The 288,358-nt window shown below is 37.4% G+C and overlaps 2 protein-coding genes and 3 pseudogenes across 2 annotated transcripts; 1 reads left to right on the forward strand and 4 right to left on the reverse strand.

Moving 5' to 3' along the window:
- Positions 1 to 30,782: 30,782 nt before the first annotated feature.
- APOOL (apolipoprotein O like) lies at positions 30,783 to 142,414 on the forward strand. The gene is made up of 9 exons (XM_041742239.1): positions 30,783 to 30,895; positions 61,250 to 61,351; positions 87,635 to 87,754; positions 90,880 to 90,934; positions 92,814 to 92,912; positions 107,100 to 107,191; positions 123,512 to 123,625; positions 124,001 to 124,118; positions 141,848 to 142,414. The coding sequence occupies exons 1-9, from the start codon at positions 30,881 to 30,883 to the stop codon at positions 141,934 to 141,936; spliced, it is 804 nt and encodes a 267-aa protein (XP_041598173.1). The 5' UTR covers positions 30,783 to 30,880; the 3' UTR covers positions 141,937 to 142,414.
- On the reverse strand, positions 63,119 to 72,108 carry LOC121483031 (annotated as a pseudogene).
- A 2,985-nt stretch (positions 142,415 to 145,399) lies between the features above and the next one.
- Positions 145,400 to 170,776, reverse strand: SATL1 (spermidine/spermine N1-acetyl transferase like 1). Its single transcript, XM_041740434.1, has 6 exons — positions 170,165 to 170,776; positions 168,119 to 168,170; positions 155,633 to 155,713; positions 155,135 to 155,236; positions 153,978 to 154,018; positions 145,400 to 145,570 (listed from the first exon to the last, which is right to left on the reverse strand). The coding sequence occupies exons 1-6, from the start codon at positions 170,774 to 170,776 to the stop codon at positions 145,400 to 145,402; spliced, it is 1,059 nt and encodes a 352-aa protein (XP_041596368.1).
- An 87,872-nt stretch (positions 170,777 to 258,648) lies between these two features.
- LOC121483130 lies at positions 258,649 to 260,858 on the reverse strand (annotated as a pseudogene).
- Positions 260,859 to 284,122: 23,264 nt separating this feature from the next.
- The window catches only part of LOC121482563, a 9,568-nt pseudogene continuing 5,332 nt past the window's right edge, over positions 284,123 to 288,358 (reverse strand).

The raw sequence follows: 288,358 nt of genomic DNA on the forward strand, positions 1-288,358 counted from the left end.
CCAAGTTTCTTTTTATTCTGTTGTTGCAGCTCAACTTCCAGACAGGTAGCAGAAAAACCTTGACCCTTGATTAGTGAAAAGAATACCTTGAAACAGAAAAGATAAAGGCACAGACAAGAAGGTTTTGAGGATATGAGCAAACAACTTCAAAAATTGCAGACATCCCTGAGCAATGTTTATTATATTTTTATTCCCTTATCTCCTCCCCATTACATGACCATGCCTTTATTGTCCATGGGACCAACAATGTTGCTTCATTAAGCCATGTGACAATTACCCCATTCATCTTATTTGCTTCTGGCAGAATATGAAATTAGAAAAAGGACACATTGTGGTCCTTCTTAGCCATCATATAAAAATTATTTTGTATTGTTAATGACTAAAAAGTGCAGTCATATTTTTCATCCAATAATTCCCTCCATCTTTTGTGTAAGTCTCTGTCTCCAGAAGAAGATTATCTTAACTTTTAAGATACTTTTTATGACAGATGCTTGTAATATTGTAATGGACACTCTAGGTTTAATATCACCTACAATAAATTGTTATTTTATTGCTAATGTTGTTTATTTTTGTTATTATGAACATGATACATATAATTAAAATAGTTAAGACATAATATTGCACAGTGTTTGCTTAATTTGCTATTTATCCCATTCAACATTGCTAACCTAGGAAAATTGATAACATATGTCATTTACCAAGAAGTTTTAGAGATAAGTGAATTGGAAGTAATAAAGCTATCTCTGGAGCTGCCATAAAGCAAGTCAAAAACTGATTTAGAGTTTTCATAGTTCATGGCAAAAGAGCTGAAAAATATAGTGAAATAATTAAAAGAAAATTGCATTTCTTTCCTTTGCAGTTAGAAACAGGGGCTGGGTTTCTAGGTGTACTTAAAAAACACCTTTTTGTAACTAATAATAACCAGACACACTTTGAGGACTATAGGACACATAGGCAATCAAGCCATGATGACCTACCAAACCTTTTTATAAGATCTCCTCTATTTGTCACCACTCTCTCTGTATGCTTATTTTTATTACTTAAATCCAGCCCTCTGCTACACCTAGGTGAGTCTCCCTACTTTTCCCTACATTGTCTTGCTTATATATATAGGTACCATATTCTTTTTGGTATCTTCCCTTATCTTGAAACCTTTCTCATTCAAGAAGTCGCAGACTTCAATGAACAATATTGCTCCTTCCATTATCAAGTTTCTATTCTTAAAGTAAGCTGATAAAGATCATAGCACATTTGGGGAACCACACAGATCTTGGCATGCATATAGTACTTGGTGTGACTGGGACCAATAAGTAAGATTGAAAAAGTAAGCAGGGACTTTGTTTGCCATGTTAGAATATTTAGGCCTCATCTCAGAGGTAATAGTAACCTTTAAAATATTTTAAGCATAGTAGCAGTTGTGACTGCACTTTAGAGAAATAACTGGCGGTGATGTGGAGGGTGGATTTAAGGAGAAGATACAGAGGAAAAGAGGATAGAAAGACACCTTTTAGACACAGTTGTGTCTAAAAAGATACAGAAGGAAGATACAGAGGAAAAGAGGATAGAAAGACACCTTTTAAGACACAGTTGTGGTAGTACAGACTCTAATTCAAAAGATCTTCAAATAAAGCAGTAGGAAGAAAGAATGGAGAAGCTGGGATATATTTGAAAGCCATTAAGACAAAAATGGCTTTTTTTTTTGTAATTCAGTAATCACTGAATTATTTGACATGAGGAAAGAAGTAGGAAATGTTTAGTTTAACCCCAGCTTTCTGATGTGGGGAGGTGGTGGTACCATTCACCAAATTGGAATATAAAGGAGAATGGAGGAGAGGTGGTGGTGGTGATTCCAGTTTATGACAAATTAAGATGGAGATTCCTGAGTAACATTTAGGTGCTGATGTCCAAAATCATCTAAGATGAGCCCTGACCTTTAATATACTTAAGATATAGAAGAGAAAACCCATAATGTTTATTGAACTTGTATTTATATTTAGGGTTAGCAGTTGTATAAAGCATTATGAATATTTGATCTTAATTACCCTTTAGAGTCATCATCACATATAATAGCAGCTTTGTTGTACATAAAAATAAGGAAACAAATGTTCAAAAAGACAAAACATGTTGTTCAAAGGTACAGATAGAATTAGAAGAAGTTGAAACTGGAACACCTGTATGGCAGTGATGGGTTCCAGAAAGTAACCCTTCCTCAGAAAAAAAATACAAAATATTCTATTTTTCTGATATCCAGAATTAACATTGTGTCCTTTATGTTAAGTTAAAGATAAAACACCTGAAGAATAAAGTAACAAATTACATGTTTCATAAAACAACTACTACAAATATAATTAATTATTGTAGATTTATGTGCTTTGCATAGTTATAAATTACCTAAAAAATGAATTTTCTTTTTTCCTCTAATTTTTTACTTTGGTAAAATGAACTTAACATAAAATGTATCATTTTAAACAATTTTAAATGTAGAGTTTAGTGCTATTAAATATATTCATGGGGTGCCTGAGTGACTTAGTTAAGCATCTGACTCTTGATTTCAGCTCAGGTCATGATCTCAGGGTCTTGGAAGCCCATGTTGGACTCCACACTGACTATAGAGTCTGGTTGTCCCTTTCCTTCTCACCAGTCATGTGCACTCTCTTTCTCTTTAAAATAATTAAAATCTTTAAAAATAAATAAATATATACATAATGTCCAAACATCATTAGCATCCACCTCCATAACTCTTTTTATCTTGTAAAATTGAAACCCTATATCCATTAAACAAGAACTCACAATTCAATTCCCAGCCCATGGAATCCACCATTTTACTTTCTGTATCTGTGATTTTGACTAAGTACCTCATATAGTGGAGTGATACAGTATCTGTCCCTTTGTGACTGGCTCTTTCATATAGCATGTTCTCAAGGTTCATCCATGTTGCACCATGTCAGAATTTTCTTCCTTTCTAAGGCTAAATAATATTCTATTGTATATTTATACCACATTTTGCTTATCCATTCATCCACAATGTACACTTGTGTTGCTTTCATGTTTTTGCTTTAATGAAATAATGCTGTTTATGAACATGGGTGTACTTATATTTCTTTGAGACTCTGCTTTCAGTTCTTTTGAGCATACACCTAGAAGTGTAAGTGCTTCATCATATGGCAATTTTTCTTTTCTTTTCTTTTTTTTCCTCTGGAACTGCTATATTGCTTTCCACAGCAGCTGTACCATTTTTATTCCTACCAATAAAACACAAGAGTTTCAATTTCTCCACATCCTAGCAGTATTTTGTTATCTCTCATTTTGTTTTTTGTGGGGTTTTTTATATGTGCCATCTTAATAAGTATGAGGTGATATCTCAATGAAGTTTTGCTTTGCATTCCCTTAATGGTTAGTGATGTTTAACATCTCTTCGTGACTTATTGGATATTTTTACATATTCTTTGTGGAAATATCTATTAAAATCTTTTGCCCATTTTTGAATAAAGTTATTTAATTTTTGTTGCTGTTGAATATTAGGTGATCTTTATATATTCTGGATATTAATACCATATCAGATATATGATTTGCAAATATTTTCTCCAATTCTATTAGTTGTCTTTTTACTCTGTTGACATAGTCTTTTGATGAGCATTTAAAAATATTCCATTAAATCTAGTTTGTCTGATTTTCCTTTTGTTGCCTTTGCTTTTGGTGTCATACCCAAGAAATCACTGCCAAATTCAATGTCATGAAGATTTCGCCTTGTTTTCTTCTAAGAATTTTATAGTTTCAGGTCATATATTTAGGGTTTTGATCCATTTTGAATTAATTATTGTATATGGTGTTACATAAAAGTCCAATTTCATTCTTTTGCAGTGGACATCCAATTTTCCCAGCATCACTTCTTGATAAGACATAATCATTGAATGGAATTGGCACCCTTATAAAAAATCATTTAATCATGCGTGCAAGAATTTATTTCTGGGCTCTTTATTTTTTTCATTCGTCTATATATATCCATCTTTATGTCAGTACTGCATGGTTTTGATTCCTGTATTATTTCAGTAAGTTTTGAAATCAAGAATTGTGAGTTCTCCAGCTTTGTTTTTTTTTCCCCAGACTATTTTTGTTATTTTGGGTCTCTTGAGATTCCAAATTAATTTTAGGATGGGCTTTCTGTTTCTGCAAATAACACCATTGGGATTTTGATAAAGATTTCATTGGATCTATGTATCATTCTGGGTGGGGTTGGCAAGAGTACTAAGTCTTCCAGTCTATCAACATGAGATGCATTTCCATGTATTTATGTCTTCTTCCATTTTTTAAGCAATGTTTTGTAGTTTTCACTGTACAAGTTTTAACTTCCTTGTTCAAGGTAATTCCTTTTTTTCATGCTATTGTAAATGGAACTTTTTAAGTTGCTTTTTAATTGTTTTCTTATTTTAAAGATTTATTTTTATTTTTATTTATTCATGAGAGACATACAGGGAGAGAGAGGCAGAGACACAGGCAGAGGGAGAAGCAGGATCCATGCAGGGAGCCCACCATGGGACTCGATCCTGGGTCTCCAAAACAACACCCTGAGCTGAAGGCAGTGCTAAACCGCTGAGCCACCAGGGCTGCCCAAGTTCCTTTTATAAATTGCTCATTATTTTTTTGTATAATTTTTTATTGGAGTTTGATCTGCCAACATATAGTATAACACCCAGTGCTTATCCTGTCAAGTACCCCCTCAGTGCCTGTCACCAAATCACCCCTTCCCCTGCCGACCTCCCCTTCCACTACGCCTTGTCCATTTCCCAGAGTGAGGCTTCTCATGTTCTGTCACCCTCACTGATATTTCCCTCTCATTTTCTCTCCTTTCCCCTATAATCCCTTTCACTATTTTTTATATTCCCTCAATGAATAAAACCAATTTACTGTTTGTCTTCTCCGATTGACTTCACTCAGAATAATACCCTCCAGTTCCATCCATGTTAAAGCAAATGGAGGGTATTTGTCGTTTATACTAGCTGAGTAATATTTCATTGTATACATAGACCATATCTTTATCCATTCATCTTTCGATGGACACCAAGGCTCCTTCCACAGTTTGACTATTGTGGACATTGCTGCTATAAACATAGGGGTGCAGGTGTCCTGCCATTTCACTGCATCTGTGAAATTGCTGGGTCGTAGGGCAGTTCTACTTTTAACTCTTTGAGGAACCTCCACACAGTTGTCCAAGGTGGCTGTACCAGTTTACATTCCCACCAACAGTGCAAGGGGGTTCCCCTTTCTCCACATCCTCTCCAACATTTGTTGCTTCCTGCCTTGTTAATTTTCACCATTCTTATTGGTGTGAGGTGGTACCTCATTCTGATTTTGATTTGCATTTTCTTGAAGGCAACAGATGCGGAATCTTTTCTCATGTGCTTGTTGGCAATGTCTGTCTCTGAAATTTCTCTTCATGACTTTTGCACATTTCATGATTTGATTGTTTCTTTGCTGTTGAGTTTAATAAGGTCATTGTACATCTTGGATACTAGCCCCTTATCTGACATGTTATTTGCAAATATCTTCTTCCATTCTGTAGGTAGTCTTTTAGTTTTCTTGACTGTTTCTTTTGCTGCGCAGAAGCTTTTTATCTTGAATAAGTCCCAATAATTCATTTTTGCTTTTCTTTCCCCTGCCTTCATAGATGTATCTTGCAAGAAGTTGTTGTGGCCAAGTTCAAAAAGGGTGTTACCTGTGTTCTTCTCTAGGATTCTGATGGATTCTTGTCTCCCATTTAGATCTTTCATCCATTTTGAGTTTATCTTTGTGCATGGTGTAAGAGAATGGTCTAGATTCATTCTTCTACATGTAGCTGTCCAATTTTCCCAACACCATTTATTGAAGAGACTGTCCTTTTTCCAGTGGGTAGTCTCTCTGGCTTTGTCAAATATTAGTTGACCATAGAGTTGAGGGCACATTTCTGGGTCCTCTATTCCATTGCATTTATCTATGTGTCTGTTTTTGAGCCAGTACCACACCGTCTTGATAACCACAGCTTTGTAGTACAACTTGAAATCCGGCATTGTGATGCTCCCGGCTCTGGTTTCCTTTTTCAATATTCCCCTGGCTATTCAAGGTCTTTTCTGATCCCAGACAAATCTTAAGATGATTTGTTCCAACTCTCTGAAGAAAGTCCATGGTATTTTGATAGGGATTGCATTGAATGTGTAAATTGCCCTGGGTAACATTGACATTTTCACAGTATTAATTCTTCCAATGCATGAGCATGGAATATTTTTCCATCTCTTTGTGTCTTCCTCAATTTCGTTCAAAAGTGGTCTGTAGTTTTTAGGGTATAGATCTTTTACCTCTTTGGTTAGGTTTATTCCTAGGTATCTTATGCTTTTGGGTGCAATTGTCAATGGGATTGATGCCTTAATTTCTCTTTCTTCAGTCTCCTTTGTAGTGTATAAAAATGCCACTGATTTTTGGGCATTGATTTTGTATCCAGCCACACTGCTGAATTGCTATATGAGTTCTAGCAATCTTGGGGTGGAGGCTTTTGGGTTTTCTATGTACAGTTTCATGTCATCTGTGAAGAGGGAGAGTTTGACTTCTTCTTTGCCACTTTGAATGCCTTTTATTTCTTTTTGTTGCCTGATTGCTGAGGCTAGGACTTCTAGTACTATGTTGAACAGCAGTGGTGAGAGTGGAAATCCCTATTGTGTTCCTGATCTCAGGGGAAAGGCTCTCAGTGTTTCCCCAATGAGAATGATATTTGCTGTGGGCTTTTCATAATTGGTGTTTAAGATGCTGAGGTATGTTCCCTGTATCCCTACACTCTGAAGAGTTTTGATCAGAAATGCATGCTGTATTTCATCAAATGCTTTCTCTGCATGTATTGAGAGGATCATATGGTTCTTGTTCTTTCTCTTGCTGATATGATCTATCACGTTGATTGCTTTACGAATGTTGAACCAGCCTTGCATCCCGGAGATAAATTCCACTTGGGCATGGTGAATAATCTGCTTAATGTACTGTTGGATCCTATTGCCTACTATCTTGTTGAGAATGTTTGCATCTGTGTTCATCAGGTATATTGGTCTATAATTCTCCTTTTTGGTGGGGTCTTTGTCTGGTTTGGGAATTAAGGTGATGCTGGCCTCATAGAACAAGTTTGGAAGTATCCCATCCCTTTCTATCTTTCCAAACAGCTTTAGTAGAATAGGTATTGTTTCTTCTTTAAATGTTTGATAGAATTCCCCTGGGAAGCCATCTGGCCCTGGACTTTTGTGTCTTGGGAGGTTGTTGATGACTGCTTCAATTTTCTACCTGGTTATTGGCCTGTTCAGGTTTTCTACTTCTTCCTGTTCCAGTTTTGGTAGTTTTTGGTTTTCCAGAAATGAATCTATTTCTTCAAGATGACAAATTTATTGGCATATAGCTGCTCATAATATGTTTTCAAAATTGTTAGTACTTCCTAGGCATTGGTTGTGATCTCTCCTTTTTCATTTGTGATTTTATTAATTTGAGACCTTTGTCTTTTCTTTTTCTTTTTTTCTTTTTTTGTCTTTTTTAATAAGCCTGGCTAATGGTTTATCTTATTAATTCTTTCAAATAACTAACTCCTGGTTTTGTTGATCTGTTCTACAGTTCTTCTGGTCTGTATTTCATTGAGTTCTGCTTGAATATTTATTAGTCTTCTTCTGCTTGGTATAGGCTTTATTTGCTGTTCTTTTTCCAGTTCCTTTAGGTGTGAGGTTATCTTGTTTATTTGAGTTTTTTCCAGTGTTTTGAGGGAGGCTTGTATGGTGGTATATTTACCTCTTAGGACTGATTTTACTGTATCCCAAAGATTTTGAACAGTTGTATCTTCACTTTCATTCGTTTCCATGAATCTTTTTAATTTTTCTCTAAGTTCCTGGTTGACCCTTTCATCTTTTAGTAGGATGCTCTTTTACCTCCACGTGTTTGAGTTTCTTCCAAATTTCTTCTTGTGATTGAGTTCAAGTATAAAGCATTATGGTCTGAAAGCATGCAGGGGACAATCCCAATATTTTGGAATTGGTTGAGACCTGATTTATGACCCAGTATGAGGTCGATCCTGGAGAAAGTTCCATGTGCACTTGAGAAGAATGTGTATTCAGTTGCGTTTGGATGTAAAGTTCTGCATGTATCTGTGAAATCCATCTGGCCCAGTGTATCATTTAAAGCTCTTGTTTCTTTGGAGATGCTTTGCTTAGAATCTATCATTTATAGAAAGTGCCGTGTTGAAGCCTCCCAGTATTAGTGCATTATTATCTAAGTATATCTTTACTTTGGTTATTAATTGATTGATATACTTGGCAGCTCCCACGTTAGGGGCATAAATATTCATGATTGTTAGGTCCCCTTGTTGGATAGACCCTTGAAGTATGATATAGTGTCCCTTTTCATCTCTTACTACAGTTTTTCGAGTAAACTTTAATTTTTCTGATATGAGGAATGCTACCCCAGCTTTCTTTTGAGGACCATTTGAATGGTAAATGGTTCTCCAACCTTTCATTTTCAGGCTGTAGGTGTCCTAAGTCTAAAATGAGTCTCTTGTAGATAGCAAATAGATGGGTCTTGCTTTTTCATCCAGTCTGAAACCCTGTGTCTTTTGATGGGGTCATTTTGCCCATTCATGTTCAGAGTTACTATTGAAAGATGAATTTAGTGTCATCGTAATACCTATTCAGTCCCTGTTTTTGTGGATTGTTTATTTGGGCTTCCTCTTTCTTTTGCAGAGTCCCCCTTAATATTTCTTGCAGAGCTGGTTTGGTGGTCACAGTTTCTGCATATCTTGGAAGCTCTTTATCTCTCCTTCTATTCTGAATGAAAGCCTTGCTGGATAGAGTATTCTTGGCTGCATGTTCTTCTCATTTAGGATCCTCAATATATCCTGCCAGCCCTTTTTGAACTGCCAGGTCTCTTAGAAGGGATCTGCTGTTAATCTAATATTTCTCCCCATATAAGTTAGGGATCTCTTGTTTCTGCTTTAAGGATTTTCTCTTTGTCTTTGGAATTTGCAAGTTTCATATTAAATGTTGAGGTGTTGACCAGTTTTTGATGATTTGGGGGGCAACCTCTCTATATCCTGAATCTGAATGCCTGTTTCTCTCCCCAAATTAGGGAGGTTCTCACCTGCATTTTGTTCAAATATGTTTTGTGGCCCTATGTCCCTCTTGGCGCTTTCTGGAACCCCAATTATGTGTAGATTCTTCCTTCTGAGGCTATCATTTTTTCCTCTAACTTTTCCTTTGGCCTTTTAATTGTTTTTCTCTTTTTTCCTCAGCTTCCTTCCTTGCCATCAACTTTTCTTCTATGTTGATTACTCTTTCTCCACTTCATTAACCTCCAGTTTGGATTGCATTTCATTTCATTGATTTTTAATTTCAGCCTAATTAGATATAAATTCTGCAGTCATGAAGTCCCTTGAATCCTTTATGCTTTTTTTCCAGAGTCACCAGTAGCTTTATAAGTGTGCTTCTGAGTTGGCTTTCTGGCTTTCTACATATTCTGTAACTCTGTGGCAGAGAGTACAGTTTCTGATTCTTTGTTTTGTAGTGAGTTCTTCCTTCTAGTCATTTTTCTCAGTGCAGAGTGGCTTTATGAGTGTGCTGACTCAAGAATATCAACCACGACCTATGTAAATTTCTCCCTAGATGAGTCTGATGTGGTCAGAGACCAGAAAATGAAAACAAAGATCAGAACAAAATAAGACAGAAACACCATTAAATTGAAAAACAAATTTTAAAACAAAATAGTAAGAAATAAGAGGCCAAGAATCCCAAAGAAGAAAAAAAAGAAAAAAAGAAGAGAAAAAAGCAAAAATACAGAAGAAAAAAGGAACAAAAAATTAAAAGAGAGGAGAAAAAAATAAAGGGGATGAGACTGTGAGATGGTGGCGGTGAAGAAGTTGTAGTGGAGGGAGAATGTAGTCTATCTGAGGGGTCTTAGGTGGTGATCCTCTTGGTTTTGAGTTTGTTAAGTTCTGTATGTTAGAAGATGCTCAGTCCCAAATTTATATAAACCAGCAATACTTGTAGAAAGCCCCAACATTACCCACCAAAACAAATGAGATAACAGAGGGGGATAGAATGGGAATGAAGAGGGAATATAATTTCACAGAATGAACTAGCATGGTGTACCACTTGGTTTTAGGTGCATGCTGGTCATTTTTTAGAGGGTATTAACTTCCGCCATTGTAAATTAAAATGAGACAAAGAAAACAAAAAAAAATACAAAACCAAAAAACATATCCAAATATCTCCCAAAATTAAACTGAGCATGTTAAAGGGAATCTAAAAGTGGGAAATATATCTAAGATAAGTAATTATAGAAATATGAAAGTCAAAAAGGAAAAAAAAACTTAAAAATGAAGAGGTGGTAAAATATTGTATTTAAGGTGGTAAAAGAGAAAAATAATATTGGAAATTTTGAGTATGATATAAAAACGAGTTGTACTGGAAAATGGGGGAGAAAAGGAGGGGTACCCTTTAGTTCTATACACCATAAATCCCTCAACTGCCCCTGGAACTTTCCTGCGCTGCTTAGTCAAAAACCCCCTCTTCCCCTGCTCTTCCAGCTGGTGTTCTGGGGGAGGGGTCTGCTGTGCTGATTCTCAGGTGTGTGTACCTGGGGGAGATGTCCTGCCCCTCCGGGTGCAGGGCTCAATGGGAGCTGTTTATCCTATGAGGCCTCTGTTCTCTGGTGGCCTGCCTCTCCCAGGCATAGGGTGAAACAAGGAGGAAAACAACACTGGTGGCGGCCAGATTTCCAGCTCTGGAGTCAGCTTCCTGCTAGTAACTAACTCAGTCTCTGAGTCCGCACTGGCCTAGATGCTCCCGGGGTCGTGTGGGTGCCCTGATCTGCACAGGTTGGGAGCCCCCAGTGGCAGGAGAGTCCTCGCTGTCCTGTGTCCTCCCCACTTCTGCCTATACCAAGGGGAGTGCAGGATTGTGGGCTGTGTCTACTCCACGCCTGTGGGGCCCTGCGCTGCTGGAACCGTGCTCTCTGGAAGGCAGCAGGGCACAGACCCCTCTGTCCGGAGCTGCCTGCCTGACTGACAGGATTCTCCCCCATGCCCTGCTGGGTGTGAGCTCTGCCCCTGTTCTTTCTGTGCCTCCAGGAATTTTGAGACCTCACTGTCCCTCCTGGGAATCTCTACTGCTTCACCACTGAGCACCTTTCAGGCAGGGAATTCTCTCACAAGACCAAATTTCTAAAGGTCCTGATTTTGAGCTCCATGGCTGTATCACTTTCCAACTTTCAAAGTCTCCCTATTCCCTGCCATTTATCTTCTGATATATCCCCTCTGTTTCTCCTCCCCACACTCCTACCTTGCAAAGAGTGGTCACGTTTCTATTTGTAGAGTTCCGGCCATTATTTTCTTACATCTCAGGTTTAATTCATAGATGTTCAGGATGGTTTGATAAGTTATCTATCTAAATTTAGGGGACCAGATTAAATGAAGATCCCCACTCTTCCACTATCTTGCCTCCTCCAGATTTTTTCTTTGTCACTATATCTTGACATTTTAATTACAGTATGTCTTGGTGTGGATATGCTTTTATTGATTTTTCTGGGAGTTCTCTGTGCTTTCTGGATCTTGATGTCACTTTCCTTCCCCAGATTAGGGAAGTTTAGCTCTTATTTTTTCAAATATATTATCTTCCTCATTTTTTCTCTCTTCTTCCTTGACTCCTATAATATGAATGTTTTTACATTTGTTGGAGTCACTGAGTTCCCTAAATCTATTCTCATTTTGCATAATTCCTTTTTCTCTTTTGTTCAGCTTGCCTACTTTCCATTACACTGTTTTGTAGGTCATTAATTTGTTCCTCTATTTCTTCCAACATGCTGCTCATCCTACCAGTTATGTTTGTCATTTCATTTATTGTGCCTTTTCTCTCTGCTATGTTATTCTTCATCTCTTTGTTAATGATCTCACTGATGTCATCTACTTTTCTCAATTCCAGTGAGTATACTTATCATTGCTTTTTAAATTCTCTATCAGGCATATTACTTATATCTGTTTCACTAAGATATCTGTCCATGGTCTTGTCCCTTTCTTTCATTTGGGACAAATTTCTCTGCCTTCTCATTTTGTCTAAGTCCTTGTGTATGTTTCTCCCATGTTAGGAAAATCAGCTCTATCTCCTGTTCTTCAGGTAAATGGCTTTGTGAAGAAGGGGTCCTGTAGTGCTCTGCAGTGTAGTTTCCCCTGTTCCCCAGGGTCTGGTGCTTCCAGGAGTGTCTCCAATATCTCTGTATGTGCTCTGCTGTTCTGTCCTAGCCACTTTATTTTTCAAGGCACTCATCTGTAGAGGCCCTCTTTGCCTGTTGAGGGCAGTGTTGGTCCTGTGTCTGAATGTGGTGAGTTTTAACTAGGTGTGCTCTGGCCTGCTTATGAAATGAGATCTAGCACCCTGCCACCAGAACAAAGGACTTATAAACTTCTCAGGCAGGGAGGTGCAGTATTGGCATGGGTTTGGGCAAGACTTCTGGGTGAGGATGCCCTCTGTGCTGGAACTGAGGCTAGCATGACTAGGAGGGGCACTTCCACCAGCATATGTGAGGGCATGGTTTAGTGTAAGCATGTTAGGTATCCAGTGTTGCTGCTTTGCAGGTTTCAGTAGGTGGCTCTATTTGTGCTGAGAGGCAAGGAAAGAAAATGGTGCCTTTCAATTTTGTTCTCAGAGAGATCTCTCTGTGAATATTGCCTCTCTGTGACGTCCTCCAAGATGAGCAAACAACCTCCCCATTTTGCCCCTGGTACTCTTCAGATCAATGTTTCAACATTGTATATTCACAGGATGCTTGCCCTGCCCTTTCTCCAAGAGCAGTTCCAACATCTTTGGAGCTTTCCCAGAATCAAGCTCACTGACCTATAAAACTCTCTGCCTTAAGTCTTACTGGTTGCAATAACTCATTAAATCAGGCCCTCTAGCTTCCCAAGACAATTGCTATGAAGTTTTGTTTTCTCCATATGCTCCCTTGCGTTAGTATATCTCTCACCCTTCTCTGTGACTGCAGCTCCCTCCCCATTGCAGCCACAATCTGTTTCTCTCCTGTGACTCTGTACTTCCTATCTATTTTCTTCCTATCTATTTTAGCCTCTTCTCTACTTTCAGTTGTACAGTTTGTTCTGTCAGCCTTTACATCAATTTTGTAAGTATTTGGGGGTGATTTGATAGTTATCTAGTTGTATTCATGAGGTAAGGCAAACCGAGGGTCCTCCTACCCCACCACCATCTTCCCTTCCAGTCTCTTAAATTGTATCTCAACTTAAGGTTAAACAATTTTTGACACCAATACAATGATAAAAATTCAAGCCACAATGTGGGAGAAGATATTAACACATATAACTGGCAAAGTGCCTGTATAAATTCTTGTAAAAGACAACTAGAAATTAATGAGAAAAAATAGATAATACAATAGAGAAAGTGGGGGGAAAAACTTAAGCACTTCATGAAAGATAATATCCAAATGGCCAATTGAAATACAAAATGGTGAGATGCCTGGGTAGCTCAGCAGTTAAGCATCTGCTTTTGGAGATGGAGTCCCAGGATTGAGTCCCACATCAGGCTCCCTGCATGAAGCCAGCTTCTCCCTCTGCCTATATCTCTGCCTCTCTTTCTGTGTCTCTCATGAATAAATAAATAAAAAGAAATATTAAATGGTGATGTGATCAATTTCATTAGACATCATGGAAAAAGCAAGTTAAACTTGAATAAGATACCACTATACCTACCAGTATGGCTAAAATGAAAAAGACAATACCAGTTGTTAATGAAGATGTTGAGTAACTGTGACCTTCAAACCCTACTGGTGAAAGTGTAAATTGGTATAATTATTCCCACAATTACATTTCTGTCTTCTGTTCTTTGGCCAATTTTTATGTACCTGCTACCAAAGCAAAAAACAGCTACACATAGACTGTCAATGAATTCACTAAGGAGCAATCTGATCGTGCCTTGCCTCATGCTATAATTGTCTCACCTTGCACCCTAAGGTTCCTCTGTTGGCATGGAGACATACAATATTATGTACCTACCCAGTACCTATACATGTGCAGCCTGGAATTTGGGGGCACGTAACCTTCCATTGCATGAATCCTTAGTAAATAGGAGATAGGAACCAATGGATAAATAATTTTTCCCTTCTTCCCACTGCCAGATTATCCTGATACAGTCCATATAGCCCCTCAAAGATGAGAGTGATTGTGAGATTGAGCAATAAGTTGTGTTGGTTCCAAGTGGTAGTCAGCTCAGTAACACAGTCTTGAGTTAAATCTCCTTTCTTCTGAGACTTAGTCACCTTGTGAATGTTCTCTCTAATGAAGTAATAGTACATATTATACTTCTCAGGCTGTTTTCTAAAGAATTCAGGCTAAGGAAATACCCAACTGAATCATAAGCTTATGTTCATCAAAGACATGTGCAAGAATGTTTATAGCAATATTATTCACAATATCCAAAAACTAGGAACAACTTAAATGTCCATCAAAGTATAATAGATTTTAAAACATAACAGAAGTCAGGAGTGCCTGGGTGGCTCAGTCAGTTAAGCATCTGACTCTTGATTTTGGCTCAGGTCATGACCTCAGTCATGAAATTGAGCCCCACATGAGATTCCAAGCTAGGCATGGAGCCTGCTTAAGATTCTCTCTCTCCCTCTGTCCTCCCACCACACACACACACACACACTGGCATGCTCTCTCTCTCTCTCTCTCTCTCTCTAAAAAGTAAAATAAAATAGTAAAATAAAATTTGACAGAAGTCAAATGCAAAAGAATACATATTGTGTGATTCCATTTGGGGGATCCCCGGGAGGCGCAGCAGTTTGGCGCCTGCCTTTGGCCCAGGGCGCGATCCTGGAGACCCGGGATCAAATCCCACGTCGGGCTCCCGGTGCATGGAGCCTGCTTCTCCCTCTGCCTATGTCTCTGCCTCTTTCTCTCTCTCTCTCCATGTGTGACTATCATAAATAAATAAAAAAAATTAAAAAATGTGTAAATTAAATGTGTGTAATTTTCTGTATATTAAGTATACCTTAGTAAGGCTTAAAAAAACTAAATGAAAAAGAAGGCCATAAAGGTAGTGTGAAAGAATAATGATTTCCATAGCAAGTCTCTGAATCTGGGACATAACTCCAGGGAAGTTTTCCAAGAAAGAAGCAATTCCACCACCTACGAAAAACTGAGTGTCTATAGGTAAAGCCTACAATGTGGGATATTTTTGGACTTCCCAGGACATGTGAGTTATGGCTTACAGAATTTTCAACATTGAACTAAACAAGAACTACCTATTGATCATCTACAACTAGGGAATAGTTAAAGATCTAATTTCATCAACATCCAGTGAATACCTCGGTAGGAATCAGATCAATCCATGACCCGAGACTTCTTTGCTTCCTGTATGATTTGCTCCTTCCTTAAAATTCCCCAGAACATTTGTAAACTGAAGAAGAGGGAAGAGGCTATAGAAGCACCCCAAATACAAGTACTTGGGACTCCTGTGGAACCACTAATTTGGTAGATTAGTTAATTATATCCCAGTTACTCACTGTTTAAGAATTCTTTAATATGACCAATACATCAGAGATTCTGGTAGTAATCCTTCTAGATGCTTCTCTAAATGGTTAGAAGTCATGTAATTATTTGTGATACTATTTCCCTATTATAATAACCCATGTCTAATTTATAGAAGATGGATATCTTTATGGTATCCATCCAGACTTCTAAAATGGTCCCAAGGGGTGCCTGGGTGGCTCAGTTGTTTAAATGACTGGCTTGGTTTCAGCTTAGGTCATGATGCCAGGGTCGTGAGATTGAGCCCCATATCAGGCTCTATGCTTAGTTTGGAGTCTGCTTGGGACTCTCATCCTATCCTCTCCTTCTGCCCCTCCCTCCTGCTCTCTCTCTAAAACAAATGTTTTATATAAAATGCCCCCCCCCAAAAAATAAAATGGCCCCAAATGATTCTGCCTCCTGGTATTCAAATCCTTGTCTATTCCACTTCCTTTGAATGTGCATTGGACCTAGTGACTCACTTTTGATGAAAACAATGTGACAATATGTCACTTATATGATTAGTTTACCTCCATCATTCTTTTTCTTTTTAAGAAAGAGAGAGCATGCAAGCATGGGGGGGGGCAGAGGAAGAAGGAGAGAGAGAATTTTAAGCAGGCTCTACACATGGAGCCTGACACAGGGCTTAATCTCACAACTCTGGGATCATGACCTGAGCTGAAATCAAGAATCAGACACTCAATCCACTGAACCACCCAGGTGTTCCTCCATGTTTCTAGTATTTTCTCTCTCACTGAGAGAGTTATGTGCTCTTACTTGTTTTGATGAAGCAAGTTTTGAAATGGCCTCTCTCCTCTGGCAATCAGTAGTTTATTCTATTTATATAGAATACACTATATATATATATATATATATATATATATATATATATATATAGTTCTGATTCTGCTTTTTGCTTATTGTTTATTCATTTGTGGGTTTTTAGAATCCACATATGAATAAAATCATATGGCATTTGACTTCCTGTGTCTGACTTACTTCACTTAATATAATACCACCTGGGGCCATCCACATTGCAAATGATATGATTGCATCCTTTTTATGGCTATGTAATATTCCTGTCTGTGTGTACACACCTCATCTTCCTTACCCATTCATCTATCAATGCCTCTTAATTTCCTTCCATATCTTGACTATTGTAAATAATGCTGCAATAAACATAGACATACATATATATTTTGTTGGGATCTCTGGGTGGCGCAGTGGTTTGGCGCCTGCCTTTGGCCCAGGGCACGATCCTGGAGACCGGGGATCGAATCCCACATTGGGCTCCCAGTGCATGGAGCCTGCTTCTCCCTCTGCCTATGTCTCTGCCTCTCTCTCTCTCTCTCTCTCTCTGTGACTATCATAAATAATAAAAAAAAAAAACATAGATCTTTTGTTAACTAGTATTTATTTTCCTTGAGTAAACCGCCAGTAGTGGAATTACTTGGTCATATGGTATTTTTCCTATTTTTAATTTTTTGAGGAGCCTCCATACTGTTTTCCATAGGGGCTGTACCAATTTATATTCCCACCAACAGTGTACAAAGATTCCCTTTTTTACACATTTTCCCAATACTTGTTATTTCTTGTCTTTTTTATTTTACCCCTTCTAAGAGCTGTAAGATCATATCTTATTGAGAATTTGATTTGCTTTTCTCTGATTTTTTTTAGCATCTTTTCATGCATCTGTTGGCCATCTGTTTTCATGTGTGGAAAAATGTCTATTCAAGTTCTCTCCCCATTTTTTTCCTTTACCCATGTTTAAAACAGTTTATTTTCATGGTGTTGAGTTGTATATATTCTCATATATATTTTTGAATATTAACCCCCTATCAGATATATCATTTGCAAATATATTCTCCCATAAGTATATGGCCTTTTTGTTAATGGACTCCTTAATTGTGAAAGCTTTTTATTTTGCTGTAGTCACAATACTTCAGTTTTATTTTTATTTCCCTTGCCTTAAGAAATATATATAGAAAAATGTTATGATTGATGTCAGATAAATTACTGTCCATATTCACTTCTAGAATTTTTATGGTTTCAGGTGTTACATTTAGGTCTTTAATCCATTTTGAGCTTATTTTTGTGTAAGGTATAAGAAAGTGCTCTAGTTTCATTCATTTGCATGTAGCTGTCCATTTTTCCTAGCACCATTGGTTGAAGAGACTTTTTTTCCACTGTATATTCTTGCTTCCTTTGTCATAGATTAATTGACTATGTAAGTGTGAGTTTATATCTAGGCTTTCTATGTTTTATTGATCTATGTGTCTACTTTGTGCTATACTATTTTGATGACTACTGCCTTGTAGTATTTCTTGACATCTGGATTTGTGATATTTTCAGCTTTATTCTTCTTTCTCAAGAAAACTTAGGCTATTCAGGGACTTCTGTGACTCCACAAAAATTCTGGTATTATTTGTGATTTTCTTTGAAAAATTCTGTTGGTATTTTGATAGGGATTGCATTGAATATGCAGATTACTTTGGTAGTATGGACATTTCAAGAACATTAATTCTTCTAATTTATGAGCATAAAATAGCTTTTTGATTGTGTCATTTTTGATTTCCTTCCTCAATGTTTTATAGATTTCAGAGCACAGGTCTTTCATCACTTTTGTTATGTTTATTCCTAAGTATATTATTCTTTTGGTGCAATTGTAAATGGGGCTGTTTTCTTAATTTCTCTTTTTGTTACTTCATTATTGAACACTACTTCTGTATTGACTACTGATTTCTGGGTATTAGTTTTTTATCTTGAAACTTTACTTAATTCATTATTTATTTCTAGTACTTTTTTGGTGGAGTTTTCCATATATGGGATGTCATCTGGAAATAGTAACAGTTTAACTTCATCACCAATATGGATGTCTCTAATTACTTTTTAAAAAAATATTTTATTTATTTGACATAGAGAAAGAAAGAGAACAAGAAGGGAGAGTGGCAAGCAGGGATAGCACAAGAAGTAGGCTCCCTGCAGGGAGCCTGATGTAGGGCTCAATCCCAGGACCCCAGGACCCTAGGACCATGACTTGAGTCAAAAGCAGACACTAAACCAACTGAGCCGCCCAGGAACCCCTCTAATTTCTTTTTCTTGTCTGATTGCTATGCCTACCACTTCCAGTACTATTTTGAACAAAAGTGGAGAGAGTGGACATCTTTCTCTTGTTCCTGATCTTAAAGGAAATATTAGTTTTTTTTCCATTAAGTAAGATGTTAGCTATGAGTTTTTCATATATGTCCTTTATTATGTTGAGGCATGTTCCCTCTAAAGACATTTTGTCAAGAGTTTTTATCAAGAGTAGGTGTTGAATTTTGTCAAATACTTTCTCTGCATATATTGAGGTGATTATATGATTTTTATGCTTTGTTTTCTCGATGTGGTGTATATCATTGATTGATTTGTGAATATTGAATAATTATTGTATTCCCAGAAAAAAATATCACTTGATAATTTTAATGTATTCTTGAATACAGTTTGCTAATATTTTGGTGGGGATTTTTGCATCTATGTTCATCAGGGTTATTGGCCTGTAGTGTGTTTGTGCGTGTGTGCATGTGTGTGTGTGTGCGCGTGTGTGTGGTGTCTTTGGTTTTGGTATAAAAGTAATGTTAGCCTTGTAGAATATTCTTGGAAGCTTTCCTTTCTCTTCTATTTTTTGGAATAGCTTGAGGAGTAGGTTTTAACTTCTTCAAATGTTTTGTAGTATTCATTTGAGTATCCATCTGGTCCTGGACTTTTATTTTTTTGTAGTTTTTTTTTAAAGATTTTATTTATTTATTCATAAGAGACACACAGAGAGAGAGGCAGAGACACAGGCAGAGGGAGAAGCAGGCTCCATGCAGGGAGCCTGATGTGGGACTTGATCCCAGGACTCCAGGACCACACCCTGGGCCTAAGGCAGGCTCTAAACCTCTGAGCAACCCGGGGATCCCCTTTTTGTAGTTTTTTTGATGATTGATTTAATTTTGTCACTAGTAATACATGTGTTCAGATTTTCTATTTCTTCCTAATTCAATTTTGGAAGATTGTATGCTTCTAGGAATTTTTACAATTGTTCTAGGTTGTGCAATTTGTTGGCATATAATTTTGCATAGTATTCTCTTATGACACTTTGCATTTCTGTGGTGGTAGTTGTTACTTCTCTTTAGTTTCTGATTTTATCTGAGCCTTTTCTCTTTTTTCTCAATGAGTCTGGCTAAAGGTTCATCAACTGTTTATTTTTTCAAAGAGCAAGGTTTTGGTTTATTTTTATTTTTTTTTTGTTTTTAAATTTTTATTTACATTCTAGTTAGTTAACCTATACAGTATTGTTAGTTTCAAGGGTAGAATTTAGTGATTCATCAGTTGCATATAACATCCAGTGCTCATTACATCAAGTCCCCTCCTTAATCCTCATCTCCCAATTACCCATCCCCCACCTGCTTTCCCTCCAGCAGAGAAAGACAAATACCATGTGATTTCTCTTACATGTGAAATTTAAGAAACAAGAGAGATGAACATAGGAGAAGGGAAGGAAAAATACAATAACATAAAAACAGAGAGGGAGAGAAATAATTGATTTGTTTCTATTTTTTTCTCTGTCCCATTTATTTCTGCTTAGATATTTATTATTTTCTTCCTTCTATTCACCTCAGGCTTTGCTTCTTCTCTTTCTAGTTTCTTTAAGTATAGGTTAACTTGTTATTTGAGGTTTTTCATGTTCCTTGAGGTATATCTGTATATTTACCTCTTGGATATTGTTTTGTTGAATCCTGAAGATTTTGGACCATTGTGTTTCCATTTTCATTAGTTTCCATGTATTTTTAAATTTTTCTTTGATTGCTTTGTTAACTCATTAGTTGTTTAGTAATATGTTGTTTACCCTCCATGTGTTTGTGGTTTTTTTCCCCAGTTTTTTTCCTTGTGATATACTTCTAGTTTCATACCATTGTGGCCAGAAAAGAAGCATGGTATGAGTTTAATCTTAAATTAGCTGAGGCTTGTTTTGTGGCCTAACATGGTGTATTCTTGAGAATGTTTCATGTGCAGTTGAAAATAATTTGTATATTGTCATTTTTGACAAAATCTTCTGAATATGTGTTATATCCATCTGATCTAGTGTGGCATTCAAAGACATCATTTCTTTATCAATTTTCTACCTGTACGATCTATTCATTGATGTAAGTGGGATGTTAAATTCCCCCTCTATTATTGTATCACCATCAATTTCTCTCTTTATGTCCTTTAATTAACTGCTCCAGTGTTGGGTATGTAGATATTTACCGTTGTTATATCCTTTTGTTGGATTGATCCCTTTATTATTATGTACTGTCCTTTTTTTTGTCTTTTGTTACAGTCATTGTTTTAAAGTCTAGTTTTAAAAGTTATTTTATTTTTTCTTCAACGTGGATGGAATGGGAAGGTATTATACTTAGTGAAGTAAGTCAATCAGAGAAGGACAGTCATCATATGGTTTCACTCATACGTGGAATATAAAGTATTTTTTTCTGATAAAAACATTATTACTCAAGCTTTTTTGCTTCTGTTTGCATGGTAAATTTTTTTTTACCCCTTCACTTCAGTCTGTATGTGTCTTTAGGTATGAAGTGAATGCTTTATAGGCAGCACATGGATAGATCTTGTTTGTTTGCTCTTTGTTTTGTTGTTGTTTTATCCATTCCACCACCCTATTTTTTTTATTGGAGCACTAGGCCTTTTACATTCAAACTAGTTATTGATAGGTATGTACTTTTTGCCATTTTGTTATTTGCTTTCTGATTATTTTTGTAGTTCTTATACTTTATAGTCTTGTAGATTTTATTTTTTAAATTTCTGTTCCCTTCTCTTTTGCTTTTCTTTTTTGTGATTGATGATTTTCTGAAGCATTATTTTTGGCTTTCTTTTTCTTTATTTTCTGGGTATCTATTATAGGATTTGAGTTTGTAGTTATCTTGAGGTTCTTATACAACGTCCTAAGTATATAGCAGTCTATATTAAATTGATTGTCACTTAAGTTCAAGCACATTCTAAAACAAGAACTTTTGGTTTTTTACTCCCACTTCAACATCTTATGTATATGCTATCATATTTTACATCTTTTAATTCATAATTTTCTTACCTCTAATTATGGCCACTTCTTTTTTACTGAAAGAAGTCCCTTTACTATTTCTCATAACTCTAGTTTAGTGGTGATAAACTCTTTTTTGTCTGGGCAACTCTATTTCACCTTCAAATCTGAATGATAAACTGCTGGGTAGAATATTATTTTTTGTAGATTTTTTTTTTCTTTTTAGTACTTGGAATATATCATTGCACTCCCTTCTGGCTTGTGAAGCTTCTGTTGAAAAATTAGGTGATAGCCTTATAAGTTTTCCCTTGTATGTAACTTTTTGTTTCTCTCTTGGTGTTTTTAAAATTCTTTTTCTCTTTTGAATCTTTGAAACTGTAATTATTATGTATTATGGTATAGACTTTCTTAGGTTCATCTTGTTTAGAACTTCCTGTGCTTAAAAAAAGAAAAAGAACTTCCTGTGCTTCTTGAACTTGGATGTCTTTTTCCTTCCTGAAGGAAGTTTTCACTTATTACTTCTTTAAGTTAATTTTCTACCCCCTTCTTTCTTTCTCTCTCCCTTTCCTGGACCCCTCTAATGCAAATGTTTGTTCATTTTATCTTGTCCAAGAGATACTTAAACTATCTTCACTTTTTTTCTCTTTATGCTGTTCAGCTTGCATGATTTCCATTACCCTGTCTTCTAGATTACTGATACATTCTTCTACATCTGCTAGTCTACTGTTGATTCCCTCCAGTATGTTTTTTTTTTAATTTCAGTTATTGTACTCTTCAACTCTCATTGGTTCATTTTTATCTCTTTATTGAAGGTCTTACCGAGTTTTTCCATTCTTCTCTCCAGGTCAGTGAGTATTTTTACAATCATTACTTTAAAGTCTTAATCAGGCATATTGCTTATCTCCATTTCATTTCATTATTTTCTGAGGTTTAATTTTGTTCTTTCTTTTAGAAAATATTCCCCTGTCTGCTCATCTTGCTTGACTTTAGACAGAATAGCTACTTCATCTAGACTTGAAGGAATACTCTAATGTATGATCATCTATGTAAATTTTGTGTGGTTGGTGATTTATGCTGGCTGGCTGGAGCTGTGGTTGTTGTGGGCTGGGGTCCTGAGAGTTTCTACAGAGTGGGCACACTGTCAGAAGAGTTACGTTGGGACACCTGGGTCGCTCGGTGGTTAAGCACCTGCCATCGGCCCAGGGCATGATCCTGGAGTCCCAGGATCGAGTCCCACATCAGGATCCCTGCATGGAGCCTGTTTCTCTCTTTGCCTGTGTCTCTGCCTCTGTGTGTGTGTGTGTGTATGTCTCTCATGAATAAATAAATAAAATCTTAAAAAAAGAAGAGTTAAGTTAATGGGTTAAGTTAATGAGTGCAAGCTGGGGTTTCTTAGAGAACTCTGTGTAGGGGGTGCAGCTGGAGCTGAGGTATTATGCAAGCTGAGAGACCCCTGAGCTTTCTGTACTAAGGGTGCTTTAGCAGGCTAGCTGAAAATAAATGGGGTGCAAGCCAGGGGGACCCAGGGTTCCATACACAGAGGGCACCTTGGCAGGACAACTGACACTGAATTGGATATAAACCAGGTGTTCCAGAACTCTGTGCATATAGGGCGCCCACCAAGGGTGGATGCAGGTGAGACATGGTACACGCCAGGAATTCCTGTGGTGTTCCATGCAGATGGTGCTCTGGCAATTCTGCTAAAGCTAAAATTGGCCTGGGGCAGTGTGGTCCCTGGGCTCTTCCTACAAAATGTGCCCTGTCAGAGCAGGTGAAACTGAATGGAGTACAAGCCTGTTTGTCCCAAGGTACTCAGCTCAGTGGGTGCCCTGGACAGGCAACTGAAACCAAAACTGGTGTGGGAAGCAGGTGTGTTCTGTATTCTGTGGTGCTGCACAAAGGGGGTACGCTGGTAGAGAGGCTGAAACCAATGCCACCTTGGGCCAGGGATTTCCAGGGTGCTCCGCACATAAGTGGCATCCTGGGAGGACAGATGGATCTGAAGCAGACATTAACAAAGTTTCCTGAATACTCTGCACTGAGAGTACCCTAGCAAGCCATCTGAAGTCAGAGTGGTGTACACCTGGAGTTTTCCACAGTGCTTTGTGCCTGTGTCACCTTAGTACAAAGGCTGGGGCTGTAGTGAGCAGTAATCAGGGGTGCTCTACTGTGTACTGCCTTGTGGCTACCTTGGTGGGATAGCTAGTGCTGGTGTGGGCATTGGGCCTGAGGCTCACTAATGTGATAAGTCAGGATTTCCAGACTGCACGTTGTTCTGTGCTTTCAAGTTTGGGGAACATGTAGATCTTGTTCATCACCCTCTCCCACCTATAGAACATTTCAGCAGTTCCCCAGGCATTTGTTAAAGGTCTAGTGCTGGCTGTTTTATATGCTGGTTGCTGTTTTAAGCTGCAGCTTTACAAAAAAATAAAGAAGGGGAAGAAAAGAAAAAAAATAGAACAGAAGAGAAGAGAAAAAAAAAGAAGAAAAGATGCAGCTTTTTGTTTTTCTGTGCCCTAGAGTGACAGGTGCTGGTATGGGTTTGCAGACCCAGGGCTTGCAGAGACAGCAAGACAGTTATGGAATCCAGGACTTTGCTCTGGTCTGTGCTTTTAAGGTGGAGAGGGAACATAAACCTGCAGTTCTTCGGTTCCTATGACTCCTCTGCCATTTGGCAGAATTCCAGTGTTGTCTCTCTTACATGTTAGTTGCTCTTTTAAACCGAGGATTCGTTTCTGTGCCCAATGACAGAGGAATCAGTTCCCAGTCCCTCAGTACTATCCTTACTGCAGTTCACAGAGTTGGATGGTTGGGGGATTCCTTTGTTATCATGTTTCCTTTTCTCTTTCTGTTCCCTTTTGCTGTTTTATCTTTTGCCATGCAGAAATTGTTCAGTCTGCCCTCAGTTCTTCAGGAGGAGCTGTTCTAAAATATATGTAATTTGGTGTGTTCCATGGAGGAAGTGAATTCAGGGTCTTCCTATGTCATCATTGTGGACCAGAACTCTCCTTGTAGTTTTGGCTTTTTTATCCATTCATTTGTCAATGGACACAGGTTGCCTCCCTATCTTGACTAATGTAAATAATACTCTGATAAACAAGAGGGTAGATATATCTTTTTTATTTAGTGTTTTCATTTTCTTTGGGTAAATACCCAGTATTAGAATTGTTAGATCATATGGTATTTCTATTTTTATTTTTTTGAGGAATTGTCACATTGCTTTTCTACAGTGAGCTGCACCAGTTTGCATTCCCACCAACAGTGCATTAGGGTTTCTTTTTCTCCACATCTTCCCGACATTGCCTATTTAATTTGTTTTTTATTTTAGCCATTCTGACAGGTGTAAGGTGATAACTCATTGTGGTTTGATTTGCATTTCCCTGATGATTGGTAATGTTGAGCGTCTTTTCATGTATCTATTGGACATCTACACGTCATCTTTGGAAAAAGGTCTGTTCCAGTCCTCTGCCCATTTTTGAATCTGATTATTTGTTTTAATGATGTTGAATAATACTTTGGATATTAGCCCCTAAATGGATATATCATTTGCAGACATCTTCTCCTATTTATTGGGTTATATTTTCATTTTGCTGATGGTTTGCTGTGCAAATGCTTTATATTATGGTGTAGTCCTAATAGTTAGTTTTAGTTTTTGTATCCCTTGACTCAGGAGAAATATCTAGAAAAATGTTGCTAAGGTCAAAATCAAAGATAATACTGCATATGTTTTCTCTTAGGAGTTCTATGATTTAGGTCTCACGTTTAGGTCTTTAATCTATTTTGAGTTTATTTTTGTGTATGATGTAAGAAAGTGGCCGAGTTTTAGTCTTCTGCATTTAGATGTCCAGTTTTTCCAGTATGATTTACTGAAGAAACTATCCTTTCTTCATTGTGTATTCTTGTCTCTTTTGCCATAGATTGATTTACCATATAAGTTAGGATTTATTCCTGGGTTTTCTATTCAGTTCTATTGATTTATGTGTCTGTTTATGTGCCAGTACCATACTATTTTTAATATTAAAGCCTTGTAATGAAATCTGGGATTGTAACGCCTCCAGCATTATTCTTTCTCAAGACTTCTTTGGCTATTTAGGAATTTTTGTGGTTGCATACAAATTTTAATATTAATTTTTCTCGTTAGGTGAAAAATGTTATTGGTATTTTGATAGGGATTACATTAAATATGCAGTTCATTTTGGGTAGCATGGATATTTTAAAATATTAATTATTCCATGTAATGAACATGAAATACCCTTCCATTTCTTTGTGTTGTCTTCAACTTTTTTCAACAATTTTTTTTTGCATCCTAAAAATTAAAAATGATAGCTAATGTTTATTGAGCATTTAATATATACAAACTACTGTTTTATTTTTAATTTTTTAAATAAATTTAATTTTTATTGGTGTTCAATTTGCCAACATATAGAATAACACCCAGTGCTCATCCCGTCAAGTGCCCACCTCAGTGCCCATCACCCAGTCATCCCCACCCCCCACCCACCTTCCCTTCCACCACCCCTAGTTCGTTTCCCAGAGTTAGGAGTCTCTCATGTTCTGTTTCCCTCTCTGACATTGCCCACTCATTTTTTTTCCTTTCCCCTTTATTCCCTTTCACTATTTTTATATTCCCCAAATGAATGAGACCTTATAATGTTAGTCCTTCTCCGATTGACTTATTTCACTCAGCATAATAACCTCTAGTTCCATCCACGTTGAAGCAAATGGTGGGTATTTGTCGTTTCTAATGCCTGAGTAATCTTCCATTGTATACATATACCACATCTTCTTTATCCATTCATCTTTCGATGGACACCAAGGCTCCTTCCACAGTCTGGCTATTGTGGACATTGCTGCTAGAAACATCGGGGTGCAGGTGTCCCGGCGTTTCATTGCATCTGTATGTTTGGGGTAAATCCCCAGCACTGCAATTGCTGGGTCATAGGGCAGATCTATTTTTAACTCTTTGAGGAACCTCCACACAGTTTTCCAGAGTGGCTGCACCAGTTCACATTCCCACCGACAGTGTAAGAGGTTTCCCCTTTCTCCACATCCTCTCCAACATTTGTGGTTTCCTGCTTTGTTAATTTTCCCCATTCTCACTGGTGTGAGGTGGTATCTCATTGTGGTTTTGATTTGTATTTCCCTGATGGCAAGTGATGCGGAGCATTTCCTGATGTGCTTGTTGGCAATGTCTATGTCTTCCTCTGTGAGATTTCTGTTCATGTCTTTTGCCCATTTCATGATTGGATTGTTTGTTTCTTTGCTGCTGAGTTTCATAAGTTCTTTATAGATCTTGGATACTAGCCCTTTATTTGATACATCATTTGCAAATATCTTCTCCCATTCTGTAGGTTGTCTTTGAGTTTTTTTGACGGTATCTTTTGCTATGCAAAAGCTTCTTATCTTGATGAAGTCCCAATAGTTCATTTTTGCTTTTCTTTCTCTTGCCTTCATGTATCAATCTTGCAAGAAGTTACTGTGGCCAAGTTCAAAAAGGGAGTTGCCTGTGTTCTCCTCTAGGATTTTGATGGAATCTTGTCTCACATTTAGATCTTTCATCCATTTTGAGTTGCTCTTTGTGTATGGTGCAAGAGAGTGGTCTAGTTTCATTCTTCTGCATGTGGATGTCCAATTTTCCCAGCACCCTTTATTGAAGAGACTTTTTTCCAGTGGATAGTCTTTCCTCCTTTGTCGAATATTAGTTCACCATAAAGTTGGGGGTCCACTTCTGGATTCTCTATTCTGTTCCATTGATCTATGTGTCTGTTTTTGTGCCAGTACCACACTGTCTTGTTGACCACAGCTTTGTAGTACAGAAAATGTGAAGAAAGTAATTTACTATGCAACAATACAATGTAAGGAAATGGTCATTACATGGAAAAGATAATCACATTTTAAAAAATGATAGCAGGAGAAATGACAGAAGATTATTTTGTGACATTACCAGAAGAAACCAAAGGGGCACTATCTGAATTGAATGCCTTGACAGTTTGCAGAAAGCACTGGACACTTTTTCTAAAGCAATGGATCAAATGATGTCAAAGTTCCCTCTCATTCAGACATTTTTCACTGATTTCTATAGAAGAAGAACTTCTGAATTTTTTACATAGTAGTTTAAAAAACATAATTTTCTGATGAAGATATTTCAGTGTTGAAATTTTCAACTGTGGAAAATTTGAATGTTTCTGGATTTGATCCTGAATAAACAAGCACAGGGATAGTATCGTAATTCATGGAACTATTGTGAAAGAGAATTATAATTCTCTTCCAAACTTATTCACAATTTTAATACTTTTCTTATTTGTATATATGTTGTTTTAAGTGAAATAAACTTTACTAATATTGAAATTAATAAAAAGTATTCATCTTTTTTTCTTTTTAAGATTTTATTTATTTGACAGAAAGAGAAAGTGAGTGCATAACCAGGGGGAGCTGCAGACAGAGGGAGAAGGAAAAGCAGGCTCCCTACCGAGCAAGGAGCCCAATGTTGGGCTCCATCCTAGGATTCTGGGATCATGACCTGAACCGAAGGCAGACTCTTAACAGACTGAGCTACCCAGGTGCCCCATTCATCTTTCAAGTATAAACAAAGATACATCAAAAAGTCTACCTATACCATCTATCAAATGTTTAGAAATAATAGATTTTGATGAAGTTATTGACAAATATGCAGATGTTAAAGCACTAAAGCAGAAACTGATGTTTTTTTAAAAAAGATTTATTGATATGAGAGAGAGAGAGGATGAGCACAAGAGTGAGTGGGGCAGGGGAGAGGAAGGGAGAGTCCTAAGCCAATTCCACACTGATCATGGAGCCCAATATGGGGCCTAATCCCACTACCCTGAGATCACAACCCAAGCCAAAGTCAGACACCTATCCAACTGTGCCACTCAAGTGCCCCAGAACTGTAAAATTTTTTATTTATTATGCAGTAGACCAACATGCAGGTTTAAATGCATTTTCCTTTAAAAAAATACATTAACACAATTAGAAAACTTTGATCCATTACTTTTTTCCTTTTTTGTACTGCACTATTTAGTTTTATTTTTATGATAGATAGATATGAAGTTAAATAAATTCAATATCTTTTACCATAAAAGATATTTAGAAAATATCTTTATTATCAGTTTAATTGTATCCTTCCTTAAGAATATTTATTATAATATTTAATATTTACTTACTTAATATTGATATTTTTTAGTATATTTGCCACACAATGTTACATTAGTTTCAGATGTACAACATGGTGCCTCAATAACTCTATACATTATGATACACTCACAAGTGTAGTACCATCTGTCAGTATAAAACGCTATTACAATAACACTGACTGTATCCCCTGTACTGTACCTTTTACTATCCTGACTTTTTTTTCCCCAATAACTGGAGGTCTCTTCCACTTCCCCTCACTCATTTTGCCCATCCCCACCCTCTCCCTCCTGGCCACTACTAATTTGTTCTCTGTATTAATAAGTCTGGTTCTGCTTTTTGTTTGTTTTCTCATTTCTTTTCTTACTTACTTTCCATATATAAGCAAAACCACATGGTATTTGTCTTTCTGTGTCTGACTTTACTTAGCAAAATACCCTCTAAATCAACCCATGTTGTTGCAAATGGCAATATTTCATCCTTTTTTTATGGCTGAATAGCCAAGATATGAAAACAATCTAAGTGTCCATTGATAGATGAATGCATAAAGATGTTGTATATAAAATACTAGTCAGTCATCATTATTTCTTTTCTTAAAATATTTTACCATTTATTGGAGAGAGAGAGAGAGAGAGAGAGAGAGAGAGAGAGAGAGAGCAGGGGGAGGGGCAGAGAGAGAAGCAGACTCTACACTGAGCAGGGAGTCCAATGTGGGGCTTGATCCCAGGACTCTGGGATCATGACCTGAGCTGAAGGCAGATACTTAACTGACTGAGCCACCCAGGCACCTCCATCATTACTTCTTAAAATAATTTTGTCATATAGAGGAAGAAGCCATTAAAAATTATCTGCTTAGGATGTCAAATATTTTAGCTATGTTACTGATACCTGGTATATAGTTGGCACTAAAATAAAAAGGCCACACTGGACTTTTTTCTTTATTGTTCTTTCTACATGAAACCGTTTTCCCTAAATTCCGTCAGCACTTTTCTCAAATGTCAGCTTATCAGAAACCCTTTCCCTAACCTATTTAAACAAGTAAATTCTCACCTTATCCCCATACTGTTTTATTTTCCTTTATAGCATTTGAACATTTATTTGTCTTTTTCTCTTGGGAACATAAACTCCATGAGGGAAGGCATTGTTTTATTCTATATGTTGAACAAATGCCTGGCATATAGGAGGCTCAGAGTGACATAGTCTTAGAATGTACGAACTTGACCACTTATCGCAGAGGTAAATGTTCTTTTAGTAATTGATAAAATAAAGGACATTTTCAACTTCATGTGTTTGTGGGTCCTGCTCCTGGAGTCCCAGAGAATATAACTCTTTGACGTTTACCAAAGTCAAAATGACTTTGCAAAACTTCAAAATATGGACTCTATTTCTGCACCTGGCACTTATTGCACATATGCATCATTAAAAAAAAATAACCAAAGGAGCATTCCAAACATAAAGATAAAAATAGAAAAAAAATCTCCCTGGTTCCCATAAGATTAAAGTCATACAGCCTTGCACATATTAAAAACATAAGATAAAGTCTTTAACCTTCCAGAATGTCCTTCCTCAAGATGATCTGTAACTTTCTATGAAAAGAACATATATAACCCTCCACTAAATGTTCCTTCCCGGGAGCACTCTCTTTTTTGTGAAGATTGTATTTCCAGGTAACTGTTTTAACTTGGGCTTGAATAAAACTCTTTTTCTTTCTCTTTAAAATTTTAAGAAAGTTTTGTTCAATTTGCCTGGAGCTGACTACATAGTTCTTCATTACTGCAGCTGGACCTGGATTTTAGATCCTTACTAGACAAATCACATAGGTATGAAACAACGAAAATAGTGCAAACCTCTGCACCCAGCAAAATAGCTTTCAACTGGATTACGCAGGGTATTCTGAAAGGCTTTATCAAGGATTGGAACAGTCACGTGGATGAACGGTTTTACCGATAGACAGCCGGCCAACTGTGGCAGCTTCTCAAAGACGCATTAGGAGGGTGGAGAAAGGGCGGAGCCAGCAGACAAGGGACGTAACCAGGCGGGGCTCCGGAAGTGAGCCGAGTTGAACAGTTTTGTCCTTCTCTGCCCACCATATGAAAATCTAGACGCAGAAAGTCACGGAGATGGCGGCTGTTAGGGTAAGTTGAAACAAAACCCGGATAACCTGCCCTGGTTCCTCGGTGGAGAGAGCAAGAGGCGGGGTGGAAATGGGGTTGTGAAAGAATCGGCAAGGTCAGGGAATCAGAAACGGTTGAAGCCTCAAAATACCTACCTCTCCCCCTTGGATTTCCCTAGCTTGGGATAGTACTCCCTCCTCAGTCCTCTGCAGTTAACTGTTTATACAGCGGCACGGTGGTACTGGGAAAAGGCTGGGCAATAAAGGCTGGCCTGGAGACAAGCAGCGGCAGACTTGTAGGTATTGAACTGAAACAAAGAGAAAAGAATCCCAGGCGTTCGATTGGGCACACAGGGTGGAATCTCCTGGCCTTTGAAAAGTCTTCGTTCAAACATTATTTGGGGGTGAAATAGACTAGGATGGAGATGTCACAAAGTCTCTGCAGCGCGCGGTGTTTGTATTTATTGTTGTTCCTTTCCGGGCTTGAATCATAAACTTGAGTTCCTTTTGAGTTCTGTACTGGGAAAAGGTGCCTATACTTCGGAATCTTTGTACCGGAAGTGACTCAGCTGGCTGCTAGCTGCGGTTCCTTAAATAGGTTTCAGTAATAGTAGTTGACAAATATCTGCAGGTGGATATTTGTAGCCGGTTTTACTTGTAAAATGTACTGCTTGTAGAAGATACAAATACGAATAATTCAGCCAAAGTTTAAGGTGACTCAGTGTCCATCTTGATTGACAATTCTCCATTTCAGCATTTCTGGTACTCATAATTTATCTGAATTATCACTACAGCCTTCTAACTGGACTCCCATCTCTAGCCTAGCTCTCAAGGAATCCATTTTCCCTGAACTGCCAGAGTACTTATTCTACAATGCAAATCTAATTATACCCCTTTCCCACTTAAAAACCTTTATTGGCACTCCTTCATCTGTTCTCTGGGGTCAGGTCAGACTCCTATGTCTGGAACACCCCTTTTCAGCTTCATGTGTTGTCTCTCAGGAAATCTTTTAACATCTGCACTCCAAGCCTTTCCCCCGCTAGATCTTTGGACTTGATGGGAAACATCCTCATCTAGTTCCTTCTTATAGTCCCTTCATTCATTTAACAGCTACTTGTTTACTGCCTCCTCATACACTAAGCACAAAATGCATTTTCTGAGGTAGTGTTCCCGACTTCCCCAGTCTAATTTAAATAACTCCTTTTTTTGTGCTTCCAGAGGACGCTGGACATACTTTTATTATCTTAGCACTTATCACACTTTATTTTTTTTTAATTTTTTAAAAGATTTTATTTATTTATTCATGATAGTCACACACGCACAGAGAGAGAGGCAGAGACACAGGCAGAGGGAGAAGCAGGCTCCATGCAGGGAGTCTGACGTGGGATTCGATCCGGGGTCTCCAGGATCACGCGCTGGGCCAAAGGCAGGCGCTAAGCCGCTGCGCCACCCAGGGATCCCTATCACACTTTAAATAATAGACTATTTACTTACCAGTTCTACCTTCCTATAAGCTGCTTGAGGACAATAATTAAAACATTAATTTTTGTATCCCTAACACAGGTATGACTTACGTTAGGTACTCAGTAAAAGCTACAGGAATAAATAAATGCCAGGCAATGGGATAGTGTGCTCTGATTCAGAACAAAAAAAGTGCCTTGCCTCAAGAGAAGTACAAAGTGATCTAAGGGTTCAAAAGAGAGAACTCAAACCTGGTTGAGGAGAATAGAGACTTCGTGGAGGAGGTACAGAGACAGAAGGAGTAGTCATTGGTAAAAAGCAAACCAGAATAGTGTGTTGTCACTGACGCCTAGAGGAAAGAGTTGAACAGTTTGGCCATTAATAAGTCACTGGAAACTACCATTTATTAATTGCTTCCTATGAGATCAGGCACCATGCTAAAATACTCTATCTACCTCTGTTATTTCACTTTAATCTCAAGGTAGCTTTATTTTGTAGTTACTATGATCACTGTTTTACAAATGAAAAACTAAGGTTGAGAGAAGTAAATTGCCCCAAATCATAATGCTAATAAGAGCTGAAGTGAGATAAACTAGTATAAATAAAGTAGTAGAGGGAGAATCTAGATTGTAAGAGGTTAAGGAAAGGAAAAGGGAAACTGGCCATAATTTAGCACTTACTTTGGCCAGCTGCTCTACATATATTATTTCATTTTAATCCTTTTGGTGACCCTAAGAAATGGGGTATTATCCTCACTTTATATATGATAAAGCAGGCTTAGAAAAAAAGTACTTGCTCCAGGTCATAGCTGCTAAAGGTTCAAATACAGGTGTATTTAGCTCCAAAGTCCATGATCCTTCCACTACTCCTTGCTTCTGAGAGGAAGGGTATATTACTCTTTGGAAAAGTGTTGTGGTGAAAGGAAGGAAATAAATCTTGGGATACAGGTAACAAATTCCAGAAAAGGTGTATTTTCATTTAAAAAGGTCAGGAGAGGAATGCCAGGTGGCTCGGTGCTTGAGCATCTGCCTTTGGCTCAGAGTGTGATCCTAGGGTCCTGGGATCAAGTCCCACATCAGGTTCCCTGCAGGAAGCCTGCTTCTCCCTCTGCCTATGTCTCTGCCTCTCTCTCTGTGTGTCTCTCATGAATGAATAAAATCTTTAAAAAATAAAAATAAAAGAGTCAGGAGACAGTCAATTATATCTTGATAAAACTGGAAACAGTCAGGAAGCCTGAGCTAGTTTGGTGGCAAGGGGAAATGTGCCAAAAATTAATATAGAGGAAAGATAATAATAGTTATCACAACTATTAAGTTATTAAACGTTTACTGGTTTAGGCATTTTGCTGATCATTTTACATGAATTTTCTAATGCTTCACAGTGGCGCTATGAATAGATACTGTTATCATCATTTTACAGGTAAGGAAACTGAAGCTTAGAAAGATTTCATAACTTGCCCGCAGTCACACAGTAGTAAAGAGTAGAGTCAGATCTGAAATTATGTGATCTAAGTCCTGATTATGGGAAGCATTGTGAGGCCAAGGTCCCAAAAGGGTGATCTGTGTTAATTTTGAAGCCCTAGAGTTTAATAAAAAAGCGTAAGATAGAGAGGAACCCTGGAAGTTGGCAGATAACTAATGAAGATTACATAAATCTTGAGATAGAACTTGTTGAGCAGATATGATAGTGAAAAACTGATGTGGAATTACCCTCAAGGAATAAGGACTATATTGATTTCTCCTCCTGACTTCTTGAATAAGAGAGAATGGCTTGAGGACTGGCCTTCATTTAAAAGGATTGGGAGAGGAACCTGGGTAGCATAGTCAGTTAAGCCTCTAACTCTTGGTTTCCATATAGGTACTGATCTCAGGTTTGTGGGACAGAGCCCTGTGTTGGGCTCTGTGCTGAGTGCAGAGTCTGCTAAAGTTTCTCTCCTCTCTCTGCCCCTCTCAGGCCTCTCTCTCTAAATAAATAAATCTTTAAAAAAAAAGGATTGGGAAGAATGTATTAGTGTCAGACAAAAGCCAAGTTTCTTTAATGCTAGAGGTTGAGTGAATTTGAGGAAAATGTGAGTCTTGAAATAAAATTTGTTTTTTTTTTTTTTGTTTTTTTTTTTAAATTTTTTTTTTTTTTTTTTTATTTATGATAGTCACAGAGAGACACACAGAGAGGCAGAGACATAGGCAGAGGGAGAAACAGGCTCCATGCACCGGGAGCCTGACGTGGGATTCGATCCCGGGTCTCCAGGATCGCGCCCTGGGCCAAAGGCAAGCGCCAAACCACTGCGCCACCCAGGGATCCCTAAAATTTGTTTTTAATAAAATACTTAATATCAAAATATGGGAGCACCTGGGTGGCTCAGTCATTTAAGCATCTACCTTTGGCTCAGGTCATGATCTCAGGGTCCTGGATTGAGCCCTGCATTGGGCTCCCTGCTCAGTGGGGAGTTTGCTTCTCCCTCTCCCATTACCCCTCCTCCTGGTCATTCTCCCTCTGTCTCAAATAAATAAATAAGATATTTTTAAAAAAGAAAAACAACAAAATATGGCTACCATGTTTTGAGCACTTCCTGTGTGTCCAACACTGTATCAAGCTGTTGATGCATATCATTTTACTCTTACCCCAAATTTTCAAATGTAAGTAGTTTTACTAGCTCAAAGAACAGTAGTAGAGCAGAGAAGAAATCAAAGCTGCAATAGGAGGTTGTAGTCAGAGAAAAGCTTGATGAGTGTATGATTTTAGCTATTAGCAAGTTCTGGGTAATGGTAAATTCAGGGTATACTCATGGAGTGAGTAGCCACAGTGGAGTGAAATGGTCTACAGGGGTAAGGTCAAAGAGTGAGGGGAGGCTTTGGGATGGTTTGTCCACATCCACATTGAAGCCATTCTTAGTTAAAGAAGGATTTAGAGTAGGGAAGACTGCTAACCAGGATTCTAACTCTTTGATGTGATGTAGTGACAGGCAGGTAGATAATAGTGTTAAGAATGAATAGATGGATGGTATAAGCTTCAAAGTTTTATGTACCTTTTTTATTGAAGTATCTGTCCAGTGAAGTACACAAATCATAAGCAGCTTGCTAAATTTTAATAAAAATGATCGTGTTTATTCAATCAGAACCCAAATAACAACAACAAAAAAAGCATTACCAACAGCTCAGAAGCCTTTCCTTCTGTTCAACTACATCATTATCCTCTACCATGGATTATTTTTTCCTGTTTTTGAATTTCATATAAATGGAATGATGCAGTATTTGTCTGGTATCTTTCACTCAATATTATGTTTCTGAGATTCATCCATTATGAATATAACACTAATTCATTTTTATTACTATATGATATTTAAGAAGGTGAATGTATCATGATTTATCCATTATACTCTTTTTTTTAAAGATTTATTTATTTGAGAGAGAGAGGGAGAGAGAGAGAGCACAAGCAGGGAGGTGGAGGGGCAGAGGGAGAGGGAGAAGCAGACTCTCCACTGAGCAGGGAACCTGATGTGGGGCTCGATCCCAGGACCCTGAAATCATGACCTGAGCTGAAAGCAGATGCTTAACCAACTGAGGTACCCAGGCATCCCCATTATTCTACTCTTGGTGAACATTTTAATTATTTAATAATTAAATAATTAAATAATTATTATTATTTAATAATAGCTCAGTTTTGAGCTATTATTACACAAATAATGATCTCATGAACATTTTTCTATATGTCTTTTTGGTGCATGTAAATGTACATTTCTATTGAGTATATACCTAGGAGTGAGATTGCTAGGTCATAGAGCATACAGCTTTGGTAGATAGTGTCAAGGAGTTTTTCAAAGTGGATATACTAATTTGCATTCCATTCATGAGAGTTCTAGTTGTTCTACTTCCTCACTAACAAGAACAGAGATTTTTACCTAAGGATGAAGAAGTAATGGCTTAATTAGAAGTAGCATTGGTTATCAGGAAGAAGACAAACTACCTCCTTTTCCTGAGACACTTTGAATGGCTTCCTCTTGAGGATTATAAAGGAAGTAGAGACCTCAGGGGATAGTAATGTTTCATTTCAGGCAAGGAGAGGGGAGGCTAGACACAATGCAAGGGCTTTTGGAGTTTTGGGGAGTAGCAGGAAGTTTGGTCAGTAGAGAGAAAATACAGAGCACTGTAGAAATTAGAATATAGGAGATAATACATAACTAGAATTATATTTTGGGGTTTAGGCTGGGGATGATGGGTATGGGAAGGAACGTGGACATCATAGTACTTAAGTTTTCAAAATCCTTGATAATACAAGCTGTATATTCCTTTGTGTGAACTTTAGTCCTTGTCTCTTTCCTTTCCTTTTATCTCTTTCCTTTCCTTGCTTCATGTGAGTTATACCAGAAAATATTTGGAACCTAACAAAGCGAAATTTGTTAGATAGCAAAATCAGTGTTACTGTTCCCACTCAGCATTGTTGAACATCTTTATTTTTGGTGCAACTTTGAAAGTTGCGCTTTGAAACCCTTAGCCTGTTTAATCACGCTCCGCCTATGATTATAATTCCAGGATATTGTTTTATTTCATAAAGAGAAAATGATGTGTGCATTGCTTCCTCCCATACCCATATGACTAACTATTCCCCTAACGCCATCCTCTCAGATGGCAGTAAGGTGTTTTGTGAACCTCACTGAATATGGAAACAAAATATTGCTTGTCATGTATCCTAAGGTTAAGGAGAACAGAGGCATGTTCAAATTATCTTAAGTAGTGTTTTAATGAAAGGATAAATAGTTTTAGGAAGAAGGCCTTGGGAAAGTGTCTCACTGGCTCAGCAGACCTCAAGAAAGACCATTCAGAATATCATAGCAACTCTGGTAGTTACCTATCTCATGACTGGACTATTGTGTTTCTTCTAACTCTGCATGTTTTATATCCAGGCTTTCCTAGAGAAAGGATCTCATTAGGTTGGCTGGTCAATAACCACTACAAAGTACCCCTCTTGGGCAGAAATTGCACATAAGGCCTCCTTTTATAAGACAGCATCTAGTTGGCTGCCTTTGGGTCAACTGCCAATCCCTAGTCTAGTCAGTTTTGGCCAGGGCATTAGTCCTGTAGTTCAAAGCATAGCAGCCTATGTTAAGAATCATAGAAGGCAACACTATAATTGTCAGATGCTCTGAAGCTTCTTAGAAAGGCCAAGGCAATGGATGGATATACTTTGGAGGTTCATAATCTGTCTGGTATAAATTTACTTTTGAATACTTTCCAGAAGTAAGTATGGTAGAATATGAAATATGGTAGAATATTTTTGCAATTGCTATTAAAAGCTAACTTATTAACATCTTGTAATTAAATTGGGAAATTGGTTTCACAAGGATAAAAACAGCAAGATGGTGGAGTGTTTGGATACTAGGATGTGTTGGAATTTTATTTTGAAGGTTGCAGAGAACCACTGAAATAAATCCAAAATGATTTATGATTTTAAAATTTTTAAATAAATATTATGTTTATTTATTATGGATAAATAAATAGATAAATATTATAGATATCGAAAAGGCATTAATGAACACTGTAAATGTAGGTGAAACTTCCTGTGTACCCCTCCAACTCTGGTTGCATTTCCCTTCGTAAACCCCCCATAGCCATTTTCCTGACTTGTATTTAATATTACTATGCATGTTTTTAGACTTTTACTGTATATGCATGTATTCCTAAACTTTATACACTGTTGTTTTGTTTGCTTTTAAGCTTTATGTAAATTTTATTTATGCGGCATCTATTCTGCAACCTATTTTTATCAGTTAGCATTTTTTGTTATGTATACATGTTCATATGTGTAGCTATAGTTCGTTTATTTTCACTGTGCATAGTACTCTGTTATAGGAATATATTTTTTCATTCTTTTAATGGAATGTGGTTACTTTTTTCTACTACAAATAATGCTATTATGAACAATCATATGCAGATCTCCCCTGCTATACCATAAACTAGCTGTATGACTTTGGGCAAATCACTTAATCTGTGGAAACCTCAGTTTTCTTATCTTAATCCTTAGGATAAGAATAGTACTTATCCCCTAGGGTTTTATACTAGGAAATACTAAATGTATGGTATATTATGTGCACAACACTGGGCATGGGTTATAGCAAACATCCAGTAATTTCTAGCTCCTGTTATTCTCAGTGTTTAAAAGGATATAATCCCAGCACTTAGTGTAATGCCATTATATGTTCTGACCTTTAGATCCCAATTTAAGTTGCACCTTGTTCAGGCCAGAACTGATAACCTGTTTCCCGTGAGTATCAGTAGCCTCAAGCAAGTAGAATAGAAAATTGTTGTTGCTAACATTATTCAACTTTTTATTGAAATGCATATTTATATACAGCCTTCTTTCTTCTTAGACTTATTTTGATTCTTCCAGACCCTTGATGCTTCTTCATGATACTTTTAATGATAAATAATCTTTAAAAAGTAAAAAATGTAATGTGCTTTTTTGCTTACCATACCCTTTATATGTAAAATGTTCTTTTTTCATTGTTCAAACCCTAAGCCAATAGACTAGAAAATTTGAATGGAGAGATTATTGCAGAGATTGTTTAGTCAAAAATTGCCCTGTGAAACATAAAATAGTTTTTATGACTTACAAGAAGTTTCTTTAAGAAAAACCTTATAGAAGGCACCTGGGTGGCTCTGTGGGTTAAGCATCTGACTCTTGATTTTGGCTCAGGTCATGATCCCAAGGTTGTGGTATTGAGCCCTGCATCAGGCTCTGTGCACAGTGGGGGAGTCTTCTGGAGATTCTCTTCTCCCCCTCCCTTTGCCCCTTCCCCCTGCATGTTCACACACTCTGTCTCTCAAATAAATCTTTAAAAAAAGAATAACCCTAGTTGAAAGAGGTAAACATCTAGTAGAGTAGGAATGAGAGTACCATTTTCATTGATCTTCTATGAATCCTAACTGATAAGAGTGTAATTAAGGCACAGTAGAATATCAAACCTTCAAATATTGAGATACTAAAGAGTTTGTAGTTGGTTGGTGTTTTACACCTATAATTTTTCCACAAGTACTTTATTTTTTGTCTTTTCAAGTTTGTATTTAAATTATAGTTAACATACAGTATAATATTAGTTTCAGGTGTGCAAGAGTGATTCATTACTTCCAAACAAGACCCAGTGCTCATCAAAACAACTGCAATCCTTAATCATCATCTATTTAACCTATCCCCCTACCCACATCTCCTCTGATAACCATGAGTTCATTCTATATGGTTGAGTTTGTTTCTTGGTTTGCATTTCTCTTTTTTTCCTTATGCTCTTTGCTTTGTTTCTTAAGATCTACATATGAGTGAAATCATATGGTATCTGTCTTTCTCGGACTGCCTGCACCAAAGGCAGGTGCCAAACCGCTGAGCCACCCAGGGATCCCCTTGAGAGTTGAGTTTTATAAGTACGTTATGTATTTTGGGTGCTAACCCTTTATTATATATGTCATTTGCAAATATCTTCTCCCATTCCATAGGTGGCCTTTTAGTTTTGTTATTTCTTTGCATGCTTTTGCAAAGCTTTTGATCCTGATAAAGTCCCAGTAGTGGTTTTTGCTTTTGTTTCCCTTACCTTGGGAGATGATGTGTCTAGTAAGAAGTTGCTAAAGTTGATGTCAAAGAGGTTACTATGGCTTATGTTCTCCCCTAGGATTTTGATGGTTTCGTGTTTCACATTTAGGCCTTTCATCCATTTTGAATTTATTGTTGTGTATGGTGTAAGAAAATGGTCCAGTTTCATTCTTTTGCATGTTGCTGTCCAGTTTTCCCAACACCATTTGTTGAAGAGACTACATTTCTCCCATTGGATATTCTTTCTTGCTTTGTCAAAGATTAATTGACCATATAGTTGTGGGTTCCTTTCTCAGTTTTCTATTATGTTCCCTTGACCTATGTGTCTATTTTTATATCAGTAGCCAACTGTTTTGATCACTACAGCTTTGTAATGTAACATGAAGTCTGGAATTGTGATGTGTCCAGCTTTGCTTTCCCTTTTCAAGGTTTGCTTTGGCTATTTGGGGTCTTTTCTAGTCCATACAAACCTTAGGATTGTTTGTTCTAGCTCTATGAAAAATGCCAATGGTATTTTGATAAGGGATTTCATTAAATGTGTAGACTGCTTTGGGTAGTATAGACATTTTAACAATATTTGTTCTTTCAGTCCATGAGCATGGAATGTCTTTCCATTACTTTGATTTCTGTTGGATTTCTTTCATGAATGTTGTATAGTTTTCAGAGTATAGGTCTTTCACCTCTTTGGTTAAAGTTATTCCTAGGTATTTTTTTAAAAAAATATTTTATTTATTTATTCATGAGAGATACAGAAAGAGAGGCAGAGACATAGGCAGAGGGAGAAGCAGGCTCCTCGAGGGGAGCCTGATGTGGGACTCGATCCCAGGACTCTGTGATGACGCCCTGAGCCGAAGGCAGATGCTCAGCCACTGAGCCAATCAGGCTTTTCTATTCCTAGGTATTTTGTGGGTTTTGATGCAATTGTAAATGGGATTGATTCCTTGATTTTTCTTTCTGCTGCTTCACTATTGTATAAAATGCAGTGGATTTCTTTACATTGATTTTGTATCCTATGACTTTACTGAATTCACATATCAGTTCTAGTAGTTTTTTGGTTTTTAAGGTTTTCTGTATAGAGTATCACGTCATATGCAAACAGTGAATATTTGACTTCTTTCTTGCTGATTTGGATGCTTTTATTTCTTTTGTAGTCTGATTGCTGTGGCTGGTGCCATATTAAAAAACAGTGATGAGAGGGAGGGGCAAGATGGCGGAAGAGTAGGGTCCCCAAGGCACCTGTCCCCACCAAATTACCTAGATAACTTTCAAATCACCCTGAAAATCTATGAATTTGGCCTGAGATTTAAAGAGAGAACAGCTGGAATGCTACAGTGAGAAGAGTTCGCGCTTCTATCAAGGTAGGAAGACGGGAAAAAAGAAATAAACAAAAGGCATCCAAGGGGGAGGGGCCCCACGAGGAGCCAGGCTAAGGCCACAGCGAGTGCCCCCAGCACAGGAAAGCACCGTCCCGGAGAAGCAGGAGCTTCACGAATCTTCCCGGGCGGAAAGGGGCTCCCAGGGAGTTAGAGGAAGACCCCAGGAGGGCGGGGATGCCCTCAGGCTCCTTGGGACACTAAGAGACACCTGCGCCCCTGGGAGAGTGCCCCGAGCTCCCTAAAGGGCTGCAGCGCGCCCACTGCTTGACCCGGGAGCAGCTCGGAGGGGCTTGTGGGGGCTCCGGGAGCAGCTCAGAGGGGCACCAGCTGGGGCTCTGCAGGAGAGGGGGCTGTCCGGCCGGGAGCGCAGGGTGCCAGGGACACAGCCTAGGATCCGGCCTCCTGCCGGTACAGGCAGAGGCCAGGAGGGCCCAGGACAGCAAGGACGCTCCTGCCCCAAGCTGCGCAGATCAGCGGCCCCGCCCCTGTAGCATCCAGGTCCCTGCAGCCTGAGAGCTCCGTAGTTACTGTGGGAGCTGATTCCAGGGCTCCAGAGCTGGCCGCCACCACTGTGGTTGTTCCTCCTGGGGCATCATGGAGTAAACAACCCCCACTGATCCCTGCACCACCAGGCAGGGGCAGAGCAGCTCCCCCAAGTGATAACACCTGAAAATCAGGACAACAGGCCCCCCCCCCCCCAGAAGACCAGCTAGAGGGAAAAGTTCCAGGGGAAGTCAAGGGACATAAAGTATATAGAATCAGAAGATACAGTACAGCCTCCTTGTTTTTTGTTTTTTGTTTTTGCTTTTTGATTTCTGTTTCTTCCCCCACCCTTTTTTTCCTTCCTTTTTCTTTCTCGCTTTCTTCTTTTTTTTCTCCCTTTTTTCTTTTTTCTTTTCTCTTTTCTATGCTTCTTTCTCTCGTCTCTTTTTCTCCTTTTCCCAATACAACTTTTTGGCCACTCTGCACTGAGCAAAATGACTAGAAGGAAAAACTCACCACAAAAGAATGAATCAGAAACAGTCCTCTCTCCCACAGAGTTACAAAATTTGGATTACAATTCAATGTCAGAAAGCCAATTCAGAAGCACTATTATAAAGCTACTGGTGGCTCTCGAGAAAAGCATAAAGGACTCAAGAGACTTCATGACTGCAGAATTTATACCTAATCAGGCAGAAATTAAAAATCAATTGAATGAGATGCAATCCAAACTAGAAGTCCTAACGATGAGGGTTAACGAGGTGGAAGAACAAGTGAGTGACATAGAAGACAAGTTGATGGCAAAGAGGGAAACTGAGGAAAAAAGAGACAAACAATTAAGAGATCATGAGGATAGATTAAGGGAAATAAATGACAGCCTGAGGAAGAAAAATCTATGTTTAATTGGTGTTCCCGAAGGCGCTGAAAGAGACAGAGGTCCAGAATATGTATTTGAACAAATCCTAGCTGAAAACTTTCCTAATCTGGGAAGGGAAACAGGCATTCAGATACAGGAAATAGAGAGATGCCACCCTAAAATCAATAAAAACCGCTCAACACCTCGACATTTAATAGTGAAGCTTGCAAAATCCAAAGATAAAGAGAAGATCCTTAAAGCAGCAAGAGACAAGAAATTCCTGACTTTTATGGGGAGGAGTATTAAGGTAACAGCAGACCTCTCCACAGAGACCTGGCAGGCCAGAAAGGGCTGGCATGATATATTCAGGATCCTAAATGAGAAGAACATGCAACCAAGAATACTTTATCCAGCAAGGCTCTCATTCCGAATGGAAGGAGAGATAAAGAGCTTCCAAGATAGGCAGGAACTGAAAGAATATGTGACCTCCAAACCAGCTCTGCAAGAAATTTTAAGGGAGACTCTTAAAATTCCCCTTTAAGAAGTCCAGTGGAACAATCCACAAAAACAGGGACTGAAGAGGTATCATGATGACACTAAACTCATATCTTTCAATAGTAACTCTGAATGTGAACGGGCTTAATGACCCCATCAAAAGGTGCAGGGTTTCAGACTGGATAAAAAAGCAGGACCCATCTATTTGCTGTATGCAAGAGACTCATTTTAGACAGAAAGACACCTACAGCCTGAAAATAAAAGGTTGGAGAACCATTTACCATTCAAATGGTCCTCAAAGGAAAGCAGGGGTAGCCCTCCTTATATCAGATAAACTAAAATTTATCCTGAAGACTGTAGTGAGAGATGAAGAGGGACACTATATCATACTTAAAGGATCTATCCAACAAGAGGACCTAAAAATCAACAATATTTATGCCCCGAATGTGGGAGCTTGAAGTATATATCAATCAATTAATAACCAAACTTGAGACATACTTAGATAATAATACAGTTATACTTGGTGAATTCAATCTAGCGCTTTCTACACTCGATAGGTCTTCTAAACACAACATCTCCAAAGAAAGGAGAGCTTTAAATGATACACTGGACCAGATGCATTTCACAGATATCTACAGAACTTTACATCCAAACTCAACCGAATACACATTTTTCTCAAGTGCACATGGAACTTTCTCCAGAATAGACCACATACTGGGTCACAAATCAGGTCTGAACCAATACCAAAAGATTGGGATCGTCCCCTGCATATTCTCAGACCATAATGCCTTGAAATTAGAACTCAATCACAACAAGAAGTTTGGAAAGACTTCAAACACGTGGAGGTTAAGGACCATCCTGCTAAAAGATGAAAGGGTCAACCAGGAAATTAAGGAAGAATTAAAAAGATTCATGGAAACTAATGAGAATGAAGATACAACCGTTCAAAATGTTTGGGATGCAGCAAAAGCAGTCCTGAGGGGGAAATACATCGCAATACAAGCATCCATTCAAAAACTGGAAAGAACTCAAATACAAAAGCTAACCTAACACCTAATGGAGCTAGAGAAAAAACAGCAAATAGATCCTACACCCAGCAGAAGAAGAGAGTTAATAAAGATTTGAGCAGAACTCAATGAAATGGAGACCAGAAGAACTGTGGAACAGATCCACAAAACTAGTAGTTGGTTCTTTGAAAGAATTAATATAGATAAACCATTAGCCAGCCTTATTAACAAGAATGGAGAGAAGAATCAAATTAATAAAATCAGTGTTGGGAAATATCAGGAAGGGAGACAGAACATAAAGACTCCTAACACGGGGAAAGGAACTAGGGGTGGTGGAAGGGGAGGAGGGCGGGTGTTGGAGGGGAATGGGTGACGGGCACTGAGGTGGACACTTGACGGGATGAGCACTGGGTGTTTTTCTGTATGTTGGTAAATTAAACACCAATAAAAGTTAATTAATAAAAAAAAAAAAAAAAAATAAAATAAAATCATGTATGAGAAAGGAGAGATCACTACCAACACCAAGGAAATACAAACGATTTTAAAAACATATTATGAGCAGCTATACGCCAATAAATTACGCAATCTGGAAGAAGTGGACGTATTTCTGGAAAACCACAAACTACCAAAACTGGAACAGAAAGAAACAGAAAACCTGAACAGGCCAATAACCAGGGAAGAAATTGAAGCAGTCATCAGAAACCTCCCAAGACACAAAAGTCCAGGGCCAGATGGCTTCCCAGGGGAATTCTATCAAACGTTTAAAGAAGAAACCATACCTGTTGTACTAAAGCTGTTTGGAAAGATAGAAAGACATGGAGTACTTCCAAATTAATTCTATGAGGCCAGCATCACCTTAATCCCAAAATCAGACAAAGACCCCACCAAAAAGGAGAATTATAGACCAATATCCCGGATGAACATGGATGCAAAAATTCTCAACAAGATACTAGCCAATAGGATCCAACTAGCCAATAGGATCTCAATAGGATCCATTGAGAAAATTATTCACCCTGACCAAGTAGGATTTATTCCCGGGACACATGGCTGGTTCAACACTCGTAAAAGAATTAATGTGATTCATCATATCAGCAAGAGAAAAACCAAGAACCATATGATCCTCTCATTAGATGCAGAGAAAGCATTTGACAAAATACTGCATCTATTCCTGATCAAAATTCTTCAGAGTGTTGGGATAGAGGGAACATTCCTTGACATCTTAAAAGCCATCTTACAAAAAGCTCACAGCAAATATCATTCTCACTGGGGAAGCACTGGGAGCCTTTCCCCTAAGATCAGGAACAAGACAGAGATGGCCACTCTCACCACTGCTATTCAACAGTACTGGAAGTCCTAGCCTCAGCACTCAGACTACATAAAGACATTAAAGGCATTCAAATTGGCAAAGAAGTCAAACTCTCCCTCTTCACCGATGACATGATACTCTACGTAGAAAACCCAAAAGCCTCCTCCCCAAGATTGATAGAACCCATACAGCAATTTGGCAGTATGGCAGAATACAAAATCAATGCCCAGAAGTCAGTGGCATTTCTATACACCAACAATGAGACTGAAGAAAGAGAAATTAAGGAGTCAATCCCATTTACAGTTGCACCCAAAAGCATTAAGATACCTAGGAATAAACCTAACCAAAGAGGTAAAGGATATATACCCTAAAAAGTATAGAACACTTCTGAAAGAAATTGAGGAAGACACAAAGAGATGGAAAAATATTCCATGCTCATGGAGTGACAGAATTAATATTGTGAAAATGTCAATGTTACCCAGGGCAATTTACACGTTTAATGCAATCCCTATCAAAATACCATGGACTTTCTTCAGAGAGTTAGAACAAATTATTTTAAGATTTGTGTGGAATCATAATGGACCCCAAATAGCCAGGGGAATTTTAAAAAAGAAAACCATATCTGGGGTCATCACAATGCCAGATTTCAGGTAGTACTACAAAGCTGTGGTCATCAAGACAGTGAGGTACTGGCACAAAAACAGACACATCGATCAATGGAACAGAATGGAAAATCTAGAAGTGGACCCTCAACTTTATGGTCAACTAATATTCTTAAAGGAGGAAAGACTATCCAATGGATTAAAGACAGTATCTTCAATAAATGGTGCTGGGAAAATTGGACATCCACCTGCAGAAGAATGAAACTAGACCATTCTCTTGCACCATACACAAAGATCAACTCAAAATGGATGAAATATCTAAATGTGAGACACAATTCCATCAAAATCCTAGAGGAGATCACAGGCAACACCCTTTTTGAACTCAGCCACAGTAACTTCTTGCAAGATACATCCACAAAGGCAAGAGAAAGAAAAGCAAATTGAACTATTGGGACTTCATCAAGATAAGAAGTTTTTACACAGCAAAGGATACAGTCAACAAAACTAAAAGACAACCTGCAGAATGGGAGAAGATATTTGCAAATGACATATCAGATAAAGGGCTAGTGTCCAAAATCTATAAAGAACTTATTAAACTCAGCAGCAAAGAAACAAACAATCCAATCATGAAATGGGCAAAAGACATTAACAGAAATCTCACAGAGGAAGACATAGACATGGCCAACACACACATGAGAAAATGCTCTGCATCACTTGCCATCAGGGAAATACAAATCAAAACTGTGATAAGATACCACCTCACACCAGTTAGAATGGGGAAAATTAACAAGGCATGAAACCACAAATGTTGGAGAGGATGCGGAGAAAAGGGAACCCTCTTACACTGTTCTTGAGAATGTGAATTGGTGCAGCCATTCTGGAAAACTGTGTGGAGGTACCTCAAAGAGTTAAAAATAGACCTGCCCTGCGACCCAGCAATTGCACAGTTGGGAATTTACCCCAAAGATACAGATGCAGTGAAACGCTGGGACACCTGCATCCCGTTGTTTCTAGCAGCAATGTCCACAATAGCCAAACTGTGGAAGGAGCCTCGGTGTCCATTGAAAGATGAATGGATAAATAAGATGTGGTTTATGTATACAATGGAATATTACTCAGCCATTAGAAATGACAAAACCCACCCACCATTTGCTCCAAAGTGGATGGAATCGGAGGGTATTATGCTGAGTGAAATAAGTCAATCAAAGGACCTACATTTTATGTTCTCATTCATTTGGGGAATATAAATAGTAGTGAAAAGGAATAGAAGGGAAGCGAGAAGAAATGGGTGGAAATATCAGAAAGGGAGACAGAACATAAAGACTCCTAACTCTGGGAAATGAACTAGGGGTGGTGGAAGGGGAGGTGGGCAGGTGGTGGGGGTGAATGGGTGATGGGCACTGAGTGGGGCAGTTGACGGGATGAGCACTGGGTGTTATTCTGTATGTTGGCAAATTGAACACCAATAAAAAACTTATTATTATAAAATATATTCTTTTTTTTAAAAAAAAAAATTCTTTTCTAAACCCAGATAGACGAGAGCTTTTTTTCATAAGTCAATGTATTAAGAATTTTATTGTCCAGCTCATGGTCTGTATTGGCAAATGTGCCATGTGAACTTGAGGGATGTATTTTTCCATTGTTTTGTGTACGGTTTAATAAATACCTGATTAAAACAAACAAACAAACAAACAAACAAACAAAACAGTGATGAGACTGGACATCCCTGTCTTGTTCCTGACCTTAGAGGAAAAGCTCAGTTTTTCCCTGTTAAGGATGATACTAGCTGTGGGTTTTTTTGTATATGGCCTTTATTATGTTGATGTACATTCTTTCTAAGTGTACTTTGTTGAGGGTTTTTATCACAATGGATGTTGTACTTTATCTGATGCTTTTCCGCATTATTGAAAGGATTGTATGGTCCTTATACTTTCTTTTATTGATGTAGTGTATCGTGTAGCTTGATTTGTGAATATCTAACCAGCCTTACAATACAGGCATGAGTCCCACTTGATCATGGTGAATGATTCTTTTAATGCACTATTGGATTTGGTTTGCTACTATTATATTGAGAGTTTTTACATCCATATTCATCAGGGATATTGGCCTCTAGTTTTCTGTTTTAGGGATGTCCTTCTCTTGTTTTAGTATGAGGGTAATGCTGGTCGTATAGAATGAATTTGGAAGTTTTCCTACCTTTTTTATTTTCTGGAATATTTTGAGAAGAATGAGTATTAACTTTACATGTTTGGTGGAATTTGCCTGTGAAGCTGTATGGCCCTGTACATACATACATACATACATACATTTGTTTACTTATTTATTTATTTAATTTTTCTGAGAAACAGAGAAAGAGAACACATACAAGAAAGAGGAGGGGTAGAGGGAGAAGGAGAAGCCAACTCCCTGCTGAGCAGAGACCACAATGTGACTTGATCCTAGGACCCTGGAATCATTTCCTGAGTGGACGTCAGATGCTTAACTGCCTGAGCAACTCAAGCGCCCTGTCCCTGAACTTTTATTTGTTGGGAGATTTTTGTCTACTGATTCAGTTTCTTGGCTGGTTATCAGTCTGTTCAAGTTTTCTGTTTCTTTTTCAGTTTTGGTAATTTAAATCTTTCTGGGAACTTATCCATTTCTTCCCGATTATTCAGTTTGTTGGCATGTAATTTTTCATAATATTCTCTTATAATTGTTTGTATTTCTGTGGTGGTGGTTGTTATTTCTCCCTGCTTGTTTGTGATTTCATTTAAATGGATCCTTTCTCTTTTGTTTCTGTTAAATCTGGTTAAGGGTTTAACAGTTTTATTTTTTTTTCAAAGAACCAGCTCTTACTGCATTTATTTATTGTTTTTTTTTTTCCTATATCTTTTTTCCTGCTGTATTCTTCATTATTTCCTTCCTTTTGCTGGCTTTAGGCTTTATTCCTTTTCTAGCTCCTTTAGGTATAAGATTGGGTTGCAAGTTTGAAATTTTTCTTGCTTCTTAAGGTTGGCATGTATTGCTATATACTTCCCTCATAAGACTGCTTTTGCTGCACCTGAGAGTTTTGGATTGTTGCGTTTTCTTTTTCATTTATTTCTGTGTGTTTTTTTAATGTCCTGGTTGACCCATTCATTCTTTATTTAGTAGAATGATTTTTAACCTCCCTGCATTATAGTCTTTTCAAATATTTTCTTGTGACTGGCTTCATATTCCATAGAGTTGTGGTCAGAAAAGATGCTTGGTATGATCTGTGTTTTTTTTGTATTTTTTGAGGACTGATTTGTGACCTCGTATGTGCTTTAGTGGAGAGTGCCCAAGCGATCCTGAAAAGAATGTATATTCTGCTGTTATAGGATGGAATGATCTGAATAGTCTGTTATGTCCATCTGGTCCAGTGTGTCATTCAAAGCAGTTGTTTCCTTGTTGACTTTCTGCCTAGATGATCTGTCCATTGATGTAAGTGGAGCGTTAATGTACTCTACTATTATTTTATTATTATAATGAGTTCCTTTAAGTTTGTTATTAATTGTTTTATATATTTGGCTGCTCCCTTATTGTGCGTATAAATATTTACAGTTGTCAGATCTTCTTGAATTGTCCCCTTTATTATGATATAGTGCTCTTCTTCATCTCTCCTTATAGTCTTTCATTTAAAGCCTAGTTTTCCAATATAGGTGTTGGTTCTCTGGCTTTCATGTGGCATCCATTTGCATGATAAATGTTTCTCCCTCCCGTCAATTTCAATGTGCAAGTGTCTTTAGTTTTATAATAAATCTCTTGTAGACAGTGTATACTTGGGTCTTATATTTTTTTAAATTTTATTTATTTATTTTAGACAGAGAGTGTATGTGCAGGTGTGTGCATGAGTGGGGGGAGGGCCAGAAGGAAGGAGAGAGAGAATCACAGTCAGACTCCCTGCCAGAGTGTGGAGCCCGACCTGGTGCTTAATCTCACCACACTCACAACCTGAGCTGAAATCAAGAGTCAGTCACTTAACTGATTGAGCCTCCCAGGCACCCCATGGTCTTGTGTGTTTTTTTTTTTTTTTTAATGCATTCTTATACCCTATGTCTTTTGCTTGGAGCATTTAGTCCTTTTACATTCAGAGTAATTATTGAGAGATATGTATTTAGTGTCATTTTATTACTTCTTTTGTTATTGTTTCTGGATATTTTTTCACTCAAAGAGTCCTCTTTAATATTTCTTGCAGGGCTGGTTTAGTGGTCAGGAACTCCTTTAGTTTTTGTCTGGGAAACTATCTCCCCTTCTATTCTGACTGATTCCTTTGCTGGATAAAGTATTGTTGGCTATATATTTTTCCCATTCAGCACTTTAAATATGTCATGCCACTTACTGCTGACTTCCCACATTTTTTTGAGAAATTTCCAGCTGGCTTAATGAGTCTTCCCTTGTAAGTTAGGTACTTTTTTTATCTTGCTGTTTTTTTCTTCATCCCTGTATTTTGCAAATTTAATTACAGTATGTCTGTCTAGTTCTGGGCCTGGTTTTGTTGATTGTGATGGGAGTTCTCACTGCCTCTTAGATCTGGATGTGTTTCCTTTCTCAGATTAGGGAAGTTTTCAGCTCTTATCACCAAAAAAAATTCTGCCCCTTTTTCTCTCTCTTCTTCTGGGATTCTTACACTATGAATGTTCTAAGTCTGTTCTTATGTTACATAATTTTTTCTCTCTTTTGTTCAGCCTCATTATTTTCCATTATTTTGTCTTCTGTTTTTTTTTTAAGATTTTATTTATTTATTCATGAGAGACACAGAGAGACTGGGAGATAGAGACACAGGCAGAGGGAGAAGCAGGCTCCATGCAGGGAGCCTGATGTGGGGCTTGATCCTGGGACTCCAGGATCATGCCCTGGGCCAAAGGCAGGCGCTAATCCACTGAGCCACAGGGATCCCCCCATTATTTTGTTTTCTAGATCACTTACTCATTCCTCTGTTTTTTCCAGCCTGCTGTTCAATATCAATTATAACATTTTTAATTTCTTCATATTTTTTTTAATGCAGGGCATGGAGCCCAATGTGGGACTTGAACTTTTGACCATGAAATCAAGACCTGAGCTGAAATCAAGAGTTGGATGCTTTACTAACTGAGCCATTCAGGCACCTCACATTTTTCATTCCTGACTTCTTAAAATTCTTTTATCTCTGTGGTAATGTCCTCCCTGATGTCTTCCATTCTCTTCTCAACCCCAGCAAGTATCCTTATGATTGTTACTTTACATTTCCATCAGGCATGGTACTTATATTGGTTTGGTTAGATCTCTGGCCCTGAACTTATCTTGTTCTTTCATTTGGGATGGATTCCTCCATCTTGGCATCTTGTCTAAGTCTCTGTCTTCTGTGTTTTAGAAAAGTCCATAATATTTCCTGCTTCTGAGAGTAATGGCTTTATGAAGATGTTATAGTGTCTAGGGCCTCTTGCTTCATAGAGTGTCTCTAGTCTCTGCTGTGTGTGCTCTGCTGTTGTGTTTTAGCTGTTCTCTTCTTCAGGCCAGTTATCTCTAGAGGCTTTCCTGAACTGCAGTGGACAGTGTTGGTCCTTGGCCAAGATGTGGCACATTTTAACTAGGTGTGCTCCAGTCTGCTCTTTAAATGAGCCCTGATACTACTTCCACTAGAACTGAAGCTCTGTAGAGCTCTCTGGGCTGGACATGTGATGTGAGCAGGGATTTCTGCTGGTCTTCTGGGGAAGGGGTCTGCCATGTTGGGACTGAGGCAGACTGGACTGAGAAGAGCAATACTGCCAGAGTGCAGGGGTGTAGGACTTGGTTGTAACCAGGTAAAGCAGCCAGTGTCCGTGCTGTGCTGTTTGCTACAGGTGGCTCTGTGTTTATGCTGAGGGGCAGATCACGGAAATGGAGCCAGCCAACACCTTTTTCTCTGCAGAGGGGTCTGGGTGCTTGCTGCTCTCCATGAAGCACTCCGAGAAGAGCAAATAATCTCCCCCCTGTGTGTTCCAGGCCTTTTTCAGATTGCTGTTTCTACACTGTTTGCCTTTGGGTTGTTTACCTGCCCTATCCCCAAGAGTGCCCTCTGGTCTGTGTTCCAGCCAAGTCTGCTGCCTTTTAAACTCTGGGCCATAGGGAGGTGGTTCTGGCAAGAGCCTGCACTGGTCTTGTGAGGGAGGGTCTCACCATGCTATGACTGAGGAAGGCTGACCCAGAAGGGCATTTACGCCAGAGCACAGAGGTATGGGACTTGGTTTAAGTAGGTTAAGCAGCCACTGTTGGGACTCATCTGCTTTCTGCAGGTGGCTTTTTGTTTATACTGAGAGGCAGGGGAGGGAAATGTCTCCATCCAACTCCTTTGTCTTGGGAGAGGCATCTCTATGAGTGCTACCTCTTAGGGATGTACTCCAAGAAGAGTGACTAATCTCCCTAGTGTGGGCCCCAGGTATTCTCCCTCTCTTCTGCAGTACCCATAGTTCCTTTCTCCCCTTAATCATGTGTCCACACTTCTTATCTTCTTCAGTGTGCCTTTTTCTCTTCCTTTAGTTGAGGAATTTATTCTTTCAGTCTTCAGGCAGGTTTCTGGGGGTATTTAGAATGACCTTATACTTATCTAGTTGTATTTGTGGGACAAGATGAGCCTAGGGTCTTCCTATTCTACCACCACCTTCTCTTTCAACTAGCATTTCAGTTGTTTGAAGTATACTATTTGATATGCAGTTGTGAAAGGACCAGATTGTATTGGTATATTTTTTGTAGTTTGATTATTTCTTCTTCAGTATCACCATATTTTCCAAGAATTTTGTGAGAAATTGCAGGCAGAGTTTTTAAAAGTTCTATTTCAGCAAAGTATCTGCTTTTCATGTATCAGTATAATGAATAATGGCATAACTGTTAGACTCTGCTGTTTTCTGTGGATTTAATGATACTTTATTCTCTTTGAGATGATTCACCCATTCATTATTTTCTGAAGAAAATAAGCACCATTATATATACACATCTTTTTTTAGTGACTCACTGATGATTAAAACTGTACCTTTGTTTAAGACGTTTATGTTGCTGTCAAGAAATAGCTCTTAGGCTATTGCTACAAAATGCAGCATTAACACCTTTTCTTGTTTTATTTTTAGTCCGAAAGAAATACAATAGTATTTCTGTTAGAGTAGAAGATGAGTTCAGTAGCATTTGCCATTGTCAGAAACTTTATTACCCTTGGAAAGTGCATTACAGAAGTCACTAAAAGGGAATTAAAATAAGCTTTCATGAGCAAGTATGGCTAGATGGGTCCTGTATGACCCAAGGAAGTAGAACCAGGACCAATGAAAAGTATATGGGCATGCGTTTCAGTTTAGTGTGTGGAAGAACTTTCTCATAGAGCTGTAAGAGGATGAAATGATCTATCAGTGGAGTTTCCCATTATTGAAGGTGGTCATACATAAACTGGAGGAATTCAAAATGAGAGAGATGGTTGGACAAGGAGACCTTTAAGATCACTTTTCATTGTGAGATTGAAACTCCAGTACAGGGACACCTGGGTGGTTCAGTGGTTGAGCCTTTGGCTCAGGACATGATCCTGAAGTTCTGGTATCGAGTCCCCCATCAGGTTCCCCCTGGGGAGCCTGCTTCTCTCTCTTCCTATGTCTCTGCCTCTCTATTATGAATAAATAAATAAAAATTTTTTAAAAAGAAACTCTAGTACAAAGAAGATGATGTGCCTGAGATACAACCTTGTATTTTGAAGCCAATCTGTCTTTTGCCATTTTATGTTGGATTTAATATTCATTAGTTTATTCAGGAGCAATGCTTGATTTTTCAAGCCAATTTATATTCCTTCCATCTCCTACATGATGATACTTCGGAAGAGGCTAAACTTTATCAGTTGTATAGTTATACTCCTATGTTTGTTTACCTCAGGAGTATTTGTATATTAGGTCTGTGGATAACAAAAATCACCCGGAAAGAATAGTACTGATACAGTCACTCAACAGTCCTCCCTCCCTTGCTGATAACTCAAGCTGTTAGCCCTTCAGGTCTACCAAAGGAAGGAGAGGGAGAAAGAAGGAAAAATAGGAAGGTAAAATAAAACTGTAAAATCAATTAGAACATATAGTTGCTGAAAAAAATAAAGGAGTGGAAGAAAGAGATAGAGAAGAAAGCAAAAAATGGGAGCAATTGGAGATGAGCAATCTATTTTTTCCTTTACTGGTGATGGTAGTCTATAACTTCCCTCTCTTTCCCACACAGGTCTTGTGCTCTGAAGTCAAACAGCCGTGTGGTGTTGAGGTTTTTCTTGTGAACAGTTCTTAAAAGACACCAACCCTAAATTGAAGGGAAAACTCCTTTTCATCTATTTCCAACTCCCTCCATTTCTTTAGCTTTTGACCTCCACAAAATGAAACTGAAAAAAACATATGTATTTAAGCAGTATAGTATACAGGAATATTTTTCTGTAAAGCTTCCTTAATAAAGGTATTATTGACCATTCTAGCTAAAAGTACATCAGTTTAGATAGAAAGTTATTATATTTTAAAACACTTATTTGTTATAGTATAATAATCATCACATTAATTTGACCAAGAAATTTTGTCACAGCACATGCAAAATAAAATGCTGTTTCCTGTAAGAAAGAATCTGGCTTGTTCTTTTGTCCACTCAGATATAATCTTCAGAGGGCTGAAATTTAGTCAAAAAGTGTGTCATAAGAATACTACCTTCCATTTATTTAGCACAACAGACTTTATAAAACTTCATCTATTATAAGTTATATATATATGTATATATATGTACATTTATATATATACATATATATAATATGTGACTCATAAATTTTCTATAAGAATTTTTAATAAGAGTAATATGCTCTAAGGTATATGTGTATCAGGATAAAAGGTACTCGTGATAAATTTTATTTGCGGTGGGGCTGGATTAATTTAGTCTTAAATGCTTTAGAGAATGTGGAGAGGCCTGCAAACATACTTCAGATTTTGAGAATAACTACATTTGGGGGGGACCATAGTTCTACTTCTTATTAGATTCTCAAAAAGTTAACACCACTGAATCAGTCTTGCAATTTCAGATTACCTTTAGGGCTTCAGTTATCATTTACCTCCATAGATGTTTCGCACACAGGCATTCATAAAACATAAAAGAACTTGCTAGATTACCTATGTATACTGCCTTATCTAAACCTGTGAATTATTACTTAGTTTTGAGGTCGTTGGTCCTACAAAGCCCTTGGGGTACAAAGAGGCATAAAACTACTGACAGGGAGCCTATATTTTATTTTTTTAATTTTTAAAATATTTTCTTTATTTATTTGAGACAGCGCTAGCCGGGAGGGAGAGGGAGAAGCAGGTTCCCTGATGAGCAGGAAGCACGACTTGGAGCTCAATCCCAGGACTCTGGGATCATGACCTCAGCTGAAGGCAGATGCTTAACTGATTGAGCCACCTAGGTGCCCAAGGAGCCTACATTTTAGCAGAAAAAGAAACTGCATATATTTTAAAAGGTAAATTATAACAGATTTATTTAATACTAAATTAGTGGAGCTATATCAATTCAGAGGGATGGCTTTGAGTGAGCTAATGGAACAGCAGGGTTTATAAAGATAAATGTATTCATATAACAAATATTTTTTGAATACCTGCTTTGTGCCAGGCAGTCTTAGGTGCAGGAGATGGGAAGACATTTTATCAGGGAAAATGGAGTGAAGGTACTCAGGAAGGAATGTGTTTGACATGTTGGGGCCTAAAAAAATTAATTTGGCTAAGGCCAGAGGTGTATAGGGAAGGGTAGAGTAATTGTTGATTGTTGTTGAGCCAGGAGAACAAAATGGTATTTTAGAAAGATTAATTTAGCTTTCCCACATACTTTATTTAATCTTCTTTTGAAATTTAGTAGCAACTGAATTTTACACTGACAGCACCTTGAAAATCATCTCTTATTAGTGTTACTTTTCAAGTAAATAGAATGCTCTCAGTATTCCTTTCTCACATCCCCACAAAGTAGATAATAGCCTAATTTCTTTCCTATATATAGCACACACTTGTGTGTATATGTGTGTGTAAAAGGGAGCTGTTTGGTGTTTTCTTTTAAATTCAGTTCCTGATTTTGACAACCATTAGTATTTGATCCTGATTAGCATTCTGACTAAAGTTGAATTTGCTAGTCTGTTGTGCCATTTCTGGAGGAGTTTCTTAAATTGTAAATTTGTGTAACTCCTATATTCCCTGTGTATATTTTTATTTAAAATTTTCTGTTTCTTTAATTTTAAGATAAACTTTTGACACTTCCAGGTATTATTCAATAATAATTATATCATAATTATTGAGTGTTTAAAAATTCCAAAATAGTTTTGTTCTTTCATACAACATCATAATTAAAACAGTGCCTTATTAATGCTTTAACATTAATATTCTATAATATAATAATGTAGTAAAAGCCATATCTATCCAGGTCAAACTGGGCTGGACAGTTACTTGTTGTGGCTAACTTAAGATAGGCTTTATAAGTGCTAGAGCTTTAATTCAGATGAAGATTATAATTCACGTGTACCAGGTACGTCCCATCCATCTTAAACTTTGCCAGTTTTAATATGCTTTATGCTGTAAATGTTATTCCTAACAAATAACAATATACAATATGCAAATGTAAATACAAATACAGTGAACCTCAATGGGTATCGGACACAGAAATAACCTTAGAATTAATGCTATATTAAAAAGGTTTCTGGTGTCATTTACTTTTGTCCCATAGACTTGAAATAAAGTATATATGTATAATTTCTTAGCTTTGTGGGCAGTGTAACATTCTCAATAAACCAAAGGCAGCTTTTTTCTTAGTGCTTTTCTGCCCTCTAAAGGTCACTACTGGTATTTGTGTCCTTTTGCTTCTCCTTTTACATTGAAAATATTAGTAGGCTTTCTGCACCATTACAAAATACTTTCTGATGCATAGTAGGCATTCAAAAATATTGTTTACTCCTTTCTTGCTACTAATGTATTAGTATTAGAGCACTAATAACATTTTATGAGCACTTTCATCTTCACATTCCTTCTCTTTTGCAGATGTGCTGCAGGTCACTACTTTCTCTTAGTGTTCCTCAATATTTAATTTCCAAGAAAAGACTGGATGTCATACACCTTTTAAAATGGCATTATCTATCTATCTATCTATCTATCTATCATATATATATATATATATATAACAAATATATATATTTAAAGGAGACAAAACAAGAAGCAGATGCTTAACTATAGGGAACAAACAGGGTTACCAGAGGGGAGATGGTAGGAGAATAGGTGAAATAGGTGAAGAGGATTAAGAGTACACTTATCTTGACAAACACTGAGAAATACATGAAATTGTTGAATTACTATACTGTACACCTGATACTAATGCAACACTATTTGTTAATTAACTACACTGGAATTAAAATAAAAATATATTTTTGGCAGCCCAGGTGGCTCAGTGGTTTGGCGCTGCCTTCAGACCAGGGCATGATCCTGGAGACCTGGGATCGAGTCCCATGTCAGACTCCCTGCATGGAGCTTGCTTCTCCCTCTGCCTGTCTCTGCCTCTCTCTCTCTCCCTGTGTCTCTCATAAATAAATAAAATCTTAAAATAAAAAAATATGTTTTTTTATTTTAATATTTTTGTAATTAAAGTTTGTTTGTCAACATATAGTATGACACCCAGTGCTCATCCTGTCAAGTGACCTTCTCAGTGCCCGTCACCCAGTCACCCCATCTCCCCACCTGCCTTCCCTTCCATTACCCCTTGTTTGTTTCCCAGAGTTAGGATTCTCTCATGTTTTGTCACCTTCCCTAATTTTTCTCACTCATTTTCCCTCCTTTCCCCTATAATTCCTTTCAATATTTCTTATATTCCCCGTATGAGTGATATGATGATTGTTCTACTCCAGTTGACTTACTTCACTCAGTATAATACCCTCCAGTTCTGTCGATGCCAAAGCAAATGGTGGGTATTCGTCATTTCTAATGGCTGAGTAATATTCCATTGTATATATAGACCACATCTTCTTTATCCATACATCTTTCAACTTTTTGTCTTGATAGAGTCACTTTATATCTAGTACTGCATTTTTTATATTCCCCAAATGAATGAGACCATATAATGTTTGTCCTTCTCCAACTGACTTATTTCACTCGACATAATACCCTCCAGTTCCATCCATGTTGGAACAAATGGTGGGTATTTGTCATTTCTAATGGCTTAATAATATTCTATTGTGTGTGTGTGTGTGTATATATATATCTCACGTCTTCCTTATCTATTCATCTTATGATGGACACTGAGGCTCCTTCCACAGTTAGGCTATTGTGGACGTTGCTGCTATAAACATTGGGGTGCAGGTGTCCTGCCGTTTCATTGCATCTGTATCTTTGGGGTAAATCCCCAGAAGTGCAATTGCTGGGTTGTAGGGTAGCTCTATTTTTAACTCTTTGAGGAACCTCCACACAGTTTTCCAGAGTGGCTGCACCAGTTCACATTCCCACCAACACTGCAAGAGGGTTCCCTTTTCTCCACATCCTCTCCAACATGTGTGGTTTCCTGTCTTGTTAATTTTCCCCATTCCCACTGGTGTGAGGTGGTATCTCATCGTGGCTTGTTGGCCATGTCTTTGTCTTCCTCTGTGAAATTTCTGTTCATGTCTTTTGCCCATTTCATGATTGGATTTTTTGTTTCTTAGGTGTTGAGTTTAATAAGTTCTTTATAGATCTTGGATACTAGCCCTTTGTCTGATATGTCATTTGCAAATATCTTCTCCCATTCTGTAGGTTGTCTTTTAGTTTTGTTGACTGTTTCTTTTGCTGTGCAGAAGCTTTTGGTCTTGATGAAGTCCCAATAGTTCATTTTTGCCAAGTAGTTCAGTTAATCTAGACTCTGAAGTACTGGATCATAAATATTGAACAATACCTATGAATTTATTTTATAGTCTATATATTATTTATTATGTGATATAAGATGAATATACTCTGAGAAGATTAGGGTAATTGAAGATTATTTAGCTATTAGCATACTTCAAAAGAGTTTTTTGGTATCTAAGGAATAAGATCTAATCAGGTATTTTTAAAATAGCTTTTAAATGTGAGAATTGGCATTCTTTAATCACTTCAGAGATACATGAACAAAATTTCTCAGTTGTATGGGAAAGCATCCTTGATGGCCTTAGTTTTAATAATTTTTTATTGAAAAATGACATAGATATGATGTAGAAATCTTATTACTGAATACCAAGTAGAAGAAATCAAAAGTGATGTCTTTTGGGAAGGCAGGCCTAGATAAATTATTCTGTGATGCTGACATATGTACCAGAGGGAGGCTTGAAGGGAAAATAACAGTGAACAAAATTTTTATTAGTACTGCATTTTCATTTTACCCTGTCTGGAGTCTCAGCCTCAATCAGAGTCATGCCTGGCTTAAAGAGGGAAAGCCTAACTAGTGGCTGTAGCTTCCCTTATTCTGCTCAGGAAATATTGAAAAAGTGTCAGAAATGAAGTATAGGCACTATCACTGTTAATAGAGAACGTTTAGTGTCCTTTGGCTAGTATTTCTTCCAGTTCTTGTATACTTTCCCTTTTGTGTAAGCCGAAGAGACCTCTCTTCCTCTGGATGTCCTTTGTTGATTTCAGCAAGCCTCCTTTCTTCTGTAAAAAATCAAGCTCTTAAAATATTTGTTCTCTGGAAAACTTTTCATTTGGCCTTAAATGGATAATCTTTGGGGATTATTTTGATACCTGAATGAACACTGGAGCACTTTGTTCTTAGAGCCAGTGATTTTCCTGCATTCTTTTTTTTAAAAATTATTTATTTATTTTACTAAATTATTTATTTATTATTTATTTACTAAAAAATTATTTATTTATTTATTATTTAAAATAAAAAATTATTTTATTTATTTATTTTATTTTATTTATTATAAAAAATAAATTTATTTATTTATTTTAGAGAGAGAGAAAGAGAGAGCATAAGCAGGAAGGGCAGAAGGAGAGGGAAAGACTCTCAAGCAGACTCCGTGCTCAGTGCAGAGCCTGACACCAGGCTTGATCTCACAATACTGAGATCATGACCTTAGCCAAACCAAGAGTTGTTACTTAACCAACTCTGCCACCCAGGTGCCTCTTTCCTGCATTCTTAATCTAGATCAAGTTACATCCAAAACAAAATTCACTTTGGTTTTAAGTGTGAGATTCGTAAAAAGGAATATAAAAGATAGTGAAAGGGAATAAAGGGGAAAGGAGAAAAAATGAGTGGGAAATATCAGAGAGGGTGACAACATGAGAGACACCTAAGTCTGGGAAATGAACAAGGGGTAGTGGAGGGGGAGGTGGGAAGGGTGACAGGGTGACTGGGTGACAGGCACTGAGTGGGGCACTTGATGGGATGAGCACTGGGTGTTATACTATATGTTGGCAAATCAAACTCCAATAAAAAAATTTAAAAATCTTTAAAAGATTTTATTTATTTATTCATGAGAGACACAGAGAGAGAGAGAGGCAGAGACACAGGCAGAGGGAGAAGCAGGTTCCATGCAGGGAGCCTGACGTGGGACTAGATCCTGGGTCTCCAGGATCATGCCCTGGGCTGAAGGCGGCGCTAAACCACTGAGCCACCGGGGCTGTCCACTAAATAAAAAAATTTTTTAAAAAGGAATGCTTTGAAAGGTTAGGAACAAAGGATTTGCAATGGTAGGAAATTATTTTTATAAATAATATAAATATAAATTGTATTTCGGGACACAACTTGAATCATTAGTATTCCAGATCACACTTCTCTTTTAGTTTCTCCATAGCATTTATCAATTTGTAGTATATTAATGTATCTATTGTGTTTATTGCCTGTCTGTGCTCTATTAGAATGTCATCTCCATAAGAGCAAGATTCTTTGTTTTGTTTACTGATATATTCGAAGCACTGAGCCAAATATTTGTGTACTGAGTGAATACCATGATCTATCATACTTCATCCCTCAAATTTTGTATTCACTTCTTCTTGATAATTATGTTATTGGTATATTCCGTATGAAGTAGACAGTTAACTAATAAAAATAAAACTTTACCATCTAAGATAAGATAATTTTAGGAATTATACTCTAAAAATGTATGTAGCAATTTGGAGCACTTGAGTTTTTTTATACGTTCAATAAAACCCATAGTGCTGCTTGGGTACTCCCAAAATGTATCAGGAAATGGAGGATGGATGGGGAGCTTTTCAATTAAAAATATCTTTTTGATACATCTTTCTTAGATGGGAAAGCTGACAACCGTACCTGCAGGTCTGATATGTGCATCTATAACTGTGCATGCGGCTAAAGAAGAATACAAAAAGCAGCTTGTAAAACCAGAGAAGGTAATTCATCTACAAAAGTTTGTGAATTTTGTATAATATAAATATGATGCAAAAGCCATCAGTACTTTTTTTTTCTTATTTATCTCTCTTCATCAGAAATAGAAGTATTTGTTAGGCATACTTTAGAAGTTGAAAAAATAGTTGTGGAGTGTGTCAAAATAAACATTGTATTTATTATATTTAAATCAAACAGCTAAAATTCTAACTCCATTGGAAAAAAAATAGTGATTTTTCTTAGTGGATAATCAGTTAGTAGTATAGAACTTTAGTACTTAAAAGCAGTCTGATTTTTCTTCTTGGCAAATTTATACAAGTACACCTGATATTTGAAAACCTTGGTTTAAGGGATGCCTGGGTGGCTCTGTGGTTGAGCGTCTGACTTTGGCCCAGGGCATGATCCTGGAATTCCGGGATCCACTCCCACAGCAGGCTCCCTGCAAGGAGCCTGCTTCTCTTTCTGCCTGTGTCTCTGCCTCTCTCTCTCTCTGTGTGTCTCATGAATAAATAAATCTTAAAAAAAAGAAAACATTAGTTTAAGAAATCCATTAAGACCTCAGCTTTGAAAATCACCTTAAATGTTTTCTAGGTCAGCCTTCTGTATGGCACTGTAGTCACCTCTACAAGAGGCACACTTAATGGCTATTTATCTTCTTTTTTTTAAGATTTTATTTATTCATGAGAGACAGAGAGAGAGAAACACAGACACAGGCAGAGGGAGAGAGAGAGAGAGAACAAGAGAGAGACACAGGCAGAGGGAGAAGCAGGCTCCATGCAGGGAGCCTGACCTGGGACTAGATCCCAGCTCTGCACTATCATGCCCTGGGCTGAAGGCGGCGCTAAACCGCTAAGCCACCGGGGCTGCCTGCTATTTATCTTCTATAACAATAAAACTCTGGATAAAGGTACCTAAGGTAGTCCATCCATCTTCTAGCAGTTCTCACTCAATTTAAGGTCCTTCTTTTATGTCAAACATAAACCTGTCTCATTAATAAGTTCTATCCTTTGGCCTTGTATCTCTTGGCATTGGTACCATATAGAAAAATTCTCATCACTCTTCCACAAAACAACTCTTCAAATATCAGTTACACCTTAAGTGATCTTGCATCCTAGATATTAGTAGCTTTAACCCTTATATGTCATAACTTAGAGTTCTTGTACTATAATGGCCATTCTTTGCCAATCATGTTTAGAATGGTTACTGTTTTTTTCAGATGACTGTAGGATAAAGTAAGATTCTGACTTCTCTTGTTCTAGATAATATATTTCCATTAATACTGCCTGAGCAATACGAATATACAAATAGAAATATATTTGTTTTGAATGTCCTTATAATTAGCCTTGCTTATAATCAGATTTTAACAATGACATAGTGAACTTGGAGTTCTCTAAAATTAATTAAACCTCTTTATAGGGGCTATCGGTAAGCTCTGTCTTTTTCCAGTCTGTACTTACGTATATGGACTTTTTTACTCCATTACAGGTACAATTATGCCTATATAACTTGAATCTTATTGATCTAGTCTATCATACCAGATTGTTGATACCTAATTGTGGCTATTGATTCTATTCACCATTGTACTTTTTTTAAGGGGATCTTTTTCTTTTATTAGATTAAAAAACAGAACAAGGAGGAACTGGGGGAAAGAAATATAGAAAAGGGCTGGGCAAAGCTCAGAGATTACAAAGGGGAGAGGCAGGGAAAGGAGGGGGAACATTTGGAGCCCCAGGTCAGGGCAGGAAAGAGGTTTCTGAAGATCAAACATCTTGTTATTTGATAGCAATTTTCTGGTGCAAGGATTGGGGTCCAGAACCAGGGAGAGGCTTGGGAAGTGCTGAAGCAAGTGTGTGGCAATCCATGGGCAGTGGTGTTCTACTTGTAGGCCTCATGGGTGATCTTGAAGGTTTGAGCAGTGGTGTAGGGGATGTCTGTGACAGGGTCCCAGTACAGGGCTTAGCAGTGCGTCACAAGGCAGACCTCCCAAACAGGGACCTTTCAGGGCTACTCTTGGGGAAACCTTTCTTCCCTTGATTGTCACATCGTCACTGAAAATGGTGAAGGTATAGGAGCAATGAGGAGGAGGGTTGATAGGTCCAGTGCTGGCATGGGGAGTCAGTGCAGAAGCTGTGGGAGCAAGCAGTCCTTCCACATTCATGTTCTCTTCTTTAGGGCCTGGCTTCTCAACAGGTAGCACTGCCACTGAATGATAGGTGATTATGGGCCCAGGGCACATCTGCTTCTTGTGCACCTGCTGCTTTTTGTCAACCTGGAGCTGCTCATATATTTTAAGTGAATGTAAGTTGAGCTCCTCTGTGATCCTGGCCTCTCTGAGCAGCTCTTCATGGGTCAATGGCCACTCACAATGTGGACCCTTTCACTGCCTCTCTAGTACCCAAAGAAATGTCTGTCATGTATGCTTAGTTGTAGACGGACACATGGAATTTCTGTCAGAGCCATTTTCTTCTAGTTCATAGTGGCAGCAGTTCCTTCTTTTATCAGGCCTTCTGAGAGTTACTAGCTGGAGTACTGACTTTTTGAGGTCTCAAGATCTTGAGAAGTTCCTTATATGCTTTGGTAATTACTGGGCACTTCCTTCTTCGCTCTTCCACTTCTCTGTCACTGGATGGTTCATTCTTTTTGTGGATGTCAAAGTCAGAGTCCCTTTCCACCACCCCTTGTTCATTTCCCAGAGTTAGGTGTCTTTTATGTTCTGTCACCCGCACTGATATTTCCCATTTATTTTCTCTCCTTTCCCCTTTATTCCCTTTCACTATTTTTTATATTCCCCAAATGAATGAGACCATATAATGTTTGTCGTTCTCCAGTTGACTTGCTTCACTCAGCATAATACCCTCCAGTTCTATCCATGTTGAAGCAAATGGTGGGTATTTGTCATTTCTAATGGCTTAATAATATTCTATTGTGTGTGTGTGTGTATATATATATATATATCTCACGTCTTCCTTATCTATTCATCTTATGATGGACACTGAGGCTCCTTCCACAGTTAGGCTATTGTGGACGTTGCTGCTATAAACATTGGGGTGCAGGCGTCCTGCCGTTTCATTGCATCTGTATCTTGGGGGTAAATCCCCAGCAGTGCAATTGCTGGGTTGTAGGGCAGATCTATTTTTAACTCTTTGAGGAACCTCCACACAGTTTTCCAGAGTGGCTGCACCAGTTCACATTCCCACCAAAAGTGCAAGCAAGAGGGTTCCCCTTTCTCCACATCCTCTCCATCATTTCTTGTTTCCTGTCTTGCTAATTTTTGCCATTCTCACTGGTTTGAGGTGGGATCTCAGTGTGGTTTTGATTTGTATTTCCCTGATGGCCAGTGATGTGGAGCATTTTCTCCTGTGCTTGTTGGCCATGTGTATGTCTTCTTTGGTGAAATTTCTGTTTATGTCTTTTGCCCATTTCATGATTGGATTGTTTGTTTCTTGGCTGTTGAGTTTAATAAGATCTTGGATACTAGCCCTTTACCTGATAACGTCATTTGCAAAAATCTTCTCCCATTCTGTAGGTTGTCTTTGAGTTTTGTTAACTGTTTCTTTTGCTGTGCAAAAGCTTCTTATCTTGATGAAGTTTCAATAGTTCATTTTTGCTTTTGTTTCTCTTGCCTTCCTGGATGTATCTTGCAAGAATTTGCTGTGGCCAAGTTCAAAAAGGGTGTTGCCTGTGTTCTTCTCTAGGATTTTGATGGATTCATGTCTCCCATTTAGATCTTTCATCCATTTTGAGTTTATCTTTGTGTATGGTGTAAGACAGTGGTCTAGTTTCATTGTTCTGCATGTGGCTGTCCAATTTTCCCAGCACCATTTATTGAAGAGACTGTTTTTTTTCCAGTGAATACTCTTTCCTGCTTTGTCGAATATTAGTTGACCATAAAGTTGAGGGTACATTCTGGATTCTCTATTCTGTTGCATTGATCTATGTGTCTGTTTTTGTGTCAGTACCACACTGTCTTGATGACCACAGCTTTGTAGGACAACCTGAAATCCGGCATTGTGATGCCCCTGTCTGGTTTCTTTTTCAATATTCCCCTGGCTATTTGGGGTCTTTTCTGATTCCACACAAATCTTAAGATGATTTGTCCCAACTCTCTGAAGAAAGTCCATGGTATTTTGATAGGGATTGCATTAAATGTGTAAATTGCCCTGGGGAGCATTGACATTTTCACCATATTAATTCTTCCAATCAATGAGCATGGAATGTTTCCATCTCTTTGTGTCTTCCTCAGTTTCTTTCAGAAGTATTCTGTAGTTTTTAGGGTATAGATCCTTTACCTCTTTGGTTAGGTTTATTCCTAGGTATCTTATGCTTTTGGGTGCAATTGTAAATGGGATTGACTCCTTAATTTCTCTTTCTTCACCCTCATTGTTGGTGTATAGAAATGCCACTGATTTCTGGGCATTGATTTTGTATCCTGCCACACTGCCGAATTGCTGTATGAGTTCAAGCAATCTTGGGGTGGAGTCTTTTGGGTTTTCTATGTACAGTCATGTCATCTGTAAAGAGGGACAGTTTGACTTCTTCTTTGCCAATTTGAATGTCCTTTGTTTCTTTTTGTTGCCTGATTGCTGAGGCTAGGACTTATAGTACTGTGTTGAATAGCAGTGGTGAGAGTGGACATCCCTGTCTTGTTCCTGATCTTAGGGGAAAGGCTCCCAATGTTTCTCCACTGAGAATGATATTTGCTGTGGGCTTTTCATCGATGGCTTTTAAGATGTCGCGGAATGTTCCCTCTATCCCTGCCCTCTGAAGAGTTTTGATCAGGAATGGATTCTGCATTTTGTCAAAGCTTTCTCTGCATCTATAGAGAGGATCATATGGTTCTTGTTTTTTCTCTTGTTGATATGAACTATCATGTTGATTGTTTTACGAGTGTTGAACCAGCCTTGCATCCCGGGAATAAATCCTACTTGGGCATGGTGAATAATCTTCTTAAGGTACTTTGGATCCTATTGGCTAGTATGTTGTTGAGAATGTTTGCATCTGTGTTCATCAGGGATGTTCATCTATAATTCTCCTTTTTTGGGGGGGGTCTTTGTCTGGTTTTGGAATTAAGGTGATGCTGGCCTCTTCAAATGAGTTTGGAAGTATTCCCTCCCTTTCTAGGTTTTGGAACAACTTTAGTAGAATAGGTATTGTTTCTTCTTTAAACGTTTGATAGAATTCCCCTAGGAAGCCATCTGGCCCTGCACTTTTGTGTCTTGGGAGATTTTTGATGACTGCTTCTATTTTCTCCCTGGTGATGGGCCTGTTCAGGTTTTCTATCTCTTCCTGTTCCAGTTTGGGTAGTTTGCAGTTTTCCAGAAATGGATCCATTTCTTCAAAATGACAAATTTATTGGTGTATAGCTGCTCATAATAAGTTTTTAAAATCGTTTGTATTTTCTTGATATTGGTTGTGATCTCCCCTTTTTCATTCGTAATTTTATTAATTCGAGTCTTTTCTCTTTTGTTTTTAATAAGGCTGGCTAATGGTTTATTTATCTTATTAATTTTTTCAAAGAACCAACTCCTGGTTTTGTTTATCTGTTCTATAGTTATTCTGGTTTCTATTTCATTGAGTTCTGCTCTAGTCTTTATTATCTCCCTTCTTCTGCATCTTGCTATTCTTTCTGCAGTTCTTTTAGGTGTGAGGTTAGCTCTTGTATTTGAGTTTATTCCAGTTTTTTGAGGGAGGCTTGTATTGTGATGTATTTCCCTCTTAGGACTCCTTTTGCTGTATCCCAAAGATTTTGAATGGTTGTATCTTCATTTTCATTAGTTTCCATGAATCTTTTTAATTCTTCTTTAAAATCCTGGTTGACCCTTTCATCTTTTACAGGATGCTCTTTAACCTCCACATGTTTGAGTTTCTTCCAAATTTTTTCTTTTGATTGAGTTCTAGTTTCAAAGCATTATGGTCCGAAAATATGCAGGGGACAATCCCAGTCTTCTGGTTTTGGTTGAGACCTGATTTGTGACCCCAGTATGAGGTCTATTCTGGAGAAAGTTCTATGTGCACTTGTGAAAAATGTGTATATAGTTGCGTTTGGATGGAAAATTCTGTATGTATCTGTGAAATCCATATGGTTCAGTGTATCATTTAAGGACCTTGTTTCTTTGGTGATATTCTGCTAGAACATCTGTCATTTGCAGAAAGTGCTGTGTTGATGTCTCCTACTATGAGTGTATTATTATCTAAGTCTGTCTTAACTTTGGTTATTAATTGATTGATATACTTGGCAGCTCCCATATTAGGGGAATAAATATTCATGACTGTCAGGTGTTATTGTTCGATAGACAGTGCTTATAGTATCATTTTGAAGTCTCCTACTATTAGTGTATTTTTATCCAAATATCTCTTTACTTTGGTTATCAATTGATTGATATACTTAGCACCTCGCACATCAGTGGCATAAATATAATTGTTAGGTCTTCTTATTGAATAATTCCTTTAAGTATGATACAGTGTCCCTATTCATCTCTTACTACAGTCTTTTGGGTAAGCTGTAATTTATCTGATATGAGGATTGCCACCCCATCTTTATTTTGAGTATCTTTTGAATGGTGTATGTTTCTCCACACCTTCCTTTTCAGGCCTGATGTTTTCTTCATTTAAAATGAGTCTCTTGTATATAGTATATAGATGAGTCTTGCTTTTTTTATGCAGTCCAGTACCCTTTGTCTTTTGATGGGATTGTTTAGCCCATTCATGTTCAGAGTAACTATTGAAAGATATGAATTTAGTGTCATTGTAATGTCTATTCAGTCCTTGTTTTTGTGGATTGTTTCTTTGGGTTCCCTCTTTCTTTTACAGTGTCCCCCTTAATATTTTTGAAGAGTTGGAATGGTGGTCTCATATTCTTTCAGCTTCTGCCTATCCTGGAATCTCTTTACCTCTCCTATTCTGAATGCCATCCTTGCTGGATAAAGTATTGTTGGCTCCATGTTTCTCTCAGTACCCTGTATATATCCTGCCAGCCCTTTCTGGCCTGCCAGGTCTCCATGGAGAGGTCTGCTGTTAATCTGATATTTTTCCCCATATAAGTTAAATCTTTTTTTTTTAAGATTTATTTATTTATTTATTCAGAGAGAGCGAAAGAGAGGCAGAGACACAGGCAGAGAGAGAAGCAGGCTCCATGCAGGGAGCCCGACGTGGGACTCCATCCCGGGTCTCCAGGACCACACCCCGGGCTGCAGGTGGTGCTAAACCGCTGGGCCACCGGGGCTGCCCCCCATATAAGTTAAGAATCTTTTTTCTTGAGTTGCTTTAAGGATTTTCTCCTTATCTTTGAAATTTGCAAGTTCCACTATTAAATGTTGAGGTCGGTTTCTGTTTATTTTTTTGGGGGGTGCTCTCTATCTTTTGGATCTGAATGCCTGTTTTCCTCAGATTAGGGAAGTTCTTAGTTATGATTTGTTCAATGATACTTTGTTGTTCTCTCTCTCTGTCTTTCTCTCTCTCTGTCTCTCTGTCTCTCTCTGTCCCTCGTCTGGAATCCCAATTAGCGATATATCCTTCCTTTCAAGCTATCATTTATTTCCCTATGCCTTTCTTTGTGGGCTCTTAATTGTTTTTATCTTTTTTTCTCAGCTTCCTTCCTTTCTGTCAACTTGTCTTCTATGTCACACACTGTCTCTTCCATCTCCTTAAGCCTAGCTGTTAGATACTCAGTTTGGATTGCATCTCATTTAATCTATTTTTAATTTTGGCTTGATTAGATCTCAATTCTGCAGTATCAAAGTCTTTAGAGTCCTTTACCCTTTTGTTCAGAGCCACCAGTAACTTTATAATTGTACTTCTGATTTGAATTTTTGACATATTTAAATCCACGCTCTGTAACACTGTGGCAGAGAGTATTGCCTCTGTTTTTTTTTTTTTTCTGTAGTAAATTTTTCCTTCTAGTCATTTTTTTCCAGTGTAGAGTGTCTGTGTGAGTGAGCTGAGTCAAAAATATCAACCATGACCTAAGGAAAATACGCCCTAGACGATTCTGAACAGGTCAGAGATCAGAAAATAGAAAGAAGAACAGAAGAAAATATTACAAAAGGACCACTAATGTGAATAACAAATTTAAAAAAATAGTAAAAAACAAAAATAAAGAAGAAGAAAAAAAGAAAGGAAAAGAAAGCAGAGTGGATGGTGGTGGTGTGGAAGTCGTGGTGGAGAGAGAATTTAGTCTCCCTGAGTGAATCTAGGGGATGATTCTCATGGTTCTGAATGTATTTTGTTCTGTATGTTACAAGGTGCTCAATCCCAAATTTAATATAAACCAGTAATATTTATATAAAGACCCCACATTGAGTACATAAACAGAAACAAGATGAAAGAGGGAGGCAGAATGGGAAGGAAGAGAGGATATAGTCTTACAGAATGAACCAACATGGTGTTCCAGTTAGTTCTGGATGTATTTTGGTCTTCTGTTAGAAGGTACTAACTTCATTGTAAAACAAAATGAGACAGAAAAAAAAAACAGAAAAGAAAGTCATATTTCGTACATCTACCAAAATTAAACTGAATGTGTTGAAGGGAATTCTAAGACATGTAATTGTCTTTATAGACAATTGTAGAAATTGTCTATAATTGTAATTGTAGAAATATAAAATCAAAATGGATAAAACTTAAAAATGAAGATTTGTTAAAATAATGTGGTTGATGTGGGAAAAGAAAAAAATATTTCAAACTCTTAACCTGATTTAAAAATGAGTCATAATTAAAAAAAAAATGACCCTCTATTTCTGTATACTATTTTCCATCATTCCTGGAGCTTACCAGTGCTTATTGTTCAGTACACTTGCTTTTCCCTTGTTCTCCAGCAATTCTTCTGGGAAGGGGCCTGCTACACTGATACTCAGGTGACAGTGCCTGGCTGGAGATGCCCTGGCTCTTGCCAGGTGCTGGTCTCAGTATGAGCTGTTTGTCCTGTGAGGCCTTTGTTCCCATGAGACCCCTCCCCCTCCCAGGTGGAAGGTGAAATGAAGAGAAAAAAAAATAGTGGCGCCCAGATTTCCAGCTCTGGAGTGGAATTCCTGAAGAGTAACTAACCATAGTGTCCCAGTCCACACTGGCTTAGATGCTCCTGGGGGGCAGGTGCAGGTGTACTGACTTGCACAGCTTGCCAAGCACCCAGGGCAGGAGAGTGCTCGCTTTCCTGTGCCCTCCCCACTTCTACCTGTCCCAAAGTGGAATGGAAGATAACTGGCTTTGTCTGCTTCATAGCTTCAGTCTGTGCGTACCCACTTGGGTGAATGTTCTCCGTGCCAGAACCCTGCAACAGACAGATTGGGGGTGAACCTCCACTGCTTCTGGGAAGGGTGGATTGGTGTGAGCAAGAGTAGGGAGAGATGCTTCCTGCCAGAGGCCTACAAATTTCACAAATCAATATCCCTCTGTTTGTCCCTGGTGTGGATCTAAGTGGGAAGGCCCCATAGGGTCTGCAGTTTGGCATGTACCTGGAACTGTCAGCCCTGGGGCTGGAGATTGGTGCCAGACCATTGTTATTTTCCCCCTTTAAAAAAGTGAGGAGAGGATCCAGGGAACAATAGCCTAACACAGCAAACAGTTTACACTGAACCCTATCCCTTGGCAAGGGGCAGTGCAACTCAACCCAGGTACACACACCTGAAAATTAGTACAGCAGGACCCTCTGCCAGAAGAGTAGCTGGAAGAACATGCAAACAGCAAGTTACCTACCAAATAGGACTACAAAACTACAGGGCTTAAGACAAAATAGTATATCCAACTTGAATATTTTTCTGCTTATGATCTATCTCTCAGTTTAAAGTTTTCTTTTTCTTTTTTCCCATTTCAACTATTTTCTTATTAACTCTTTGTTTTGAAGGCTTTTCTTTTTTAAAATTTCATATTTTAGGGCAGCCCCGGTGGCCCAGCAGTTTAGCGCCAACTTTGGCCAGGGGTGTGATCCTGGACATGGGATCGAGTCCCACGTTGGGCTCCCTGCATGGAGCCTTCTTCTCCCTCTGTCTGTGTCTGTGTCTCTGCCTCTGTCTCTCTCTCTCTCTCTCTGTGTCTGTTGTGAATAAATAAATAAAATCTTTAAAAAAATAAAATAACGGCAGCCTGGGTGGCTCAGCGGTTTAGCGCCACCTTTGGCTCACGGTGTGACCCTGGAGACCCGGAATCGAGTCCCACGTCAGGCTCCCTGCATGGAGCCTGCTTCTACCTCTGCCTGTGTCTCTGCCTCTCTCTGTCCTGTGTCTCTCATGAATAAATAAAATCTTAAAAAAATAAAAAAATAAAATAAAATTTCATATTTTACAATGATACGTTATAGATATATTCATTTCTGACTTACACTGTATTCAGTTTTATATATATGTAAAGTATGCTTTCTTTATAATATTGGAGTTTAGTATTTTTAATTTTTTATTTATTTTTTTCTTTTTTTGAATTTATTTTTTATTGGTGTTCAATTTTTTTTTTAGTTTTAAAATTTTGTACTTTATTTTTTTTTTCTGCATTCTAAGTCAGGCTATTTCTAGGAAACCGCTATATTGGTCATGGAAACAAAAGCCGTCTGGGCCTGCAACATTCACTTGCCTCTCACTCAACTTCTGTCAGGCAGTGAACACTAGGATATTAGAAGCTAGGTCTATAGGCAGTGTGGATGAGGGAAGGTCATGCCCTCATTGCAACTCTCAAAACTAAATACGCCTTGTAGCCAGCTTTCAAGTAGCTTCTCTCTTCACATTCACTACGTACCTCTACTCGAAGGAAGCCATTTCAAAGGAAAGCGCTCTACCGACATAGGACAACAAACTTTGTCGATTCCAATGTCGTTTCTAATGTCATTTCTAATGGCTGAGTAATATTCCATTGTATACATAGACCACATCCTCTTTATCCATTCATCTTTCGATGGACACTGAGGCTCCATCCACAGTTTGGCTATTGTGGACATGGCTGCTGTAAACATCGGAGTGCAGGTGTCCCGGCATTTCACTGCATCTGAATCTTTGGGGTAAATCCCCAGCAGTGTAATTGCTGGGTCGTAGGGCAGATCTATTTTTAACTCTTGGAGGAAACTCCACACAGTTTTCCAGAGTGGCTGCACCAGTTCACATTCCCACCAACAGTACAAGAGGGTTCCCCTTTCTCCACATCCTCTCCAACATTTGTTTCCTGTCTTGTTAATTTTCGCCATTCTCCTGGTGTGAGGTGGTATCTCATTGTGGTTTTGATTTGTATTTCCCTGATAGCCAGTGATGTGGAGCATTTTCTCATGTGCTTGTTGGCCATGTCTGTGTCTTCTGTGAGATTTCTGTTCATGTCTTTTGCCCATTTCATGATTGGATTGTTTGTTTCTTTGCTGCTGATTTTCATAAGTTCTTTATAGATCTTGGATACTAGCCCTTTCTCTGAGAGGTCATTTGCAAATATCTTCTCCCATTCTGTAGGTTGTCTTTGAGTTTTATTGACAGTTTCTTTTGCTGTGCAAAAGCTTCTTATCTTGATGAAGTCCCAATAGTTCATTTTTGCTTTTGTTTCTCTTGCCTACGTGGATGTATCTTGGAAGAAGTTACTGTTCAAAAAGGGTGTTGCCTGTGTTCGCCTCTAGGATTTTCACGAAATCTTGTCACGAAATCTTGTCTCACATTTAGATCTTTCATCCATTTTGAGTTGATCTTTGTGTATGGTGAAAGAGAATGGTCTAGTTTCGTTTTTCTGCATGTGGCTGTCCAATTTTCCCAGCACCATTTATTGAGGAGACTGTCTTTTTTCCAGTGGATAGTCTTTCTTACTTTGTCGAATATTAGTTTACCATAAAGTTGAGGGTCCAATTCTGGATTCTCTATTCTGTTCCATTGATCTATGTGTCTGTTGTTCTGCCAGTAACACACTGTCTTGATGACCACAGCTTTGTAGTACAACCGGAAATCTGGCATTGTGATGCCCCCAGCTATGGTTTTCTTTTTTCATATCCCCCTGGCTATTCGGGGTCTTTTCTGATTCCACACAAATCTTAAAATAATTTGTTCCAACTCTCTGAAGAATGTTCATGGTATTTTGATAGGGATTGCATTGAACATGTAAATTTCCCTGGGTAACATTGATATTTTCACAATATTAATTCTTCCAATCAATGACTATGGAATATTTTTCCATCTCTGTGTCTTCCTCAATTTCTTTCAGAAGTGTTCTGTAGTTTTTAAATTTTTGTTTTAATTTTTATTTATTTATGATAGTCACAGAGAGATAGAGAGAGAGGCAGAGACACAGGCAGAGGGAGAAGCAGGCTCCATGCACCGGGAGCCTGACGTGGGATTCGATCCCGGGTCTCCAGGATCGCGCCCTGGGCCAAAGGCAGGTGTCAAACCGCTGCGCCACCCAGGGATCCCTGTTCTGTAGTTTTTAGGGTATAGATCCTTTACCTCTTTGGTTAGGTTTATTCCTAGGTATCTTATGTTTTTGGGTGCAATTGTAAATGGGATGGACTCTTTAATTTCTCTTTGTTCAGTCTCATTGTTAGTGTATGGAAATGCCACTGATTTTTGGGCATTGATTTTGTATCCTGACATGCTGCCGAATTGCTGTATGAGTTCAAGCAATCTTGGGGTGGAGTCTTTTGGGTTTTCTATGTATAGTATCATGTCATTGGTGAAGATGGAGAGTTTGACTTCTTCTTTGCCAATTTGAATTTCTGTTATTTCTTTTTGTTGCCTGATTGCTGAGGCTATGACTTCTAGTACTATGTTGAATAGTACAGGGGAGAGTGGACATCCCTGTCGTGTTCCTGATCTAACGGGAAAGGCTCCCAGTGTTTCCCCATTGAGAATGATATTTGCTGTGGGCTTTTCGTAGATGGCTTTTAAGATGTCGAGGAATGTTCCCTCTATCCCTACACTCTGAAGTGTTTTGATCCGGAATGGATGCTCTATTTTGTCAAATGCTTTCTGAGCAGCTACAGAGAAGATCATATGGTTCTTGTTTTTTCTCTTGCTGACATGATAAATCACATTGATTGTTTTACGAGTGTTGAACCAGCCTTGCCTCCCGGGTATAAATCTCACTTCATCACAGTGAATAATCTTAAGGTACTGTTGGATCCTATTGGCTAGTATCTTCCTGAGAATTTTGTAATCCATGTTCATCAGGGATATTGGTCTGTAATTCTCCTTTTTATTGGGGTCTTTGTCTGATTTTGGAATTAAGGTGATGCTGGCCTCGTAGTACGAGTAGAAGTATTCCATCTCTTTCTATCTTTCTGAACAGCTTTAGTAGAATAGGTAGTGTTCTTTAAATATTTGATAGAATTCCCCCGGGAATCCATCTGGCCCTGGACTTTTGTGTCTTAGGAGGGTTTTGATGATTGCTTCAATTTCCTCCATGGTTGTTGGCCTGTGCAAGTTTTCTATTTCTTCCTGTTCCAGTTTGGGTAGTTTGTGGTTTTCCAGAAATGCATCCATTTCTTCTAGATTGCCTAATTTATTGGCGTATAGCTGCTCATAATATGTTTTTAAAATCATTTGTATTTCCTTGGTGTTGGTGGTGATCTTTCCTTTCTCATTTATGATTTTATTAATTTGAGTCTTCTCTCTCTTCTTTTTAATAAGGCTGGCTAATGGTTTATTTATCTTATTAATTCGTTGAAAGAACCAACTCCTGGTTCTGTTGATCTGTTCCACAGTTCTGGTCTCGATTTCATTGAGTTCTGCTCGGATCTTTATTCTCTTCTTCTGCTGGGTGTAGGATCTATTTGCTGTCTTTTCTCTAGCTCCTTTATCTGTAAGGTTAGCTTTTGTATTTGAGTTCTTTCCAGTTTTTGGATGGATGCTTGTATTGCGATGTATTTCCCCCTTAGGACTGCTTTTGCTGCATCCCAAACATTTTGAACGGTTGTATCTTCATTCTCATTAGTTTCCATGAATCTTTTTAATTCTTCCTTAATTTCTGGTTGACCCTTTCATCTATTAGCAGGATGGTCCTTAACCTCCACGTGTTTCAAATCCTTCCAAACTTCTTGTTGTTATTTAGTTCTAATTTCAAAGCTTTATAGTCTGAAAAATACACAGAGGAAGATCCCATTCTTTTGGTATCTGTTCAGACCTGCTTTGTGACCCAGTATGTGGTCTATTCTGGAGAAAGTTCCATGTGCACTTGAGAAGAATATGTATTCAGTTGGGTTTGAATGTAAAGTTCTGTATGTATCTGTGAAATCCATCTGGTCCATTGTATCATTTAAAGCTCTTGTTTCTTTGGAGATGTTTTGTTTAGATTACCTGTCGATTATAGAAAGTGCTAGATTGAAGTCACCAAGTATAAGTGTCTTATTATCTAAGTATGTCTTAACCCTGCTTATGAATTGCTTGATAGACTTTGCAGCTCCCACATTCGGGCATATGTATTGATGATTGTTAAGTCCTCTTGTTGGATAGAACCGTTAAGTATGATATAGTGTCCCTCTTCATCTCTCACTACAGTCTTCGGGATAAATTTTAGTTTATCTGATATAAGGATGCTACCCCTGCTTTCTTTTGAGGACCATTTGAATGGTACATCGTTCTACAGCCTTTTATTTTCAGGCTGTAGGTGTCCTTCTGTCTAAAATGAGTCTCTTGTAGACAGCAAATAGATGGGTCCTGCTTTTTTATCCAGTCTGAAACCCTACGCCTTATGATGGGGTCATGAAGCCCATTCACGTTCAGAGTTACTATTGAAAGATATGAGTTTAGTATCATCATGATACCTATTCAGTCCCTGTTTTTTGTGGAATGTTACATTGGACTTCTTCTTAAAGGGGAATTTTGAGAGTCCCCCTTAAAATTTCTTGCAGAGCTGGTTGGGAGGTCACATATTCTTTCAGTTCCTGCCTGTCTTGGAAGATCTTTATCTCTCCTTCTATTCTGAATGAGAGCCTTGCTGGATAAAGTATTCTTGGATGCATGTTTTTCTCATTTAGGACCCTGAATATATCCTGCCAGCCCTTTCTGGCCTGCCAGGTCTCTGTGGAGAGGTCTGCTGTTAATCTGATATTTCTCCCCTTATACATTAGGGATCTCTTGTCTCTTGTTGCTTTAAGGATCTTCTCTGTATCTTTGGAATTTGCAAGGTCAACTATTAAATGTCGAGGTGTTGAACGGTTTTTTATTGATTTTAGGGGGGGATCTCTCTATTTCCTGGATCTGAATGCCTGTTTCCCTACCCAGATTAGGAATGTTCTCAGCTATGATTTGTTCAAATACATATTCTGGACCTCTGTCCCTTTTCGTGCCCTTGGGAACTCCAATTAAACGTAGGTTTTTCTTCCTCAGGCTGACATTTATTTACCTTCATGTATCCTCATGGTCTTTTAATTGTTTGTCTCTTTTTTCCTCAGTTTCCCTCTTTGCCATCAACTTGTCTTCTCTGTCACTCACTCGTTCTTCCACTTCGTTAACCCTCGTCGTTAGGACTTCTAGTTTGGATTGCATCTCATTCAATTGATTTTTAATTTCTCCCTGATTAGATCTAAATTCTGCAGTCATGAAGTCTTTGAGTCCTTTATTCTTTTTTCTAGAGCCACCAGTAGCTTTATAATAGTGCTTCTGAATTGGCTTTCTGACATTGAATTGTAATCCAGATTTTGTAACTCTGTGGCAGAGAGGACTGTTTCTGATTCTTTCTTTTGAGGTGAGGTTTTCCTTCTTGTCATTTTGCTCAGTGCAGAGTGGCCAAAATCAAGTTGTATTGGGAAAAGGAGAAAAAGAGAGGAGAGAAAGAAGGAAAGAAAAGAGAAAAAGAAAAAAGAAAAAAGGAAGAAAAAAGAAAAAGAGATTAAAAAGAGAAAGAAGAAAAGGGCGGGGGGATGCAAACAGAAATCAAAAAGCAAAAAAAAAAAAAAAAAAAAGCACGGTGGAGGATCTTCTGATTCTGTATACTTTAAGTCCCTTGACTTCCCCTGGAACTTGTCTGTCTAGCTGGTCTTCTGGGGGAGGGGCGTGTTGTTCTGATTTTCAGGTGTTAGCACTTGGGGGAGCTGCTCTGCCCCCTGCCTGGTGCAGGGCTCAGTGGGGGTTGTTTAGCCTGTGAGGACCCAGGGGGAACAACCACAGTGGAGGCGGCCAGCTCTGTAGCCCTGGATTCAGCTCCAGCAGTAACTATCGAGCTCTCAGCCTGCAGGGGCCTGGATTCTCCAGGGGCGGCCGCTGATCTGCTCAGCTTTGGGCAGGAGTGTCCTTGTTGTCCTGGGCCCTCCTGGCCTCTGCCTGTCCCGGGGGAGGCCATATACTGGTCTGTGTCCCCAGCTCCCTGTGCTCCGGTGCCTGCGCTGTTGGATTTGCGCTCCCGGCCGTGCAGCCCCTCTCCGCAGAGCCTCCGCCCGAGCCCCTCCGAGCTGCTCCCGGGTCCAGCCGTTCGCGCGCTGCAGCCCTTTAGGGAGCTCAGCCATGGGGTGTGGCGTGCTCTCCCTGTGGTGCAGGTGCTCTTTTAGTGTCCCTGGGAGCCTAAGGGCATCCCCGCCCCTCCTGGGGTCCTGCTCTAACTCCCTGCGAGCATCTTTAAGTCCCGGAAGATTGGTGAAGCTCCTGCTCCTCTGGTCTGGGGCTTTCCTGTCCTGGGGTCACTCGCCCAGGCCTTAGCCTGGCTCCTCGCTGCCCCTCCCCCCTTGGATGCCTTTTGTTTCTTCTTTCCTTTTTTCCCCCATCTTCCTACCTTGATAGAAGCGTGGACTCTTCTCACTGTAGCATTCCAGCTGTTCTCTCTTTAAGTCTCAGGCCGAATTCGTAGGTTTTCAGGATTATTTGAATGTTATCTAGGTAATTTGGTGGGGAAAGGTGACTTTGGGGTCCTACTCTTCCGTCATCTTGCCCCACCTCCCTTTTTTATTTTTTAAATACTTTTATAAACTTCTTTTAGAATGAGAGAAAGAGAGTATGGTGGGGGTGTGCAGAGAGAGAGAAATCTCAAGCAGACTCCCTTCTGAGAGTTGGAGCCTGATGTGGTGCTCAAGCCCACAACCCTAAGTCAAAGTCAAGAGTCAGACACTCAACCAATTGAGCCACCCCAGTCCTCCAAGAGGCCCTTTAAAAAGGGAATCTGTTTCCTATAATGCTTTGAATCTCTTGGATATTAGTCCCTTTGGTTTTCTAAAAAGTTAGTCTTTGGAAGGCTCATCTCTACACTGCAGATCCCAGGCGTTGGGGTGTCAGATGTGGGCTATCAACCCCTCACTCCTCCAGGATAAACACTGGTCTTGTTAGATCCTTCTCTGTTGCGTGTTGTCTTGACAAGAGTTTGGGTTTTTGGGGAGATTTTGTCTTTGTCTCTCTTACTTGTCTCAGTGTGACCTTTTTATCCTTTTTGTGTTGAAGCAGTCCATTTACTTTTTTTTTTTTTTAAGATTTATTTATTCAGAGAGAGAGAGAGAGAGAGAGAGGCAGAGGGAGAAGCAGGCTCCATGCAGGAAGCCTGACATGGGACTCGATCCCGGGACTCCAGGATCACACCCCGGGCTTCAGGCGGTGCTAAACCGCTGCGCCACCGGGGCTGCCCCATTTACTTTTGAGATAGATTCATTCACGTTTAAAACTGTAATATCTCTGGTTATTTAAAAATTTTTTATATATTTTTATTGGAGTTCCATTTGCCAACATATAGTACAACACCCAGTGCTCATCCCGTCAAGTGCCCTCCTCCGTGCCCCTCACCCAGTCACCCCGTCTCCCCACCCACCTCCCCTTCCACTACCCCTTGTTTGTTTCCCAGGGTTAGGAGTCTCTCATGTTCTGTCACCCTCTCTGATTTTTCCCACTCATTTTCTCTCCTTTCCCCTTTAATCCCTTTCACTATTTTTTATATTCCCCAAATGTGTGAAACCATATAATGTTTGTGCTTCTCTGATTGACTCACTTCACTCAGCATAATACCCTCCAGTTCTATCCATGCTGAAGCACATGGTTGGGTATTCGTCATTTCTAATGGCTGAGTAATATTCCATTGTATATATAGACCACATCTTCTTTAGCCATTCATCTTTCAACTTTTTGTCTTGACAGAGTCACTTTATATCTAGTATTGCATTTTGTCTTAAGGTGTATTTTTTTAATACTTTAAAAAAACTTATCTAATATTAATATAGCTTGTGGTAGCGTTCTTTTGGTTGCAATTTGTCCAGTGTGCATTTAAAATTTTCTTTCAGCCTTTCTAAATAGTTATTGTAGGAATGTCTCATGCATAGAATGTGACTATGTTTATGCAATCTGATGTTTTCATTGGCTTTTAATTAGATCATTTTATCCATTTGTATTTGTTATAGTTATTACCTTTAGAATTCTACAAACGTTTTTGGATTTTTTTGTTTTTTGTTTTTTGTTTTTTTACTTCTTTTATTTTCTTTCTTGTGGGTTTTTTTTTTAGATTATTTTTCCTTTTTATTTTTCTACACTACAAAGTTTCTTAATTATGACTTCTGATTTTCTTTCAGGGATGAACCTAGAAGTTTTAACCTCCATTTCTTTTGAGTGTGATCAATATATTTACCCTCCATCTGAACAATATTGAGAACTTAGAATATTTTAATTTATGTCATCGCCTCTTATACTATATTGATATTCAGAAATTTAGTTCTATTTTTAAAATACAGGCATAAAACATTATTTCATCTATTCATTACTTATGTTTACCCACATATTTACTATTTTCTTTGGTGATCATTCCTTTTTGTATCTCAGACCTTCTCAGTAAAAATATTTTTTTCTGCCTCAAGTACATCATTTAAAATTTCCAAATCAGGAATGGAGGTCGGTCACCAATGGCCAGTGATTTAATCAAACATGCCTATGAAATGAAACCTTTTTAAGAAACCAAAAGGAAGGGCACCTGGGTGGCTCAGTCATTTGAGTGTGTAACTCTTGGTTTTGGCTCAAGTCATAATCTTATGGGTCCTGAGATAGTGCTCTAGATCAGGCTCCACACTCAGTCAGGAGTCTGCTTCTCTACCTCTTACTCTGCTCGTCCCCCTGCTCACATGCTCTCTCTCTGAATAAATAAATAAATCTTTAAAAAAGGCAACCAAAAGTATGGGGTTTTAAGAGCTTCCACATTGAGCACATGAAGATGTTGGTAGAAGGTGCATCTGGAGACGGCATGGAAGCTACATGCCCTTTCCCCACACCTTGCCCTGTACATTTCCTCCATTGGGCTATTTCTGAGTTATATCCTTTAATAATAAACTAGTGATCAAGTAAATAAGTATGATCTAGTAAGTAAGTAAATAAACTGCTTAATCAGGGTGATTTCGTTGCAGACTAGCTTGGGTCTTATCTGTCTGAATGTGTCCCTATGCCCCCCACATTTTTGAAACAGAAATATTTTATTGAGTATATAATTCCCAGTTGGATTACTTCCTTTTAGCACATTGAAGATATCTTGTACAATGCTGTTTTTGAGAAATCAAAATTTTATCTAATATTTATTTCTTTGAAGCTAATCTGTTATCTGGCTTTTATTTTTAAAATCCTTTCTTTGTCATTGGCCCTATGGAGTTTTACTATTATGTATCTAATTGGGGATTATTTTTTCTTTATCTTATTTGAGATATGTTGGATTTCTGAATCTCTCAAGTGTTTAGTTCACTCCTGGAAAAATCGTGGCCATTCTATTTAAATATTATCCCTGCCCCTTTCTTTTCATTCTATATTATATATGTTTCATATTTTTATTTCTTTGCATAATTTCTTTAGATTTACCAGTTCACTAAATCTCTCAACAACTGTATCCAGTCTATTTAACTTATCTGTTGAGTTCTTTTTCTATTAAGCTTTTAATTTTAATTCCACTTTTATTTATTTTATTTTAATATACTATTTTATTATTTCGGGTGTACAATATACTGATTCAACAGTTCTATACATTACTTAGTACTTATCTTGATAAGTGTAATATTTAATCCCCATCATCTATTTTACCCATCCACCTATGTACCTCCTATCTAGTAACCATCAGTTTATTTATATATCAATATATTTACTGTCCATCATTTTATTCCATTTTATTCCTCTACTGTGGAAAATAGTATGGAGGTTCCTCAAAAAGATAAAAATAGTACTATGCTATGATTCAGTAATCGCACTACTGGGTATTTACCTAAAAAAAATTTTGAAAACACTAATTCAAGGGGATACATGCACCCCTATGTTTATTGCAACATTATTTGCAATAGCCAAATTATGGAAGTAGCTAATATGTCCATGAACAGATGAATAGGTAAAGAAGATGTGATACACATAGACACACACTATATAATGGAATATTATTTAGTCATAAAAGGAAGGATATCTTGCCATTTGCAAGGACATGGATGGAGCTAGAGAGTATGATGCTGTTTTATTTTTATTTTGCTTTATGAAGATTGCTTTAACTATTTGGGGTCTTGTTCCATATAAATTTTAGGATAGTTTATTCTAGTTTAGTAAAAAATACTGTTAGTATTTTGATAGGGATTACATTAAATCTATACATTGCTTTGGGTAGCATAGATATTTTGACAATATTTGTTTTTCTAATCTATGAGTGTAGAAAGTCTTTCCATTTCTTAATGTCATCTTCAATTTCTTTCATCAGTGTTTTATAGTTTTCAGAGTATAGGCCTTTTTACCTCTTGTTTAAGTTTATTCCTAGGTATTTTATTGTTTGGGGTATAGTTTTTTTTTTTTTTTTTTTTTGGGGGGTATAGTTTTTAATGGGATTGATTCCATAATTTCTTTTTCCGTTGCTTTATTATTAGTATATAGAAATGTAACAGATTTTTATACATTGATACTGTATCCTGTGACTTTACTGAATTTGTGTATCAGTTCTAGTAGTTTTTTGATGGAGTCTTTAGGATTTTCTATATATAGTATGTCATCTGCGAAGAGTGAAAGTTTTACTTTATCCTTAAGGTACGGTTTCCTTTTATTTCTTTTTGTTATATGATTGCTATGACTGAGACTTACAGTAATACTTTGAAAAGAAGTGGTGAGAGTAGACATCCTTGTCTTGTTCCTGATCTTGGGAGAAATCTTGTCAGTTTTTCCCTATTAAGTATGATGTTAATTAAGGTTTTTCATATAAGGCCTTTATTATGTTGAGGTATGTTCTCCCTAACCTTGCTTTGTTGAAGGTTTTTTTCATGAATGTATGTTGTACTTTGTCAACTTCTTTTTCTTTGCCTATTGAAGTGATTATATGGTTTTTATCCTTTCTCTTTTTGATGATCATGTTGATTGATTTGCAAATACTGAACCATCCTTGCATCCCAGGAATAAATCCTGCTTGATATTGGTGAATGATTTTTATTAATAATATTGTTGGGTTTGGTTTTGTTGAGGACTTTTGCATCTATATTCATCAGAGATACTGGACTGTAGTTGTCTTTATTGTAATGTATTTATCTGGTTTCAGAATTGGGGTAATGCTGGCCTCATAGAATGAATTTGGAAGTTTTCCTTCCTCTTATATTTTTTGGAAGAGTTTGAGAAGAATAAGTATTAACTCTTCTTTAAATGTTTGCTTGAATTTGCCTGTGAAGCTTTCTGGTCCTGGACTTTTGTTTGTTAGGCTTTTTTAAAGATTTTATTTATTTGAGAGAGAGAGATAGCAAGAGAGACAGAACACAAGCAGGGAGGGGAGAGAGTTAGGAGTTAGGTTCTTAAAAACCTAACTTTATACCCGAAGAACCTAAAAAAATAACAAAAATCCAAAACCAGAAGAGGAAAGAAAATAAAGATCAGAGCATCAATAAATTATTTAGAAACTAAACAAACAAACAAACAAACAAAACCCCAAAAAAACAGAATGAAACCAGAAGATGGTTCTTTGAAAAGATCAACTAATTTGATAAAGCTCTAGCTAGACTCATCAAAAGAAAAAAAAATGAGTACTCAAATAAAATAAAAGATGAAAGAGGAAAAAAAAAGATGAAAGAGGAGAAATAACTACTGACACCACAGAAATACAAACCATTGTAAAAGAATATTACAGAATATTATATGCCAAAAAATTGGGACAACCTAGAAGAAATGGATAAATTACTAGAAACATATAACCTAAAAATCTGAAGGAAGAAGAAACAGACCATTTGAACAAACAAATTATCAGCAATAAAACTAAAACAGTAATAAAATAAAGATCTAACAGTGGGACACCTGGGTGGCTCAGTGGGTTAAGCATCTGCCTTCAGCTCAGATTATGATTCCAGAGTCCTGGGATGGAGCCCCACATTGGGCTCCCTGCTCAGTAGGGAGCCTGCTTCTCTCTCTTTATATAAGAATAAAGGACATTTAAAAAATGTCCTTGCTTCTAGAGGTAGGCCTATATTGCAATAAACTTCCCTCCTAGAAATGCTTTTGTTGCATCACACTTATTTTGGACCATTGTACTTTTATTTCCATTTGTTTCTACATAATTTTTTATTTCTTCTTTGATTTCTTGGTGCACCTATTCATTGTTTAGTAGAATGTTATTTAACCTCCTTGTACTTGAGCTCTTTCAAGATTTTTTCTTTTGCTCAGTTTCTGGCTTTAGTACTATTGTGGTCAGAAAAGATGAATGGTATGACGTCAGTATTTTTTAATTTGTTGAGACTTGTTTTATGTCCTAATATGTAATCTGTTCTGGAGAATGTTGCATGTGTTCTTGAATGTGTATTCTGCTGTTTTAGGATGAATATTTTGAATATATCTGCTAAATCCATCTGTTCTGCTGTGTCATTCAAAGCCACTGTTTCTTTTTGATTTTCTGTTTCATTGATCTGCCCATTTATTGTAAGTGAAGTATTAAAGTCCACTATTCTTATTGTATTACTATTAATCACTTCCTTTATATTTGTTATTAACTGTTTGAAGTATTTGGGTGCTCCCATGTTGGGTTTGTATATATTTAAAAATACTATATTTTCTGTTTGGTTGTCCTCTTTGTTATTACATAGTGTCTCTTGTTATTCTTTGTTTTAACATCTGTGTTGCTCGATATAGTATTGCTACTCTGATTTTCTTTTGAGATCCATTTTTATGATAAATGTTTTTGCATTCGTCACTTTTAATCTCCAGGTGTCTTTAGTCCTGAAATGAGCCTCTTGTAGGTAGCATATAGATGGATCTTGTTTTTTTATCTACTCGGTCACCTTGGGTGTTTTGATTGTAGCACTTAGTCCATTTACCTTCAAATTAATTATTGATAGATATTTATTGCCTTTTTGTTACTTGTTTTGTAGTTGTGTAGGTTTTGTTTTCCTTTCTTGTCTTGCTGTCTTTCATGGTTTATGGGTTTTTGTTAGTGATATACTTAGGTTCCTTTCTGTTTATTCTTATATGTTACTGTTTTTTTTTTTTTAATTTGTGCTTACCATTAGATTTATATATCACATCTTCTGTATGTAGCAATCTATAAAAAGTTGACAGTTACCTATATTTGAACCCATTGTTTACTCATCTGTCCCCACATTTTAGACAATATGGTGTCATATTTTGCATCCTTTTATTTTGTGAATCCCTTCACTGTATTTACAAAGTTATTTATTTTTACTGTTTTTTTTTAAACATTTTGTAGCCTTACTTATCTTTCCTTTCCACTCAGAGTCCTCTCTAATATTTCTCGTAGCACTAGTTTAGTGGTTACAAAGTCCTTTTGTTTTTGTTTGTCTTAGAAATTCTTTTTTTAAGATTTTATTTATTTATTCATGAAAAGACAGAGAGAGAGAGAGAGAGAGGCAGAGAGACAGGCAGAGGGAGAAGCAGGCCCTATGCAGGGAGCTTGTCATGGGACTTGATCTTGGGTCTCAAGGATAAGGCCCTGGGCTGAAGGTGGCACTAAACCGCTGAGCCACACGGGCTGCCCCTGCCTTAGAAATTCTTTATCTCTCCTTTATTATCAATGATAGTCTTGCTAAATAGAATATTCTTGGCTACAGATTTTTCCCTTTCAGCTCATTTCATTTATCATGCCACTCTCTTCTGGCCTGCAATGTTTCTGCTGAATAATCTGCAGATAGATTTATGATGTTTCTCTTGTATACATGTATCTTTTTTATTTCTTGCAACCTTTAAAATTCTTTTTTTTATCACCATTTTTTTGCCATTTTATTATTATGTGTCTTTGTATGGACCTCCTTGGGATAAATTTATTGGGGGATGTCTGTGACTTCTCAATCTAGATTATCTGTTTCCTTCCCCAGATTAGAGAATTTTTCAGCTACTATTTCTTCAAAACACTTTTCTACCCCTTTTCTCTCTTTTTCTTCTCAGATTCATACAATGTGAATGTTACTGCACTTGTTGGAGTCATTGAATTTCCTATGTCTATCCTCATTTTGCATATTTCTTTTCTCAGTGACTCAGTTTGTTTACTTTTCATTACTCTGTCTTCCAGGTCATTAATTCGTTGCTCTGCTTCTTCTAGCCTGCTATTCCATCAAGTTTATTTTTAATTTCATTCATTGTGTTCAGCATCTCTCATCGGTTCATGTTTGTCTATTTGTTAAGAATTTCACTGATATTCTCCACTCTTCTCAAGTCTAGTGCATATCTTTATGATTATTTTATTTTTTTAAAGATTTTTTAATTTATATATTCATGATAGACACACACACACACACACACACACACACACACACACACAGAGAAAGAGGTAGAGACACAGGCAGAAGGAGAAGCAGGCTCCATGCCAGGAGCCCGACGCAGGACTCGATCCCGGGACTCTAGGATCACACCTTGGGCCAAAGGCAGGTGCTAAACCGCTGATCCACCCAGGGATTCCCTGATAGTTATTTTAAATTTTGTATCTGACATATTACTTATATCTGTTTCTCTTAGTTCTCTTGCTGTGGTTTGGTCCTGTTATTTCATTTGGGACATATTTCTCTTGATTCTTCATTTTTGTCTAACTCTCTGTGTCTGTTTCTATGTGTTAGGAAAGTCAGCTAGGTCTCTTGCTCTTGAAACTAGTGGGTGGGGTGCACACTTTTATAGTAAGGTGGCACTGGTGTGGGCTGAAACCAGGGATATCTGTAGTTGGTTCAAAAAGCATGCATGGGTAGGGAGCGTAGTTTTAATAAAAGTGTGCTCATTGTCCCCAGGATGTGATGAGCCACTACTGCCAGGACTAAGGCCCCACAAAATGTGCAGGTCAGGGGACGCATTGGTGGTAAGGTTTATGCTGGTCTTCTCAGAGAGGGGACCTGCAGTGCTGGGACTGAGGCAAGCATGACTGGAATGGGTAGATCTGCTAAATCGCAGGGCACAGGGCTTGTAGTTCCTGTCAGGATTCCACTGATTCCCTCAAGAGGCCTTGTGTTTTTGCTGAGGGGTAGGGGGGGAAATGGTATCAGCCTTCTCTTTTATTTTATTTTATTCCTGTAAGGGCCTCCCTGGGATCCCTGCCTATGTGGGATGTGTTCTGAGCTGAGTAAATAACTTTCCTTACCATATGCCTCAGGTGTTTTTCACACTGCTGCTTCTACCTTGGATCTCAGCAGGCTGCTTGTGCTGTCTCTTTAAGGGTGGGATTCAGCTTCCTAATGCCCTCAGGAATCTCCCAGAGCTAAGACAGCTTTTTTTTTTAAGATTTTATTTATTTATTTGAGAGAGGGAGTGAAAGAGTGAGCATGAGCAGGAGACAGGGGTAGAAGCCGACCAGACTCCCCGCTGAGCAGGGAGTCCAATGTGGGGCTTGATCCCAGGACCCCAGAATCATAACCTGAGCCGAAGGCAGATGCTGAACTGACTGAGCCACCCAGACTCCCCTTCTAATTCACTCTTAAGTTGAGGATGTAAAACACTGAGATGCCAACTTATAGGGTCCCCAATAAGATTGCGTACCTCAAGCTTTTTCTAGGTTTTGTTTCCTGATTGCATACTCCACGAACCATCTATTTTAAAACAAATGATGACAAGGTAAAAAGCTGGCTTTATAGTTTATCTCTGTGTTTCTGTTTTATTTTGTTTGAGGCTTCATAATAGTCTTTATAAATAGCTTACTGGATCTTTCCTTCCACTTAAGATTTTTTAAAAGATTTTATTTTTATTAATTTGATAGAGAGAGTGTGCACAAGCACAGAGAGAAAGGGAGAAGCAGACTCCCTGCTGAGCAGAGAGCCTGATGTGGGGCTTGATCCCAGGACCCTGAGATCATGACCTGAGCCAAGGGTAGATGCTTAACCGACTGAACTGCCCAGGCATCCCAAGATTTTTTTTAAATATTTTATCAGCAGTTTTAGTTGCTTTTAGCAGGAAGGTTGATGATTTCTCTTTTGCTATACTCCTTGAAAAGGAAGTCCAGCTATTTTATATTTTTAACATGAACTTTTTTTTTGCCTCGAGCTCCCCATATATACTGCACCACCTCTGCAGTCTAAATATGTTGAAGAGCAACCTGGTCATTTACAGATGGGCTTTGCATCCATCCGCACTACAACTAGTCGTTATATTGGCTGGTGCAAGGTAAGTAAGTTCTAATAGTGGTTTAATGTTGGAGGTTTCTGATTTATTTAGACAGGAGATTCTTTGGCTGCATTTGGTATTGATAGAAGTTACTCAGTGACATTCACCAGGTGAATGGGTTGATCTGGAGGCCCTAACACACTTTCATTCTCATCTTTAGTACCTTGTCACAAAGAGCTAGAAGGCTGGGTTCAGCTAAGAATGTTGACTAACTCACCTACGTGTGGCCAGGGGCATGGTGATCTCAGCATTGTCAGATACTTACAAGAGATCCTTGGCAGAATTTACCAAGCTTCTTATTTATCATCAGATGTCCAAGAAAGGCACTTCTAGAATATTCTATTTTAAATCACAAAGGCCAACCTAGTTTTAAAAGGAATGGAATTAGATGCCACCTCTCAATATGAATAGCAGCAAAGAATTTGTGGCCATATTTGTAATATTTAATCTACAATAACATTATTGTATAGATTAAGATAGTTCAGCAAGCATTTATGTTATTTTTCATGTATAGTTGTTTGGCTGTTTACAAGAAGTTGTGAAAGTATTTCTGAATTGTTCTTTTTTTGGCTAAGCAAAATGTTAACTTGTTGAGTTTAGCTCATAAGACCATTCTGAATATAGTCAGCTATTGGGAAGAACAGAATTCAACTTACTTTAATATTTAGCCTTTAGTCAGCATTATCCAACAGCAGAGTGATGGAGTAAGCTGATAAAATATTGATGTTTCATTATCTTCACATCAACAAGGTGTGTTAGCATCAGCATCAGCATCTCCAATGTCAGTGTTGTAAGGATAATGCTGGTACCATTGTTTTCATCATTCTGGCCTAATTACCACACAACTTTTTCTCAGATATAACCCTTGTTCTTTTTTGTTTCTAATCCATTCTTTAAAAAATTCTAATGATTTTATGAAACACTAAATGTGAATTCTAGTCATTCCAGATGATATTTAAAACATCTGATGAATATGTGGTGTTAGTTTTTAAAATTTTTGTCTGTCAAACAACTTTTTCTAAAAGATTTTATTTATTTATTCATGAGAGACAGAGAGAGAGAGAGAGAGAGAGAGAGAGAGAGAGAGAGAGAGAGAGGCAGATACATAGGCAGAGGGAGAAGCAGGCTCCATGCAGGGAGCCTGATGTGGGAATTGATCCCGGGACTCCAGTATCACACTCTGGGCCAAGGGCAGGCGCTAAACCGCTGAGCCACCCAGGCATCCATGTCAAACAACTCTAATAGTTTAGTTGTATAATACACTCCTAATAGTTTGATCTGAAAGGAAAACATATTAATTAATAAGGATTTGAATCATGCCCCTAATGCTATATGCCAACAACTGGATGATTCATACTTAAGTCTCCTGAGACCTAATATACCATAGTGTTCTTAAATTTGTTTTTAGTGAGGTAAATTGTTCTGAGAGATGCTTAAATTGCTATTGTTTCTATCACCTAATATAAGACTGAAAGAACATTTATTTTGTTAATATGTTAAAGTGAATAGATTGAAAAAGGGCACTTTGAATGCATTTCATCTTCACTGTTAAAAGCTTTTTCTTGGGGATCCCTGGATGGCTCAGCAGTTTAGTGCCTGCCTTTGGCCCAGGGCGTGGTCCTGGAATCCCAGGATCGAGTCCCACATCGGGCTCCTGCATGGAGCCTGCTTCTCTCTCTGCTTGTGTCTCTGCCTCTCCCTCTCTCTCTGTGCCTCTCATGAATAAATAAATAAAATCTTGAAAAAATCTTTTTCTTTCTAATTTTCTCCTAAAAACATAATCTGTTCCTTAAAAATTACTTCTGACTCAAATTGCATTCTGCATTAAACTTAAAATATTATAGGGCAAATTCAGTTCCTACTCCTCTCCTTAGTGTTTTGAAATTTAGATAGCAGTGACCTACAGTGATAAAAGTGAATTTGTAAACAAGTTAAGGAAAACTTCCCAAGATAAGTGATTACTATTCTTCCTCAACAGCTACATGATTTTCAATCAGCTGGTCAATAGGTATTATAACCTCAAAGGTGAGGTTTTCTTAAGAGACAGTCTTTAAAGAGAAGTAACTAAGTGGCAGTTAAGGTTTATGGTGGTTTGTACAGCTTGAAACCACAATGAAGAGATGAACCTTTACATCTCTGATTTCCATGAAAATATCTGAGACAAAGTTACTAGTACCAAGATATAACAATAGTAATGACATTTTTTCCTAATATAATTATTTCTGTGTTCTTTGCTTTGAAAATCTTTTTTTGTTTTTATCCCATGGTTTCATGGCAGCTAGTTCAGAGATGGAGACCATATATTTCAGTTAATATTTTCTGCTTTCTTCAGTAGAGTCTAGCATGACTACGGGCAGTTACTGTAGGTAAATAATTCTCTGCCTTCATTTGTCTTCTGATGTAATTAAGATAGTACCTACCCCTCAGTAAATGAGTGTAACCATATTTCTTATATTCAAATAAATTAGTTAGAAATAGGTAAAAGAGCAAATTTTGATTTAAAATTTTAATCACTTCAGTGGGTTAATATAATCTTGGTTTGTAGAGAATTTATATTCCTATTTAAAAATAATATAAACACTAGCTTGTATAGGATGGTTTCTTTCCTGAGATAAATGTCTTATTTAGATATTTTTTCTCATTCTAATTCATACTAAAAAAAGAAGATGAAGTACTTTCTTTAGGCTTGCTGTTACTACTTTCTTCACAAATCATTATGTCATTGCTGCCACATCCTTATTAATCAGATGTTGCTTTTCAGCAGAAATATGCCTCTATCCATGCATTATTTAAATTGTATTCATTTTTCTAAGTCTTTATAAAATAAGATGATAAATCATTGTATTTCTGCAATAATCTGTGAGATGCTCTATAGCCATTACTTTGCCTGTTTATATGAGGAAAATAGTGAACAAGTATTATCCATGTTAAATAGAATGAAAAGCAAGAAATGAAAAGAAGCTAAGTTCAATGAGTATTCTCATGTGAATAAATAGGGAAGTTAGATTTAGACTTGGGTCCAATGCTAAGTCAAGATTTTAATATGGTCTCAGAGATGTGGACTATTTGATTTAATTATCAACATCTTCAAACATGCAGATGTCCTTTTTTTTCTTTTTGCTTAGGGTGTTTATGTGTTTATGAAAAATGGGATAATGGATACAGTACAATTTGGAAAAGGTAGGTGAGTTAGTCATCCATAATTAGAAATGCACTATTATCTTTTTAACTTGCAAGGTGTAAATGTGAGAAAAATAAACGTGGTTATTCATTATCATGTTTTACCAACTGAGAAGATACTCTGTATAGCACTTTATGATAACAATAACAAAGTAATAGTACCTATGATTTATTAAGCAATTATTATATGCTAAGGCACTATGATAAGCATTTTACATAATTTATCTAATTTAGTTTCCGTACCAATTCTAAGAGTGTGGGTATTATAATTATTCCTTTATTTATTTGAGAGAGAGAGAGTGTGAGAGCAAGTGTGAACACAAGGTGGGGAGGAGCAGAGGGAGAGGGACAAGCAGACTTTGCACTGAGCACAGAGCCTAAGACAGGGCTCTGTCTCACAACACTGAGATCATGACCTAAGCCAAAACCAAGAGTTGGACACGCAACCAGCTGAGCCACCCAGGTCACCCTATAATTACTCCCTTATTACAGATAAGAAAACTAAGATGTAGGAAGGTTAAGAAAGTTGTTAAGGTCACATAACTAGTAAGTGGCAGTGCCTAGACTCAAACTGAGGTCTATTTTACCTGCAAAGCCCTTATTATATACTCAAAGCATAAATTAGAAACATGTCTCTATTGTTATCAATTAGTTTAAATAGGTGCTATTTGCTGTTAAAATACTTAGAATTTTGCTATTTATTGCTAGGAGACATTAATACCAATCAGTCACTCTAGAATATTTGAGATAATGTTAGGAAGCAATTGTATTTGAGTTCTTAGTATGATAATGGTATTTGGCAGTAGATATATCTTTCTAATATTCTTATCCTAAGCCGGTTGTTAAAATAAATGTGTATGAGAGACAGAAAGATCAGCTAAAATTTTAAATGTCTCCATGATGTTGATGACCTATACCTTTATTATCATTACTTGAGGTATATAGGAATTATTTGCAAATTATATTCCTCATCAGTCTTGAGGAATATGATTAAATAAGTTATTGCCATTAAATAACTAACTGTGATAGAATCTGTTTTTCGGGGTTGCATGGAAACAGAAATAATTTAAATATATAAAAAGTCAAAAAAATCTAGACTTGTGACCACTCTTCATCTACTTTTGGTCTAGGCTCACTTCTTATCCTGATCATTGGTTTTAACTAAGAGTAATGGTGCTCTGGGTATTGGGGAGTAGTGGCAAGCAGGGTCTATAAGCTACATGTATCCCTAGTCAATTATTCGAAATTCCTTAGTAAAGTATTTATTTCTATTTCTACTTGATCCTATCAAATTTGAGCAGATAAGGCCAGAAGCATCTCCATTAAAGAAATATAATACATACACAGTCAGGCATTTACTTTATAGTAATCCATGCTTATATGTGAACTGTAGCATTATATTTCATTAGAGAGTAACATTTGTCTGTATTAAGAAAACAATTGTTAAATCAGCTATTGAAGGAAGATTTTATTTTGTACAAGTAACTATTTTAACTAGCTTTTTAATTCACTACTCAAATCATTGTTTTGCGTAGCATTTTTGAAGAGTATTTAAACCATCTTCTATCTTAGCAAATCTCTTCAGCATTTCTGCATCATATATAGAATGCCTAATTTAGTAAGCCATTTATATTAATTTTTAACTTATTTCTTTTTTTTATAAATTTATTTTTTATTGGTGTTCAATTTGCCAATATGTAGAATAACACCCAGTGCTCATCCCGTCAAGTGCCCACCTCAGTGCCCATCACCCAGTCACCCCCATCCCCCGCCCACCTCCCCATCCACCACCCCTAGTTCGTTTCCCAGAGTTAGGAGTCTTTCATGTTCTGTCTCCCTTTCTGATATTTCTCACTCATTTTAACTTATTTCTTAAAAGATGTGTATGTCTATCTGAAGAATCCACCTCGAGATTTTCTTCCAAAAATTGGAGTGATTACTGTTTCAGGACTGGCAGGCTTGGTTTCAGCAAGAAAAGGTAGGATTTAAAAAATACATTCTTTTTCTTTCAATGCCATTATATTCTGAATTTGACTGTCATGGTAAAACCTCATCCTTTATTGAATATTGTTAGGATAGGGTTCTGGGAGAATGTTTAGATTCTGCTGTATAGCATGTTTATTTTTATAAAGCCTTACTGTGTTTTAAAAAATATAGCTATTTCAAGATGTTTAACATCATAAGTTACTAGATAAATGTAAATGAAAATCACAGAGACATACGACTACATACTTATTGGAATGTCTAAAATTATAAAGACTGACCATACCAAGTATAGTCAAGAATATAGAGCAACTGAAACTCTCATACACTGCTGGTAGGACTACAAAATCATACAGCCATTCCAGAAGACAATTTGACGGTTTCTCTTATAAAGTTAAATATACTCTTATCATGAGACCAAGTAATCTCACTCCTAGGTATTTACACTGGAAAAATGAAAAATCTGTACATAAATGTTTATAGTAACTCTTTTTATAATTACCAAAAGCTGGAATTCACCTAAATGTCTTCCAAGAGTAAACTGTGGCACATGCAAACAAAGGAATTATATTCACTAATAGCAGCAATATACTATTGACACATGTAACAGTCTTGATAAATAGGACATTTAGACTGGAAACCAGTCTAAAAAAGTTATATATTCTGAGATTCTACTTATATAACTTTCTCAAAAAGAGAAAACTATAGTAATATTAAAATAAAAATACAAGTCAGTGGTTCCCAGGAGTTAGGAGTGGGAAGGTGTGACTGTAAAGGGGTAGCATGAGATTTTCTTTAAGATTTTATTTATTTATTTATTTATTTATTTATTTATTTATTATAATTTAATTAATTAATTAATTAATGAGAGAGAACAAGCAAGGAGGAAGGGAAGAGGGAGAAGCAGACTCGGCTGAGCAGGGAGCCCAATGCAGAGCTCAATCCCAAGACTCTGGGAACATGATCTGAGTCAAAGGTAGATGCTTATTGAACTGAGCTACCCAGGTGCCCTGAGACTTTTTTTTTTTTTAACATTGATAGAACTGTTCTATATCCTGATTTTACTGGTGGTTACATGACTCCATACATGCATTAAAATTGATAGAACTATAGATCAGAAATGTTGAATTTTCTGTATGATAATTTTAAATAAACTTTAAAGGTATATAGTTACTCCTATTAAAGTTATAATTTATCATTTTGTTTCTCATCTTTTAGATAACTTTGTTTTTTTTTTTTATTTTTTTTAATTAACTTTTATTGGTGTTCAATTTACCAACATACAGAAAAACACCCAGTGCTCATCCCGTCAAGTGTCCACCTCAGTGCCCGTCACCCATTCCCCTCCAACACCCGCCCTCCTCCCCTTCCACCACCCCTAGTTCGTTTCCCCGAGTTAGGAGTCTTTATGTTCTGTCTCCCTTCCTGATATTTCCCAACATTTCTTTTCCCTTCCTTTATATTCCCTTTCACTATTATTCATATTCCCCAAATGAATGAGAACATACACTGTTTGTCCTTCTCCGATTGACTTATTTCACTCAGCATAATACCCTCCAGTTCCATCCACGTTGAAGCAAATGGTGGGTATTTGTCGTTTCTAATTGCTGAGTAATATTCCATTGTATACATAAACCACATGAAACGTCGGGACACCTGCACCCCGATGTTTCTATCAGCAATGGCCACAATAGCCAAACTGTGGAAGGAGCCTCGGTGTCCATCGATAGATAACTTTGTTTTATAAGATTTTTTAAAATTTAAATTCCATTTAGTTAACATATAGTATAATATTAGTTTTGGGTATACAATGTAGTGATTCAGCAGTTTCATACAACACCTAGTCCTCATCACAACAAATGCACTTCTTAATCCCTATCTGTTTAGCCCTTCAACCCTACTCATCTTCTCCTCTGGTGACTATCAGTTTGTTCTCTGTAGTTAAGAGGCTGTTTCTTAATTTTCTACTCTTTTTTTCCATTGCTTATTTATTTTGATTTTTAAATTCCACATGAGTGAAATCAAATGGTATTTGTCTTTCTTTAACTTATTTCACCTAGCATAAACTTTCTATTTATCCTGTCCTTGCAAATGGCAAGATTTCATTCTTTTTTAGGGTTGGGTCATACTTTTTTGTGTATGTAGGTATCTATGTATATATATCATACACACACCCATATGTGTATGATATATATACATGTCACATATCACATCTTTATCCATTTGGCACTTGATGGATACTTGAACTGTTTCCATAATTTGGCTGTTGTAGATAATGCTACTGTAACACTGGGATGCATGTATCCCTATGAATTAGTGTTTTTGTATTCCTTGGGTAAATCCCTAGAAGTGCAATTGTTGGATTGTAGGGTAGTCTATTTTTAAATATTTGATGAAATTCCATACTGTTTTTCAAGAATCTCCACCAGTTTCCAATACTGACAGCAGTGCAAGAGGGTCCCCCTTTCTCCACATCCTCACCAACATGTGTTGTTTCTTATGTTGTTAATTTTAGCTATTCTGAGGTGTTGTAGTTTTGATTTATATTTCCTTGATGATGAATGATGTTGAGTATCTATTCAAGTGTCTGTTAGCCAACTGTGTATCTTGATGGAAAAATATCTATTTATGTCTTCTGCTCATTTTTTAATTGGATTATTTGTTTATTGAGTATTGAGTTTTATAAATTCTTTATATATTTTAGATAATAACCCTTTATCAGATATAACATTTGCAAATATCTTCTCCAACTCCATAGGCTGCCTTTCATTTTTGTTGACTGTTTTCTTTGCTGTATAGAAGCCTTTTATTTTGATTAAGTCCAATAGTTTATTTTTGCCATGATTTCCCTTGCCTTTGAAGACATATCTAGAAAGAAGTTGCTATAGCAGATGTTGAAGAAGTTACTGCCTCTTGTTCTCTTCTAGGATTTTCCTGGTTTCCTGTCTCCCAATTAGGTCTTTAATCCATTTACAGTTTATTCTTATGTATGGTATAAGAAAGTGGTCCAATTTCATTTTTTTTGCATATTGTTCTCAAGTTTTCCCAAAACTGTTTGTTGAAGACATGGTCTTTTTTCTACTGGATACTCATTTCTTCTTAATTGAATCTTAATTGACCATATAGTTGTAGGTTCATTTCAATTCACTTCCATTAATCTGGCTATCTATTTTTTTGCCTGTACTGTGTTGATCACTACAGCTCTATAACTGGACATCCAGAATTGTGAGGTCTCAAGCTTTGCTTTTCTTTTTTGGCTGCTTTGGAAATTTTAAGATGTTTTGTTCTAGCCCTGTGAAAAATGTTGGCATTTTGATAGAGATTGCATTAAATGTGTAGATTGCTTTAGGTAATATAGACATGTTAACAATATTTGTTCATTCAGTCCATGAGCATGGAATGTCTGTTTCCTTCTGTTATCTTTAGTTTCTTTCATCACTGTTTCATAGTTTTCAGAGTAAAGGTCTTTCACATCTTTGAATAGATTTATTCTTAGGTATCTTATTTATTTTATTTTGTTTTTAAGATTTAAATTCAATTAATTAACATATAGTAATCTTGTTAGTTTCAGAGGTAGAGTTCAGTGATTCATCAGTCTTATACAATAGCCAGTGCTCATTACATCACATGCCCTCCTTAGTGTCCATCACCCAATTAACACATTCCCCACCCCTTCCCTTCCAGCAACCTTAAGTTTGTTTCCTATGATTAAGAGTCTTTAATGATTTCTCTCCCTCTGATTTTGTCATTTTCTTTTTCCCTCCTTTCTCCTATGATCATCTGTTTCATTTCTTAAATTCCACATATGAGTGAGATTACACAATAATTGTCTTTCTCTGATAGACTTATTTTGCTTAGGATAATACCGTCTAGTTCCATCCATGTTATTGAAAATGGCAAGATTTCATTTTTTTATGCCTGAGTAGTAAGTATTCCATTGTGTGTGTGTGTGTGTGTGTGTATTATATATATATATATATATATATATATATATATATATATATATGACATTTTCTTTTTCCATTCATTTGTTGGTGGACATCTGGGCTCTTTACATAATTTGACTATTGTCGACATTGCGGCTATGAACATTGGGGTGCAGGTGCCCCTTTGGATCACTACATTTGTATCTTTGGGATACCTAGTAGTTCAATTGCTAGATCATAGGGTAGCTCTATTTTTACCTTTTTGAGGAACTTCCATAGTGTTTTCCAGAGTGGTTATACCAGCTTGCATTCCTGACTTGTTAATTTTAGGCATTCTGACTGGTGCAAGGTGGTATCTCATTGTGGTTTTGATTTCTATTTCCCTGCTGCTGTGTGATGTTGAGCATTTTTTCATGATGACATAATACTATATGTGGAAAACCCCAAAGACTTCACATCAAAATTGCTAGAATTCAAACAGGAATTCAGCAAAGTGGCAGGATATAAACTGAATGCATAGGAATCAGTTGCATTTTTCTACACTAAAAATGAGACAGAAGAAAGAGAAATTAAGGAGTCAATCTTATTTACAGTTGCAACAAAAACCATAAGATATCTAGGAATGAACATAACCAAAGAGGCAAAGGATCTGTACTCAGAAAAGTATAGAACATCATGAAAGAAATTGAAGAAGACACAAAGAAATGGAAAAACGTTCCATACTCATGAAATGGAAGAAAAATATTGTTAAAATGTCTATGCTACCTTGAGCGATTTATACATTCAATGCAATCCCTATGAAAATACCACCAACATTTTTAACAGAGCTGGAACAAATCATTCTAAAATTTGTGTGGAATCAGAAAAGACCCTATTCAGGGTCTTTGAAAAAGAAAACCAAAGCTGGTGGCATCACAATTCCAGACTTCAGGCTCTATTACAAAGCTGTAATCATGAAGACAGTATAGTAGTGGCACAAAAACAGACACATCAAACAATAGAACAGAATAGAGGGCCCAGAAATGGACCTTCAACTCTATGGTCAACTAATCTTTGACAAGGGTGGAAAGAATATCCAATGGAAAAAAGACAACTCTTCAGCAAATGATGTGGGTAAAATTGAACAACCACATGTAGAAGAATGAAACTGGACCACTTTCTTACACCGGAACAAAAGTAAATTCAAAATAGTAAAAGACCTAAATGTGAGACAGGAATCACATCAAAATCCTGCAAGAGAGCACAGGCAGCAACCTCTTGCTAGACACATCTCCAAAGGCAAGAGAAACAAAGCAAAAGTGAACTATTGGGACATCATCAGGATAAAAAGCTTTGCACAACAAAGAATAGAGTTAACAAAATCTAAAGATGGCCAACAGAATGGGAGAAGAGTTTTGCAAATGTCTTATAGATAAAGTCCTAGTATCCAAAATCTATAAAGAACTTATCAAACTCAACACCAAAGAACAAATAATCCAATCATGAAATGGCCAGAAAACATGAACAGACATTTCTCCAAAGAAGACATAACAAATGGCCAAGAGACACATGAAAACATACTCCTAGGTATTTTATTGTCTTTGGTGCAATTGTAAATAGGATTTGTTCCTTAATTTCTCTCTCTGCTTCATCATTATTGGTGCAGATGCACAGATTTATGTACATTGATTTTGTACGTGTGACTTTACTAAATTTGTCTATCGGTTCTAGAAGTTTTTTGGGGGTGTCTTTCAGGTTTTATATGTATATTACTATGTCATCTGCAAATAGTGAAAGTTTTACTTCTTCCTTTATGATTTAGATGCCTTTTATTTCTTTTTGTTGTCTTATTGGTGTGACTAACACTTCTAGTACAATGTTTAATAATAGTGGTGAGAGTTGACATCACTGTCTTATTTCTGACCATAGAAGAAAAGCTCAAAGTTACTGCCATTTAGGATGCTATTAGCTATGTTTTTTTTTTTTTATATGTGGCCAAGGTGATGCTGCTCTCACAAAATGCATTTGTAAGTTTCCCTTTCATTTCTCTTTTTTTGGAATAGTTTGAGAAGAATTGGTATTAACTCTTCTTAAATGTTTGGTAGAATTTGTCCATGAAGTCATCTGGCCCTGGACTTTTATTTGTTGTAAGTTTTTTGATTATTGATTAAATTTCTTTACAGATTATTGGTCTTTTCAAGTTTTCTATTTCTTTCTGTTTCAGTAGTTTATATGTTTCATAAGTAGTTTATATGTTTCCGGGAATTTATCCATTTCTTCCAGGTTGTCCAATCCATTGGCATATAGGGCTTCATAATATTCTCTTACAATTTTTTGTAGTTCTGTGGTGTTGGTTGTTATTTCATTTATGATTTTATTTATTTGGGTCCTTACCCTTTTTCATAAGTCTGGCTAGAAATTTATCAGTTTTATTATTTTCTCATAGAATCAGCTTCTGGTTTCATTGATCTGTTATATTGTGCTTTTAGTTTCAGTATTATTTATTTTTGCTCTAATCTTATTTTCTTCCTTCTGCTGATATTAGGTGTTGTTCTTTTTCTTGCTCCTTCCTTGTGTAAGATTAGGTTGTTTATCTGAGATTTTTTTCTTGCTTCTTGAGGTAAGCCTGTATTGCTATATACTTCCCTCTTAGGACTGCTTTTGCTGTATCTCAAAGGTTTAGTGTTTTCATTTTCATCGTTTCCATATATTTTTTAATTTCTTTGTTAATTTCCTTGTTGGTCCATTCATTGTTTAGCAGCACGTTGGTCAACTTCCACGTATTTGTGGTTGTTCCGCATTTTTTCTTTTGGTTGATTTCTAGTTTTTTTTTAAAGATTTTATTTATTTATTCATGAGAGAGAGAGAGAGAAAGAGAAAGAGAGGCAGAGACACAGGCAGAGGGAGGCTCCATGCAGGGAGCCCGCCATGGGACTCGATCCCCGGCCTCCAGGATCACACCCTGGGCTGAAGGTGGCGCTAAACCGCTGAGCCACCCCGGCTGCTCGACTTCTAGTTTCATAGTGTTACTGTCCAGTGTGTCATTCAAAGCCATTGTATCCTTGTTGTTTTTCTTTCTTTCTTTCTTTCTTTCTTTCTTTCTTTCTTTCTTTCTTTCTTTTCTTTTCTTTTCTTTTCTTTTCTTTCTTCTTTCTTTCTTTCTCTTTCTTTATCTTTTTAGATTTTTTAAAATTTTATTCATGAGACACAGAGGGAGAGGCAGAGGGCATAGACACAGGCAGAGGGAGAAGCAAGCCCCTCGCAGGGAGCCCAATGCGGGACTCAATCCCTGGACTGGGATCATGCCCTTAGCTGAAGGGAGACACTCAACCGCTGAGCCAACCAGGCATCCCTGTTTTTCTCCTTCGTTGGGATCTGTCCATTGATGTAAATTGATTAATATCCCCCGATATTATTGTGTTATTGTCATTTCCTTTATATGTGTTACTGTTTTATATACTTCTGTACTCCCATGTTGGGTACATAAATATTTGTGACTCTTATCTTCTTGTTAGATTGTCCCCTTTATTATTATATATAGTGACATTCTTTGTCTCTTCTTCCTGTCTTTGTTTTAAAGTTTTTTTGTCAGATATTAATATTGCTACTCTGGTTTTCTTTTGGCATCCATTTGCATGAAAAATGTTTCTCCATGTGCTCATTTTCAATCTGCAAGTGTCTTTAGGTTTAAAATGAATCCGTTGTAGGCAGCATATAGAAGGGTCTTCTTTTTTAATCCATTCTGTCACCCTGTACATCTTGATTGGAGTATTTATTCCATTTTCATTCAAAGTAATTATTGATAGATACATATTTATTGCCATTTTATTACTTGTTTTGTCATTGTTTGGAAATGTTTTTCTGATCCCTTCTTGTTTTTGTCACTTTTGGTTTCTCTCCTTTCCACTCAGGGTCCCCTTTAATATTTCTTGTAGGGCTGGTTTAGTGGTCAGGAACTCTTAGTTTTTGTTTGTCTTGGAATGTCTTTATCTCTCCTATTCTGAGTAATAGCATTGCTGTATAGAGTATTCTTGGCTGCAGATTTTTCCCATTTAGCACTTTGAATATATTATGCCACTCCCTTCTGGCTTGCAAAGTTGGGAAATCTCCACCTAGCCTTATGGGTTTTCCCTTGTGGGTTAAGGGCTTATTTTCTCTTGCTGCTTTCAAGTTTATCTTCTTTATCACTATATTTTGCAAATTTAATTGAAATATGTCTTGGTGTGAGCCTGTTTCCATTAATTTTTATGGGAGTTCTCTCTTCCTCCTGCATCTAATGTCTGTTTCCTTTCCCAGATTTAGGGATGTTTTCAGCTATTATTTCTTCAACTAAATTTTCTGCCCCTTTTTCTTTCTCTTCATTTTCTGGAACTTATATAATACGAATATTATTACATTTGATGGATTCACAACCCTTAGTCTATTCTTGTGTTCCATAATTCTTTTTTCTATTTTGTTCAGCTTCATTAATTTCCATTACTTTGTCTTGTAGGTCACTAATTTGTTCCTGTACTTTTTCTAGCTTGTTGATCATTATATTAAATTTGTTTCTGATCTTGTTTATTGCACTCTTCATCTCTGATTATTTGTTAACTGTTTTATCTCTCTGATAAGGGTATTACCTATGTCTTCTTTTCTCAAGCCCAGTGAGTATCCTTATGATTGTTGCTTTAAATTCCATATCAAGCCTTTTACTTGTATCTGTTTTGCTTAGTTCTCTGCCATGGCCCTATCTTGTTCTTGGTTTTGTTCTTCCTCCATTGTTTTGTCTATGTCTCTACTTTTTTCTGTTTTCGAAAAGCTGGTTATGAGGCACTTGGGTGGCTCTGTCAGTTAAGTGTTGGACTCTTGATTTCAGCTCAGGTCATGATGTCAGCTCCGTGCTCAGTGGGGAGTCTGTTTTGGATTCTCTCTCTCCCTCTCCCTTTGCCCTTTCCCCCTTTCATGTTTTCTCTCTGTCTGTCTCTTTAATAAATAAATAAATATTTAATAAAAAGAAAAGCTAGTCATTCTCCTGCTCCTGAAAGTAATGACCTTTTGAGGAAGAGGTCATGTAGGTCCCAGGGCTTGGCCCTTCAGGGTGTGTCTCCAGCATATGCTGCATGTACTCTGCTCTTGTGTTTTGGCTGCTCTATACTTTAGGCCAGCCGTGTGCAGTGGCTCTCTTTGGCTGATCTGGGAAATTTTTGTCCCTGGCCTGAATAGAGCAAATTTAAATTAGGTGTGCCCTGGTACGCTTGTGAAATGAGACCTGTCACCACCTCCCAACAGAACTGAGGCCCTGTAGAACTCAGTTGGTAGATGTGGTATGGTTAGGGGTTTGTGCTGGTCTTCTGGGGGAGGGTCCCACTATGGTGGGACTGAGGCAGGCATATTTGGGAAGGGCAGCCTTACCACTGTGCAGCGGGTAGGGCTTGATGTATATAAGTTAGACAAGAGGGTTGGTGCTGCACTACTTCCTACCAGTAGCTGTGTGTTTATGCCAAAAGGCAGGGAATGGAAATGTTGCTGGCCAGCTCCTTTGTTCCTAGAGAGGTATCTCTGAATGTTGCCTCTCAGGGATGCACTCCAAGAAGTGGGAATAATCTCCCCACTGTATACCCCAGGGCCTCTTCAGATCACTGTTTTCATACTTTCTGCCCCCTGGGTTGTTTGCCTGCCTTCTCCCCAGGAGCAGGGCAGTGCCCTCCAAACTCTATACCACCCAAGCCTGCTGATCTTTAAATCTCGAGATTTTAAACCCTACTTGTTTAAAGAACTCACAAAATTCAGACTGTTTTCATTCTCCAAGCAATTGGCTTTGGGGAAACCTTCTTGTCTGTTTCCCTTAGTGTTCCTCTCCATCTCACCCGTCTCGAGACCACAGTTCCCTCTTCTCTGCAGCAGCTGGGATCCATTTCTCCCCTAAACCATTTCCCCACAATTTCTACTTTCTTTGATGTGGCCTTTTCTTTCTCTTTAATTGTGGTGGTTGCTCTGCCAGTCTTAAGGTTGATTTCTGGGGTATTTAGAATGATTCAATAGTTATCTATTTGTATTCGTGTGATAAGGTGAACCTAGGGTCTTCCTACTCTGCCACCATCTTCCTCTGCTCCGTTAAAAAAAAATTTCAGTGGTGTCTGGTTTGCTCAGTCGGTTAAGCATCTGGCTTTGGATTAGGACATGATCCTGGGGTCCTGGGATTGAGCCCTGAGTTGGGCTCCCTGCTCAGGAGGGAGTCTGCTTCCTCTTCTCTATCTGCCCCTCCCCACTGCTAGTCCTTTCTCTCAAAAAAAAAATAAATAAATAAAAAGGTTTTCAGAGTCTCTAGATATAAAAAAATGGCCTTGGGAACTTTATGTTAATGTTAAAATGTATGCTAACCCCTCAAACTTGTTTTCTCTGCTTTCTCATGACCATACATATTCTGGGGGCTATATTAAGGATTTGAGACAGACATGCTGGTATCAGAAAAATACTTTTTTAAAAAGATTATTTTATTTATTTATTCAGAGAGAGAGAGAGAGAGAGAGGCAGAGACACAGGCAGAGAAGAGAAGCAGGCTCCATGCTGGGAGCCCGATGTGGGACTCAATCCCTGGTCTCCAGGACCACACCCTGGGCTGCAGGCGGTGCCAAACTTCTGCACCACTGGGGCTGCCCAGAAAAATACTTTATACTGTCGTCATCTCATCCTGACCAAGGTTGCTAGAATTGACATCAGCCACCATGGAATGGAGTTTGCAGAAGTTGACAACTTATTACTTTCATTCAACATGAGGCTTGATATGCTTGATTTCTTTTTTTTTCTTCTGTATAGATACTAACTTTGTTATTTCTTCACACTCTACCACTTTTGTAGAGGGTCCCCAAAACCACTCATGGGTTTGATGGTTAAGTAGGAAAACTTAAAAGACTCAACCTATAGTCATAGGTCTTATTACAGTGAAAGATTGCAAAGTAAAATAAGCAAAGGGAAAAGGCAAATGGGGCAAAGCCTATAAGAGACTAGTACAAACCTCTACTTCTAAGAATCCCCTCCCAGTGGAGTCATATAAGATGTACTTAATCCCTCCAGTAATGAATTGTGACAGTACATGTGAGGTGTTGTCAGCCAAGGAAGCTCATTAGAGACTGAGCAGTCAAAGTTATTACTAACGGCTGATCACATCAACATTGTCTCTCTAGCATGTTCAGAATTCCAGACTGGAAGGAAAGCAGTTGTTCATCATAAACCATATTATTTCAACAAACAGTTTAAGCACAGTACATCACTCATCATTCAGAGAATGTTTTTTGTCATTGTAGGGAACTCTTTACCAGTGAATTCCCCAGATGCCATCCAAGAGCCAGCCTTGCAAGCAGGCCTTTCTAACAATGGTAGTCTCAAGAAACTATGTGAATTCTTTTCTGCACACTGTTAAATAACTGTTTTTTCTTAAGTACATGTTGAATGTCATATTTTCCCATTTTCTACCTCTGAGTATGGAAATTCTTCTCAGTAGGCATTACTGCCTCTCCTCCTCACTAAAGCCCTTACTAAGCTGGTATAGTTCTCTGGTCAGTAGCCGTTTTTGGTCACCTTCCATTCATCTTCTGTCCACAACTCAGTTGCCAATCATTGTCCCCACACTAAATTACATGTGTTTCAAAGTCACAGCTCTGAACCAGTCTGGAGTGTAATATCAGATACTTTATGGTTTATTTGTCCAGATTTAGTCCTTATAATATCAACTCAAGTATACCCAATCAGGTACAAAACATTCTAACTCTAGCCCATATATTTCATCTCTAACACTCAACCTATAGCTAATATTAATGGCTATTGATATCCCATTTTTAATTCTAACACTGTGAGCAACTTTTACTTGGGTATATATTATAAGCTACTTATTAGGGAAAAAATTGAAAAACAAGATCGCTCTATGTAGCATATAAGACTCAAGGAAGAACATACTACTATATTCTCAGTAAGAAAGTCATAATCCACTTGGAAAAGAATATGTTTCTTAGGTCATCCACATTGTCTCTAAGTGTCAGATCTAGAATAATCTAACCCATTGTTTTTCAAATTTAGATCTCAACCTATTATTAGGTAATAAAATAAACATAGTGAATCTCAGAGGACATTTTATTAAAAAATAAAATAGAGGAAAACAGCAAATATCAGTGTTCTGTACTTAATATGGGTAAATATTGTGAAACTATTGTTTCCATAGAGTGTGTGTATATCTGTGTAAGATAGATCATAAGTCATAATGTAAAATTTATTCTCTAATATGAGTTACGGTCAAAAAATGTTTGAAAGCTGATGATTTAGTCTAACCCCATTAGCTATATGCAGAGGTCCAGAGAATGTGATTTCATAGCACTTGTTAGGGGCTGTGTCTAAAGTCCTTTCCTACTTATGGGAGTAGGGCTATTGAATCCAAATGAAATGTATATTTTGTTTGACTTGCCCTTTATATCAAGTAAAGAGAAGATGAATATCAGCCTTTTTTAATATTTAAATGACACATCAGCCAAAAAATGCCACTTTCCAAGGTTATCAGCAGCACAATTAGGGGAATTTGCCTGAATCAAGGAAACTTGCATTAAGAGATGTTAGGTCAGTAAAATCAAGAATCAAACTATGATACTAGAATAGTGAGAAGGACCTGAGTAAAGGAATAACTTAAGACATGTTTTTTTCTAACTTATAGTATACTTTAACAGATCTAGACCCTCTTTCACAGTACCATGCAAACCAGTCTAAAACCAAAGGAAAGCTAAATTAGAGGTTGAAGCAGCCTACCTACTCCTCCATACCAAGCTCTGTCTTGTAGACATGAATGTAGGCCTCCTTTCAAATAGGTAAACCAGATACAGAAATAGCTTTTGTTTTTATCTTTTCATCTTTCATTAATATTGCCTGCAAACATTGCCAGTTATTTTTTACCTTAACCCATACTGATTAAAAAAAATTCTTACTGCTGTACCAAATAGGCTGTTCCTTTTTTTTTTTTTTTTTTTTTTTTGCTGTTCCATTTTTTAAAGTAACGGTTATAAGAGCTGTTTTAGAGAATAAAAGAGCTTACCCCAATTGGAAGACCCATCATCTACATATCCAGCTCATATTTACGGAGTCTAAGCATTCAGGCATTTAAGATACATATTATTTTGGGATCCCTGGGTGGCGCAGCGGTTTGGCGCCTGCCTTTGGCCCAGGGCGCGATCCTGGAGACCCGGGATCGAATCCCACATCAGGCTCCCGGTGCATGGAGCCTGCTTCTCGAATCCCACATCAGGCTCCCAGTGCATGGAGCCTGCTTCTCCCTCCGCCTGTGTCTCTGCCTCTCTCTCTCTCTCTGTGACTATCAAAAATAAATAAAAAAAAAAATTAAAAAAAAATAAGATACATATTATTTTGAACGAGTGGTTTGTTGTCACTAAGCTATGGCTATATGAAGTTCCTAGTGAGATTGTATTTGGAAGATTTTTTAAGGGATTTTTCTGTAAAAAACAAAATGTTTGGGGGTGCCTGGGTGGCTCAATTGGTTAAGCATCTGACTCTTGATTTTGGCCCAGGTCATGATCTTAGGTTATGGGATTGAGCCCTGCACAAGGAGGGGGAAGTCTGCTTCTCTCTTCCCTCTGCCCCTCCCCCTACTCTCTCTCTCTAAAATAAATACATCTGTAAGAAGTTTGAAAGTGTCTCTTAGATGCTTAGTTTACATACTTTTGGAAATGAATACATTATCTAATGTTACCTGCAATTGTTTAATTGCTACATCTAGTATTTTAAATCAGTGACATGAAGGAGTTATATATCTTTTAAAGTCCTTAGCTGATTAGTTAGTTGGATTTTTCATGTTCCTAAAGACTTAATCAAAACAGGGTATGTAAAGAGAGTCCATTTTGCTATAACATGGTATCACAAGTATGGTAGTTGATCAGTTCTTTGTTATCATGCTCTATTAGATACTTGAAACAATGTGGTTACAATTTTTAGTTTCTTAGGACATGAAAAAAATACCTAGTTTTAAAAAAGAAGAAAATCATCAACCCCTTTTGTGTAGCTAATTATCAATTTTAAATTCAGAATACTTTTCTAAAATTGGACATGACCACTAAGAGGTATTAATTGAATAGTGATCCTTAAGGATATTTTAGCGACTACATTGATTAGTATTATTATCTAAAGAATAAATTGACATAGGGTAATGACTTGAAAGGGAAGAAAGAGAACATTAAAGTTATAAAAACATAAGTCTGTGCTAGCATCTGTTTGGAGTTTAATAGCTTATTTGAATTTCATAGGTTCTAGGTTTAAGAAAATTGCTTATCCACTGGGACTGGCCACTTTAGGAGCAGCTGTTTGCTACCCAGTCCAGTCAGTAATAATTGCAAAGGTAAGTTCCTTTTAAGTGATAGGTACATTTCAGTATTTGTTTAAACTCTTAGTGTGACAATATTTAAATGTCCTACGTATCTGCAGCATTTAATTTTCAGAGAATTATGGTTACTATCACCTATTATTTTGGCAAAATCACACTTCATTTCAGCGTGATAAATGCCATTCTTAATTACATGAGCATTACAAATAAATAGGATAAATTTGTTAAAATATAATTCAACAATATAAATGCCTTTTTGAGGATTCAATTCAGAGAGATTGATGTAGAATTTATGGGGAGAAATACCACTCCATTGTTGAGCTATATGAAATTAAAATTTTAATTAACAGAAAATTATACCTACTGGCAGCTGTCAGTTCATCAGATTAATATAAAGATCAGCAAATTGGGGATCCCTGGGTGGCTCGGCAGTATAGCGTCTGCCTTCAGCCCAGGGCACGATCCTAGAGTCCTGGGATCCAGTCCCATGTCGGGTTTCTGCATGGAGCCTGCTTCTCCCTCTGCCTGTGTCTCTGCCTCTCTCTCTCCTCTCTCTCTCTCTCTGTCTCTCATGAATAAATAATTCTAAGAATCCCCTCCCAGTGGAGTCATATAAGATGTACTTAATCCCTCCAGTAATGAATTGTGACAGTACATGTGAGGTGTTGTCAGCCAAGGAAGCTCATTAGAGACTGAGCAGTCAAAGTTATTACTAACGGCTGATCACATCAACATTGTCTCTCTAGCATGTTCAGAATTCCAGACTGGAAGGAAAGCAGTTGTTCATCATAAACCATATTATTTCAACAAACAGTTTAAGCACAGTACATCACTCATCATTCAGAGAATGTTTTTTGTCATTGTAGGGAACTCTTTACCAGTGAATTCCCCAGATGCCATCCAAGAGCCAGCCTTGCAAGCAGGCCTTTCTAACAATGGTAGTCTCAAGAAACTATGTGAATTCTTTTCTGCACACTGTTAAATAACTGTTTTTTCTTAAGTACATGTTGAATGTCATATTTTCCCATTTTCTACCTCTGAGTATGGAAATTCTTCTCAGTAGGCATTACTGCCTCTCCTCCTCACTAAAGCCCTTACTAAGCTGGTATAGTTCTCTGGTCAGTAGCCGTTTTTGGTCACCTTCCATTCATCTTCTGTCCACAACTCAGTTGCCAATCATTGTCCCCACACTAAATTACATGTGTTTCAAAGTCACAGCTCTGAACCAGTCTGGAGTGTAATATCAGATACTTTATGGTTTATTTGTCCAGATTTAGTCCTTATAATATCAACTCAAGTATACCCAATCAGGTACAAAACATTCTAACTCTAGCCCATATATTTCATCTCTAACACTCAACCTATAGCTAATATTAATGGCTATTGATATCCCATTTTTAATTCTAACACTGTGAGCAACTTTTACTTGGGTATATATTATAAGCTACTTATTAGGGAAAAAATTGAAAAACAAGATCGCTCTATGTAGCATATAAGACTCAAGGAAGAACATACTACTATATTCTCAGTAAGAAAGTCATAATCCACTTGGAAAAGAATATGTTTCTTAGGTCATCCACATTGTCTCTAAGTGTCAGATCTAGAATAATCTAACCCATTGTTTTTCAAATTTAGATCTCAACCTATTATTAGGTAATAAAATAAACATAGTGAATCTCAGAGGACATTTTATTAAAAAATAAAATAGAGGAAAACAGCAAATATCAGTGTTCTGTACTTAATATGGGTAAATATTGTGAAACTATTGTTTCCATAGAGTGTGTGTATATCTGTGTAAGATAGATCATAAGTCATAATGTAAAATTTATTCTCTAATATGAGTTACGGTCAAAAAATGTTTGAAAGCTGATGATTTAGTCTAACCCCATTAGCTATATGCAGAGGTCCAGAGAATGTGATTTCATAGCACTTGTTAGGGGCTGTGTCTAAAGTCCTTTCCTACTTATGGGAGTAGGGCTATTGAATCCAAATGAAATGTATATTTTGTTTGACTTGCCCTTTATATCAAGTAAAGAGAAGATGAATATCAGCCTTTTTTAATATTTAAATGACACATCAGCCAAAAAATGCCACTTTCCAAGGTTATCAGCAGCACAATTAGGGGAATTTGCCTGAATCAAGGAAACTTGCATTAAGAGATGTTAGGTCAGTAAAATCAAGAATCAAACTATGATACTAGAATAGTGAGAAGGACCTGAGTAAAGGAATAACTTAAGACATGTTTTTTTCTAACTTATAGTATACTTTAACAGATCTAGACCCTCTTTCACAGTACCATGCAAACCAGTCTAAAACCAAAGGAAAGCTAAATTAGAGGTTGAAGCAGCCTACCTACTCCTCCATACCAAGCTCTGTCTTGTAGACATGAATGTAGGCCTCCTTTCAAATAGGTAAACCAGATACAGAAATAGCTTTTGTTTTTATCTTTTCATCTTTCATTAATATTGCCTGCAAACATTGCCAGTTATTTTTTACCTTAACCCATACTGATTAAAAAAAATTCTTACTGCTGTACCAAATAGGCTGTTCCTTTTTTTTTTTTTTTTTTTTTTTTTGCTGTTCCATTTTTTAAAGTAACGGTTATAAGAGCTGTTTTAGAGAATAAAAGAGCTTACCCCAATTGGAAGACCCATCATCTACATATCCAGCTCATATTTACGGAGTCTAAGCATTCAGGCATTTAAGATACATATTATTTTGGGATCCCTGGGTGGCGCAGCGGTTTGGCGCCTGCCTTTGGCCCAGGGCGCGATCCTGGAGACCCGGGATCGAATCCCACATCAGGCTCCCGGTGCATGGAGCCTGCTTCTCGAATCCCACATCAGGCTCCCAGTGCATGGAGCCTGCTTCTCCCTCCGCCTGTGTCTCTGCCTCTCTCTCTCTCTCTGTGACTATCAAAAATAAATAAAAAAAAAAATTAAAAAAAAATAAGATACATATTATTTTGAACGAGTGGTTTGTTGTCACTAAGCTATGGCTATATGAAGTTCCTAGTGAGATTGTATTTGGAAGATTTTTTAAGGGATTTTTCTGTAAAAAACAAAATGTTTGGGGGTGCCTGGGTGGCTCAATTGGTTAAGCATCTGACTCTTGATTTTGGCCCAGGTCATGATCTTAGGTTATGGGATTGAGCCCTGCACAAGGAGGGGGAAGTCTGCTTCTCTCTTCCCTCTGCCCCTCCCCCTACTCTCTCTCTCTAAAATAAATACATCTGTAAGAAGTTTGAAAGTGTCTCTTAGATGCTTAGTTTACATACTTTTGGAAATGAATACATTATCTAATGTTACCTGCAATTGTTTAATTGCTACATCTAGTATTTTAAATCAGTGACATGAAGGAGTTATATATCTTTTAAAGTCCTTAGCTGATTAGTTAGTTGGATTTTTCATGTTCCTAAAGACTTAATCAAAACAGGGTATGTAAAGAGAGTCCATTTTGCTATAACATGGTATCACAAGTATGGTAGTTGATCAGTTCTTTGTTATCATGCTCTATTAGATACTTGAAACAATGTGGTTACAATTTTTAGTTTCTTAGGACATGAAAAAAATACCTAGTTTTAAAAAAGAAGAAAATCATCAACCCCTTTTGTGTAGCTAATTATCAATTTTAAATTCAGAATACTTTTCTAAAATTGGACATGACCACTAAGAGGTATTAATTGAATAGTGATCCTTAAGGATATTTTAGCGACTACATTGATTAGTATTATTATCTAAAGAATAAATTGACATAGGGTAATGACTTGAAAGGGAAGAAAGAGAACATTAAAGTTATAAAAACATAAGTCTGTGCTAGCATCTGTTTGGAGTTTAATAGCTTATTTGAATTTCATAGGTTCTAGGTTTAAGAAAATTGCTTATCCACTGGGACTGGCCACTTTAGGAGCAGCTGTTTGCTACCCAGTCCAGTCAGTAATAATTGCAAAGGTAAGTTCCTTTTAAGTGATAGGTACATTTCAGTATTTGTTTAAACTCTTAGTGTGACAATATTTAAATGTCCTACGTATCTGCAGCATTTAATTTTCAGAGAATTATGGTTACTATCACCTATTATTTTGGCAAAATCACACTTCATTTCAGCGTGATAAATGCCATTCTTAATTACATGAGCATTACAAATAAATAGGATAAATTTGTTAAAATATAATTCAACAATATAAATGCCTTTTTGAGGATTCAATTCAGAGAGATTGATGTAGAATTTATGGGGAGAAATACCACTCCATTGTTGAGCTATATGAAATTAAAATTTTAATTAACAGAAAATTATACCTACTGGCAGCTGTCAGTTCATCAGATTAATATAAAGATCAGCAAATTGGGGATCCCTGGGTGGCTCGGCAGTATAGCGTCTGCCTTCAGCCCAGGGCACGATCCTAGAGTCCTGGGATCCAGTCCCATGTCGGGTTTCTGCATGGAGCCTGCTTCTCCCTCTGCCTGTGTCTCTGCCTCTCTCTCTCTCTCTCTCTCTCTCTGTCTCTCATGAATAAATAAATAAAATCTTTAAAAAAAAAAAAGATCAGCAAATTGGTAGATAACAGAGGCTTCTGAAGGTAAAACAAAAAAACATACAAATTCAGTTTTGATAACACCTAGACCTAAGTAACATTTTCCATGAGTCCATATAATAGCTGTTTTGTCATTTTCTAGTGAGCTTATCTACAAATTCAAACATTCTCCTAATTATTTAAACAGAGTGTGCCAGTATTTTAGTTTTGATACATATTCAGATTGAGAAGCAGAGCTTTTAGTGATGCAGTATTTTCTTCCTTTCCTTCTTTTCTTAAGTACCAACATTTAATGATTCCCCCTCACACTTGAAACGGTATGTAGTGTTACCAGAAGGGCTTTCTGTGCTTGTATTCTCATTACTACATCTCTTTAATTATTGATGTAGATAAAACTACCTACTCAATATTTTAAGAATGACAAGGATATAGTGATCTAAGTAGTTTATAATGCGATAAAGCTATAAAAGTTTATAGCAAAGACAGCATTATTCATTAAATCTAGTTGAGACACTTGATCCAAAATGATACACTTATTTTTTATAAATATGTCCTGAGAATTTATATAAGAAGTAGACCCTTAAATTCATAACATATTCATGCTGAAGGAAACTTTTGAGCTTATTGCATTCAACTTCCTCATTTACTGATAAGAAAACTATGGCCCAGAGAAGTTTCAAAATGACTGATTTGTCCAGGGTTCTGTTCAGTTTCAGGTGTCGTACCTCCCTGTCCATTTTTCTTCTCAGTGCATAATGCTGCCATTGAATCTTTTTGTTTGTTTATTTAGAATAAGGCCTTATTCTTTTAAAAGATTTTATTTACTTATTCATGAGAGACACACAGAGAGAGATGGGCAGAGACACAGGCAGAGAGAGAAGCAGGCTCCATGCAGGGAGCCCAATGTGGGACTCCATCCCCGGTCTCCAGGATCACACCCTGGGCGGAAAGCAGACGCTAAACTGCTGAGGCACCCAGGAATCCCAGGCCTTAATGTTTTTAAATAAAGTTAGTAACTACTCATCCTTAAGTAATTTAAGCATTATAGAAAAGTCTAGAAAAAAAAAAAAAAAAACAGGTAGCCACCTGGAATTCTTTCATCCAGAAAAATAAGTGTTAACATTTGCTAGAATATTGTCTAGATATTTCTCTATTCATATATAGACATAGATAGATGGATAATTAGGCAGATATAGTTTCATAATAACAGTGTAATATTAAAAATCTTAATTTTAAAAATATTAAACTTAATTTTACTCTGATGAGCATTAGGTGTTATGCTATATGTTGGCAAATTGAACACCAATAAAAATTTAAAAAACTTAATTTTACTCTAATAAAAGGAAAATAAAAACAAGAGAATTCCTGAACTTCAAATAAAAATTTCTGTGATAGGGCAGCCTGGGTGGCTCAGCGATTTAGCACCACCTTCAGCCCAGGGTGTGATCCTGGAGACCTGGGATTGAGTCTCATGTTGGGCTCACTGCCTGAATCCTTCTTCTCCCTCTGCCTGTGTCTCTGCCTCTCTCTCTCTCTCTCTCTCTCTCTCTATCTCTGTTACTCATGAATAAACAAATAAAATCTTTTTAAAAATTCTGTGATAAAAAAGATATTAAAATGATTTCCTAAAAGTTCTTCTAATGTTAAATACTGATTATTACTGAAATTCCTAGAGTTCAGACCCTTGCTTTTCCTTTGACTGGCATATAATAATGTCATGTGTAATATCTGCTGGATTCTAATATATATATATCGTGGATTCTTAACCTGAGATCCATGATAGACTTGAGAGAGAAGGGTGACTCCCCTCCCTGAAACTATGAAAAATTTTAGGTATACAATAGACATCTTCTAACTTGATATTGTTGGTGCCAGTAGTTAACAATTAATTTAAAATGTTAAAGTGGGAAGTTTTAAAAAATCATAAATATGGACCTTAAATCTTTTATTTCAAATTAATAACATAATTGTGTGTCCATTTTTCACTCTTTTGAAGTAGGTATTTTCTATGAGTATGGATCTCCTAGTTGAAGATCCATGGCATCTTTTCTTATAGTTACTCATATCTGTAATTTGTCTTCTACTGTTTTCAGTTTAGATTTATTTAAAATAGAATCAACACCTAAAAACATTTTTAAAATAATATGAGTGCAGAATCCTCTTAAATTTTTATTAATTCTGCCAGCCTCTAACGGTTGACTTGCCCAACTCTAATTTGACAGCAGTTTTAAATAATTTGATAATTCATTTTTTAGTCTTTACAAAACATTTAACTTAATTTTCCTCTGGATAGCAATTCCCTTCACACTCACATTTCATCCTAGTTCGTTACATTTAAATTTTTAATTATACTAAAAATGGCATAGAGACTTAGAAATAAATACAACTGATTCTTTGTAAGTGTACAAATCACTTGTGAGAGGGGGCAAGATGGCGGAAGAGTAGGGTTCCCAAGTCATCTGTCCCGAGCAAATTACCTAGATAACCTTCAAATCATCCTGATAACCTATGAATTTGGCCTGAGATTTAAAGAAAGAACAGCTGGAATGCTACAGTGAGAAGAGTTGACGCTTCTGTCAAGGTAGGAAGATGGGGGAAAAAAGAATTAAAGAAAGAAAAGGCATCCAAGGGGGAGGGGCCCTGCGAGGAGCCGGGCTAAGGCCGGGGCGAGTGTCCCCAGGACAGGAAAGCCCCGTCCCGGAGAAGCAGGTGTTTCACCAATCACCCTGTGCAGAAAGGCACTCGCAGGGAGTTAGAGCAGGACCCCAGGAGGGGCGGGGATGCCCTCAGGCTACCAGGGACACTAACAGACGACCTGCAACCCGGGGAGAGAGCGCCACACCCCTAGGTGGAGCTCCCTAAAGGGCTGCAGCGGGAGCCCGGCTGGACCCGGGAGCAGCTCAGAGGCGGCTGGGGCAGAAGCTCCGAGCGGAAGGGGCTGCGCAGCCTGGGAGCGCGATTCCAACAGCGCAGACCTGGGAGCACAGGGCGCCGGGGACACAGCCCAAGATCCAGCCTCCCCCCAGGACAGACAGAAGCCAGGAGAGCACAGGACAGCAAGGACACTCCGGCCGCCAGGTGGCCCCGAGCTCAGCAGGTCAGCGGCCCCGACCCCTGGAGCATCCAGGCCCCTGCAGACTGAGAGCCACGGAGTTACTGTGAGAGCTCAATCCAGGGCTCCAGACCTGGCCAGCACTGTTGTTGTACCTCCTGGGGCCTCACAGGATGAACAACCCCCAAGAGCCTCACAGTGGCCTCACCGGATAAACAGCTGAAACGTCTTTCACTGAGCCCTGCAAAAGGCAGGAAGCTGAGCAGCTCCCCCAAGTGCTAACACCTGAAAATCAGCACAGCAGGCCCCTCCCACAGAAGACCAGCTAGACAGACAGGGGAAAAACAAATTATTGACCAAGCACCACTGGAAAGTACCAGGAGAAGTCGAGGGATTTACAGTATACAGAATCAGAGGATACCCCCCCCTTGTTTTTTGTTTTCAGATTTCTGTTTGTTTCCCCACCCTTTTTTTCTTTTTCTTTTCTTCTCTTTTTTTCCCTCTTTTTATTCTTTTATTTTTTTTTTCCATTTTCTGTTCATCTTTCTCTTCTCTCTTTTTCCCCTTTTCCCAATAGAAGGTGTTTTTGGCCACTCTGCACTGAGAAAAATGACTAGAAGGAAAACCTCACCTCAAAAGAAAGAATCAGAAACCGTCCTCTCTCCCACAGAGTTACAAAATTTGGATTACAATTCAATGTCAGAGGGCCAATTCAGAAGCACTATTATAAAGCTACTGGTGGCTCTAGAAAAAAGCATAAAGGACTCAAGAGACTTCATGACTGCAGAATTTAGATCTAATCAGGCAGAAATTAAAAATCAATTGAATGAGATGCAATCCAAACTAGAAGTCCTAATGACAAGGGTTAACGAGGTGGAAGAACGAGTGAGTGACATAGAAGAAAAGTTGATGGCAAAGAGGGAAACTGAGTTAAAAAGAGACAAACAATTAAGAGATCATGAGGATAGACTAAGGGAAATAAGTGACAGCCTCAGGAAGAAAAATGTACGTTGAATTGGGGTTCCCGAGGGCACCAAAAGGGACAGAGGTCCAGAATGAGTATTTGAACAAATCATAGCTGAAAACGTTCCTAATCTGCGAAGGGAAACAGGCATTCAGATCCAGGAAATAGATCCCCTCCTAAAATCAGTAAAAACCGCTCAACACCTCGACGTTTAATAGTTAATCTTGCAAATTGCAAAGATAAAGAGAAGATCCTTAAAGCAGCAAGAGACAAGAAATCCCTGACTTTTATGGGGAGGAGTATTAGGGTAACAGCAGACCTCTCCACAGAGACCTGGCAGGCCAGAAAGGGCTGGCAGGATATATTCAGGGTCCTAAATGAGAAGAAAATGCAGCCAACAATACTTTATCCAGCAAGGCTTTCATTCAGAATAGGAGAGATAAAGAGCTTCCAAGATAGGCAGGAACTGAAAGAATATGTGAACACCAAACCAGTTCTGTAAGAAATATTAAGGGGGACTCTTAAAATTTCTCTTTAAGAAGAAGTCCAATGGAACAATCCACAAAAACAGGACTGAATAGGTATCATGATGACACTAAACTCATATATTTCAATAGTAACTCTGAATGCAAACGGGCTTAATGACCCCATCATAAGGCGTAGGGTTTCAGACTGGAAAAAAAGCAAGACCCATCTATTTGCTGCCTACAAGAGACTCATTTTAGACAGAAGGACACCTACAGCCTGAAAATAAAAGGTTGGAGAATCAAATACTATTCAAATGATCCTCAAAAGAAAGCAGGGGTAGCCATCCTTAAATCAGATAAACTAAAATTTACCCCAAAGACTGTAGTGACAGATGAAGAGGTACTCTATATCATACTTAAAGGATCTATCCAAGAAGAGGACTTAACAATCATCAATATATATGCCCCGAAAGTGGGAGCTGCCAAATATATCAATCAATTAATAACCAAACTTAAGACATACTTAGATAATAATACACTTAAACTTGATGACTTCAATCTAGTGCTTTCTACACTCGATAGGTCTTCCAAGCACAAATCTCCAAAGAAACAAGAGCTTTAAATGATACACTGCATCAGATGGATTTCACAGATATTTACAGAACTTTACATCCAAATGCAACTGAATACACATTCTTCTCAAGTGCACATGGAACTTTCTCCAGAATAGACCACATACTGGGTCACAAATCAGGTCTGAACAGATACCAAAAGATTGGGATCGTCCCCTGCATATTCTCAGACCATAATGCCTTGAAATTAGAACTAAATCACAAGAACAAGTTTGGAAGGATTTCAAACACGTGGAGGTTAAAGAAAATCCTGCTAAAAGATAAAAGTGTTAACCAGGAAATTAGGGAAGAATTAAAAAGATTCATGGAAACTAATGAGAATGAAGATACAACCGTTCAAAATCTTTGGGATGCAGCAAAAGCAGTCCTAAGGGGGAAATACATCGCAATACAAGCATCCATCCAAAAACTGGAAAGAACTCAAATACAAAAGCTAACCTTACACCTAAAGGAGCTGGAGAAAAACGTTAAATAGATCGTACAGCCAGCAGAAGAAGAGAGTTAATAAAGATTCGAGCAGAACTCAACACAATCGAGACCAGAAGAACTGTGGAACAGATCAACAGAACCAGGAGTTGGTTCTTTGAACGAATTAATAAGATAGATAAACCATTAGCCAGGCTTATTAAAAAGAAGAGAGAGAAGACTCAAATTAATGAAATCATGAATGAGAAAGGAGAGCTCACCACCAACACCAAGGAAATACAAACGATTTTAAAAACATATTATGAACAGCTGTACGCCAATAAATTAGGCAATATAGAAGAAATGGACGCTATTCTGGAAAACCACAAACTACCAAAACTGGAACGGAAAGAGATAGAAAACTTGAACAGGCTAATAACCATGGAGGAAATTTAAGCAGTCATCAAAAACCTCCCAAGACACAAAAGTCCAGGGACAGATGGCTTCCCAGGGGAATTCTATCAAACGTTTAAAGAAGAAACCATACCTATTCTACTAAAGATGTTCGGAAAGATAGAAAGAGATGGAATACTTCCAAACTCGTTCTATGAGGTGATGCTGGCATCACCTTAATTCAGAAACCAGACAGACCACACCAAAAAGAATTATAGACCAATATCCCTGAAGAACATGGATTCAAAAATTCTCAACAAGATACTAGCCAATAGGATCCAACAATACATTAAGAAGATTATTCACCAAGACCAAGTGGGGTTTATCCCTGGGATGCAAGGCTGGTTCAACACTCATAAAACAATCAATGCGATTCATCATATCAGGAAGAGAAAAAACAAGAACCATGTGATCCTCTCAATAGATGCAGAGAAAGCATTTGACAAAATACAGCATCCATTTCTGATCAAATCTTCAGAGTGTAGTGATAGAGGGAACATTCCTCGACATCTTAAAAGCCATCTACGAAAAGCCCACAGCAAATATCATTCTAAATGGGGAGGCACTGGGAGCCTTTCCCCTAAGATCAGGAACAAGACAGGTATGTCCGCCCTGACCACTGCTATTCAACATAGTACTACAAGCCCAAGCCTCAGCAATCAGACCACAAAAAGACATTAAAAGCATCCGAATTGGCAAAGAAGTCAAACTCTCCCTCTTCGCCTATGACATGATACTCTACATAAAAAACCCAAAAGACTCCACCCCAAGATTGCTAGAACTCATTCAGCAATTTGGCAGTGTGGCAGAATACAAAATCAATGCCCAGAAGTCAGTGGCATTTCTATACACTCACAATGAGACTGAAGAAAGAGAAATTAAGGAGTCAATCCCATTTACAAGTGCGTGCAAAAGCATAAGATACTTAGGAATAAACCAAACCAAAGAGGTAAAGGATCTATACCCTAAAAGGTATAGAACACTTGTGAAAGAAATTGAGGAAGACGCAAAGAGATGGAAAAATATTCCATGCTCATGGATTGGCAGAATTAATATAGTGACAGTTTCAATATTACCCAGGGCAATTTACACGTTTAATGCAATCCCTTTCAAAATACTATGGACTTTCCTCAGAAAATGGGAACAAATCATCTTAGGATTTGTGTGGAATCAGAAACGACCGTGAATAGCCAAGAGCATTTTACAAAAGAAAACCATATCTGGGGGCATCAGAATGCCAGATTTCAGGTTGTACTACAAAGCTGTGGTCATCAAGACAGTGTGGTACTGGCACAAAAACAGACACATTGATCAATGGAATAGAATAGAGAATCCAGAAGTGGACCCTGAACTTTATGGTCAACTAATATTCGATAAAGGAGGAAAGACTATCCACTGGAAAAAAAGACAGTCTTTTCAATAAATGGTGCTGGGAAAATTGTACATCCACATGCAGAAGAATGAAACTAGACCACTCTCTTGCACCGTACAGAAAGATGAACTCAAAATGGATGAAAGATCTTAATGTGAGACAAGATTCCATCAGAATCCTAGAGGAGAACACAGGCAACACCCTTTTTGAACTCGGCCACAGTAACTTCTTGCAACATTCATCCATGAAGGCAAGAGAAACAAAAGCAAAAAATGGACTATTGGGAGTTCTTCAAGATAAGAAGCTTTTGCACAGCAAAAGATACCATCAACAAAACTAAAAGACAACCTACAGAATGGGAGAAGATATTTGCAAATGACATATCAGATAAAGGGCTAGTTTCCAAGATTTATAAAGAACTTATTAAACTCAACACCAAAGAAACAAACAATCCAATCCTGAAATGGGCAAAAGACATGCACAGAAATCTTACAGAGGAAGACATAGACATGGCCAAGAAACACATGAGTTAATGCTCAACATCACTGCCCATCAGGGAAATCCAAATCAAAACCACAATGAGATACCACCTCACACCAGTGAGAATGGGGAAAATTAACAAAGCAGGAAACCACAAATTTTGGAGAGGATGTGGAGAAAGGGGAACCCTCTTGCACTGTTGGTGGGATTGGGAACTGGTGCAGCCACTCTGGAAAACTGTGTGGAGTTTCCTCAAAGAGTTAAATATAGATCTGCCCTATGACCCAGCCATTGCAGTGCTGGGGATTTACCCCAAAGATACAGATGCAATGAACTAATGCCGGGACACCTGCACTCCAATGTTTATAGCAGCAATATCCACAATAGCCAAACTGTGGAAGGAGCCTCAGTGTCCATCGAAAGACTGATGGATAAAGAATATGTATGTGGTATATGTATACAATGGAATATTACTCAGCCATTAGAGACGACAAATACCCACCATTTGCTTCGAGGTGGATGGAACTGGAGGGTATTATGCTGAGTGAAATAAGTCAATCGGGGAAAGACAAACATTATATGGTCTCATTCATTTGGGGAATGTAAAATATAGTGAAAGGGAATAAAAGGAAAGGGAGAAAAAATGAGTGGGAAATATCAGAAAGGGAGGCGGAACCTGAAAAACTCCTAACTCTGGGAAACGAACAGGGTTGGTGGAAGGGGAGGTGGCCGGGGGTGTAGGTGACTGGGTGACGGGCACTGAGGTGGGCACTTGACGGGATGAGCACTGGGTGTTATTCTGTATGTTGGCAAATTGTACACCAATAAAAAATGAATTTATTAAAAATTTTAAAAATCCTTTGTGAAACACAGTACTTGAACATATTTCAGACTGCCTACTATTGATGAATATTCAACATTCTGTGAACATCATTTATTATACAGTTTTAAGACATATTTAGTTAATCAGACTAATCTCTTAAAAGGCTATCAGATGAGACCTCTTCTATATGAGTATTTTTCTAAAGGAAAGGGTCCACACCTTTCAGGATATTCTCCTCGAGGTCTATGACATAAAAAAAAAAATCACAAAATGATAGTCCAGGAGACCCTTTAAAAGTCATACTCCGGTTATTCCCCATTTTGGAAATGTACATCAAGATGGCATTCCTTTTTTTAAATGACTTTCCTCATACTGTTTTCATTATTAACTTATATAAAGAATATCTAGTAATCTGTCTTTGAAAACTTCTAAATAGTTTTATTATTAATCAAATAATGTTCTAAGACTTCTTTATTAAAAACTTTAAAACTTTACTGAAAGGCATTTTTAAAAATTTTAATATACTTGGAGATATAATTTCTAGATTCAAAGAGTGAATATTGGAATATGGCATGTGTTCCCAAATTTATAAGTTTAATTTATTTCTTACAGAATTTCTGGATTTGTAGGAAGTATGACATTCATTCAACCAGTATTTATTGTCCATCTACCATGTATTGGTAACTATTGTAGCGTACACAATAAAATAGACCAAAAAAAAAAAAAAAAAACAGAGAATGTCCAAAAACAAATATAGTGAGCATGTCTTTATATACATTGTGGGGTAGGAAAAAGGTATGGTAAATATGGCATATCAGATCAGCGTGTAAAAAAAGGATGGATTAGTTATTCCAGACACATGTTGCAGTAATTGGCTTTTTGGGAAAAAAATCTTAGACCTTTACCAAATATCATGCAAATTAAATTCCAGATGGACTAAAGATCTAATCATAAAATATAATGCTATGAAAATATTAGAAGAAGAGAAGTATTTCCATAATGTTAATATAGGAAAAGCCTTCTGAAGTAAAACACAATCCAGAAGCCATCAACGAAAATAATAATGTATTTTCCTACATCAAAATAAATACATTTCTTCTGATCACAATATAACATATACAAAGTTAATGGATAAACAAAAAACTGAGAAAACTATTTGTAACCTTTATAACAAGGGACTAAATAATGGCCTACAAAATTATGAGCTGCTATAAATTGATAGGAAAAAGGTAAATACCCTCCAAGAAAATGTAGAAAGTAAACAAATAAGTCCACAAAGTAAGAAACATAAATGGCCTAATATGTGAAAGATGTTTATCATCAATCAATCAAATAAATGGTAATTTAAAAGATCATTTAGATATCGGCTTTTAGCCTTTCAATTTGATAAAAACTTAAAAGACTCATAATAATACTGCTTCTGATAAATGGGGTAGGAAAACATTTTTGGTGGGAGTGTAGATTACTATAGTGTATCACTGACTTTATGGAGGCAATGTGGCAATATTATAAAAAAATCAAAATGTATATAATCTTTAATCCAGATATTTCACATCCAGGAATTTGTACCAAAGAAACATCACAAAGATGTATGGCCCCAGTTGTATATGTAATAATGCTAATCACAGCATGCTTATAATTGCCCAAAAAAGGGAAACATCCCATATTTCCCAAAATAGGGGATTTATTAAATTAACTGTGGCATATCCATTGTAAAATACTAACTATGCAGCTATCATAAAAGAAGGAGATTAACAGGTATATAAACTGATACGGAAACATCTCTAACAAATATTTAAGCTTTAAAAATATCAAATCTCAATATGTATAGTGTGATCCCATTTGTGTTTTTAAAAAGGAAAAAGCTAAGTGTGTGTGTGGTTTATTTTAAAATTTAATTTAAAACATAATTGAATTGTAGTGTATAATCTGCTGTTTAATCTATTCTTTTTAATTCAGTGGTTCATCATGGAAGTCCATCTCAGTGCATATAAGTCTAAAATATACCTCATCCTTTTTGGCAGATCGTACTAACATATCAACATTCCATTTGTTTTAAAGTGTTGTGTGTATGTATCTAATGCACATATAAGAGGAAAATATCAGGAAGAATAACCACACAACTGTGACCAAAGTTACACTGTGAGAAGGAAGAGGACCTTCTTATTAGTGAATTGATTTTTTTTTAAGTGTAGGTATAATACTTAGCAAAAAATTATATTTTAAGCAAGAAAGTTTTAAAAAGCTTTATAAGTTTATGTTTATAAAAAGCATAATCCTGGAAAGCTTCCAAAACCTATTTAAAACTTGAAAAATCAATAGCTATTTATATTATTTTAGCCATAAGGAATAAAAGGATGATAAAAGAATAGAAAAAAAGAATCAGAAGGAGATTTTTAAAGGGAAAGAGATATGAATGAAAGTAATAGCAACTTCAGGAATTCACTCACCATCCTTTCCTCTACTTTGTGTGTTCATAGTTCATTTTTTATTGTATGTTTCTACCAAATGGGTATTATTATCTGGAGAAATACATTAATACTTCATGACAGGAGAAAGCACCATAAAAATTTGAACAAGAATATTAACTTCATAGCATCTTAAAATCTTATATTCTGTTTATTATCTCAAACTGTCTTTACCAAACATCTGTTGGGTAGACATAGTTTTAAATTCACATATTACAGTGTGAATGCAAACTATATGTTTTTAAGATTTTATTTTTCTAAGGGCAGTTTTATATTCACAACAAAATTAAGGGGAAGGCACAGAGATTGCCCATACACCCCATGTTCCAGCACATGCTTAACATCCTTCATTATCAACATCGCTTTTCAACATCCCCCACTAGAATGGCATATTTGTTGCAATTGATTAGTGTACATTGATATGTTATCACCCAAAGTCCATAGTTTACATTAGGATTTACTCTTGGTGTTGTACTAACTATACATTTTTTAGCCTTTTACATGAGGCAAATAATTTTTCATATAAGATTTAGAAAATGGGGTTTTGTGTTAAATGATTAGAGCTTTATATCTTTACTATTGATTCTGATCTGAGTGTTCACATAAAGTATCTGAAATAATTCTTTTTAATAGTTGTTATTTTGACTTAAAAATATATCTTATTTGACTTATTTCTTCTTTTAATTAGGTAACTGGAAAAAAGGCATACACTACAAGTGAACAAATTTATGAAGCAGTTAAATCATTGTGGACAAAAATCAACAAAAAAGAGTCCTTTCCTAAACCTAAAGAAAAACCTAAGGTAGAGTTTATTTATTTATTTTTTTTAATTTTTTATTTATTTATGATAGTCACAGAGAGAGAGAGAGAGAGGCAGAGACACAGGCGGAGGGAGAAGCAGGCTCCATGCACCGGGAGCCTGATGTGGGATTCGATCCCGGGTCTCCAGGATCGCGCCCTGGGCCAAAGGCAGGCGCCAAACCGCTGCGCCACCCAGGGATCCCCCCTAAGGTAGAGTTTAAATGGGCCAGAAAAGATAGGCATTGAGTTTTGTTGGTTGAGGTGGGGGATTGGCTTATAATGGGAATACTGGACTAGGATAGAAGAGGTCAAGGATAGGATGAAAGGAGATGAAGGAACATAATATTTATGAAGGAAAAATCTTTTTGGTAAACAGCTGGGAAATTCTGCTGAAATAGAAATACCTGCAAAAACAGCTGACAGCCTGAAATACTCAGTGCCTTTGCCAACTGAACTCATCTCTGAAACAAAGAGAAAATCAGAATCCACCTCAGGTTTGTTTGAAATAATTCAATTTTGTTTTCATTCTTTTCTTAAATAATTTTATAGTATTACTAGGAGTAATTTGAACTTATGTGCTTTCTTCATAAATGTTTTCTCTTTCTCATATCTGTAGTCTATATATGATCTTTTTAGATTATGAGATATTTAAGTACTTGGAACTTTTTCTAATTGCCACATTGTTCATAATACCAATCTTTGCGTGTGGGGGTGTGGAGTAGCACTGGTGAGTTGGGTAAATGAAGCATTTAATATTACTTCATAAATGTGAGCTTTGTAATTAGGTGGAAGAGATAGTGCCTTTTAGGTTCTGTTAATTTACAGGCTATAAGAATGAGTCATATCTACATAGAAGAAATATTAGGTTTCCATTTCCTGTGCTATTTACCCCTATCAGTCTTAGTTTCCACCATCACTTTTTATTTAGTTTTATTTAGACACTGGGAGAACATTTTAGAATGAAATAGTAAAATAACACCAATTATAATACTAATAACCTTTTTAATATTAGATACTGGCAATTGATACTTTGTGAGACCAAATAGTGACAATTACACTTTCTAGATAAATTCTACCATGGTTTTACTATAATCATTAAGAAGGTAACAGTGTTTAATATCATTTTAGGAGTGTATTCACATAAACTCACTAGTCACAGGGTTGGTTACATAGGATTATCTATCTGTACAATGTGAATGGTACTACCTATCGTTTTATTGAAAAGGAAATAAGACCAACTCAGAGATAAGGGAGTAGGAAATAATGATATCTGCCCTTCACAGAGCACATACTGTGATATAAAGAGCTATAAATATCATGTTATTCAATTCTCATCTAAAAAGCATAACAAAACACAAAACTCTTGTCCTATATAATTATAATCATTGCATGATGAACAGACTAAGACTCAGGAAGCTTAAGTAACTTGCCCAAAATCATATCACTTATGAGTAGTAGAGATGTATGCATAACCTAGATTTTCCTAATAACAAAGTCCAAGCTCTTTCTATTGTATATAGATTATCTAATTTAAAATCAGAGTTTAGTCTCTAATTTCAGCTATCTCCTCTGTCTTAATTTTTATAAAACCTTAATTTTTATATAACTCACCAAGTTAACCTGATAGGAGTTTTAAAATGTTCTGTCACTACTCATTTCTAATCTGATGGTTTGCAGTATTTATTTTTGTATTATTTAATTTCAATTCTGGAATAGTTAGCATACAGTGTTATATTAGTTGCAGGTGTACAACACAGTGATTCAACAGTTCATACAACACCCTGTGCTCATCACAACAAGTGTACTCCTTAATCCCCATCAGCTATTTCACCCATCCCCTACCAACCTCCCATATGGTAGCCATCAGTTTGTTCTCAGTAGTTAAAAGTCTCTTTTCTGTCTTGTCCCTATTTCTCTATCTTCTTTTTTCTTTTTTCTCTTGCATGTATGCATACACACATACACAGATACACACACACACACACACACACACACACCCCACCCCTGCTTTATACATTCAGTCAATGGACATTTGGGCTTTTTCCATGTTTTGACTGCTGTTGATAATGCTGCTGTAAACGTTGGGGTACATGTACCCCTTCAAATCTGTTTTTTGTATCCTTTGAGTAAAAATAGTGCAATTGCTGGATCGTGGGGTAGTTTTATTTTTAATTTGCTGAGGAGCCTCCATACTTATGTTTTCCAGAATGGCTGCACCAGTTTGCATTCCCATCAACAGTGTAATATGGTTCCCCTTAATCTGCATCCTTACCAACACCTGTTGTTTCTTGTGTTGTTAATTTTAGCCATTCTGAAGGTGTAAGGTCGTTTTGATTTCTATTTCCCTGATGATGAGTGATGTTGACTATCTTTTCATGTGCCTGATAGCCATCTGTACGTCTTCTATGGAAACATGTCTATTCATGTCTTCTGCCCATTTCTTAACTGGATTATTTGGTTTTTGGGTGTTGAGTTTGATAAGTTCTTTATGGATTTTGGATACTAACCTTTTATCAGATATGTCATTTGCAGATATCTTCTGATTCCAGAGGCTACCTTTTAGTTTTGTTGATTGTTTCCTTTGCTGGGCAGAACCTTTTTACTTTGATGAAGTCCCAGTAGTTCATTTTTTAAGAAAGATTTTATCTATCAATTCATGAGACACACAGAGAGAGAGAGGGGGGTGGGGGCAGAGACACAGGCAAAGGGAGAAATAGGCTCCATGCAGGGAGCTGAACGCGGCACTCGATCCCAGGTCTCCAGGATCACACCCTGGACTGAACGTGGCGCTAAACCGCTGATCCACCCGGGCTGCCCCCAGTAGTTCATTTTTGATTTTGTTCCCCCTGCCTCTGGAGATGTTTAGTAAGAAGTTGCTACAGCCAGGTCAGGGAAGTTTTTGCCTGTGTTCTCCTCTAGATTTTTGATTGTTTCCTATCTCACATTTATGTTGTTTATCCATTTTGAGTTTACTTTTGTATATGGTGTAAGAAACTGCTCCAGTTTCATTCTTCTGCATGTGGCTATCCATGTTTTCCAATACCATTTGTCAGAGACTGTCTTTTTTTTTTTTTTTTTTTGGAGTGGGAGTGCTAGCAGGGAGGGTGGGAGGGGTAGAGGGAGAGAGAGAATCTTAAGCAGGCTCCATACCTGGAGCCTGACATGTGGCTCAATATCATGACCCTGAAATCATGACCTGAGCCAAAATCAAGAGTTGGACACCCAACTGACTGAGCCACTCAGGCAACCCAAGACTGTCTTTTCCATTGGATATTCTTCCCTCTATGTCAAGATTAATTGACCATATAGTTGTGGGTTCATTTCTCAGTTTTCTGTTTGGTTCCATTGATCTTTTTGTCAGTACCATACTGTCTTGATGACTACATCCTTGTAATGTAGTTTGAAGTCTGGAATCATGAGGCCTCCAGCTTTGCTGTTCTTTTTTGGATTGCTTTGGCTATTCAGGGTATTTTGTGTTTCCATGCAAATTTTAGGATTGTTTGTTCTAGCTATGTGAAAAAATGCTGGTGGTATTTCAATAGGGAATGCCTTAAATATGTAAATTGCTTTCGGTAGTATAGATATTTTAGAAAAATGCTTTTTCTTCCAATCCATGAGTATGGAATGTTTTTCCACTTCTTTGTGTCCTCTTCAATTTTTTTTCATAAGCATTCTTTAGTTTTCAGAGTACAGATTTTTTTTTCCTCTTTGGTTAGGTTTATTCCTAATGATCTTACGGTTTTCGATGCAATTGAAAATGGGATCAATTCCTTGATTTCTCTTTCTCATGCTTCATAATTAGAGTATAGAAATGAAACAGATTTTTGTACATTGATTTTATAACCTGTGGCTTTGCTGAATTGATGTATGAGTTCTGGCAATTTTTTAATGGTGTCTTTTGTGTTTTCTACATCTGCAAATAGTGGAAGTTTGACTTCTTTGCTGATTTGGATGCATTTTATTTCTTTTTGTTGTGTGATTGCTGAGGCTAAGACTTCCAGCACTATGTTAAAGAGCAGTGGTGAGACTGGACATCCCTGTCTTGTTCTCAACTGAATAAGAAAAACTCTCAGTATTTCCACATTGAGGATTGTATTAACTGTGATTTTTTGTATATGGCCTTTGTGATGTTCAGGTTTGTTCCTCTATCCCTATTATGTTGAGGGTTTTTATTAAGAATGGATCCTGTACTTTGTCAGATGCTTTTTCTGCATCTATTGAGAGAATCATATGGTTATCCTTTTTTTTTATTAAGGTGGTATATCGTGTTGATTGCTACTATTAAACCACCCCTGCAGCCTAGTAATAAATCCCAGTTGATAGTGATGAATAATTCTTTTAATATACTGTTGAATGTGATTTGCTAGTATCTTGTTGAGAATTTCTGTATCCTTATTCATCAGGGATATTGGCTTGTAATTCTCCTTTTTGGTAGGGTCTTTGTTTTTGGAATCAAGGTAATGCTGGCCTTGTAGAATGAGTTTGGATTTTCCTCCATTTCTACTTTTTGGAACAGTTTGAGAGGAATCAGTATTAACTCTACTTTAAATGTCTGATAATAAATCAGCTGGGAATCTGTCTGGCCCTGCACTGTGTGCTGGGAAATTTTTGATTATTGATTCAATTTGTTTGCTGGTTATGGGTCTGTTCAAATTTTCTAATTGTTCTTTTCAGTTTTGGTATTTTGTATGTTTCTAGGAATTTGTTCATTTCTTCCAGATTGCCCAGTTTGTTGGAATATGATTTTTCATAATGCTGTCTTATAATTTTTGGTATTTCTGTGTGTTGGTTGTGATCTCCCTCATTCGTGATTTTATTTATTTGGGTCCTTCCTTTTTGATAAGTCTGGCTAAGGGTTATTAATTTTATTACTTCCTTCAAAGAACCAGTTCTTAGTTTCAGTGACCTGTTCTACTGGATTTTTGTTTATATATCATTTATATCTGCTCTAGTCTTTATTATTTCCCTTCTTCTGCTAGCTTTATGATTTATTTGCTGTTCCTTTCCTAGTACCTTTAGATGTAAGATTAGGTTGTATATTTGAGACTTTTATTCCTTCTTGAGGTAGGCCTGCATTGCTATATACTTCCCTCTTAGAACCATCTTTACTGCATCTGATATGTTTTGGACTGTCATGTTTTCATTTCATTTGTTTCCATGTGTTTTTTTAATTTCTTCTTTAATTTCCTGGTTCACCCATTCCTTCTTTAATAGGATGTTTTTTTATCTGCCATGTATTTGTTGTCTTTGCAAATTTTTTCTTGTGATTCACTTCAAGTTTTATTGCACTGTGCTCTGAAATTATGCATTGGTATGATCTCAATCTTTTTCTACTCCTTGAGCCTGTTTTTGATAGAATATGTGATCTCTTCAGGAGAATGTTTTATGTACACTTGTAAAGAATGTGTGTATTCTGCTGATTTAAGATGAAATGTTTTGAATATATCTATATGATATCAGATATATCAGTCTATGTGGACCAGTGTCATTAAAAGCCATTTTTTCCTTTTTGATTTTTCTGCTTAATTCATCTATCCATTGCTCTTAGTGGGGTGTGAAAATTCCCTAATATTATTGTATTATCAATGAGTTTCTATGTATTATTAATTGGCTTATACATTTGGATGCTCTTTACTTGGGGTCATAAGTATTTACAATTATTAGATCTTCTTGATGGATAGACTTCTTTGTTATGATACAATGTCCTTCATCTCTTGTTATAGTATTTGTTATAAAATCTAGTTTGTCTGATAAATGTACAGCTATTCTATATTTCTTTTGACGTCCACTAGCATAATAGATGTTTCTCCATCCCCTCACTTTCAATCTCCAGGTGTCTTTAGGTATAAAATGAGTTTCCTGAAGGCAGAATATAGATGGGTTTTGTTTTTTTATGCATTCTGATACCTTATGTCTTTTGATTGAAACATTTAGACCATTTACATTCATAGTGATTTTTGATAGATTTTTGATTTATTGCCATTGTGTTATCTGTAAATTGGTGTTTCTGGTAATGTTTTCTGTTCCTTTCTAGTCTTTGTTGCTTTTTGTCTTCTTTTTTCCTACTCAGTCCCCTTTAATTTTTCTTCCAGGGCTGGTTTAGTGGTCACAAACTCCTTTATTTTTTGTTTGTCTGGGAAACTCTTTATGTCTCCTTCTATTGTGGAAACCTTGCTGGATAAAGTATTCTTGGCTGCTTATTTTTCCCCTTCAGCACATTGAATATATCATGCGTCTCTGCCCTGCCAACTTTCTGTGGCCAGATCTGCTGCAAACCTGATCTTCATTCTTTTGTTGGTAAAGGACTTTTTTTTTTTCCCTTGCTGCTTTCTGGATTCTTTCCTTATCTATGTATATTGTGAATTTGACTATAATATGTCTTGGTGATAGCCAGCTTTTGTTGAATTTAATGGAAGTTCTTTGTGTTTCTTGGATTTCAATGTCTGATTCCTGTCCCAGATTAGGGATGTTTTCAGTTATACTGTGTACAAATAAACGTTCTGCCTCTTCTTGTCTCTCGACTCCTTCTTGGACTCCTGTGATACAAAAGCTATTACACTTTAAGGAGTCACTGAAATCCCTACATCTACATTTGTGATCTAATACCTTTTTTTACCTCTTCTTTTCAGTTTCATTATTTTCCATAATTTTATCATCTGTATTAGTGATTCATTCATCTGCTTCATCCATCCTTGTTGGCATTGCATCCAGTCAGATTTTCATCTTGGTTATAGCATTTTTATATTTTTGCATGTTTAGTTCTTTTACCTCTGCAGTAAGGGATTCTCTGGAGTCTTCTATGCTTTTCTCAAGCCCAGCTAGGATCCCTATAACTGTTGTTTTAAATTTTGGTTCAGGCAACTTACTTATATCTGTATTGATTAAATCCCTGACCATCATTTCTTCCTGTTCTTTCTTTTGGGGTGAATTCTTCCAAATTGTCATTTTGTCTAGGTCACTGGGTTTTTGTGTGTGTGTGTCTTATTGTTAGGAAAGCCTGTTTATATTGCTGCTCCTAAGAGTAATGGCCATTTTAAGAAGAGGTTTATACTGACCTGGTGGTTCAGGAGATGTTTCAGAGAGTACACTCTGCCCTTGTGTTTTGGCTGCTCTTTTTCTGAGGTCAGTCCTCTGCAGAGTTTCTCCTTGCCTGCAGTTAGGGGTGTTTGGACTGTGTCCACTGTGTGACACTTTATTTAAATAGGTGTGTTTTGGTCTGCTTGTTAAGAGAAGTTATATGTAAAAAAAAAAAAAAAGAAGGTAGATCCTATTTCCCATAGAAATGAAGCTTTGCACCACTCTGAATCAGTAGACTTGGTGTGTGCAAGGGATTTGTGCTTATCTTCTAGGATAGGGCCCTGCTGTACTGATTCTCAGGCACACTTGCTCTATTAGAGATGTACCTGAAGGGGGTAAGAGGGTGGGCCTTGGTTGAGCAGCTCTGGCCTCCATTGAGTGGTGCTATTGTGCTCACTGAAATTGGTCAGTGCTAATGGGTGGGAGAGGGTGGGATCTCCTTGTTCTTTAGTCCTTGGAGCAGGGAATTCATGCCCGCCACTCTTCAGGAAGCCTTCACAGAACAGCAAATAATTGCCTCTCTTGTGTCTCCCCAGATTCCATCAGATCCCTGCCTTCACCCTCTCTAGAAGTGTCCGAGCTATCTGCCTGCCAGATGCCACAGTACCCCCGTGTTTTATCTCAGGCCTACAGCTGGGTTTCAAAACTCTAAATTTTAAGGACCTACATGGAGTGGACCTGCACTGATTCTGTAGGGAAGGGTTTAGCTGTGCTGTGGCCTGTGCTGGTCTGTCCTAGAAAAGCAGTAGCATGACCGTGCAGTGGTTCAGAATTTATGTAAAGCACACAAAAAAGCCAGTGCCAAGGTTTGTTGCCTGCAGCTGATGTCTTTGTTCCTATGCTAATGAACAGGGCAGCACATTGGTACCATCAGCTCTTTTTCCCTCAGAGATATCATTACATCACTCCCAAATGCACTGCAGGAATGGGAACTGTTTCTCCCTATGTGGATCCTCCCTATGAGGACCCAGGGGATCCTCAGACCATGCTCCCACTCCTGGATCTCTGCCTTCCTTCCCTACCAGAGCACCACTAAACCCACCAGGCACAATCACAGTGATTGTGCAGACTTCCAAAACTTGACTTTGAGCTCCACTGCTTATAAAAACTTAGGGTTGTCAGCCCATCTCGTTTTCCCAGTCATTGGTTTTTCTTGTGCATTCCCCTTCTTGTGCTCTTGCTCTCCCTCTCTCCCTCTCTCCCTCTCTCCCTCTCTCCCTCTCTCCCTCTCCCTCTGTCTTTTCTCTTCTCTTCTCTTCTCTTCTCTTCTCTTCTCTTCTCTTCTCTTCTCTTCTCTTCTCCTCTCCCTTCTCTCTCTTCTCTTCATCTTTCTCTCTCTGTGACTATCATAAATAAATAAATAAATAAATAAATAAATAAATAAATAAATAAATAATAAATGCTTCATAGAATGCCCTTGTAAAGCCATCTAGTCCTAGACTTTGGGTTTTTTTTTTTTTTTTTTTTTGATTACTGATTTAATTTTTTTTTCTGGTGAGCAGTCTGTTCAAATTTTCTATGTTTTCCTGTTTCAGTGTTGGTAGTTTATGTTTCTACAAATTTATTCATTTCTTCCAGCTTGTCCAATTTGTTGGCATATAGATTTTTATAATATTCTCTTATAATTTTATTTCTATGGGCTTGGTTTTATTTCTCTTCTTTCATTTATGATTTTATTTATTGAAGTTCTGTCCCACTTTTTTCTTGATAAATCTAGTTAGATATTTACCAATTTTATCAATTTCTTTCAAATAACCACCTCATTCAAAGAAACTAGATTTCATTGACCTGTTGTATTGTTTTTTTTTTTTAATTAAATATAATTTGCTTCTGCTCTGATCTTTATTATGTCCTTCTTTCTGCTGGTTTTAGATATTGTTTTTTCTTCTCCTGCTACTTAGGTGTAAGGCTAGGTTGTTTATTTGAGGTTTTACTTGCTTCTTGATGTAGGCCTGTATTGCTATAAACTTCCCTTTTAGAACCTCTTTTACTCTGTCCAAAATGTTTTGAACCATTGTGTTTTTAACATGTTTCCATGTCCTTTTTTTATATCTTCTTCTATTTCCTGGTTGACCCATTCACTGTTTAGTAGCATGCTATGTAACATGTATATATTTGTGGACTTTTCAGATATTTTCTTGTGGTTGACTTCTAGTTTCATAATGTTGTGGTCAGAAGAGATATGTGATATGCTTCCATCTTTTTGTTTGTTAGTTCTTTTTCCTGATCTCATATGTAATCTATTCTGGGGAATATTCCATGTATACCTGAAACGAAGTGTGTATTCTGCTCTTTTAGGATAAAATGTTCTGAATGTATCTGTTCAGTCCTTCTGGTCCAGTGTGTCATTCAAAGCCATTGTTTCCTTGTTGATTTTCTATTTAGATGATCTGTCCATCAATATGAATAGAGTGTTAACATCTCCTATAATTAGATTATTTTTCTTTAGTTCCTTTACGTTTGTTATTAACTGTTTTATGTATTTGGGTTGTTCCCATGTTGGGTGCATAAATATTTACAATTGTTCTATCTTCTTGTTGAAATGTCCCTTTCATGGATAAATAGTGAAATTTCCCTTTTTTGACTCTTCTTACTATCTTTGTTTTAAAGTCTGTTTTGTCCAATAGAATTACTGTTATTTCAGCTTTCTTTTGACATCCATTTTAATCTTAGATGTTTCTCCATCCCTCACTTTCAATGTGCAGGTGTCTTTAGGTCTAAAATGAGTCTCTTCTAGGCAGTATATAGTTATTCAGATAACCCTATGTCTTTTGATTGGAGCATTTATTCCATGTTATTCAGACTAATTATTAATGGGTATATATTTATTCCCAATATATTCCCTGTTCTAAGGTTATTTCTAAATATTTGCTCTGATTCTTTCTCTCTTCCAAAGTTTGCTGGTTTTCTTTAGTGATTTATTTTCATTTCTTTTTATTTTCTTTTATTTTCTGCATATTACTGGGTTTTGATATGTCATTACCATCAGTTTTGTATATAATCTACATATAACTGTATTATTTGATAGTTTATACCCATTCTTCATTCCTCTCCTCTCCATGTATTACGTATATGTTTTCATATTTTATATCATTTTATTTTGTGAGTTCATTGTCCAATTTTTAAAGAAATACTCATTTTTGCTGCTTTTGTGTTTCCTACTTATATTCTGTCACTTTTTGGTCTTTTCTTTCCACTCAGAGTCCCCTCTAATAGTTCTTGAAGGTCTGGTCTAATCGTCACGAAATCCTTTTTTTGTTTGGGAAACTATCTCTCCTTGTATTCTGAATTAAAGCTTTGCTGAATAAAATATTATTGGCTGCCGATTTTTCCTATTCAACACTTCAAATATATCATGCCACTCTCTTTTCCTTTGAAATTTATGCATATAAATCCCTTGATAGCCCAATTGTGTTTCCTTTGTTTTTTTTTTTAAAGATTTATTTATTTATTCTTAAGAAAGAGAGGTAGAGACATAGGCAGAGAAAGAAGCAGGCTCCTCGCAGGGACCCTGATGTGGTACTCGATCCCAGGATTCAGGATCATACCCTGAGCCAAAGGCAGATGCTCAACCGCTGAGCCACCCAGGCATCCCCTAATTATGTTTCCTTTGTATATAACTGTCTACTTATGTCTTGCTGCTTTAATTTTTTGTTCTTTATCACTGTATTTTGACATTTAATTCTCATATGTTTTGATGTGGATCTACTTTTGTCAATTTTGTTGGGGAATTCTCTGTGCCTACTAGATCTGTTTCCTTCCCCAGATTAGGGAAGCTTTCATTTATTATCTCTGAAATAAATTTTCTGTCCCCTTTTCTCTTCTACTTCTGGGACTCCTATAATGTGAATATTAAATTTGATGGAGTCATTAAGTTCTCTAAGTCTCTTCTTGTTTGGTATAATTTTTTTTCATGTTGATTACTTTCCATTATTCTGTCTTCTAGGTCATTAATTCATTCCTCTCCTTCCAGCATGGTGTTCATTCCATCAAGTGTGTTTCTCATTTTGTTTACTAAGCCCTACATCTCTACTCTTATTCCTTGTCTCTGTTTTAAAAGTCTCATTGATGTCTTCCTCTGTTTTTTCAATTCCAATGAATATCCTTTCGATCTTTAATTTAAATTCTCTATTAGGCATGTTACTTTATGTCTGTTTCACTTAAATATCTGTTTATGGTTTTATCCTGTTCTTTGGTTTAAGACAAATTGCTCTGTCTTTTCCTTCTGTCTGAGTCTCTCTGCCTGCTTCTCTGTGTTAGGAAAGTCAGCTGTGACTCATGTTCATGTTCTTAAGGATAATGGCCTTAAGAAGGAAGTATCATATAGTGCCATCTAGTGTAGTATTCTCTATTCCCCAGTGTCTGGTGCTTCCAGGAGTGTCTCTAATATGTGATGCATGTGCTCTATTATTGTGTCCTATCCATTTTAGTCTTCAGGGCAGTTGCTTACAGAGATTTGCTTTGCCTGTTGTGGGCAGTATTTTGTCCTTAGCCTGAATGTGCTGTGTTTTAACTAGGTGTGCTCAGGTCTGCTTTTGAAATGGGACCTGTCGCCACCACTTAGAGAATCAAGGCCCCTGCAGATCTCCCTGGTTGGGAGACATGTTTGGACAGGGGTTTGGGCTGGTCTTCTGCATGAAGGGGCCCTTTGCACTGGGACTGACATAAGTGTGACTAGGAGGGGCATGGCTTGGTGTAAGCAAGTTAGGTAGTGATTGTGGGGACTGTGCTGGTTCCTGCAGATGGCCCTGTGTTTATGTTAAGGGGCTGGGAAAGTAAGTGGTGCCTGCCAGTTCTTTTGTTCCTGGAAATCTCTCTCTGTGGATGCTACTTTTGGGACATGCTCTGAGATGAACTGAATTCATTCATCAGATGTCATTACCATCAGTTTTGTATATGATCTACATATAACTGTATTATTTGATAGTCCATTGTATTCTTCCCCCAGGTACTCTTCAGATCACTGTTTCTATACTATATATCTACAGGCTGTTTGCTCTGCCTTCTCTCCAAGAGCAGCACCAATGTTTTTGGGCTCTCCCCAAGACACGCCACTGACCTATAGAACTCAGGCTTTAAGCCACAGTGGTTGCAAGCACTTCTGAATTTGGCCCCTCTCACTTTCCAAGCCTTTCCCTGTGTGCTCCCCTGTATGTTTGTCTGTCACCGTTCTCCAAAACTGTAGCTCCCTGCCCACCATAGCCATCATCTGTTTTTCTCCCAAACGTTAGTCTCCACTCCTTTTACTTTCTTTGATGTGGCCGCCTCTCTGCCCTTAGCTGTAGAGTTTGTTCTGCTAGTCTTCAAATCAATTTCTGTGATTTAGGGTGATTTGATAGTTATCTAGTTTTATTCATGGGACAGGGTGAACCTAGGGTTTTCCTACTCTGCACCATCTTCCCCTCTCTCTGTTCTAGAATGGTTTGCAAATTTTAGACGCTCACTGATAATCCACAGTTCACTATACTCCCACAAGTATTTAATATATCCTGTCAGTTTTTGAAATATCTGTCAATTAAAGAATAACTTTGTGGAAATGGAACATGTTACAGCTTAACAGTGGTACCAAACCATCACTAGCCAATGTTTTTTCTTCACACATCTCTATTCTGGAATGCTTTACCCTTTTGTCATGGATAATGTGGCATATGAAAATCATTCTAAGTTCATATGTAGAGGAGAGAAATATGCCAGTACTATTCATCTTTATCATATATCATTCAGAATCAATTATACAGAATACTTCTGGGATTTATCATTTCCACATTTTACATGCAATCTCAAAGGTCCAAGACATGGAAAACAGTAGTGATTACGAGCACAGATTTAAGAATAAGACCTGGAACTGAATCCTAGATCCAACATTTGCTTGTTTTCTTACTTGGGACAAATTATCTAATATCTCAAGTTGGTCTTCTAATCCATAAAAGGGGGACAACAATAATGTTTTTCTTACATAGTTCTGAGGACTAAATGAGATTTTGCATGTAAAACACAAAATACAATGTCAATCACATGTTAAATTCTCAAAGAATATTAGAAAATATCATTTGCTCAAAGTAGTTAGCCATTTTGCTAATAAAGAAATATTTCTATTAAGTAAGCTGTGAGAGCACACTATTTAGCTAGAGAGCCTAGACATACAGAATATGTTAGGAATATTATACAGTTAGATATTGTGGCTCTTAATATGAGTTTGGTAGTTCTCTGTCATTCATATATATTTTTAATGAAAATTATGTTTTTAGGAATAACAAATTTGGAAATTTGGTGTCATGGACCTCTTTGAAATCTGGTGAAAGCAGAATGAAATCTCTCACATTTTCTCACAGGATTAATGTCCCTCTGAAGAGGTTGGCTGACCTTTGTGCCAATCTGGCTCACCATCTATTTTTGTAAATTTCACAAGCCAAGAATAGTTTCCACATGGTTTAAATGGTTGAAAACAAAGTATTTTGTGACAAGAGAACATCATGTGAAATTCAAATATTAATATTTATAAATAATGTTTTATTGGAATACAGCTGCACTCATTGATTTATGTATTATGTATTGTCTTTGGCTGCCTTCATACGACAGTGGCAAAGTTGAGCAGTTTCAAAGCAAACTTTATGGTTTACAAAGTCAAAATATTTACTCTCTGGCCCATTGCAGAAAAAGATTGCTGGTACTTCTTTTAGAAGGATGATGTGTGCCGTAAATGCATGACTCATCTAACCTTTATAATATTTGCCAGGACAGGAGACTGAATATGGGACAGGAGACTAAATAAGCAGGCTCCAAACACCTGAAGGGCAAAACCAAATTTCCTAGTCTTTCAGAGCAAGGGAAACAGAAACTCATCAGGCTCTCAGTCAGCACCTTTCGAGTTTGCTATACCTGAGGAAAAGAGAAGAACCAATTTGACTCTTACTAAGACTTCAACTCAGCTCAGTATCTGATTAGATTAAGATGATGAGCACCTTACCCTTCCTAAAGAAGAAAAGGGTCCTCTCCCTGGTAGAAGATACCATCTGGAGTTTCTATGGTTCTTTTATATACAGTGTTCACCATGTAAACAAACAATATAATAGTTATGCAAAGAAGCAAGAAGATGTGACCACAACAAAATAACAGCTGGCCCCACAGGCGACCTAAATATTGAAGATTGTAGAAAAGGACTGTAAAGTAACTATAATTAATATGTTAAATAGAAAACATGAACAAGTAAAGATGAAAACTGGAGAATTTCACAGAAATTGGAATCTATTTAAAAAATCAAGTGGATATTCTAGAAGTGAAAAATATAGTACCTGAAATAAAAGACTCATTGGATGGATTTAACAGCAGACTACATGAAAGAGAACAGGAAGTAATAAACTCAAATACAAGTAAATAGAATATAGCCAAAATTAATCACAGAGAGAAAGAAGAATGAAAAGAATACAACAAAGTGTGAGAGAGTAAATTGCAATGACTGGTATCTTTAAGTATTTCAATAACCTATAAGCTGAATATCATCTCAACTTTATATAAAGAAACAAAAATAGAATTTTTAACAACCCTAACTTCACACAGAAATTTATTAGTGATCTGTCCCATTTTTTGTATCTAACTTGCTCAAAATATAAATGAGATAATGTGTGAACTAAATTATTGTGACTAGATATCACCTAATGGCTATTTAAGACAATATCTTAACCGTTATTTTATAATTTAAAATATCTTTATTCTTTCCTGTTTTTTTGTAACACCAGCTTTTAAGTTTTTATTTAAATTCCAGTAGTTAACATACAGTGTAATACTAGTTTCAGGTGTACTATAGTGATTCGACACTTCTATACAACACCCGATGCTCATCACAATGAGATAACACCAGCTTTTTATGCAAGACTAAAAATATGATAAAGTGCAAAGAAAAGCATTCTAATGGGTTAGGAGATTGGGATTCAAGAAGAGTTTTATTGTGACTAATCCTTTGGGAGAACACAGAGCCCTTGATCAGCTCAAGGGGTGCAGGAATTTCTTTTTATTTTTAAGATTTTATTTATTTATTCATGAGACACACACACACACATACACACACACACACACAGAGAAGCGGGCTCCGTGCAGGGAGCCTGATGTGGGACTCCATCCTGGGACTCCAGGATCACGCTCTGGGCCGAAGGCAGTCGCTAAACTGCTGAGCCACCCAGGCATCCTGGGTGAAGAAATTTCTAAGAGGAAAGATGTAATCCTTAATTACTCAGGAAAGCAGGAGGTGAATCTTTTTTAAAAGGCAGAAAACAAATGACCTAGGCTGAGTGGTTCTAAACGAGAGGGATCCATGCTACACTTACTAGAATTGTTTGTTTTCTAAAATTGACTCTACCTAAGAATTACAAATTAGAATCTCCAGAGGTGAGGCCTCTAAGCAGGTGGATTATAGGTAAAGCTCCACAGGTAATTCTCTATGCATATTCCTCTAGTTAATAATGTCTGACATAAGCTATAAATAAGTTAAAATTCTGAAGCCTTTCAACACATTTTGAAAGGTAGAGGTCTAAAGGCAAAGGAGTATATTTCAAATTTGGGTGAGCTGTACTAACTAGACTTTGGACAAGAAAATGTATAAGGAAGTAAGTAGAAGTGTTAGAGAACTTAGTCAACTGATTGGCATTGTTAAGCAAATTAGGCACATTCAGACTTATATAAAATAATTATTTGTTATATGCTTACTATATAGTATGTTTCATAAAGAAGAAAACTATTTCCTGGTACTTTTCACTTGTACTGAACAAAGTCTTCCACCAGGTGGTGGTAAAGACACATTTGAGAAAAGAGCAGGCAGAACCAATTTCTTAACCTCTTTGTGATGGACCTCTTCTCAGAATAATGCTTTTAAGTGGATAAAACAAAATACATGGCAATGCATGCCCTTCTTTAAATGTTTTAAAAAACAGTACCTAACAGATCTAATAAAGCCATAGTTTTGAAGTAGTGATAAGTGTAAATGTTTCAAGATATTTGCAAGTACAGCATAATATGAAAATATTTGTGATTTCTGTAAGTGACAAAATCTAAGGTCCCGCTAATACTACTGTGATTTGTTGCCTACACTCATTATTGAAGAAAATGTTCATTTTCAGTCTGAGGTTAATGAAAATAAAGGTCAATTTCCTACATTTAAATTCATAGACACATGAATTCTATCCACAGACACCCCCCCCCCCCACTAAAGAGGCCCCATATTAAGAATTTCTATCCTAAAAAAAGAAAGAATTTCTATCCTATGGTGAAATATTATTAGGTATGGATAGTGATTACTTATGATCTAAGTTTTTTAAAATATATATGATAGTGAAGTTACATACAGATAGATCACAATTTATGAAATAGAAAAAGTTTCTAAAAAGGCATAAAATAAATCATTGTATGTAAATCCATTTCTCCCCTTTGTTTTCATCATAAAACTGGAAATTAAATTCCTCTATGGAAAAAAAGATATGTTTCCAAATATAAATTATTTTAAATCAGATTTTGAAAAGCACTTAAAAAGATTTCTGAAAAAAAATATTTTTAATCTTACATCACAAAGTAAACATTAAAATAGTTGTTTCTTGCCTACTTACCATACACAGGGTATTATTATATGCAACACTTTGTATATATTATTACACCGAATACTAAAATTGTGTAACATTTTTATTACTCTAACACCCATTTTACAAGAGTCAGAGTTGTTGTGTTAGGGAATCAGACTTATCTGGGTTCAATCCTGGCTCCATTTATCAGCTAAGTGAGATTGGTCATTTCTTAACCTCTGTAAATTAAAATGTCCTTATATGGAAAACAAGGATAATATAAAAATATTATTTATATCATGGTGGTAATGTGAGATAATAGATGAAAATAATGTAGTATCCTGCCTGGCACACTATCAGTTTATCATGATCACCAGTGATCCACACATTGTCAAATCTAGTCCATTTTCAATCTCCATCGTATGTAATCCATCAGTAACTTTTAACACAGGTGATTACTCCCTCTTCCTTGAAATAAATCTCTTCACTTGGCTTGTGGGATTCTACTTCCTCTTGGTTCTCTCATTTCACTGACTGGCTGTTCTTCTCAGCCTAATTGATACATTCTTTTAATTTTCTTAAATTCAAAATATTGGAGTATCCAAAGGACTCATTCCTTGGACCTCTTCTCTGATACTCTAGATGATCTCATAGTCCCATAATTTTAAATGCCAAATATAAGTTAGTACCATAACATTTATAAAGCAGCCAAGTCCTCCCCTGAGCTCTAGAGACTCACATATCCAACAGATTACTCAACATTTGTACTCAGATGTTTAGTTAACAATGTAGATTTAACACATCCAAAACTTCATACTTGACTTGCCTTCCCCCAAACATGCTTCTCCCACATTTTTCCCTATAGTAGTAAACGTCAACTCCATCCTTCCAGTTTCTCAGAGTCTCCCTCACACAAGCATATTCAATCCACTTAGGAAATCCTGCCCATTCCACCTTCAGAAGTTATCCAGAATCCAGTCCCTTTTTACCACCACCACTGCTACTGGTCTCCCTGCTTCCACCCTTATTTCCTTGTAGTCTCTTCTCACTACAGACAAGAGTGATCTTTAAAAAAAAAACAAAACATCATGTCACTTCTCTACATTAAAAGAGAACACCTTACCATGGACCTATGTGGTTTAGACTTCTATTGTTTTCGGATCATGTCTCCTATCACTCTCACTGTACCCACCATCACATTGTACCTATTCTGTTCCGTCCATACTGACCATTTTGTGGTTCCTCATATATGCCTCAGGTCCATTAGCCTTGCAAGGCATTTTCCTCTGATATCTACAGGGCTCACGCCCTCACCTCCTTCAGTTCTTTGCTCAGTTACCACCTTTTTTTTGAAGGCCACCCTGTTTAAAATTGCAAATCACCCAAAGGTCTAACACCCTTCCTGTTTTATTTATTTATTTTTCATAGCACTTACCACCATCTGATAATCTTTTACTTAATTTATTGTCTATGTTTCCAAACTTAAATGTTAGGTCCATATTGACAGAAATTTTTATCTGCTGTTCACTGCTGTATTCCCAGTACCAACAATACATTTGTTTAATGAGTATCTAATTTTTTTCATTTTAATACTTTATCAGGTGCTACACAGTTTATGCCTGACCCCAAGCTCATGGATCACGGGCAGTCCCATCCAGAAGATGTAGATATGTACAGCACTAGAAGCTGAAATAGTCTGCATAGAGAACTGCAAGATGTGTGAAGTTGAAAATTATGATGAAAAAAATCATGTAAAGGGTAACTGTGACACAAAAAGTATCACTTTCTTTTTAGGATATAACTTTTAAACAAAGTTTTTCCCTCACATCTGATACAATGTACAGTTTGACCAGTCACATAAGGGATTAAAACACAAACTGTAAATTTAATCCAAACAATATTAAATGGATGAAGAGGCAGAAGTAGAAGTTTTGGGATGCATTTGATAATTTTAAGAATGTTTATAAAAAAAACAAAAATAGAGTAAATATATACTGATGAAATATGTATGTGTATATATAAATATTTATACAGATACATATACATATTTGCTTTAGATTTTTCAAATTATTGTTAGCTAAATTAGAATGGTGTATAGAAGGATGTGTTCCTCTGCTCTTTTTTTTTCATCCCTCAGAACTGGAATAAAATATCCATATTTTATGACATGTGGGTTGGCTTTGTCTCTTTGTTTTATTAATGTCAACTCCTCTTAAATGTCCAAAAACACTTCTAACTATTTAAGAGGACCATATTCTACAAGGGACTCCAATGCTGCTTAGAAATCCTACTGGTTCCCTTAGGTGGTTTCCTATTCTGTTCCCCAGGAGAAGTATTACAGACCTTTTATTCTCAAGCTAGACATGACCATTTTCAGCCTTTCCCTTCTACCTTCAAGACTTACCTCTTTTCAGTCATGCATCCCCCTTGTCTAAGGCTAGTGCTTGTGTTCTTGATCTCATTCTTTCCCATGTTTTCCAGTAGCATATTCTATCCTGTTTAATCTACAGTCTTTGGTTTCTCTTTTCATTCATTTCTTTTTCTCAATCTCTAAATAGCTTCTGATCTTTTTTGTCTAAAAATAGTAACTTGATGGGATGAGCACTGGGTGTTATGCTATATATTGGCAAATTGAACTCCAATAAAAAATAGGTTTGCAGCAAAAAAAATAAAAATAAAACTATACCAAGCTATAAAAACAATAAATAAATAAATAAATAAATAAATAAATAAATAAATAAAGTAACAAAAAAAAAACTTTCCTTAACTCTGCCTCTTTCTCTCAAGCTGTCTTCACTTTCTCTGTCCTATGATTGCCATACTTGATTAAAAAAAAAGTGTCAGTTCCATACTTTCTCACTTTTGATTCCTCTCCAACTTTCTGCTGGCTTCCTGGCCTCTATACCTATTTGAATTTTCTGTAATTATTGACTCTCAAACACTCCCTCCTTGAAACTCACTCCTCCCTTTGCTCTCTTGTCATTCTTCATTCTTCTCTTGCTCTGAATCAAAATACTGTAGCTCTTCTAGTTGCATTCCTAGTCATCTTTTCTCATTCTGTATGCTCTCTCATTTTCATTCAAAATACTTTACTGACTTTAGCCAACATTTGTATTTCCTTACCATTTATATGTCCAGCTACAATATTTCTTTAGAGCTGTAGACCTATTTTCTAATTATCTATTATTCAATCTACCTTACATCCCATCAATATCCCCAGTGTTAATATGCCTAAGATTAAATTGCCTCTACCTCTCTCTTATTTCTGTGTTTTCCAAATCTGCCCTACCTTTTATACTCTTTCCTAATTCATGCTCCCATTCAAGTTTTCATCATCACCTTCCTGAATTATTAGAATAGCCCTCCAGCTGCCCTCCATCAATCTTGTTTTCTGTCACTTCAGAATGTGTTCTGTTTGCAGGTAGCAGTAAACCAATTAACAGTGAATAAGAGTCTACTTAATGTCCAGAATTAATACAGGGTTCATTCAGTAGCTCATTAGTGCCATCAAGGACCTAAACATTTTCTCTTTCCATTCTGTTCTTTAGTATGTGAATTTGTCATCTCATGGTCACAAAATGGCTGTTGTTCCTCTGAGGAATACATGCACATTCAAAGTAGGAAGAAATTAGGACAAATTCTGCTATATGCTTCTGACCCTCTATTATCAGAAAAGTAAATGCTGTCTTAGAGCCTCTCTCAGAATTCTTGTCTATATCTTAACCAGAGCTTACCATGTAGCCACCTTAGCTCAAGGAAAACTTGCAAATCATATTTTTTCTATGGTAAGGAAGGCAAGGAGTAAGGAATATGGAATGAGTGTTGAGCTTCAGATAACATAGTGTCCACTACCCTATTCTTATAACCCATCTGACGTGTTATGACACACTGCCTTTCTAAAAACCATATAGTTAGTTGGCTCTCTGAAATCTTCAGTGGCGCATAACTGCCTAAACAGTTAAAACAAGACTCCCAAGCATGACATACAAGGCCCTTATGATCCCAATTCAACTTTAATCCTATCTTCCCTCTCCGTTCTCACCTTACTGCCAATGTACATTATATTTTATCTATGACATATCACTTGCTCCTTGAACATGCTTTGTTATTTTAAGTTATTTTTTCTGCCTATGCTGGTATTTCCTCTTAGAATTTTTTTCTGTTCCATATTCCAACTTCCTACTCATCCTTCAAACCCAATTACAGTGTCACCTTTCTCAGTCCTCCAAGGTAGGATTTAAATGTTCTCTATTCTACATTCCCTTACACTTGGTGTTTATAGCTGTGACAACCCATCCAATTAATTATAAAACTAAAACTAGTTAAGTACTTTTCACAGACAAGACTCCTTGTGGGTATGACTAAATCATTTTTGTGTAGCTTTTATGCTCATGAAATACCTGGTACACAGTAAGAACTCACATGTTCTATGCTAGTTGCAACACAGGATATAAAAGGAATTATAATTCTATCATAGGGCTTATATTTCTACCAGAGAGGAAAGAAATATATGCATATATAGTTTTATATGTAGTATCTTCCCTAAGATATATACAACCAAAGAGCTGTAAATGTTCAGAGATAAAATGCAGTTCTGAGATGATGTTAAGGAGGCAGTGGTACCTGAGCTACTCAAGATAGGGAAATAGTTCACTTACTAGTTTTTCATAAGTAAGCTTCTCAAAATTTAGCTTCAGTATTTTAAATGAATTTTTTGTACCTCAGATCTGTTTATAATCAAATGGATCCATATTTCATCAAATCTAAGATACATTATTTACCTCTAAGAAAAAAGTGATACCACTTGATCATTATACTTATTCCAATTTTAGCTGTGTTAAGATGTGAAAATATAAACATTTTAAATTTAGTGAGATATGGTAGGTAAAAAATATACTAACACCAACTATAAAGTGATTCTTGGTTTATCTACTCTTTTGGATCATCAGCTATGCTACTAGTTATTAGTATATTAGTTTGGAAAAAGGCAAGTTGATTGTATCTGCCAAATCTGTTTCAAAGTAAAAGATCTGCTCAAACCAGAGTTTGATCACTTGCTGTATTGTACAACACTCAAAGTCAAACTGCTGTTGGACTCAGGTGACATTCAAATGTTGGAACATATGTTGGGACAAATTGAGATGTATCCTCTTTCAGCCTTCCTTTGCCATATCCATGAGTTCTTCTCTGTTAAACCTGAACAGATGCCAGCCCTCCTCAGACGAAAGGTCTAAAGCTCCTCGACGAGTGTAGTAGTCAATAGAAGCTTGGTTCCAAATGACAACAAGAAAGTGCATGCAGTTACACTGGCTTCTGATGGCTATCTGTTTAAAAACAGAGATTACTTTTACTTGAAAGCATAGTCTTCATTAATACATTTATTTTATTAAAGGTCTACATGCAAGGCACTATGTATACTTCCAAATAATAATATAATAGTTAACTCTTGGACTTCTCTAAAACTATAAGAAACTTTCTTTGAAAAGTACAGAAATGATTTGCAAAGTCTACTAATTGGTTTTTCTAGAAATCCAATATAGTTTTTTCCTTTATTCTATAGAAAAAGTTCCTAAAATTTCATATGCATTTCCAAATTACAAAAGGATCTTATTTTTATACTATGCTTTTTTTAATTCAAGTATGATTAACATACAGTGTTATATTAGTTTCAGGTGTACAGTATAATGATTCAGAGGTTCTATATATTTCTCATGCTCATCAAGTTAAATCCACTCTTAATTCCTTTTATCTATTTCACCCATCCCACCCACCCACCTCCCCTCTGGCAACAACCAGTTTGTTCTCTGTATTTAAGAGTGTTGTTCTGTTTGACTTTTTTTCTTTGTTCATTAATTTTATCTCTTAAATTCCACATATGAATGAAATCACAAAGTATTTGTCTTTCTCTGGCTTAATTTCACTTAGAATTATACCCTCTGGGTACATCCATGTTGTTGCAAATGGAAACATATCATTATTTTTACGTCTCAGTAATATTCCATTGTGTGTATGTGTATATGTATGTAAATATACATACCACATCTTCTTATCCATTCATCTGTTGAACACATGGGTTGCTTCCATAGCTTGGCTATTATAAATAATGCTACAGTAGACATAGGGGTGCATATATCTCTTTGAATTAGTATTTTCAACTTCCTTAGGTAAATACTCAGTAGTGGAATTACTGTATCATATGGTAATTATGTTTTTAAATTTTTAAATCCCTATACTGTTTTCCACAGTGGCTGCACTACTTTGCATTCTCAACAACAGTAAACGAGGGAGGGTTCCTTTTTTTTTTTTCCATATTCTTGCCAACACTTGGTATTTCTTATATTTTTTATTTTAGCCAGTCTGACAGATATAAAGTGAGAGGTCATCCTAGTTTTAATTTGCATTTTCCTAATGATGAATGATGTTGAGCATCTTCTCATGTGTCTGTTGGCCATCTGTATTCTTTGAAAAATGTCTATTCAGATCCTCTGACTGCTTTTAAATAGATTTTTTTTCTTTTTTGTACTGGGTTGTATAAGCTCTTACATTATTTTAGATATGAACCTGGTATTAGAGCTATCATTTGCAAATATCTTCCCCCGTTCAGTAGGTATCCTTTTTGTTTTGCTGATAGTTTCCTTTCCTATCTAAAAGGATTTTATTTTGCTATAGTCTCAGTAGTATAATTTTTTTTTTGTTTCCTTTGCCAGATGAGAAAATGTTTCTCATCTCAGAAACATAAAAAAAAAATGTTTCTATGGCTGATGTCAAAGAAATTACTGCTTATGTTTTCTTCTAGGAATTTTATGGTTTTGGGTCTCTCATTTAGATCTTCAATTCATTTTGAGTTTATTTCTGTGTATGATGTAAGAAAGTGGTCAAGTTTCATGATGTACTTAGCTGTCCTGTTTTCCAACACCATTTGTTGAAGACACTGTCTTTCCCATTGCATATTCTTTGCCTTCTTTGTCATAGATTAAGTGACCATAGATTAAGTGACCATAAAGTGACCACATAGATCTATGTGTCTATTTTTGTGCCAGTACTAGACAGTTTTCATTATTTTGTAATATATCTTCAAATTTGGGATTGTGCTACCTCCAGTTTTGTTCATTTTAGAGATTTCTTTGGGTATTCAGTGTCTTTTGTGATTCCATACATATTTTAGGATCATTTATTCTAGTTCTGTGAAAAATGAGTTGGTAGTTTGATGAGGATTGCATTAAAGTTGTAGATTGCTTTGGAAAGTATGGACATTTTAAGAATATGGTTCTTCCACTCCATGAGCATGGAATCCCTTTCTATTTGTTTGTATCATCTTCAGTTTCTTTTATCAGTGGTTTATAGTTTTTAGAGCACAGATTATTCACCTCCTTGATTAAGTTTATTTCTAGATATCTTACAGTTTTTAGTCCAATTATCAATAAAGTTGTCTTCTTAATTTCTCTTTTTACTTCTTTATTAGTGTATTAAAATGCAACAGATTTTCATATATTAGTTTTGTATCCTGTGACTTTACTGAATTCATTTAACAGTTCTAGTAGTTTTTTGCTAAAGTCTTTCTTTATGGTTTTCTACGTACAGTATCCTGTCATTTGCTTCTTCTTTACCAAGTCAGATGCCTTTTATTTCTTTTTCTTGTCTGATTGCAGTGCTAGGACTTGCAGTATGATGTTGAATAACAGTGGTAAGAGTGGACAGTCTCATCTTGTTCCTGATTGTAGGGGAAAAGCTCTGTTTTTCACCATTTAGTATGCTGTTAATTGTTGGATTTTCCTATATGGCATTTATTGTGTTGAGGTATGTTTCCTCTAGACCTACTTTGCACAGTTTTTGTCATGAATGGATGTTGTACTTTGTTAAATGTTTTTGCTGCAACCATTGAGATGATCAAATGGTTTTTATCCTTTCTCTTGTTGATGTGATGTATCACATTGTTTTGTGAATATTAAACCACCCTTGCATCCATGAAATAAATCCCATTTGATCATAGGAAATAATTTTTTAAGTGAATAGTTGGATTTGGTTTGCTAATATTTTGTGATGATTTTTACATCTATGTTCATCAGAGATACTGCTTTTAGTTTTCTTGTTTTGTAGTGTCTTTATCTGGTTTTGAAATCATGGTAGTGCTGTCTTTGTAGAATGAATTTGGAAGCTTTCCTTCCATTTTTTGAAATAGTTTGAGAATAAAAGATGTTAAATCGTCTTTAAATGTCTGGTAAAATTCACCTGTGATGCCATCTGGTCCTGACTTTTGTTTAGAGGTTTTTGATTGCTGATTCAAATTTACTGCAAGCAATCAGTCTATTCAAATTTTCTTTGTCTTCCGGATTCAGTTTTGGAAGGTCATATATTTTTAGGAATTTATCCATTTCTTCGAGGTTGTCCAATTTGTTGCTATAAAATTTTTCATAATATTCTCTTATAATCCTTAGTATTTTTGAGTTATTTCTTCTTCATTTCTGATTTTGAGTCCTCTCCTATTTTTGATCAATCTGGATAAAGGTTTATCAATTTTGTTGATCTTTTCAAATAACTAGCTCCTGGTTCATTGATCTATAGTTTTTTTTTTCTTTTCTAATCTCTATTTCATTGATTCCTGCTATAATCTTTATTATTCCCTTCTTTCTACTGGCTTTGGCCTTTGTTCTTTCTGTATATCCTTTATGTGTAACGTTAGGTTCTTTATTTGAGCTTTTTCTTAGTTTACCAGGTAGATCTATATTGCCATAATCTTCTTTCTTAAAGCAGCTTTGCTGGATCCCAAAGATTTTGGATCATTATGTTTTCATTTTCATTTGTCTCTATGTATTCTTTTTATTTCCCCTTTGATTTCTTGGTTGACCCATTCATTGTTTAATAGCATGTTATTTAGCCTCCATGTACTTGTATTCATTCCAGATTCTTTTCTTGTGTTTGATTTCTGTTTTCATATCATTGTGGCCAGAAAGATTCATGATAGATTTCAATCGTTTTAAGTTTATGGAGACTTGTTTTGAGGCCTAACCTGTGATCTGTTCTGGAGAACATTCCACATACACTTGAAAATAATGTGTATTACACTATTCGGGGATGGATTGCTCTGAGTATATCTTTTAGATCCATCTGTTCCAGTGTTTCATTCAAAGCTACGGTTTCTGTCTCCCTTCCTGGTGGAAGGGGAGGAGGGCGGGTGTTGGAGGGGAATGGGTGACGGGCACTGAGGTGGACACTTGACGGGATGAGCACTGGGTGTTTTTCTGTATGTTGGTAAATTAAACACCAATAAAAGTTAACAAAGCTATGGTTTCCTTGATTTTCTGTCTGGGTGATGTATCCATTGATGTAACTGAGGGTTATAGTCCCCTACTATCATTGTATTAATGTCAATTCTTTCCTTTATGTCTGTTAATAGTTGCTTTATGTATGTAGGTGCTCCTATATTGGATGCATATTTACAATGATTATATCCTCTTGTTGGATTGTTCCTTTTGTAATCATGTAATGTTCTTCTTTGTCTCCTGTTAGTTTTTGTTTTAATGTTTATTTTGTCTAAGTATTGGTACCCCAGCTTTCTTTTCACTTCCATTTGCACGGTAAATATCTTTCCACCCTGTCACATTCCATTTGCATGTACCTTTAGTTCTGAAGGGAGGCTCCTGTAGGCGGCTTATCAATGGGGTTTGCTTTTTTTCTCTCTCTTTTTTTTTTAATTTTTTTATTATTTTTCATAATAAATTTATTTTTTATTGGTGTTCATTTTGCCAGCATACAGAATAACACCTAGTGCTCATCCCGTCAAGTGCCCCCCTCAGTGCCCGTCACCCATTCACCCCCACCCCCCGCCCTCCTCCCCTTCCACCACCCCTAGTTCGTTTCCCAGAGTTAGGAGTCTTTATGTTCTATATCCATTCAGTGACTCTGTGTCTTTTGACCAGAGCATTTAGTTCATTTACATTCAAAGCAATTATTGATAGGTATGCACTTGTTGCTATTTGTTACTTGTTTTATATGTATTTTTGTAGTTCTCTATTTTTTCTCTTGCTCTTTCCTTGTCTTTGATAGCTTTCTATAGTGATATGTTTGTGTTCCTTTCTCTTAATTTTTTGTATATCTATTAGATATTTTTGATTTGTGGTTTCTTTTTAATTTCTATATATTTTCTTTTATTAAAGTTTGATTTGCCAGCATATACGACCCAGTGTTTATCCCGTCAAGTGCCTGATGTCCATCGACAGATAAATGATTTGTGGTTTCTAATAACATACATATATCATAGCAGTTTATATTAATTTGATGATCAATTAAGCCTCCCACATTTTATGTATAATATGCCCTACTTCATGTCCTTTCATTTTGTGGATCCTTTTATATTTATAGATACACTTGGTCTTACTCCTTTTGCATTTTAACCTCCATAGTAGTTCTATAAATGATTTATCTATGGCTTTTATTTTGTTTGCATTTAACTGTGGAGTTTCTTTCCTTTCATAATTTCTTAACTCCTGATTATCATGTTTTCTTCCCAAAGAATACCCTTTAATGTTTCTTCTAAGGACGGTTTAGTCATGATGAACTGCTTTCTTTTTTGTTTGGGAAACTATCTCTCTACTTCTATTCTGAAGATAGCCTTGCTGGATAGCCATGAAATGAGAATTCTTGGTTGCAGGTTTTTTCCTTTCATCTCTCTGAACATACCATGCCACTTCTTCCTGGCCTGCAAAGATTCTGCTAAAAAATCAGCTGACAGCCTTATGGGATTTCCCTTGTATATAACTTTTCTCTTACTACTTTTAAAATTATCTATCACTACTATTTTGCCACTTTAATAATTATATGTATTGGTATGAATCTCCTTGGGTTGATTTTCTTGGGGACTCTGTGCCTCCTGGATCTGAATATCTGTTTCCTTCCCCAGATTAGGGAAGTTTTCAGCTATTATTTCTTCAAATAAATGTTTTGTCTCCTTCTCTTTTCTCTTTTTGAGATCTGTATAATGTGAATTTTATTAGATTTGATAACGTCACTGAGTTCCCTAAACATTCTCATTTTTAATTATTTTTTTTCTTTTTCCTGTTCAGGTTTATTGCTTTCCATTATTCTTTTAGCTCACTGATCTGTTCTTCTGTCTCCTCTAATCTATTGATTCCCTATAGTCTATTTTTCATTTCAATTATTGAATTATTCATCTCATTGGTTCTTTTTTGTTTTCTATTTCTTTGTGGAAAGTTTCCCTGAGATTTTCCACTTTTCTCAAGTCCAGTATCTCTATGACCATTAGTTTAAATATATTATCAGGTATCTTGCTTATATCCCTTTCATTTAGCTCTTTTGCTGTGGTTTTGTACTGGTCTTTCATTTGGGATATATTCCTCTTATTTTGTCTAACTCCCTATGTTTGTTTATATGTCTTAAGGAAATCAGTTATGTCTCTATACTGTCTTGAATGTAGTTGCCTTACAAAAAAGAGGTCCTATGGTGCCCTGCAGCACTGTGCCCCCTGTTCACCAGAACCAGGTGCTTCATCAGTATCTTCTATGTGGTTTTTGTGTGCCCTACTATTGTGGCTAAGCCTCATTTGCTTTAAATCCAGTTGGCTGCAGTGACCTGCTTTGATTATTGTGGGCCATATTTGGTCCTGTTAAGGGGCCATTTTGTGGCTGTAGGCTTATAGTTGGGCATTGTCAACAATCAGGTCAAATGTCTGTCTTAAGCCCAGTTTGCTAGGGCAGAAGCCATACCAGACTGCAGAGTGCTTTTCTTGTGTTGTCTCCTAAGAGGCTTATGTTGGTAGGCAGAGGCTGCAAACAAATCAGATGCTATTCCCAGTTTGCTCGTAAGCATTGTGGTAGCACCAACTTGCAGGGTGCTCTTCCTGCCTTGGACCTTGAGAGGCTTTTCCTATTAGACAGGGCTGGCAAACCAAATGCCTGCCCCCAATGTGCCATGGTTGCAGTGACCCCAAACTGCAGGAATCTCTCCCCATGCTTCCTCTGAGAGTTTTTTGTTGGTGGATAGAACCAGTTATCATATCAGATGCCTGCCCCAGTCCATCTACTGGTCCTGCAGACCCCCTGCTGATCAGGGCACTCTCTCTACACTGCCAGTTATAAGGTTTGGCTGCTAGGGCTACAGTCAAACTGATATGTGTGATTATCTTTCCCTTTCCTCAGGGCAGGAGTCATTTTGGACTGGTGCAGGTGCAGGTCACTGCCAGAGCTGCTTGAATAAGACCTGACAGGAGCTATTTTGGAGGGACTCTTGCTGAGTGGGGTGGATTGGATGGAAGGGATCCAAAGGAGAATGTGGGGTGGGATGCACAGTATTAACAAGGTAGGTGCAGCATACCCCCTGTTTCCCACAAGTATCCAGCTATATAGACTGTGAGGTAGGGAGTGGGGGAAAGAGAGAAATGGCTACCACCAGCTCTTTTATTCTTAAAGTAGTGACCTAAAGATCCCTGCTCTTCCAGCACATATTCTGAGATTTGTAAATAAATCTTGGATATCCTAGGTATTTTTCATACTGCTGCTTCTATGCTGTATCTTGGCAGGATTGTTTGTTATACTGTCTCTTTAAGGATGGGGACTCCATTTCTTACTGCCCCCTCACTCTCAGTGCTAAACCCACTGATTTTTAAAGTTCCTGGATTATAGGGGAAAGGAGAGAAAATGAGTGGGGAAAATTAGAGAGGATGACAAAACATCAGAGACTCCTAACTCTGGGAAATGAACAAGGTGTAGTGGAAGGGGAGGTGGGCAGGGGGATTGGGTGACTGGGTGATGGGCACTGAGGGGGGCACTTGATGGGATAAGCACTGGGTGTTATACTATATGTTGGCAAATCGAACTCCAATTAAAAAAAAAAGTTCCTGTAGTTATGTCTAGGTGGTTATAAAAACTTAGGAAGTTAACCCCCTTGGTTTTCAAAGCCAAATGTTATGGGTACTTGTCTCCAATGCAGATCCCCCATGCCTGGGCTGCCTGGGGTGGAGTCTGATCCTCTTCCTTCTATGTGCTTGAGGCGTCCTTCCCTTTTGTGATTAGTCTCCCCAGGAATTTGGTTATTGACCTTCTCTATGCCTCTCCTACCCTTTTTTTTAAAGATTTATTTATTTATTCATGAGAGATACAGAGAGAGAGGGCAGAGACATAGGCAGAGGGAGGGAGCCTGATATGGGACTAGATCCGGGATGCCAGGATCATGCTCTGAGCCAAAGGCAGGGGCTCAACCACTGAGCCACCGAGGTGTCCCTCTCCTACTCTTATTGATGTGGCATCCTCTCCTTGATTAACTGGAATGTCTGTTCTGCTAGAGTTTGGGGTCATTTTCTGGGTTGGTTCCACAGATATGGCTGTTTTCTAGTTGTGTCCCTGTGACAAAATGAGCTTAGGAGGCTCCAACTCCTCCCCACTTACCAGAAGTGATTTTTATGCTATTCTTATATTCATACCATGGACCTATTTTATGGGTAATATTGCCTTCTAATATCCCTCTTGCTTGTCTCTGCTTTATAGCAAAGTGGTGTATAGTGTGGTTGTGGACAATGTAGAAATCAATTTTTGATTAAATATAATTTAAATATAATCCATATGAATATCTGATTTGAAGATCTATTTTAATTGGAATAAAGAAATAAAATATTTTGAGGTTATGTTCAGAAGGTGGGATAAATTATCTAATTTACACTCTTAAATATTTAATGAAGATAATGATAACATATAGAATATCTTTACTAAATATAATACATACCTGACTTAATCTCTTCAGCATTTCAGCTCCAATACCTAGACCTTTTAAAATATATAATGGAAAATGAACCATGTTTAAAAAATCCACTTAACAAATTTATATGCTTTAATCTTAAGTAAAATATAAACCCTATATCAGGAAGCTTGGGTGGCTCAGTGGTTGAGCCTCTGCCTTTCGCTCAGTGTGTGATTCTGGTGTCCTGGGATTGAGTCCCACATTGGGTGCCCTGCACAGAGCCTTCTTCTCTCTTTGACTGTCTCTGCCTTTCTGTGTCTCTCATGAATAAATAAATAAAATCTTTAAAAAAACACATGTATCTGGCTGTTATATATTAAGAGCTTGTGTTGTAACTCAACTCAATATTTTTAATATCTTCCTCCTAATTGTAATATGGTTCCAAAGGTAATAGAAGAGATTTTGGATTTAAAGATTGATGAAGGAGAAATGAGTCACTGTCACTATCATAATATATTTCTTACTCACTTTCAGACAAAACAGCCTAAAACATAAATGCATTTCTTTTAAAGATAAAAGGATAGCTACAGGGCACCTGGGTGAATCAGTAGATTGAGCTTCTGCCTATGGCTCAGGTCATGGTCCCACAGTCCTGGGATTGAGCCCTGTGTTGGGCTCCGTCCTCAGTGGGGAGCCTGGTTTTCCCTCTTCCTCTGCCCATTCCCCTGCTTCTGTGCTCTCACTCTCTCAAATAAATAAAATCCTTTTTTAAAAAAAGGATAGCTGGGACGCCTGGGTGGCTCAGTGGTTGAGCATCTGCCTTCGGCTCAGGGCGTGATCCCATAGTCCTGGGATCGAGTCCCACATCGGGCTCCCTGCATGGAGCCTGCTTCTCCCTCTTCCTATCTCTCTGCCTGCCTCTCTCTGTGTCTCTCATGAATAGATAAATAAAATCTTTAATAAAAGGATAGCTGTGATAATTTGGCTTATTCAGGCCTTTATAGGAACTAATGGAAAGTCCTTTCCAAATCTGTGGTTGAGTTTTTACCATATGCAAGGATAGCTAGGATAATGATCAGGCTCATGAAATAGAAGTGAGTTATATTAACTAACTTAAATACCATATTTATACTGAAGCCCTATCCTTAAAATATGCCATTTTAATTTTTAAACTATAAGTAATAATTTAAGTGTAGCTTGACCTCGGTAAGCTTGTATGACATAAAAATCCTCTAGGTAAAGTAACTTGCCAATCCAGGGGTCGTATGTAAAGTAGTACATGGCAAATCCAACAGTCACTTTGCCTAGAAGAGGGAAAGAGGGTACAATGAGGCTAAGGCTTTGAATCATTGAGTGGTCTTTCCTCTAAAATTGAATATCTTAGAGTTTTCTTTAAGTATTAAAGTAATAAAAGTTTACTGGACAAAATGTCAAACAATATGAAAATATATAATGTAGGTTTAAGTCCCATAAAACACAATCCTAAAAAGATAAGCCATCCTTTAACAAAGTATATTCTTCCAAATTTTTTCCTATGCATATACAAGTATATACCACACATTTTCTTTCTTAAAAAAATGAATTTATGTACTTATACTCTCCTACTCTATTTAATAGTAAGTCTATACTATCAAACTGTTCATTTTCAGGATAGAGAAAGTATACTACAGATTAAATTGGAAGAAGCAGATTTATTTTACCTGGTGGTTTTTGTTGACTGTGTACTTCTGCAATCAGGCAGTAGAAAAGGGGATTGTCCCCAAAGCCATCCCTGAGTAAATCTGAAATATAAATTCATAAATAATGTATTAGAAATATTAGAAAGTTTATAGTAAAAAAAGAAAGTTTATAGTAAAGAAAAGGAAGGTGGTAAAGTAGGCAGCACTAGGAATTCATCTTTTCACCTGTACAACTGTACTGGCAGTGAATATTTTGGAACTCTAGAGTTTTTTGAACACTTGGAACTTCTAGAGTACAGCTGGGCTGGTAAATTGCAATTAAATTCAGCTATCAGCCCATAGTGGCTTACAAGTCTCCCCTGCCCCTTTGCCTCATGGCAGCAGCTGTATGGTCAATAACATGAATTGCTGAGTGTCTTGCTGGAGCCAGGATAGGCATTCAGGAACTTATCCTCCAAATACTGGAGTTCTGTGTTCTGATCATGGATTGTTACTCTGAATGCTGAGGTGAGAGCTTAGAAGTTAGCCACAATTTTTCCAACCTTCACCAATAAAAACAGCTTCCAGATGTAAAAAGAACCACATCTGTTTTGACATTTAAAACCAACCACATATATAGAGAATTTAGAAAGCTACCATGTATAACTAGGAAAAGATACAGACTTAGAAAAGGCCTTAGAACACCTTAAACATGTAACTTATGCTGATCTCTGACACAGACACCCCATAACAATAAAAAGAAAAAAACAACAGCCATCCCTGGGGAAGGGGGAGAATTTTATTTCCAGAGTTAACATATTTTAAGATTAAAATGTCCAGGGCAGCCCGGGTAGCTCAGCGGTTTAGCACCGCCTTCAGCCCAGGGCCTGATCCTGGAGTCCTGGGATCGAGTCCCACGTCAGACTTCCTCCTGCATGGGGCCTGCTTCTCCCTCTGCCTGTGTCTCTGTCTCTGTCTCTGTCTCTGTCTCTCTCTCTCATGAATAAATAAATAAAATCTTTGAACAAAAGATTAAAATGTCCACTTTTCAACAAGTCACAAGGCATATAAAAAAATCGGAAACAATGCCCCATTCAAAAGAATGAAGTAAGTCAATAGAAAATATACCTAAGGAAGGCCACATGTACTAAACCGAGACTAAAACAACTGTCTTAAAGATGCTAAGAGAGCTAAAGGAAAGACATGCACAAAAACGGACCAAATGTATGAACAAAATAAGAGTCTCAGTAACAAAATACAAATTATAAAAAAGAAGCCCCACCAAAAAATTCTGAAGGTGATAAGCATAATAATTGAAGTGGCAAATGCATTGTAGAGGTTCAAAATCAAAACTGAGCTAACAGAAGAAAAAAATCAGTGAATTTGAATATTAGGACAATTGAAATTACCAAGACAGGAACTGAAATAAAAACAAGAGGAAAAGTAAACGGCTTAGGGGCTTTATCAAACTCTATCAAGTGGGCCAATATACACACTATAGGGCAGAATCTCAAAAGGATAAGAGACAGGAAAAAAGAATATTTGAAGAAATGGTGGCTGAAAACTTCCCAAATTGGAATCAATTAATGAATCTACAAATCCAAGCTCAACAAACTCCCAAGTAGTATAAATTGAAAAGAACACCACCAAGACACATAATCAAACTGCTAAAAGACAAAAAAGAATCTTGAAAGCAGTAAGAGAGAAGGATCTTGTCACATACAGTGGATCATCATTAGGATTATCATCTGATTTTTCATCAGAAACCCTGGACACCCGAAGGCAGTGGGTTGATCTATTCAAAGTGCTGGGGGTAACCTATCAACTGAGAATTCTATCTCTACCAAAAGTGCCCTTCACAAATGAGGGAGAAATTGAGACATCTCCAGATCACCACCAAAAACAAAACCTGAGGGATTTCATTATAATTAGACCCTGCCCTGTATAAAATGCTAGAAGTCCTTCAGATTGACATGAAAGAAAACTAGATAGTAACTCAAAACCACATAAAGAAATAAAAGATAAAAGTAAAGGTACCTAGTTAAAGGTAAATACATGAACAATTATAAGGACTAGAGTCATTTTAATTTTGTTTATAACTCTGCTTTTTATTTCCTACATGATTTAAAGACAAGTGCATAAAATTGATTATTAATGTATGTTTTTGGGTACACAGTATACAAAGATGTAATCTCTAACATCAATAATATAAAAGAAGGGAAATGGAGATGTACAAAAGAGTTTTGTATGCTATTGGAATTAAGCTGGTATAAATTCAAATTAGATTATTATAACTTTAGAATGTTAAAAGTAATCTCCATAATAACCACAAATAAAATATCTATAAAATTTACACATAAGGAAATGAGAAGGGAATAAAAATATTTCAATACAAAAATCAACAAAACACAAAAGAAGGTAGCAATGGAGGAAATGAACAAAAAGGCTATGGCATATAGAAAACAGCAAAATGGCAGAAGTCCCTCCTCAGTAATTAAATGTAAATGGATTAAGCAATCTAATCAAAAGACAGAGATGAGCAGAATGGATTAAAAAATATGGTCCAACTATATACTGTCTATAGGAGACTCACTTTAGATTTAAACACACATAGACACACAGAAATGTTGATAGTGAAATAATGGAAAAATGATGTTTCATCCAAATAATATCCAAAAGAGAGCTGAGGTGGGTGTACCATATCAGACACAATAAACTTTTAAGTTAGAACTGTTAAAAGAGACAAAGAATGAGGTTATTTGATAATAAAAGGATCGATTCACCAAGAAGATAAACATTTATAAACATTTATGTACCAATCTCAGAGCACCAAAATATATGAAGCAAATACTGACAGAGTTGAAGATAGAAAAATAGCTCTACAATAAGAGTTGGAAACGTCAAATCTTCAATTTCAGTAATATATTTAACAACCAGACAGATGATAAATAATTTACTAGATTATTTGAACAATATATATCAAATGGACCTAAAATAAATACACAGTACACTACACCAAACAGCAACACAATGCATATTTTTCTCAAATGCACATGGAACTTTCTCTAGGATAGACCATATCTTAGGCCAAAAAACAAGTCAATAAAATTTGAAAGTGAAATCATATAAGTATCTTTTCTAATCATAGTGGAATGAAACTAGAAATCAACAGCAGAAGGAAACTAGGAATATCATGTATTTTAGAAATTAATGCACTCTTAACCACTAGGTAAAAGAAGAAATTACAAGGGAAATTAGAAAACAGAGATGAATGAAAATGAAAATACAACATATGAAACTTATGGAGTGTAGTGAAAACAGTGCTTGGAAACTTACACCTATAAATGCCTACATTTAAAAAGATCTCAAGCAATAACCTAACCTTATACCTTAAGAAACTAGAAAAAAGGAGCAAACTAAGCCCAAAGTTAATAGAAGAGAGGTAATAATAAAGTTTAGATCAGAGATAAACAAAATAAAGGGGGAAAAAGTACAATAGAGAAAAATCAGTAATACCAAAAGTTGGATTTTTGAAAATATCAATAAATTGACAACTAGACTGACAAGAGAGAAGATGCAAGTAATTAAAGTCAAAAATAAAATAACAGGGCAGCCCAGATGGCTCAGCGGTTTGACGCCACCTTCAGGCCAGAGTGTGATCCTGGAGACCTAGGATCAGTCCCACATCAGGCTCCCTGCATGGAGCCTGCTTCTCCCTCTGCCTGTGTCTCTGCCTCTCTCTCTGTGTGTCTCATGAATAAAAAAATAAAATCTTTAAAAAAAAGAAATAAAACAACACTACTACTAACATTACAGAGATGAAAAGGATTATAAGTAAATACTATGAACTTTACACCAAGAAATTAGATAACCTAGAAGAAATGAACAAATTCCTTTAAAATTACAAATGACCTAAACTGATTAAAGAAAAAATATGAGCAGACCTGTAACAAGAGTTTGAATCAGTAATCAAAATATTTCTCAACAAAGAAAAGTCAGGAACCATGAGATGATTTCTCTGGTGAGTTCTATCAAACATTTAAAGAAGAATTAACACAATCCTTAAACTCTTCCAAAACTTTTGAAGAGGAAGAAACGTCCTAACTCATTCTATTAAGTCACTATTACTTTGATAGCAAAGACAAGTAAACACATCACAAGAGGTGACCCTGGGTGGCTCAGTTAAGCATCTGCCTTCAGCTCAGCTCATGTTCTCGGGGTCCTGGGATAGAGCCCCACTGGACTCCCCACTCAGCAGAGGAGTCTGCTTTTCCCTCTCCCTCTGCCCCTCCCCCCAACGTGTTCTCTCTCTGGCTCTCTCTCTTAAATAAATAAAAAAATATTTAAAAAATACATCACAAGAAGAGGCGGGGCAAGATGGCAGAAGAGTAGGGTCCCCAAGTCACCTGTCCCCACCAAATTACCTAGATAACTTTCAAATCATACTGCAAACCTATGAATACGTCCTGAAATTTAAAGAGAGAACACCTGGAATGCTGCAGTGAGAAGAGTCTGTGCTGCTTTCAAGGTAGGAAGACGAGGGGGAGAAAAGAAATAAAAGGCATCCAAGGGGGAGGGGCCCCACGAGGAGCGGGGCTAAGGCCGTGGCAAGTGCCCCCAGGACAGGAAAGCCCTGTCTTGGAGAAGAAGGAGCTTCACCAATCTTCCTGGTAGGAAAGGCGTAGGAAAGGCGCTCCCAGGGAACTCGGACAGGATCCCAGGAGAGCGGGGATGCCCTCAGGCTCCCAGGGGCACTAACAGAGCACCTGTGCCCCGGGGAGAGCATGCCACACCCTGCAGCCTAGCTCGCTAAATGGCTGCAGCACACGACCGGCTGGAACCAGGGGCAGCTCGGAGGTGGCTCCATCAGAGGCTCCGCGCAGAAGGAGCTGCGAGGCAGGGAGCGTGATTCCAACAGCACAGACCCCGGAGCCCAGGGTGCCGGGGGACACAGCCCAAGATCCGGTGATCACCCCTGGGACAGGCAGAAGCCGGGAGGGCACAGGACAGCAAGGAAACTCCTGCGGCCAGGCCGCCCCAAGCTGCGCAGATCAGCGGCCCGCACGCGGGAGCATACAGGCCCCTGCAGACTGACAACTCCATAGTTACTGCCGGAGCTGACTATAAGGCTGGAGAGCTGGCCGCCACCACTGTGGTTGTTCCTCCTGGGGCCTCACAGGATAAACAACCCCCACTGAGCTTCACAGTGGCCTCACAGGGTAAACAGGTTAAACAACTTTCACTGAGCCTTGCACCAGGCAGAGGGCTGAGCAGCTCCCGCAAGTGCAGACACCTGAGAATCAGCACAGCAGGCCCCTCCCCCAGAACAAGCTAGATGGACAGGGGAAAAACAAATTATTGACCCAGCAGGAAAGTTCCAAGGGAAGTCGAGGGATTTACAGTATACAGAAACAGGATAATCCCCCTTGCTTTTTGTTTTCTGTTTGCTTCCACCCCTTTTTTTCTCTTCTTCACCTTTTTTTTCCTTTTCCTTTTTTTTTTCTTTTTCTATTCATCTTTCTCTTCTCTCTTTTTCTCCTTTTCCCAAAACAACTTGATTTTGGCCACTCTTCACTGAGCAAAATGACTAGAAGGAAAAACTCACCTCAAAAGAAAGAATCAGAAACAGTCTTCTGTCCCAAAGAGTTACAAAATTTGGATTACAATTCAATGTCAGAAACCCAATTCAGAAGCACAATTATAAATCTACTTGTGGCTCTAGAAAAAAGAATAAAGGACTCAAGAGACTTCATGACTCCAGAATTTAGATCTAATCAGGCAGAAAATAAAAATAAAAAAAATGAGATGCAATCCAATCCAAAAAAATGAGAGGTCCTAACGACGAGGGTTAACGAGGTGGAAGAACGAATGAGTGACATAGAAGACAAGTTGATGGCAAAGAGGGAAACTGAGGAAAAAAGAGACAAACAATGAAAAGGTCATGAGGATAGATTAAGGGAAATAAGTGACAGCCTCAGGAAGAAAAATCTACATTTAATTGAGGTTCCCCAGGGCGCTGAAAGGGAAGGAGGTCCAGAATATGTATTTGAACAAAACATAGCTGAAAACTTCCTAATCTGGGAAGGGAAACAGACATTCAGATCCAGGAAATAGAGAGATCCCCTCCTAAAATCAATAAAAACCGTTCAACACCTCGACATTTAATAGTTAAGTTTACAAATTCCAAAGATAAAGAGAAGATCCTTAAAGCAGCAAGAGACAATATATCCCTAAACTTTATGCTAAAACATCTTGCTAAAATATGAAAGGGTCAACCAGGAAATTACAGAAGAATTACACCTCGACATTTAATAGTTAAGCTTGCAAATTCCAAAGATAAAGAGAAGATCCTTAAAGCAGCGAGAGACAATATATCCCTAAACTTTATGCTAAAACATCTTGCTAAAATATGAAAGGGTCAACCAGGAAATTACAGAAGAATTAAAAAGATTCATGTAAACTAATGAGAACGAAGATATATTAGATTAACAGCAGACTTCTCCACAGAGACCTGGCAGGCCAGAAAGGGCTGGCAGGATATATTCAGGGTACTAAAAGAGAAGAACCTGCAGTCAAGAATACTTTATCCAGCAGGCCCTCATTCAGAATAGAAGGAGAGATAAAGAGCTTCCAAGATAGGCAGAAACCGAAAGAAATGGGACCACCAAACCAGTTCTCCAAGAAATATTAAGGGGGACTCTGTAAAAGAAAGAGGAAGTCCAAGGAAACAATCCACAAAAACAGGGACTGAATAGGTATCATGATGACAGTAAACTCATATCTTTCAATAGTAACTTGGAATGGGAATGGCATTCATGACCCGATCAAAAGGTGCAGGGTTTCAGGCTGGGTAAAAAAGCAAGACCCATCTATTCGCTGTCTACAAGAGACTCATTTTAGACATAAGGACACCTACAACCTGCAAATAAAAGGTTGGAGAACCATGTACCATTCAAATGGTCCTCAAAAGAAAACAGGGGTAGGCATCCTTATATCAGATAAACTAAAGTTTATCCCGAAGACTCTAGTGAGAGATGAAGAGGGACACTATATCATACTTAAAGGATCTATCCAACAAGAGGACCTAATAATCATCAATATATATGCCCCGAATGTGGGAGCTGCCAAGCCTATCAATCAATTAATAACCAAAGTTAAGACATACTTAGATAATAATACGCTTATACTTGGTGACTTCAATCTTTAAACAATCGACAGGTTTTCTAAGCACAACATCTCCAAAGAAACGAGAACTTTAAATGATACACTGGACCAGATGGATTTCACAGATATTTACAGAACTTTACATCCAAATGCAACTGAATACACTTTCTTCTCAAGTGCACATGTAACTTTCTCCAGAATGGCCCACATACTGGGTCACAAATCAGGTCTGAACCGATACCAAAAGATTGGGATTGTCCCCTGCATATTTTCAGACCATAATGCTTTGAAACAAAAGTAAATCACAAGAGGTTTGGAAGGATTTCAAACACGTGGAGGTTAAGGACCATCTTGCTAAAATATGAAAGGGTCAACCAGGAAATTACAGAAGAATTAAAAAGATTCATGGAAACTAATGAGAATGAAGATACAACCAATCAAAATCTTTGGGATACAGCAAAAGCAGTCCTGAGGGGGAAATACATCGCAATACAAGCATCCATTCAAAAACTGGAAAGAACTCAAATACAAAAGCTTACATTACACCTAAAGGAGCTGGAGAGAAAACATCAAATAGGTCCTACACCCAGAAGAAGTTGAGTGTTAATAAATATTCGAGCAGAACTCAATGAAATCGAGACCAGAAGAACTGTGGAACAGATCAACAAAACCAGGAGTTGGTTCTTTGAAATATTAATAAGATAGAAAAGCCATTAGCCAGTCTTATTAAAAAGAAGAGAGAAAAGACTGAAATTAATAAAATCATGAATGAGAAAGGAGAGATCACTACCAACACCAAGGAAATACAAACGATATTAAAAACATATTATGAACAACTATACACCAATAAATAGGGCAATGTGGAAGAAATGGACGCATTTCTGGAAAACCACGTAATACCGAAACTGGAGCAAGAAGAAATAGAAAACCTGAACAGGCCAATAACCAGGGAGGATATTGAAGCAGTCATCAAAAACCTCCCAAGACACAAAAGTCCAGGGCCAGATTACTTCCCAGGGGAATTCTATCAAATGTTTAAAGAAGAAACTGTAACTATTCTATTAAAGCTGTTCAGAAAGATAGAAGGAGATGGAATACTTCCAGACTTGTTCTATGAGGCCAGCATCACCTTAATTCCAAAACCAGGTGAAGACCCCATCAAAAAGGAGAATTATAGACCAATATCCCTGATGAACATGGACGCAAAAATTCTCAACAAGATATTTGCCAATAGGAGACAACAATACATAAAGAAGATTATTCACCATGACCAAGTGGTATTTATCCCCGGGATGCAAGGCTGGTTCGATGCTTGTAAAACAATCAATGTGATTGATCATACCAGCAAGAGAAAAAACAAGAACCCTATGATCCTCTCAATAGATGCAGAGAAAGCATTTGACAAAATACAGCATCCATTCCTGATCAAAACTCTTCACAGTGTAGGGATAGAGCGAATATTCCTCAGGCTCTTAAAAGCCATCTACAAAAAGCCCACAGCAAATATCCTTCTCAATGGGGAAACCCTGGGAGCCTTTCCTGTAAGATCAGGGACAAGACAGGGATGTCCACTTTCACCACTGCTATTCAACATAGTACTAGAAGTCCTAGCCTCAGCAATCAGACAACAAAAAGAAATAAAAGGCATTCAAATTGGCAAAGAAGAAGTCAAACTCTTCCTCTTCACAGATGACATGATACTGTACATAGAGAACCCAAAAGACTCCATGCCAAGATTGCTAGAACTCATTCAGCAATTCGGCAGTGTGGCAGGATACAAAATCAATGCCCAGATATTAGTGGCATTTCTATACACTAAGAATTAGTGTAAGAAATGAGAAAGAGAAAGTGAAGAAAGAGAAATTAAGGAGTCAGTCCCATTGACAATTGCATGCATAAGCATAAGATACCTAGGAATAAACCTAACCAAAGAGGTAAAGGATCTATACCCTAAAAACTAGAGAACACTTCTGAAAGAAACTGAGGAAGACACAAAGAGATGGAAAAATATTCCATGCTCATGGATTGGAAGGATTAATATTTTGAACATGTCAATGTTACCCAGGGCAATTTACACAATTAATGCAATCCCTAGGAAAATACTATGGACTTTCTTGAGAGAGTTGAACAAATTATCTTAAGATTTGTGTGGAATCAGAAAAGACCCCAAATAGACAGGGGAATATTAAGAAAGAAAACCAAAGCTGGGGGCATCACAATGCCGGATTTCAGGTTGTACGACAAAGCTGTGGTCATCAAGACGGTGTGGTTCTGGCACAAAAACAGACACATAGATCAATGGAACAGAATAGAAAATCTAGAAGTGGACCCTCAACTTTATGGTCAACTAATATTTGACAAAGCAGGAAAGACTATCCTCTGGAAAAAAGACAGTCTCTTCAATAAATGGTGCTGAGAATATTGGACATCCACATGCAGAATAATGAAACTAGACCACTCTCTTGCACCGTACACAAAGATAAACTCAGAATGGATGAAAAATCTAAATGGGAGACATAAATCCATCAAAATCCTAGAGTGGAACACAGGCAACACCCTTTTTGAACTCGGCACAGTAACTTCTTGCAAGATACATCCATGAAGGCAAGAGAAACAAAAGCAAAAACGAACTATTTGGACTTCATCAAGATAAGAAGCTTCTGCACAGCAAAGGAAACAGTCAACAAAACTAAAAGACAACCTACAGAATGCGAGAATATATTTGCAAATGACATATCAGAAAAAGGGCTAGTATCCAAGATCTATAAAGACCTTTTTAAACTCAACAGCAAAGAAACAAACCAACAAATCCAATCCTGAAATGGGCAAAAGACATGAACAGAGATCTCACAGAGGAAGACACAGACATGGCCAACAAGCCCATGAGAAAATGCTCTGCATCATTGGCCATCAGGGAAATACAAATCAAAACCACAATGAGACCACCTCACACCAGTGAGAATGGGGAAAATTAACAAGGCAGGAAACCACAAATGTTGGAGAGGATGTGGAGAAAGGGGAACCCTCTTGCACTGTTGGTAGGAATGTTAACTGGTTCAGCCACTCTGGAACACTGTGTGTCGGTTCCTCAAAGAGTTAAAAATAGATCTGCCCTACCACCCAGCTATTGCACTGCTGGCGATTGACCTCAAAAATACAGATGCAGTGAAACGCCACGACACCTGCACCCCGATGTTTAGCAATGTCCACAACAGCCAATCTTTGGAAGGATCCTTGGTGTCCATTGATAGATGAATGGATAAAGAAGATGTTATATATGTATACAACGGAATATTACTCAGCCATTAGAAATGATAAATACTCACCATTTGCTTCGACATGGATGGAACTGGAGGGTATTATGCCGAGTGAAATAAGTCAATCAGAGAAGGACAAACATTATATGGTCTCATTTGGATAATATAAAAAATAGTGAAAGCGAATAAAGGGGAAAGGAGAATAAATGAGGGGAAATATCAGAAAGGGAGACAGAACATGACAGATTCCTAACTCTGGGAAAGCAACTAGGGGTAGTAGAAAGGGAGGTGGGTGGGGGATGGTGGTGACTGGGTGAGGGTCACTGAGGGGGGCCCTTATGGGATTAGCACTGGGTGTTATTCTGTATGTTGGCAAATTGAGCACCAATAAAAAATAAATAAAAAAATAAAAAAATACATCAGAAGAAAACAAAATTATAGACCAATACCACTCATTAATATAGATGCAAAGATCATCAACAAACTAAGCAAACTAAACTCACAGCATAGGACAAGAATCATTCACCATGACCCATGACCAAGTGTGATTTATCCTAGGAATGAAAGGATGTTACATCATAAGAAAATCAATCAATATAATACATCATATTAACAGAGCAAAAGGACAAAAGCACATGAACATCTCAATTGATGCAGAAAAGGTATTTGACAATACACTTTCATGACAAAAGCCCTCAGAAAACTAGGAATACAGGAAAATTCCTCAACATAATAAAGGTACATAAAATATAAAGAACAGTTAACTTCATATTCAATGGTGAATGGCTTAGGCATCTCCCCTAAGATTAATAAGGCAGGATGCCCACTTTTACTACTGCTATTCAACATTTTACTGGAAGTTACAGCCAGAACTATTAGAAAGGAAAAAAATAAAAGCTATCTAAATTAGAAAGGAAGAGGTAAAATGATCTCTGCAGATGACACAATCCTACTGATAAAAAATCCCAAAGAATCCAAAAGAAAGTTAATATATACAATAAAGGAATTCAGCAAATTTGCAGACTGTAAGATCAACAAACAAAAGTCAGTTTTGTTTCTATACATCAAGGAACAAACTAAAAAGTAAACTAAATGATGGGATGAGCACTGGGTGATATGCTATATGTTGGCAAATTGAACTCCAATAAAAAATTTTTAAAAAAAATAAAAAAAAGTAAACTAAGAAAGTAACTCCATTTACAGTGGCCCCTAAAGTAAACAACTAGAAATAAATATAACCAAGGAGGTGAGATAGTTGCATGCTGAAAACTACAAAAATATTGCTGAAAGAAAAGGACCTAAATAAATATAAAGACCTCATGTATTCATACATAAGACAACATTGTTAACATGTCAGTACTACTCAAAGGCTCTCTTATCTATAACCTGCACCTTATACCAGCCTCATATTTACTCCATTAAAAATCTAGGCTGCTACTTTTATATGGAATATAAGGTTTAATACTGCTGCTACTTTTATATGGAATATAAGGTTTAATACTCAAAGTGATCTAAAAAAAGTAATGCAATCCCTATCAGAATTCCAGTCCCTATCCCTTTTCACAGATACGGTAAAGCTCAAATTCATTTGGAATTCCAAGAGTGTGATTCTATCTGCTTTAATCATCTCGTTTGGTGTTCATATTTCCTGGCTGAAAAGTTCTAATTAATCATAAAATACTAGCCTATGGTTTTAATATTGCTGGCTATCAAAATGGAGTAAATATCCTAAAAATAGTTCACCATTTTATGTTTATCCATTTCATCCTATCAAGCTACTACCAACATATTGGGCATTAAATTTACTTTCTCTGAACAGTTACACTTCTCATTCTATCTTTTAACAATTAGTTGAAGTCTATTGCCCTCATAAAGATGTAAAAGCTTTTAAATATGAATTCCATACTTTAAAAATGGGGAAAATATAAAATAGAGGATCATTGACAAAGCTATCAAACTAATGTCCTGCACATGTAAATACTATTAATGGCATCATCTTTGTGTACCAAGGGCAGCAGCTTCCACATACCTAAATACAAGAAATATGTCTGTATACATTATGTCATGTTTCTTTTTTTAGCTCTGAAAATACTATAAAACATCTTACCTGTTACTGTTAACTTCACTGAATCTAGCATGTTTTCACAGGAAGCCAATTCCTATCAAAGTAGAGAAAACTTTCAGTTTAAGGTTTAATAACAAATTCTTAGGACGATAATCATGAAGTTTTTATTGAGCATTTATTAATATAAGATGTCCCAGTCAGTATTAATAAAAATGAGAATTAACTCCAGTCGTCTAGAAACTTAAAATCTGAAGTAGCAATAAAAGAATGTATGTAGAGAGATGAACTATGTCGATAACTCACTCATGAAAATCGGTTGTCCAGGTAACTAGTCTTGAATACAACCAGAAATGTGAAAGAAAAGTTAAAAGTGTTCCTGAATAGTCAAAGTAGATGTCACGAAGTCAATATACAATAAAGCTAGTAGACTTTACAGAAAAGTCTGTCATGTTTGCCTGTGAGGTGCTTTTCCCAGTTTAAACTTTATCAAGGTGACTTTTGACTCTATCATTTTTTTGCACATTCAGATTAATACATGGTTTGGATTTCATGTTTGGAAAAGCATTGCCCACTTCCAGATTATTAGAACATAAAACTGAAAGCTAATTAATTATTACCTTCATTGTCTATGAATAAGTAATGTAATGTCTTATAAGAATAAGTAATTTAGTTTTTCTATTATTTTTCTGTGAATACTCATTAAAATTATTCCCAAGAAACTTCTGTTGTATATTCAGGTACATGGGGCAAATTTAAAAGTAAATGTGGTCAGGAACTCCACAGATACAGGTTCATTGAAGTGGGAGGGTCCAGTGATCTATTTTTCCTTTGGTGATGTTTTGAAAGATAAAGAAGATAAGTTTTCTGGATAGAGATATTCACTGCCATTCAATAATAAATTTATTAATTGCCAATTTGGTTTCACATACTAAGCTATGAAAAAAATTACTTTTTTTCTACATGGAAAAATGTGCTTCTGGAATGACTAAAATGTAGTTGTGTTGTATATTTTGATTGATGATCTAATCATGCAGATTAATGCCAGTTAAAGAGATGATACGAGAACTTGTGAGGATAGAATAGAATGGAAGACATAGAAGGATAGACAACCCAGTTCTTACAGATCTGTAATAGGACCTAGCATCATTTCAACAGATAGATTTCACTAGAAAACGTTTGGTGTTTTATTTTGGCTGTGAAAATACATTCTTTGATCAAAGGGAACATAAATTAGAAATGGAAACATTTTCATGGCAAAACTCTTTTTATAAGGCTCTCTTATCTATAACCTGCACCTTATACCAGCCTCATATTTACTCCATTAAAAATCTAGGCTGCTACTTTTATACGGAATTGTTTAGGTTGTGCATCACATAAGCAATTGCTTCGAGTGCCGCAGAACTTCAACACAGTAACCATGGCTATTAGTTTGTCCTCTTTACTATACTGGGATGATTTCCAGGAAGGCCATTAAAATGAACTTTTAAATCAGGTATTTTTAACCCAACTTCTTGAATTCCTGGAGGCTGTGTATGGGACTCAGGAGTCAAAGAACTCTCTGAAATTGTATGGAAGATTTGTTCTGGATGAATGCTGTTTTCTGTACCATTAGCTTCTACACATAGGTGTGGTCTTAAAAGCAACAACACTCCCTACCCTAAAATCTTATCCATAAATACCTGAAATTCTATCACTAAAAGGTCATTCATTTAAGTGAAGCATCCCTCTTCTCTAAGAACCTCTTTTAAAGTTAAAATTTCCAAAAATAAATAAATAAAAATAAAGTTAAAATTTCCCCAGGAGGTACACCATTAGGTCCCTGAAATTTCCATGAATCCATCTTTCCCACTTCTGAGCTCACTATTCTAAGTCAAGAAATTTGTTTTATGCCATTACAATAATTCTTTCAATATAGATAGTACTATGATCATGATTTTAGATGTGAAAATTGAAGCCTAGAGAGGTTAAATGTTGTGTACATGGGTCATAATTAGCCAAGCTAGGATTCAAACCCAACCTATGCCTTCCTTACTCTCGGCCCTAAACTAAAGCTATGAAACTCCACAGAATAAGGAGAAAGATGCTTACTTTAATGAGGCGCAGGATTTCTGGGCAGTCATGTGCCTCTGCAGGTCTTACTCGGAAAGATTTCATGAGGCTTGGCTGCCTCATGCCTGATTGGCTTCTGCCTGGTTGGTTTGGACTTCGTTGGTTTCTGTCTGCTTGGCTTGTCCCTGATTGGCTTGCTTGACTTGTGCCTGATTGGCTCCAGCCTGGTTGCCTTATGACTGATTGACCCATACTGAATTGGCTCAGGCCTGGTTGCCTCAGGCCTGGTTGACTTGTGCATGGCTGGGTTGGGACTGATTGCCTCATGCTTAGTTGACTTGTACTGAATAAGCTCGAGTGTGGTTTTCTCGTGCCTGGTTGCCACATGGCTGGTTGACTCAGGCCTGGTTGACTCATATCTAGTTGCCATGTGCCTGATTGGTTTGTGTCAGATAGACATGTACCTTGTTGGCTTCTGCATATTTGGCTCTCGCCTGGCTGGCTCATTCCTGGTTGGTTCATGTCAGTTAAGGTTGTATTTGGTTGGTTTATGTTTAGTTGGTTCATACCAAATAAGCTCATGCCTGGCTGGCTCATCCCTGGTTGATTCCTGTCTGGTAAGCTTGATTGGTTCATGCCCAGTTGATTCATCCTTGGTTGGCTAAGGACTTGTTGACTTAGAACTGGTTGGCTGAGGACTGGCTGGCAGATGATGGTTTGGCAGATAACTGGTTGGCCAGTGACTGTCTTGATGGAGCAGGAGTCCTTAACTACAGCACTTTAGTGGGAGGCTTTAGGATGTTTCTGTCTTTTCCCAACTTGATTCGTACTTTGAGACCCCTCTATCAAGATGAGAATGGGGAAAATAAAGGACTACCTAAAGGAGATTATTGATGCCTCCGATTTGCTGGAGTTGACCTCACCAGCGATCACAGCTGTAGGCTTGGCTGGGTTTCAGGTTGTCATCTGGCCTTTCTCTGCCAACAGGCGGGAAGTGAGGGGAAGAAGAAAATGGCCCTGGGGGAGTATTACTGCTTCACCCCCTTGCACAGTCACTGCGTCATAATGATGAAGTCACAATGTTCATATTTACATGTCTAAGTGCTCCCTCATGTGGTGAGGGACAGTGCCTACTTGACCACCACTTTTTCCTCTTTTCCAGGAGTTTAAGAGGGTGAAGCAAGAAGTTGAAAGGAGTCTTAGAGTTTATGCTTGGTGCTCTCCCTAAAAGTACTTGCTATTTTAACCACTCAATTCAAAGATAGTTGCCTTAATTCTGCTTTCCCTGTGCCCCTGCCCTCAAATAATTCACTTCCTATTGCTATCCTGACTTCCACTTACTACCTCTTTCCCGTAGGCATAGAAAATAGAATACTTAAGAAGGTTGTCCTAATGAGGTGCTCAAGTGTCTAAAGCAGAAAATGCTTTATGACCTAGGCTCAGTGGGAAACACATTATATGTTCTCATTTAATCCCATAGCAATCCTATTATCCCCACTTCTGTGGAAAATAGTTCCAAAGATTTGGTAAACTAACTAAGGCCTCAACAGTTGGAGAAGAGCCTAAATTCAGGCCCAGGTCTATCCAACTTTATTTGCAGGTATTTTACCATTACACTATCCTATCTCTTACATACACTATGCTTATTCTCCACCCCCATATCTGTGAAATTAAGTATATTATCCTTTAATCCCTTCCTCCCTCACAGAAACCCTTCTCTCATCATTTTAATTGTTGGCTCATTTCCACAACAGTATATATTATGTAATTGGTGCTAAAATTGTTACAGATGGAATGACTTATTTTTTAAGTATACTGGAGATCCTTGGTTGAGGCTAGTTTAAGTCTCGCATTGTGTTAAGGGCCTTATATATGCATTACTTCATTTAATCATCAAAGCAACTCTGTGAGGTATATACTGTTATTCTATAATTTATTAATAGAAAAGTAGAATTTGAATTAACTAGTTTTCCCCAATCTTGTTATCTTTTAAAGATTTTATTTATTCATGAGAGTCACACAAAGAGAGGCAGAGACACAGGCAGAGGGGGAAGCAGACTCCCTGCAGGTATCCCAATGTGGGACTTGATCCCAGGACCCCAGGATCACACCCTAAGGCAAAGGCAGACACTCAACCACTAAGCCACCCAGGCATCCCAGTTTTCCCAAATCTAATACATGAAAGAATGGGGACAGAGTCCAAAGCCCATCCCATGGACAGAACAATAAATAGAACTGTGGGGGCACAATTACCATTTGGCCATACTGGCTATAAATGGAAACTAGAGAGCCCATTTTCATATCAGGACAGGCAAATCAAGTCACATAACAGAATTATACTAAACCTAACACACTATATGTAGGCACATTTGATCTCAGTCCATTTGTAATAATAATAAGAGCTAAAATTTATGAGTGATGTCAGGCATAGTTTTATGAAACAATTGACTTGTAATAATTCATTTAATCTTCACAACAATCCAGTGACATAGATGATATAATTATGACCATTTTTTGAGGTAGAAAAACAGATTCAAAGAGGTTAGGTAACCTGACTTAGGTCACATAATGAAAAGTTAAGACAATGGGATGCCTTGGTGACTCAGAAGTTGGGCACCTGCCTTGGGCCCAGGTCGTGATCACAGGATCCAGAATCGAGTCCCATATCGGGCTCCCTGAAAGGAACCTGCTTCTCCCTCTGCCTATGTCTCTGCCTCTCTCTCTCTCTCTCTCTCTCTCTCTCTCTCTCTCTGTCTCTCATGAATAAATAAATCTTTGAGAAAAAAAGAAGAAAAGTTAAGACAAAATTAGGAAAACCCAGTTACCATTTGGTTTTTCTGAAATGCCATGAAATGAATGAAGGAATTTTACTGTTTGCTTTACAAAATCAAACCGTTTGTATAATTTATTATGGGAGATGGATGACATTTGTTTTTTTGCTATTTTAGAGGAGACATGTCCAGTTGATCCCTTAAAGAGGTAAACTTAGAAATTACAGTTTAATGACCTAGATTTGTTAACTAGTTTCTTTGGTATTTTGGCTCACAAACATTTGCATCACTTGGAAGACATTTAGGTTTTTTTTCTTTTGAAACAATGTTGGGTTTGAACATTATGCAATTTTTATTTTAAGAGAACACACCAAGAATGCATATTCTTGCTCAGTTACTTATTAATACAAGTTGTTCCATCTTAGGAATACAGAATGAGACTGCCTCCATCAGCCATACAAATATCTTCACAAGGTAGCTGTAATACCACCAGGGAAAAATAGGTTCGTTTGGTTTTTTAATATTTAAACAAAACCGTCAATAATCAGTGTTTGCCACAAGGTGGCAGTGTTATCCAGTTTGGGAACCCAGAGTCTAAATGATATTTAATAAAAGTAAACATATTATTAATTTGAGGTTTTTGTCATTTCCAGATATTAGCAGAAAAAATTTTAAATGTTGTCTTAACATACTATTTTATTATAGTCTAGGTAGTGAATTGTATATGCTAAGACCTGCCAAATGCTATGATTTCGAACTGCATACATTGTCTGTTCTACCAAAATGTTTTAAATTTTATATATATATATAATATATATATAATATATATATAAAGCCATAAACAATACATCTAAAAATATGGATGTTTATGCATTAAAATGACTCCAACTCATAACATCCCCTTTTCTGAAGATGCTAATTAAAATCCTGTATTGTAAATTCTGGCTCCAACCTGGTTTTGTGTAAATGAATATTCATAGTTGAAAAAGGCATTTGTATAGTTTTAATCTATAGCAAAAAGAATTTAAATTTGTTGGAAACTCCATATACCTCAGAGCCAATTATTTTTACTATCCCTTTTAATTTCACAGGCTTTTAGTTTTTATTTCTGTAAAATGAAAATAAAAAGTAATGAAAGAAAAAAGGCAGAAGATTGAGTGGACTAGGGATTAGGGGAGAGTGGGAGGGGTGGAGTTTAAGGCAGGGAGCCAGGTTAGAACAGAGCTAACATAGGGATATTTTCTGAAATAAAAACTGAAAGTGCTTTGGGGGCATAAATCAGTAAGTACGACTTAATATTTTCATAATATTTGCTGCATTTTTATTTCAGAACACAAGCTTATTGTAAAACGTTTGGAAAATACCTAACAGACAGACAAAAAAATACCTCAACACTTTACTCTGATCAGAAATGAGCACACCCAAGAATTTGAAGTTTCTTTCCAAATATCAGCAGCAAATTTCCAATTAAGGGAAAATCATCACCTTGTTTATGCTGTCTCTGCTTAGCTGAGGGTGCAGCTATTTTGTTTATTGTTAAGCTTTTATTTGAATTCCAGTTAGTTAACATACGGTGTAATATTGTTTCAGATGTACAACATAGTGATTCAACACTTACATACAACACCCAGGGCTCATCCCCACAAGTGCACTCCTTAATTCCCATCACCTATTTCACCCTTCCGCCCCACCCAGCTCCATTTTGGTAAGGGAGTTGGTTTGTTCTCTATAGCTAAGACTGTTTCATGGTTTGCCTGTCTATTTTCCCCATTGCTCCTTTGTTTTGTTTCTTAAATTCTACATATGAGTGAAATCCTATGGTATTTGTCTTAATCTGACTTATTTCACTGGGCATAATACTCTCTAGCTCCATCAACATCCTTCCAAATCGCAAGATTTCATTTTTTTATGACTGAGTGATATCCCATTGTATATATGTACCCACATCTTCTTTATCCATTCATCAATGGACACTTGGGCTATTTGCAAGATTTGCCTTTTGTAGATAAGTCTATGAACGTTGGGGTGCATGTATCCCTTTAAATCATTATTTTTGTATTCTTTGGGTAAATACCTAATAGTGCAATTTCTGGATCATAGGATGGTTCTATTTTTAACTCCATGCTGTTTTCCAGAGTGGCTGCACCAGTTTGCATTACCACCAATAGTGCAAGAGGGTTCCCCTTTCCCCACATCCTCACCAACATCTATTGGTTCTTGTATTGTTGATTTTAGCTACTCTGAGAGGTGTGAAGAAAAATCTCATTGTAGTTTTGTATTTCCCTGATATAAATAATGTTGAGCATCTTTTCATGTGTCTGTTGGCCATCTGTATATATTCTTTTGGAAAAAAATATCTATTCATGTCTTCTACCCATATTTTAATTGGATTATTCATTTTTGGGCATTGAGTTTTATAAGCTCTTTATATAATTTGGATACTAACTCCTTTTTGGATATGTCATTTGCAAATATCCTCTCCCACTCCATAGGATGCCTTTTAGTTTTGTTGTTTCTTTCACTGTGCAGAAGCATTTTATTTTAATGAAGTCCCAATAGATTATTTTTGCTTTTGATTTCCTTGCTTCAGGAGACATATCTAGAAAGAAGTTGCTATGGTCAATGTCAGAGGTTGCTGCCTGTGTTCTTTTCTGGGATGTTAGTGGTTTCCTGTCTCACATTTAGGTCTTTAATCCATTTTGAGTTTATTTTTCTGTTTCCTGTAAGAAAGTGGTCCAAATTCATTCTTCCACATGTGGCTAGTCTAGTATTCATAATACCATTTGTTGAAGAGACATTATTTTTCCCATTGGATATACTTTCCTTCTTTGTTGAAGATTAATTGGTGATATAGTTGTGGGTTCATTTCTGGGTATTTTATTTTGTTCTATTGATCTATGTGTCCATTTTTGTGCCAGCACCATACTCCGTTGACTACTACAGTTTTGTAATATAACTTTAAGTCTGGAATAGAGTTGTCTCCAGCTTTGCTTTTTTTTTCTTTCAAGGTTGCTTTGACTATGTGGGATCTTTTGTAGTTCCATAAATTTTGGCAGTTTGTTCTAGCTCTATGAAAAATGCTGGTGGCACTTTGATAGGGATTGCATTAAATGTGTAGATTGCTTTGGGTAGTATAGACATTTTAACAATATTTGTTCTTCCAATACATGAACATGGAATGCTTTTCCATTTCTTTGTTGTCCTCTTCAATTTCTTTCATCAGTGTTTTATAGCTTTCAGAATACAGATATTTCACCTCTTTGATTAGATTTATGCCTAGATATCTTATGGTTTTTGGTGCAATTGTAAATGGAACTGATTCCTTAATTTCTCTTTCTGCTGCTTTATTATTGGTGTATCAAAGTGCAACAGATTTCTATACTTTGATTTTGTATCCTGCAACTATACCGAATTCATGTATCAGCTGTAGCAGTTTTTTGCTCAAGTCGTTAGGGTTTTCTGTATATAGTATCATGTCATCTGAAATAGTAAAATTTTGACTTCTTCCTTGCCAATTTGGAAGCCTTTTATTTCTTTTAGTTATCTGATGGCTGTGGCTGGTACTATGTTAAATGTCTGGTGAGAGTGGACCTCCTGTCTTCTTCCTGACTAAGGAGGAAAAACTCAGTTTTTGCCCAATTTAGGATAATATTAGCTGTCAGTTTTTCATAAATGACCTTTATGATGTTGAGGTATGTTTCCTCTAAACCCCCTCCATAGAGAGTTTTTTGTCATATGCTTATTCTACATCATTTGAAAGATCATATGGTTCTTATCATTTCTTTTATTAATATAGTGAATCACATTGCTTGATTTGTGAATAATGAAACAGCATTGCATCATTGGAATAATTCTCACTTGATTGTAGTGTATAATTTTTTGAATGTATTGTTGTATTTGGTTTGCTAGTATATAGTTGAGGATTTTTGCATCTATGTTCATCAGAGATATTGGCCTGTAGTTCTCTTTTTTGTGGTATGTTTATCTGGTTTTGTTATCAGGGTAACACTGGCCTGATAGAATGAATTTGGAAGTTTTCCTTCCTTTTCTATTTGCCGAAATACATTTTTTAATTATTTGCACTCCTTTTTAAAATTTAAGGTCATTTATTTATTCATGAGAGACACAGAGAGAGGCAGAGACATAGGCAGAGGGAGAAGCAGGCTTCATGCAGGGAGACTGATGTGGGACTCGATCCTGGGACTCCAGAATCATGCTCTGAGCTGAAGGCAGACGCTCAACCACTGAGCCACCCAGGCATCTCAATTTGTCAGAATATTTTAAGAAAATAGTTATTAACTCTTCTTTAAATCTTTGGTATAATTCACCTGTGAAGCCATCTGGACCAGAACTTATTTGTTGGGAGTTTTTTTAATTATTGATTTGGTTTCTTTACCGGTTATTGGTCTTTTCAAGTTTTCTATTTTTTCCTGTTTCAGTTTTGGCAATTTATATCTTTCTAGGAACTTATCCCTTCCAGGTTGCCCAACTCATTGGCATGTAATTTTTCATAATATTATCTTATAATTGTATTTCTGTGATGTTGGTTATTACTCCTCTCTTTTTATTTATTGGAGTTCTTTCTATTTTCTTTTTGGAAAGTCTGGCTAGAGGTTTATCAATTTTGAATTTTTTTCAAAGAACCAGCTCCTGGTTTCACTGATGTATTCTATTTTTGTTTTGTTTTGTTTTTGTTTTTGTTTCTGTATTATTTATTTTTCCTCTAATCTTTATTATTTCCTTGCTTCTTCTGGCTTTAGGCTTTGATCATTATTCTTTTGTAGCTGCTTTATATGTAAAGTTAGTTTGTTTATTTGAGAATTTTCTTGGTTCTTGAGGTATGCCTGTATTGTTATATACTTCTTTCTTAGGGCTGCTTTTCTTGTATCCCAAATGTTTTGGACTGTTGTATTTTTCACTCTCATTGCTGCCATGTATCTTTTTGCATCTGCTTTATTTCCTGGTTGACTCATTCATTGTCTAGAAGCATGTTATTTCACTTTCATGTATTTGTGGACTTTCCAGATTTTTTCATGTGGTTGACTTCTAATTTTGTAGCATTGTGGTCACAAAGTTGCATGGTGTGTCTTCAGTCTTTTTGTATTTGTTGAGGCCTGTTATGGGATCTTATATGTGATCTCTTCTGGAGAATGTCCCATGTTCACTTGAAAAGAATGTGTATTCTGTTGTTTTAGGTTGGTATGTTCTGAATATATCTGTTCAATCCATCTGGTCCAGTGTGTCATTCAAAGCCATTGTTTCCTTTGTGATTTTCTGCTTAATTTGTCCATTGCTATCAGTGGGGTGTTCAAGTCCCCTACGATTATTGTATGATTATCAATGAACTTAAGTTTGTTATTATTTTATGTCTGTGGATGTACGCATTTTGGGTGCATAAATATTTACAATTGTTGGATCTTCTTATTGGATTGTCCTTTTTTAAAAAAGACTTTTTTTATTTATTCATAGAGACACACACAGAGAGAGAGAGAGAGAGAGAGAGAGAGAGAGAGAGAGATTGAGAGGCGCAGACACAGGCAGAGAGAGAAGCAGGCACTATGCAGAGAGCCTGACGTGGGACTCGATCCAGGGTCTCCAGGATCACGCCCTCGGCTGCAGGCTGCGCTAAACCACTGCGCCACCGGGGCTGCCCGGATTGTCCCTTTTATGATTATATAATGTCTTTCTTTTTCTCTTGTTACAGTCTTTCTTTTAAAGTCTAGTTTGGGGACACCTGGGTGGCTCAGTGTCGAGCGTCTCCCTTCGGCTCGGGGCATGATCCTGGAGTCCCAGGATCGAGTCCCACGCCAGGCTCCCTGCATGGAGCCTGCTTCTCCCTCTACTTATGTCTTTCTCTCTCTGTGTGTCTCTCATGAATAAATAAATAAAATCTTAAAAAATAAAGTCTAGTTTGTCCAATATAATTATTGCTACTGGCTTCCTTTTGACATCTTTTTGCATGATAAATGTTTCTCCATCCCTTCACTTTTCTTTTTTCTTTTTTCTTTTTTTTTTAAAGATCATGCCCTGAGCCAAAGGCAGATGCTCAATTGCTGAGCCACCCAGGTATCCCATCTTCTGGATCATATTTCAATATGGTTACTTTTCCCCTCCTCCTGCCCAAACATGTGGGATTTTCCTCTGATCCTCACTGTGAGAATCTGATGGGGCTCCTGAAGGTCAAATTAATGAATGTGTGCCCCAACCCCAAGACTGGGCCTCAGAAGTTTTTAACTCTCAAGATTGTCCATGTTCAGCCTCCAGCAATTCTTCAATTGCCATTTAAATGTTTCTACCAGTTACTGGCTCCAGTAACTTCTGTACCAAGTAAACTAATATGGACCATTACTCTCTAAGTTCACCTGTCTCTTGAGTTTTGGGGGCAGTGAATTTCCCTGTAACCTCAATTCTCTTTGATAAGTCTAAGAAATATCACTGAGCTTTAGTTTATATGGCTTTTTCCTTGCTCCAAGGAAGGGAGTGATGACTTTCAAGGTCTTCACATGTTGGAGCTGAAATCAGAAGACTGTAATAGTGTTCTACTATTCCTTTGCTTCTACCATTTCCCCTGGTAGCATTTTCTCCACACAGTGACCAATGTGATCCTTTTAAAACATAAGCTGTTTTATGGAATGTCTTTATTAGTCTTTATTATACATGACCTATCTTGGTGACCATATGTCCCAGGTTGCCCAGGACAGTCTTAGTTTTTGCCTATTCTCTGTACATGATTATTAATAGCAATAGTACTGGGGAACGAACGTGCAAGCTATAGTGATGGCTCTGGAGTTGGAAAACGCGTTACACAAGCTCCTGCAAGACCTGCAGAACTTGGCTTCTCAGAAGAATGAAACTGATCTCTTAGAATTCCTGAAAAGGTTCGTGGGTAAACAGAAGAGGAACATAAAATATCTGGAATACCAGCATAGCTATCAGAAGGAATTAGAAAGGCTGACTTCGAAGGAAGGCATCTCGGAACAGTTTGGTGAAGCATCAGACAGACAGGCTTAACATCTGAAGGCAACACAGCAAGTCTTCCATCGTAGTAGTTCCCAAAAGCAGCTACTTAAAAATCTGGATCTCTATTTGACAGAAGACTGCTTTACTTTTAATAGTATCCCAATCTTCATTGTTGTACATGGAAATAAATTGGTTTTGCATTACAAAAAAAAAAAAATTTTTTTTTGGCTGGGATCCAGAAAATAAAACTTTATTTACAAAAACAGGTGTGGGCCATAATCTCACTTCTCCACAGACAGCGATGGAGGGGGGGTCACCTTTAGCACAAAAGGGCAGGAAATAGGACAGATGGAGGACCAGAGTCACTGGCTATAGACTGAGGCCGGAATGCTTCATTCTTTTTCAGTACAAAGGGAGTTGTTTGTACAATGAATGTTTATTTTGATTCAGACCAGTATGAACACTAATAATTACAGTAATGGTTGGGCCAGATTAAGGGAACCAAATCTTGGTTCTTCCAAGAGGGGATAATTAGACCTGCAGTTTTCAATATTTGAAATCTAAGAATTTGACCTCAGCTTTTTTCTTAAGGACCCTTTTTCTTTGTTAAAATACTACTATAAGTACATTATCAATAGCTAGAATTGCCCTTTTACCACCAGCGTGAGCAATACCTAGGCATATGGTAGGTGCTCAATAAATGCGTGTGTCCAACAGATGTTCTCAGTGTAATGGATCTTGCAAGGTCAGTGGAGGGGGAGCTGGCACCACATGTCCTCTATGGTAGGGGAGTTAAGAACTCTAAGTGGGGTAGATCTTCCATAATGTCACCTGTTTCCCTTGCCCAGAATATCCTTCATCTAGAAATCCTTGTGACCCCTTCCATCACTCAGTTCCTTCAAGTCTCTGCCCAAATATCACTTGTCTTCATGAAACTCACCTTCCAATTGAGGAAGACAGAAATAATCAACAAATAAAATGTGTAGAATTCCAGATAGTTTTAAATATTATGCAGAAAAATAAAACAGGGAAGGATATTTGGGAGAGCTGGGAATGTGAAGGTGAAGTAAATTTAAAATAGAGTGGCTGGGAAAGACTCAACTTAAAAGTTGACATTTTATCAGAAACCTGAAAGAGTGAAAGAGTAAGACATTTGAATATCTGGAATTGGAGCATTCCAGGCTGAGGGAACATAATCCCAGAGAATGAGAGTACCCAGCATTCTGGGATAAGAGTAAGGAGGCCAGTGTAGTGGTTTAAAGGTCAATAAACAAGGAGGCAATTAGGAGATATGGTTAGATTATGAAGTGTCTTTAGGCTATAATAAGACTGAAAGAAACTGATTTAAGGGGAAAGATCATAAGGTTTGGATATAAGTCTGAGATACAACCAAGCTAAAATGTCAGGTAGGTTTTTTTGATATATGTGTCTGGAGTGGAGATAAAATGGAGTAGTTTGGAGTGGAGATAAAAATATCAAAGTCGTTAGCCTGGGATGATATGAGATCAATGAAATGTAACAGAGAAGAGAAGAGGTTTTAGATTTAGGCGATGACACTCCATGGCTTAGAAATTAATAGGCCAGCAGAGATGCCTCTGAAGGAGTGGCCAGTAAAGTAAAAGGAAAAGCAAAAGAGATAGATGTTCCAGAACCCAAGGGAAGAAATTGTTTCAAGAAATAGAGAGTGAAACAAAACAGAAAGAGTGAACAACTGTGTCAAATAGGTAGAGTCATGTGATCATGTAACTTGTAGTCCAAAATAGGACACTTCTGAGAATGAAAGAGAATGCTATTAATAATCATGTACAGAGAATAGGCAAAAACTAAGACTGTCCTGGGCAACCTGGGACATATGGTCACCAAGATAGATCATGTATAATAAAGACTAAGAATAAGCTATTGGATTTAGCATCATGGTGATCATTGTTGAGCGTGAAAAGAGCAGTTTTTATGGAATGGTGAAAAGAAAATTTGAAGTGGATTCAAGATAGAATGTGGAAGAATTGGAGATAACAAACCTAGACATCTCCTTTTAGGAGGGTTTGCTGTTAATTAAATACAGGAAAATTGGTGAAGGAAGATGTGGGGTCAAGGAGTTTTTTCATTTTGGAGATGCCTGACAGGAGAGCATGTTTGTTGATGGGAATGATCCAATGAAAAAACAAAAATTCTAATGCAGAATAGAGAGGGAAGAATTTCTGAGCAAAATCCTTAAGTAGGCAAGAAGAGATAAGAACCTATGTAAGGAGAATTATAGACCAATATCCCTGATGAACATGGATGCAAAAATTCTCAACAAGATACTAGCCAATAGGATACAACAATACATTAAGAAAATTATTCACCATGACCAAGTAGGATTTATCCCCGGGACACAAGGCTGATTAAACACTCGTAAAACAATCAATGTGATTCATCATATCAACAAGAGAAAAACCAAGAACCATATGATCCTCTCATTAGATGCAGAGAAAGCATTTGACAAAATACAGCATCCATTCCTCATCAAAACTCTTCAGAGTGTAGGGATAGAGGGAACATTCCTCAACATCTTAAAAGCCATCTATGAAAAGCCCACAGCAAATATCATTCTCAATGGGGAAGCACTGAGAGCCTTTCCCCTAAGATCAGGAACAAGGCAGGGATGTCCACTCTCACCACTGCTATTCAACATACTACTGGAAGTCCTAGCCTCAGCAATCAGACAACAAAAAGACATTAAAGGCATTCAAATTGGCAAAGAAGAAGTCAAACTCTCCCTCTTTGCCAATGACATGATACTCTACATAGAAAACCCAAAAGCCTCCACCCCAAGATTGCTAGAACTCATACAACAATTTGGCAGTGTGGCAGAATACAAAATCAATGCCCAGAAGTCAGTGGCATTTCTATACACTAACAATGAGACCGAAGGAAGAGAAATTAAGTAGTCAATCCCACTTACAATTGCACCCAAAAATATAAGATACCTAGGAATAAACATCACCAAAGAGGCAAAGGATCTATAACCTGAATCTATAGAAAACTTCTGAAAGAAATTGAGGAAGACACAAAGAGATGGAAAAATATTCCCTGCTCATGGGATGATGTTTTTAAAAGGAGAGGAACCTAGCATTTGTGATAATAGCTAATACATTAAAGCATCTGCTATGTGCCAAGGACTGTTCCAAACATTTTCCATATACTGACTCATTTCATTATCACAATAACCCAATGAGGTAGATGCCACTGCTATTCCCATTTTACAGATGGGGAAACTGAGATACACAGTGAGTAAATAGGGGAGCATTCCTTATTACAATCTTTTGGCCTATCCTCATAAATCTCAGAAAGACTTTTCAGATTAATGTACTTTATTATGGCTCATTATTTATGGATTTACCTTTGTCCATAAGCATGTAAATAAAATCCAAATATGCCTTTCTGAAAGTAAAGGATCTGACTTTAATTTACATTAAACTTGTATATTCTATGAGTAGCCCCAACTCCCCTTTATAAAATAACTTTTTATTGAAGTATTTCATTCACAAACATATACAAATCATAAGTGCATAGGTAGGTAACTTTCACAAAGTGAACACACCCATGTAACTAGTAGCCAGATCAAGAATCAGAATATTATCTCCACCCCAGGATTTCCCTGTTGCTCTCAGTCATTACTCTCCCAAAGATAACTACTATTAGTTTTATATGTTTTTGAGTTTAAATCCAACCCACTTTTAAAATACATGCATACTCCCATTAACAATCTGTTTATTTCTTGCCTAATTTTGATGTTCTTTCCACTCATTAAAAAATGAAAGCTAAAAGTACATCCTATTAACCTAAATGGCAATGATTTTGTTCTTCTAATTTTTTATTTGAATTTCATTTGTCATAAAATTATAATTACAATAATAGCTCTCACTTATCAAGCACTTCTTACATGTTAAGTAAGTGCTGCGTTACTTTTTTGATCCTCATAACGAGGTTATGTGGAAGGTACTATTATTATCATTCCCTCCTTTCAAAAGAGGAAACTAAGGATCAAAGAAGTTAGGTAACTTGCCCAAGGTCACAAAGTTAGCAAGAAGCATAACTGGAGTAAACTTTTTGTTCTTTTGAAATAGTATGTTCAACCATATTTAGATCAATCTGATAGATCCCAATTATATAGATGAGCTCTTGTTATTGTAAGATTACTTTTACTGAATTATTTACATATACTTTATTAACATCTGTTTATACTTTAATTGCAGACCACACTAAATTGCTACTATACAACTATTTTAAAATGTAGGATCCATTATTAGCCTTCTTGGATTTAATTGCATCCTGTTTCTGAGATTAAAATTAAATCAGTACATTTTTATTAAATCAGATCACTCTCAATAATGTCGGTGGACCTCATCCAATCAGTTAAATGTGTAAATTGAACAAAAAGTCTAACCTCCTCAAGCAAGAGCAATATAAAAGACTGCTGGTAGTCCATCAGACTGCCTTGGAACTGAGATCCCTGGCTCTCCTGGATCTGTAGCCTATCAGCCCACACTGCAGATTTTGGACTTGCTAGCCTCCATAATTTTATGAACTTATATTATACATATACTTTTAAAAATTGCATCCTGTTTCATGCATCAGATTAAAAGATTAAAAGGTTTTAACCATTATCTTCAATGTGATAAAATATAGAATATTTACCTAATATCCCTAGAATTCCTTAAAAGCCACTTTAGTTGATCTGTACTATTGTTTGTTTTCATTAACATGGTGTATCAGAATACTTGTGGCTGCAAGTAATAGAACATCCAACTAAATGCTGTTTAAACAGTAAAGGTTTATTAATAAATCTCATATAACAAGAAGTCGGAGGTTAGGAACCTCCAGGCTTGGTTTGATAGTTCAGTGGATCATTAAGGACCTAGTTTTTTCCCCGTCTTTTCATTCTTTAGCCTCCATTGTGTTAGGATGTCTCTACTCAAGGTTACAAGGTGACTGGAACTATTCTAAGCACCATATCTTGATACAGCCATGTGCAAAGCAGGAAGAAAGAGGACTGAAAGAGAAAGCAAACTTTTTATTTTTATCAGGGAGGAAAATTTTCTGAAAAGCTCCACAGACTTGTCTTTAAGTCCCATTAGTTAGAATTGTGCCATATGGCCATACCTAGCTGCAAGGTATACTGAGGTAGCAATAACCTGTACTTTCACTCTCTGTTGGGAGAAGAAAGGCTTTTGTCTACATAGAAGAAGGTGTTTGTTGGGCTGAGAAGGAACAGTTTATTGTTGGAATTGCAACCATCATTGTGTGCCTCACATAGATAATTTATAACTTAATGTCCTACAAAGGATAGAGGAGAAGAAGGGAGATACGTATTAACTACACTTACAGAAAATTGGATATGATAACTGAAATGTTCCTGTCTCACAAGTTATCTATGACTGTGCTTCTTAAGTCTCATCATATGGCAGGACTTTCCTTTTTTGTTTTTTGTATATATATATATATATATATATATATATATATATATATAATTTTTTTTATTGGAGTTTGATTTGCCAACATATAGCATAACACCCAGTGCTCATCCCGCCAAGTGCCCCACTCAGTGCCTGTAACCCAGTCACCCCAACCCCCCACCAACTGCCTTTCCACCACGCCTTGTTCATTTCCCAGAGTTAGGAGTCTCTCATATTCTGTCACCCTCACTGGTATTTCCCACTCATTTTCCCTCCTTTCCCCTTTATTCCCTTTCACTACTTTTATATTCCCCAAATGAATGAGACCATATAATGTTTGTCTTTCTCCAATTGACTTACTTCCCTCAGCATAATACCCTACAGTTCCATCCACGTTGAAGCAAATGGTGGATATTCATCGTTTCTAATGGCTGAGTAATATTCCATTGTATACATATCCCACATCTTTTTCCATTCATCTCTTGATGAACACTGAGGCTCCTTCCACAGTTTGGCTATCGTGGGCATTGCTGCTATAAACATTGAGGTGCAGGTGTCCTGGCAGGACTTTCCAAAGGGTCCACAGTGAACTTGTTTCATGTTGGCTGAAAGTTTCAATAAAGTAGATTTTGATTTAATAAAGAAAATTTCTAATAGAGCTAGCTACTTCCAGAGGCATCTGAGTTACCTATCACCAGGATGTTTAAGCAGAGCACTTTAATGACAATAAGAATCTATAAATTCTGAACCAAAAGAACCTGAGATTTAAAAAAAAGAAGAGAAACAAAAAACCTGAGATTCATCTCAAAAGCCAGTGTAATTTTGTAGAGGGGATTCAGTAGAGGTTATGTAGAGAAACTCTATTCTCAGTAATTCATAACTTTTTGTCTTTTTTTTACTAAACATGTAAATAAGGACTTGGTTCACACAATGATAGAAGTAAATTAAGAAATCCTATTTTTCAAGAGAATATATATTCTGTTAATATTATTCCAATACTATCAAGTACATATTTTACTGCTATAAATATTGTGAAACAAAAAAAGATATTTTTAGAGTGAGAATTATTGTAAATAAGTTATACTGGGTCAAAGTGAGCTGAATAGATAAAAAATGATCTATCTGTATTAACAGGTAGCATACATGTTCAACCTGGAACCTTCATGAAACTGATTTTATTAGTTTCCAGAAAGAAGGAGTAAAGAATAAAGTACAATAATGGATAAATTTCAAGCAGGAAATAGTACATAAAATACATTTGTCAGTAGATAGGGAAAATAGTAGATTTTGAGGTACACAGTGGGTACAAGGTTAACAACTTATCAAAATTACCTAGATGAAAAATACATAGTAGGTAATATTAGCAGAATGTGAACTGACATTCTGACAAATATAGAATTGAAGGTAGAAGAAGAGAGAGAAAGAAAATATGAGGGAGGAAGGATCCTAATGAAAGCCTGGTGTCCCAGCTGGGTTACATCTGTGTCTGTTGCTCTGCCTAACACATCCTTGTCTTTATTTTCTCTTTGTGGCAGTTATCCTTACTTCTATTTCTCCCTTTCTGCCCTCTTTCTCTTCCTTTTTTCTTACTCTTTTTTTTCCTCCTTGCCAATGCTATTCAATGATTTTCCCAGATTATTGCTTAGGAATCCTAACTGGCTCTAAGGTCAAAGATCTCTGACTTTGACAAGGTTGAAAACTACATTTGTAGTAGTATATTTCAAACATGAGGTGGAGTTTTTTTGGGCAAATAATAAAACATTGTGAAACCTAGTACAAAGATGAACAAATAATTCTTCTCAGTAACAAATTGCTGTGACTAAACTCAAACAGTATATAACTGAGAGGTAAGTCATGTGTTCTATATAAAGAGACTATAGATATAGGGAACCAACAAGTGTACAACCAAAAATTTAACTAGTAATTTACACAGGCTGTAAAATATCCAAAATCCATGCTTAATTATCTCCTGTGATAAACTATTTGTAATCTGTTTATTGATCACCTCTCATAATTGAGGTAGTCTAGGTGTAGTTGTTAGGATTTAGTTGTGTTTCTGCCTTGCTTTCACAATGGTGGATAGCATGTTTATATTGACTAGAATTCTGTTCATCTCCTGCTGTTTTCTGACTGTACATTGTGCACAACACAAGAAAATTTTAAATTGCTTCATTTTCATTGAGTGAAGATGTGAACAACTAATTAGATTAGAGAAGGAATCAAGGCTGCAGTAGGTAACCTAAGACTCTAGACTGTATTCCAAACAAAGGTTCTGTTGTTAAAAATTCACAAATCTGAAAGTAAGATTTTTTAAATGTTTATTTTTAAAGAGATAAATAATTGTGTTTACTTCAAGCTAATACGTTTTTCTCTGATCTCTAAGATAAACATAAAAAAATTCTATGAGCTACCAACAAAAATCTTTACTTGTGTCAATATTACTGATTGTTTTAGGATATTTATATTTAAGACTTTATCATAAAAATATTGTACTTTATTTTTCAGAATATTTTCACTCTACAATATGTTTAATACAACATGTACTTATTTGATACAACAAAAAACACATGTAAATCCCTATAAAAGAGATATAAAAATAAATAAATTATATAATCTTATCTGTTTATAAAACATAGCCTAAAGTCTTTGGCAAGCCAAGAAGTACAATTATTTTTCAAAACATTGCCTGTTGAAAGCAGATATGGCTTAAATTTCTCTTAAGTAGCACCATTTGACTCATTAATTCTAGTGAGGGATTTTTGCTATGTTGGATAGTTAGATGGTCAGTGGAGCGTTTTGGTCAACAGAAGTTGTTTCCATATTTAAATATTCGATTGGAACTGTTTTAAAGTACTCTATTGTTTTTTCAATTAAAAGTTCCATTATGCTTTCTGATGTCACTCTTGTTTCTTTTATATATGTTTATGTAGCAACATCAGTGTGTCATATTTTATGTTAGAAAAATATGCTCTCCAAAGGGCAAGCAGTTTTCCTTTGGATTCTGTAGCCCTGATCTTATCAGAAACATTTTATTTTCTTCCCCTTCACCTCTAAGATACTCAGAGGTCTGGAACTCAGATAATCTGAAATTTCCCTATATAGAATCTCTTCTTTGTGTTTACACTGGCAGAGGGTCAAAATAGTACTCCTTTCTTTGAATTACATTTTCTATGCATGTTTATGGATACTGTGACTCCTAATAAATTTTCCAACTCACTAATTTTCAAACTCTAGAAAGCCTTTCCTCAGTCCAGATTGCTGGAAGTGATACTGCAGCTATATTGCTGGAAGAAAGACTCTCTAGGGTAGTCTTAGAAATGTCAAAATAATAATTGCTGAGGTGCCTGCAGGTTACCCCCCAGTGACTTAATAGTACTAATCTCTCTGTCTCAGCCAGGGCAATTTGAGAGTGAAAAAAGAAGTATTAATAGTTATTCCAGCACAATAGACATAATCTGGAACCATCCTAGCAAATCTGGACCTATGTTGACCCTATCTTCGGATATATTGGTTTGTCTTCCATTAGCCAGAGATTAAATTCAAATTCAGTCTGAAAGAACTTTATTTTAAATGTTAGATATCCTTTGGGCTATAAGACTGCATACTGACTGTTAATTTTAAGTCATGCTATGAAAATCATCAGGTACAAAATAATAGAATGAAATCGTTTGTTGTTTATCTTGATTTTTAGAGACTAGTGCTTGAAAACATGATATTTGAACATTTAAAGTTATTTCCACTTTGATATTTTAAGATTCATTAACATAAAAAAAGATTCCTTAACATAGTTGTTCTGAAGTGTAGAACTTTTCACATGTGTATTAGCCAAGTTTGAAACAACTTGTCCTATATTGTTGAAAGATTTTTTAAATGTTTTTACAGATAATTGTGCATCTGTGACTGACTTTCATGATTGTCTAGGGACTCTAACAGATTTCTGTCCAGAGCATATTATTTGTGCTTACAAAGATGGAGAGCTTTTTTGTAATTTTTTTTGCAAAATATTTTGCAGATATTTTTACATGCTGTAAAAGCAGAGTAAGCACAATGTATTGTAAGTAATAATTCACTTTGTTTTATTGTTTTCTATATTCAATGATGCAATAATTGTTTTAAAATAATCCTTTAGGGGATCCCTGTGTGGCTCAGTGGTTTGGTGCCTGCCTTCAGCCCAGGACGTGATCCTGGAGACCTGGGATCAAGTCCCATGTCAGGCTCCATGCAGGGAGCTCTCCCTCTGCCTGTGTCTCTGCCTCTCTCTCTCTCTCTCTCTCTCTCTCTCTCTCTCTCTCTCTCTCTCTCTGTGTGTGTGTGTGTGTGTGTGTCTCTCATGAATAAATAAATAAAATCTTAAAAAAATAAAATAATCCTTTAATTAGAAATAGCTCCTAACATATAGCATGATTGTTGTGGATTTACTAAAATATTTTTTTTCTTTAAGATTTTATTTATTTATTCATGAGAGATACAGAGAAAGAGGCAGAGACACAGGCAGAGGAAGAAGCAGGCTCCCTGTGGGGAGACTGATGTGGGACTTGATCCCAGGACTCTGGTATCACAACTTGAGCCAAAGGCAGATGCCCAATCACTGAACCACCCAGGTGCCCCTACTAAAATATTCTCACTACTATTCTAAAAACAATATAATTCAAAACATTAACTGAGCCCATTTATATTAACTTAAGGAGATTAGCATAATTCAAAACTGCTTTCCTCAGACATAATTTTTATAGATAAGTTACATAATTCATAAACAAACTATTTTACTGTTCTTTTAAAAAAATATTTTACTTGTTTATTCATGAGAGACACAGAGAGGCAGAGACATAGGCAGAGGGAGAAACAGACTCCCTGTGGGAAGACTGATATGGAACTTGATCCCAGGACCCTGGGATCACGACCTGAGACAAAGGCAGATGCTCAAACACTGAGCCACCCAAGCATCCCTGTTTTACTGTTTTAAAGAAGAAGAGAAATCTAAGGTATGCCTCATGTTATGCAATAGCAATAACTGTGACATGTTATGTGTGAATGAAGTTTTTTTGTAAATCAATAAATATTTTAAATGCACTATGACTTCCTTTTTTGTTTCCAGGTTTACTTTATGTAAGACTGTGTTCTTTGATTTATTGTAAATATTTTTATTTTAAAAGTTAGGCATTTTTTCTACTTTGTTCTAACCATAGAAATGAGAGTAGTTGGGTCAAAATGTGAAGAAGACCTAGGAAAACAGATAACATTAAGAATAAGAAAAAGTGCATATTTGAGAGAAAGAGAGGATAGGTAGGGTGGGAGCAATAGTGAAAGGCTTTCCAGGACCCATGCTAAACTTTGAAGACTGATAGTAAGAAAGCCAGTTGTAGGAAAAGGAATCATATGGGCAAAGGCACTGAGATTTGAGAGAATTTTGTTTTTATAGAAATGCGAATAATAACCACACCACACTCTAGACATACATATTTACAGTTCTGCAAGTGCGCTATTTTCTCTGTCACTTTTAGATGTTCACATATACCAACTTCTATTACCCTTCTTTTTACCTTCCCTTCTTTCAACATGATTCTTCTTCTCTTGTCAAATTCCTACTTAACCTTTAAGATTAAGGTACATCATACTGCTGACACAGAACTTAAACCACTATACTCAAATTTCTTTGAAGGCAGAGTGTAGATTTCCTTTGTAAGAGCACCACAAAACAATAATTTAGTCCTATTTATCTTCCGGCACAAAGGCTGTAATATGGTGGGATGTACTGCAATGATTTGTTGAATAAATCATTCATTCAATGGCAGTGGTTACTCAATAATGCAAAATATTGGAAGAATATTGAAGAAGAAGAAGAAGAAGAAGAAGAAGAAGAAGAAGAAGAAGAAGAAGAAGAAGAAGAAGAAGAAGAAGAAGAAGAAAGAAGAAGAAGAAAAGTGGGGCACCTGGGTGGCTCAGTGGTTGAGCATCTGCCTTTGGCTCAGGTCGTGATCCCGGGGTCCGAGGATCAAGTTCTACATCAGGCTCCCTTCAGGGAGTCTGCTTCTCCATCTGTCTATGTCTCTGCCTCTCTCTGTGTGTCTCTCATGAATAAATAAACAAATATTTAAAAAAAAAGAAAAGTAGTTTTAAAAAGCCTTTGGATTTTGGGGTGCCTGGGTGGCTCAGTAGCTTAAGTGTCCAGTTCTTGATTTTGGCTCAGGTTATGATCTTAGGGTTGTTAGATCGAGCCCCACATCAGGCTCTGTACTTAACAGGGAGTCTCAGATTCTCCTTCTCCCTTTCTCACTGACCATCCCTACCAATTCATGTGCTTTCTCTCTTTCTTGCTCTCTCTCTCTTAAGAAAAATCCATTGAATTTAGCATTTAGTCATTGGTGATAACTTTTGAGAATATTGTCCAAATATTGAGATAAAACCATAAACAAGATTCCAAATTTATATCCAAAGAATGAGAAGTATATATAATATAGCAAAAGATTCATTTATTCACTTATGATAGACACAGAGAGAGAGAGAGGCAGAGACACAGGCAGAGGGAGAGGCAGGCTCCCTGCAGGGAGCCCGACATGGGACTCGATCCCGGGACTCCAGGATCGTGCCCTGGGCCAAAGGCAGGCACTAAACCGCTGATCCAACCAGGGATCCCCTAGCTGGGGGAATATTAAAAAAGGAAACCATAGCTGGGGGCATCACAATGCCAGATTTCAGGTTACCCTACAAAGCTTTGGTCATCAAGACAATGTGGTACTGGCAGAAAAACAGAGACATAGATCTTTTTTTTTTTTTTTAAATACATACAGCATTATCACAGTATGTATCCTGATTATGTGGTTTATTAAGTTACACAAAGCCATGTACACATCATGTGAACCAGGGGTTCATATAGCTTTGAATGGTGAGTTTTTGCAGAAGAGAGGGGTTTTTTAAATTTTTTTTTAATGATACTCACAGAGAGAGAGAGAGAGAGAGGCAGAGACATAGGCAGAGGAAGAAGCAAGCTCCATGCACCGGGAGCCCGACGTGGGATTCGATCCCGGGTCTCCAGGATCGCGCCCTGGGCCAAAGGCAGGCGCCAAACCGCTGCGCCACCCAGGGATCCCCAGAGACATAGATCAATGGAACAGAATAGAGAATCCAGTTGTGACCCTCAACTTTATGGTCAACTAATATTTGACAAAGCAGGAAAGACTATCCACTGGAAAAAGACAGTCTCTTCAATAAATGGTGCTGGGAAAATTGGACATCCACATGCAGAAGAATGAAACTGGACCATTCTCTTACACCATACACAAAGATAAACTCAAGATGGATGAAAGATCTAAATGTGAGACAAGACTCCATCAAAATCCTAGAGGAGAACACAGGCAACACCCTTTTTAACTTGGCCACAGTAACTTTTTGGAAGATACATCCGTTAAGGCAAGAGAAACAAAAGCAAAAATGAACTATTGGGATTTAATCAAGATAAGAAGCTTTTGCACATCAAAAGAAACAGCAAACTACAAGACAACCTACAGAATGGGAGAAGATATTTGCAAATGACATATCAGATGAAGCGCTAGTATCCAAGATGTATAAAGAACTTATTCAACTCAATAGCAAAGAAACAAACAATCCAATCATTAAATGGGCTAAAGACATGAACAGAGATCTCACAGAGCAAGACATAGACATGACCAACAAGCATATGAGAAAATGCTCCGCATCACTGGCCATAAGGGAAAAAGAAATCAAAATCACAATGAGATACCATCTCACAGCAGTGAGAATGGTGAAAATTAACAAGGCAGGAAACCACAAATATTGGAGAGGATGTGGAGAAAGGGGAACCCTCTTGCACTGTTGGTGGGAATATGAACCGGTGCAGCCACTCTGGAACACTGTGTGGAGGTTCCTCAAAGAGTTAAAACTAGATCTGACCTACGACCCAGCAATTGCACTGCTGGGGATTGACCCCAAAGATACAGATGCAGTAAAACACCGCGACACCTGCACCATGATGTTTCTAGCAGCAATGTCCACAATAGCCAAACTGTGGAAGGAGCCTCGGTACCCATCGAAAGATGAATGGATAAAGATGTGGTCTATGTATACAATGGAATATTTTTCAGCCATTATAAACGACAAATACCCACCATTTGCTTCAACGTGGATGGAACTGGAGGGTATTATGCTGAGTGAAATAAGTCAATCGGAGAAAGACAAACATTATATGGTCTCATTCATTTGGAGAATATAAAAAATAGTGAAAGGGAATAAAGGGTAAAGGAGAAAAAATGAGTGGGAAATATCAGAAAGGGAGACAGAACATGAGAGACTCCTAACTCTGGAAAACGAACAAGGGGTGGTGGATAGGGAGGTGGGTGGGGGGTGGGGGTGACTGGGTGATGGGCACTGAGGGGGCACTTGGTGGGTTGAGCACTGGGTGTTATGCTATATGTTGGCAAAATTAAATCCAATAAAAATTAAAAAAATAAAAAAGAAAGAATGGACAAAAACCAAATTTAAAATATATTTAAGGATAGACAACTTAATGAAATTGGTCAAACTAAGAATACATGCCTGAGATATAACTCTAAAAATTTTTGGTCATGTTTTATTTCAAATAATTATATTCCTCATTGTAACAAATAGAATAAAGATTTTTTAAAATAATTTTTAATTTTTATAAAAATTGAACATTCACCAGGTAGGAGGAGCTAATATGGCAGAGTAGTAAGAGGACCCTAGGCTTGCTTTTCCCTCAAACACAGTTAGATAAATATGAAATCATTCTAATATCCAAGAAATTGATCTAAGAAGTGACAGAATAAACTGCACAACTAGAGGGTGAGAAGAGGCCACAACATGGAACATAGAGATGTGGAGACGTGGTTTTGGGGGGAAACAAATCACAGATGCTGTGTAGGGGAGGGAGCCCTGGTCTTGAGAGAGGTGAGAGGCAGGGAGGGGGGAAGGGGGATCAGAATAAAATTTCCATAAAGCCATTAACTGGGAAAACAAAAGGAACTGATTTCCATGGGTTCTTACAAACAGCAGGGCTTTAAGACTGGAGTTTTAGGGGTCCACAGTGTAGTGGCTGGTGTTGAGCCCTGAGGATGCTGCCATGCTCCTGTGGAAAAGGAAGGCGGATAGCTCAGAGGCAGAAGGTATGATCTGAGGATCCCCTGGGACACACAGGGAGAGATGGTTCCCCCTTCTTGGAGTGCATCTGGGAGTGGTGGCATTGTCTCTCCAGGGACAAAGGAGTAGGGAGACACCATTCCTCTAACCCACCCCTCAGCATAGGTGCAGAGACACCTGCTGTGGGTGGCTAACGTGGGCACTGGATCTTTGCTACTCCAAACTCCATGCCTCTGTGCTTTGGTGTAAGTGCCCTACTGGGACAAACTTGCATCAGTCACAAGGTAACAAGACCCTTCCCCAGAGGACCAATGTGGGTCCCTGCTATGCCAGGTCCCTGAAGTTTGGAGTTTTAAAATCACCTGGCCTCCCTGGATAGAGCCCACGATATACTGCTGCCAGGCAGACAGATGGCTTAGACACAGACAGGAAGAAAGCAGTGATCTGAAGGATGCTTGTGACATACAAGTGGATTGTTTGCTCTTTGGGGAGGGCTTCACAGACAGCAGCAGGTACAAACTCCCCTCTTCCAGTACTAGGATGATGGCTGGCACCATTTTCTTTCCCTGCCCCTTAGCATAAACTAACTTCAATAAACAACACAGCCCCAACACTGGCAGTCTAAACCACTTACACCAAGCCCTGCCCACCCTGTGTTCTGATGCTGCTTTTCTCAGGCAAGTAGTCTTCCCTGAGAAAGACTTCTGGCAAAGTGGCCAGAAGTCCAGCACAAAATTCCCATATGCACCATGTCTACAGACCATAAAGTTCTACAAAGCTTCAGCTATAATGGAAATAGGATCAGGTCTCTTTTAACAAGCAGACCAAAACACACCTAGTTAAAACAACACATTCTGGCCAAGTTCCTACTGCAGGCAAGGAGAAACTCTGCAGAGGAATGACATGAGGGAGAGTTAGCAGCCAAAAAATAGCAGCAGAATACACACAGCATACACCAGAGACACTTTCTGAAGCATCAGACACGAGACAGTATATGCACTCTTCTTTATAAAGCTATTAGTCTCAGGATCAGGAAACATAACAGACATTCCTAACACACAGAAGACAGAGACCTATACAAAATGCCAAGAGAATTAATCCATCCCAAAAGAAAAAAAAAAAAAAACAAGAAAAGTTCATAGCCAGAGATCTAACAAAACAGATATAAGTAATATTCCTAATGGAGAATTTAAAGAACAATCAGATTTCATTCTTTTGCATTTTGCTGTCCAGTTCTCCCAACATAATTTGTTGAAGAGACTGTCTTTTTTCCATTGGATATTCTTTCCTGATTTGTCAAGGATTAATTGACCATATAGTTGTGGGTTTATTTCCGTGTTTCTATTCTGTTCTATTGGTCTATGTGTCTATTTTTTCACCAGTGCCATGCGGTTTTGATCACTACAGTTTTGTAATATAGCTTGAAGTCCACAATTGTGATGCCTCCAGCCTTGCTTTGCTTTATCAAGGTTGCTTTGGCTATTCAAGGTCTTTTGTATTTCCATACACATTTTAGGATTGTTTGTTCTAGCTCTTTGAAAAATGCTGTTGGTACTTTGATAGGGAATGTGTTAAATGTATAAATTGCTTTGGGTAGTATAGACATTTTAGGAATATTTGCTATTCCAATCCATGAACATGGAATGTGTTTCTAATTATTTTTGTCCTCTTCAAATTCTTTCATCAGTGTTTCATAGCATAGTGTATAGTCAGAGTACAGGTATTTCATCCCTTTGTTTAGGTTTATTCCTAGGTATATTAATATTTTTGGCGCAATTGTAAATGGGATCGATTTGTTTTCTCTTTTTGTTGCTTCATTATTTGTGTATAGAAATGCAACATTCTGTATATTGATTTTGTATCCTATAACTTTACTGAATTTTTAGCAGGTTTTGTTCAAGTCTTTAGGGTTTTCTATATGGAGTCATCATGTTATCTGCAAATAGTGAAAGTCTGATTTCTTCCTCGCGAATTCAGATGCATTTTATTTCCTAATCTTGTATGATTGCTGATGCTAAGACTTCTAGTACTATGTTGAATAACAGTGGTGAGAGTGGACTTTTTTTTAAAGATTTTATTTATTTATTCATGAGAGACAGAGAGAGATTGGATATTTTTGAAATATATTACTCTTTAAGTTCACTGTCAGTATTGTTAGACATGAATTCATGATATGAGAAATTTGAAAAGAATAAAATTGCATATTATTAAAGCCACATATGATGTGACATTTGGATATTTTCTCCTTTTTAAATTGTCCTCAAAATTGATCTACTTATTTCACCATTGCTACTTAAATACCTGAGTTTGGCATTGAGAGTTAATCTCTGGAGATAGTTCTTTGGAAAACTACAACCCAAGCAGTGGGAAAAAATATTTATTGCTCTTCTATATCATAAATATTTGGGTAGATCATTATTTTCTCCTGAGTTAGTAAGAAAAACTCAGTCTACTTTATGTCACACAAATTTATTTGATGTATTAAAATATCATATTCCAGCCATAACTTTGTTTGATGCTCTTCTCTACACTACCCAAATGTCTTTCCCCCCTCCACTTTATTCACCTATATAAACTCTTTACAATTCTCACCAGCACTTGTATCATTAGTGGCAAATGACCTCTTTCTCCCTGACCCTTTATGCAGCTGACATATGTCCACAATCTGAATCTCAATATTCCTGTAACACTATTGTGCTGCAGGATGAACACAGTTGCTGACATTATCCACTATACAGCTGCAGAAGTGAATCTGCAGCCACTGAAAATGCACTTACCAACTGCCCACTGCCTGGCTTTCTCCCCAAGCTTCTGATGCTCCCAGCACCTGGAAGATCTCCAGGGCACTGCTCTAGACCACCTAGCTTTAGGTTGTGTGGGCAAATTTAGGATAATGTTATGCAAGTAAACCCAGAGTTTGCATGTCATGGGGCAACATAATAATGTTATGGGAATATGAGTTGTTGAGCAATAGGCCTGGGAATTTTTTTTAAAGATATTATTTATTTATTCATGAGACACACAGAGAGAGAGAGAGAGAGAGAGAGGCAGAGACATAGGCAGAGGGAAAATCAGGCTCCATGTGGGAAGCTTGATGTGGGACTCGATCCTGGGACCCTGGGATCACACCCTGAGCTGAAGGCAGACGCTCAACTGCTGAGCCACACAGGTGTCCCGAGGTCTGGAATTTACTAGCTGTTGGATGGTTACTTGAACTTTCTAGGTCTGAAATTAAAATTAATTTATCTTTTAAGGTTGTTAAAGGATTAAATGAGATATTGCATACAATTCCAGAAAATAGTACTCTTGAAATGATATCTGTTAATGATGTTTACAATAGGTAAGCAAGTATAAAATGTTTCATGTTGGCTGTCTATTAGGAAAAGATAAGCAGAGTGCTATACCACTGTGGCATTCAAAAAGTCTATAAGTACAGATAGAATAACCTTATTTCCACACAAAAGCAAACTTTTACCATGCTTTCCACCAATATGTAGTCAAAGAAATTATGCCTGTGGTGGGCAAAGGAATATTGGAGGGAGTGTGAGGTAGTAGCTTGATTTATCATTAAATTTCAAAATCTTGCTCAGCAACTACCATTGAATGAACCTAAACTGCTGACCTAATTCAAGAAGGGTCTATGATAGGGCAAGGGAGCATCTCTAGACTTCTCAGATCAGAGCTCAGGTCTTTGGGCCAGGATAGAAATAATACATCTCCTTGCTACATCAGCAGATTCCCTCATCCCTTTGAGATGAGTATAAACATATAGAGATAATTCTGTACCTGCCCCTATTGGATCCCTCTATAGGGGCAAAAAAACAAAATACTTTCTGCATGATGCCAAGGTAGCTCACTGAGTGCTGGTATCTGGCCCATAAAATTTTATCCTAGCTGCTGGAAAAACAAGTTACCTTTCTGATATTGGTGGGATAGATTTAAAAACGAACTGTACTCCATCCAATATAGTGTCCCTCAGCTGCAAAGATAGGGGATTTATTCCTATGTCCACTTTCTGTGAGAAAGATGGTAGCAGATATCTGCTTCCACGTCCAAGACATGACAGACTTGGGAACGGAAGGCAGGCTTGTGGACCAATAACTGGCTTTGCATGCCCCACAGCTTATTCCACCCAATGTGATTCAAAATTGTTGCTGATGGGAGACTCCCTCTGGGAGAATAGTTATTAATTGAGGTATATTTTAGGGGCCACATAGAAAGGCTAATAATATTCATCATCTATTTGATTTTCAACCCCTTCTGATTGGTGATTTATGACCTTATCATTTCCTGTCTGTTGAGCAAAAGTATTAATGAAGCTGGAACTTTAGGATACCTATAATGATAAAATCAGTGATATACGTAAAAAAATCTTCCAAATATATCTCAATTTGAGTACACAATGATATTTTTTCTTTTCTAAAATTTAACTTTGGGATCCCTGGGTGGCGCAGCGGTTTGGCGCCTGCCTTTGGCCCAGGGCGCGATCCTGGAGACCCGGGATCGAATCCCACATCAGGCTCCCGGTGCATGGAGCCTGCTTCTCCCTCCGCCTGTGTCTCTGCCTCTCTCTCTCTCTCTCTGTGACTATCATAAATAAATAAAAAATTAAAAAAAATTTAACTTCAATTAACATATAGTGTATTATTAGTTTCAGAGGTAGAATTCAGGAATTCACCAGTTAAATAAAACACCCAGTGAACATTACATCATGTGCCCTCCTTAAAGCACATCACCCTGTTACCTCATCCCACCACCACCTTCCCCTCCAGCAACCCTTAGTGTGTTTCCTATGGTTAAGAGGCTCTTATGGCTTGTTTTCTTCTCTGATTACATCTTGTTTTCTTTTTTTTTTTTTTTTTTTTTTTTTTAATTTTTATTTATTTATGATAGTCACAGAGAGAGAGAGAGAGAGAGAGGCAGAGACACAGGTGGAGGGAGAAGCAGGCTCCATGCACCGGGAGCCTGATGTGGGATTCGATCCCGGGTCTCCAGGATCGCGCCCTGGGCCAAAGGCAGGCGCCAAACCGCTGCGCCACCCAGGGATCCCTACATCTTGTTTTCTTTTTCTTTCTTTCCTTTATGCTCCTCTCTTTTGTTTCTTGAATTCCACATATGAGTGAAATCATATGATAATTGTCTTCCTTTTTTAAATTAATTTTGCTTAGCATAATACCCTCTACTTCCATACATGTCGTTGCAAATGGCAAGAGTTCATTTTATTGATGGCTGAGTGATATTCTGTTGTGTATATGTACCACATCTTCTTTATCCATTCATTTGTCAATGGACATCTGGATTCTTTCCATAGTTTGGCTCTTGTGGACATTGTTTCTATAAACATTGGGTTGCAGATGCCCATTCAGATCAGTACATCTGTATCTTTGGGGTATATACCTAGTAGTATAATTGCTGGGTTTTAGAGTAGCTTTATTTTTAACTTTTTGAGAAACCTCTATACTGTAACAGAGTGGCTCTACCAGCTTGTATGCCCACCAGCAGTGTAAGAGGGTTCACCTTTCTCTGCATCCTCTCCAACATTTGTTTTTTTTCCTGAGTTGTTAATTTTAGCCATTCTGACTGGTGTGAAGTGGTATCTCATTGTAGTTTTTATTTGTATTTCCCTGATGCTGACTGATGCTGAGCATTTTTTCATGTGCCTGTTGGCCATTTGTATATCTTCTTTGGAGAAATGTCTGTTCATGTCTTCTTCCTATTGCCTGACTGGATTATTTGTTATTTTTTTTTTATTTATTTATTTTTTGTAGGTGCTCTTTGCTCTTTATTTATTTTTTTTAATTAATGTTTATTGGTGTTCAATTTACCAACATACAGAAAAACACCCAGTGCTCATCCCGTCAAGTGTCCACCTCAGTGCCCGTCACCCATTCCCCTCCAACACCCGCCCTCCTCCCCCCTTATTTGTTCTTTTGGCATTGAGTTTGATAAGTTCTTCATAGATTTTGGTTACTAACCTTTTATCTGATAAGACATTTGCAAATATATTCTCCCATTCTGTAGGTTGTCTTTAGGCTTTATTGACTGTTTCCTTTGTTGCAGAAAATGTTCTATCTTGATGAAGTTCCAATAGCTCATTTTTGCCATTGTTTTCCTTGCCTTTGGGGATGTGTCTAGCCAGATGTTGCTGCAGCGAAGGTCATAAAAGGTTGATGCCTATGTTCTCTTCTAGGCTTTTGATGGATCCCTGTCTCACATTTAGAACTTTCATCCATTTTGTGTTTATTTTTGTGTATGGTGTAAGAAAATGGTACACTTTCATTCTTCTGCATATGGATGTCCAATTTTTCTGACACTATTTGTTGAAGAGACTGTCCTTTTTTTCCACTGGATATTCTTTCCTGCTTTGTCAAAGATTAGTTGACCATAGAGTTGAGGGTTCATTTCTGGGCTCTCTAATCTGTTCCATTGGTCTATGTGTCTGTTTTTATGCCACTACCATAATGTCTTGATAAGTACAGCTTTGTAATATAGCTTGAGGTCTGGCATTGTGATGCCACCAGCTTTGGTTTTCTTTTTCAACATTCCTTTTGCTATTCAGGATCTTTTCTGGTTTCATACAAATTTTAGGATTATTTCTTCCAGCTCTGTGAAGTGTTGACAGTATTTAATAGGGATTTATTTATTTATGCATTGAATGTATAGATCACTCTGGGAAGCATAGACAATTAAAAAATATATGTTCTTCCGATCTGTGAGCATGGAAAGTTTTTCCATTTCTTTGTGTCTTCCTCAATTCCTTTCATGACTGTTCTGTAGTTTTCAGAGTACAGATCCTTGACCTCTTTAATTAGGTTTATTCCTAGGTATCTTATGGTTTTGGTGCGATTGTAATTGAATTGATTCCTTAATTTCTCTTTCTTCTGTTTCATTGTTAGTATATAGAAATATACCTGATTTTTGTGCATTGATTTTGTATCCTGCCACATTGCTGAATACCTGTATGAGTAGAAATTTTGGTGTGGAGTCTTTTGTGTTTTCCACATAGAGTATAAAGTCATCTGCCAAGAGTGAGAGTTTGACTTCTTCTTTGCCAATTTGGATGCATTTCAGTTTTTTTTTCTTTCTTTTTTTTTGTCTGATTGCTGAGGCCAGGACTTCTAGTACTATGTTGAACAACAGTGGTGATACAGGACATCCCCTGTCATGTTCATGACTTTTGGGGAAAAGCTCTCAGTTTTTCCTCATTGAGAATGATATTCGTTGTGGACTTTTCATAGATGGCTTTCATGATATTGAGGTATATTCCCTACATCTCTACACTGTGGAGAATTTTAATCAAGAAAGGATGCTGTACTTTGTCAAATGCTTCTTCTGTATCTGTTGAGAGGATAATACAATTCTTGTCCTTTCTTTTATTAATGTACTATATCACATTGATTGATTTGTGGATGTTGAACTACCCTTGCAGCCCAGGAATAATTCACACCTGGTTGTGGTTAATAATTCTCTTAATGTACTGTTGGACCCTACTGGCTAGGTTCTTGGTGAGAGTTTTGACATCTATGGTTATCAGAGATATTGGCATGCAATTCCCCTTTTTGGTGGGATCTTTGTTTGGTTTTGGAATCAAGGTAATGCTGTCCTCATGGAAAGTGTTTGGCAATTTTTCTTCCATTTCTATCTTTTTAAACAGCTTCAGAAATGTAGGTATTAACTATTCTTTCAATGCTTGGTAGAATTCCACTGGAAAGCCATCTGGCACTGGAGTCTTATTTGTTGGGAGATTTTTTTATTACTGTTTCAATATCCCTGCTGGTTATGGATCTTTTCAGGCTTTCTATTTTTTCATGTTTCAATTTTGATAGTTTATATGTTTTTATGATTGCATTCAGTTCTTCTAGATCACCTAATTTGTGAAATATGGTAGCTCATAATATTTTCTTAAAATTGTATTTCCTTGGTGTTGGTCATGATCTCTCTTGTTTCATCCATGATTTTATTCATTTGGGTCCTTTCTCTCTCTTTTTTTTTTTTGATAAGTGTGGCTAGAGGTTTATTGATCTTATTAATCCTTTCAAAGAACCAGCTCCACGTTGAAGCAAATGGTGTGGGAAATATCAGGAAGGGAGACAGAACATAAAGACTCCTAACTCTGGGAAACAAACTAGGGGTGGTGGAAGGGGAGGAGGGCGGGGGGTGGGGGGGAATGGGTGACGGGCACTGAGGGGGACACTTGGCAGGATGAGCACTGGGTATTTTTTTGTATGTTGGTAAATTGAACACCAATAAAAATTAATTTATTAAAAAAAAAAGAACCAGCTCCTAGTTTTGTTGATCTGCTGTTTTTTGTTTTCTATTTCATTGATTTATGCCCCAATCTTTATTATTTCTCATCTCCTGCTGGGTTTAGGCTTTATTTGCTCTTCTCTCCCCCAGTTCCTTTAGGTGTATCATTAAGTTGTGTATTTGAGACATCCCTTGTTTCTTGAGAAAGGCTTGTATTGCTAGGTACTTCCCTCTTAGGACTTCCTTTGCTTCACCCCAAAGGTTTTGAATAGTTGCATTTTCAGTTTCATATTTTCCATTAATTTTTAAAATTATTTTTAATTTCCTGGTTGACTCATTCATTCTTTACTAGGATGCTCTTTAACCTCCAGGTATTTCAGTTCCTTCCAAATTTCCTCTTCTAATTGAGTTAACATTTCAAAGCACTGTGGTCTGAAAATATGCAGGGAATAATTCCAATCATTTGGTACCAGTTGAGACCTGATTTATGATCCAATATGTATTCTACCCTGGAGAATGTTCTGTGTGTAGTCAAGAAGAATGTGTATTCTGCTGCTTTAGGATGGAATGCTTTCTATATATCTGTGGAATCCATCTGGTCCAATGTGTCATTCAAAGCCCTTGTTTCCTAGCTAATTTTCTACTTAGCTGATCTGCCCATTGATATGAGTGGGGTGTTAAAGTCCTCTACTATTCTTGTATTATTATCAATGTGTTTCTTTAATTTTGTGATCAAATGGTTTAATATAATTGGCTGCTCCCAAATAGAAGCATAAATATTTACAATTGTTGGATCTTCTTGTTAGATAAATTCTGCAAGCATGATATTGTGTCCCTCTTCATCTCTTATTGCAATCTTTGATTTAAAATCAAATTTGTCTAATATAAGGAATGCTCCCCTGGCTTTCTTTTTATGTCCATTAGCATGATAAATGGTTCTCCACACCCTCACTTTTGATCTGGAGGTGTCTTTGTATCTAAAATGAGTCTCTTGTAGACAACATATTGATAGGTCTTGCTTTTTTATCTAAGCTGATATACAGGTACTTTCGATTAGATCATTTACCCCATTTATATTTGGAATAACTATTGAAAGATATGAATTTAGTGCCATTATAATTCCAGTAAAGTCATTGTTTCTATATATTGTTTCTGTTCCTTCCTGTTCTAAGTTACTTTTGGACTCTTTCTTTGCTTAAACAATCTAATTTAATATTTCTTAAAGAACTGGTTTAGTGATCACAAATTCTTTTAGTTTTGTTTTGAGCTTGAAGCTCTTTATCTGTCCTTCTATTCTGAATATCACCCTTGGTGGATAAAGTATTCTTGGATACATATTTTCTCATTTAGTACCCTGAATATATTATGCCAATTCTTTCTGGCCTGCCGTACCTCTGTAGTTAAGTCTGGTGCCAGTCTTATATTTCTACATCTGTAGGCTACTTTTGTCTTTTTTTTAAATTTTATTATGGGAGTTCAATTTACTAACATATAGCATAACACCCAGTGCTCATCCTTCCAAGTTCCTCCCTCAGTGCCCATCACCCAGTCACCCCAACCCCCCTTCCACCTCCCCTGCCACTAACCCTTGTTCATTTCCAAGAGTTAGGTGTCTCTCATGTTTTGTCACTCACACTGATATTTTCAATAATTTTCTCTTCTTTCCCTTTATTTCCTTTCACTATTTTTTATACCCCAAATGAATGAGACCATGTAATGTTTATCCTTCTCCGATTGACTTATTTCACTTAGCATAACACCCTCTAGTTCCATCCACCTCAAAGCAAACGGTGGGTATTTGTCGTTTCTAATGGCTGAAAAATATTCCATTGTATACATAGACCACATCTTATTTATCCATTCATCTTTCGATGGACACTGAGGCTCCTTCCACAGTTTGTCTATTGTGGACATTGCTGCTAGAAACATCGGGGTGCAGGTTTCCCGGCGTTTCACTGCATCTGTATCTTTGGGGTAAATACCCACCAATACAATTGCTGGGTTGTAGGGCATACCTATTTTAACTCTTTGAGGAACCTCCACACAGTGTTCCAGAGTTGCTGCACCAGTTCACATTCCCACCAACAGTACAAAAGGGTTCCCCTTTCTTCACATCCTCTCCAACATTTGCTGTTTCCTGTCTTGTGAATTTTCACCATTCTCACTGGTGTGAGGTGGTATCTCATTGTGGTTTTGATTTGTATTTCCCTGAGAGCCAGTGTGCACAGCATTTTCCCATGTGCTTGTTGGGCATGTCTATGTCTTCCTCTGTGGAATTTCTAATCATGTCTTTGGCCCATTTCATGATTGCATTGTTTGTTTCTTTGCTGTTGAGTTTAATAAGTTCTTTATAGATCTTGGATACTAGCCCTTTATCTGATACGTCATTTGCAAATATCTTCTCCCATTCCGTAGATTGTCTTATATATTTGTTGACTGTTTCTTTGCTATGAAGAAACTTTTTATCTTGAATAAGTCCCAATAATTCATTTTTACTTTTGTTTCTCTTGTTTTCATGGATGTAGCTTGCAAGAAGTTGCTGTGGCTGAGTTCAAAAGGGTGCTGCTTGTATTCTCCCCTAGGATTTTGATGGAATCTTGTCTCACATTTACATCTTTCATCCATTTTGAGTTTATCTTTGTGTATGGTGAAAGAGAGTGGTCTAGTTTCATTCTACATGTGGATGTCCAATTTTCCCAGCACCATTTATTGAAGAGACTGTCTTTTTTTCCAGTGGATAGTCTTTCTTGCTTTCTCGAATATTAATTGACCATAAAGTTGAGGGTCCACTTCTGGATTCTCTATTCTGTTCTATTGATCTATGTGTCTGTTTTTGTGCCAGTACCATACTGTCTTGATGACCATAGCTTTGTAGTACAACCTGAAATCTGGCATTGTGATGCCCCCAGCTTTGGTTTTCTCTTTTAATATTCCCCTGGCTATTCGGGGTCTTTTCTGATTCCGCACAAATGTTAAAATAATTTGTTCCAACTCTCTGAAGAAAGTCCATGGTATTTTGATAGGGATTGCATTAAATGTGTAAATTGCCCTGGGTAACATTGAAATTTACACAATATTAACTCTTCCAATCCATGAGCATGGAATATTTTTCCATCTCTTTGTGTCTTCCTCGATTTCTTTCAGAAGTGTTCTATAGTTTTTAGGGTATACATCCTTTACCTCTTTGGTTAGGTTTATTCCTAAGTGTCTTATGCTTTTGGGTGCAATTGTAAATGGGATTGACTCCTTCATTTCTCTTTCTTCAGTCTCATTGTGAGTGTATAGAAATGCCACTGGCTTCTGGGCATTGATTTTGTATCCTGCCAAACTGCGAAATTGCTGTATGACTTCTAGCAATATTGGGGTGGAGGCTTTTGGGTTTTCTACATAGAGTATCATGTCATCTGTGAAGAGGGAGAGGTTGACTTCTTCTTTGCCAATTTGAATGCCTTTTATTTCTTTTTGTTGCCTGATTGCTGAAGCTAGGACTTCTAGTACTATGTTGAATAGCAGTGGTGAAAGTGGACATCCTGTCTTGTTCCTGATCTTACGGGAAAGGCTACCAGTGTTTCCCCCTTGAGAATAGTATTTGCTGTGGGCTTTTCATAGATGGCTTTTAAGATGCTGAGGAATGTTCCCTCTATCCCTACACTCTGAAGAGTTTTGATCAGGATTGGATGCTGTATTTTGTCAAATGCTTCTCTGCATCTATTGAGAGAATCATATGGTTCTTATTTTTTCTCTTGCTAATATGATCAATCACATTGATTGCTTTAGGAGTGTTGAATCAGCCTTGCATCCCGGGGATAAATCCCACTTGGTCCTCTTGAATAATCTTCTTAATGTATTGTTGGATCCTATTGGCTAGGATCTTGTTGAGAATTTTTCATCCATGTTCATCAGATATATTGGTCTATAATTCTCATTTTTGGTGGGGCCATTGTCTGGTTTTGGAATTAGGGTGATGCTGGTCTCATACAACGAGTTTGGAAGTACCCGATCTCATTCTCTCTGTCCAAACAGCTTTAGTAGAATAAGTTTGCTTTCTTCTTTAAACATTTGAACGAATTCCCCAGGGAAGCCATCTGGCCCTGGTTTTGTGTCTTGGGAGGCTTTTGATGACTGCTTCAATTTTCTTCCTGGTTATAGGCCTGTTCAGGTTTTCTATTTCTTCCTGATCCAGTTTTGGTAGTTTGTGGTTTTCCAGAAATGCATCCATTTCTTCTAGATTGCCTAATTTATTGGCGTATAGCTGCTCATTATATGTTTTTAAACTCATTTGTATTTCCTTCGTGTTGGTAGTGATCTATCCTTTCTCATTAATGATTTTATTAATTTGAGTCTTTTCTCTCTTCTTTCTAATAAGGCTGTCAAATGGTTTATCTATCTTAATAATTCTTTCAAGGAACCAACTCCTGGTTTTGTTGATCTGTTCCACAGTTCTTCTGGTCTCAATTTCATTGAGTTATGCTCGAATCTTTATTAACTCTCTTCGTCTGCTGGGTGTAGGGTATATTTGCTGTTTTTTCTCTAGCTCCTTTAGGTGCAAGGTTAGCTTTTATATTTGACTTCTTTCCAGTTTTTGGATGGATGCTTGTATTGTGATGTACTAGACCCCTCAGGACTGCTTTTGATGTATCCCACAGATTTTGAGTTGTTGTATCTTCATTCTCATTGCTTTCGATGAATTTTTTTATTTCCTCTCTAATATCCTGATTGATGATTTCATCTTTTAGCAGGATGGTCCTTAACCTCCACGTGTTTGAAATCTTTCCAAACTTCGTCTTGTGATTTAGTTCTAATTCCAAAGCATTAAGATCTGAAAATACACAGGGGACGATCCCAATCTTTTGGTATTGATTGAGAACTGATTAGTGACCCAGTATGTGGTCTATTCTGGAGAAAGTTCCATGTGCACTTGAGAAGAATGTGTATTCAGTTGCGATTGGATGTAAAGTTCTGTAAATATCTGTGAAATCCATTTGGTCCAGTGTATCATTTAAAGATCTTGTTTCTTTGGAGATGTTGTGCTTAGAGAGCTATCGATTGTAGAAACCACTACATTGAAGTCACCTAGTATAAGTGTATTATTATCTAAGTATGTCTTAACTTTGGTTATTATTTGATTGATATACTTGGCAGCTCCCACATTCAGGGAATATATATTGATGATTGTTAATTCCTCTTGTTGGATAGATCCTTTTATTATGGTATAGTGTCCTTCTTCATCTCTCACTACAGTCTTTGGGGTAAACTTTAGTTTATCTTATAAAAGGATGGCTACCCCTGCTTTCCTTTGAAGACCATTTGAATGGTACATGGTTCTCCAACCTTTTATTTTCAGACTGTAGGTGTCCTTAGGTCTAAAATGAGTCTCTTGTAGACAGAAAATAGATGGGTCCTGCTTTTTTATCCAGTCGGAAACCCTGAGCCATTTTTGGGGTCGTTAAGCCTATTCACGTTCAGAGTTACTATTGAAAGATCTGAGTTTAGTGTCATCATGATACCTATTCAGTCCCTGTTTTTGTGGATTTTTTCCTTGGACTTCCTCTTTCTTTTCCAGGGTCCCCTTTAATATTTATTGCAGGAGGCTATGACTTCTAGTACTATGTTGAATAGCTGTGGTGACAGTGGACATCCCTGTCTTGTTCCTGATCTTAGGGGAAAGGCTCCCAGTGTTTCCGAATTGATCAGGAATGGATGCTATATTTTGTCAAATGCTTTCTCTGCATCTATTGAGAGGATCATATCATTTTTGTTTTTTCTCTTACTGATATGATTAATCACATTGATTGCTTTACGAGTGTTGAACCAGCCTTGCATCCCGGGGATAAATCCCCCTTGGTCATGGTGAATAATCTTCTTAATGTACTGTTGGATCCTATTGGTAGTATCTCGTTGAAAATTGTTGCATCCATGTTCATCAGGGATATTGGTCTATAATTCTCCTTTTCGTGGGGCCATTGTCTGGTTTTGGAATTAAGGTGATGCTGGCCTCATAGAATGAATTTGGAAGTACCCCATCTCTTTCTCTCTGTCCAAACAGCTTTAGTAGAATAGGTATCCTTTCTTCTTTAAACGTTTGATAGAATTCCCCTAGGAAACCATCTGGCCCTGAACTTTTTGTCTTGGGAGATTTTTTATGACTGCTTCAATTTCCTCCCTGGTTATCAGCCTATTCAGGTTTTCTATTTCTTCCTGTTCCAGTTTTGGTAGTTTGTGGTTTTCCAGAAATGCGTCTGTTTCTTCTAGATTGCCTAATATATTGGCATATAGCTGCTCATAATACGTTTTTAAAATCGTTTCTATCTCGTTTTTGGTGGTGGTGGTCTCTCCTTTCTCATTCATGATTTTATTAATTTGAATCTTCTCTCTCTTCTTTTTAATAAGGCGAGCTAATGGTTTATCTATCTTATTAATACTTTCAAGGAACCAACTCCTGGTTTTGTTGATCTGTTCCACAGTTCTGGTCTCAATATCATTGAGTTCTGCTTGAACTTTTTTAACTCTCTTCCTCTGCTGGGTTTAGGATTTATTTGCTCTTTTTCCTCCAGATCCTTTAGGTGCAAGGGTAGCATTTGTATTTGAGTTCTTTCTAGTGTTTGGATGGATGCTTGCATTGTGATGTATTTCCCCCTCACGACTGCTTTTGCTATATCTCAAAGATTTTGAACAGTTGTATCTTCATTCTCTTTAGTTTCCATGAATCTTTTTAATTCTTCTCTAATTTCCTGGTTGAACCTTTCATCTTTTAGCAGGATGAAACCTGCTATCCTCCACGTGTTTGAAATCCTTCCAAACTTCTTCTTGTGATTTAGTTCTAGTTTCAAAGCATTACAGTCTGAAAATATTCAGGGGATGACCAATCTTTTGGAATAGGTTCAAACATGATTTCTGTCCCCATATGTGGTCTATTCTCGAGAAAGTTTCATGTGCACTTGAGAAGAATACGCATTCAGGTGCGTTTGAATGTAAAATTTCGTGAATATCTGTGAAATTCATCTGGTCTAGTTTATCATTTAAAGCTCTTGTTTCTTTCGAGATGTTGTGCTTAGATGACCTGTTAATTATAGAAAGCGATGTGTTCAAGTCACCAAGTATAAGTGTATTATTATCTATGTATGTCTTAACTTTGTTTATTAATTGATTGATATACTTGGCAGCTCCCACATTAGGGGCATAAATATTCATAATTGTTAGATCCTCTTGTTGGATAGATCCTTGAAGTAGGATATAGTGTCCCTCTTCATCTCTTACTACAGTCTTTGGGATAAACTTTAATTTATCTGATATGGGGATTGCTACCCCTGCTTTCTTTTGAGGACCATTTGAATGGTAAATGGTTCCCCAATCTTTGTTTTTCAGGCTTTAGTTGTCCTTATCTCTAAAATGAGTCTCTTCTAGACAGTAAATAGATGGGTCTTGCTTTTTTTTCCAGTCTGAAACCTTGCGCCTTTTGATGGGGTCTTTAGTCCCACTCACGTTCTGAGTTACTATTGAAGGATATGAATTTAGTGTCATCATAACACCTATACAGTCCCTGTTTTTGTGGATTGTTTTCTTGGACTTCCTCTTTCTTTTACAGAGTCCCCCTTAATATTTCTTGTAGAGCTGGTTTGGTGGTCACATATTCTTTCAGTTTCTGCATATCTTGGAAGCTCTTTATCTCTCCTTCTCTTCTGAATGTGAGCCTTGCTGGATAAAGTATTCTTGGCTGCATGTTCTTCTCATTTAGGACTCTGAATATATCCTGCCAGCCCATTCTGGTCTTCGGTTCTCTGTGGAGAGTTCTGCTCTTACCTTAGTACTTCTCTCCATAAGGTTAGGGATATCTTGTCTTTAAGGATCTTCTCTTCATGTTTGGATTTTGCAAGTATCACTATTGATTGTCAAGGTTTTGAGCGGTTTTTCTTGATTTTAGAGGGGATATTCTCTATCTCCTGGTTCTGAATGCCTGTTTCCCTTACAAAGTTAGGGAAGTTCTCAGCTATGATTTGTTCAAATATACTTTCTGATCCTCTGTCCCTTTCGGCGCCCTCTGCACCCCCAATTAAATGTAGATTTTTCCTTCTGAGGCTGTCATTTATTTCCCATAACCTATGCTCATGATCTTTTAATTGTTTTTCTCTTTTTTCCTCAGCTTCCTTCCTTGCCATCAACTTATCTTCTATGTCACTCACTAGTTCTTCTACCTCATTAACCCTTGTCGTTAGGACCTCCAGTTTGGATTCCACATGATTTAATTGATTTTTAGTTTCAGCCTGATTAGATCTAAGTTCTGCAGTCAAGAAGTCTCTTGAATCCTCTTTGCTTTTTTCCAGAGCCACCAGTTGCTTTATAATTGTGCTTCTGAATTGGCTTTCTGACATCGAATTGTAATCTATATTCTGTAGCTCAATGGGAGAGAGTACTGTTTCTGATTCTTTCTCTTGTGGTGAGCTTCTCCTTCTAGTCATTTTGCTCATGGCAGAGTGGCCAAAAACAAATTGTACTGGAAGAAGAGGGAAAAAATTGGGGGGGGGGTGAACAAACAGAACACAAACAACAAGGGGGGATATCCTCTTATTCTATATACTGTAAATCCCTCAATTTCCCCTGGAACTTTCCAGCAGTCCTTGGTCAATAACTTGCTTTTCCCCTCTCCTTCTAGCTGGTCTTCTGGGGGAGGGGCCTGCTGTGTTGATTCTCAGGTATTTGCACGTGGGGTAGCTGCCCAGCCCCCTGCCAGGTGCAGGGCTCAGTGGGAGTTGTTTTTCCTGTGAGGGCCTTGCTCAGTCCCAGGCACAGGGTGACGCCAGGAGGAACAACAACAGTGGCAGCATCCAGCTCTCCAGTCCTGGAGTCAGCTCCAGCAGTAAATAACACCACTCCCAGTCCACAGGGTCTTGATATTCCAGGGGCATGAGGCGCAGATCTGCACAGCTCGGTGCCGCCCAGCGGCAGGAGTGTCTTCAGTCTCCTGGACCCTCCCTTACTCCGCCTGTCCTGGGGGGAGTGCCAGATCTTGGGCTGTGTCCCCCCGTGCCATTGGCTCCGGGGCCTGCGCCCCTGGAATCGTGCTCCCGGTGCCACGCAGCACCCTCTGTGTGGAGCTGCCACTTGAGCCGCCGCCCAAGCTTCTCCCCTGGACCTTTGTCTTGAGCTGTTTTCAGGCTTTCTTTGTCTCTGAAATTTGCAAGTTCTCTTTTATATGTCAGTGTTGACCTGGTTTTATTGATTTTAAGGGGGGTGTTTCTCTGTGCCTCTTGGACTTGCATACCTGTTTCCTTCCCCAGATTAGGGAAGCTCTTATCTATGATTTGCTCTTATATATGCTCTCTGTCCTTCTCTCTTTCCTCTTCCTCTGGAACCCCAATTATTCTAATATTGTTTTGCTTTCTGGTATCACTGATTTCTCAATGCCTCCTCTGATGATCCAGTAGTTGTTTTTCTCTCTTTTCCTCAGCTTCCTTACTTTCATCACTTTGTCTTCTATATCACTGGCTCTCTCTTCTGCCTCATTTACCCTAGCAATTAGAGTCACCATTTTTTATTACATCTCAACAATACCCTTTCTGATTTTGACATGATTAGATTTTAATTCTTTTTTTCCCCAGAAAGGGATTCTGTAGTGTCTGCTATGCTTTTTTCAAGCCCAGCTAGGAACTTTAGAAGCATTATTCTGAATTCTAGGTTGAAATCCTATTTATATCCATATTGATTAAGTCTCTGGAGTTAGTACTACCTCTTGTTCTTAATTCTTAGGTTAGATTTTCCATCTTGTCATTTTGTCCAGGGAAAAATAGATGAGCATGGGAGCAAAATAGAAAAATATCAACCATGACCACAACAAAATATATAGTAAACAAATTAAAAGAAGTCAAAAACCAAAAAAGAAATAAAAGGAAAAAAAGAATATACTTAAACAGGTGGACTAAACAGAATAATACACTAGGTCCTGGAGATATTTTGGACTGTTGGTTAGAAGATACTAGATCCCAAAATTGTTTAGAAAGAAAAACGTATGTTTCAGGATCAAATCATCTTGAAAACCTACTAATTCAACCTGATATTTAAAGAGCGAACAGCCAGAACGATACAGAGAGAAGGGTTTTCACTTCTAGCAAGGTAGGAAGGCAGAAAATGATAAAACTAAAAAGAATCAAGTGGGGGAGGGGCACCGCAAGGAGCTGGGCTAAAGCTGGACAGTGAAAGCCTCCGGGACAGGAAAGCCCAGCCCTGGAGAAGTGGGAACTTTAAAAATCCGCACTGGATTCTTCCCGGAAGGAAAAGTGCTCAGCAGGAAATCCGGCAGAATCATAGGAGGGGCAGTGGAGCCTTCAGTTTCCCAGAGTCACTAATAGGATGGGCACCCAGATGAAAGCACACCACAAACTGTGGACCAATCTTGGTAAAGGGCCGACCGCTCAGCCGGCAGGGCATTTGGGAGAAGCCAGTTGGTTAGGGGGGCCATCTCCAGATGGAGGTGTCTGCGCCCTGCTGACTTCAGGAGCTGTGCCCCCCACTAGCATGATTCCAGCAGCATAGGGCCCTGGATCCCAGGGCGCTGAGTGGACACAGCCCACGAACCTGCACTCCCCCTGGGACAGCCAGAAGTGGGGAGGGCACAGGACAGCGAGGACTCTCCGGCCACTGGGCACCCACAAGCTGTGCAGATCAGTGCACCAGCGCCGACCCTGGGAGCATCTAGACCAGTGCAGCCTGAGAAACTGCATTAGTTACTAGCAGGGAGCTGACTCCAGGGCTGGAAATATGGCCGCCTCCATTGTTGTTGTTCCACCTTGTTTCACTTTGTGCCTGGGAGAGGTAGGGCGCCAGGGAACAGAGACCTCGTGGGGTAAACAGCTTCCACTGAGACCAGCACCCGGCAGGGAACATGGCATCTCTTCCCAGGCACAGGCATCTGAGAAACAGCACTACAGACCCTTCCTCCAGAAGACCAGATGGAAGAACAGGGGAAGAGCAAGTTCTTCACCAAGCTGTGCTAGAAAGCTACAGGGGAAGTCGGAAGGATTTACAGTATATAGAACTAGAGGGCACCTTTCCCTTTTCCCCTTTCTTCCAGTACAACTCGTTTTTATATCAGACTAAAATTTTCCAATTTTTTTTCTCTTTTCCCACTTTAACTACAATATTTTACTACCTCTTCATTTTTAAGTTGCTTCTGTTTTGACTTTCATATTTCTAAAATTACAAGTCTTAGATATATTTTCGACTTATAGATTCCTTTCAACATACTTAATTCCATTTTGGGAGATATACGAGATATGTTTTTTTCTTTTGTGTTGTTTGTTTTCTCTGCCTCATTTTGTTCTATGGTGGCAGAGCTTAATACCTTCTAAAACATGACCAGCATGCACCCAGAACCAAGTGATATCCCATGCTGGTTCATTCTGTGATATTATGTTCTCTCTTCATTCCTGTTCTGTCCACCTCTTTTATTTCTTTTATGTTTCTCTTGTCAGTGTTGGGCTCTACAGGTATTGCTGGTTTATATAAATTTAGGATTGAGCATCTTCTAACATACAGAACTTAATACACACAGAAACAAGAATATCGCCTTCTAGGACACCTTAGGTAGACTACATTCTCCTTCCACTACAACTTTCTCACCACCACAATCTCCCAGTACCCACCAACTTTTTTTTCTTTCTTATCTTTATTTTTCTTTTTTTTCTCTTTACTTTTGCTTTTTTTCTCTTCATTTTTCTTGTTTTCTTCTTCTTCTTTGGGATTCCGGGCCTTTTCTTTTTTTTAAGACTTTGTTTTAAAATTTGTTTTTCATTTTAGTGGTCCTTTTATTTTATTTTGTTCTGAACTTTGTTTCCATTTTTTGGTCTCTGACCTTGTCAGAATCATCTAGGTTGAAAGTTACTTATGTCCTGGTTGATTTTCTTCATTCAACACACTCATACAGCCACTCTGCACTAAGCAAAATGAATAGAAGGAAGAACTCACCACAAAATAAAGAATCAGAAACAGTCATCTCTCCCACAGAGTTACAGAATATGGATTACAATTCAATGTCAGAAAGCCAATTCAGAAGCACAATTATAAAGCTACTGGTGCATCTGGAAAAAAGCATAAAGGATTCAAGAGACTTCATGACTGCAGAACTTAGATCTAATCAGGCTGAAATTAAAAATCAATTAAATGAATTGCAATCCAAACTGGAGGTCCTAATGACGAGGGTTAATGAGGTGGAAGATAAAGTGAGTGACATAAAAGACAAGTTGATAGCAAGGAAGGAAAGTAAAGAAAAAAGAAAGACAATTAAAAGACATGAGGAAAGGTTAAGGGAAATAAATGATAGCCTCAGAAGGAACATCTATGTATAATTGGGGTTCCAGAGAGCGCCAAGAGGGAGAGAGGACCTTAAAGCATATTTGAACAAATCATAGCTGAGAACTTCCCTAAGATAGGGAGGGAAACAGGCATTCAGATCCAGGAGATAAAGAGGTTCCCTGCAAAATCAATAAGAACCGTTCAACACCTCAACATTTAATAATGAAACTTGCAAATTCCAAAGAGAAACTCCTTAAACAGCAAGAGACAGAAGAGATTTTTAATTTATTTGGGGAGAAATATTAGATTAACAGCAGACCTCTCCACAGAGACCTGGCAGGCCAGAAAGGGCTAGCAGGATATATTCCGAGCCTAAATGAGAAGAATATGCAGCCAAGAATACTATATACAGCGAGACTGTCATTCAGAATAGAAGGAGAGATAAAGAGCTTCAAATATAAGCAGAAACAAAAGAATGTGTGACCACCAAACCAGTTCAAGAAATATTAAGGGGGACCCTGTAAAAGAAAGAGGAAGGCCAAAGAAATAATCCACAAAACAGGGACTGAATAGGTATTATGATGACACTGAATTTATATCTTTCAATAGTTATTCTGAACATGAATGGGCTAAATGATCCCATAAATGGATCCCATCTAAAGATGCAGGGTTTCCAATCGAATAAAAAAGCAAGACCTATCTATTTGCTGTCTACAAGAGACTTATTTTATTTTATTTTATTTTATTTTATTTTATTTTATTTTATTTTATTTTCAAGAGACTGATTTTAGACGTAAGGACACCAATAGCCTAAAAATAAAAGGTTGGAGAACCATTTACCATTCAAATGGTCCTCAAAAGAAAGCAGGGGTAGCAATCCTCATATCAGATAAATTAAAGTTTATCCCAAAGACTGTAGTAAGAGATGAAGAGGGACACTATATCATACTTCAAGGATCTATCCAAAAAGAGGATCTAGGGATCCCTGGGTGGTGCAGTGGTTTGGCGCCTGCCTTTGGACCGGGGCGCGATCCTGGAGACCCGGGATCAAATCCCACATCGGGCTCTCTGCATGGAGCCTGCTTCTCCCTCTGCCTATGTCTCTGCCTCTCTCTCTCTCTCTCTCTCTCTCTCTGTGACTATCATGAATAAATAAATAAAATTTTAAAAAAAAGAAGCTTGCCTTAAAAAAAAAACAAAACAAAAAGAGGATCTAACAATTATGAATATTTATGCCCCTAATGTGGGAGCTGCCAAGTATATCAGTCAATTAATATCCAAAATTAAGACATACTGAGATAATAATACACTAATATTGGGAGATTTCAACATGGCACTTTCTGCAAATGACATATTATTTAAACAAAATATCTCCAAAGAAACAAGAGGTTTAAATGATACACTGGACCAGATGGATTTTACAGATATTTACAGAACTTTACATCCAAACGCAACTGATTTCACATTTTTCTCAAGTGCACATGGAACTTTCCCCAGAATAGATCACATACTGGGTCACAAATCAGGTCTCAACAGATACCAAAAAATTAGGATTGTCCCCTGCATATTTTCAGACCATAATACTTTGAAACTTGAACTCAATCACAAGAAGAAATTTGGAAGAAATTCAAACACGTGGAGATTAAAGACCATCCTGCTAAAAGATGAATGGGTCAACCAGGAAATTAGAAAAGAATTAAAAAGATTCATGGAAACTAAGAGAAATGAGGACACAACCGTTCAAAATCTTTGGGATACAGCAAAAGCAGTGCTGAAGGGAAATACATCACAATACAAGCATCCCTCAAAAAATTGGACAAACTCAAAGACACAAGCTAACCTTGCATCTAAAGGAACTGGAGAAAAAACAGCATATAAAACCTACACCAAGCAGAAGAAGTTAATAAAGATTCTAGCATAACTCCATAAAATAGATACCAGAAGAACTGTACAACAGATCAACAAAGCCAGGAGTTGGTTCTTTGAAAAATTTTAAGATTGATAAACCATTAGCCAGCCTTATTAAAAAGAAAAAAGACTCAAATCAATAAAATCGTGAATGAAAGCAGAGAGATCACAGCTAATACCAGGGAAATACAAATGATTTTAAAAATGTATTGTGAGCAACTACACACCAATAAATTAGTCAATTTAGAAGAAATGGATGCATTTATGGAAAGCCACAAATTACCAAAACGGGAAGAGGAAGAAATAGAAAACCTAAACAGGCCAATAACGTGGGAGGAAATTGAAGCAGTCATCAACAACCTCCCAAGACACAAAAGTCCAGGGTCAGATGGCTTCCTTGGGGAATTCTATCAAACATTTAAAGGAGATATAATACCTATTCTACTAAAGTTGATCTGAAGGATAGAAAGTGATGTAATACATCCAAACTCGTTCTATAAGGCCAGCATCATCTTAATTCCAAAACCAGACAAAGACCCCACCATAAAGGATCAATATCCTTGATAAACACAGATGCAAATATTCTCACCAAGATACTAGCCAATAGTAAGTTAAGAATATTATTCACCATGACCAAGTGGGATTTATCCCCGGGATGCAAGGCTGGTTCAACACTCGTAAAAACAATCAACATGATAGATCACATGAACAAGAGCAAAAACAAGAACCATATGATCCTCTCATTAGATGTACAGAAAGCATTTGACAAAATACAGCATCCATTCCTGATCAAAATTCTTCAGAGTGTAGGGATAGAGGGAACATTCCTCAGCATCTTAAAAGGCATCTATGAAAAGCCCACAGTAAATATCATTCTCAATGGGGAATCACTGAGATCCTTTCCCCTAAGATAAGAAACATGACAGGGATGTCCACTCTCACCACTATTATAGAATGTAGTACTAGATGTCCTAGCCTCAGCAATTAGACAACAAAAAGAAATAAAAGGCATTCAAATTGGCAAAGAAGTCAAACTCTCCCTCTTCACAGATGACATGATACTGTACATAAAGAACCCAAAAGACTCCACCCCAAGACTGCTAAAACACATTGAACAATTCATCAATGTGACAGGATGCAAAATCAGTGCCCAGAAATCAGTGGCATTTCTATACACTAACAACAAGACTGAAGAAAAAGAAATTAAGGAGTTAATCCCATTGACAATTGCACCCAAAAGCATAAGATACTTAGGAATAAAGCTAAACTAAACAGTTAAAAATCTATACCCTAAAAACTAGAGAACGCTTCTGAAAGAAATTGAGGAAGACACAAAGAGATGGAAAAATATTCCATGTTCATAGATTAAAAGAATTAATATTGTGAAAATGTCAATGCTAGGCTGGGCAATTTACAGGTTCAATGCAATCCCTATCTAAGTACCATGGACTTTCTTCAGAAAGTTGGAACAAATCATCTGAAGATTTTTGTGGAATCAGAAAAGACCCCGAATAGCCAGGAGAATATTGAAAAAGAAAACCAGACAGGGGCATCCCAATGCCATATTTCAAGTAGTACTATAAAGCTGTGATCATCAAGACAGTGTGGTACTGGCACAAAAACAGACACATAGATCAATGGAACAGAATAGAGAACCCAGAAATGGCCCTTCAACTCTATGTTCAACTAATATTTGACAAAGCAGGAAAGACGATCCTCTGGGAAAAAAACAGTCTCTTCAATAAATGGTGCTGGGAAAATTGGACATCCACGTGCAGAAGAATGAAACTAGACCACTCTTTTGCATCATACACAAAGATAAACTCAAAATGGATGAAAGATCTACATGTGAGCCAAGATTCCATCAAAATCCTAGAGGAGAACACAGGCAACACCCTTTTTGATCTCGGCCACAGCAACTTCTTGCAAGATACATCCATAAAGGCAAGGGAAACAAAAGCAAAAATGAATTATTTAGACTTAAGATAAAACGTTTCTGCACAGCAAAAGAAACAGTCAACTAAACTCAAAGACAACCTACAGAATGGGAGAAGATATTTGCAAATGAGGTATCAGATAAAGGGCTAGTATCCAAGATCTATAAAGAACTTATTAAGCTCAATACCCAAGAAACAAACAATCCAATCATGGCCCATGGAAATGGGCCAAAGACATGAACAGAAACTTCACAGAGGAAGACATAGACATGGCCAACAAGCACAGGAGAAAATGCTCCGCATCACTGGCCATTCAGGGAAATACAAATCAAAACCACAATAAGATACCATCCCACACCAGTGGGTATGGTGAAAATTCACAAGACAGGAAACAACAAATGTTGGAGTGGATGTGGAGAAAGGGGAACCCTCTTGCACTCCTGGTGGGAATGTGAACTGGTGCAGCCACTCTGGACATCTGTGTGGAGGTTCCTCAAAGAGTTAAAATTAGAGCTACCCTACAACATAGTGATTGTACTACTGAGGATTCACCAGAAAGATACAGGTGCAGTGAAACGGCAGGACACCTGCACCCCAATATTTATAGCAGCAACATCCACAATAGCCTAACTGTGGAAGGAGCCTCAATGTCCATCGAAATATGAATGGATAAAGAAGTGGTATATATATATACAATGGAATATTACTCAGCCATTGGAAATGAGGAATACCTACTATTTGCTTCAACCTGGATGGAACTGGAGTGTGTTATTCTGAGTGAAGTAAGTCAATTGGAGAAGGACAATCATTATATGGTTTCACTCATATAGGAATATAAAAAATAGTGAAAGGGATTATAGGGGAAAGGAGAGAAAATGAGTGGGAAATGTCAGAGAAGGTGACAAGGCATGAGAGACTCCTAACTCTGGGAAAGGAACAAGGGGTAGTAGAAGGGGAGTTGCGTAGGGGGTTGGGGTGACTGTGTGACAGGTACTGAAGGGGGCACTTGATGTAATGAGCCTTGGGTGTTATAGTATATGTTGGCAAATTGAACTCCAATAAGAAAATATACAAAAAAAATAATGTTTTCCCCTAGTGCTGGATATTTTCGGTTCTGTGTAATCAGTAAGCTTGATATTAGCTGGATATTCCTGCTTGTCTTCTGTGGCAGAACCCTGTTGCAGTGATTCTCAGGTGTTTTTGCCCAGGTGGGGCCACCTTTGCCAGGAGCCTATGCTCAGTGTAAGGGTCTCTGCATTGTTTCATGTGACTTTTGTTAGCTGAAGGCTTTCCAATCCTCTTTAGAGGATGAAAATTAAATTGTGGTGCCTCTCTCCCAGCCTTGGAGTTGAAAGATCACAGCCCTCATTCTTCACTGGGCCCTTAGGGAAAAGTAGTCAATCACTTTTGTCTCCCTGGGTTCCTTCCACACTCTCTGTTTACACAGCCTTTAGCCAGACATCTTTATCTCAGGTACACAACCTCATTTTGATTCTCCATACTTTGCAGACTCCTGTAGCACACACCCTGGCCACTGGAGTCTCCAAGACCTGTAGATTCCTGTGGCATGCACATGCAAATCCTCCCAGAGGAAGCAGAGTCTTGCTATGGTTTTGCTGCTTGCTGGGTCCTTGCTCAGAGAGCAGTCACCCAATCATGCCCTGGTTTACAGTTTATGGGGAAGATTAGAATACTGCAGCATTGCATAAGTTTTATTATCTGATACAAAGGTTTTAGGCCAGGGAATTTCTCAGGGTATGACAGCTTCTATTGCTTTTTAAAAATTCTGGCTGAGAAAACACAGAGCCTGAGTAGTGTTTTTAGCTGCCCAATATGAACATGATGAGGAAGACTAATCAAGTGAAGATCGCACTTCTACTTGTTTGACGTAGGTTACTCTAGGTTATGTATTGTGACTGGAAGCACTATTACATGGTACTAAGCCCCTTCAAGGAAGTCTTCCAAGCTTCAGGGAAGTACTGATAGCCAAAACTTTAACTCAGTATGGAAGAAGTACCTCCTTCAGAAGTAAATATGGAAATGATAGGGTTGTTCAGGAATAGAAGGATGTATGACTGGCCTACATCCTATCATATTTGCAGGATGTTTGTATAACAGGTCACTGTTGGAGCTTTGGTGACCTAGTAATAATAGGTGATGAACAGATAGAAAAGCTTCAAATCACTGTAATATAAAGGAGAGTAAATGAGATTACAAAGAGAGAGAGTATAGAGTGTGCAGAAAGAAGGATCTAGAATAAGGAACTCCAACATTTACCAACTGTATGAGCTTGGGCAACTCACTTAACTCACCACATACCAGTTTTGGAAGCTAAAAAATGGGGGAAAAACACACTTTTCTGTAAATATGTACAGCTTTTATTTTTATGTACAGCTATGTACAATAAATGAGGGCTTTATCTAGCATTCTCTTGCTGAAATTGAGAAGTTCTTTCATTTATTCTATGCCTCAAATATTTTATTATTCTTCATTTTCTCCTACTCCTGTTTCTTTTAGACTGACCATCATAATTTAAGGCTTATATAAGTATGTTGTATGTAAAATAAATATATAAATACATGAATCAACAATAAAAAATAATTGAAATAAAACTTTCAATCTCTGCTTTATGCTAAGCTACTGTTACTACATTGCCTAATTTATAGCAACATAGATAATGGCAAATGTAAAAAACCTGGTTAGAGTGTTATTAGCTGGTTTGGGAGCAGTAAGATTAGATTAGTTTTGTCTATCTGTAAGATGATAAGAAAAGCCAAAAGAAAGAACATTATTTAGTTTGACTAAACTCCTAAATTACTCAAATTTGTCTCCATTTTTCTTGCCATTTTATTTAAGATTATCATTCCCCCAAGTTTTCTGGGATTTTTAAAAAAATAATTTATTTTTTTAATTGGAGTTCAAGATGCCAACATATAGCATAACATCCAGTGCTCATCCTGCCAAGTGCCCCCCCAGTCACCCCAAACCCCTGCCCACCTCCCTTTCCACTACTCCTTCTTAGTTTCCCAGAGTTAGGTGTCTATCATGTTTTGTCACCCTCACTGATATTTTCACTCATTTTCTCTCCTTTCCCCTTTATTCCCTTTCACTAATTTTTATATTCCCCAAATGAATGACACCATATAATGTTTGTCCTTCTCCAACTGACTTATTTCACTCAGCATAATACCCTCCAGTTCCATCCACGTTGAAGCAAACGGTGGGTATTTGTCATTTTTAATGGCTGAGTAATATTCCATTGTATACATAGACCACAGCTTCTTTATCCATTATTCTTTTGATGGACACTGAGGTTCCTTCCACAGTTTGGCTATTGTGGACATTGCTGCTATAAACATCGGGGTGCAGGTGTTCCAGCATTTCACTGCATCTGTATCTTTAGGGTAAATCTCCAGCAGTGCAATTGCTGGGTCGTGGGGCAGATCTATTTTTAACTCTTTGAGGAACCTCCACACAGTTTTCCAGAGTGGCTGGAAAAATTCTTTCAGTTTCTGCCTATCTTGGAAGCTCTTTATCTCTCCTTCTATTCTGAATGAGAGCCTTGCTGGATAAAGTATTCTTGGCTGCATATTCTTCTCATTTAGGACCCTGAATATATCATGCCAGCCCTTTCTGACCGCCAGGTCTCTGTGGAGAGGTCTGCTGTTAATCTAATGCTTCTCCCCATAAAGGTTAGGGATTTCTTGTCTCTTGCTGCTTTAAGGATCTTCTCTTTATCTTTGGAATTTGCAAGTTTCACTATTAAATGTCGGGCTGTTGAATGGTTTTTATTGATTTTACAGGGGGATCTCTCTATCTCCTGGATATGAATGCCTGTTTCACTTCCCAAGTTAGGGAAGTTCTCAGCTATGATTTGTTCAAATACACTTTGGTCCTCTGTCTTTTTCGGCGTCGTCTGGAACCCCAACTAAACATAGATTCTTCCTTCTGAGGCTGTCATTTATTTCCCTTAACCTATCTCATGATCTTTTAATTGTTTTTCACTTTTTTCCTCAGCTTCCTTCCTTGCCATCAACTTGTCTTCTTTGTCACTCACTCTTTCTTCCACCTCATTAAGCCTCGTCATTAGGACCTCCAGTTTGGATTGCATCTCATTTAATTGATTTTTAATTTCAACCTGATTAGATCTAAATTCTGCAGTCATGAAGTCTCTTGATTCCTTTATGCTTTTATCCAGAGCCATCATGAGTTTTTTAATTGTGCTTCTGAATTGGCTTTCTGACATGGAATTGTAATCCAAATTCTGTAACTCTGTGGGAGAGATTACTGTTTCTGATTCTTTTGTGGTGAGTTCTTCCTTCTAGTCATTTTGCTCAGTGCACAGTGGCTAAAAATATGTTGTACTGGGAAAAGGAAGGAAAAAGGGGGAAAATGGGCAAACAAATAAACAACAAAAAATAAGGAGGGGTATCCTCTGATTCTATATACTGTAAGTCGCTCGACTTTCCCTGGAGCTTTCCAGCTCTGCTTGGTTAAGAACTTGCTGTTCCTCTGTCCTTCCAGCTTGTCTTCTGGGAGAGGGGCCTGCTGTGCTGATTCTCAGGTGTGCACCTGCGGGACCTGCCCTGCCCCCTGCCAGGTGCAGGGTTCAGTGGGAGCTGTTTATCCTGTGAGGCCCCTGCTTCCTGGTGGCCTGGCTCAGTCCCAGGCAGAAGGTGACACTAGGAGGAACAACAACAGTGGCGGTGGTCAGCTCTCCAGCCCTGGAATCAGCTCCAGCGGTAATTACCACAGCCTCCCAGTCCACAGGGGTCTGGATGCTCGGGGTAGGGGGCGCCAATCTGCACAGCTCGGGCCACCCAGCAGCAGGAGTGTCCTTGCTGCTCTGTGTCCTTCTGGTCTCCGCCTGTCCCCGGGGGAGCGCCGGATCCTGGGCTGTGTCCCCAGGCTCTCTGGGCTCCGGGGCCTGCATCACTGGAATCACTCTCCCAGGCAGCGCAGCTCCCTCCATGCGTAGCCACCGCCTGAGCTGCTCCCGGGGCCCAGCTGGGCGCGTGATCCAGCCCTTTAGGGAGCTCAACCCACCGTGTGTGGTTGGCTCTCCCCCTGGGCGCACTTCCTCTGTTAGTGACCCCAGGAACCTGGGGGCACCACTGCCCCTCCTGGGATCTTGCCCGAGTTCCCTGCCAGCGCTTTTCTGTTTGGGAATATGGGTAAAGTTCCTGTTTCTCGGGGACTGAGATTTCCTGTCCTGGGGGCCTTGCCTGCCCCCATTAGCCCAGCTTCTCACGGGGCCCCTCCCCCTTGGATGCTTTTTTATATCTTTATTTTTTCTATTTTCCTACCTTGATCGAAACGCAAACTCTTCTATTACAGTCCAGCTATTCTCTCTTTAAATCTCAGGCCGAATTCGTAGGTTTTCAGGATGATTTGAAAGTTATCTAGGTAAGTTGATGGGGACAGGTGACTTGAGGTTCCTACTCTTCCGCCTTCTTGCCCCGCCCCCCTGGGATTATTTTTTAAAATAGGTTTTCATAATCAAAGTATCCGTCCAGAAGAAAACTCACTGCATGGAATTTTTCATTATTTCCAGTAGGGGGCAGTGATTAACCATTATAACATTTTGGTGTTTCTGGTTTGGAGACATCTCCTCCATAAAAATTTTAAAGCAGGAAAACTGTAGTTAAGGACTCAGAACCAAATTATTCAGAGGGCTGTACTACCAGTATCAAATTTTGGTGATTCAGGTAAAATTTTAGCTGATTTGTGTCACACTAACAGCCTTGTAAGCAAGAACCACTCAAGTAAAAAATAAAATAAACTGTAGATGCTGAGGAATCACAACTTTGCTTTTTATAAAGTATACATAAATGATGGAGATATATTTGCCAAAATATTAGCCATTCTTTTCCTTAGATGGGAGACTCTGGGTGCTTTTTCCTCCCATATCTCAATTTTTCCATGTTTTTCAAAATTCTGAATTAAAATTTATATGGTTTTTTCAAGTATACAAAATAAATGATGAAGTGGGAAGTATCTTCCAAAACAGAAGAAATTAAAAGAATCACAAGAGAGGGACGCCTGGGTGGCTCAGCGGTTGAGTGTCTGCCTTCATGATCCTGGGATCCAGGATCGAGTCCCACAGCAGGTTCCCTGTGGAGAGCCTGCTTCTCCCTCTACCTAAGTCTCTGCCTCTCTCTCTCTCTCTCTCTCTCTCTCTCTCTCTCATGAATAAATAAATAAATTTTAAAAAAAGAATCACAAGAGAAAACTTTGCCCAACCCTATTGGATATATGTAAAAAATGAATAAGATATTTTTCTAAGAAAATGTAACTATTTCCAGAAAAAAATAGTAAACAGAGTAATTTCCATGGAACTAACAAAGGCGTCCCTTCCATAGACACATACAGAACACTAGACACAGCAGTATCACTGAGGATTTCCAATGATTTAATACTATTTCAGAGCATAAAAAAGGAGTAAAAGTTCTACTACATTTTTAATGGAGTATAACACTGATTTAAAAATCTGGGAAAGATTGCATTTAAAAAGAAAATCATAAATATAAATGCTAAAATCCTGAACAGAATATTAGCAAATAGTATCTAATGGCACATTAAAAAAAATCATGACTAAGTGGGATTATCCCCAGAATGCAAGGGTATATACTCAATCATATTAATACATCAAAGGAAAAAATTATGATTAACCCCATAAATATTGAAAAGGCAATTGACAAAAATTAATACTCGTTCATGGAAAAAAGCACTGAACAAAAATAGAAATAGATGAATATTTCCTTAACATAATAAAATACAGTTCTCCCAAACCAAAAGTCAGCATTAATCATGAGAAACACAGTAAGGAACAAAATTAGTATATTTACTATTACCACTATTATTTTGCAGTATGTGAAATGCCAGCCAAATAGTTACAAAAAGACAGAAACTAGAGTTATAAGAATTAGAAAGAAGAATTAAAAGCTACCATTATGTACAGTAAAATGGCATACATAGAAAAACTGAGAATTTTGCATAGAATCAGTAGCACCCATTTGTTCAAATAATGAGTTTAGAAGCTATAGCATAACACCCAGTTATTCTATATGTTGGCAAATTGAACACCAATAAAAAATAAATTATAAAAAGAAGCTATAGCAGAAGAAACTAGTCCATTTACAATAGCAATAAAAAGGATAAAATATTTACATATAAATAATTGAAACCATATTATTACTAGAAGAAAACATTAGAAAAATCCTTTGCAACACTGGAATGGGGAATTTCTTTCTATGACTCAAAATATAGAAGCTATAAAAGTGAAGAAGAAAATTTTACCATGTTAAAAACAATTCGAACAAAATAAAATAGAAAAACTCTTATGTAGTCAAATAACCATAAGCAAACACAAATTACAAAGCTAGGAAAAAATATTTGGAACTGATACTGTACCAATCAGGGTCCTAGGAAGAAACAGTTAATTCAGGGAGAGTTTATTTACTTATTTATTTATTTACTCATATTCATTTTATCTGGGAAAATAGCATCTTTTTGGCTACTTCTTTTTTCACCCACTCCAATCAGAAATGCCTCCTGCAGGGTGACTGGGTTAAGCGTCTGCTTTCAGCTCAGGTTTCGACTCCAGTGTTATGGGATCGAGCCATGCATTGGGCTCCCTGTTCATCAGGGAGTCTGCTTCTCCCTCTCCCTTTGCCCCCCACCCCCTGCTGTCTCTGTCTCTGTCTCTCTCTCAAATGAATAAAGAATCTTTTTTTTAAAGAAAAATTCCTCCTCCAATGTTCAGTTCCCCAACTACTTCCAGCTTTTTTTAATTACGTTTTTTAAAAATTTAATTCCAATAGAACTAACATACAGTATGATATCAGTTTCAGGTGTACAGTATAGTGATTCAACAATTCTATACATTACTCAGCACTTACTATGATAAATACACTCTTTAATCCCCATCACCTATTTCACCCATCATTCCACCCACCTCCCCTCTGGTATCAGTTTTTCCTCTCTGGTTAAAAGTCTGTTTCTTGGTTTATGTGGGTGTGTCTCTTTCTTTCTTCATTCCAGTGTTTCTTAAATTCCACCTATGAGTGCAATCATATGGCATTTGTCTTTCTCAACTTATTTCATTTATAATTATACTCTCTAGCTCTGTCCATGTTATTGCAAATGGCAAGCTATCATTTCATTTTAATTTTTATGGCTGAATAATATTCCAATGAAATATATATTATATATATTGTATATATAACATATATAATTATATATTACATTATTATATGTTATTTTACATATTATTCATCATTCATTACCCATTCATCTGTTGAGGGACATATGGGATGCCTCTATAATTTGGCTATTGTAAATAATGCTGCAGTAAACATAAGGGTACATGTATCCCTTTGAATTAATGTTTTTGCATTTGTTTAGTAAATACCCAGCAGTGCCATTACTAGATTGCAAGGCAATTCTATTTTTTTAGTTTTTGAGGAACCTCCATACTGTTTTCCACAATAGCTGTACCAGTTTGCATTCCCACCAAGAGTGCACAAGTGTTCTTTTTTCTCCATATCCTCACCAATACTTGTTATTTCTTGTTTTTTATTTTAGCACTGCTGACAAATGTGAGGTGATATGTTATTGTAGTTTTGACTAGTATTTCCCAGGTGATGAGTGATATTGAGCATCTTTTTATGTGTCTGTTAGCTATCTGTATGTCTTCTTTGGAGAACTGTCTGTTTCATGTCCTCTGATCATTTTTAATTGGATTATATGTCCTTTGGGTGTTGAGTTGTATCAGTTCTTAATATATTTTAGATATTAACCTTTTATCACATATGTATTTGCAAATATCTTATCTCATTCTATAGCTTTCCTTTTATTTTTTTATTGTTTCTTTTGATGTACGGAAGCTATTTATTTTGATGTACTCCCAACAGTTTATTTTTTATCTCCCTTGCCTTAGGAGCTATACATAGAAAAGTGTTGCTAAGGCTGATGTCAGAGAAATTACTGCTTCTACTCTCTTCTAGGATTTTTATGGTTTCAGGTATCACATTTATGTCTGTAACCCATTTTGAGTTTATTTTTGTGTATGGTGCAAGAAAGCACTCCAGTTTCATTCTTTTTTTTTAATTTTATTTATTTATTTATGATAGTCACAGAGAGAGAGAAAGAGAGAGAGAGAGAGAGAGAGAGGCAGAGACACAGGCAGAGGGAGAAGCAGGCTCCATGCACCGGGAGCCCCGCGTGGGATTTGATCCCGGGTCTCCAGGATTGCACCCTGGGCCAAAGGCAGGTGCCAAACCGCTGCGCCACCCAGGGATCCCCAGCTTCATTCTTTTGCATGTATCTCTCCAGTTTTCCCAACACCATTTGTTGAAGAGACTTTTTCCTATTGGATATTCTTCCTCCTTTGTCAAAGATTAATTGACTATGAAATTGTGGAGTTATTTCTGTTTTCTTTTTTTTTTTTTTTTTTTTTTTTTTTTTTTTTTTATTAACTTTTATTGGTGTTTAATTTACCAACATACAGAAAAACACCCAGTGCTCATCCCGTCAAGTGTCCACCTCAGTGCCCATCACCCATTCCCCTCCAACACCCGCCCTCCTCCCCTTCCACCACCCCTAGTTCGTTTCCCCGAGTTAGGAGTCTTTATGTTCTGTCTCCCTTCCTGATATTTCCCAACATTTCTTTTCCCTCTGTTTTCTATTCTATTACATTAATATATGTCAATTTTTATGTCAGTACCATACTATCTTGATTGCTACAGCTTTGTAATATAACTTGAGGTCTGGAGTTGTGATACCATCAATTTTGTTTTCTTTTTTCAAGACTGATTAGGCTATTTGGGATCTTTTGTGATTCCATACAAACTTTAGGAATAGTTTGTTCTAGGCCTGTGAAAAAATGTTGTTGGTATTTTGATAGGGATTACATTAAATCTGCAGATTACTTGGTTAGTATAGACATTTTAACAATATTTGTTCTTTCAATCCATGAACATGGACTGTCTTTCCATTTCTTTGTGTTCTCTTCAATTTCTGTCAGTGTTTCATAGATTTCAGACCACATGCCTTTCACCTCTTTGGTTAGGTTTATTCCTAGGTATCATTATTTTTTATGCCATTGAAAATGGAATTGTTTTCTTAATTTCTCTTTCTGCTGCTTCATTGTAAGTGATTAGAAATGCAACAGATTTATGTATGTTGATTTTGTATCCTGCAACTTTACAGAATTCATTCATCAGTTGTAGTTTTTGTAGAGTCTTCAAAGTTTTCTAAATTCAGGATCATGGCATCTGTAAATAGTGAAGGTTTTACTTCTTCTTACCAATTTGGATGCCTTTTATTTCTTTTTGTTGTCTGATTGTTGAGGCTAGGACTTCCAGTACTATGTTGAATAAAAGTGGTAAGAGTAGACATCTTTGTCTTATTCCTGACCTTAGGGGGAAATATCAGGGTTTTTTTTTTCCCCATTTGGTATAATGTTTGCTGTGGATTTTTCATATATGGCCTTTATTATCTTGAGGTATGTTCCCTCTAAGTGCTACTTTATTGAGTGTTTATATCATGAATGCATGTTGTACATTGTCAAATGATTTTTCTGCATCTATTGAAATGATCATATGATTTTTATCCTTTCTCTTACTGATGTAATGTATCATGTTGATTGATTTGTGAATATTAAACTACCCCTGCATCTTGAGAATAAATCCTACATAATTATGGTGGATGATTTTTTAATATAGTGTTTGACTTATTAGTATTTTATTGTGGATTTTTGCATCTATGTTCATCAGAGGTATTGGCCTGTAGTTCTCTTTTTTAGTAGTGTCTTGATCTAGTTTTGGTTTCAGGGTAATACTGGCCTCATAGAATGATTTTGGAAGTTTTTATTCTTCTTCTATTTTATGAATTTGAGAGGAATAGGTTAACTCTTCTTTAAATGTTTGGTAGAATTTTTCTGTGAAGCCATTTGGTCCTGGATTTTTGTTTATTGGAGTTTCCTTGATTACTGATTTAATTTCATTGTTTGTAATCCATATGTCCAAATTTTATATTTTTTCTGGCCTCAGTTTTGGTAGGCTATATGTTTCTAGGAAATGATCCATTTCTTCTGTGTTGTCCAATCTGTTGTCATATAATTTTTCATAATATTCTACTACAATTCTCAATATTTCTGTGGTGTTGCTTTTTATTTTTCCTCTTTCATTTGTGATTTTGCCTATTTGGGTTCTCTCTCTCTGTCTCTCTCTCTCTCACTCTCTTTCTTAATGAGTCTTGCTAGAGGTTTATCAATTTTGTTACTCTTTTCAAAGAATCAGCTCCTGGTTTCATTGATGTGTTCTATTAGTTTTTTAGTTTCTATATCATTCGTTTCTGTTCTAATCTTTATTATTCCCTTCCTCCTTCTGGTTTTGGGTTTTGTTTGTTCTATTTTTAGTTCCTATAGATGTAAGGTTGTTTATTGGAGATGTTTCTTGCTTCTTGAGGTATACCTGTATTGCTATGAACTTCTCTCTTAGAACCACTTTTGCTGCATCCCAAAGATTTTGGACTGTTTTTTTTTTTTAATTTTCATTTTTCTTCATGTACTTTTGATGTCTTCTTTGATTTCTTGGTTGACCCTTTCGTTGTATAGTAACATGTTATTTAACCTCCATCTATTTGGGCTCCTTTGAAGTTTTTTTCTCATGGATGATTTTTAGTTTCATAGATTTATGCTCAGAAAATATGGATGGTATGACTTTGATCTTTTTTAATTTGTTGAGACTTGTTTGTCGCCTAATACATGATCTATTTTGGAGAAAGTTCCATGTGCACTTGAAAAGAATGTGTATTCTGATGTTTTTTGGATGGAATATTCTCAATATATCTATTAAATCCATCAGATCCACTCTGTCATTGAAAGCCATTGTTTCCTTATTGATTTTCTGGTTGAGTTTGATTTTCTGTTTAGATGATCTTCCCATACATGTAAGTGGAGTGTTAAAGTACCCTACTATTGTACGTATTAGTATTGATTAATTCCTTTATGTTTGTTATTAAGTCTTTTATATATTTGATTGCTCCCATATGGGGCACATAAATATTTGTATTTGTTTTATCTTCTTTTTTGATTGTTCCCTGAATGACTATATAGTGTCCTTCTTTGTCTCTTGTTAGTCTTTGTTTTACAGTCTATTTTGTCCAATATATGTATTGCTACTCTGGCTTTCTCTTAGCATCTATTTTCATGATAAATATTTCTCCATCACTTCACTTTCAATCTGAAGGTAACATTCAGTCTGAAATGAGTCTCTTGTAGGCAACATATACATAGGTCTCTTTCTTAAATCCATTCTATCACCTTGTCTTTTGATTAGAGTGTTTAGTCCATTTCTATTCCAAAGCAATTACTCATAGGTATGTATTTATTGCTATTTTTGTTCTTGTTTTGTAGCCATTTTTGTAATTTTCCTTTGACTTTTTATTCCATTGCTATCTTTCATGGTTTGTTGGTTTTCTTTAGTGATATACTTGGATTCCTTTCTCTTTATTCGCTGCAAATCTATTATTGGTTTGTGATTTGTGGTTATAATTAGGTGTGTATATAACATCTTCTGTATATAGCAGTGTATATTAAGTTGATGGTCACTTAAGTTTGAATTTCTTGTTACTCTCTTTCAAGTTTTAGGTACATGGACTCATATTTTACATTCTTTTATGTTGTGAATCCTTTGACTACTTTTTACAAATGCATTTATTTTTATTGCATTTTTTGTGTTTTTTACTTTTCATATTCTTATGATATTTCCATTTAAAGAGTCCCTTTTAATATTCCTTGCAGTGCTGGTTTAGTGGTCATAAACTTTAATTTTTGTTTATCTAAGAAACTATTTATTTATCCTAAGAAACTTTTTATTTTTCCTTCTATTCTGAATAGTAGCCTTGCTGGATAGATTAGCTTGGCTGCAGGTTTTTTCCTTTTAGTACTTTAAATGTGTCATGCCACTGTCTTTTGGCCTGGAAAGTTTCTGCTGAAAACTCTGTTGATAGACTTAAGGGGTTCCTTTGTATGTAACTGTTTCCTATTACCACTTTAAAACTTTTCTTGGGCAGCCCCAGTGGCACAGTGGTTAAGTGCCACCTGTAGCCCGGGGCCTGATCCTGGATACCTGGGATCGAGTCCCACGGCGGGCTCCCTGCATGGAGCCCGCTTCTCCCTCTGCCTGTGTCTCTGCCTCTCTCTCTCTCTCTTTGTGCCTTTATGAATAAATAAATAAAATCTTAAAAAAAAACACTTTTCTTTATCACTACTTTTTGCCTTTTTAACTATTATGTGTCTTGGTGTGGACCTCATTGGGTTGATTTTTTTGGAAAGATCTTTGTGCCTCCTGGATCTGGATATTTGTTTGCTTCCCCAGATTTTGGAAGCTTTCAGCTATTATTTATTCAAATAAATTTTCTGCCCCCTTTTCTCTCTCATCTTCTGGGATTCCTATAATATGAATGTTACTATACTTGAGTTCCCTATGTACATTCTCATTTTGCATAACTTTTTCTCTTATTTGTTCAGATTGATTACTTTACATGACTCTGTCTTCTAGCTCATCACTTTGTTTCTCTACTTCCTCCAGCCTATTTATTCCATCAAGTGTATTTTTAATTTCATTTATTGTGTTCTTCATCTCTGATGGTTCTTTTTTTGTCTTTTTTAAAGGTTCTTACTGATGTCCTCCACTCTTTTTTTCATTTACAGTGAATATCTTTGTGATCATTCAAATTCTCTACCAGGCAGATTACTAGTTATCTGTTTCACTTAGGTCTCTTACTGTGGTTTTGTCCTGTTCCTTCATCTGTGACATATTTCCGTCTTCCCATTTTGCCTAACTCTCTATATCTTTTTCTGTGCTTTAGGAAAATCATCTACATCTCCTCCTCCTGAAGGTGACGGCCTTATGATGAAGAGACCCAGCAGTGTCCTGCAGTGTAGTGTCTCCTATTCCCCAGGACTTGGCACTTCAGGGAGTGTCTCCTATGTGTATTTCATATGCCCTGATATTGAATTCTGGCCAGTTTTTCCTTCACTCCAGTCATCTGCAGAGACATTCTTTGCCTTTCATGAGCTGTGTTTGGTCCCCACTGAGTGAGGGACATTTTAACAAGGTGTAGACTGGTCTGCTTATGAAATGACACCTGCTGCAACTGCCACCAAAACTGAGGTTCTCCAAAATGCATGGATCAGAGGATGGGATGTTGGTGGAGTTTGTACTGGTCTTCTGGGTGAGGGGGGGTCACAATGCCAAAAATGAAGAAAGATTGACTGGGCAAGGCATATCTACTGATAAGTGGCGGAGGGTCAGCAATTGGTATAAACAAGTTAAGTAGTGAGTTTGGGTGCCACACTGGTTACCACGTGACTGTGTATGCTGGAGTGGGAGGCAGGAGAGAGAATTGGTGACTGACAGCTCCTTTTTTTCCTGAAAGGATCTCCTCACAATTCCTGCCTCTCTGGGCATGCTCTGAGATGAGTAAATAACTCTCTTTCCCATATGCCCCTGGTGTTTTTCAAACTACTGCTTCTAAGATCCACTGGCTGTTTGTCATGTTGTCTCTTTAAGGATGGGGACTTCACTTCCTAACGCTTTCTGGTCTTTCCCAGAGCTGAGTGTGATGAATTTTAAAACTCCAGGCTTTAAATCCCCCTGGTTGTAAGAACTTGTGAAATTCAGTCTCTCTCTCTCTCTTTCAAAGCCAAACTTTATGGGGATTCATCTTCCCCATGTGGGCTGCCTGATGTGGCAAACTGTTTTTTGTCCTTCTTGCCACTGTTCCCTCCCAACTGCCCATGAAAACCATCTGTTTTGCTCCCAAACTATGTTTTCACCCTTCTTATCTTCTTTGATGTGGCCTTTTCTCTACCTTTATTTGTGGAGTTTTTTTCTGCCAGTGTTTGGGTTGTTTTTGTGGTTATTTATCCTAATGTGAGTGTCATATAGTTGTCTTCAAGGAAAGTTTAATAAAGGAACCACTTATAAAAGTGTGGACTGCATAAATAAGGGAAAACAAGGATAAAAATACCCCAGAACTAGTAGCATCAAAGTTTTTACCACCCTTAGGCTTAAGGGAGTGAGGAGAGGGAATGATTACTGTAACCTAGAAGGAAAGAGTTAAATGGAGAAGACCACTTTGATCAAGGTAAGCAGTCATCTCAAGGCAACCTTGTAGGGAGGGCACTGTAGTAATATCTACTTACCTCTAATTCTCCTCCCTCCCTCTTAACTCCTAATGAGAGTTCCTATCAACCAAACACTATTATAGGCCTAGGGAGACCATTGATATGATATAAGTCAGTATTCTGAGGCACAGAACAGGATTGAGAAAGATGAGTGGTATATCTAAAGGAACAAACAGATGATATCCAGCAAAATTTATAAGAAAAGCTAATTTTCCTTCATATGTACAAAATCTTCATAATCATAACTCAATTAAAAATGGGAAATAAGATGAACTGACATTTCACTTAAAAAGAAAATTTAAATAGCTCTCAAACATGAAAAGATGTTCATGTTCCCTTTTATTATGAGAGAAATGTGACTATAATTACACTGAAATATGTTTTTGTTTGCTTATCACTTTAGTAAGTATAGAAAAGATTAGTAATATACCCTATTAGAGAAGTTATGAGGAAAACACCTGACAGACATTCAGGAAATTACTAATACACATATCACTTGACCCAGTAATGTCACATCAGGGAGTATATTCTACAGACATATTTCCACAGATAAAAACTGATCTATTTTCCAAGATTTTTATTGCAATCATAAATTGCGATTGGAAAGGATTGGAAATAACACAAATGCCTATCAAGAGAGGCTGATTAAATAGCATATTTTACATCCATCCAATGGAATGCTATAGAACTTTTCAAAAGAAGAAAATTTTCTGTGTCCTGATATGTAAAGCTCTCCACGAAATGATCACTGGCGGGGAGGAAGGTGCAATAGAGTGTGTGTGGTATGCTTCCTTTCATGGAAAAAGGGGAGAAATCAAGAATATATGTTAATATTTGCTTATATTTATATAAATAAACTGAATTAATACACAAGCAAGTATAAAAGTAATTGCTGCTTAGAATACTAGAGGGTGAAAAATGAGTGGTTAGGGAGCAGAGATGAGATAGAGAACTTTATTTCTTAAAATATTATTCATTCAAAAGTTTTCAGAATATTTTGCTTTTAATAATGCTATAAATAAAACCATGTTTTTAAAAAGCAGTATCTCAGACACAACTGTATGTTAATACATTTATCTTCTAACAGTTGGAGCAAACAAATAACTAAATATATACATTGTTCCAGTGTGGGGATATACTTCTCAAAACTGGAGGTATTCCAGAAAAGGCTAGGATGAGACAGGAGTGACATCTTCAGGAAAGAGTGCAAGCTAGGTTCGATGATAGTCAACTCTAAGATTTGTTATGCTGTTTGGCATATTGTACTTTAAATTTTCTTCAATTTCCTTCATATTTGAAGAATCAAAAAGGCTCTTGTTTCTGCTATCATTCAACTCCTGTGTTTTTGGTATGTTAAATGCCAAGGGCATTCTTTGAAGCCTATTTTCTTTTCTTTTTTTTTTTTTTGAAGCCTATTTTCTAATAACATTTAGCTCATTGAAGCTTATCTGCTGAGTTCTATCCACTCATCCAGCCTTAAGAGATCTCCATACAGATTGTCTTTATCAGGTTCGCAGATCATTTTCAGTAAGGCCAGCATCAAATGTTTGTTTCGAAATTTTAGGGGTCTATCCTCTAGTCCCATGTTACCTAAATTTTAAAAGGTCTCTGGTGTTGAACTTATTAAAGTTTGTTTAAAGTCTAAGTTAGTTACAACCATTTTAACCTCTTTATTCAAAATGCTGAAAAAAATCTTAGTTGACTTCATCAGTCAAAATTTTCCTTTACAGAAATCATGATTGCTTTTACCTAGCAGTTATGTAGTAGTTATTTTTTCTTAAACATTTAAATGTAAAAAAAACTTTTTACATTTCTTAAACATTTGATGATATTGTTGTTTGTTAATTTGCTACCTCACCCACAGTGGAAGAATAAAAATTCTTGATCTATAGTTTTCAGGTTCTATCCTTATAAATTGGAGTTGACATAGTGGTCATTTATGACAAAATATAACACATTATGGTCATCTATTCCACAGTTTCAACTTTTAGTTCCTTCAGATTGTTGAGGAAATGCTTTCTGGCCCTTATGATTTTCCTACACCTAGTATATTAAGTCCTCACAAATGATTTCCAATAGAATTTTCTGTGATGACAGAAATGTTCTATAAATTTATGCTGTCTAATATGTCATTCACTTGCCACATGGGGGTATAGTGGAATTAAATTGTGGCTAATTTGACTAAGGAATGGATTTATTTTATTTTATTTTAATTGATTAAAATATAAGTAGGCAAATCTGGCTAGTGTCTGCCATATTAGATAGAACAGATATAGACCATTTTATACATTTAAAATAATTTTCTCCTGTACCTCTGACCTATTTGATTTACTAAGCACTTTCAGACAAGCACATTTTTAATTTACCTCAGTAAAAATCAATGAAAATAACCCATATAGTCTCTTTTCTAATATATATTAATATATATTATATATATTTAAATTCTAAGAGTAGCTTTTGTACATGTTCTTTCATTTCCTTCTTTGTATTAGAGTGTGAAAAGCTCTGAACCATGTGATTAGAGTATGAGAAATGGTTCTGTGACCTTGATCTTTTTACATTTTAAAATATGAATCTGTTTAATCATGGCAATTGAGTAGCTCCAATGATTTTTTTACCCAATCAGCCATCATTCAGTACTCATTAAGCTGCTACTGAGATCAAGGTACTCTGGGATACAAGTGAGGTAATGGAGTAGAGAAGAATGAACATTTATCGAACACCTACCATATATCAGGCATTTTATTAATCATACAATATCTGTAATGTAGAATATCTATTTTAATTTATATGATTAATTCTCATGACTTTGCTGCATAGTCTTATTCCTCCTATTTTTTTAAAATGAAGAAACAAGGATAATATAGGTCAAGTGACCCACACATTGCCATAGGACTAAGCAACAGAACAGGGACAAAAAACCAGGTCTTTTAAGTCTAAGCTCAATCTTCTTTCCACTAAACTATAGCTTCCACTGGAGTAATTTTAAAAAAACACTAAAATAACTAGCATTAGGTTAACATTTATGTTTCAATAAGTATGCTAAATATTTTACATACATAACTATTTAATCCTCACAACAACCTATGAGTTTTACAGAGAAGAAATTATAAAATATAGACTCTATAACTTTAAGTTAGCAGGGTCAAATACTTTAGGAATCCAAGGAAGATTTGATAAATCAGCTCTTCTACCACCCTCATTTTTCTGTAAGCATAATAATTGACTGGCGTGAGGTTCTCTTTGCACTTCAATTTCAAAATATGTTTTTAGTGTTCATCATGTACAAAGTACTATACAAAGGTCAGAGAGTGTGGGCAGATTACAAAGGTACATAAAAATCATATTTGTGTCTCCAAAAGTCTTTTTCTCTTCCATTCTTTTCAGTAACCCTTCACTCCTTTATTCACATTTTATCTGAAAGCAAAGTCACTTATATACATATTTTATTATTGCAAATTTGGTTCCTGATACAAGTTTTATTCTAATTATATTGAGGTTAGCAGGGCCAAGGGAGAAGGTGTTTAAGGGTTGTTAGACTGGATGCAAAATTACCAATGAAGTAATAATCTTGTTTATAAAATCCTGATCCAGTTTTTTCCTAATCCATTTTACTTATTCTTTGTCTCACACATTTCAATGTTCCCCTTCTAGATCTTTTGTTTTTATCATATACTCAAAATGTATTTGTAGACATTTTCAGGCTTAGAGTGTATGTTTTATCCTTTTTAAATTGTCTTCTCTGCTCCAGTATACATTAAATACAATCTAAGTTGAAAGATTAGAAGTAGTGCTGGCCAAGCTCATAAAAATCATTTAACAATAGTAAAGCTTGTTTCACCCAGCATTATACCCTCCAGTTCCATCCACGTTGAAGCAAATGGTGGGTATTTGTCAAGTCAATTGGAGAAGGACAAACATTATATGTTCTCATTCATTTGGGGAATATAAATAATAGTGAAAGGGGAATAGAAGGGAAGGGAGAAGAAATGGGTAGGAAATATCAGAAAGGGAGACATAACATGAAAGACTCCTAACTCTGGGAAACTAACTAGGGGTGGTGGAAGGGGAGGTGGGTGGAGGGTGGGGGTGAATGGGTGACGGGCACTGAGGGGGGCACTTGATGGGATGAGCACTGGGTGTTATTCTGTATGTTGGCAAATTGAACACCAATAAAAAATAAACTTATTATTTAAAAAAAAGCAATAGTAAAGCTTGTCATTTGATAAAATAGTTCAATTTGAAAAAATAGATGAAAAATAGCTGAGTGTAAGTGTGTGTGTGTGTGTGTGTGTGTTTGTGTGTGTGTGTACACATACATATGTACGTTCACATCTTGGAACTAGATTTAAAAGAAAAAATTCACCTAGGCATTTGCTCAGGTATAAGTTGTTTTCCTCCTTATCTCTTTTGGCGGTACATTTCTGGTTCGGTCCAAGGAAGAACAAAAATATAACCTTAAGTCTAGAATGATTCTAGATGCCTATTACTCTTAAAGACTTGAGGCCATTCCCAGTTTAACCTAGCATTTCAATTCTACTTTGGGAGGAGCTGGAGAATTCAATACAGATCAAGATCTCTGGGAGCATTCTAGCATGACTCCAATCCAACTTGCTTGGAGAAAGGGATGAATTATTATGAGTTTTAGTCACCAGACACTCACCTTTAACTCTAAAAGAAAACCTAAAACTAATTTGTAAAACCAAGCATCTAAATTACTTCAATGATGCTGAACTCTCAGAAACAGTATGGAGTTTTGGTTATGTGAACACAATCAAATCACAGCTCTCTATATTAGTTTCAACATCTATAAAACAAAGGAGATAGGAATATGTGCCATTCCTGTCTGTCTTATAAAGCTGTTGTGAATATTCAGTGGGATAATAAAGGTAAAGTACTTAAAATAACCAAAATTGGACAATCATGGTTCTTCTGCTCCTCAACACTTAAATTAGTGTGTCTTTCCTCTTGGGTGGTGTTTTTTTTATTGCAACTTCTCTGCATTGGCCATAGAATCGAGAAACAGCTCTCCTCACCATCCCTCACAAAATGGGAAAATATTCCCAATGATGGATGGCCTCCTATCCCCAACTCATCACTGTACAGGCTTTTTAGAACCCATTTTCATGGGGAGCTACTGTCCAGCTTTGGAGGTTAAAAGCAGAAGCTCCATAGGCACATGGCCTATGTTAAAATTCCTGTCTTCCATGTATTTGCCCCTTTGTCCCAGGCTAGTCCTCCAACAATTCTCTTTGCCTCAATTTCCCCAAGTGTACTGTGGAACTGATAATAGTATCCAGAGAAATCAGCTGGCTCAGGGCCTGGAACTTGATAATCGCTCAATAAGAATCAGTGACTATTATTTGGTTCTCTGCTGGAAAAACCAAATCATATGGTTATATTGTGTTCCTCTTGAGATCAACAAACAAGTATACTTTTAAAACTACAATGAAAGCACTAAACTCTGCTTTAATATAACAAATGAAAGCCTAAAGAGGTATTAAGTAGTTCCTGCTACAAGGAAAGAGAATACTTTTTTCCCATTCTTTCTTCTTTCTTCTTTCTTCTGTGATTCCAATTACTCCTGTTGTAACATATTTTATAGACTTCTTTCTGGGATTTTGAAGATCCTGCAAAGAATTGAGTGGAAGGGATAATGTAACAGAGGTAGGAAAGACAGAGGACAGCTTTCTACAATGGATTTTATTGGAATTATGGTTAACCTCATAGTTTTCTAATCTCTCCTGCACATTTACATTCCTTTCTTTCTGTATTCAGTAAACACCACTATGTACCAGGCATGGAGGTTGGTGTTGGAATTTCTAAACTGATTAAGTTAGGAAGCCAGCCCTCAGGAATCTGGTCCTTGGTAGAGGAAACAACATTTACAAACCTAATGATGCTAGAAGCACAGAGCAGGGTGGTTATGTGTCCAGGCTCTGGAGCCAAACTCTCTTGTTTTGAATCCTCCTGGATTTTGTAATTTCAACTTAGATCAATTTCCTTTATCTCTTTTTGACTTCATTGACAGCTGTGAAATGGTATTGTGATTGTACCTGTTATTATGCGGATTGAATGGATCTTTATATATAAACTTCTGGAATAGTGTCTAACTTATGGTTAACATTAAATAAATGTGTGCCTTTTATTACTAAAAAATAAAAAAATAACCAAAATTGCTACACAAAATAATATATTATTATAGAGAAAGGAGCAAAAATGTTTTTTTGTATTAAGCACTAAGGTAATGTGCACATTTTTTCTGGATTTTGTGCACATTAAAAACATATATCACTAAAGGGTTGCCTGGGTGGCACAACTGATTGAGTGTCTGACTCTTGGTTTCAGCTCAGGTCATGATTTTAGGGACATGAGATTGAGACCTGTATCAGGCTATATGCTCTATGTGGAGTCTGCTTAAGACTTCCTTTCCCTCTCCTTCTGCCCCTCACCCCTGCTCTCTCTCTCCCTCAAATAAATAATCCTTTAAAAAAATACGTACCACTCAAAATAAAACAAGTCATTATTTTTTAAAAGTTCTAAACCTTTTATTTTTTCTAATCTTTTATTTAAATTACAGATAGTTAACATACAGTGTGATATTAGTTTCAGATATAGAATTTAGTGATTCATCACTTACATGCAACACTCAGTGCTCATTACAACCAGTGACCTCCTTAATCCTCATCTATTTAAACCATCCCTTGCCCATGCCCCTTCTGGTAACCCTCAGTTTATTCTCTATAATTAGAGTCTGTATACTCTTTTGCTTCTCTTTTTTTCCCCTTATATTTATCTGTTTTGTTACTTAAATTCCACATGTGAGTGAAATCACACAGTATTTATCTTTCTCTGACTTATTTCACTTAGCATAATCCTCTAGCTCCATCTGTGTTGGAAATGGCAAGATTTCCAACAAATGGCAAGATTTCCAACAAATGGCAAGATACACACACACACACACACACACACACACACACACACACAATGGAATATTACTCAGCCATAAAAAATAATTAAATCTTGCCATTTGTTGAAAATCTTGCCATTTCCAACAAAGATGGAGCTAGAGTATTATGCTAAGTGAAATAAGTCAGAGAAAGACAAATACTGTATGATTTCATACATACATACATACATATTTCATACATACGATATATCACATCTTCTATATCCATTCATCAATCAACACACATTTGGGCTCTTTCCACAATTTGGCTGTTGTTTTGTTGATAATGCTGCTATAAACATTGGGGTGAATTCTCCTTTTGAATCAGTATTTCTGTATCCCTTGGGTAAATACCTAGTAGTTCAATTGCTGGATCATAGGGTAGTTCTATTTTTAACTTTTTGAGGAACTTCCATATTGTTTTCCAGAATGGCTGAACCAGTTTGCATTCTCACCAAGAGTCTAAGATGGTTACCCTTTCTCTGCATCCCCACCGACACCCGTTGTTTCTTGTATTGTTAATTTTAGCCATTTTGACTGATGTGACACGATAATCTCATTGTAGTTTTGATTAATATTTCCCTCATAATGAGTGATGTTGAGCATCTTTCCATTTATCTGTGAGACATCTGTTTGTCTTCTTGGAAAAATATCTATTCTTGTGTTCTGCCCATTTCTTAATTGGATAATTTTGGGGGGGTTCAGTTTGATAATTTCTTTATATATTTTAGATTCTAACCCTTTATTGGATATGTCATTTGCAAATATCTTTTCCCATTCCATCAGTTGATCTTTGGCTTGTTGATTGTTTCCTTCACTCTGCAGAATATTTTTATTTTGATGAAGTCCTAGTAGTTCATTCTTGCTTTTCATTCCCTTGTTCAGGAGACATATCTAGTAAGAAGTTGCTGTAGCCAATGTCAAAGAAATTACTGCTTGTATTCTCTAGGATTTTGATGGCTTCCTTCCTCACATTTAGGTCTTTCATCCATTTTGAATTTATTTTTGTGTATGCTGCAAGAATATGGTTCAGTTTCATTCTTTTGCATGTTGTGAAACTCCATTATCCAGCTCCATTTGTTGAAGAGACTGTCTTTATTTTCTTGGATATTCTTTCCTGCTTTGTTGAAGATTAGTTGACTGTATAATTGTGGGTTCATTTCTGGGTTCTCTATTTTCTTCCACTGATCTATGTGTCTGTTCTTATCCCAGTCAGTATATGGTCTGTATCACTACAGCTTTGTATCATCACTTGAAGTCCATAATTGTGATACCTCCCCCTTTGTGTGTCTTTCTTTCTTTCTTTCTTTCTTTCTTTCTTTCTTTCTTTCTCTTTCTTTCTTTCTTCTTTCTTTCTTTCTTTCTTCTCTCTTTTCTTTCTTTCTTTCTTTCTTTCTTTCTTTCTTTCTTCTTTCTTTCTTTCTTTCTTTCTTCCTTCCTTCCTTCCTTCCTTCCTTCCTTCCTTCCTTCCTTCCTTCCTTCTTTCCTTCCTTCCTTCCTTCCTTCCTTTCAGGTTGTTTTGGCTATTCAGGGTCTTTTGTGGCTCCATACAAATTTTGGGATTGTTTGTTATAGCTCTGTGAAAAATGCTGTTGGTATTTTTATAGGAATTGTTTTAAATGTGTGGATTGCTCTAGGTATTATGAGCATTTTAATAATATTTGTTCTTCTACTCCATGAGCATGGAATGTGTTTCCAATTCTTTGTGTCATCTTCAGTTTCTTTCATAAGTGTTCCATGCTTTTAAGAGTATAGATCATATGCTTCTTTGGTTAGGTTTACTCCCAGGTATCTTATGGCTTTTGGTGCATTTGTAAATGAGATTGATTCCTTGATTTCTCTTTCTTCTGATTCATTATTACTGTATAGAAATGCAACAGATTTCTGTACATTTATTTTTATGCTGTGACTTTACTGAATTCATATATCAGTTCTAGCAAATTTTTGGTGGAGTCATTTGGGTTTTCTATATAGAATACCATGTCATCTGCAAGCAGTGAAAGTTTGACTTTTTCTTTTCGAATTTGAATACCTTTTATTTTTTTGCATTGTTTGATTGCTGAGGCTTGGACTTCCAGTTCTATGTTAAATAATAATGAGAGTGAACATCCCTGTCTTGTTCCTGACTGTAGAGGAAAAGCTCTTAGTTTATCCCCATTGAATATGACATTAACTATGTTTTTTATATATGACCTTTATGATGTTGAAGTGTGTTCCATCTATTCCTACTTTGTTGAGGGTTTTTAATTATGAAAAAATGTTGTACATTGTCAAATGATTCTCTGAATCATATGAATTTTATCCTTTTAAAAAATAATGTGCTATATCACATTGATTTGTGAATGTTGAACCACCCTTGCAGCCCAGGAATAAATCCCACTTACTTGTGGTGAATGATTCATTTAATGCACTGTTGGATATGGTTTGCTAGTATTTTATTGAGAATTTTGCATCCATGTTCATCAGGGATTTTGTCCTGTAGTCTTCTTTTTCAGTAGAATTCTTGCCTGGTTTTAGAAGCAGAGTAATTACGGCCTCATAGAATCAATTTTGAAATTTTCCTTCTCTTTATCTTGTTTGGAGTAGTTTCAGAACAATAGATATTAGCTCTTTAAAAAAAAAGATTTTGTTCGTTTATTCATGAAAGACAAAGAGAGACAGGCAGAGTCACAGGCAGCGTGAGAAGCAGGCTTCCTATGGGGAGCCTGATGTGGGGATTGATCCCAGGACTCTGGAATCATGACCTGAGCCAAAGTCAGACACTCAACTACTAAGCCACTCAGGCATCCCAATAGGTGTTAGCTCTTTAAATATTGGTAGAATTCCCCTGTGAAGCCATCTGGCCCAGGCCTTTTTTTTTGCTGAGATTTTTGATTACTGATTGACATTTTTGCTGATTGTCAATCTGTTTGAGTTCTCTATTTCTTTCCATTTCAGTTTTGGTTAGGTTATAGGTTTCTAGGAATTCATCAATTCATTCCATATTTTCTGATTTGTTGGCATATTGTTTTTCATAAGATTCTCTTATTATTGTATGTCCATGATGTTAGTTGTTATTTCTCCTCTCTTGTTTGCGATTTTATTCATTTGAGCCCTTTCCTTTTCTTTCTGATATGTCTGGCTAAGGTGTTATCAATTTTATTAGTTTTTTCAAGGAATGAGCTCCTGGTTTCATTGGTCTATCCTCTTGTTTTTTTTTTTTTTTAAGTTTCCATATCATCTATGTCTGCTCTATTCTTTATTATTTCCCTTCATCTGTTGTCTTTAGGCTTTATTTGTTGTTCTTTTTGTAGCTCCTTTAGGTGTAAGGTTATGTAGTTTGAGAGTTTTCTTGCTTCTTGACATAATCCCAATACTGCTATATATTTCCATTTTATGACTGCTTTTCTGCATCTGAGAGATGTTGGATCATCATGTTCTCATTGTAATGGTTTGCATATGTTTTTAAATTTATTCCTTAATTTCCTGGTTGACCCATTCATTCTTTACTAGCATGTTCTTTAAACTCCATGTATTTGTGTTCTTTCTAAATTTATTCTGCTTGACTTCAAGTTTCACAGCATCATGGTCAGAAAACATGCATGATATGATACCAATCTTTTTGTACTTGTTGAAGCCTGATTTTTACCCAGTATGTGATCTATTCTGGAGAATGTTCCATGTGCACTGGAAAAGAATATGTAAGGATGAAATGTCTTGAATATACCTATTAAGTCCATCTTGTCCAGTGTGTCATTTAAAGCCATTGTTTTCTTGTTCATTTTCTACTTAGATAATCTTTCCATTGATGTAAGTGGGGTATTAAAGTCCCCTACCATGATTTTATTATCAATGAGTTGCTTTATGTGTGTTATTTTATATATTTGGGTGCTCTCAAGTCGGGAACATAAATATTTATGACTGTTAGATCTTCTTGTTGGGTAGAACCCTTTATTGTGATACAGTGCCCTTCATCTCTTCTTACAGACTTTGGTTTAAAATCCAGTTTGTCTGATAGAAGTACTGCTACTTCAGCTTTCTTTTGACTTCCATTTCATGATAAATGTTTCTCCATCCCCTCATATTCAATCTGCAGGTGTTTTTAGGTGTACAATGAGTCTCTGGTAGGCAACATATAGATGAGTCTTGTTTTTTATCCATTCTGACACCATATGCCTTTTGATTAGAGTGTTTAGTCAATTTACATTCAGAGTAATTATTGATAGAAATGTATTTTGTGCTATTTTATTACTCTTTTGTCATTGCTTCTGGAGATTTTCTCTGTTTCTAGTCTTAGTCAGTTTTGGTCTTTCTTTCCTAGTCAAAGAGTCCCCTTTAATATTTCTATGAGGGCTGGTTTAGTGGTCCTGAACTCCTTTGGTTTTTATTTGTCTCGGAAACTCCCTTTCTCTCCTATTATGAATCATAACCTTGCTGGATAACCTTGTTTGCGGACTTTTCCCATTGAGTACATTGAATATATCATGCCACTCTCTTCTGGATTGCTAAGTTTCTGTGGAGAGTTCTGTAGCTAGCATTATGAGTCTTCCCTTCTAAGTTAGGGACTTCGATTGTCTTGCTGCTTTGATGATTTTTTTCTTTATCCCTATATTTTGCAAATTTAAATACAATATATCTTGGTGTTGGCCTGCTTTTGAAAATTTTAATGGTAGTTTGGATTTGAATGTCTGTTTCCTTCCCCACATTAGTGAAATTTTCAGCTATTATTTCCTCAAATGAACCTTCTGCCCCATTTTCTCTCTTTTCTTCTGGCACTCTTATGGTATGAATGTTATTACTTTCTATGGAGTCACTGAGTTCCCTAAGTCTATTTTTGTAATCCATAAAAGCTATTTCTCTCCTTTTTCACCTTCATTATTTTCCATTATTCTATATTCTATATCACTTATTTGTTCTTCTGGTCCTTCCATCCTTGTGGTCATTACATCCAATCTGTTTTGACTCTTACTTATTGCATTTTTCATTTCTGTCTGATTTTTAACTCTTTTTGTCTCTGCAGTAAGGGTCTCCCTGATGCGTTGCATGCTTTTCTCAAGCCCAGTGACTATCCTTATGATTGTTGCTTTAAATTCTCTATCAGGAATATTACTTATATCTCTTTTGATTAGATCTCTAGCCATTACCTTTTTTTCAGTCTTTCTTTTGGGATGAATTCCCTTTCATAGCATTTTGTCTAGGTCTCTATCTTCTCTGTGTTAGAAAACCCCATTATATTTCCTGTTCCTGAGAGTATCGGCTTTATAAAGAAGAGATCATATGGTATCCAGGGTCCGGTGCTTCAAGAAGTGTCTCTGATGTATGTTGTGTTCATTCTGCTGCTGTGTTTTGTCTGCTCTAACCCTCAAGTCTGTCATCTGCAGAGGCTCTCCTTGCCTACAGTACAAAATGTTTGGATCTTGGCCAGAGTGTGGTGAATTTTAATTAGGTGTGCTCTGGTCTGCTTGTTAAATGAGCCCTGATGCTACTTCCACTAGAACTGAAGCCTTGCTGAACTCTATGGTTGGTAGACATGGTGTGTGAAGGAGTTTCTCATCATCTTCTGATGAAGGGGCCCACTGTGTTGGTTCTTAAGCACTCTTGCTTAAGAAAAAGAATATCAGCAGAATGCAGGAGACATAAGCAGGTTAGGCAGTCAATGTTGGCACTGTGATGTTTACTGAAGTTGGTTTATGCTAATGGATGGGGGAAGGAACTGGCTCCAGCCAGCTCCTTTGTCCCCAGAGAGGGGTCTCTGTGCTTGCTGCTCTCAGAGAAGCACTCCCAGAAGAGCGAATAATTTCCCCTATGTGCATCCCAGGCATTTTTCAAATATCTATCTCCAGGTTGCTTGTCTTCCTGGAGCAGCACACTTTGGGCTGTATCACAGACAAGCATGCTGACTTTTAAAACTCCAAATTTTAGGGACCTGCTGTGGTGGGGGCCTGCATTGCTCTTTTGGGAGAGGGTCTCACTGCACTGGGATGGACATAGGTTTGACCTAGAAGGGCAGTTACACCATAGGTCATGGGCATGGAATTTGAAGCAAGACAGGTAAACAGCCAGCTTCTGCGTTAGCTGCCTTCAGCAGGTGTCTCTGCACCTATGCTAAGGGGTGGGGGAGGTTAATGCAAACTACTGGTTCTTTTTTACCTGGAGAGGCATCTCTGAAAAGGCCACCTCTCACAGATGTGTTCCAAAAAAAGCAATAATCTCTCCCTGTGTCCCTTAGGCAATCCTCAGATCATGTCTTTGCCCCTCGGGTTGCTTGCCTGCTTTCTCTCCAGGAGTAGGGAAGCTCTTTCAGTCCTCTATCACAGCATAGCCCACCAAGCTCTGAAACTTGTCTTTGAGCTCTGCTAGTTGCAAAAGCTTGTGAAAGTCAGCTCCTCTCATTTTCTGAGCCAGTAGCTTTGGGTAAGTGTTCTCTTTGTGCATTCCCCTGTGTGCTGTGCTCCCTCTTTCACTTTTCTCCATGACCAGGGCTCCCTCTCCTCTGCAGAACCTACAATCTGTTCCTTCCCCAAACCCCATCTCCACATTTCCTACCTTCTTTGATGTGACTTCTCTCCCTCTAGTTGTGCAATGTGTTCTGTCAATTCTCAGGTCATTTTCTTGGGTATTCAGAATGATTTGATAGTTATATATAACTGTTCAAGGGACAAGAGGAGCCTAGGATCCTATTACATTGCCATCTTAAACACTTCAAAGTTCTAAACCTTTTAAATTCTTCTGGAAACCTCTAACCCCTAGTCTAAAAAATTTTTTTAAAAGGAGGGATAAATTCAAGGTTTCCAGTTTGTTCATCTAAAAAGTATTATGATTCTGTGAAAGGTGTCAGATACAGTTTTAGTATATTCTACCATTATTATCTCTGGAAATTAAATTTTTAAATTTTTTGCATGTAAGAAATGTAGTATGTAAAAAGATTTTTATCCATAACAGACATATGAAAATGCAAATAATATTTTAATTGGGTGGGGATATAGAAAACTTTTCTTCCCATACCTTTAATAAAATAATTAACTATTAAAATTTCAAGCTAGTGTGCATTTAAAGATTTTTTAAAATGTCTATGAATGGGAAAGGGTGGGACAATCCAGGGATTTAAAGAGGATGCATGTGGGTTTTATGGTAAGAAGTAAAAATAGTTAAAATTATGAAAGGGAATCTCTACACAGAAGTAATTATTAATGTAAATTATCCATAACCTTTTAATGCAGAGATAGGTTTCTCAAGCATATGTGTGCATGCAAAACAGCACATTTCACAAAAGATTATTATAAAATAATAAATATCTTCATTATTTTCCACTTGGATTCCAAATCTCTTAATAAATAGCATGTGGCATTCATTTTGATAACCCTTTATGAGTTTATGAGTGCTAAGTACCTTGTGAATGCTCAATTAATAATATTTAATTATAATGAAGAACAGAGATATCTAGTAAATGATATTCCTTTTTGTTTCTCACTTCTAGCTTTCATACTGCATTAAAAGCAAAGCATTATCTATATCAATATATGGCTAACAAATTGGTAACAATATTCTTAGATTTGCATTTCAGTGTATGGAACAAATTGTTGATCACAAAGTTAATTATCTCACCAATGCAGCAATATAATTCAGCCATTAGGCTTATCAAAATAACTTTACCAACTTCTTTCAGGCTCCAGTTATTTTAGTCCTATGTGATAAGCATAGAAACTGTGAAGTTTCATTTCTGTTAGCTTTGCTAGAATGTTCTATCTTTAAAAGTTTCTATTCCTGGTTCTAAGCACATGATTTCCCAGAAAACTTGCTGCAAAGGAGTCCCTTTTGGAAGCAGACAGATTTCGATGTGGCAATTTTGTTACATTAAAAGGTCTTCATCCAGGTTCCAGCATTGAAACTTAGTGAATTCTGAATATGTATGGAGCAGTTTTTGGCTTCCCCACTGGTCAAGGATTAAATGTAATCACATAAGATTTCCTGATAGCTGGATGGCACCCAAAAAAGGAGCCACTTTGTATAACTATTGCTTCAAAACCTCCCTCCTTAGATAGAATTTCTCTATGAAGTTAATGCAAATATCCACTTCAATCATATATAGAGTTTTCAGAAATTAGGCAGAGCAAGACATTTGTAACACAAGACCATGAATACTACTTGGCAGGATTTGATATCAATTGGTGTGTATTGCTCTAATATGTATATTGCACAGCTGGATCTAGACAACTGCTAACTATACAACATGGTCAGAATTGCTAAGAGAACATTCAGTAAGTGAATGCACACAGAAAGCAACCTATTTTCTTATCATTTCCTTGCTGAGTTCTAATTTATTCCCAAACCAATCTATTACTAAATTGAAAATATGATTGCCAAGTTCCTTTTTAGAAATGTAAAAACTTAAAAATTTTAGCATTCCCTTATTTATGCTTAACCATGTTCTTTTGTTGAATTACAAATAAACATGATATCCACTATCAGCCTTTATAGTTATTGCAGGTAACTACTTAACAAAATTATTTTAAAACATATTATTCTGAAATTGTGGTTAAAAACGTAGTTACATTTGACCAATACTGTATTTGTTGTAATGACCTAAGGACAAAAAAGTCTTGCCTGTAAGAAAGACATGTAACATTAGAAATAATATAAATAAAATTGAGAAATAACAAATAAACTTTAGTATATAAAAAGCTTTTGTCTCATCAGAAAAATTTTAGTCTAATAACCAATGTGTATATACAATACTATCTGTCCTGTTTGAATAAGTTAAAGTCATAGTTATCTGATATAAAAATAAAGTAACAATAGAAATAATACTAAATAATACTAAAAACATGATTATCTACAAATGTTCAATCCACATATGATGGTATCTAATCTTGCTGGATAAAGATTATGGTCCTATTTTTCATGGAACTCAGCCCTGCTTGCATTATTTCCCTAATATTTGTGATAACTATGTTAAGATTAATCACTAGCAAATGAACTCTAAAAGAACTATCAACACGAATAACAGAATACTTATGTAATACCCAATGAAAGATATACTAGATATTAGAACAACTATTCTGCTGTTTAATTAAAATTAATTAAAAAGTGGAGTTTAGGACACCTGGTTGACTCAGTTGGAAGAGCATATAACTCTTGATCTTGTGATCCTGAGTTCAAGCCCTGTATTGACTGTGCAGATTAGTTAAAATAAATAAACTTATCTTTAAAATGGAATTTATTCAGTTAGCAATTTTATTTAATTGTGTTATCACCAAACTCTATCATTCATTCAAAGAGAAGAAAGTTCACAATTCTACTATAAAATAATGAGGCCAATTCTCATAAGCTAAACAAAAAATCAGCCTCATTAAATTATCAGAAGAGCTGATACAAATATGAAAACTGAGACTTGGAATATTGACAGGTATACAGGCGATTAATTTCATGTACCCTAGAAGGCAGTACTGCTATACACATGGTATTTGAATAAAATAATCCAGTATTGCTATGTTAAATGTTGTACAGAATAATGAAGAAGTACAAGGTATTTTCCTTGCCTCCATGAGCTTAAAATAAAGTTGGAAAGACATACATTTAAAATGGATAAGTTTGGGATCCCCGGGTGGCTCAACGGTTTAGTGCCTGCCTTTGGCCCAGGGTGCGATCCTGGAGACCCAGGATCGAGTCCCACGTCTGGCTCCTGGCATGGAGCCTGCTTCTCCCTCTGCCTGTGTCTCTGCCTCTTTCTCTCTCTCTATGTCTGTCATAAATAAATAAATCTTTAAAAAAATAAATAAATCTTTAAATCTTTAAAATAAATAAATCTATTTATTTAAATAAATAAATTTTAAAAAATAAATAAATAAATAAAATGGATAAGTTTAAGGAGAAATAAATGTGGGCTAGAGAAGTTAATATAACCATGGTGAAATTAGGACTTGATTCTTAGAGGAGTAAATTATGTTCATAATTTACTATGAACATGCCAATAATCAATCATTTTAATTTATTTGCCAAAAGGTCCAGATCAATCTATTAAAATTAAAATGTCAAATGCATGTATGTAATATTGCTTCTTTTTTTAAGTACAAATACATTGGGCAGGCTGGGTGGCTCAGCGGGTTAGCACTGCCTTCAGCCCAGGGTGTGATCCTCGAGACCTGGGATTGAGTTCCGCATCAGGTTCCCAGCATAGAGCCTGCTTCTCCCTCTGCCTGTGTCTCTGCCTCTCTCTCTCTCTCTCTCTCTCTCTCTCTCTCTCTGTGAGTGTGTGTGTCTCTCATGAATAAATAAGCAAAATCTTTTAAAAATACATTACATTCTCAGCCTGAATAAAGTGCCTAATTTAAGCTTTTTGCTTTCATCTTATGGACTAATATAGTAGAATAAGAAGAAAGTCACTCCCTGCCTGCCAAATGAACGTATTAACACTTATGCATGTAGGTACAGAAGAAAAATGATTTATCAACTAGTATAAGGCATGTGTTACCATAAAAAAATAAAACCAAATGTACATTTTGTGACATGTTGATATGTGGGCATAAGAGGATTGTTAAAGTATTGAATTGAATGAGAATCAAATTTAATATTACCAGCATAGCTGGGAAATGTTATCATTGTTTCCTTAGCAAGCATATTTTTTTCAGTCTCAATAGAGGTCAATATTTCCTTTTAAAAATGTGAATCTATCACTTGAGGTTCAAGTGATAGTAACATTATGTTCTCCAGAACAAACCTGATGACCTGCGCACAATTCTGTGGGATCACTTGGTGGCCAAGCTTTGACTATGACTGAGGGTTATTACCTTGTAGGAAATATCCTTATGAAATATACAGCCTGACTTCTGAAGCAGAGATAGAGCTGGAAATACTACTAGTGCTCTTGCTTAAGAGGTCGAGTCTCTGGCATTTATTTAAGTGGAATATAAGAGAATATTATAAGCAAATGGTGATTTATGGATTTGTTATTGTGCTTTCTCTTCTATATTCTCTGAAGCAAGCCAATATCTGTATATTCCATAAGACCCCTGTTTAGTGATCTTTCAACATATGATATATCTACTATAAGCCCCTAATAGAGTAATCCATTGACAGGTTAACTTCTCAGTAAGAGACCACTTCCCACCCATGTTATCCAACCCAAAAACATAGACTTGATCCTTGACTATTATCTCTTTCTCACTTGCCTTATCAATTACCAAGTTCCACCTGCTAACTCTTCATATTTCTTAAATGCATCAAGTGTCCCCATCTCCATTGTTACTATCTTAGTTTAAACAGACATAATCTTTCACCTGACCTGTTATCATAGCCTTCCAACTGGTCTATCAGCTTCCAGTTCTGCCCTACTCCAAACTTCACCATCAATTTTCCATAGTATATCTAGAATGATCTTTCCATAAGAGAAACCAAATCCTGTTATTTCCATGACTTAAAACATTGTGATGGTGCCCAGTAACCTATAGGGTAAATACCATATTCCTTAGCATGTCTCATAAAGACTTTCCTGGTAGGCTCTCTGAATTCTTTGCCAACATCATTTTCTATGACCTCCCTTCCACCCATCATCCCGAGTGCTAACCATTTCAAGGTACTTAGAGTTCCACAAACACTCCCTATATATTCACACTTTCCATGATTTGAGCATGCTATTGTCTTTGGCTCTGAAGCCTTCCTTTTCATTTGAGCCCTACTTTCACATAACTGAAAAATTCATATTCATCCTTCAAAGTTTAGATCAAAAGACACATTCTTTGTAAAACTCTTTCTGATAAAGTCAATCATTTTCTTTGTCCTTGTGCTCCCACATTTCATACACACTGGCCCTACAGTGTATTCTACATTGCCTTATAAGGATCTACACCTATATATCTCTGTATTTTTTTAAATATTTTAGGGCAGTACAAGAAACATGTCAGACTCTTATTTATCCCTGCTGTTAAGCAGGATACCTAGAACCTAGTAAGTTCTCAAAAATTATGTTAGATAATTTGCTTGACTATATTGATAGATGGTGTTTGGTAAATAAGATATACGTAATATGGTGCAAATAAAACATATATGTGTATTTTTAAAATCATGGGCAAATTTTAATATTAAGTATTTGACCTCTACTATTCTCTACTCTTGATACTTTTGTTCTAAAAAAAAAACAGCGGAAAAAGAATACTAAAAACAGTAAAACAGTTTTAATCAAAATAAAGCCGTTATTGTATCTGCAGTGGGAGTTGTATACTTTTGGGGTTTAAAATTTTATTTAATTATTTTTTATAATTCAATTTGCCAACATATAGTATAACACCCAGTGCTCATCACATCACATGCTCTCATTAATGCCCGTCACTGAGTTACCCCATCCTCCCACTCACCTCCCCTTCAGCAACCCTCAGTTTGTTTCCCAGAGTTAAGAGTCTCTGATGGTTTGCCTTCCTTTCTGCCTTTTCCCCATTCAGTTTCCCCTCCTTCCCTTATGGTCCCTAGCACTATTGCTTATGTTCCAAATATGAGTGAAACCATATGATAATTCCCTTTCTTTGACTGACTTCACTCAGCACTATATCCTCCAGTTCCTTCCACGTTGATGTAAATCATAGGTATTCATCTTTTCTGAAGGCTAATATTCCACTGAAGATGTGACATTAATATTCCATTGTAGACATTGCTGTTACGAACACTGGGATGCATGTGCCCCTTCATTTCACTACATCTGTATCATTGGGGTAAATACCCAGTAGTTCAGTTGCTGAATCATTAGATAGCCCTGTTTTTAACTTTTTGATGAACCTCCATACTGTTTTCCAGAGTGGCTATACCAGCTTGCACTCCCACTAACAGTATAAGAGTTCTTTCTCCACATCCTTGCCAACATTTGATGTTACCTGTCTTGTGAATTTTAGCCATTCTCATCAGTGTAAAGTGGTATCTCATTTTTTTAAAGATTTTATTTATTTATTAAAGAGATAGAGATTGAGAGAGAGAAAGAAAGAGGCAGAGACACAGGCAGAGGGAGAAGCAGGCTCCTTGCGGGGAGCCCAATATGGGACTCGATCCCAGGGCTCCAGAATCACACCCTGGGCTGAAGGCAGGCGCTAAACCACTGAGCCACCAAGGGATCCCCTCATTTTGGTTTGATTTTATATTTCCCTAATGCCAAGTGACGTGGAGCATTTTTTCAAGTGACTGTTGACCATTTATAAGTCTTCTTGGAAGAAATGTCTGTTCATGTCTTGTGCTCACTTCTTGACTGGATTGTTTTTTGGGTGTTGACTTCGATACGTTATTTATAGATCCTGATATTAGCCTTTATGTGATATGTTATTTGCAAATATCTTCCCCCATTCTGTAGGTTGCCTTTTAGTTTTGTTGAGTGTTTCATTTGCTGTGCAGAATATTTTTATCTTGATGAAGTCCCAATAGTCCATTTTTGCATTTCTTTCCCTTGCCTTTATAGACATGTCTTGAAAGTGTTAGCTGTGGCAGAGTTCAAAAAGGTTGCTGCCTGTATTCTCCTCTCAGATTTTGATGGATTCCTGTCTCACATTTAGGTCTTTCATCCATTTTTAGTCCATTTTTGTGTATGGTTCAAGATAATGGTCTAGTTTCATTCTTCTGCATGTAGCTGTCCAATTTTCCCCATGCCATTGGTTGAAGAGACTGCATTTTTCCACTGGATATTCTAGCCTGATTTGTCAAATATTAGTTGACAATAGAGTTGGGGTTCATTTCTGGGTTCTCAATCCTGTTCCATTGATATATGTGTCTCTTTTTGTGCCAACACCATGTTCTCTTGATGATCACAGCTTTGTAATATAGCTTGACATCCAGAATTGTGATGCCATCAGCTTTGGTTTTCTTTGTCAACATTCCCCTGGCTATTTGGAGTCTTTTTCTGGTTTGATATAAATCTTAGGATTATTTTTTCCAACTCTATGAAAAATGTCCATGATATTGTGATGTAGACTGCATTGAATATGTATATTGCCCTGGGTAGCATAGACATTTTAACAATATTTATTCTTCCAACCCATGAGTACAGAATGGTTTCCTGTCTCTTTATGTCTTCCTCAATTACTTTCATAACATTTCGGTAGTTTTTAGAATGTAGATCATTTACCTCTTTGGTTATGTTTATTCCTAGGTATCTTATAGTTTGGGCTGTAATTAAAAATGGTCTACATTCTTTAATTTCTCTTTCTTCAGTCTCATTGTTAGAGTATAAAAATGCACCTGGTTTCTGTGCATTGATTTTGTATCCTGCCACATTGCTGAATTGCTGTGAGTTTTAGCAATTTGGGGGTGAAGTTTTGGGTGTTTTCCACACAAACCATCATGTCATCTCCAAAGAGTGAGAATTTGACTTCTTCTTTACCAGTTTGAATACCATTTATTTCTTTTTGTTCTTTGATTGATGAGGCTGGGACTTATATTACTATGTTGAACAACAACAGTGAGAGTGGGCATCCCTGTCGTGATCCTGACCTGAGGGGAAAAGCTCTCAGTTTTTCCCCATTGAGAATGATATGCAATATGGGCTTTTTATACTTTGCTTTTATGATGTTGAGGAATGTTCTCTCTATCCCCACACTTTGAAGAGTTTTAATCCAGAAAGCATGGTGTACTTTGTCAAATGCTTTTTCTGCATCTACAGGATCATATGCTTCTTGGCCTTCCTTTTATTAATGTGATCTATCACATTGATTGATTTGTAGATGCTGAACCAACCTTGAGGTCCAGTAATAAATTCCACTTGGTCATGGGGAATAATCCTTTTATATAATGTTGGATCCTATTGGCTTGTATGTTGTATTTTGACATCCATGTTTATCAGGGATATTGGTCTGTAATTCTCCTTTTTGATGAGGTCCTTGGTATTGGGATCAAGGCAATGCTGGCCTCAGAGAACAAGTTTGGAAGTTATCCTTCCTTTTCTATCTTTTTAAACAGCTTCAATAAAAAGTTTTATTTCTTCTCTAAATGTTGGTAGAATTCCTCTGGGAATCTTTTTTCTTGGGAGGTTTTTGATGACTCCTTCAATTTCCTTTCTGGTTATGTGTCTCTTCAGGTTTTCTATTTCTTCCTGTTTTAGATTTGGTAGTTCATAAGTTTTCAGGAACACATCCATTTCCACCAGATTGCCTAATTTGTTGGCATACCATTGCTCAGAATATTTTCTTAAAATTGCTTGTCTTTCCTCGGTGTTTCTAATTATCACTCCTCTTTCGTTTATGATTTTATTAACTTGGGTCCTTTCTCTTTTCTTTTTGATAAGTCTGGCAATGGTTTACCGATTTTATTAATTCTTTCAAAGAACTAGCTCCTAGTTTTTGTTGATGTGGTCTACTGTAATTATGATTTCCATTTGAGTTCTGCTCTTTATTATTTCTCTTCTCTGGCTGAGTTTAGGCTTTATTTCCTGTTCTTTCTCCAATTCCTTTAGGTGTAAGGTTGACTCATGTAGTTGAGATTTTTCTAATCTTTTGAGGGAGGCTTGTATTGAAATGTACTTCCCTTTTAGGACCATCTTTTTTGTATTCCAAAAGATTTTGAACAGTTGTGCTTTCATTTTTTTCGGTTTGCATGGATCCTTTCCATTCTTCTCTAATTTCCTGGTTGACCCATTCATTTTTTAGTAGGATATTCTTTAGCCTCAAAAGGTTTGAGTTCCTTCCAAATTTCTTCTTCTGATGGAGTTCTAGTTTCAAACCATTGTGGTCTGAAAATATGCAGGGAATTATCCTCATCTTTTGGCAGCAGTTGAGATCTGATTTGTGACCCAGTACGTGGTCTATTCTGGTGAAAGTTCCATGTGCACTTGAGAATAATGTGTATTCCCTTGCATGAGGATAGAATATTCTTTATGAATCTGAGAAGTCCATCTGATCCAGTGTGTCATTCAAAGCCTTTGTTTCTTTGTTGATCTTCTTCTGCGTAGATGATCTGTCCATGGCTGTGAGTAGAGTATTGAGATCTCTTGCTATTAATGTAAAATTACCAATATGTTTCTTTACTTTAGTTTTTTTTTTATTTTTTTAATTGAGTTCAATTTGCCAACATATAGCATAACACCCAGTGAGCATCCCACCAAGTGCCTTGCTCAGTGCCCAACACCCAGGCACCCCAACACCCCGCTCACCTCCACTTCCACTACCCCTTGTTCATTTCCCAGAGTTATGTGTCTCTCATGTTTTGCCACCCTCACTGATATTATCACTCATGTTCTTTCCTTTCCCTTTATTCCGTTTCCATAATTTTTATATTCCCCAAATGAATGAGACCATATAATGTTTGTGCGTTTCAGATTGACTTATTTCACTCAGCATAATACCATCCAGGTCCATCCATGTCGAAGCAAATGGTGGGTATTCGTCGTTTTTAATGGCTGAGTAATATTCCATTGTATACATATAGCACATCTTCTTTATCCATTCATCTTTCGATGGACACTGAGGCTCCTTCCACAGTTGGGCTATTGTGGACATAGCTGCTATAAACATCGGAGAGCATTTCACTCCATCTGTATCTTTGGGGTAAATCCCCAGCAGTGCAAATGCTGGTTCATAGGGCAGTTCTATTTTTAACCCTTTGAGGAACCTCCACACAGTGTTCCAGAGTAGCTGTACCAGTTCACATTCCCACCAACAGTGCAAGAAGGTTCCCTTTTCTCCACATCCTCTCCAACATTTGTGGTTTCCTGCCTTGTGAATTTTCACCATAATCACTGGTGTGAGGTGGTATCTCATTGTGGTTTTGATTTGTATTTCCCTGATGGCAAGTGATGCGGAGCATTTTCTCATGTGCTTCTTGGCCATGTTTATGTCTTCCTCTGTGAAATTTATGTTCATGCCTTTGCCCGTATCAGGATTGGACTGTTTGTTTCTTTGCTGTTGAGTTTGGTAAGTTCTTTATAGGTCTTGGATAATAGCCCTTTTTCTGATAGGTCATTTGCACATATCTTCCCCCATTCTGTAGGTTGTCTCTTAGTTTTGTTGACTGTTTCTTTTGCTGTGCAGAAGCTTCTTATCTTGAATAAGCCCCAATACTTCATTTTTGCTTTTCTTTCTCTTGCCTTCATGGATGTATCTTGCAAGAAGTTGCTGTGGCTGAGTCCAAAAAGGGTGTTGCCTGTGTTCTCCTCTAGGATTTTGATGGAAACTTGTCTCACATTTAGATCTTTCATCCATTTTGAGTTTATCTTTGTGTATGGTGCAAGAGAGTAGTCTAGTTTCATTCTTTTGCATGTGGCTGTCTAATTTTCCCAGCACCATTTATTGAAGACACTTTTTTCCAGTGGATAAACTTTCCTGCTTTGTCAAGTATTAGTTGACCATAAAGTTGAGGGTCCACTTCTGGGTTCTCTGTTCTGTTCCATTGATCTATGTGTCTGATTTTGTTCCATTACCACACCGTCTTGATGACCACAGCTTTGTAGTACAACCTAAAATCTGGCATTGTGATGCCTCCAGCTATGGTTTTCTTTTTTCAAATTCCCCTGGCTATTTGGGGGCTTTTCCAATTCCACACAAATCTTTTTTTTTATATAATAAACATTTGGAATTTTATTTTAAAAAAAATCACAACCATGAACATTGTTACAGTTAGAGGCCCTCTTGGTTCTCCACAATGATACTGAGCATGCTCACAAGGGGTTCCCATTGTTTAGTCTTTAAACAACCATCTTTAAAAGAAGGAATAAAAACTCAGCACACTACCATTTAACTTGTTTTAATGTTTCTTCACAAATGGTGAAAAATATACAGACAAGGAATAATCATAATGTTGTGGCCAACATTATAAATATGGAATTATAAATTTAAAACATTTTCTGGTTTAAAAAATAAATCTGGTAGTCAATGCAGCTCTGCAGGGTCTTTGCATCTAGTACGGCCGGTCTCTGCACTCCTGACGGTGCTCACCTTTATCCATTTTTCCAGGTCCTCCATGCCTGCCTCTTCTTCCTCCCATCTGTTCCATCAAAGGTCCAGGGGGCCCACCAGGACCGCCTCGTCTTCCTCCGCCAAAGCCACCTCGGTCCATGCCCCGGCCAGCACGGAAGCCCCCTCTGTCTCCACCGCAGCCACTTCTGAACATCCCACCGGGACCACCGTGGTCCATGAGGCCACCTCTTCCTCCCCGCCTGCCACCAGGGCCGCCTCTGCCACGGTCACCGCCCGGGGGCAGGAAGGGTGGTGGAAGGAAGCCTTCAGGCTTCGGGGCCTTACACTGGTTGCATTCTGTTCTCCTGGCGAAGTTCTGGTTTCCACACCCCGGATTGGGGCACTGCCAGTCCCCAGCTCGGTGCTGGACGTTTCCTCCAGATGGGTTCCTTGGGGAACCCCAGGGTCCTCTTGGGGGAAAGCCACCTCTGTCTCCAACGGCCTTCCATGCGACCCATGGGGCCCCCAGGACTTCCTGGGACCCCTGGACCTCCACGGAGTGGCGGTGGCATCCCTCTGCCCTCACGGGGAGGCATACCACCCCGCATGCTGTTCATTGGAGGTTTCTTCCGAGTGAGAGAAACCTTAAGTTTGCTTCCTTGAAAATCTTTCCCATCAAACCACTCCACAGCAGCCTTGGCAGTTGGTGGGTCTTCATAGGATACTGTAGCATCACCTTTGGGCTTTCCTGTTTCCTTGTCCAAGTAGATATGGATCATGGGTTGTCCAGGCCTCTTGTTCATCTTAACAATTCCACACTGCTTAAATAAGTCAGCCAGATCATCTAGAGTCACATTGTCATTTAAGCCTTGCACATAAATTGCACTGTTGTCAGAGTCTTCATCTGGATCTACAGGTGGGCCTAGATCAAGATCTGGTCCTTCATCCATGGGTCCACCAGGCTTATTGAAGCTACCTTGCTCTCCATCGCTGCCCATTCCACTGCGTCATCCTCCCCGCCCACCTCTGCTCATGCCTCCACGATCAAATCCCCCTCTTCCCCTGCCCCAGTCATCAGGGCCACTCATGCTCCGGTTCTCTCCTGGTCCGGGAAAATCCTCCAGACTCCTGCCCATAAACACCCATCCTACTGGGATGGTCCTGTTGGAATGAACTCTGCTGCCCATAGCTGCTGCTCTGTTGGCTATATTGACTTGGAGCCTGGCTGTAGGATCCAGTTTTGGGGGGGATAACTAGTGGGCAGCTGCTGCCCATAGCTGCTTTGTTGACCATAGCTACTCTGCTGTCCATAGCTGCTCAGCTGCCCATAGGTGTTCTGCTGAGAGTAACTGCTCTGAAAATAACTAGTCATCTGTGTAGAGGAGTTGCTGGTAGGAGGATAAGATGGTGGTGCTGTGACTGGCTGCATGGGGTAGCTCCCAGGTACCTGGGGATAACTGTAGTTACTCTGTCCATATCCTAGGCTGGGCTGGTTGTAACCCCCTATGCTAGGTTGACTAGTCTCAGCGGGTTTGTTACCTTCCTGTGGTCTTGCAGGTGCGGTGGCTGCTGGCTGCTGCCCATAGGCTGGGTAAGCAGGCTGAGTGCCATATGCAGACTGAGCTGCATAGGAGGCCTGGGTGGTAGTGACCGTTAGCAGTGGTGGTATCATAAATACCAGTGCCGTACCCCTGGACAGGCTGAATGTATGCCTGGGGGGCAGTTGGAGTAGTATAACCAACGGGAGGCTGTCCATAAGAAGTTGAATAGGGGGTCTGCCCATAGGTCGCAGTGGTCTGAGCCGGGGTATAGCTGACATCAGTGGGCTGTCCATAGGTTCCATAACTCTGCTGCCCATATGCCTGGGTGGTCTGTGGATATCCTTGAGTTGGTTGGGCGTTGTATACACTGTAGCCCTGCTGGGCTGCAGCTTGGCTGTAAGTATTGTAATCCGTGGACGCCATTTTCTCTCCTACCCTCTCGTTCTCTCAACGTCTGTCTCCCTCTCGCTTTCCCTCTCTGATTCCACACAAATCTTATGATGATTTGTTTCAACTCTCTGAAGAAAGTCCATGGTATTTTGATAGGGATTGGATTAAAGGTGTAAATTTCCCTGGGTAACATTGAAATTTTCAAAATATTAATTCTTCCAATCCATGAGCATGGAATATTTTTCCATCTCTTTGTGTCTTCCTCAATTTCTTTCAGAAGTGTTCTGTAGTTTTGAGGGTATAGGTTCTTTACCTATTTGGTTAGGTTTATTCCTAGGTATCTTATGCTTTTTGGTGGAATTGTCAATGGGATTGACTCCTTAATTTCCCTTTCTTCAGTCTCATTGTTAGTGTATAGAAATGCCACTGATTTCTGGGTATTGATTTCGTATCCTGCCACACTGCTGAATTGCTGAATGAGTTCTAGCAATCTTGGGGTGGAAGCTTTTGGGTTTTCTATGTACAGTATCATGTCATCTGCAAAGAGGTAGTGTTTGACTTCTTCTTTTGCCAAATTGAATGCCTTTTATTTCTTTTTGTTGCCACATTGCTGAGGCTCGGACTCCTAGTCCTATGTTGGAGAGCAGTGGTGAGAGTGGATATCCCTGTCTTGTTCCTGATCTTAGGGGAAAGGTTCCCAGTGTTTCCCCATTGAGAATGATATTTGCTATGGGCTTTTTGTAGATGGCTTTTAAGATGCTGAGGAATGCTCCCACTATCCCTACACTGAAGAGTTTTGATCAGGAATGGATTTCTATTTTGTCAAATGCTTTCTCTGCATCTATGGAGAGGATCATATGGTTCTTGTTTTTTTCTCTTGCTGATATGATGAATCACATTGATTGTTGTATGAGTGTTGAACGAGCCTTGCATCCCAGAGATAAATCCCACTTGGTCATGGTTAATAATCTTCTTAATGTATTGTTGGATCCTGTTGGCTAGTTTCGTGTTGAGAATTTTTTCATCCGTGTTCATCAGGGATATTGGTCTATAATTCTCCTTTTTGGTGGGGTCTTTGTCTGGTTTTCGAATTAAGGTGATGCTGGCATCATAGAACGAGTTTGGAAGTACTCCATCTCTTTCCAAACAGCTTTAGTAGAATAGGTATGGTTTCCTCTTTAAACGTTTGATAGAATTCCCCTGGGAAGCCTGCATCTGGCTCTGGACTTTTGTGTCTTGGGAGGTTTTTGATGACTGCTTCAATTTCCTCCCGGTTAATGGCATGTTCAGGTTTTCTATTTCTTCCAGTTCCAGTTTTGGTAGTTTGTGGTTTTCCAGACATGCTTCCATTTCTTCTAGATTGCCTAATTTATTGGCATATAGATGCTCATAAGAAGTTTTTGAAATTATTTGTATTTCTTTGATATTGATGGTGATCCCTCCTTTTTCATTCTTGATTTATTAATTTGAGTCTTTTTTCTTTTTAATAAGACTGGCTAATGGTCTATCTATCTTATTATTCTTTCAAAGAACCAACTCCTGGTTTTGTTGATATGTTCCACAGTTCTTCTGATCTCTATTTCATTGAGTTCTGCTCGAATTTTATTAACTCTCTTCTTCTGGTGGGTGTAAGATCTATTTGTTGTTCTATCTCCAGCTTTTTTGGGTGCAAGGTTAGCTTTTGTATTTGAGTTCTTTCCAGTTTTTGGTTGGATGCTTGTGTTACAATGTATTTCCCCCGCAGGACTGCTTTTGCTGTATCCCAAAGATTTTGAATGGTTGTATCTTCATTCTCATTACTTTCCATGAATCTTTTTAATTCTTCTCTAATTTTCTGGTTGACCTTTCATCTTTTAACAAGATGGTCCTTAACCTCCACATGTTTGAAATCCTTCCAAACTTCTTCTTGTGATTTAGTTCTAGTTTCAAAGTATTATGGTCTGAAAATATGCAGGAGATGATCCCAATCTTTTGATAATGGTTAAGACCTGATTTGTGACCCAGTATGTGGTCTATTCTGAAGAAAGTTCCATGTGCACTTGAGAAGAATGTGTATTCAATTTCGTTTGGATGGAAAGTTTCACATATCTGTGAAATCCATCTGGTCCAGTGTGTCATTTAAAGATCTTGTTTCTTTGGAGATGCTGTGATTAGAAGATCTGTCATTGGCCTAAAGTGCTGTGTTGAAGTTTCCAAGTATAAGTGTATTATTATCTAACTATGTCTTAACTTTGGTTATTAATTGAATGATATACGTGGCAGCTCCCACCTTGAGGGCATAAATATTCATGACTGTTAGGTCCTCTTGTTGGATAGATCCTTGAAGTATGATATAGTGTCCCTCATCATCTCTTACTACAGTCTTTGGGACAAACTGTAATTTATCTGATATAAGAGTGGCTCAGCCTGCTTTCTTTTGAGAATCATTTGAATGGTAGATGGTTCTCCAACCTTTTATTTTCAGGCTGTAGGTGTCCTTATGTCTAAAATGAGTATCTTGTAGACAGCAAATAGATGGGTCTTGCTTTCTTTTCCAGTCTGAAACCCTGCACATTTTGATGGAGTCATTAAGCCCATTCACATTCAGAGTTACTATTGAAAGATATGAATTTAGTGTCATCATGATACCTATTCATTCCCTGTTTTTGTGGATTCTTTCCTTGGACTTCCTGTTTATTTTACAGAATCTCCCGTAATATTTCTTTCAGAGCTGGTTTGGTGGTCACATATTCTTTCAGTTCGTGCCTATCTTGGAAGTTCTTTATCTCTCCTTCTATTCTGAATGACAGCCTTGCTGGATAAAGTATTATTGGCTGCAGGTTCTTCTCCTTTAGGACCCTGAATATATCCTGCCAGCCCTTTATAGCCTGCCAGGTCTCTATGTAGAGGTCTGCTGCTAATCTGATATTCCTCCCCATATAATTAGGGATCTCTTGTCTCTTGCTCCTTTAAGGATCTTCTCTTTAGCTTTGGAATTTGCAAGCTTCACTATTAAATGTCGAGGTGTTGAGCGATTTTATGGGGGGATCTCTCTATTTCCTGGATCTGAATGCCTGTTTCCCTTCCCAGGTTAGGAAAGTTTTCAGCTAGGATTTGTTCAAATACATATTCTGGACCTCTGTCCCTTTCGGCGCCCTCGGGTACCCCAATTAAACGTAGATTTTTCTTTCTCATGCTGTCACTTATTTCCCTTAATCTATCCTCATGATCTTTTAATTGTTTGTCTCTTTTTTCCTCAGTTTCCCTCTTTGCCATCAACTTGTCTTCTATGTCACTCACTTGTTCTTCCACCTCGTTAACCCTCATCGTTAGGACCTATAGTTTGGATTGCATCTCATTTAATTGATTTTTAATTTCTGCCTGATTAGATCTAAATTCTACAGTCATGAAGTCTCTTGAGTCCTTTATGCTTTTTTCTAGAGCCACCAGTAGCTTTATAATAGTGCTTCTGAATTTGCTTTCTGACATTGAATTGTAATCAAAATTTTGTAATGCTGTGGGAGAGAGGACTGTTTCTGATTCTTTCTTTTGATTCTTTCACTTCTCTTCTGAGGTGAGTTTTTCCTTCCAGTCATTTTTCTCAGTGCAGAGTGGCCAAAAACAAGTTGTATTGGGAAAAGGAGAAAAAGAGAGAAGAGAAAGAAAGAAAAAGAAAAAAAAAAGATGGAAAAAAAGAGAAGAGAAGAAAAATAGGGAGGGGGAGCAAACAGAAATAAAAAAAAAAACCAAGGGGGAGTATCCTCTGATTCTGTATACTGTAAATCCCTCGACTTCCCTGGAACTTTCCAGTGCTGCTTGGTCAATAATTTGTTTTTCTCCTGTCCGTCTAGCTGGTCTTCTGTGGGAAGGGCCTGCTGTGCTGATTTTCAGATGTTATCACTTGGGTTGAGCTGCTCAACCCCAGCCTGGTGCGGGGCTCGGGGAAATTTGTTTAACCTATTTATCCTGTGAGGCCACTGTGAAGCTCAGTGGGAGTTGTTTATCCTGTGAGGCCCCAGGAGGAACAACAACAGTAGCAGCGGCCAGCTCTCCAGCCCTGGAGTCAGCTCCTGCAGTAACTATGGAGCTCTCAGTCTGCAGGAGCCTGGATGCTCCAGGGGCAGGGGCCGCTGGTTTCAGCTCGGGGCCACCCGGAGGCTGGAGCTTCCTTGCTGTCCTGTGTCCTCCTGGCTTCTCCCTGTCCCAGGGGGAGCACCGGATCTTGGGCCATGTCCCTAGTGCCCTGTGCTCCCGGGCCTGTGCTGCTGGAATCGTGCTCCCCACCGCACAGGTCCCTCTGTGTGGAGACACTGCCCAAGCCAGGCCGAGCTGCTCCCGGGGCCACGCAGCCCCCTCTGAGTGAGCCACTGCCTGAGCCGCCCCCGAGGTTGTCCTGGATCCAGAGGTGCATGTGCTGCAGCCCTTTAGGGAGCTCGGCCGCAGAGTGTAGCGTGCTCTCCCCTGGGTCACAGGTCCTCTGTTAGTGCCCCTGGGAGCCTGAGGGCATCCCCGCCCCTCCTGGGATCCTGCTCCAACTCCCTGCCTGTGCCTTTTGGTCCAGGAAGGTTTGTGAAGCTCCTGCTTCTCTGGGATGGGGCTTTCCTGTCCTGGGGGCTCTCACTCCGGCCTTAGCCCGGCTCCTCATGGGGCCCCTCCCCCTTGGATGCCTTTTGTTTCTTTATTTCTTTTTTCCCCCCATCTTCCTACCTTGATAGAAGCATGAACTCTTCTCACTGTAGCATTCCAGTTCTCTCTCTAAATCTCAGGCCAAATTCGTAGATTTTCAGGATTATTTGAAGGTTATCTATTATTTGAAGGAATTTAGTGGGGATAGCTGACTTGGGGACCCTACTCTTCCGCCATCTTGCCCCGCCTCCCCTCCAAATGGTCACTTTTCTATTTGTAGGCTTCCAGACATTCTTTTCTTACATCTCATGTTGAATTCATAGGTATTCAGAATGGTCTGATATTTATCTATTTTATTCAGGAGCCCGGATGAAAGGAGGACCCCCCTACCCTTCTGCCATCTTGTCTTATAGACATTTGTGTTTTTGGAAGATATGAAAATATCAGGAGACAATAGTTTCTTATATTCCACATAATTCAGCAGATGTTTATTGAGTACATTTATTGAGTAATTTGTTGCAGGTATTGTACAAAGTGCTAAATATAAATATATGTTTATACACGGTAATCAAACTCATAGTATAGTAGGGAGAAAAAATGATGACAGTACAATGTGATCAATTCTGTAATAGAGAAATACTCACAGGGTATTATGTGATCATAAATGTGCCTAACCCAAGAGATGTTAAGAAAGGCTACCCAGAGATAAGTAAGGGTTAGTTACACAAAGATGCAGGGTAGATAATCCAGTCACAAGAATCCATGGAAAGACATGGAAGTGAGTGAATGTGCGAACCAATTTAAGAACTTTACACAATATATACATGTTTCAATGTATCTGGAATATAGGGGAAATGGAGGTAAAAAAAGATATGGTCCAATTCAAAACCTATCTAAGTCATGGTAAAGGATTTTATCCTGAAGACTGTGACAAAGGAGTGGAGAATTAGGGAAGATAACTGAAGAATTTTAAAAATAAGAGTGTCATGATCAGACTTGCATTTTAGAAATGTCACTGGTTATTTATTATACGCAGAATGGATGGGAGTGCAGGAAACATTTGGCAAGGTCAGAAACAGATAACAAATAGTAAGGCAAAATGTAATCATGACCTGAACTGACATAGTAGTAATGGGAGTGAAAAAGATATTTAAAACACAGAACTGAGAGATATGGAAAGTTATGTATGTTACATAAAAGGGAGAGTCCAGAATAAGGTCTTAGATTTCTGATTTGGGTTACTGAGTGTTTGGATTACTGATTTGGGTATTGGATATATACTGTTCACTAAGAGTGGGAGTAAGGAAGAAGGAACAGTTTTGGAGACAACAGTTTTGGCTCTCTTAAGTATAAAGGACCTGTGGGCCATGAGGGTGGAGATATATAGTAGACATTTGAATATATAGGTGTGCATCTTAGGAGAAAGATCTTGACTTTAAATATTGATTTTGGTAATATCACCAAAGATATAGTACTTAAAACTTGGGAGCAAATAACTCCAAAATGTTTATTTTTAGCTAAGGCTTTTCTTCTGGGCTTTAGACTCAGAATGAGCTTGTTTTCAGTGGAAGACAAGAGGCATATAGTAGTAGATTGAGAAGAGTGGGTCGTAAAGAAATAGAAGTAATATGGTCCACACGTTTTTTAAGAAGACCGAGCATGAAAAGCTCCAGAAATAGTGTTATTTGTGGAGAATATTTAAGATCAAAGAGTTGATTGGATGTGGGATTCTGAAAGAAGAGCATATTTTTATTGAAACCCGAAACAAGCAGGTAAATATGGATCTGGATCAAAATAATTTTGGCTGTGGTGTCTCAGAAAGTTGGGTGCATGTTCAGAATTGCATTTTACAAAGGTCACTATGACAACATGTGAAGATTGAATTGGAGATAGTTAAATTATTTCATAAATGTGTGAATTACTCAAGGCAGGAGAACAAAACAGGGTTTTAGCACTTAAAAAAAAGCATTGTATACCCAAAACTTTTCTAGAAATCCACACTAGCCACAGGACTGAATATAACCTCAGATTATATTGAAGCTAAGGATAATATTGAGCAGAATACAAGATCAATATACATAAATTAACTATTTTTCTATATACTAGCAAGGAAACATTTATTCTTTTAGTGATGAAACAATTCTAAAATGAAATTATATTTCTATTTACAATAGCTTCATATTGAAAAAATAATTAGAGATAAATTTAACAAAAGAAATACAAAACTACCAGTTACAAAATATTGTTGAAAAATGGAAAGAATACCTTATTAAACAGAAAGACATCCAATATTCATGGATTGAAAGACTTAATATTGTTAAGATGACCAAACCCCTCAAATTGATATAGTCAGTGCAACTTCTATCAAAATTCCAACTGTCTTTTTTTTTTGCAGAAAAGGACATTCTGATCCTAATATATGAAATATGAAAATTCAAGGGAACCAGAATAGAAAAAGTGATCTTGAAAAAGAACAAAAAGTGCTGAGACTTCTATAAAAAAAAAGGCTTTTTCAAAAAAAGATTGTGAAGTACTGATACAAAGATAAACATATAGATGAATGGAACAGAATTGAGAGTTCAGAAATAAATCTTCACATTAAAGTCTGTCACCAATACAGTTCAGGGAGGGAAAGAATACTCTTCTCAAAAACTTTGTTGTGTCAACTGGATGTTCATATGCAAAATAATAGAATTTTATTACTTATCTCACACCACACACAATAATTAACTCAGAAAAGATCAAAGATATAAAACTAAGAGCTAAAACTATAGACCTCTTAGTAGAAGAAAACTGATATAAAACTTCGTGACTGGTTTAAAGGATAACTTATTAGATATCAGAACAAAAGCACAACTGGTAAAAGAAAAATAGACAAATTAAAAATCACAAAAATTTAAACTTTTGTGCTTCAAAGAACATCATTAAGAAAGGGAAAAAAATCCCAGAAAATTTATTAAGTCATGTCTTACAATGGACTTATACCCATAATATATAAAGAGCTCCTACAACTCAAAAATAAAGATAAATAATCTAATTAAAATGTGGCAAAGTATCTGAATAGACATTTTTTCTAAAGAATATATACAAATGGTCAATAAGCACACGAAAAGTTGTTCAACATTATTAGCTATCAGGGAAATGTAAAATGAAATTCTGCTTCATACCCATTAGGATGACGATAATAGAAAAGATAGACAATAATAAGTGTCAGTGAGGATGTGGAGAAATTTAAACTCTAACACTGCTAGCAGGAATGTAAAATTATGCAGCCACTTTGTAAAACAGTCCTGAAAAAAAGGTAAACAGAGTTATCATATGAATTTCAATTCTACTTTAGTATTTACATAAAAGAATTAAAATTTTATATCCAATCAAAACCTTTACACAATTGTTTACAACAGCATTATTCATAAGAGCCAAAAAGTAGAAATAACTCAAATTTCCATCAATTAATGAATAGTTAAAAAAAAATGTGGTACATCCACAGAAGGGAATATTAGTTGGTAAAAAAAAAAAAAAAAGAGGAAAGTAATACTGATAAATGCTACAACATGGATGACCCCTGAAAACATTGTGTTAAATGAAAACAACCAGTAACAAAGGATTACATATTATATGATTCGATTTATGTGAAAAACCTAGAACAAGCAAATCTATAGTCAGAAAGTAGGTTGATGGTTGCTTAGGGCAGAGATTGGAAGGATAGCATTTGGGGGAAATGATGAATGACTGCTAGAAGGTACACAGTTTCTTTTTTGGGGTGATGAGAATACAATTGCAGTAAGGGTTGCACAACTCTGTGAATATACTAAAAACATTGAGTTGCACACTTTTTAAAAAAGATTTTTAAACATTTTTATTTATTGAGAGAGAGAGAACACATGTAAGAGGGGGTGGGGAGGAGCAGAGGGAGAAGGAGAGAGAGAATTTTGGGCAGACTCCACACCCAGCATGGGGCCAAACATAGACTCAATACAGGGCTTGGCATGGGGTTTGACATGGGGTTCCATCTCATGATAGTGAGATCATGATCCAGGCTGAAATCCAGAGTCAGATGCTTAAACAACTGAGCCATTCAGGTGCCCTGAAGACCAGAGTTTTAAAAGTCAACTGGATTGGCTGGGATAGGGCCCTGAGGGCTCTGCCCTACTTCTGAAAAGAGAGCAGGCAAACAACCCGGGGGGCATATAGCATGGAAACAGGGATCTGAGGAATACCTGGGGGCACACATGGGAGAGGTTATTCGTACTTCTTGGAGCTTTACCAGAGAGGTAACATTCTCTGAGCTAATATGCCTGATGGGGCATTTAAAGCAACTATCATAAGGATTTTCACTGGGATTGAGAAAAGAATGAAAGACTTCAAGGAGGCCCCTGCCACAGAGATAAAATAGTTAAAAAACAATCAGGCAGAAATGAAAAATGCAATAACTGAGATTCAAAACAGATTAGTTTTAATGCAAACAAGGATAGAAGAAGCAGAGAAATGTATAAGTGATATACAATACATAATAATGGAAAATAATGAAGCTGAATATCAAAGAGAAATAAGAATTATGGAATTAGAAGATTCGAATTAGGGAGCTCAGTAACTCAATCAATTGTAATAATGTTTGTATTATAAGTGTCCCTAAGAAGAAAATAGAGAGAAAGGGGGCAGAAAATTTACTTGAAAGAATAACAGCTAGAAACTTCCCTATTCTAGTAAAGGAGAAAGACATCTAGATCCACAAGGCATAGAGAATTCCCATCAAAATCAACAGAACCAGGCCCACATCAAGACATATTGTAATTGCATTTGCAAAATATAGTGATAAAGAAAAAAATCATAAATTCAGCAAGGTAAAATGTCCGTAGCTTACAAAGGAAGACCCATTAGGTGAGCTTAAGATCTCTCCAGAGGAACTTGGCAAGCCAGAAGAGGGTAGCATGATATATTCAACGTACTGAATGGGAAAACCACAACCAAGAATAAACTATAAAGTAAGGCTATCATTCAGAATAGAAGGAGAGATAAAGAATTTCCCAGACAAATAAAAACTAAAGATGTCCATGACCACTAAACCACCCCTATTAAAGGGGACATTTTGAGAGGAAAGGAAAGAAAAAAAGTGATAAAGACTAGAAAGCAACAGAGAAAATCTACTAAAACAGTGACAAAATAAGTAATAAAAGGGCACCAAATACATATCTATCATTAATTATGCTGAAAGTAAATTGACTAAACACTCCAATTAAAAGACATGGTGTCAGAATGGATAAAAAATAAGATGCCTCTATATATTGACTGTAAGAGATTTATTTTACATCTAAAGACACCTGCAAATTGAAAGTGAAGGGATGGAGAAATATATATCATGAAAATGGATGTCAGAGGTGGTGGGGCAAGATAGTGGAGGAGTAGGGTCCCCAAGTCACCTGTTCCCATGAACTTACCTAAATAACATTCAAATCATTGGGAACACCTACGAATTCACCCTGAGATTTAAAGAGAGAACAGTCAGAACACTACAGAGAGAAGGGTTTTTGCTTCTAACAAGGTAAGAAGGCGGGAAAAAAAAGAATCAAGTGAGGAAGGGGCCCCCAAGAGGAGCCGAGCTAAGGCCAGACAGCAAGAGCCTCCAGGACTGGAAATCCCAGTCCCAGGGAAGCAGAAACTTAAAACTCTGCATCAGATTCTTCCCAGACAGAAAGGTGCTTAGCAGGAAAATTGGGCAGAATTGCAGGAGGGTCACTGGAGCCTCCAGGTTCCTGGGGTCACTAACAGAGGAACTGCACCCCAGGGGAGAGCACGCCACAGACTGTGGGCCAACCTCAGTAAAGGGCTGGAGCATGGGCCCCGTGGGCCCTTGGGGAGAAGCCGGTGGGTCAGGGGGCTCCACACCGAGGGGGCTGTGCCCTGCTGCCTTCCGGAGCCACGGCCTGGGAGTGTGATTCCAGCATTACAGGCCCCAGATCCCAGGGCCCCAGGCAGATGCAGCCCAGGATACTGTGCTCCACCCAAGACAGTGGAGGTGGGGAGGGCACAGGACAGCAAGGACTCTCCTGCCTCTGGGCACCTCCAAGCTGTGCAAATCAGCACCCCACTCCCCCAGAGCATCCAGGCCAGTGTGGACTGAGAGCTGTGGTAGTTACTGTGGAAGCTGATTCTAGGGCTGGAGAGCTGGCCGCCATCAGTGTTGTTGTTCCTCCTTGTGTCACCCTGTGCCTGGGACAGGGCAGGGGGGGCCCAGGGAACAGGGGCCTCACAGGATAAACAGCCTCCGCTGAGCCCAGCACCTGACAGGGAGCGGGGCAACTCCCCCAGGTGCACACACCTGAGAATCAGCACAGTAGAACCCTACCCCAGACCAGCTGGAAGGACAGGGGAAGAGCAAGTTCTTGACCAAGCAGCACTGGAAAGCTCCAGGGGAAGTCAAGGGATTTATAGTATATAGAACCAGAGGATACCCCTCCTTTTATTTTCCTTCCTTTTTCCAGTACAATTCGTTTATATATGAGACTGTAAATTTTCAATTTTTTCTCTTCTCCCACTTTAACTACAATATTTTACCACCTCTTCATTTTTAAGATTGTTCCTTTTTGACTTACATATTTCTACAATTATAAGTCCTAGATGTATTTTCCACTTCTAGATTCCCTTCAACATACTCAACTTAATTTTGGGAGATATACAAGATATGTTTTTGTTGTTGTTCTGTATTTTTTTGTTTTCTCTGCCTCATTTTGTTCTATAATGGCGGAAGTTAATACCTTCTAAAACATGACCAGTATGCACCCAGAACCAAGTGGTATACTGTGCTGGTTCATTCTGTGAGATTCCTCATTCCAATTTGGCCCCCAACTTTTACCTCCTTTATGTTTTGGTGGTCAGTGTTGGGGCTATCTACAAGTATTTCTGGTTTATATAAATTTGGGACTGGGCATATTCTAATATACAGAACTTAAAATACACAGAAACAAGAGGATCACCCTCTAGAACCCCTCAGGTAGACTACATTCTCTCTCCACTACAACTTTTCGCAACCACCATCTCCCAGTCCCCCCACCCCCCGTTTTTTCTTCTTTTTTTTCTTTTTTCCTTTTTTCCTTTCCTTTCCTTTCCTTTCCTTTCCTTTCCTTTCCTTTCCTTTCCTTTCCTTTCCCTTCCCTTCCTTTCCTTTCCTTTCCTTTCCTTTCCTTTCCTTTCCTTTCCTTTCTTTTCTTTTCTTTTCTTCTTCTTCATCTTTAGGATTCCTGGCCTTCTATTTTTTACTACTTTGTTTTAAAATTTGCTTTTCACCTTAGTGATCCTTCTGTTTTATTTCGTCTTGATCTTTGTTTTCAATTTCTGGTCTCTACCTTGGCAGAATCATCTAGCATATAATTGACTTAGGTCATGGTTGATATCCTTGACACAGGCTGCTCATACAGCCACTCTGCACTGAGCAAAATAACTAGAAAGAAGAACTCACTACAAAACAGAATCAGAAACAGTACTCTCTACCACAGAGTTACAGAATTTGGATTATAATTCGATGTCAGAAAGCCAATTCAGAAACACAATTATAAAGCTACAGGTGGCCCTGGAAAACTGCACAAATGATTCAAGAGACTTCATGACTGCAAAATTTAGATCTAATCAGGCCAAAATTAAAAAGTGAGTGAGTGACATTGAAGACAAGTTGATGGCAAGGAAGTAAGCTGAAGATAAAAGAGAAAAACAATCAGAAGACCATGAGGATAGGGTAAGGGAAATAAATGACAGACTCAGAAGAAAACATCTACATTTCATTGGTGTTCCTGAGCATGCTGAAAGGGACTGAGGACCAGAAAATGTATGTGAACAAATCATGGCTGAGAACTTCCCTAACTTGGGGAGGGAAATAGGCATTCAGATCCAGGAGATAGAGAGATCCCACCCTAAAATCAATAAAAACCATTCAACACCTTGACATTTCATAGTGAAACTTGCAAATTCCAAAGATAAAGAGAAAACCCTTAAGGCAGCAAAAGACAAGATATCCTGAACTTGGGGATCCCTTGGTGGCTCAGCGGTTTAGCACCTGCCTTTGGCCAAGGGCGCAATCCTGGGGTCCTGATATCAAGTCCCACGTAGGGCTCCTGGCATGGAGCCTGTTTCTCTCTCTTCCTGTGTCTCTGCCTCTCTCTCCCTCTCTATGTCTATCATGAATAAATAAATAAAATCATTAAAAAAAAGATATCCTGAACTTATATGAGGAGAAATATTAGATTAACAGCAGACCTCTCCACAGAGACCTGGAAGGCCAGAAAAGGCTGGCAGTATATATTCAGGATTCTAAAAGAGAAGAACATGCAGCCAAGAATACTTTATCCAGCAAGGCTGTCATTCAGAATAAAAGGAGAGATAAGATGCTTCCAAGATAGGCAGAAACTGAAAGAATATGTGACCACCAAACCAACTCTGAAAGAAATATTAAGGGGGACTCTGTAAAAGAAAGAGGAAACCCAAAGAAATAATCCACAAAAACAGGGACTGAGTAGGTATTATGGAGACACTAAATTCATATTTTTCAATAGTTACTCTGAACGTGAATGAGCTTAATGATCCCATCAAGATGCAGGTTTTCAGGCTAGATAAAAAAGCAAGACCTATCTATTTGCTGTCTACAAGAGACTCATTTTAGACTTAAGGACACCTCCAGCCTGAAAATGAAAGGTTGGAAAGCCATTTACCATTCAAAAGGTCCTCAAAAGAAAGCAGGGGTAGCAATCTTCATATAAGATAAAGTTAAAAAAAAAAAAAGATAAAGTTTATCCCAATGACTGTAGTAAGAGAAAAAGAGGGACAATATATCATACTTAAAGGATGGGGGACCTAACAATCGTGAATATTTATGCCCCAAATGTGGGAGCTGCCAAGTATATCAATTAATAACCAAACTAAAGACATACTTAGATAATAATACACTAATACTCGGAAACTTCAACACAGCGCTTTAGGCCAATGACAGATCTTCTAAGCACAACATCTCCAAAGAAACAAGAGCTTTAAATGATACACTGGACCAGATAGATTTCACAGATATTTACAGAACTTTACATCCAAATGCAACTGAATACACATTCTTCTCAAGTACACATCGAACTTTCTCCAAATAGATCACATACTGGGTCACAAATCAGGACTTAACTGATACCAAAATATTGGAATTGTCCTCTGCATATTTTCAGACCATAATGCTTTCAAACTAGAACAAAATCACAAGAAGAAATTTGGAAGAAGCTTGAACAAGTGGAGGTTAAAGAGCATCCAGCTAAAAGATGAAAGGGTCAACCAGGAAATTAGAGAAGAATTAAAAGATATCATGGAAACTAATGAACAGGAAGATACAACCATTCAAAATCTTTAGGATACAGCAAAAGCAGTCCTAAGAGGGAAATAAATCACAATACAAGCATCCCTCAAAAATATCGGAAAAAACTCAAAACACAACCTAAACTTGCACCTAAAGGAACTGGAGAAGGAACAGCAAATAAAACCTACACAAAGCAGAAAAGAGAGTTCATAAAGATTTGAGCAGAACTCAATGAAATAGACACAAGAACAGCTCTAGAACAGATCAACAAAACCAGGAGTTGGTTCTTTGAAAAAACTAATAAGATAGATAAACCATTAGCCAGCCTTATTAAAAACAAAAGAGAAAAGACTCAATACAATCACAAATGGCAAAGGAGAGATTACAACCAAAACCAAGGAAATGCAAACGATTTTAAAAACATATTATGAGCAGCTATACGCCAATAAATTAGAAGTTCTGGAAGAAATGGACGTATATCTAGAAAACCACAAACTACAAAAACTGGAACAGGAAGAAATAGAAAACCTGAACAGGCCATTAACCAGGGAGGAAATTGAAGCAGTCATCAAACACCTCCCAAGACACAAAAGTCCGGAGCCAGATGGCTTCCCAGGGGAATTCTATCAAATCTTTAAAGAACAAACCAGACCTATTCTACTAAAGCTGTTCTAAAGGAAAGAAAGGGATGAAATACTTCCAAACTCGTTCTATGAGGCCAGAATCACCTTAATTCCAAAACCAGACAAAGTTGTCACCAAAAGGAGAATTAGAGACCAATATTCCTGATGAACACAGTTGCAAAAATTCTTAACAGGATACTAGCCAATAGGATCCAACAATACATTAAGAAGATTATTCACTATGACCAAGTGGGATTTATTCCCAGGATGCAAGGCTGGTTCAACACTTGTAAAGCAATCAACGTGCTAGTTCATATCAATGAGAAAAAACAAGAACCATATGATCCTTTCTATAGAGGCAGAGAGAGCATTTGTCAAAATACAGCATCCTTTCCTGATCAAAACTGTTCAGAGTGCAGGGATAGAGGAAACATTCCTCAGAATCTTAAAAGCCATCTATGAAAAGCCCACAGTACATATCATTCTCAATGGGGAAACACTGGGAGCCTTTCCTCTAAGATCAGGAACATGAAACATCAGTTATGTTCACTGTCACCACTACTATTTAACATAGTACTACAGGTCCTAGCCTCCGCAATCAGGCAACAAAAAGAAATAAAAGGCATTCAAATTGGCAAAGAAGAAGTCAAATCTCCCTCTTTCCAGATGACATGATACTGTACATAGAAAACCCAAAAGAATCCACCCTAAGATTGCTAGAACTCATACAGCAATGCGGCACTGTGGCAGGATACAAAATCAATGCCCAGAAATCAGTGGCATTCCCATACACAATCAATGAAACTGAAGAAAGAAAAATTAAGGAGTCAATCCCATTTAAAATTGCACCCAAAATCATAAGATACCTAGGAATAAACCTAACCAAAGAGGTAAAGGATCTCGACCCTAAAAACTACACAACACTTTTGAAAGAAATTGAGGAAGACACAAAGAGATGGAAAAATATTCCAGGCTCGTGGATTGGAAGAATTAATATTGTGTAAATGCTATACTACCAGGGCAATTTACACGTTCAATGCAATCCCTATCAAAATACCATGGACTTTCTTCAGAGAGTTGGAACAAATCATCTTAAGATTTGTGTGGGATCAGAAAAGACCCCGAATAGCCAGGGGAATATTGAAAAAGAAAACCAGAGCTGGGGGCATCACAATGCCAGATTTCAAGTTGTACTACAAAGCTGTGTTCATCAAGACAGTGTGGTACCAGCACAAAAACATACATATAGATCAATGGAACCTAATAGAGAATCCAGAAATGGGCCCTCAACTCTATGGTCAATTAATATTCCACAAAGCAGGAAAGACTATCGACTAGAAAAGGACAGTCTCTTCAATAAATGGTGCTGGGAAAATTGGACATCCACCTGCAGAAGAATGAAACTAGACCATTCTCTTACACCATACACAAGGATAAACTCAAAATAGATGAAACATCTAAATGTGAGACAAGATTCCATCAAAATCCGAGAGGAGAACACAGGCAACACCATTTTTGAACTCGGCATCAGTAACTTCTTGCAAGATACATCCACGAAGGCAAAGGAAACAAAAGCAAACATGAACTATTGGGACTTCATCAAGATAAGACACTTTTGCACAGCAAAGGAAACAGTCAACAAAACTAAAAGACAACCTACAGAATGGGAGAAGATATTTGCAAATGTATCAGACAAAGGGCTAGTTTCCAAGATCTATAAAGAACTTATTTTTTTTTCAAATTTTTATTTATTCATGATAGTCACACACAGAGAGAGAGAGGCAGAGACATAGGCAGAGGGAGAAGCAGGCTCCATGCACCAGGAGCCTGATGTGGGATTCGATCCCAGATCTCCAGGATCGTGCCCTGGGCCAAAGGCAGGCGCCAAACCACTGCGCCACCCAGGGATCCCTATAAAGAACTTATTAAACTCAACAGCAAAGAAACAAACAATCCAATCATGAAATGGGCAAAAGACATGAACAGAAATCTCACAGAGGAAGACATAGACATGGCCAACAAGCACATGAGAAAATGTTCTGCATCACTTGCCATTAGAGAAATACAAATCAAAACCACAATGAGATACCACCTCACACCAATGAGAATGGGGAAAATTAACAAGGCAGGAAACAACAAATGTTGGAGAGGATGGGGAGAAACTGGAACCCTCTTGCACTTTTGGTGGGAATGTGAACTGGTGCAGCCACTCTGGAAAACTGTGTGGAGGTTCCTCAAAGAGTTAGAAATAGACCTGCCCTACGACCCAGCAATTGCACTGCTGGGGATTTACCCCAAAGATACAGATGCAATGAAACGCCAGAACACCTGCACCCCGATGTTTCTAGCAGCAATGTCCACAATAGCCTAACTGTGGAAGGAGCCTCGGTGTCCATTGAAAGATGAATGGATAAAGAAGATGTGGTTTATGTATACAATGGAATATTACTCAGCCATTAGAAATGACAAATACCCACCATTTGCTTTGACGTGGATGGAACTGGAGGGTATTATGCTGAGTGAAATAAGTCAATCGGAGAAGGACAAACATTACATGGTCTCATTCTTTTGGGGAATATAAAAGATAGTGAAAGGGAATAAAGGGGAAAGGAGAAAAAATGAGTGGGAAATATCAGAAAGGGAGACAGAACATGGAAGAGTCCTAACTCTGGGAAACGAACTAGGGGTGGTGGAAGGGGAGGTGGGCGGGGCGTGGGGGTGTCTAGGTGACGGGCACTGAGGTGGACACTTGACGGGATGAGCACTGGGTTTATTCTATATGTTGGCAAATTGAACACCAATAAAAAATAAATTTATTTTAAATAAAAGAAAGGGGATCTTGGTGCTGTTGTGCATCTTCCTGAGTACCTGCTCAGAGAGTGGTTACCTGATTTTGCCTAGATTTTTGGTTTATGGGAACACAATGCTGAAAACACACTCCTGGGCTCACTTTGCAGCCAGCGTCACTGTTTCTATGCTTGGGAAATCTGCCACCCTCAGGCACCTTCATTCTTTCTGTGACCCTGGGATTGCTGAGAGCACACTGTCCTACCTAGGATTCTGCCCTGCTTCACCAAATGAGCACCTTTTAGGCAGGGATATCCCCCAGCAGAGCAGATTTTTAAAAGTTCTGATTTCTTGCTCCACTACTATATGACTTTCCATTAGTCAGCCTATGGGTTTCCCTCCCCCTGGATTTGTTGTCCAATATATTGTCTTGGATTAACCTCTCCGTACCTCTTACCTTGCAAAAAGTGGTCCACTTTTCTATTTGTAGTATTGCAGCAAATCTCTTAGAGCTCCAGATGAGTTCACAGGTGTTCATAATGACTTGAAAGCTATCTAGCTGAATTCCAGGACCAGAGGAACTAGGGTCCCCTACTCCTCAGCCATCCTCTTCTTTCTTATTATTCCCATTTTAAAATGAGGCAGTTGAGGCTCTGAGAGGGTACATAATGTAGAGCTGGTAATCAAACTCTGGAATTAGATTTGATCAATCAAAGAAAGCATATGGATTTTATGTTTTTTTAAAAGATTTTATTTATTTATTCATGACAGAGAGAGAGAGAGAGGCAGAGTCATGGGCAGAGGGAGAATCAGACTCCATGCACAGAGCCTGATGTAGGGCTCAATCCTGGGACCCTGGGATTACCCCCTGAGCCAAAGTAAGATGCTCAATTGCTGAGCTACCCAGGTGTCACAGCATACGGATTTTAAAAAAGAAGTAATAATAGCACTTTTCCCTTAAACCTCAGGCAATGATGGTGGGAGTATGAATTGAAGCAATTGTGGAAGGGATCCCTGGGTGACTCAGCGGTTTAGCGTCTGCCTTCAGCCCAGGGCATGATCCTGGAGACCTGGGATCGAGTCCCACGTCAGGCTCCCTGTGTGGAGCCTGCTTCTCCCTCTGCCTCTCTGTTTCTCTCATGAATGAATAAATAAATATTTTAAAATATTGTGGAAAATAGCATGGAGTTTTCTCAAAAATTAAAAAATAGAAGCACCATGTGATCCAACAATTCTACCACTGCGTATTTGCCCAAATGAAATGAATGCATTAATTCAAATGATATATGCACCCTTATGCTTATTTCAGCATTATTTACAATTATTATTTACCTTATGGAAGCAACCTGTGTCCATTGATAGTTAAATGGATAAATAAGATATGACATATTACACACACACACACACACACACGCATGCACACACACACACACACACACACACACACACACACACACACACTGGACTATCAGCCATAAAAAAGAATGAGATATCATCATTTGCAACAACACGGTTGGACCTGGAAGACATTATGCCAAGTGAAATAAGTCAGACAAAGACAAATGCCATATTCTTTCACTTATATGTAGTATCTTAAAAAGTAAACAAATGAAGAGCAAACAAAAACGGAGACAGAATCATAAATACAATGAACAAACGTGAGAAGGGTGGTTAAAATAAGTGAATAGGATTAAGACGTACAAACTTCCAGTTATAAAATAAATAAGTCATGGTGATGAAAAGTACAACATAGGGAATATAGTCAAAAATATTGGAATTTAGTGATGTGGTAACTACACTTGTAATGGCAGAATATAGAATCGTTGAAATACTATGATGTATGCCTGAAACTAATATAACATTGTGTGTCAACTATCCTTCAGTTTTTTTAAAAAAAGACGTAGAGACACCTGGGTGGCTCAGTGGTTGAGCATCTGCCTTCAGCTCAGGGCATGATCCCGGAGCCCCGGGACTGAATCCCACATTGGGCTCTCTGCATGGAGTCTGCTTCTCTCTCTGCCTATGTGTCTGCCTCCCTCTTTTTGTGTCTCTCATGACTAAATAAATAAATAAAATCTTTTTAAAAAGAAGTAATGATAAAACACTTACCTTTGATAATTAGGCTCATCTCACTAAATTTTGTGTTCTCTTATTCATTGCTGACTCATAGAGGAATTTCCTTAACATGAAAGGTAATACATGAATAGTAATTATATTTATTGATCTGAACATGAGGACATGACTAAAAAAGTTTTTTAAAAGAATCTGTGTGTTTATTTTGTGTATTTTTTGCACAGAAATGGCATCATATATAGGTAATACATAAGGCAGATTTCCATTTTTAATATAAGTTACATGAAGTCAGTGTTCATATAAAGATTGAAGATATATGGTGTTTCTATTAAGTGTAGTGTCAATGGAAGGAACTGTGGGTAACATGAGTCAGATTCCCTCAGGATTTAAATTACTCAACAGTTGTAAAATGTGTACCTTTGGCAAATTCACTCACTCTTTCTGGTCTACAATAATTCAGGGTATTGTTTTATAGTATTAAATAGAACCCAATGGAGATTGCTACACTTTTAATGCAGCTTCCAACAAATTCACCTAAAAGTGTGTGTGTGTGTGTGTGTGTGTGTGTGTGTGTGTTTATGCAAGTGTGCATATGTATATGTGTAATTTTTTCAAAACTATGAACAGGCTTTACTAATAACTTTTCATTATTTAATTTTGTAGGAGGGAGATAAGATAGTGGAGGAGCAGGAGGGCCCTAGGCTTGTCTCATCGTATGAACACAGCTAGATAACTATCAAATCATTCTAAATACCACAGAAATTAACCTGAAGATTGAAAGAACAAACTCCACAACTAAAGGGAGAAAAGAAGCCACATCAAAGAAGGTAGGAGATACAGAGACATGGTTTAGGGGATAAATGGATCATGGGTACTGCAGAGTGGAGGTAGCCATGATCATGGTAGAAGGTGAGAGAGAGGAGCACATAGACGAACACACTAGGAGAACATTTCCCTGAAGCTATTGGCTGGGAAAACAAGAGGGGCTGATTTTCATGAGTTCTTGCAACAAGCAGGTCTTAAACACTGGAGTTTTTGGACTTGGCTGGAATAGAACCTTGAGTGCTTTGCCCTACTCATGAATAGAAGTCAGGCAAACAACCTGAGGACAGATGGCATGGAAATAGCAATCTGAAGAATGCCTCGGGCACAGAGAAGGGAGATTATTCACTCTTCTTGGAGCTTGTCCCTCTGAGGCAGCATTCACAGAGAGGCTTCTCCCAGGACAAAGGAGCCAGCTAGCACCATTTCCCTACCCCAACTCTCAGCATAAAAACAGAACCACCTACAAAAAGCAGCTCAGCCCTGACACTCACTGCCTTACTTGCTTACACCAAGTCCCATACCCCTGTGCTCTGGCATAACTTCCCTTCTTGGTCAATCTTCCCTGTGTACCACTGTAGCAGGACCCTCCCTCAGAAGACCAGTACAGGCCCCTGCCAACACTATGTAGATAAAGCCTGGAGTTTTAAAACTCAGCAGACTTATCTTGAATACAGCCTAGAGGGCACCACGCTGCTCTTAAACAGAAAGCAAACAAACAACCTAGAGGTAGATAGTGTGGAAACAGTGAACTGAAAAATGCCTGGAATATACAGTGGGATATATTGTGTTCTTTTCTCCCAGTGCTTCCCCGAGAGGCAGCATACATGGAGATGCCTCTCCAGGGATAAAGGAGCTGGCTGATGCCATTTCCCTCCCACCCCAACCCTTGGCATAAACATGGAGCCACCTACAATAAGCACCACAGTGCTGACACTGACTGTCCAACCTGCTTATATCAAGTCCCACACCATTGCATTCTGACTGTACTGCCATTCTCAGTCAACTCAGTGTGGCAGACTCCTTCCTCAGAAGGCCAGCAGAAACACCTGCCCACACGACCTCTCCCAAGCAGAGAGTTCTGCAGGGCTTCTTTTCTAGTGGAAGTAGTATCAGGTCTCATTTAAAGAGCATAATGGAGGGGCACCTAGATGGCTCAGTGGTTGAGTATCTATCTGCCTTTGCCTCAGGTTGTGATCCCAGGGTCCTGGGATCGAGTCCTGATCCTGTGGGGAATCTGCTTCTCCCTCTGTCCATGTATCTGCCTCTCTCTGTGTGTCTCTAATGAATAAATAAATAAAGTATTTTAAAAAATAAAGAGCATATCAGAGTACACCTGGTTAAATCTTGCCGCATTCTGGCCAAGGACAAAACACTGCCTACTGCAGGCAAAGATAGCCTCTGCAGATGACTGGACTCTAAGGACAGAGCAGCCAAAACACAACAGGACAGCACACACAGCACACACCAGAGACGCCCTGAAGCGGGAGGCCCAGGGCACTATATAATATATTCTTCATAAAATCATTACTCTCAGGAGAAAGAAACTTAATGAACTAATTAAAACACAGAAGGCAGAGATTCAGACAAAATGCCAAGACAGAGGAATTCATCCCAAATGAAACAACAAAATAAGGTCATGACCAGAAATCTAAGCAGATCAATATAAGTAACATGCCTGATGGAGAAATTAGGGCAACAATCATAAGGATACTTGCTGGGGTTGAGAAATGAATGGAATACTTCAGGGAGGCCCTTACTACAGAGATAACAGAGTTAAAAATATTCCACCAGAAAAGAAAATACAATAACTGAGCTTGGACACAGGCTTGATGCAATAAATGAACACAAGGCTGGAAAAAGCAGAGAAGTGAATACATGATATAGAAAGCAAAATAATGGGAAATAATGAAGCTGAACAAAAGAAAGAAAAAATAATTATAGAATAGGAGAATAGACTTAAGGATCTCAGTGACTCCATCAAATATAATAACATTTGTATTATAGGAATCCCAGAAGAAGAAGAAGAGAGAAAGGAGGAAGAAAATTTACTTGAGGGAATAATAGCTAAAAGTTTCCCTAATCTGGTAAAGGAAACAGACAGATCCAGAAAGTACAGAGAACTTCCATCAAAATAAACAAAACCAGGCCATTATCACGACATATTGTAATTACATTTGTAAAATACAGTGATAAAAAATCATAAAAGCATCAAGACAAAACAAGTCCCTAACTTACAAGGGAAGACCCATGAGGCTAGATGAAGATCCCTCCATAGAAACTGGGTAAGCCAGAAGAGGGTGGCATGATATATTCAATGTGCTGAACGGGAAAACTCTAAAATCAAGAATACTCTATCTAGCAAGGCCATGGTTCAAAATAGAAGGAAATATAAAGAGCTACCCAGACAAACAAAAACTAAAGGAGTTCATAAGTACTAAACCAACACTGCTACAAATATTAAAGGAGACTCTGAGTGGAAAAATGTCCAGAAACAATGACAAAAAAAGCATTAAGATGGCATTAAATGCATATTTACCAATAATTAGTCTGAATGTAAATTGACTAAACATTCCAGTCAAAATACATAGAATTTCAGAATAGATTTTTAAAAAGACCCGAATACATGCTGCCTACAAGAAATTCATTTTATTTTTTCACTCTAATTTCACATTTGCTTTATTTGCTTTTTTTTATTTTATTTTCAAAACAAACTGGGTTCTTAATTTTTTTGTTTATTCCATCATATTAAAAGGAAGAATAAAAAACTGGTTTTGAATTCACTCTATATTTTAGACTCCTCAAATGAAAAAATCATTGCACACACAATTGGAACAGAGATAGGGAGGAAAATGGATTCCCACAAGGCCACATGCACCAGATTAAAAATTTTTGATATAGTTCAAGGATTTCCCAAAATGGTTGGATCATCATTACCAAAAATTCACCATAACCGCATCAAGAAACAAAAAAAAAAGTTTAAACCACATTGTGTGACTTGGGATCTTTACTGCTTTTTTTAAAAAAAAAAAATTGCCACACTGACAGAAAATGAGGTAGTGGGTAGGAGAGGACAGACTCATGAATGTGAGCAAGACAGGAAGGGAAATTTCAGAGTGGAGTTGAGAAGAGGGTGGGGAGAGACAGGATTCAGGAGAGGGGAGGGGAGGGACATGGAAAGCCATTTCTTAAAGATCAGGCATGTTCTTATTCCATATCATGTTCTTCTCCTTTACCTTCATCCTGCCAGGCACTTTCCTTGAGTTTAATTTCACCTACAGTTTCTACCTTTTCCTCAGCTTGGCTGCTCTCCACAGCATCCACTGGAGGCTGGGCTGTTGCCTTATCAGCAGCATCTTCTGCAGTGGGGTAGTGGCAGCAACAGTGAGAGCAGCAGGCACATTGGTTTGTTTAAGCACCTCCGTGGCTGGGGTGTCTTCAGAGGACCATGAGTTGTTAGTGGAAGCTTTAGTGGCACTTTCTGTCTCAGCAGAGCTGGGCTCCTCCTCTGAGGGGACATAGCCTGGGGGACTGCCTGCTCTTTGGCAGCATCAGGGGAACTCTCCCCCCTTCTCCTCGGAAGCCAGTTTCCTCAGGCTTGGGGCTGGAGGTAGGGGCTGCATCCGTGGGAGTAGAACTTTCTCCCTCCTTCTCCATGCTGTCAGGAACAGGGGCTTCATCCTTCTGTTCGCCTCTGACTCAGCAGCTTGAGCATCACCCTTCTTCTCTCCTTTGAGCTTTTTCCTTATGTGTCCATGGAATTTAGCCTGAATTTTGGCTGAGGCCTTATGAGCTTTATCTTCTGGTTTGATGTCATCTTGTTCGTTCTTTTGGTTCTCATTATTTTTTTTTTTTACCAGTTTGCTTCTTCTCATACAGCACAACACGGTTGTATCATCCTTTGGCTTCTGCCCACGTTCTCTCCATCAAGAGATTTATTTTAGACCTAAAGATCCCTGCAGATTGAAAGTGAGGGGATGGAGAAATATTTATTATGCAAATGGACATGAAAATAAAGCCTGAGTAGTGATACTTATATCAGACAAAATAGATTTTAGACCAAAGACTAGCAAGGGATGAAGAAGGGCACTATATCATAATAAAGGGGTCGATACCACAGGAAGATCTAACAATTGTAAATATTTTTGCACCCAACTTTGAAGCACCAACATATGTAAAACAATAATAAAATAAAGGAATTCATTGAAAATAATATAAGAATAGGGGACTTCAACACCCCAATTACATCAATGAACAGATCATCTAGGCAGAAAGTCAACAAGGAAAAAATAGTTTTGAATGACACACTGGACCAGATGAACTTAACAGATATATTCAGAACATTTCATCCTAAAGCAGCAGAATACACTTTCTTTTCTTTTCTTTTCTTTTCTTTTCTTTTCTTTTCTTTTCTTTTCTTTTTTTCTTTTCTTTTCTTTTTTTTTAAATATTTTATTTATTTATTCATGAGAATACACAGAAAGGAGAGAGAGAAGCAGAGACACAGGCAGAGGGAGAAGCAGGATCCATGCAGGGAGCCTGATGTGGGACTGGATCCAGAGTCTCCAGGATCACACCCTTGGCTGCAGGTGGCGCTAAACTGCTGAGCCACCGGGGCTGCCCTACACTTTTCTTTTCAAGTGCAGTTGGGACATTCTCCAGAATAGATCACATAGTAGGTCAAAAATCAGGCCTCAAAAAGTACAAAACAACTGAGATCATACCATGGATATATTCTGAGCACAATGCTATGAAACTTACAGTCAATCACAAGAAAATATTTAGAAAGATCACAAATATATGGAGGTTAAAGAACATGCTACTAAAGAATGAATAGGTCAACCAGGAAATTAAAGAAGAAATTAAAAAAATACATGGAAACAAATGAAAATGAAAACATTATGGTCCAATGACTCTTGGATGCAGCAAAAGCAGTCCTAGGAAGGAAGTATATAGTAATTCAGACCTACCTCAAGAAGCAATAAAAATCTCAAATAAATAAACCAAACCTTATACAAAGAAGGAGCTAGAAAAAGAATAGAAAATTAATCCTAAAGTGAGCAGAAGTAGGGAAATAAAAAAGTTTAGAACAGAAATGAATGATATAGACACTTAAAAACAAAACAAAACCTCCCAAACAGGAGAACAGATCAATGAAACCAGGAGTGGGTTCATTGAAAAAAATTAATAAAATCAATAAAATCCTACCTAGATTTATCAAAGAGAAAGATTCAAGTTCATAGTGAAAAGTGAGAGGAGAAATATCCAACACCACAGAAATACAATTATAAGAGATTATTATGAAAAACAATATGCCAATGAATTGGAAAACCTGGAAAACCTGGGTAAATTCCCAGAAACACATAAACTACCAAAAGTGAAACAGGAAGAAATAGAAAACTTGAACAGATTAATAGCCAGCAAAGAAATGGAATCAGTCATTAAATCTCCCAATAAACAACACTCCAGGGCCAGAGCACTTCACAGGTGAATTCTAGCAAACATGTAAAGAGGAGTTAATATGTACTCTTCTTAAACTATTCCAAAAAGGAGAAACAGAAAGAAAACTTCAAAATTCATTCTATGAGGCTAGCATTACCCTGATACCAAATCCAGATAAAGACACTATAGAAAAAGAGAACTATAGGCCAATATCCCTGATGACCATGGATGCAAAAATTCTCAATAAAATACAAGCAAAATGAATCCAACAGTACATTAAAAGAATCAGTCACCACATTCAAGTGGGATTTATTCCTGGGCTGCAAGTGGTTCAGTATTCACAAATCAATCAATGTGACACACTACATAAATAAAAGAAAGGATAAGAAACATGATCTTTTCAAGGGATCCCTGGATGGCTTAGCAGTTTAGCACCTGCCTTTGGCCCAGGGCATGATCCTGGAGTCATGGGATCGAGTCCCACGTTGGGCTCCCTGCATGGAGCCTGCTTCTCTCTCTGCCTGTGTCTCTGGCCTCTCTCTCTATGTCTCTCATGAATAAATAAATAAAATCTTAAAGAAAGAAACATGATCTTTTCAATAGATGTAGAAAAAGCATTTGACAAAGTACACCATCCATTCATGATTAAAAACTCTCAACAATGTAGGGTTAAAGTGAACATACCTCAACATCATAAACATATGTGAAAAATACACAGCTAATATCATGCTCAATGGGGAAATCAGAGCTTTTCTTCTTCAGACAGTAATAAGACAAGGATATTCACTTTCACCACCATTGTTTAACATAGTACTAGAAGTCCTAGCCACAGCAATCAGAGAACACAAAAAAATAAAAGTTATACAAATTGGCAAAGACAAAGTGAAACTTTCACTATTTGCAGAGGCATGATATTCTATTTAGAAAACCTGAAAGACTCCAACACAAAAACTGCTAGATCTGATACACAGTCAGAGAAAGACAAATATCATATGATTTCACTCATATGTGGAATTAAGAAACAAAAAAAGAAGCATATAGAAGAAAAGAGAGAGAGAGGCAAACAAAGAAACAGACTCTTAACTATAGAGAACAAACTAATGGTTACCAGAGGGGAGGTGGATGAGGAGACTGGTTAAATAGGTGATGGGGATTAAGGAGTGCACTTGTTGTGACAAGCAACCGGTTTTGTATGGAAGTGTTGAGTAACCATATTGTATACCTGAAACTAATATTATGCTGTATGTTAACTGGAATTTATTTGTTTATTTATTTATTTATTTACTTTTGTTTTTTTATTTTATTTATTTTTTACTTATTTATTTTTAAAGATTTTATTTATTTTTTTTCATGAGAGACATAGAGAGAGAGGCAGAGACACAGGCAGAGAGAGAAGCAGGCTCCATGCAGGGAGCCCAATGTGAGATTCGATCCTGGAACTCCAGGATCACACCCTGGGCTGAAGGCAGGCGCTCAACCACTGAGTCACCCAGGTGTCCCTGTTGACTGGAATTTAAATAAAAACTTTAGAAAACATAAAAGTGTTTCTGAACATAAAAAAATTTAAAAACCAACCACTAAATTTCATTAGATTTGATGCTTCTGGCTAGGAATAATTTAAACATAGAATAGCAAAGTGTATTTTTAAAGGAGATTTTAAATGAATTTTTAAAGGAGATTAAGGCTCTATTATACTAGTTTAAAATGGTTCTTTGTATTTTATTTATATTTGTATTAAGTTTTTCAATATTAATTACATTACAGTTAACATACAGTGTTATATTAGTTTCAGATGTACAATTTAATGATTCAAAACTTCTATACATTACTCAGTGCACATGATAATAACTGGACTCTTAACTGTATCTATCTGTCCATAGATATATACCTCTCATTTTTTATCCATTTATCTAACAATTGAGATTCAGGCTGCTTCCATAATTTGGCTCCTGTAAAAAATGCTGCAATATTCAATTCCAGAAGAAACAG

The sequence above is a fragment of the Vulpes lagopus genome, chromosome X (assembly GCF_018345385.1).
Source record: "Vulpes lagopus strain Blue_001 chromosome X, ASM1834538v1, whole genome shotgun sequence".
In the NCBI taxonomy this organism is placed as follows: Eukaryota; Metazoa; Chordata; class Mammalia; order Carnivora; family Canidae; genus Vulpes; species Vulpes lagopus.

Coding starts and splice junctions, on each gene's coding strand:
- SATL1 (XM_041740434.1), bottom strand. CDS start 170,776: ATGAATCAACTGGGCATGAACCAATCAAGCTTACCAGACAGGAATCAA. Junction 168,171..170,164: donor AAATCCTGCGCCTCATTAAA/GTAAGCATCTTT, acceptor CTACTTTGATAG/GAATTGGCTTCCTGTGAAAA. Junction 154,019..155,134: donor TGTCATACAAGCTTACCGAG/GTCAAGCTACAC, acceptor ATATTTTAAAAG/GTCTAGGTATTGGAGCTGAA.
- APOOL (XM_041742239.1), top strand. Junction 61,352..87,634: donor AGCTTGTAAAACCAGAGAAG/GTAATTCATCTA, acceptor TTTTGCCTCGAG/CTCCCCATATATACTGCACC. Junction 124,119..141,847: donor AAAATCAGAATCCACCTCAG/GTTTGTTTGAAA, acceptor ATACTTTATCAG/GTGCTACACAGTTTATGCCT.